This window comes from Lepisosteus platostomus, chromosome 3 (assembly GCF_059453375.1).
Source record: "Lepisosteus platostomus isolate fLepPlt1 chromosome 3, fLepPlt1.hap1, whole genome shotgun sequence".
Taxonomy (NCBI): Eukaryota; Metazoa; Chordata; class Actinopteri; order Semionotiformes; family Lepisosteidae; genus Lepisosteus; species Lepisosteus platostomus.
In genome coordinates this window covers 2,805,643-3,049,435 of record NC_142613.1, presented here as the reverse complement: position 1 = coordinate 3,049,435, position 243,793 = coordinate 2,805,643, and the positions used below count along the sequence as shown (strand labels likewise).

The following is a 243,793-nucleotide window of genomic DNA, read 5'->3' as shown; positions in this document are numbered from 1 at the left end:
TTGTTGGCCACTGTGTCTCGTATGACTGCGTCTTGTGTGTCTCGCTAGCTCGCCGTGATCGTATAGCGGTCAGTACTTTGCGTTGTGGCCCCAACAACGCTGGTTCGAATCCGGGTCACGGCAGAACAGGGGCGTCTGCTTTAAAGACATTTCATTGCCAGCAACTACTGATTCACGCTGTATTGTTGTGCATTTGATTTGATTTGATTTTTATAGAGATACAGTTTGGTTTTAACTCAAATGGCTGTATGTTTCTTTCTTCTAGGTCAGGGATCTCCAACCCTGGTCCTGGAGAGCCCCAGTCTAGTAAGTCTTATAGGTCACCAAGTCTACTATTCCAATAGATTAGGGGCACTTGGGAATTTTGATCCATTAAGTACATTGCCTGTTCAATTATCGGTTGTCTGGTCTTTGAGGGCTGTGATCCGAGACGACACGCTGTTGGGAAACCGGGATGTGAAACACAGACTCCCAACTGCCGGCTGTCCCCCTCCGTGGGCCTGAGGGCTCTTGCTTGAGCAGCTTCCCAGCCCGTGGCTGGAGACGACCGGACTCGATCCGATCCTCCGTCTGGATAAGGCTGTGGATACACCTGTGAGACTCACCCACCTTTCGGACCCTTTTTCAGTTTGTTCTCCGAACGGTTCCAGTTGTGCATCTGTGTGTGGTGTTCCGTGTTCCACTTGATCTTCCTGGTTCTACGATTCCACGAAGGACTGAGTAACCAGGGAGTTACTCCTATCTTTGCCTCCAGTTTCCTCTTGTGTTTGACGTAGAAAAACTAGAGAGCATTTGTAAACGATATCTATGTTATTCATTATACTGGTGCTGAATTCCTGCCCGAGGGTTTTGAAACCAGAAATTCAGAGCCGGATTCGTTACAAGTTTTCCATGGACAGGCCTGTGTGGGAATTGGACAGGAATACCGAACAGGAAAACATCAAGGTACCAGCTACTAGTCATCAAGCTTCAGCTATCGCACTTAAAATATTTTTGTCGCATTCTAAAAGCTAATAACATCGTATTTAACATGATAATAATAAAAGATTAATAACGAACCCGCATCTTTGAGAGAGACGCGCGCATTTTAACACTGTTGAGTCTTAGGCACAATTCTGGGTGTTTTTTGAGTATTTGGGGGGGGGGGGGAGGCAGCCCTGTTTATCGCTTTTCCTGAAAAACAATTATTTGTTCAGCTGTGAGTGGAAAAAATATCACGTGAATGTACCGTTTCATTTTCTTCCTGTATTCGACGTGGACGCAAAAGCCGGAAATCGTGTTTGTGATTTTTAGTTGACAAAAAATTGGATATTTTTTGGGACATGCGGACTTTTTGATATACTGTAGTGAGAAACTGCAGGACTGCATCGCAGTAGTGTTGTAGGAGCACTGCGATCCGCGGGCCTTGCTGAGATTCACGCTGGTATCTGGATGTTTTCCGGCCGCGCCCTGCCGGGGCACGCTCGCCTCGCGCCGCCCGCGCATGCTCCGTGCGGCGGCGGCGGCGGGGAATCGCGCGGGGACAGAGAGAGCGAGGGGCGGCGCGGCGCGGCGCGCGAGAGGCCTCGGCGAGAAAGACGAGCCCCCGCCAGCGCCTGGCTCGCTCGCGCTCTATTTTTAACCGGTTGCCGTGGCGACAGCAGTCTCTAGAGAGGGGAACTCGTAGCTGCTGGTGAGTCATGTCTCGAATACACACACACACACAGAGCAACGGCAGAGTGGAAATTGAACCTTCTCCTGTCGAGGCTTGAACGGGGAGAAAGTGGAAAGGGCGACGCTGGCGTGTCGTGGCTGCCGAGGCTCTTTAACAGCCGCCTCCCAGCGGGGGGAGCCGGGCCTCACTGCTGCTCTGTGCTCGAAGACCCCCCCACTCTGCAGCCTCGCCTCTCTACAGCCCAGCCTGGACAGCAGGGAAGATGAATAATAGTAGGGAGTCCTCCTGCCAAACCCGAACAAATGAGAGTTGTGTGAAACGCGTTTAAATAAGAGAACCATCTTTGACAGCGATCTGAAGCTAACCTAGAGGGCAAATGTCCGTGCACAGTAGAGGAGAAGAATGATAACGACCTTGGACACCAGTGACAGTGTCCGATTCATCATTTATCAATGTGGTCATTTAATAGGCGATTTGTGCATGAAAAGTTATTGTACATAACGATTTCATATAGGCTTTAAACAACAATATATTAGCAATTCATACATTAAAATTACTGTACATCTGCAGTCCAGAACTGAAATGGGACTGCAGATGTACAGTAATTTTAATGTTTGAACGTCATGTCAACCGCTGTCATAATTTTAAATGTCCACCCCCCTCAACTCTAAATAGTTCATTAAAATCGTAAGCCACATAAATCATAACTAGGCTAATCTAAAATAAGCCAATTTTATTATTAAAATATTTATATGGATTGTATTATACTCTTACCTTTATCATTAAAGTATAAATTAATCTATTTTGTAAGAAGTCAGAATATGTGTGGTTTCTCTCATGGGTGCTGTTTGTCATTAAGCCACTCTTCATTTTGCAGATCTTAATAATATAGAACTGGTAACCTGATCAAATTGGGTAAAACAAAAATTGGTCTTTGATCTGAACAAGCACATCTCTTCCTGGGAAACTGTCATTCCTCTTCGGAAATGGTGATTTGTGTAACTGGGTTTGATTCTGAAGCTCTGAACGGGACCGTTCGGCGCCCAGCGCTCAGCGTTGAAATGCAGCGGAGCAGGTGGACGTGTCCGAGAGGAACAGGTACTGCCGTCAACATCGCTACCGTATGGAAATCAAGAACTTTCTTCAGCGCTGCTGACAACAGGAGAGACTCCAGTGGAATCTATCAGAAATCCTTCAGCTTTATGTTGCTTTAGTGCTCAGTTGTGGCATTTCCTTCCGGAGCTGGCAGTGAAGACCCCAGGCCTTCCAAGATTAAGCTGGGAATTTTAAAAGCCACAGAATTGAGTGGAATGACTAAGAAACCTCTGGGCCTTCATTTTCCCTATCCTTTTTTAATTTTGGGAAGAACATATTGATGACATAAAGTCAAATTCTTTCCAAATAATTCATAGTAAATCTGTGCATCTGCCTTGTTCCACTATGCCTGTCTCGGTACACGTGTGGTATGTTCGGCATGAACATGGTGTTTTCTTGGAGACAATACACGGAAGGCAGTTTGTTCTCCGAGAAGGTGCCCTCATTTCCTTTGGCACCAGGGACATTCTTGGATTAATTGATCCAACAGAGTGTGTTTGCGTGTTTGCTCCCGGTTCGTGCTCCTAAATCTCGGAAAGGAGACTTTTTCTTTTCTTTATTTTTGCCACATAAATTGATCTGTTTCCCCTGGTCGACACAGACGACGCAATAAAATTACGTTTCCCGGAGTTTCATGGAGTCGGGGGCTGATCCCCGGCCGCCAGACGCTGAGCGCTGCAGCTCGGCCAGTCGAGGGATCGCGCTAGCGCCGCCGGCTCTCCCCGGAAGGGGCGGCAGGCGCCCCGTTGGCCGACAGGGGAAGGAAACCGCGTGCGACGTCGTGGCCGGCCGGCTGCCTGCGTGGGCCGGCTGGAAACTGCTGGCCTCTCTGCTCGAGAGTCCCGAGCGCGGAGGGGAACCTCCCTGCCTCACCTCGGCCTCTTGCGCCGGTCCCGCTGGGCAGTGTCCTTGGCGGGCAGGAAGACGTGCCCCTGCGCTTCACTCGGAGGCCAGCTCTTCCGAAAGCGGACTGGAGCTGCTCTCGAGTCGCGTCTTGGCAGGGTTTTGCGGCGCACTGGCCATAAAGACGGCCGTTCTGTTCAAAACCACTGCAAAGTGCCACGCGATAGCATTCCGTTAATAAGCAGTTTAATCTTTATGCTGCTGCTGCTTTTTTAAAATTAAAACCTCTGGTATATATTTTTTAACCCCCCCACCCCCGCCCCCAGTTGAACGATGTCTCGCAGGCCCCCGCGGGTGCCCGAGGGAAGGCCCGTCTCCTGCTGGTGCCCGGCTCGTCGCGGCTGTCGCTGGCGTGTGCTCACCCAGTCCTTGTGGCACTAGCCCGAACGTGCCCCTCCGGGTGAGGAACCGGGCTGGCCACTGGCCCACGAGCCTGGCCTGTACTCGGAAACGAACGTCTTCACCGCTTGAGCGCCGCGCCATTTCCTGAGTTTGTCGAGTTTGTCGAGTTTTATTTTATCGAACCCTCTTTATTCGTAGTTTCCAAAACTCATCGCCGTTCGCCGGAATCATTTCTTCTTCGCCTAAAACGTCTGTATGTGTCAGACTGTGCATGCATCTTTACACAGTGTATGTTCCGGTCTTCAGGTTACCCGGGAAGTGAAACCAAATCTGCTTTCCTCGTTTTTCTCAGAATGAAGAACCAGCCCTCTGCTCCTTCAGCCATAACCGCCTCTTGGGTTAAAGGCCTCACCGCACAATCCAGAATGGGATCTGTCTTGGCATGTGCAGCCTCTGGGCACTGGGAACGATTTTATAAAATATAAAAACAACCTGAACAACCTGAACAACTAGTTCTCTTGGCCTGCTGCTGCACATTTGGATGCGAGCTGCTCTGTTTGTTTGAGCCGAGAGCCCTGATGCAGGTTTCCTCACTGCGAGAATGTCTCTCTCCCGTATGGAAACCTTGGAGTTTGTGCCCTGGCTGTGACTGGAGGGCCGTGGTTTATGTCCTCTGAAGCAGGTTACGCTTGTCTTGTCGATCTTGGACGAGGTCTTTGTGCGTCATCTCGTCACACATGCGTAAAGCACATTAAAAGAGCAAGGATTCACATCCTGCGCTAAACGAACGTACAAAAACGTTCATCAATTTTCGTAAAAAAATAATAATTAGAAAGCAGTGGAGAAAACGGATATCTTTTAAAAATGATCTACTTTTAAAATGTTTGCCAAATTATATTCATATAGTGCTTTTCACCCCAAAAGACCCCAGAGTATTTTCCAGGTAGGAACAGACTCATTTCATCCACCCGTGAAGTACAGCACATACCAGTGTGACACAAGACCAGAGTGGAATTTAGCCAGGAATTTACCTTCTAAATAGAACCCTGTGATTTTTAATGAGCAAACCCCAGTTTAAGGTCTTATCCTACATCGCAATGTCTCTAGTGACCACACAGGGGAACCAGTTTGGAATTTCTCATGTAGAGGGAAGAGCATCTCCTACTGGGTCACCACTTACAACCTGGTTTTCCTGAGGGGTCTCCCATCACTGACCAGGCCCAGCCTTGCTTAACTTCTGAGATCTCAGGGAATCTCGTGAGTGCAGGGTCCAAGGCACTAATGTTGCTGTCACGATGTCTCGGAATGAGCGGGAAGTGTTGGACACTGTTATCAGAGCCACATACATTAATGCAGGAGAGTCTGCCAGACCCCTTTGGAGGTGTCCAACTTTTTTCGTTTTACCGAAATGGACGTTCCATCATCATCGAGTATTTCAAATAGCTTTTTTTTTAAAACTGCTCGATTCTCCAATTTTGTCCGTTTCCTCAAGGAGCCTTACGAGATTTGAACTTATAAATAACTGAAGTGATTTTGTATTAGATGATTTAGCTTCACTTCTTGGACGAAATACCAGTGTGTGAAAACCTGCTCATGTTTTGTCTCATTTTAGAGACAAAAAACAGCACGAATCGGGGAATACTTACCGTGTGGGTACGGTGTTTATCAGCACCTTTCGAACTAAATTGTAGCTTCAAACTTAAATGCCTGGATAAGCGTAACATCTAAAAGATTTACATTAGATATTCCGACAAAAATATTTATCGTTTGATAATTTGTAGCAAAAAGTCTAAAAGTCTTGGTCTTGCCATGAAAATTTAAATCGTAACGAAAAATTTTTCATCGAAGGCGTTTCCGGCCGCCATCAGTGTTCTCTGTAGGCTGGGAAGAACTGCTTTTATTACCTCGATCTATAAAAAAACAATGTATTCGATGATCTATAACCATGTAATTATGGGAAAATACTAAGTGTGTTTGTTTCAGGACGGTGTTTGAACTCTGTACACATCCGGGGCCTTGTGAAATATGTACGTGTTTGGATCTTTGGCGCGTTTTCTGCCAGCTTCCTCGATCCGCTGGCCTCGCGCTGTGCGCACGCGCTCAGCCCCCCCCCCTCCCACGGCTCCGAGCCGCTGCAGAGGAATCGAATCGCACGGGGACAGAGAGCGAGCGCGAGAAGGAGAGAGACAGAAAGGAGACGGAGCGCGCGGGAGGGACGTGACGAGGCCTCGGCGAGAAAGACGAGTTCTGTCAGCAGCTCGCTGGCTCGCGCTCTATTTTTAACCGGTTGCCGTGGCGACAGCAGTCTCTAGAGAGGGGGACGCGGAGCTGCTGGTGAGTCATGTCTCCAAAACACACACACACACACAGAGAGCCACGGCAGAGTGGAAATTGAACCTTCTCCTGTCGAGGCTTGAGCAGGGAGAAAGTGGAAAGGCCGACGCTGGCGTGTCGTGGCTGCCGAGGCTCATTAACAGCCGCCTCCCAGCGGCGCGGAGGGGGTTGCCGGGCCTCGCCAATTGCTCTGCGCTCGGAGACCCCTCCCTCACTCTGCAGCCAAGCTCTGACCCTGAAACTGGGATTCCAAGAACAAAGGAATAAGTGAACTAACGCGCATTAGCGTGCATGGGGCGCACAGTCAAAAATATACTTGTGCGGCTGTTGCCTGTCAGCGACTGAAGAGGAGCTGTCCCATTGCTCAAACATACACCCAACTGACATGCTAAATTGAATTGTATTACTTTAAAATATAACTTTATTAAATTTTATCAGTTTAATTCGAAGTAGTAAGACGTAAGGATCAATATAAAATAGGGAATTTATACTGTTCAATACTTGACTTGGTTGGTTGGTTCTTTCAAACTGAGAATTGCTGGGCGTGGAACTGAGTTAGTCCCAGGGGCCCTTGAGCGCGAGATGACCCCGGCGAGCAGGGTTTTGATGAAGTGAACGAGCATCAGCGCGGAGCGAGCTCATTTGCGACAACAGCGCGTGCCTACGAAATAGTCCATCACACTGCGATGCACAGTCTTTCCACAGATTAAACAATTAAAAAACTTTACCCTGAATCAAAAAAAATATATATTTCGATAATTTGTAAATACACATTCTGTATGCGCGTATGTTTTATAGAAATGAAAAATACCAGATAATATCAAATATCAAAATAAAACTGATAACATGAAAAATAAATGCCAACCAATATTTTAATATTCTCCTGAGGTCTGTACTTCTATATTTCCGAGGGAGATTTGTACTTCGTAAATTTAAAACACGTTGAATAGAAGCGGAGATGAGCTCATCAGATGTTTGCAATGGATTGTGTCGCCGAAACCATGTTCAGTGTCGCTGCCTGTGCAGAACAGGTGTCATCCAAACGTGTTCGCTGAAGTCATCAGCAATTGCTGATCTAGCCTGATGGTTTTGCCGATGCAGGTATGATAAAGGAGATGGTAGAAACATCATATAATCCCACACCCAAATTCTGGAACAAATCTGATGCGTTTCCTCAGCTCTATTACGTGTTCGAGATTTATAAAAAGTTTTTTACAGGTGCAGCTGAAATCAAATATTTCAGTATAATAAAGACCAATATGACAATAATAAAGATAAATACTATTCGTCTTTATTAAACATTGTCGTTTTTTTAAAAAAAAAAGGATGACTAACTCTAAGCGTTCCTATATAATTCATGTTCGTATACGCCTTTGGTAATATTTAATGTACGACTTTAATTATTGAAGAGATTGTGCGGCTTTCGATTTGTACAGAAAAAAAAACCCCTATTTTCCTGCCCAGTAGGGTGGGCAGATTGAAGCGAGTTTATCTGGAAGGTTGCTGCCGGTCAGACTAAAAGAACACTCCCAAATATCCTCGTGCCGACCTCGAGCCAGGGCCGCGCGCGCTCGAGGCGCTGCCAGGTTCACGAGACTGGCGGTCAGCTCTCGGCCGTCCCTCAGCTGCGCGAGAGGCCGGACTCAAGCGTGGCGTGTTTTAGCAATACGAAAAAAAAAAAATGTCGCATATGAGTTCTGGTTTTCATTAGGCTGATGTACCTCGGAAAATGACCTTTGGGCTTGACTGCACGTCCAGTTTTGTACAAGCAACTCCGAACTGGGGCGAAAACGGAACGGGCTCGTTTCTTGTTAATAACACATAAACCCGTGTCGTTATAATCTTTGTTTTGTCACCAGTATTAATTCTTACACATATAAATAATTAAAAATGATCATCGAGCATTTTTCAAATACATGGAAATTGCTGACCCGTGTTTTTAATTCAGAGATTATCGTCAGTTTAATCATGCTTGTTGCCGGCGAATGTACTTATCCCGTCAGACGTTTTATTCTTATAATTTTGTATTTATAAAATATTTTTTAAAAAAGGCCTTAATGAAAAACGTTCTGCAAAACGAAAACGAACATCAATACGCAAATGGTTGTCATTTCACTTTTTAGTTAATAAAATATACTCTCAAGATAATATCCACAGTTAAAATATTTTTTTAAATAGCGTGAGATACCTCTACCAAGCGGGCTAGCCAGGCCCGGTGGCCTTCTCTCGTTTGTAAACAGTTCTTCTGACGAGTTTCATGTGAAAACGTTTAGATACGTTACTACGTTACTTTGTGTTTCTGGTTGTATACTCGAAGAATTTTCCTCGCACGCCAAACGCTGTTGTACAATGTTGACCAGCTGCACACTGGTGGTGGTGGAGGAGAGTCCCCGTTACCTGTAAAGCGCTTTGAGTGGAGTGTCCAGAAAAACGCTATATAAGTGTAAGCAATGATGATGATGATGATTATTATTATTATTGACGCTAGTTACATCATCATAGTTCCCCGTTATTTTCAGGTTAAACGTGTCAGCCAAGGCCGAATTGAAACTCGAATTGAAAATAACATGCTTCTAGTACACAGATTGGACAGAAATTATTGGACGTCCAGTCAGCTGTTATATTATTTACTACGTTCTGGGGATGACTACATAAACTCGAACGAGGATTAAAATGGAAGAAAGCGGAGATTGCAAATGATGTTCTTCTTACGTGCATCTGCATAGCGAACCTTTTCTCCCCCCTCGGCTAAATCTACGTTTCCTGACGGCAGTTGAGAGGCGTCATGCCCAGTGTGAGCACCCCGCTTTCACAGGGGACGTGTTCTGTCGTCGTTGTCATTTTGAGACTCCGTGGCATTGTAACCTAACAAAACAAGACACTGACCCTTCTGAATGGACCCGACCTGTCACGTTTTAAAAGGGATTGGCTGTTGGACCCATTCCCAATCAGCCGGTACAGTGAATAGTGATATGTCACCCAGATAGCCCTGAGCCGCGGTCATTACTTTTTGCTTAGTGTTCTAGTCCGTTGGACGTGGTGTAAAATGACTTGGTAATGGTTTTAAGTACAATTGGGAAATGCTTTCTCTCAAGCGGAAGGTGTTTGAACATTTAAAAACAAGCTCTGAAAAAGAGATTTGTGTGTAAAATAAAAAAAAACATGTATTTTTTTATTTTTAAGACTGAAGACATAAAGTTTGTTGTGGGGACAACTGTACTGGCGGGATGGACGCGAATCCAGACACACCGCTTGAATTGGATCGGAGTGCAGTCTCTGCCCACACTTCGAAACCGATCAGAAAAAGCACGATTATCGACGCCATTGCTATTTAATCATGTAGAAGCCCAGCGACTCGGGCAAGGAAGCGTCGAGAAACTTCCGAGACTCCGGACAACCAGGTCGTTCCGCCACACCGCGACGGGCGGAAAAACCCCGGCGAATTCCGACGTTTCCCGTATACCGTACAGTTCCAGAACCAATGTGGGTCGACGCGTCTCCTAAACCAATATTCTCACCCCCAAACGAGGAGCGATCGAGGGGAGCGCTGCCGTATTACGTCGTGTCCCTTTTCCGGGTTTCGGAAGCCCGCCTTTCCCTCGCGGCCGGCGGCCATTTTTTCCCGGCGACGCCGCCGCTGACGGGGTCTCGAGCGAGCGAGCGAGCGAGCGAGCGCAGCGCTGAGCCACGCTACGCTACGGCGCGCCGCCTCGAGATCCGCTTCGCGAGTGGCCGACCCGCACCCCCGTCACATGACACGGGAGCGTCGCCGCTCCGAGCTCAGGCTCGCTCCCTCACCGCCAGCTCTTTATACTGCAGACTCCAGAGCAGCCTCAGTCAGTTGGCTTCCGGTTCCTGGACTGCGAGTTGTAGGCTGCTGGGGGTAGGTTGCCTTTATTCCGTGTTTCTGTGCAATTCTGGGGGGGTAAGTGCAGTAGGTGTGAATGCTCCCGTGCGATTTATTTTGTGCCCCGTGCTTGAGAGAGACTTAAACATGGCAGATGAGATAAAATCGCCTTTGCGTGCTGTACCTTCGAAAGAAAACAGGGGGAAAAAGCGATCCGGTAGCACAAGATGATCAGGACGGGTGTTTTGACTTGTTTGTGTTCGGATGGGAAAAGTCGCAGATCGTTTTAAAATTTACCAGTTGTGTATATCCATTTACACGCAGCCAGTGAAGTTGAAGACAAATGCTCACACTCACTGCTATCGACTGGAGAAACCTATCGCGTTAGTTCACAATATTCATATTTAATTCTGTTGCATAGCCCCGGGGTAGACTCAGTGGGTAACTGGCGTTTTTTTTTTTTTGTACCTTCGTATAAAATGATCACAGTTTATTTGCGGTGAATAAAATTGAACACAATGAAGATGCCTCGCGTAGAATTTGCACGATTGTCACGAATAGTCCAAACACACCTTGTCGTTTGTTAGATAGCACAGACTTTAAATATTAAATCGACAGTGTTCAGTCCGGGTTTGTCTCTGCAATATCTACGGAGTGCTGTTGACGGCGGTGTGAGCCGCTTCTGCAGACGCGATGCTCGGTGCTTGACCGTGTCCAGCCCTGCGATGTCAAAACGAGTTACGTCCTGGGGCCGCGGCGGTAGGGGTTTCCACTGTGTCTGTGGTTCGGCAAGACGACAGCGCTCTTGCCTCCTGTTTTGCGACGATTTGTTCTTCTTAGACGTGTTAAGAGTTCGTGCCTTTATTTGACAAGAGAGCAGCGCTTTGATACTGCCGTCAGTACGATTTTGTGCTCAGCGACGGTGGCCAGTACGAAAAGAACACCCCGATTGTTTCAGGTCACGTCGCTGTAAGTGCTTCTCACGCGTGCTTTGTTTCCCAGCAGTTCAGGTCGCTGATAAAAGTCGCTGAGCAGCCCGTATCAGAGATGCTATCCGCTCGTCTGTAGCGATAATACCGTAGCGCGAAGCAAGCTGGCTAGAGACTCCTGACTGCCTCTTGTCACTGTCTTGCCTTCTCTTGCTGCGCTTCCACAACCAATAAGCGTTGTTTCACTCACTTTTAATCCAGCAAGAGGTGATCGGACCTCTCACGGGATGCTACAGACAGTGCATGCTCTTACTTTTAAATGCAACATTTTCTGGAATGAGAATACTATAGTTAGAGTTTATGCACTTTCAGAAAAAAAGTGGTCAATTTTTTTTTTTTACCCCTCTGACCAGCAACACAGCTGGTGCAGTGAGGCATTGCAACTTGCCAATCACAGGAGAGCTCGTTAGGTGCACTTGTACCCAACGAGGTCCAGGTGGAACAGTGCCTGATCAGGTCACCTTTAAAAAGGCCTTAATTCACAGCTTAGGTCACTGCAAGGAAAAGGCCACACTCAGTCAGTTTTCTGTGCATCCCATAATGCCTCGGATGTCACCAGGAGCCAGAGAGAGGGCCACTGGCATGCTGCAGGCAGGCCTGTCATGTCCCAGCGGAGCCAGACACTATGGAGTGAGCCGCTCCACTGTGTCCCGACTGCAGAGAAGGTTCCAGCAGGCCGGCGGGACAGATGATCCGGTCGCCCTCGAGTGACCACACCAGAGCAGGACCGACACATCGGACCGGTCCACCTGAGAGCTCGTTTCAGATCTGCCACCCGCACTGCTGCTGAACCAGCAGACACAGTGCCCCCTCAGTGACAGGACAGAGAGGCTCCACGCTGCCGGACCCTCTGCTCACACCTCCTAGACGTCACACCCCACTGGACAGGGGCTGCGCTGGACCGGTCAGCAGTGGCGTCGGGTCCTCCTCGCGGACGAGTCCCTCCTCAGCCTGTCCCACGCAGACGGGAGGGCCAGAGTGTGGAGGAGGAGGTGTTGCGTTTCTTTTTTCCATCAGTATATTTATAAGCAGAGAATATATAATTTAAAAATATTTGTAAGTATATAAATAGAATGTCATGATATAGGTTTTGTTAATATGCACTTTTGTAGGGCTTAAAAACGTGCTCTTTTGAGGTTGGCACCTGCAGTATTGCGTAGTATGATTTTAGTTCAATGTTCGTGGCGTGTTGGGATGAACAGAGTATTATACGTTAATCGCCTTCTTGCTGTGTTGTGGGCCCGCTGTAAATCGGTTGCTGTCGGAGGGCTGTGATATAGCAGTTCAGGTGGGGAGCTGCGTCAGCATGCGTAGGCTGCAAAGGAACAAGTAATAGGTTTATTCCATGCTGAAAAAAAAAGAAGAAAGAGAACACAACGTTTCGGCCGTGGAGCCTTCTTCAGGTTTCCACACCTGAAGATTCACCTGGGATGAAGCCAGTGCAGAGACGGGGAGTCAGTCGGGGTTGTTGAATATTGGATTATTGGCCAGGACACTGGGGAAAGACCCCTGCTCAGGACCTTGGGTTTTACATCTCACCAGAAGGACGGCGCCTTTTTACAGAATAGCGTCACAATAATGGGGCATTAGGACCCACACTGACCGCAGGGTGAGCTCCCCCTGCTGGTCCCGCGAACACCTCTTCCACTTCTCACACCTGCTGAACTCCTTGGTTTCCCTGCGAGAGGGCGGAAACAGCAGTTTTTTGGACTTCTTGCCGTTTGCTGTGACGTCTCGGTTACTAAGACACGGGAAGTCTTGGCGCAGGCTGGGGCGGATTCGAGCCTTTCCACAACCTGCTTTTAACTACGGCTGAATAGTTGGCCTGTGTGATTCCATTAAAAAAAAACCCGGAAGCCGCTCCTGAGTTTCTGGGCCCCTGTGGAATCTCACGGAAGAGGTGGGATACACTTCAGGACAGGCGTGGAGGTGAAGCCACTCGTTCCCGAGCGCGAAGGAGCGGCCCCGTCTGAGCGCCTCGGACAGCCACAGAGGGAGGCCTGCGCTGGGTTTCTGTGCCTTCAGCTGCTCTGCTTTGAACGGAGGAGCAATCGTTTGCCTGTGTGCTGGAAAGCTCCTCACGAGGCTCTGTGTCACTGGACCAGTTTAGCCACTTTTTCATTCACAAGGCGGAGTGCTGTGTGACGCAGCCCAAGTCATGTGAGCAGCTCGAAAGTGCATCTGGAGAGTAGACTCCTGCCACCAGCCAGGTGCTGCTGAGCTGTCCAGGTGTGCAAAATGCTCAGACCTGCCCACTCTGTTACCTCCCATTGTGAGTCAGAGCTCACTGCCGAACCACGTGGACACGCGGCAGGGATGAGGACCTGTGTGTGCGGGCGCTTCCCTTTGACACACGGCGAGGACGAGGACGTGCACTACCAGTTGACGTGCGGCCAGCACGAGGACGTGCGTGTGCTATCTCTCTGACACGGGACGAGGACGAGGACGTGCACTACCAGTTGACGTGCGGTGGGAACGAGGACCCGTGTGCTATCTCTCTGACACGGGACGAGGACGTGCACTACCAGTTGACGTGCGGCCAGCACGAGGACGTGCGTGTGCTATCTCTCTGACACGGGACGAGAACATGGACGTGAACTACCAGTTGACGTGCGACCAGCACGAGGACGTGCGTGTGCTATCTCTCTGACACGGGGCGAGGACGAGGACGTGCACTACCAGTTGACGTGCGACCAGCACGAGGACGTGCGTGTGCTATCTCTCTGTCACTTGACGAGGACGAGGACGTGCACTACCAGTTGACGTGCGGCGGGAACGAGGACCCGTGTGCTATCTCTCTGACACGGGACGAAAATGTGGACGTGCACTACCAGTTGACGTGCGGCCGGCACGAGGACGTGCGTGTGCTATCTCTCTGACACGGGGCGAGGACGTGGACGTGCACTACCAGTTGACGTGCGACCAGCACGAGGACGTGCGTGTGCGCTCCCCCTCAGCGTGTGGCAAGAGTGGTTCATATCGCCGCGAGTTCCGCTCCGGAGAGAACGGATGAGTCCAGCTGATGATGCTAACGGACCAGCAGGGCACCAGAGCCCACGGCAGCCTCGTCCTTCTGGGAGCAGTCTCTGGGAACACGCCCGAGGAGGCCTCGCAGCAGAAACTTTCTCTCGCTCCTCCGTGTGAAATCTGCCCCTGCTTGTTCCTCTGCAGCTCCCTGTTCTCGGGTCTTTGCCCCGGTTTGAGGAAGAGCAGAATCGGGAGCGACAGACTGTGGCTCGTGGATGTTTTCTGTGTGAAGGGATGAAGGGATTATAATAATAATAATAAAGGTTAGAGCTGTTTGGTTTTTGTGACTTTTCTCGTGTTTTCCCTCTCTGTGGTTCTCGCGCTGCCAGCCTGTGCTCTTGAAGATTGCGCCGGAGCCTTTTTTTTTTAATTCATTTTTTCACGTGAGATTTCTGCCAGCGCTTGGTGTGCGCTGTCGTATCGCTGCACCGCAGGGCTCTCTCTCTCTCTCTGGAGCGCGTGCGATCGCCATGGCTACCCTCCCCGATGACGTGCGCTGGATCTGATCCTCTGTGCGTGTTGCATGCGAAATCCGGAGCCGTGTTCGCTCGCCTGGATGGGAGGAGCTCTGCGGAGAAAAAGAGGGCTGGGGGGGGGCGGTCGCCCTGCTCGGGGAGGGGGGGGGGTTGTCATTTTCTCAGTCTCCTTGGGGATTTGGGACGGGTTTTTTTCCCGAGCTTTTACGAGCGGTTTGTCTATTTTGCGTGGTCCGCGGAGTGAATTTTCTCCCTTTTTCTACGCGGGTTTCGTCCACGAGTTCCTGCGCTGCCCCCTGTAGTTGTCCTGTTGAGAAGAACCGCTGTTGGCAACCAGAAAGGTCTGACCCCCCCCCCCCCCCCCCATCCCCCCAGTTCTTTCTTGCTCACAGTGAGGTCACGACCCCTGTACTCTGTTTAAATAGAGTGATCCCCGTGAGACATTCAGGAATGAGAAGCTGGTCTCTCAGTGTTCAGAGCAAAATAAGCCGACCAGATCTCTACACAGAGGGTGGTGGGGTGTGGATCAAGCTGACCAGCCATGATGTTGAAGCCGATATTCTGGCTTCTCTTAAGAAGAAGCTGGATGAGATTTTGAGATCATTAAGCTAGGCATGCCGGATGGCCTCCTCTCACTTGTAAAACTCCTAAGCTTTTAATTCGAATTCACCTCTATAAATTCGGGGAAAAAAACATTCCTTTGGGTAGCTTGACTTGGTCAGGGCCTTGTGGTCAGAAGTAACGAGGGGACAAAAGACTCTGCTGTTCGTGTCCTGAAAGACTCCAAACCAAATCCAGGGAAATTAACCTTGAAGATCCAGCCTCCGTGGGAAACGAAAAAGATCTAGGCGTATTCTTTCAAGTCGGCACACGGGAAACGAGGAGTCGATACACGTGGAACGCAGACGGTCTCAAGCGATGAAAATGCAGGTTTTTAGGAACTTGTGGTTAGGCTCGGTGTTGCATCAGGTGCTCGTCGTTGTTGCCATGCAGCTGAACTCTGCTCACTCGGGTCTGCTTTCAGGTCAGCGATGGTTTTCGACCCTTGAGCGTCGCCCGGACTGACCCCTGGACGGGAGAGGCGCAGAAGGAGGTTGTCCGCCGCCTCGACGAGCGTGAGTCTGCGTTCCTTTCCCTGCTCCCTTCCGCTGGCGTCTGCGAGTGCCCCGTGGGAACCCGGTTGCGGACCGTGGGGCGGCGGGGGTAGTGGCGCGCCCCGCGAGCTCGGCAGAGGTTCCGGCCCGGAGCCCCCTCATTCCTAACCCGTCAGACCAGGGAGGAAAGGGGGACGGGCCGGGGTCCCGTGGGCTGGGGGAGCTGACATCATGCCCTGCCCTCCTGTGAGCCAGGCGTGCCGATTCATCTCCGCGCTCCTCCGTCCTGCCCCCCTCCCCCCCCAGCTATTCCCAGCTCCTGGGCCGGAGAGGGGATCTGGCTCCGCGAGGGAGAAAGTGTATCCAGGATTCGTTTCCGGAAAAAGGCGCAGTGCTTTCCTGTTTTTGCTTTTCGATTAAATCTTTTTGTTGTGGTTGTGGTCGGAGTGGAAGCAGCCTGGTGCTTCGTTCTCTCGAGTGGCCATGTCATTCGGGGTCAGCCCTCGCCTGCCCGCTGGTGACCACCCGAAGCGTCCTGGAGTTGGTGGGAGGGTTGGTGAGCACTCCAAGACTGAGCTAGGGTCCCGGCACTGCACCGTAATGGTAGGAACAAGGAAAACCAGGCCCGCCCGTCTCCAGCCTCACCCCGCAAATGCCTTAGTTTTGGGGTCACAGGCAAAAGGAAGCAGGTGTGTGTAAAATCTCGTTGGAGGAACTCTTTCATGCACATGGCTCCTTGAACAGGCACCCCCTAGTGTTCAAACAAGCGTTACGGTGGAAAACCGTGATGTTGTGCTGCTTTTCAGGGACCCTTGGGATCTTCTGTGAGATATCGGAGATCAGGAGTGCCGTCTCCTCTGACCTTCGCTGGCCGTAACTCACGGCCGAGGATGACGCTCCTCCGCGACCCGATCCGATAAGGCCCGGGCTCTCTTTCCCCATGGCAGGAGTGGGCTCAGGGGAGGTCCGGTCGGGGAGCGCTCCCGTTTTTTTTCCTCGTTCTGATGCTTTTGGGCCTCAAAGCGCCGGACTCTTTTCCGCCTCTGGCGGGTTCGCCCGGGAGCCCTCGTCTCCCGGTCGTCAGGTGTCGCGTTTCTTCCCGATTCGCTTTTACCGTCTTGCCGCGGGTTCGGAAAGCACCGTGGGGCTCGCTCGAAAGGAGAGAACTTTCCTCGGGATCCTGGAGTGCGACATCCGGACAGCGTGGCCGACCCGACGGAGGTGATCTTGGAGGGTCACGGGTTCGGTGTCCTTGGCGCTGCTTGGGAGAGAACGCGGATGTCAGTGCGCCTGTCCTCCTCCTGCGTGGCACCTTTAACATCTTCGGCGAGCTGCGCGGGAGGCGCGACCTCGATCCTTCCACGTGTCGTCTGTTCGTTGTCCCCTTGTGTCCGCCTAGTCCGGGGACGTAGGGACGACGGCTTCGCGGTTTCGGCTGCGCTGTCCCTCTCTCCAAACTGCTGCCTCCGCCCTTAGAGATCCGCGCGGCTCCTGGAGCTCCTCCCCTCGGCAGGGATTGTTGGGACGGTAAAGGGTGGTTTCTGGCCTTTGCACCTTCAGCCTGTTGGTTTTCTTCAGCTGTTGAGTGGGGTGTGGATTTTCTGTTTTTTTGTGTTTCTTAAAATGCTCGTTTGGGGGAAAACTGGTTCCAGGGCCCGGCGAAGGAGCGTGACGTTTGTGCCAGTGGCGGTAGGCCCCGGTGTGCCACTCTGGGCCCGCGGTGGAGCCGGGGGTGCTTTAGGCAGGAGAGGATTGCCTGAGAGGATGGTGCTAGTTGACGTATTTCTCTCTCATCCAGGTGGGGGCGTGTTCGTTCCTCGGAGAAATCTCGGAAGAGTGGTGTGGCAAGACGGCGCGCGTCCCACGCGGGAGAGCCTCAGAAGACGCCCCCCCCCCCCCCCCCCCCCCGGGGTTTGGATGTGACCGGCCGGAAACGAGCGCCTCTTTCCCGTGAGCCTTCCCCCGAAGAAGCGTTGCCGGAAAGGGCTCGTCTCCCGTCCCTCTTGCGTCGACCCTCGAGGACGCGGGCTCCGCTCGGGGCCGCATGACTGCGCACGCCGCGGACTGGGCCGTCCCCGCGGGAGCAGGAGCGCAGAGATGAACGACGGGCTGGGGCTGGGGGCCTGGGGGGGCCAGGGGCCGCGAGGAGGAGGAGGAGCGGAGGCCACCAGGATGGAGCGGGCAGGAGAGGAGAACGCGGGACCGTCGGCACCGGGAGACTCGGCCTTCAGGAGAGGAGGGGAGACGGGAGCGGCCGAGGGGAGGGGGGGAGGAGGAGGAGGCGCGTGCCCCCAGGAGCCGGGAACGGGCACAGCCGAGCGGGACCCCCCCCGGGAGAGAGCGGGGAACGCGGACAAGGAGGAAGGAAGTGGGGCCACGACGGGGGGCGGAGCGGACAGGAAAGCGGAGCCGCCGCCGCCTCCCCAGGAAGGGGATGGCGGGGTGGCGGAGGAGCCCCCCGGGGACCCCTGGTTCGAGCCGCTGGAGGAGGACGATGACGACGAGGAGGAGGAGGACTTCGCCGGGGGCTGGGTGGCGGAGAAGAAGACCAACGGGTCGGCGGAGCCCGGGAAGGAGAGCGAGCGCGGCGGCAGCGTGGCGGGCGGCGAGAGGGACTTCGCTTGCAAGAGCAGGAAAGAGGCCCGGGAGGTGTAAGTCCGCTTCTCGATCGAGGCCTTGACATTTCGAGCATCCGGGGGGCTGTCGGTGTTTGTCCTTCGTCCTTCGTATGAAGGTGGAAGCGAAGGCGGTGAAGGGTCTCCCGCTGCTCGGCGGCACCAGCGGTTTTAGGTTTTGCAGGCCGCGGGGCAGAGCCGAGATAACCAGCGGCTGGCGTGGGCTCGTGGAAAAGAGTTGGCAGATCCTGAATGGGTCAGCTTGTTGTCCGAGGGAGTCGGATCGCTTTCCCCGATTCTTCTCATGCAGTGTATTAGAAAACCGCCTGGGACGCTCCCCCCCGGAGCTCTCCGACATCTGTCGGCCTGGAGCTGCCCTGTTCCCCCACAGGCCCCCTTTTGTGTTTAGGTGTCGCCACCTAGAGGGAGACGACGCCCATCGCAGAACTGCGCAAGCAGAGCTTCGGTCTCTGCTGGCCTGGACAGCAGGCTGTGTGAAGCCTGAAGCTGACTCTTGTGCAGAAGGTTGATCACACCACAGCTGTGGGAGTGGTGTGGAGCCCTGGGCACGTTTATCGACTCACCTCCTCTGTGTTTTGCAAACCTTGTCGTGGGATGCACTATTGGCTGTTAAAATGGAATTTAACTGATATTTTGTAGGACTTCCTTCTGCCCTGATCACTGCAAAGCTTCTTAAAGCTTTTTTTTTTACACGACACTACTGCATCGTGGAAATTGAACGCTTTTCTAGGGTTTGTATGAGAGGGCACCTGGGATACACGAAGCTGACAGCTTCAGCAGGTCTCACCCGAGCTGTGTGTCTGTCTTGTTGTGTCCCTCAGCTCGTTCACCGTTCAGAAAAGGGGCCGCTACAAACTGGACCATGGCTGGGAGGACTGGCCCATCCTGGGAGAGGGTTGGAAACGCAAAGAGGTTTTCCGCAGATCGGGCTTCACTGTGGGCAAGACAGACACCTACTACATGAGGTACGCAGACAGGAAGTACGCACACCTGTGCCAGGCAGGCAGACGGGAAGTTCACACTCCTCCTACATGAGGTACACAGATAGGAAGCATGCATACCTGTACAGTGTGGCTAGACAGGAAGTGCACACCTCCTCCATGAGGTACACAGACAGAAGGTACACACATCTGTACAAGTTAGGCAGACACGCCTGTATGAGCCATATTGGAACTATAGATGCCTAGTGGATGAGATATATATTGGCCACATATGTCAACCGTCTCCAGTCTCGGTTCTGGAAAGCCCCAGTCCAGTTATTCTTAATGCTAAATCCCCCCTAATTAAGAGATTAGGAACCCCTGTCTAAAGTATTGATTAACTAGGAAAGTAATATTTCAAGTAAGGTAACACGCGTCCTTGAGGACTGAAGGATATTCTGAATTTTGTTCCGAATGTCTAAATTAGTGAATTGAACACAACACGTGATTAATAGATGAACTTGAACTTGATTGTCATATGTAACCGGTACACGTACTGGTACAATGGAATTCTTACTTGCAGAAAGTCTCTGGATTGTTAAAAAAAAAAGTGTAAAACGCAAAGTGCAGACAGTGCATCAAGACAATATACAAACAAACAGTAGACTTAGGAAGCCCAGCAGCCAGTTGCAGACGGAGTCCTGATCCCCTGAGCTTTGTCACCAGTTGGCTGGGTCTGCTGGAATTGAATGGTGAACTATAGTGCACAAACCGTGGAGCCCCTGGCCCTCGTGCGCACTCGTGAGGACTCACGCTCTCGGTCCCGCGTCTCTCCGCAGCCCTGATGGCAGCCGGCTGAGGAGCAAGATCGAGATGGCCAAACACCTGGGTGGAGCCATCGACCTGTCGAAGTTCGACTTCAAGTCCGGGGTCTTCATGGAGCACGCCGACAACTGGAGGAAAGCACAAAGGGTAACTGAGCCCCCCCGTTTCCCCCCTCGGCTACCTGCTACACACCCAGAAACACAAACGCTGTGTCAGCGCCTTAGCCATCTTGAGAGATGGGTAGGAATCGCACGAGACAGGGTAGGAATCAGTCCAATAGCCGTTTACTTGTCTGTTATAAAACTAAACATCCTACATGCAGAACCGAAAGCTAAATAAAATAACCTTTGCCCCAGACGTGAATATTTCTGTTCATTTCATCTAAAGCGGAGCCGATTTTATTCTTTGTTGCTCGTTCTTTCGTGTCTCGGCACACGGGGGAGAGTGGGGACGTGTGGGCAGACTCCTCCTTCCAGCCCGCCTTCCACCTTCAAGCCAATCGTCTGTCAGCACGTCGCAGGCGGCAGCACCGCCCCCTGCCAGAGGAGCAGCTCTGACTGGTCGGGAGGCGGAGCCTCTCTCTGACAGCCCTGCAAGTGTGTAGGCACCCGGGAGGCTGCGGGGGGCGCTGTTTCGCCCGGGCTTGAACCCGCGAGCATGGCACAGAGAGGAGCAGACTTACCAGTTGAGCCACTTCTGATTCGCTCATTGTCGGTTTTGCTATTGCTTTGAGGAATTGATTCTAGAAAATTCAGTTTTCAGCTTTGTGTAGCTGCGGCTTGTTATTGTATAACATCTTAATTTTTTTGGCATTGTGCGTGGTTTCTTCAGCGCCTTACAAATGATTTCATTTTCAAGTTACTTGAGCACGATTAAGGACGTGTTAGTACTTGTTTTATGACGGATGCTGTTGGACTATAAGGACAAACCGCACAGACTTGAGTTGTGGGACTTTTCTGCAAAGGGTTACCCACACATTTGTATGCAAATTACATCTTCCCGAATTCTAATTTGAACACAAGCCATTGAACTTTTGAAAAAATAACTGCAAAATATCGATCATCTTTTAAACTCACCTGATGTGCCATGACCGTCTTTTCAGCTTCCTTTTTTATGGTATTCTTCTTGGGACAGGGTTGTTATACAAAGCTGGATAAATCCTTTGACGATACAACCCAGTATCATTACCAACATATTTCAGTGCGTTCTTCTCCAGAGTCTGTTAATAATAAGGTTTGGTTCTTTTTGCTACTGAAATGCAAATTCTTTCCAAAGTTTTCTTTTGAGTATTTTCGGTGATAATGCTCAAAACTAGGGGCATTCAACTCAGTAAGCAGGAAGTTAACTGCCTCAAGCCCAGGTGTACAGGTGTTTCCCATTTATAATAATAAATACTGCATATACCTCTATAGCGCTTTTCTGGACACTTCACTCAAAGTGCTTTACAGGTACTCTTTTCAAGGGACACCCTGGGATTTTTAATGACCACAGAGAGTCAGGACCTCGGTTTATGTCTCATATGAAGGACGGAGCCTGTTTACAGTATAGTGTCCCCGTCACTATACTGGGGCAGTAGGACCCTCACAGACTGCAGGTTGAGCGCCCCCTGCTGGCCCCACTAACACCTCTTCCAGCAGCAGCGTTAGTTTTTCCCAGGAGTCTCCCATCCAGGTACTGGCCAGGCTCCCACCTGCTGAGCTCCAGTGGGCGGCCAGCTGGGAGCTGCAGGGTGATATGGCCGATGATGATGGCTAATGGTCTTTCTTTTAATTAATTTTTTAAGAAGGTTTATAGGGTTCTAATGATTAACTTTGATTAAAAAAATAAAAAAAACAGACTGAATGTGCCGCTAAGGTTATCTTTCGGGTTCTGTTATCACATTCAAAGACAAGATCGGATTTTAAAAGTAGATTTTGTCACAGATATATTAGCAAGACAGTTTATATTCTGTTCCTTTAATAAAGAGTAATAATAATAAACTTTATGTTATATAGCACCTTTAAAGGTGGCTTCTCAAAGCGCTTAAAGGGAGAGTAGAGCACAGTTACTCTCCTCTCCCAATCATGCCTGTAACATTAATGATCAGTTTGTTTAGGAGAAAAAAATGGTCTCTGGATTAAATGTTTGTAACACGCAATTATTAAGCTCCAGTTTTAATGCTACATTTTCTGCTTTAATTAGTTTTTTTTAACTTTGAGCAACTTTTAAAATGAATTATAAAATCCTGAAAGCCAAACGTATCTTAAAATGCCCCAATTAAAGCAACAACAGCAAACCGCAACAACTCGGCATTAGTGCTGAGGTGCTTTCTCCCCCCTCAGCGCAGTCCTGCTCTCCGTGGCTTTAAAAGTCCTGTTTATTCCGTTACCCCTGTGTAACAGAACGGGCGCTTCTGCCTTTGTGCGGGCTGGCGGAAGAGGTGTGGGGGAGCCCTGCCTGCAATCAGACTCGAGACCCCCTCGTTAAAGATCGCCTGCAGCTTTCTCGAGGAGCGAGCTCGGCGTCGCCCTCCTCTCTCTCGCTCGAGGTCCTGCCTCCGCTCCCCAGCTCGGCCGCCTCCGAGGGCTCTCCCTCTCCCTGTCCCCGTCCGTCTCCGTCTCAGTCTCTCCCGTTCTCGCCCTCCCGCTGCAGCGCAGGAAGAAGAAGGAGGAGACGTCCTCCCCTGAGGGCCCCTTCCTCTCCGACAAGAGCCACGCCCCCAAGAAACCGGGCACGCCGGAGCGGGCCTTCGCCCTGGACAGCCGGGCGCCGGACAGAGCCCCCCCCGCGCAGCAGCAGAGGCCCGGCCCCGCCCCCTCCCCGCGGGTCAGCGCCACCCCCCCCAGGGCCGTCACCGCCACCCCTCCAAGGATGGGCGCCCCCCCGCAGGTCCTCCGCGCCCCCCCGCTGGCCTTCAGCAAGGCCCCGCCCGCCCCCGGCACCCCCCCCCAGGCGGCGGCCTCTTCCTCGTACGTGCTGAACGTCCCCCCGGTCCGCGCCGAGGCCTCCTCCTCCTCCTCCTCTCCCCAGAGACTTGGGGGCGTCTCCGGTCTGAGCGCCGTGCCCGGCGTGCCCCCTCCCCGGCTGCACGGCGCCCCGCCCGTGCTGGTGGCCCCCCCGGCCCCGGTCCAGGACACCGTCGTGCTCCCCCTGCACCCCCGCGCCCCGGACAGACAGTACAGCACGGAGAAGGCCTTCGGCGCCCTCAAGACCTCGCCCCCCTTCCGCCTGTCCCCCGCGGGCAAGCTGTCCCCCGGCCCCGTGCCCATCTCCCTCTCCCCGGCCTCCGCCCGCTCCATCAACGGGGAGCCCAGCGCTCTGCCCTTCTCCATGCCCGAGCCCCTCGTCTAGTGAGTACGCGTCTCCTTTCTTTTCCCTGTTTTTTTTTCCCTGCAGCAGGCTGACCCTCCAGCGCCAGACTGCTGCCTTTCCTCACGGGACATAGCCACGGTTTCGGACCCCTGCTTTGGGTGACCGTCTGTCTGTCGTTCCCTTCACCTGCAGCTCTGCTTTTTTTAAAAACCCTCCTCGGCTCCAGGCCGGCGAATTTGCCGCCAAATCGCTGGGGTTGACCCCGCGCAGGACGGGCCGAAAAGTCCTGGTCTCTTTATCAAAGCTGGCTGCTGCTGTTCTGGGACAGCGTTCCCACTAGGTGACTCGGAAGGCAGACCTGTCGTTTCACCCCTTTCCGCTCGCTCTCAAGTCTCTCAGGACGTGCACCTCGCTCAATGAGGGGCACATTGTGCTCTGTAGTAATAATAATAATAATAATAATAATAATAATAATAATTCTTACACTTATATAGCGCTTTTCTGGACACTCCACTCAAAGCGCTTTACAGGTAATGGGGATCCCCTCCACCCCCACCAGTGTGCAGCCCCACCTGGATGATGCAACAGCAGCCATAGTGCGCCAGAACGCTCCCCACACATCAGCAGCGATCAGTGGGGAGGAGAGCAGATTAATGAAGCCAATTTATAGAGGGGGATTGTTAGGAGGCCATGATTGATAAAGGCCGATGGGGAAATTTGGCCAGGATTTTGGCCGGGGTTACACCCCTACTCTTTTCGAGAAACACCCTGGGATTTTTAATGACCACAGAGAGTCAGGACCTCGGTTTTACGTCTCATCCGAAGGACGGTGCCTGTTTACAGTATAGTGTCCCCGTCACTACACTGGGGCATTAGGACCCACGTGAGCCGCAGGGTGAGCGCCCCCTGCTGGCCCCACTAACACCTCTTCCAACAGCAGTCTTAGTTTTTCCCAGGAGGTCTCCCATCCAGGTACTGGCCAGGCTCACACCTGCTGAGCTTCAGTGGGCGGCCAGCTGGGAGCTGCAGGGTGATATGGCTGCTGGTTGGTCAACCAGACAGTGTGTAGACTCAAAAAAGCTGCGGACAGTGTCCAGCTGTGGTTTGGAGAAGAGTGCATGGGCTTGATTTCCTCCGGTCTGTTTCAGTGGCTGCTCCATCTGTGGGAGCCCATTCCCTGGCATGGAGTTCCTGAGGCCAGGCCAGCCCGGTCTGTGTGACAAATGCAGACGTAAGTCTCCTTAAAATTCACTCCCGTTTTGGGTGTCGCTGTGCTCGCCTTGTTTCATGTGAGCTGAAAGCAGCAGAGGCGATCAAAGATTGGAGCGTGTTCTTGTTCTAGCTTGGAATTGCAGGTTTTGCAAGCGGTATGTCTGCACCAAGTTCCTTTGCCCATTGTGATGTGCCAGCAGTGCTCGGCCAATAAGGCGACGTTTTGCGAGAAATCCACAACGGCGCTCGGCCAATAAGGTGTAGCTTGAAAGGGAATCCCCAGCAGCGCTCGGCCAATAAGGCGCAACTTTGAAGGGAATCGCCAACAGTGCTCAGCCAATAAGGCGTCATTTTGCGGGGAATCCTGGTCACCATGTAGCTAATGACATGGCCCAAGTTTGACCCCACTATATCTGGATCACAGAGCTCAGCCCTCAGTCCTCAGGCTCGGCTGAGCTGCTCGGACAGACTGCTTGGTACAATACAGCACAGGCAGCATGGTACGGTCCAGTCAGACAGCACAGTAGTCAGAAAACTCAGTGCTGGATGCAGATTGGACTGCTGCGTATTTTAGAGGTTTAGACGTAAATGCATTACTGAGTTTAGGGTTAACGGTTTGATCAACTCCAGCTTTTGTGAAAACCAATGACAGAAACTGAATTTCAAGTGTAAAGACTGGAAAAGATGAAAAAATGCTGCTGAGCTGCTCTGCTGGGGCACTGTTGTTTGTCCGGGCGACTGGTAAAAAGGGCGCAGTGGGAGTCTGGTCTGTTCCCCTGCGAGTAAGAAAATAAACAGTGGGAAATCAGCTGGCGGGCAGCTCAGCTGGCCTCTGGGTCTCTGAGTGTCTGTAGTGTGTTTGTTCCACTTCATGTTTTTTCAGTTTCAAATTTTGCCTCCTTCTGTTGTCAGCTTCGGTTAACGTGATGAACGACAGAAACATCGTCTTCAGGAAGGTGAGCGCGCTCGGTGCTACCAGAGACCCCGGTAAATTGAATTCCAATGTGGTGTACAGTCAGTGGCTTGAACTGGTCTGTGCTGGGCTTCTTTAAGGTGGACAGGAGAGTGCAGTGGGGTCAGGGCAAGGTGGCAGAGGAGCACGAAGACCTGGGCTTCATGTCTGAGCAGGTAAGATCCTTTCTGAGTCCTTCACAGCCGCACTCCTGTGGGATAGCGGTCTGAGCCAGTCTGGGTTGTACGATTAGCCGTCGTCTCTTGTATTGGAGCCCACACCAGGTGCTGGATACCTCAAGCTTCACACCTGCAGCATTTCTGTAACCTGTAACACTACAGTATTTTCACATATATGCCACCTCTATAAAGTGCTTGCATCATGCTTGCTTTTCAGAGTTTGTGTCTTGTCTTCAGCTTGTGTGTTTCTCCCCATGGCTCATCGCTGTACGGTCCTGGGCAGTGCTTCTGTCTGTGTCTTGGGTAAACCTCTCGAGTTCGAGCTTGGCTTTCGACACGTTAGAGAGGGAAGACAACCGTCCACTTATCTGTGAAATCTTTACTTAAGTGACTCAAACATCACTTTATTGGCCATATAAAATGTCTTGTATCAGGAATTTGTCTTTTTTGCAGACCCCAGTTTGCTCTCCATGAGACACACAGACAGGGAGAGAAGCTTGGGGTCAGAGCGCAGGGTCATACATTTATAGGGCGCCCCTGGAGCAGTTGGGGTGAAGGGCCTTGCTCAGGGGCCCAACAGAGTAGGATTCCTCTGCCGGCCTTGGGATTTGAACCGGCAACCTCCCAGTCACGGGTGCAGATCCTGAGCCACAGTGCCACCAGTCCGCCCAGGTCAGGCCTCGCCGCAGTGCTTGTGTAGTGAGTGCAGGCTTGAAAGAGGGCCAGGTGGTGGGAACAGGAGTGAACATCGGGGCTCGGGGACGGCCGAGCTTTCCCGATGGGCATCTAGCTTCCCTGCGGTCTTCTCCGTCCTCCTCCCGAATGGGATTCTCCCAGCCGGAGAGCAGCGCCTCTGTCTTGGCAGCTTGCCTGCAGTGTCGGGGCTTGGGCAGGATCGACCCCGCAGAGACCTCTGTGTGCTGCCTGGAGCGGTGCCCGATGAAATTTGCCTGCTGTGGCAGGGGGCTGAAACATTGTCCAGCTGGTGTGGGAAAACAGAGCAGGGACAACGAGAGAGAGGAGCCTTTCTGGCCTTCATTCCTCTTAGCTGATCCCAGGATCTGTGTCCTGATGGAAGCCACAGTATCGTCTTCGACGACGTGGCCGGGTCAGCTTGTTCCGGACGTGCAGACCTGGCTGCCGTGACGCCAGTCTGGGTGGAAGTAAGGATCCACCTGTGCAGAGCTCTGGGGTCTCTCAGGGTGAAGAAGGTTATGCGACTGCCCCTTACTGTTGTGCACTATACACGCACCTTAACAGGGTGGTGGTAAACTTCCATCAGTGTGGCTGGTGAAGTTTTTTATTGCATTTGAGTCTCTTTGCATTTGACCCTTCCTCCTGTCTTCCTGTATCTCTGTGGTCGAAGCCGAGGTTGAATTTCCGTGCCAGCATGTTTTCACATTCCTTTCATTTTGGTCTTTTTTTTTTTTTGTAGAAAAAGACACCCAAAGTACAGAAGAAGACCAAGCTGGTGAGAAGCCCGGTATGTCCAGTGTGGATTACTTTGTGTGGATGTTAGTGTTGCAGTGGGTGCATGGATGTTAGGGTGTGTGAGTGTTGCAGTTGTGTAGGTGTGTGTGTGTTTGGTTTCGGCACAGAGGTGGCAGAGGGTTCGGTGAAGACACTTGTGCCAGTCACAAGAGGTGACGACACCGGAGAAATGAGCCACTGGAAGGGGGGCAGCAGGCACGACTCTCCTGCTGGGTTTGAGATCGGCCGGCTGCCCGACTCTCTGTGCCTGCAGCTGCAGCGTGCCAGACAGACCGCAGCCAGAGCAGCTATCCAGCTGCAGGGTTGGTACTGCAGCAAGGTTGCAGGCCAGTGTCCAGCGCCACTAGGATTCGCCCTCTGTGCAGTTTGACTTTGCGGCGCCTGTCTGAAGCTTTCAGCAGCATTTGGAAGCTTAGCAGCCAACTGGTGAGATGGGGATTTGTGTTGCTAACTGTGGCTGCGTTCTGTGCCACAGTGATTTCCAAAAGAAGTTTGCACAGGGCATGATCCAATTGCAAACTGACACACGGTCTGCAGGTCAGACACCCCACACCCTACCACTAAAGGGCTAAACAGATCTGGGGGTTTGTGGCTGTGTTGCCGCACCCCTGCTGGCTGATGCTTTGATGTCCAGCCCAGCGATTCCTAGTCCTGAGCCGCAGGGTTCAGTCTGTGTCGCTGCTGCACAGTCGGGTCTGTCTGCTGTGTGCTGCTCTTCTCCAGGACAAGACTGCACTAAAAATACTAACAGCTTGTGAATTAATTAAAGTAATTAAGCCACTGCCAAAAAAATAACTTTTAACAGTACTTAATCCATCTCATACAGATCCATTCTACTTGGGTACTCATTCATTCATTCGTTCATTCATTCATAGCATTCGTTCCCTGGTCATTTTCTTCAACACTACATGTTCATCCCAATACGAAAGAGCTTGATGCCTCCCTTGGGTCAAACAGATTCCCCATGTCTGCACCACAGGGGAAATCCCCAACTTTGCCATAACCTCCAATATAATACTGGATCTCCGTCTTTGTTCACACGAGAGCTGTAGTTTATAACATCCTCGGGCCTTCTCGAGCGGCGTCTCCGTCCGGGGCAGAACCTCTCGGGTCCGCCCCAGAGCCGCGTGAGGTTGCAGACGGCCCAACCTGTGCATGTTGTCGTTGTTTTCAGAAGCTGGAGGCTGAGCTCGCGGAGGACTACACCTACGCAGGCGTAGGGAGCAGCCTGTGGGTGAGTACCGGGGGCGGTCTCCGCGTGGCGCCGGAGAGCGCGGGCGGAGCAGCCCGGCTGGGACCGGGGCCCCGGTCGGGCCGCTGGAGCGCTCCTGTGCCGTCAGAAGGTCCAGTAATGAAAAGCGAATTTATTTAAGTGCACATTGACCATGGTAGCGAACAGCCTAAAGTGATGATAAATCTGAGTGGTGTTCTGCACCCTGATCCTCAGTGCCGATTTGTGCTGTAATATGGATCAGTGCATCCTATATGTGTGATATTCCATGTTTGGAATATTGACCAGGCCGTGACGTATATAAGCAGCTCTCAGCAATGCACTAAATAGTCATAAGCAAACTATTAAGAGGCATAATGGGGAAAAAAACATGAAATTTCATATACATATTTTAATATAAAAGCGTCTTCCTTCGGATGAGATGTAAAACCGAGGTCCTGACTCTGTGGTTATGAAACTCCCAGGGTGTTTCTCGAAAAGAGTAGGGGTGTTACCCCAGTGTCCTGGCCAAATTCCCCCCCTGGCCTTTACCAATCAAGCCTTCCTAATAACCCCCCTCTCTGAACTGGCTTCATCACTCTGCTCTCCTCCCCACTGAGAGCTGGTGTGTGGGGAGAGGACTGGAGCATCATCCAGCTGGGGCTGCACACTGGGGGTGGTGGAGGGGATCCCCAGTACCTGTGAAGCGCTTTGAGTGGAGTGTCCTGAAAAGTGCTATAGAAGTGTAAGCAATTACGATTGTATACGATGTAGTGCAGATGTGTGGTATTGGTCAGTGGAAGGCTGCCTGCAGAGCTGGAGAATCTGTTCTTCCAGTGCAGGAGAGAGCAGGTCACTTCCAGACCCACACTGGCCTGCATCAATACACATAACTGAGCTTATCTGGCCCCTGGTGGCCACAGACCAGGGGTTTTTCCCCATTTTGCCTCCTAACAGTTTGCTCAGGACTATTCAGTGCGTTGCTGAGAGCTGCTTGTATACTTATCACTGGGCTATGATCGTGGGTTAGAGGTCGCAGATTCCTTGATTTTCTGAATTGTGGAGTCCGGTGCAAGCGAAGTGATTTGGCCAGCAAAAGAGACGTCTCTTGTCCCTCGTTTCCTCACACATCTGCTGCCCGGCTGCTGAAGAACCCACCTGTCCCCAGCCCGTTGCTGTGTGGCCAGCGAGCTGCATTGAGACCGAGTCGCCGGGGGTAGAAACGGCGGCACCAAGGACAGGTGCCCGGAGGGGCTTGGTCGTCCGGCACAGCGTGAGCTGGTCCCCCAGACGACGAGAGGAACACAAGCTGCAGTGGTCAGGGAGGCGGATCGACTGCGGGCGGGGAGGAGAAGGCTCGCCCGCTGGTGTTTGTACTGGTCGCAGGGACGACCGCAGGACAGAGGTGTGGCAGCTTGCAGTGGCTTTTTACACCCCCTCCCCCCCCCCCGTCTCCGACACAGCCCTGCCGTGAACAGCTGTCTGGACAGCTCCCCAGAAAACATGCCTGCCTCGGATCCTCTCCGAAAGGAGTGCCCTCCGAAGACGTCCGCAAGGGATCTGAAAGAAACGTTCAGCGTTCTGCGACAAGCTCTGTAGCCGGGCGAAGCTACTGGTGCTGTGGGGCTCCGCAGTCTGGATGTCCTGTCTGTTCCTGATTCTCTCCTGCTGGTTTGCGTCGACAAGGGGGGATGTAGTTGGGAATGACGGTCTGTATTAATAGGCTGTGTGGGCATGGAGACCTACACACAGGGAGACCCCGAAATTTAAAATCTGTGCCACGGCGGTGGAAAATGTTCGGTGATGGATTTACTTTTAAGAGAATCCCCGCGGTCGTCGCCAGCTGTGACGCGTGGGTGACCACGAGCTGGGCCGGGAATCTCTGAGCCCTTTCCCTGAGCGTACTGCTCATCATCTCCGCTCGGGTGCTGTCATCCGGGGAAGAGCGGTTCTGAAAGTTTATGGACTTGGTGCTCTTGTACACGTAAGTGCGTTGGCTGTGGAACGTGCTCACAGTGTGCAGTTCTGGGAGAAGGGAAAGTACCTGTGGCTCTGCCAGTAACCAGTACTCTCGCCAGTACTTGCTCGGAGGAACAGCTGGTTAAAAGCCGTTGCTTTTCACGCCTGCAGCCCGCAGGACGGAAGGGAGGTTTCTGAGGATGCGTTTGAGAGGAGCTGCAGCTCAGCTGTTGAAGATGGGTCACCTTAAGGGAATCTTCATCTTCAGAAATGAAAGGAGATGTGACTGCTTCCAAGCATTTGCACTGGCAACTCTCGCTGCTTAAAGCAAAACTGTAGCCAGGAGACGGGCGATTGGGTCAGTCTTGCCAGATGGCGGACTCCTCCAAGGGTATGACTGGGAGTTGAGCTAAGAAAGCCCTCTGTTAAAACTGCAGCAGAACTGAAACCTGTATGAGTGGAAGTGGGCGAGCCTGTCCACTTGCTGGTTTGAAAACCTGCTCCAAGTTTGTGTATCCGGGTCAGCCCAGGCATCCTGACCTGGCATCGCTGAAGGGGCTTGAACGAATCGCCATGGTGGAAGACGCCGTGTCGGCCAACGCCGACGATGTGCTCCGACGGTACGGAATTCTGGAGCAACACAAAAGATCCGCTCTCCTGGACTCCCAGCGTAGACTGTGAAAGATTGTTTTCGTCTTGGAAGCAGGTCTTGCAGGGTCACAGCCTGATGATGCTTAACATACAGTTTCTAAATTGTGGAAAGATATAAGTAGCTCTTTTCCCACTCCACAGCTAATTTGATCAGCCATCAAAATTGGTATTCTGCTATCTCGTGTGGTATTTAAAAGCCTCCGTACTGATGCAGCAAATACCATACTACTTATGTGCATTTCAGTGATTTGCCCATGACCTGTTTGAAATCTAACAAATACTTTTCAATTTAAAGAAACACAAAACGATTTATTATATCAATATCTGTGCGTGACTAAAACAGTTCTTTCAACGCTTGTTGGGCTTTTCAAAGCTTGGCCAGCAAGCAGTCATTCGATATTACTGTAAATGTCTGTGACAGCAGCTGACGTGAGCTCTTCAGAGCCCTCTGCTGTGGCTGGAAATCTGGCCTTGTGGCGCAGGGGAGCTGTTTGAGGCCTAGGGGGCGATGCTGAGCAGCTCTGAAGTGGGAGGAGCCCTTGAGCACCTGTGTTCATGGCCAGCAGGGGCACCGCTGCGCCTGTCAGATGAAGCAAAGGAGTCCTATAAGCATATCCACACATGACACATTATTGCAGAGTAAGATGACTGAGGACAGCTTCCTCTGAAACCCCAGAGATGGATGGAGGAGCTTGAACAAGGCAGGGAAGCGATCTGGGATTATCCCAGTTCCAGTTAACTCTTGGAACGCTTTACGTTCTTGTGTTTTGATTCTGAATATCGGTTTTAGAAATCCAGGTCTTTTCGGTGAAGATTGTACTGCGTTCACCACTCACAAGGCACCGTGTAAGGTGACCTCAGGAGCGTTCTCTCCTTTATTTCCTATGGGCTGTGGTTCCAAAAGGCAGCCTGGATACAGCTCGTTTCCATGGGGATGGGAAAAAAACACACCATCATCATTGTCATCAGCAGCAGCATCGCCATCCTCATTATCACCATCTTCATCCACGTTCTTCAAAGCGGAACCTTTATCACCAAGTCAGAATGCCAGAATGTAGTTCTCTGGACAGGTGCGCTTACGACTCCTTCAGGACTGCCAGACAGCATTGACGGGGGTGACTGGCCTTGAGCTCTGAGCAGCCTGTGTGATTTAGTGTTTTAATGGGCCAAGCCGCACTGGGGAGTGGGGGGGTTGCACCTGGTGCAACCTGAAAGCTGGTCCTTAAGCTCTGTGTCCAGCACGTCTTCGGAACCGACCTCAACCTCCACTACAGAGAGCGACCCTGCCGCAGACAGCAGCAAGAGGCCTTGACGGCTCTGCACACTCCTTCCTGGAGACCTGGATTTAAGAGACTGGAGAAAAGGGGGCGGAAATAAACTCGAAACTTTCTTTCAGGAAGAAAGTCGTCCCAGCTGTGCTGAAGGAAGCATCGGGGTTAATTTTTAATTCTCCAGAAGCCAGTGCAAATCAAATAGAGCCCGACTGTGATTATCGGTTCTTTTTAAAACGTCCTTCTCTTGCAGAAAGTGCCGAGGATGCAGAGACCCCTGACGCAGTACGAGGAGCTCATGCAGCCGAGGAAGGTGAGGAGTCGGCTCGGGGGAGGCGGGGAGTGTTGCTCGGAGGAACGGTCGTGTTTCTTGTAAAAACGACGTGACGAGCGTGACGCCCGCAGGGCTGGGCCTGGCCCTGCGGCTCTCGCGTTTCCCACCTGCGCCAGGCTCCTTCGCAGCGAAGCAGATCTGAACGCCCGGTGTGAAACGGCACCCCCGCGGCCCTGGGTTGTGTGTCATTAAAACGGCTTCTCCTCCCTCTTCTCTCTCTCCGCGCTGCAGTTTTCCATACCGCAGTTCAGCGACTCGGAGGACTTCGCCTTCTACTACGACGACAACGATATCGACGTGAGTATGGCGACGCGGCGGCGGCGTTGGCGGCTCTCTCCCCCTCTGTCGCCTGGTCTTCGCCCTCCTCCCCGGTCCCAGACTCGTATCTTCTGGTTTGGGGGAACATTCCCAAGTGTGATGTCAGAGGGAGGTTCCGGAGCTGCTCTGCTGAAACCCCCGTTAGGGTCCGGGCCAGGGACGGTGCTGGATTTCCCACGAGGCCCTGCAGGCACAGTGCCTGGGGCCTGTGACGTTTGTAGGGCCGACGAAGGAGGGGAACGCTGGCGACTCGCGAGAAACGAGCCGGAACCACACGCTTGCGATCGACTCCGTGAGCTCCAGATCAAAATCCCCACGCTATCTAGCAGCTGCTCTAGAAACTAGAAGTGTGGAAGTGATGGTCCCTCGACTCGCTCCATCAGTCACGGGGTTCAGCATACTGCCAAAGCAGTAACAATTCACAATTAGCAACAGTTAGCACCTTTAGAGCAGTGACATTATTGTGAGACAGGCTAGCTCTCTGTTCCCCAGGCTATGACAGGAGATCACACATTTATTATTATTATTATGATTATTATTATCATTATTTTATTATTATTACTATTATTGTTATTATTCAGTTGTTGTCACCTGACTTGTAGGTTATTAATTAATTAGTTTTAATTTCCTTCTGGCTGGAGAGCCTTGTCTCTGTCTCGTGCTCTTCCTGTGCCTCTCCTGACGCCCCCTCTCTCCGCCGCCCCCTCCAGGACGGGCCGAAGAAGCGCAGCCGGCGCTCGTGTGGGAAGTGCGCGGCCTGCCTGCGCACCACGGACTGCCGCACCTGCGACTTCTGCATGGACAAGCCCAAGTTCGGGGGCCGCAACAAGAAGAGGCAGAAGTGCCGCCTGAGGCAGTGTCAGGTGGAGGCCATGGTGAGGGCGGGGTGCGGGGGGGCGTGGGGGTACGCCGGTCTTCTGGGGAGGACACGGGACGGGCCGCCCTGCTGGGAGCGGACCGGGGCGGGGGAAGGGTTAATTCCTGCTTTGAGGCATAGGACACCCCCACACAGGAGCCCCCTGATTTAGAAAACCCCCCACACAGGAGCCGCCCTCTGTCTGAGGACACCCCCACACAGGAGCCACCCTCTGTCTGAGGACACCCCCACACAGGAGCCCCTTGATTTAGGATACCCCCACACAGGAGCCCCCTGACTAAGGACACCCCAACACAGGAGCCCCCCTCTGAGGATACCCCCATACAGGAGCCCCTTGATTTAGGACGCCCCCCCTCTGTCTGAGGACACCCCCACACAGGAGCCCCCTTGTTTGTATCTGTGCAGCAGTCGGGCATGAACGCTGCTGTCCTCTGTCTCGCGTGAACCTGTTTGAAGTTATCGATCTGAAGTGACCCCCCTGTCCCGGCTTCCTCTGTGCCACGGAGCAGTGTGAGGAGCTCCGCTCCGGGGGCAGGGAGGTGCAGGAAGGTCCTGAGGCAGGGAGGTGCATGCCTGGGGGCAGGGAGGCGCCGCCCGGCCGCAGGGCGCGGGACAGGTGTGCCAGAGACGAGACCGGCGCCGTGCAGCTCCTGGCGTCAAGACTCTCCCTCGCTCTCCCTTCCCAGAGGCACCTGCTGCCTTTCCAGCGCGGCCAGACGCCCTACATGCCGGAGGAGGGCTGGCTGGGGCCCGGCCGGAATCGCAGCCGGCCGCACGCCGAGGCCCGGCCCAAGCGCAGCCGGGCGGGGCGCCCACGCAAGGGCTGGGCCTTCTGGGAGGACTTCGAGTTCACCAACGACGAGGACGAGGAGGACGAGGAAGGCTTCCTCGGCACGCTGCGGCTGCCGGAGGCGGACGAGCTGGACGAGGAGGAAGAGGACGGCAGCTCCGCGGCTCAGTCCCAGGTACTGAGAGGGGCTGGAAGAGCGAGGAAGAAGAGGAGTGAGGAAGAGGGAGTAAAGCTACATAGTACAAGATAGCTTCTGCTGACACCAGCTGACTGCAGCCTTATTATTATTCCTTACACTTTTATAGTGCTTCTCGGGACACTCCACCCAAAGCACTGTACAGGTAATGGGGATCCCCTCCACCCCCACCAGTGTGCAGCCCCACCTGGATGATGCGCCAGTACTCCCCCCACACAGCAGCTCTCAGTGGGGAGGAGAGCAGAGTGATGAAGCCAGCTCAGAGAGAGGGATTATTAGGAGGCCATGATGTGTAAAGGTCAGGGAGAAATTTCTCCAGGACTCCAGGGTTACACCCCTACTCTTTTCGAGAAACACCCTGGGATTTCTAATGACCACGGAGAGTCAGGACCTCGGTTTTACGTCTCATCCGAAGGACGGCGCCCTTTTACAGTATAGTGTCCCCCGTCACTATACTGGAGCAGTAGGACCCACACAGACCGCAGGGTGAGCGCCCCCTGCTGGCCCCACTAACACCTCTTCCAGCAGCAGCCTGAGCTTTTCCAGGTGGTCTCATGGAAGAAATATGTACATCCAGAACTGGAGCCATGCAGTCTAGAAAGAGCTGGTGAGCATAGCCTGAGCAGGGCAGCTGCAGTCACCCCAGACTGCTCTTGCTAAAGTGCTGCTTTAGGGTAATACGCAGTGTGGCCACGAGGGGGAGCTCTCATGAGGGCCTGGAGACCCTTCCAGAGGAAGAGGAAAATCAGGAGGCTCTTTCTCCATCAGCACAGGGCAGTTTTTTTTCCATTTTCAGACAATTTCTCAAAAGTATTTTTTTTAAATATATATAAATAACTTTGGTCTTTTTTGAGTAGGTTCAGGAAAATGTGGCCATTTGTCTTAAGCTAGAAAGGGAGACCATGTGCCGTTTTAAATAATGAAAATAGCAAGAAGACAAATGAGCTTGAAAATACATCTGCTTTACTCTTCTCGAGCGACAGTGTGGCCTGTCACCAGCTGGGAGGCACTCGCTTGCATTGAAGTTTTATTAAAATATTAAAATCCGCCGAAAATGGGCAGATTAAAAATGTACAGTCTGAATTAATTCATTTTTACAGAGCGTATGAGAGCTTTAACTCTTTCTGCACGGGCTACGAACTCGATTCCTGAGCCATTCATAGTTGAAAGCGAAGCCCTGCAGAGGGAACGGACTTTGACTTGTCCGTCCCTCCATTGTCCAACCGCTCCATCGGGTGCAGAGCCACCGGGGAGCCGGAGTCTCGGACGCCAGTCCATTGCATGACAGGGACACAGAGGGACACAGAGGGACACAGACACACACCAGGGCCAATTTTCCCAGAAGCCAATTAACCCGCCAGCGTGTATTTGGGCTGTGGGAGGAAACATGCGCACACACGGGGGGTGGGGAACATGCAGACTCCACACAGACCGCACCCCAGGAATCGGACCTTCTGGTCCATCGCACAGGCCCCCGTACTGAGCCGTGCCTCTGCCTTGTCCCCGCTCCAGATGGGCTCGGAGATGAGCTTCTGCTCCCCTTACCCCAGCTACGGCAAGCCCGACTCCGAGGAGCTGTACGTCAGCAGCTACCCGCTCGCCGTCCAGGTGAGGGCGCGCCGGCCCGCCAGCGCCGCGCCGGCCCGCCAGCCCGCCCGCGCTGACCCGCTCTCCCTTCCCTCCCGGCGCCAGGAGCCGGAGCCCCTCTGCCAGCGGCCGGGGGCCTTCGGGGACCGGGGCCCGGTGCTGCTGGACCCGCGGGTCAGGACCAAGGAGGCCACGACGGGGGTGGACCTGGACGAGGACGTGCAGATCGTGGAGGTGGCTGCCGCCGCCGAGCCCGAGGTGCAGGAGGTCACGCCTGTGGTGAGCACCCGGCGCGGGGCTCGGGGGTTCGTTAGGGAAGGCGTCACAATAATTACTCTTCTGTAGCGCTCCTCTGGGGACCTGTTTGAGTGAGACACCTGGACACACCTGTGCAGTGACAGTTCGCATTTTAATAATAATCATCCCTTACAGTTCTACAGCGCTTTTCTGGACACTCCACTGAAAGAGATTTACAGGTAATGGGGATCCCCTCCACCCCCACCAGTGTGCAGCCCCACCTGGATGATGCGCCAGTACTCCCCCCACACAGCAGCTCTCAGTGGGGAGGAGAGCAGAGGGATGAAGCCAGTTCAGACAGGGGGGTTAGTAGGAGGCCAGGAATCGTAAGGGCCGGAGGTAATTTACCAGGGGGGAACGCCAGGACAGGTGGCCAGAACTGAAGTAGGCGATGGTGTCTGTCAAGAGCGTGTCTGGAGAACGTCTGAATCTATCCCAGCAAGCAACGGGCGCAAGCCAGGGTACACAGTGGATGGGACACCCGTCCATCACAGGGCAGACACACACACACACGCTCACACACTCACACCAGGCCCAGTTCTCCCAGAAGCCAATTAAACTACCATGTCTCTGGGCTGTGGGAGGAAACGCACACGAACGCAGGGCAAGCGCAGACTCCACACAGACAGCACCCCAGGAAGTGGACCCGGGTGCTTCAGCGCGGCGGCCGCCGACCGGTCCACCTCAGTGCTGCCCGTATGAAGACCGCAGTTAAGACCGAACCGTGGGCATTGCTGATCTGACCGCCTGGGGGGCTTGAGTGTGTGGGTGGGGCCGGGAAGCTGCCCTTCGCCGCCCTTTTGGTGTTCCGGGGGGCGGCCGAGCCTGCGGCGCAGGTCTCCGAGAGCGCGGGCGCGGTCTCCCTCTCGAGCTGGGGCGGCCGCAGGATCGCCGACGCCCGGCTGGGTGGGGGAGGGAACTTCGGTTAACGAGCGTTTTTTCTGCCCTCCCTCTCGTCCTGCAGATCACCCAGATCTTCAGCCTGGCGGGCGGCGGAACTGGTGGCGGTACATCGGCGGCGGCGGCGACGACGGCGGCTCCTCCCGGCGCGGAGTTCCCGCCGGACCACGAGCTGCTGCGCTTCCTGCAGCAGCTGCGGCGCGCGGTGCTGCCGGCGCACTGGGTGGGGCTGGCGGTGCGCGGCCCGCGGCTGCAGCTGCTGCAGTGCTCCAAGCTGTCCGCCATGGCCGACACGGCGGTGCTGATCGAGCCGGGCTTCTTCTACCAGGTCAGCGTCCAGGACCGGCCGCTGCTGCTGGCGCACGGGCTGTACGAGGCCCACCCGCCCCGCCTGCTCTCCGTGGCCGCGGTCGTCTCCCTGCTGCAGGACCTGGAGCGCTACGCCGTGTGCCAGGGCTACCCCAGCGCCCTCCCCGCGCCCGGGCAGGAGCCCGTGCTGTGCGCCCGCGCGGCCGCCTGCGGCCTGCTGGTGCCCCCGGGGGCCGAGCGCTGCGAGCAGTGTGACGTCAGCCCCGCGCGGCCTTGACGGGGGGGGGGTGGGGACTGAGGCTGGCGACCCCCCCCATGCAGGGACCAGGACAGACGGGCGTCCCACCAGCAGCAGCAGCTTGGACGGTCCCCAGGAGCCGTGATCCGAGCCCCGACGTTGGAAAACGGGCAAAGCGGCTCTTGGCACAGCCGGTACCAGCGCTGGCGGAAATCGTGGGGCGGGCACAAACACCCCCCGTCCGGCCGGCCTCTTGGCCTGGGCTGTCCTGCCCCAGCTGGGGCAGAAACTGGTGGATCAAGCTCCTGTTGACCTCCTGACCCCCCCCCCCCCCCCCACTCCGCGGAAGTGCATTGCCCGGCAGGGCCAGGGGTGCCGCGGGAACATGGCACAGCTCAGTATGTGTCCCGCCCCGGGCATCGCCGGGCACCTCACCAGTGTCCCCTGTCGCTGGCGTCTGGGCGGCCCCCGTCTGCGTGACGGGCGTCGTTTTAGAGGGGTGCCTAGCGCCCCTCTCCCAGGCCGCTGTGGGGGGGCGCCGGAGGGGGCGGGCTTGGGGGGCTGGGAGGGTGGCTTCCTGCCACCCCCCAACCACAGCCCTGCGAGCAGTCAGGCTGCGGGACAGGGAGGACAACCGGCCCCCCTCTGTCTCTGTTCGCGGTTCTGCTGCCAGTCCTCTCCTCCTTCCTCCCCCAGAGCTCGCGGGACGGACCGGAGGGAGCGCCGCTGGAGGGGGGGGGGGGGGACACCAACGTCCGCTGTCTCCCTGTGGGGGCTCCTCCCGTCGGAGCAAAAGCAAAGCTAATGGATTCTACCTCTTCGAAACAGTGTCCGGCACATGATTCCCTCTCCCGTCTTGCCTTCGTGTCTCTGAGAGTCGTTTGTTTTCGGTCGCCCTGGCGCAGCAGGTGTTACTGGCAGTGGGAGGGTCCCCAGCCCAGCAGGGTTTCCGTCTCCTGCAGATTCCCAGTAGCAGGAAACTCGGCAAACGGACTCCGTTGGTCTAGTTAAAAAAAAAAAATAGAATTATAAGTCATTAAGAATAGAATTCAGAAGAGACTGTGGCCCTCGGGGGTGTGCGTTGGCCACTCATGACGTTAGAAGTGTTGCTAGCTCAGCGCCGGCTGAAACCCCCGCCGTGGAAAGTGACATCACGGGTTGTCGTTGTGATGTCACGGGGGTCGTGATGTCATCGGGTGGCGGCTCTGGGAGGTGAGGGGTTGTCGCTGAGCCCGAAACCGAGAGGATAGCTGCACCATCTTTGCTCGAGTCGCCATAGTCGGAAAATGATTGAGTGGGCCTCGGTTTTAAAAGGACAGATGTGAACAGGTTTCCCTGGTCTCTGCCCTTCAGCATGAGAAACGTGACTGCGCACAGCTAAGATGGAAAAAGGGATTTGGAAGAGATGAGGCAAGCTATCCAAATATTTGAAAAAACTGAGTGCCAATCCCACTGCACTGAATACATGTAACTGTGGCAAATGATCTTCTGTTGACTTGCAGGACAGCAGGCCCTTTTAAGTTACATTATGCAGGTCCTTGTCAAACAGTTTGTTTCTTTTCCTAATGAAACTTCCCTGACTGGCCTTTTTGGGTCCCATCAGATTGTCTGGTTTGGTGTTGGATGGAATTAAGTTGCTGCTACTTTGAATCTGACTCTCAGAAAGCATTAATGTTGCGTCTCAAGAACACTACAGCTTATGTGTTTGCAAAGCACAGGCGGAAGTGTCATTTTGTGCCAAAATGGTCTGTTAAAAAAAAAGCCTGTGTCTTTTTGTGCAGCGCAATTCGCTTGTTCACACCCTTGTGTTCGCTGTCCAAGCTCAGCACGTTGTTAAGAGTGTCCAGTTCAGTTTGATTGAAAGATTGCGCGTATTCGAAGGTGGGGGCTGATTTGAGTGTTTGTGAAAAGGCTAGAATCCCGTCTTCACCCCTCTGCCGTAACGGGTGGGCCCTGGTCAGAGGGCGTCCTGATCTGGCACATCTCCCTGGCCGGTCACCGCAGATGTGTCGCAAACCCTGAAGCAGGCCGGTGGCCCAGAGAAAGTTTGGAATGAAAACGCGGAGCCCTGGCTTCCCAGACCTGAAGTGCCCGCTCGGGTGCGAAGCGCCGGACACATGACTGAACCTGTGGCTGAACAAACGCCATTCGAGTTCAGATCCCCGGCCTGTGCTCTCTAGAAGACCCGAGCTGTGCGATGTGCTGGACTGCAGGTCTCGAAGACCAGGTGTGCCCACCTCTGCTCCCCTGTATCGTATTTTAAAACTGAGCTCACGATTTCCCTGCATTTTATTCAATTTTTGACCTTATTTAGCTTATTAATTAATTAATTAATTAATTAATTGAGGCCCTCCTGAATTAGACTGTGTTCTCTGCACTGATCTTTGGTTTCACATACACCCTTCTGTAGGGGTATAGATGCCTAGCAAAAGCTTTGGAAAAAGGGACCGTCTTCCAGCTGTCTGTCCTTGATGTGCTCGTTAAACAGCTGCTCCCCTGTGACTCCCCGGCGGCTCTCGGTTGCTAATTGGTTAACGATGCGCAGATGCGCGTGTCCCGTTGCCAGCGCCTCTTCTTAGTTCTGCCCCGGGACCGTTCGACTGGCGTTCCTGGCTCCCCGCCTTGCGAAACGTGGCCCCTAGATGGGCGGAGTTCTGAAACCCAGCGCCTGCTGCAGGGTGGGAGGAGATTCCAAGAGCCTGTGACGCGCCGAAAGAGGGGAGATGGGAAGAGGAGCTGGCTCGGGGGTCCAGGCCTGTCCAGGCGGAGTCCGAGCAGGACGCCCCTCCCAACAGCTGGTCCTGGCGCCGGACTGGGCGCCGGCGGGCTGACGGTTCGTGGGACAGTAGGAGGCGCCGTGGAGCAGGGGCTGCGAGGAGAGAGACGGCGATTTACAATCGAGCAGCTCCAACCTGACCGATCGAGGAAAATAATATTTAGAAACACCGACGCGTTTTTGGAGAGTGTAGGGTTCCTGAGAGCCCTGTGGCGTGGCGACCGGGCCGTGTGGGCAGTCTGAGCTGGTCGAGGGGTTTTTCAGCAAGAGGCCTGGGCACAGAGCGGTCGTCGGGCGCGCGCTGCCTGCAGCAGACTGGACTTGTTTTGTCCTGTGTCTCTCTCTCCTGCTGGTTGTCATTTTTATTTGTTATTTTTACAAGTTTTTTCCAAAGGCTCTGAATTTTTCAACTTTTTGAAGGAGACCTATTTTTTGAATACTGTGCATATTTTTGCTTTTTTGTAAATATCAATAATACTCTATTTAAGAAAATGAAGTAAGGTTTAACATTTAACACACTGGAACAAATCTGTAAAAATTCTATGACAGTTGCTCAGTTTCCTGGCAATGGAAACCGAGCTCTAAACGCAATTTTCGGATCAATTTGCCTTTATCTGTATTATGTTGGTTATTTTATTATTTTTTCCACTCTTTGTATGTGGTCCTGTGCACAATCCTTTCTGGGCAGGTCTCACACTGCCATTATTAAGAGAAATGGCTCAAGTTTGTTTTTATGAAATCCATAGAATTAAACCACGGAGCGAAATATCCATCTTCTGACCTGGAGTCTGTGTTTTTGTCTGTTCACGGTTGTTTACACACTAGGTTTACATTTCTCTGAGGCAGTTTGGGAATCCAGATGAATAAAAAGGCTTTAAAAGATGGGTCATCGAGAGTAGCCAGATGTGCGCCACAGGACTTCATTCAGATGTATTCTGTTATCATTATACCTCCAGGGTGCAGCACAGCTCAGTTTCTTAAGATCAGATCACTTTCGTGGCCATATACAATTCCTTGTACTAGGAATTTGTTTGCGTACCCCAGCTTGCTCTCCATGAGACAGCCAGGGAGAGAAGCTGGGGGTCAGAGCGCAGGGTCAGCCGTTGTACAGCGCCCCTGGAGCAGCTGGGGTTAAGGGCCTTGCTCAGGGGCCCAGCGGAGTTGGATTCCTCTGCCGGCCGCGGGGTTTGAACTGATAACCTTCCTGCCACAGGCGCAGATCGTGAGCCACAGTGTGAGAAGGCGCGTGTTTACGAGCTGAACTCCTTCGCCGTGTCTGCCAGGACTCCGTGGGGTATCCCACAGAAGCTACAACCTGCATAAAATAGAAGTTCGGTCCAGCCCCAGCACATAAATGAACGTCTTTTCTCCTCCTCAAACCCGCCCATCTGCGCGCACGGAGCCGTCCTCCACCTGCCCTCGGACCCGTCCTCTAGGGTTCAGTCTCTGTAGCCCGGAGACCCGGGAGTGCAGACGTTTTCTCCTCACATTCTTCTTTTTCTTTTATCTTATTTTTAACATGCAAGCCTCCGCTTGTTCCCGTGCAGCTCCCGCGGCCGCGCTTGAGCACCGCGAACTTGCGAGAGTCCCTGCAGCTCCCGGATCTCACCACTGGGGGGCGCTCCCCCACGTCTCCCACTGTCAGAGGTCTGAATGAAATGCTGTTTCTCTGCCGCCTGGCAGACCGGAGCGTTAGCGCTCTCTTCTCTTTGACACGGACGTCTCCCGCCCGCCTCTGTATCTGTTTATTTGTGGGTTTTTTTTTGGCAGGACTAGCAGTGTGAATCCGAGCGAAGTGTGACTCACCGCGCAGGACAGCGCCTCGGATAGCAGGAATCCCGTCCACCCGCCAAGCACCCAGGGGTGCTTGTGTGCCTCACGGCTCAGCTGCGGAATTGCTCTAATTCCCTGGCTCAGTAAACAGATGTAAACGGCAGCCCTTGGTGCCACGATGGTCTGTGTCGCAGATCTAGAGCGTCTTCTTCTTCCGTCGACTGCAACACCAGGATAAAAACACCCGGACAGGTCATGCAGTTCACTGACGAGGCGATAACGAGGTTCGCTAGGCGGCTCTCCGGCGAGAATGAACTCCAGCAGAAACGGCATCCTTGGGGAAAAAAAGCTCATTGGGTGCAGGGTTGGGGAAGAGCTCAGGGAGCAGACGGGAGGGTGCAGGGTTCGGGGAGGGTGCAGGGTTCGAGGAGAGCTCAGGGAGAGGATGGGAGGGTGCAGGGTTTGAGGAGAGCTCAGGGAGCAGGCAGGAGGGTGCAGGGTTCGAGGAGAGCCCTGAGAGCAGACGGGAGGGTGCAGGGTTCGAGGAGAGCTCAGGGAGAGGATGGGAGGGTGCAGGGTTTGAGGAGAGCTCAGGGAGCAGGCAGGAGGGTGCAGGGTTCGAGGAGAGCTCAGGGAGCAGACGGGAGGGTGCAGGGTTCGAGGAGAGCCCAGGGAGCAGACGGGAGGGTGCAGGGTTCGAGGAGAGCCCTGAGAGCAGACGGGAGGGTGCAGGGTTCGAGGAGAGCTCAGGGAGAGGATGGGAGGGTGCAGGGTTTGAGGAGAGCTCAGGGAGCAGGCAGGAGGGTGCAGGGTTCGAGGAGAGCTCAGGGAGCAGACGGGAGGGTGCAGGGTTCGAGGAGAGCTCAGGATGCAGACGGGAGGGTGCAGGGTTTAGGGTTCGAGCAGATGCTTGCTGCCAGAAAGTAGGGTTTGACTCTCGTTGGCACTCCTGTGGTTCGGAGAGCACCTTGAACCCAGGCCGCCATGGCACGCAAGGTGAACCACAGAGGAAATGGCCTCACAACATCCAGGTCTTTCATCTTATTCCAAGGAGCCCGTGGAGCGCGCCGTGTCATGAGCTGAGCACTGCCTCTCAAGTCAAGACGTCGTGAGCCGTGATTGGTCGCAACGTTGCCATGGCGTCTCCATGATGCAGAGTTCGCTCCCCCGCCCCCCCACCCGGCCTGATCCTCATTGGTGGATTGTTGTCAGGTGATATCACCCAGGGCCCAGAGCCCAGAGCCCAGAGCCCCCCTGCTGGAACTGTAGACACAGAGGAAGAGGAGGAGTCAGGCGATGTCACGGTTATGATCCATCTGTGCACATTCCTAAGGGATTGACTCAGGGGATCTAAGCCACACCAGGTGCAGTTCAAAGTTTAAATGTACACCTGAAGAGAAATACTTTAGCTCATTGGTTCTCATCTCTGTATCTGCTGTTTTTTTTCCAGCTGGTCCCCTCATCAGCAGTACTAAATACTGCCACGGTTTGCTTGTTTAGACTTTTTTTCTGCACTCAGTCCTTGGCTTCAAAAATACCCCATTGTAAAGAGCATTGTTTTCAGCAACCTGGAATGAAAGAACTCTGTGCTGTTTCTCTCCAACATTGGAGTAATTAAGAGTTTGCTCCCCTATAAACAGACGTTAATAGGTAATCAACTGACCATGAGCAGTCAAAGGTGAGCACAATGTCAGACCCGCCCACATTATGTACTGTAAATCTAGTCCCAAAATCCCCACAATGTGCCAGAAGTGGAACAGCTCCCAGTTCTACTGGGAGGGAACTCAATTGAGTCCAGTACATGATCTCCTGTCACAGCCTCAGGAACTGCGACCATCTCTAAGAATAAAGAATTTCTCATGTGGTGTCTGTAAATACTTACCTGTATGTTTGTTAAATGTCACCGTAGCACTGTCCAATGGTAGCACTGTTATTCATCGATCATGCCAATAAAGCTATTTCAATGGAATGGAAATTGTGTTGGACACGCCCCGCGAGAGGAGTGACACGGATACCGACACACCCACAATGGGCGTGTCGTGTTATTGGACCCGCCCTCAGAGGGAGTGGCGATGCACCAGACACGCCCACGGTGAGTCCGTCCAGCTGGTCGTATCTCAGCTGGCACAAATGAGGGCGGTCCTGGACGCTCGTTGGCACAAAGCCTATACCAAACACAAATCTCATTCGGCGTTTGAAGAGCTTAAAGCAAATGTAAATAAAGGCCTAAAACAGAACACCAAACGAAATCCGTATATACCTGAAACAGTACATGTGCACGGATCTAGAGAAGAGCGCACAGCCCAGAGATGCTCCTGGCGCCACAGCTCACACGTCGCGTTCAATCAGCTCTGAACAAACACGACAGTTGCTGGTGTTTTTTCCTGGCGTGACGTCTGATATTCCAGGGGCCGAGGCAGCGGAGGGGTTAACAACTGCGTGCGGGGCTCACGAGCCGCTACTACTGTATTGACGAGCATGGCGAGCGCGAGCGGGGAGCGAGACGCTTGAGCGCGAGACGGACTGAGAGAGAGGGGGGGGGGGGGTGCGCGCTCCTGGATGTGTAAATGAGGGCGCGCGCGTGCGCGTGCACGTGTCGTGTGTGTGTAAAAATACGAGCGTGTCAGAGAGAGAGAGAGAGAGTGTGTGTGTGCGCGCACACCGCTGTCTGATCTGGAGACGGAGAGCCGCACACTGACGGGCAGACGGGATGGGATTACAGATCCTGTGAGTGTGTATTTAAACGTGCGTGTGCGCACGCTGAAGAGATCAACCCCTTCGCGGTGCGGCTGGGGGCTGTTCCGGGGGGACGGGCCGAGGAGGCAGGTTCGGAAGGAGAGCGGCAGCGGGCGGATGGGCAAGGGAACCCCGGCTTGACTGCGCGACCCCCGGTTCGAGAGCTGGCGCTCCGACACGCCGCCGCCTCTGCACCCCGGGGCCCGGACCGGACTGGGAAGACGCGGGAGCTGGCCGGGGGAGAGGGGCTCTCTGAGTGGGCGGGGCAGGAGCCGCCACCTGCGAGCGCCGGAGGGTGCAGCAGTGTGCCCGACCCATGCGGGACCGGGGCGCCGGGCTGGCCGCCTCTGAGCCCGGGGAGCGGAGCCGACCTTCCGGCGTGAGACTCTGCCACCTGCCCGGCCAGCGCGTCCGCGGACCCGAGCTGGACGAGCGCACATCTGGCTCACGCAGGGACGCGTGACTGCATGTCTAGGCAAGGCGCCGTATCTGGCGGCGACAGGCGTTTTCCTCTCCCCGACTGAGAAGGCGACTGGAACCCGCACCCTTGTCGCCGGGCTGTGGATCTCAGACGTGCGTCCTCCGCAACTCCCGCACGACAGACACGGTTATTGTTGTGCGGACAGACGGTTTCCGGACCCGAGCAGCATGTTGCGCGCCGCCAGGACGAGCTGCCCGCTGGTCCCTCCGGCTCCTCGCTAGGAGCCGCGGCCGGTGTCGCTCCCGCCTCGCCGGGCGGTTTTGGGTTTTTCTTTTTTTCCGGCTCTCTCAGGGGCTCGGTTCCAGCCCGCCCGCCCCCCTTTCCCGCGCGCCCTCCTGCTCCAGCGCCGCGCGGTTCATTCCCGTGACCGGGGTGTTAATTGGGCTCGGCAGCGCCAGTGTGGGCGGCCGGCGCGGTCCGTGCTGTCCTCGGGCCCGAGTGTCCGGAGGGCTGCAGCCTCCCCGTCCCCGAGGGACCGGCCCCGCGGCCCCGGAGAGGCAGGCGGGCTGACGGATGCTTTTGGGGTGCAGGTCGGTTCACCCCCCGCCTCCCCCCGCCCCTCCTCTCCTCTCCCCCCGCCTCGACATCCCCGTTTTTATTTTCCAAGGCTTTCTGAGCCGGAGGAAGATTTAAGACCTTCCTCGGCTGATCCCTGAGGCGCTGCCTTCGCCGCCCCTGTTGCGCGCAGGAGCGACACTCGGGGCGCGTCTCTCTCCGAAGGAATTCCGAAGTTTTCCCGATCGATCATATCCGGGGGTGCTGGCGGGAGTAGCAGAACAATTGGGCCGCGCCTGCCCTCGCCCCCCACCCCTACCCCCCCGTGGCGAGCGGCTGTCGTTGGCGGAGGTCTCCCCTCAGTCCGGGGCGCCCGGAGTGACCACAGCAGCGGACGGCGACGCCTGGACCACAGGTACAGCGCTCTCGTCTTCCCGGGAGAGAAAAAAATGTGCTGGCGTCTGTTCGCGCAGTAACCTTTCCTCGGTGTTTTCCTGGGAAGGAATTCAGAAATGCTAGGTTGTTATTGCAGAGGCAGTAACGCTTTTGAGACCTGCGAACGCACGCCCGTCAGACCGGTGTTTGCAGCGACACAGCACGAGTTGGCGTGCGGTATGATTGTACTGATTGCACTCACACGAGTGGGTGTGGGGGTAGTGTCTGTGCGTGTGCCTGGTCCCGCCTTGTGGATCGGGCCAGCAGTCCCTCGTGGGCCCAAATGGTGTTGAACGGAGCCTCGGGCTATCCCGAGACGCTTTGGAGCGCGGCTGTGAGGGTGTCTTCGGTCACGTGTGGGGGCTGTGTTTCCTGCAGGGGGCGTGAGCACCTCTCCCATTGCACACCTGATGGGGTCCGTGCCGGGTTTTACCGTGAGCCGCTATTAAAACGTCACACCGGCCGAAAAGGCAACATTGGTTCGTGGATGTGTTACTGGAGAGGCGCTCATTCCTGGACAGGGAGGTTCCTGGGTATCCCGAGACAGCAGGCCACTTCCCCGCATCCCGAATGTCCCCTTAGATCACGTGTCTGTCTAGTCCGGTCTGGTGAAAACAGCACCAGCCTCAAAAACAACCGCCTCCAACACCAGGTGCTGGGTGAGCCCCCGCCCACTCATGGGGCGAGCTGGTGCGGACTGCGGGGGGCGCCGCCCGGTCCTGGTCCTGGAGAACCCCAATCCAATCCAGTTCCTCTTACGGGCCACCCTAACTCTCCTGTGATTTACAGGGCAGGAGCAGCTGGGAGTCTCAGGTGATGTTTCTATGAGCGGAACGCTGGTTCCTGAGGACTGAAGGATATTCTGAATTTATTTTTATTCCAAAGGATGTTTAATTTGGGCAGCGCGCTGGCGTTGTGGTTACCATTGCTGTCGCACAGCGCTGGGGTCCTGGGTTCAATTCCTGGGGCGCTGTCTGTGTGGAGTGTCCCGTCCACTGTGTGAGTGAGTCCTGTGTTGGACTGTGTCCTGTCTAGAGTCTATGTGTGCTGTGTTGGACTGTGTGCTGTGTTGGACTGGTGTCCCGTCCACTGTGTGAGTGAGTCCTGTGTTGGACTGTGTCCTGTCTAGAGTCTATGTGTGCTGTGTTGGACTGTGTGCTGTGTTGGACTGGTGTCCCGTCCACTGTGTGAGCGTGTCCTGTATTGGACTGACGTCTAGTCCAGGGTGCAGTCCTGATTTGTGCTCTGTGCACCTGGAACACGATCTGGGCTCCTCTGAGCCCGACCAGGAGTGAGCAGCGGTGCTTCTGGCTGAGTCCTGGCACCTCCAGCATCGATGTGCAACCTTGGTGTGGCTTCTCTTGCCACTGATGTCATCGATGAGGCCCAGAGCACCGCTACGCTCCAGTCTGGATCTGCCGTTGCTCCATGTTCAGCTGCAGGCCCAGGCTGGGGTGTGAGGGTGTGGAAGTCCTGGGATGGGGATGCTGCACGCTCTGGCAGGCCGGCGCTGCGTGCAGACCTGGGGGGCTACAGGCCTGGGGACGGCGATAATTAAGTCCAATTAAACCGCTAACTGATTGAGTTAAGAGATGAAGGGCTTTGCTGGGCTGAAGGCAGATGGCCCGGTTTCTCCCGGGGGCCGGCAGGCTGGGGGCAGGGGGCGTCTATCAGTCCTCGGCAGGAGGGGCAGCGTCAGCGCGGAGACACCACATGGCCACAGGGTGGCGCCGTCGGGGCCCCTGGGGTTCACCAGATATCCTGCCTCCCGTCAGGCCTCTGCACTACGGGTTCCTGGGACCCCAAACTGCTCTGGCCATTCCCAGAGGTGGAGCCTGGTCATCTTTCTCCGTGATTCCAGGTTAGCGTTAGGATTCAGCTCTGAACGTGGGATCTCCACCAGGCTAAGAGCTGAGAGCAGTTGCAGCAACGGGCAAGTTAATCAGGCTCTCGTTTCAAAGGAAGGCTCAATGGCGCAATCGATAGATGCCAGCAGCTATATCACCTCTCAGCTGCTGTGACTACAAAATGGTTGAGCTGTACCTGCTGTGGGTGTGGCAGTGGGTGTGGAGCTGTACCTGCTGTGGGTGTGGCAGTGGGTGTGGAGCTGTACCTGCTGTGGGTGTGGCAGTGGGTGTGGCTGTGGGTGTGGAGCTGTATCTGCTGTGGGTGTGGAGCTGTACCTGCTGTGGGTGTGGCAGTGGGTGTGGCTGTGGGTGTGGAGCTGTACCTGCAGTGGGTGTGGAGCTGTACCTGCTGTGGGTGTGGCAGTGGGTGTGGAGCTGTACCTGCTGTGGGTGTGGCAGTGGGTGTGGAGCTGTACCTGCTGTGGGTGTGGCAGTGGGTGTGGCTGTGGGTGTGGAGCTGTACCTGCAGTGGGTGTGGAGCTGTACCTGCTGTGGGTGTGGCAGTGGGTGTGGAGCTGTACCTGCTGTGGGTGTGGAGCTGTACCTGCAGTGGGTGTGGAGCTGTACCTGCTGTGGGTGTGGAGCTGTACCTGCTGTGGGTGTCAGTGGGTGTGGCTGTGGGTGTGGAGCTGTACCTGGGCTGTCCCAGTGACCCGCTGCAGGACTCCTCCGCTCGCTTAATAACCGCAACCGTGTCATCGCCATGGCAGCACAGGTGCAGTGAGGTGCCAATCACAGCTGCTGCCCTCCTCATCCCACTCCGTCTTCCTCAGCGGGCAGATAGCTGGGGCACCCTGGGCGGGTACCAGGGTATCCACCCTGAGTGGCTGATGCACGTGGAGCGGGCGACCCGCAGGTCTGTGTCGGTCCTCTCGCCCCGGAGCTGGTGGTGTGGGGGGGGGCCGTGTCCCACTGGTTAAACCGCCCCAGCCCCAGATGAGAGGCTCAGGCAAACCCACAAGTGCAGGACAAAGAGCAGGGGAGGAAGAGGTTCCAGCCGCAGGCGCCTGCTGGAGCTCCTAGCGGAGGGAGGGAGGGGAGGACGGATGGGAGAGAAAGAGAGGGCAGGAAGGAAGGAGAGGGCGAGGGTGAGGGAGCGGGAGAGGAGTATAATTAGAGTGCACTCTCCTTCTCCAGCTCTCTAATTAGACATTCAGGGCAGCACGCGCCTTCCCACTCGAGGCTCTCTGAATATTTTAATCAGAGCCCAAATCAAAGTCTTTTTTCTTCTCTCTCTCCTCTCTCTCTCTCTCTCCCCCCTTCTCTTCTCGGCATCTGTGTTTTTTTTTTAATGTGGGACAGGATGCGTTAGAGGAATGTGGGGCGTCTCATGCATAATGCAGCCGAGCTCCTGTACTGCAGCTCCAGCCTGAGAGCCGTCTCCCGTCTCCTCTCCGCCCTGCGCAGCCCAGAGTCGGGGGGCTTGGCTTGTGGGGGGGTGTCCCTCAGGGGTCCATAAGTAGCCCCGATGAGGGTCTGCCTGGTGCTTGACCTTGCCCTGGGGTCATGAGATCAAGTCCGGGCTCTGCTACCGAGTTATTGTGTGCTTGGGGGGTTTTCCATTGGATACGAAGGACGGAGCACAAGGGAGGCCGGTGATTCTCCTGGAGTCGCGCATGCCGAGTGAGTGGCACAGCTGGGGTTTGAACTAGGAACCTCCTGGTAATCACACCTTTACTTCAGCTCTGTTGGGCGGCTGATGTAACAGATGGGCTCAGCTGGGACAGCCTTTCGCGTCGCGTTTCAGCCAGCGCGTCTGCGGGCAGAATGAGCCCAGTTTCTTTCTTATTCCTTTTGCAATTCTTAGCCGGGCTCCCCCGATAAATCTGCACGGTGCTCAGTTGCCCCTCTCTCTCTCTCCCCCAGCCAGCTGCTGGGACTGTGATGCCGAAGAGCTCCGCCCTGCTGGACCCAGCCCGTCACCTGGCGTTCAGATCGACTGGCGTGTGCTGAGAGGGCCCAGGCAGTGCGGTAAGACTGAAATGTGAATCAGCCGCAGGAAGGGTGGGGAGTCTGCGGAGCCTGGGGTCAGCGTGGTGGTCTCTGTTGCCCACCACTGCAGCCTGGTGCTGCTGCTGAGCGGTGTGAGGGGCGACGAGGGGGCTCTCGAGGGGCGACGAGGGGGCTCTCAAGAAGTGCCGAGGGGGGTGATTGCTGTGGGGCTCAGGCTACTCCTGCAGACAGTGGGAAAGATCTGGCTGTACTGAAGCTTTCTGGTAAACCATGGATTTGTGGATTTTTTTTAATTAACCCATCCCGCAGGCCTTTTTAACGGGAATATTTATATGCCGGCCATCAATGTTTACTAATTTCTTTTCCCCTTCGTACTTCAACCTGAACCGCCAGGCTGCAGATTCATTCACTTCCTTAGCAAGAGCTCTGGGACAGTTTTTACAAGAACAGAGTTCTCCACGATTCGCTTTTTAGATGTACGAAGGATTGTTTTTTCTCAATAGTGATGATGATGGAATAAAATATCCTAAAACAATGACACAAGCGTGAGGAGTTTATGTGCCGTATGTACATGAACCCTGGGATTTGTATTCACACTCTCTCCTGGGATCTGTGCAGTACATTACGCCACAGTAAATAATAAATAATAACAGTACACCAGAGCTCAATGACATACAACAGGCAGTACAGGACAACAAACACACCATACGTGCGTGGTGGTCAGGTGAAAAGTGCCGAGGAGCTCTGAGGGCTGGGGCATTGTGCAGTTTGCTGTTAATGACGCACACCGCCGTAGGGTAGAAAAGGAATGAATGATCAGGGCTTCAGCAGCAGCAGACTAAGTTAAACAAGTGTAGCAGAGCTAATTCCACATCTGGGCTCGTGACAAATATTTGATTATTTCGAATTTATTTGGTGCCTTTCACCCAAAGCACCCATTTATCCAGCTGGGTGTGTAACTGGAGAAGATCAGGGTGAAGTGCTTTGCTCAAGGATATAATGCTGTATCTCGCCAGGGATCTGAGCCCACAACCTCCCAGTTACCAGTCCAGAGACCTGCCCGCAGCAGCTCAGGGCCACCTAGGGGGGGTTGCCTGCACCCCTGAGGGAGGGGGGTTCCCTTTGGCCCAGGGTGAGGGCTCAGCATGTGGAGCGGCTGTAGAGTCTGACGGAATCTCCACCCGATTGGGATTTTTATGCGTTTCACAGAGCTTTCCTTTCCTGTTGTGCGTCACTTCAAAAGGCTTTATTGAGCCATTGGGCTGAAATTCCTGCTCCATCTGTGCCTCCTGACTGCAGCTTGAGGTCTGAAGTGAAACTCAGTGTGTTGTTCATGAGGAAGAGTCGGCACATGTGTTTAGAACATGCAGCCCATGACAACCAGTCATGTCTGCAGCCTGACCCCTTCTGATGAGCGCAACGTGTTGAGCTGTCCTGATCTGAAACTCACTGGCTTTATGTCTTTTCTGCAGCCACTAGGGAGCGCTGTTCTGCTTCAAGAGCCTTGCAACTGAGTAGCTGCCTGATCTGTATGCAAAACTGAATGGTGCTTTTTTTTTTTAAAACAGGGTGCTTGTCAAACACTTCTCATTGAAGTCCTCCCAGGAGTTTACATCCAGTTTTAAATCAATAACTGAGCATGTTTCTGCAGTGCTGGGCTGCAGTGTGTTGAGTAGCTCAGTGTCATCATGGGCTGGGCTGTGGTGAGCTCAGCTGCAGCATGTCAATGTGCTGGGCTGAGGGGTGTTCTGCTTGTCAGTGTCAGTGTGCTGGCCTGTGGCATGCAGGACTGCAATGTTTTCAGAAGGCTGGTGTGCAGGGCTGAGGCGTGTTCAGCATGTCAATGTGCTGGGCTGTGGCGTGTTCAGCAGGTCGGTGTGCTGGGCTGTGGCGTGTTCAGCAGGTCGGTGTGCTGGGCTGTGGCGTGTTCAGCAGGTCAGTGTGCTGGGCTGTGGTGTGTTCAGGAGGTCAGTGGGGTGTTCTGTGGCATGTTCAGCAGGTCAGTGTGCTGGGCTGAGGTGTGTTCAGGAGGTCAGTGTGCTGGGCTGAGGTGTGTTCAGCAGGTCAGTGTGCTGGGCTGAGGTGTGTTCAGCAGGTCAGTGTGCTGGGCTGTGGCGTGTTCAGCAGGTCAGTGTGCTGGGCTGTGGCGTGTTCAGCAGGTCAGTAGGCTGTTCTGTGGCATGTTCAGCAGGTCAGTGTGCTGGGCTGTGGTGTGTTCAGCAGGTCAGTAGGCTGTTCTGTGGCATGTTCAGCAGGTCAGTGTGCTGGGCTGTGGTGTGTTCAGTAGGTCAGCGGGCTGTTCTGTGGCGTGTTCAGCAGGTCAGTGTGCTAGGCTGTGGTGTGTTCAGTAGGTCAGTGTGCTGGGCTGTGGCGTGTCCAGTTGGTCAATGTCGGTGTGCTGTGCCGTGCTGTGCCTCCGAGTGAGAGCTTGGCATTGCCACAGGGAAAGGGTAAAGGTCACAGAGCAGCGAGGGTGCCCACAGTACCCTCCCTCTCTTGGGGTGCTTCACTGTGCGGAAGACCAGTGACCCCGACAGCCCTTCTCAGAGTCACAGGTCCTGCTGGGTCCTGCAAACCAGTGTGAATACACAGACGACACAAAGACGCTGTCTCCCACAGCAGGTTCAAACCTCGATCTCACGCCGCCTGTGCTGAATAACCCTTCCAGACGCAGCCTTCAGTAAAACACTGTACACATAATGAAGCCACCTGAATGTGGCGCTGAAAGCAATCTCTTTCTCTCCCGTGCCTCCCTGAGCTTCCTCTGAGTGAATGAGCTGCAGCCCTGTGTCTCTTCACGTGATTGCAGCTTCTACACCTCAACACACATTCGCACGCCGTCGGATACCTCTGCTCGGTTTCCCGTCTCTCCGTGCTGCAGCAGCCTAGTTCCCAATCCTGGAGCAGGGAGCACGGGAGCAGAGCTGTTCCACCGACTGGCTCCGATTCCAGGTGCCCGCCGTCATCTCGGGTGGCCTTGTGCTCCGACGGCGCCCCCGGCAGGCTGCGGGTGACAGCGCAGTGTGTGCCTGTGGGCTGGCTGGACGACCCACACGTCTCATATCTCTGAGAGGCTATTGGCTGCACCGTCTTGGCCAGCTGTGGGGCTATTTTTAGAGGGGATTTTCCACGCTGTTGCCATGCGGCGCCGGTGTTGCCTGCTGTTGCCCGTCTTGCCTGGTTTCCCCCCTCCTCAGCCGCGCGGCTCCCTGCTCGCTCGGGCAGAAAGATGTAGGTCAGGTCTGCGAAGCGGACGCCTCCGCGCGCCCCGGCGCAGACCCTGCCGGGGGCGAGGGCCGTCTGGGGGGCGCGGGGCGCGTTCGCGCCGTCGTGCCCGCGCTCTTCTCCGCGGCGTGCGCCGGGCCCCGCGCCCCCCGTCTCCGCGCCTTCCTGTGTGCAGATCCTGCACACTCTGTCCCGCTATGTGCCCACAGAGCCACAGCTCCCTGCTCTCTCCTGGACGGCTCCCCTGATTCTCTTGCTCTGTCTCGTTCCGGCTCATGCTGTCCTCGTCTTCTTCTTCTCCTGTCCCTCCCTGCCTGTCCTTCTCTCTCGGACCCCGTCGGGGCTTCAGCATGGCGCTGGACGGACAGGGCGGTCCCGCAGCAGGAAACCAGGCCCCCGAGCCCCTCTGTCCGAGATCCAAGGATCGGCAGAATCACTGGGTGTTGACGAAGCTGGAGTACCTGTGCCCCTGTAGAGTAGAGCAGAGGAGCAGTGGGGTTCACTGCCACATGTACGTGTTCGTATTGGAAGCCTTATTCGCGCCGATCTCTCAGGACAGACGACACAGTGCGACAGACAACACCGCCCAATCTAGGCAGTGCAGTACAAACGCCATGAATGATAACAACCAGAACAATTAAAAAAACAAACCTGGCAGTCCAAGCTAGAAGTGCTCTGGAGTCCGCTGTGTACGATGGGTGCTGCAGGGGGGGAGGAGCTGTTCTCCAGTCTGGGGGTCTGTGCTTGAACAGTGTGGTTGAGCTCGCCAGGGCACAGGGGGCAGAACAGTTTGTGTCCGGGATGGCTGGGATCCTGAATGAGGGACTGGGCTTTATCCACAGTAGGAACAGCGTTCCTCTCCGCAGTCCACACTGCCCTCCAGGCGATCTGGGCCACACCGCTGCCCAGCTGTGCCCAGGGCTCCCTGAGAGACGGCCCGCCAGGAGGCGGAGGGCATCCATCACTTTCTACAGCACGGCCTCCCTCCGGGGAGGGGCCGGGAAAAAAACGAACAGAATAAACAAAAAGGTTGTTTTGGCCAAGATCTGTCGGAGCAAGCACAATCCGCCCGCTATCTTATCTGGGGAACGCGGTGTTTGCGCTGCGCGGGGGAGAGCTGGCGGCCTGGGAACTGACTGTATCAAGGGCACAGCGCTTTCCTGTCCCGCAGAGCTCCTTCACGGAGCCGCGCTCTCGTCAGGCCCCTCGTGATCTCTCTCATGATCCGCGCCGCGAGCCCGCGCATTCCAGAGGTGCTTAATCCCAGCCGGAACGGCGCTGGGGAAGCCGGCACAACGGTCAAGCCACTCGGATCGGTGCCGGCCCATGTGTGTTGGGTTTTTTTGGGTGAAGAAGTCATTCGTTTACATTTTTTCAGAATGAAACAAGAGGGTGTCCCCCCACCTCAGCCCCACCTCAGCCTTTGACCCCGGAAGTGAAATCTCGCAGCCGTCAGCGGCTGTCAAAAAAGAAAAGGGTCTTGGATTTTCTGCCGTTCTGCCTCTTTGCCAAAGGCGAAAGCTGGGAAACGAGCAGGCGAATCGACCGCGACAGCGCTTTGATCACAGTGAATACTGAGCTCATTGTCATGCGGCGCGAGCTCCTCTCCTCGCTGGTCAGAGTCCTTGAGCTGGTCCCTGCTGCAGGGAAGATTGCAGCGGATTTCTCCTGGTGTTGACTGAGCCCCTCCAGGACAGCCAGCCCCTCCAGCGCAGGGCCGCCGAGTTCACTGCAGCTGTTGCACACTCTCCCGGCGGCCTCGCTTGTGATTAAAACCGAGCGACACAGCTCTCTCTCTCTCCCTGCATCTGTGGGACCCAGTGCTTCTGCTTTGTCTGGGCCTCATCTTCCCCACTTCATCCCAACACTAGAGGGCCGTGGAGTGCAGGTCCATCCTGGGTGCTGCCCAGCTGCCATTCTGCCCCTGCAGGCACCATACACTCTGAGGGGGGGGGTCTACACTCCTACAGTACCGTGGGCTCGTTCGTGATCGAGAAGTCAGGTCCTGGCTACTTCAGTGTCTCATCCAGAGCACACTGCCTCCTTCAGCAGAGTGTACTGGGCCATTGGTTTTAAAATTCTGCTCCAAGAGGAAAGAGCGCCACCTACTGGTCCACCAATACCACTTACAGAAGTGACCTGGTTTTCCTTGAAGGCCTGCTGTCCCAGCACTGACTCGATCCTGCCTCGCTCAGCTTCTGAGATCCGACTTGCTCGATCTACAGGGTGGTGGTGGTACTGCACCAGTTTGTGGTAAGAGCACCAAGGCACCACAGAAACACACCAGCCACGAAGGCGGATGGTGAAACTATTCCCCTTTGAATTCAAGGAAATCCTGAGGTTACCTCAGCGGGGGAGAGAGCGAGCGCGGAGCACCCTCCACAGGTCCAGGATCTGGAGAACACAGGGGCTTCGCTGTCCCTGCCTGCGGTGGAGTTCTCCGTGGTGAATCGGGAAGGTTTCCACTTCGTTTCGCACGAATTTCCCCTGATTTAGCCACGCTCTCCTGCGGGTTTTAACACGCCTGCTCTGTGATGTGCTCTGCTGGCTGCTGACAAAGCAGGGATTTACTACGGGGTGGGGGGGTGCTGAGGAGGGCGGAGCAGCACTGCTGGTGGCTCAGTCTGCTGCCAGCCCCAGTGGGAAGCATTGTGAAAGCATGATGAAAGCAGAGGGCGTATGGTGGAAACAAGGTACCTCTTCCTCCGCCGATGAGGACGGTTGTCTTAGGAACAAGTGATTGGCTTATTCCAGGCTGAAAAGAAAACACAACGTTTCAGCTGTGGAGCCTTCGTCGCCTGAAATAACATCTCTGACAGGACACCAGTCCATTAAAAGAGACACACACACACCCTTGACAGGGCACCAGTCCATCACAAGACATACACACCCAGGACAGGACACCAGTCCATCTCAAGACACATGCACCCAGGACAGGACACCAGTCCATCACAAGACACACGCACCCAGGACAGGACACCAGTCCGTTAAAAGAGACACACACACACCCTTGACAGGGCACCAGTCTATCACAAGACATACACACCCAGGACAGGACACCAGTCCATCACAGGACATACACACCCAGGACAGGACACCAGTCCATTAAGAGACACAGGCACCCACCCTGGACAGGACACCAGTGCATCGTTCTTAAGCACACTTGCTTTCATATTTAAGTCTGTTTTTAAATCAGATTAAAAAAACAATGACAAAAGAGCCTTTTTCTTTGAAGATGGTGTCAAGGCCCAGTAAAAGGCTGCTCATCACGCTGACAACAGGAGCAGTCTGGGCCCTGACAGAGAGACCCCATTCCGTTGTGCTCACAGCCCCCTTCTTTCTGCTCTTGAATTCCTGAGCGGAGCCCGGAGCCGCCAGGGTCCGTGCGCCCGTGAGTGAGTCTCGAACTGCGTGTACAGACACGTAGACGCCCAACCCCCCCCTCAGTCCAGGGCCTCTGGGAGTGTGCTCTGTGATCCTGCAGGGAAGGCTGCTCTTGCCCCGTCTGGAGCAGTAGGCAAGATGCACGGTGTAAGATTGCACTGCCTTTTACACAAACAAGAGGTTACCTAGTTGAACCTTGCTGCTGCACATTCCTACTGCCGTCCGGGTCCTTGGTATATGATCATATCACAGTGGCCCTCGCTGCAGGTTCCTAAGGGTCTGTGCTTCCTCTTCGTACATGAAGTGCTTGTTGGGGGGTCAATCTCAGTCTTGCCAAAGACATAGGAGAGCAGACAGAGTTAGGCGAACTGTCCTATAACTACACCGACTGCCGGCTATTCCATTCTTTTGTGACTACTACCACCCCCACCAGTGTGCAGCCCCACCTGGATGATGCGCCAGTCCTCTCCCCACACAGCAGCTGTCAGTGGGGAGGAGAGCAGAGGGATGAAGCCAGTGCAGAGAGGGGGGTTATTAGGAGGCCATGACTGGTCAAGGCCAGGGGCTGAGGCTGGCTGGCTGAGCTCCTGAGCTGGGGGTGCCCCCTCTGGGGTCCAGCTGGCAGTACCCCCCCGTGTTAACGCCGGCCGCAGTCCCCTGGCACAGTGCCACTGCTCCTCCTCTCTCCCGTCTCCCGGCTGCAGTGACCTGGCGCGGGCAGCCTGCCTGCGGTCTGGACCGCCACACCTCTGAGTTTCAAAGCCAGCTTTCATCTTCACAGGGACCTTTCATCTTCCCCATGAAACAGAAGTACAGATAGAGGACCTCCGAGCTTGGCGCTGTGAGCGCGAGGCCTCCGGGTCCACCTGCCCGCAGCCCTGATCAGGGCACTGTGTGAGAAAGCAGCAGCAGCCAGGGCTCACCCAGAGGGGATGTGGAGATGTGTAAGTGAGGGGTGCGCTGTTGCTAAGGGTCATGGCTTTGAATCCAGAGCATTCTGTGTGGAGTCTGCATGTTATCTCCCCCCTCCCTCACATGTGTCTATGCAGGTTTTCCTCCAGGTCCTCGAATTTCTTCCCACAGTCCAACGACTTGCTATCCGAAAGAATGTGCATCTCTAAGCCGCCCTCGTGTGTGTGCGTGTGTGTGTGTGAGAGAGTGTGTGTTCCCTGGGTGAACGCCTGTCCAGGACGTGCTCTCTGTGCCTGCTGGGCTGGGCTCTGGCTCACTGTGACATGGGGGATACAGGAGGAGTGCTGACTCAGGAGGCGGTGTGGTGTGTGTGTGTGTTTTTTTTACTTAAGTGAGCTCTTTTGCTTTGAAAACCACACTCCTTCCTGTCTTCAAAGCCTGCACACGGGGACGTGTTCTTACAGCAGGGTTTGGCTCTGCCTCCGCTGTGCTGGCTGGTAACGTTTTCTGCCCCCTTATTAATTCTGTTTCAAGCTCGTTTCCTAACTAAAGCCGTCCAGTTTTTTTTTCCGGGCCCGGCTTGGGGAAGGGAGGTAGCTCTGGCTACCGGATCAGCTGTTAACAGCACACGTGACCCCCCCAACCCCAGGCTGTGCTTGGCTCCTGCTGTGGGTTAACTGCTGGCTGACCTGCCCCCCCCCCATGTTAACCCCAGGATCTTGGTTTCTGGCACTGGGTCCCCACTGTAGGCGTGTGTCGGTTCTGCTGTGGCTGTGTCCCGGGCACCGGTGATCTCCGGTTCACGTTGGCTGAAGAATGGAGCCCATGAGTGGGTCAGTGAACCAGGGGCACTTCCTTCTCCACGGAGAGCAGACACGTTCCACAGGTCTAGGAGGTTTCCACCACAGGTTTCCTTTTTGGTTGGCCCTCAGATCCGGGGAACGGGCCGAGCCCTTGGCGTCCGAGGGACACCTCCGGTGCGGGGTGCTGCTGGGGAGGTTCCGGGCCTCGTTCAGGTGCACCGATCTGGTTTAATCCTCCGCTCCGGGCAGCAGGATCCGGAGCACGCGATGCCGAGCTGCTGACCCTCGTGCCGGAGCTCCAGCCTTTCATCTGTAAGCCCCCCGGTTTCTCAGGGAGCCGAGAGCCACATTCCCTCATTCCTCAGAAATCAGGAGCAGGTGCTGGTGGAAGTGTGACTGGGGAGCAGAGAGGAGGAGGGGAGCGGGGCTGGAATCCACAGGCAGGACTCTGCACAGACTGGGCTCTCACACTCGCACACACAAGTGACACCTGAACACGCACACTTAACACTTAACACTTGAACACACACACCTATAACCACAAGCACATGTATGTGGAACACTTGGACACAGAAGCACACACAACACCTGATCACACAAGCACAAACAACGCTTGAAACACAAGCACAAATACCACTTAATCACACAAGCACACACAATACTTGAAACACAAGCACAAACAACACTTAATCACACAAGCACACACAACACACAAGCACAAACAACACTTGAACACACAAGCACAAACAACACTTGGACGCACAAGCACAAACAACACTTGGACACAAGTCTGTTTTTGTAGGGCAGCTCCTCACTGTCTCTCATTCTGCTTCATTTACTGTCTCAAACCCTGCTCCAGTGAAACTCCACACTGAGGTGAAAACAGACACAGAGCAAATATTTGTGGCCTTTTTGATTTATGAGAAGATGTTTGGCTCATGAAAAAAGCCTTTTTTTCCTCTGTGAGCACGTCCCCATGTTGTGTGTTTGTCAGGAGCTGCGGTCTGCGTGGGGGTACCGTCTCAGCATTTCCGCAACACGTCGGCACCCTCGGACTTCTCTTTTTTTCCTGGGGGTTTGTGTTCGGCCCCTGTGGGTGAGGCTGGCGGGTCAGCGAGGATGGGCCCTTCATGCCCGCTCTGTGCCACACTGACTTTACCCACCATCTGCCACCTGCCTCCTCAACACGCAGCTCTGCTCTGCGCTCGACATTCACTGAAGCTCAGGAGGGCAATAAAAGCCAAGCGGGGCATTTCTGATGTGTGGCGAGGGCAGGACAATGTGGGCTGTTTGCCGCACTTCAGTTGTGTGGCACAGAGGTCAGAGTCCTGGTTGTGGGTTCAAACGTCAGGTGAGACACTGCTGCTGTGTCCTTGAGTAAAGTACTTCATCTGAGCTGCTCGGTTTGCAGTTGTATAAATGTGTGCAAATGTGAGCTGCTCTGGATAAAAGCTTCAGACACGTAAATTGGAAACAATACAGAAAATATCAATAAGAAGATCCGGATCCTGTTTAATATACCCCATTATTATCCCCTGCACAGCTGACATCACTACAACCTTTTCTTCGCCTACGGTAGAAGCTAGAAGGTCAAATCTCAATCTTTTCACACTGGAGGACACAGGTACAGCGGAAGGGTGGGGCCTTTCTGAGCACAGGCTGAGCTCTGTGATCACGGGTTCGATCCCGGGTCATGTCTTTATCCCCGAGATGCAAATTGCCACACCCAACGGGCAAAGCCAAGTCTCTCCAACCAGCAGCTCCTGAACGTCACCGGGCACCTGTAGGCTTTGAGTGGTTGCTCCTCCAGGGGACGCTGTAGAGCTAGCTCGCATCCGGACAAATAGATAATAGATCTGCAGGAGGAGATCTGTCACTCTCCCAAGGGGTCGCAGGAGTCGCTGCTGGAGAGAAAGTCAGAGATGCCAGATTGGGTTGTAAACAAAAAATACAAATAGAGATTCCAAAGCAAACAGGTTCCTCTGCCCCATCTTACTCCTGGTTTCTTGATTCTAGAACAATCTGACAATTTCGGCTCACAGTTTGGTAACTACAGGCCTGGCCTGTGTTTCTGCTGTTCTGGGTCAGACCATGAATTCGGTATAGAGTTTGTTGTGGAGATGGGTGGGTTAGCAGTGCATTCTGGGAGTTTTCCCCAGGGTTGGCTCTTGACCAATCCCATGCGTGCACAGGACAGAGCGCACACCTCACAGCCAATCAGATCGCACAGAACCCCCAGACTCCCTCCAGCCGCTCGGTTCTCTTGCGGCAGCAGGCCTTAGTCGCTCAGTGCCGTCCGATCAGATCACGGCGCCTTTATGCTGATGATGGGGAAACCCTCATGAACGTTGAGCTGGGCTCCCAGAAGGGATTGGGAAGAAGAGGGGAGAGACTTCAGTGAGCCGAGAACTACCAGGGGAAAGTTTAAACTGAGGAGTTTCGTTGTGCAGCCTCGCATGCTTTTGATGGAGAAGGGCAAGTCTGTACACCTCGTGAATTAATAAAGGAGGGGGGCTGTGGAGGAGGGATTAGTCCAGATCAGGTTGGAGGGAAGAGGGCCAGTTGGCAGGAGACACAAAGGGCTGCAGTAAACTTGTCTGGATCGGCTGGTGCTTATACTGTATATCCCCAAGCTTTTCCTAGAAGTGTTTCTGGTTTACATTTCGCCATTGCACCAGGGCAGAAGAGCAGAATTACATTCAACAGAGAGATTCCACAGGGAAAGCCTGGCATGATGGCCCTGCTGGACAATGGCTCTGGTCTTGGGTTCTGACAATTGGCCACTGTAGCTGACGAGGGGTTTGTTGACACGGCATTTGGCAGCTCCACAAGCCCTTCCTCGTGGTTGGATCCTGTTTTCTTTTCTGTAGGTCTGTCTGTTGGGCAGCGTCAGCATGGTGCCAGTGCAGGGAATGTGGTCAGGGCTTTGTCACACTGTGCTACTGTCGGTCGTCTGTTTGGTGTGATGTCTCTTCCTGAATGTTAGGTTGAGAAAACGTGGAGGGGGTACCACTGATGTGTGTGTGTGTGTGGGGGGGGGGGGGGGTGGATGTTGTTGCTTTATCTTTGTTCTCTGTTTGATTTATTATGTTTAAAGAAAAATCTAATAAAAATGTGTTACCACTGAGAGGCATGGACGAAAGCACAGCTGTTTTTCTTGCTGTCTTGACTCTCTCTCTCCCTGTTAGTTTATTGCAGATCTCCCCCCACCTCCCCCCCGCTCTGCAGACAAATGGTTTACATTTGCTCATGCCGTTCCAGCACCTTCCCAGTGGGCCATAGCTGGAAGCCGTGTCGTTCATCCTCCCTACCTGTCCACTGTGGGTCAGAGGTCAGGGGTCAGAGGTCACAGCCCCCCCTCTGGGCTTCTTTAAGTGAAAGAGGGCTTGTCCTGTTCACCTTCTGTCTGCCTTTCTCATGTCACCAGGCACCAGTAAGCTCTGTCTGTAGTGCGTTAAGGATGCCTTTTAAGCATTATTTTTACCTCATACATCTCAAACAGCACTTTTCTGCTTTAAAAAAAAATAATTTACAGCGTGGAAAGAGGGAATGAAAAGGTATAAACAGTCTTAGAGGAACAGGGGATACGTATCAGCTGAGCAAAGGTGTGGACTGACCGATGACAGACTGGTCTGAAGCTGGCTGAAAGCGCTAAACAAGAGCCAAGAGTTTCAGTTTTGCAAACATTAGCTTGGCACTTGTAAAGCTGAGATATTCGGAAAGATTTGCCAGAATCATAAATCAGTCTGAGAATTAACCCATTAGGAGGCTGTTCTGGGGATGCTTGGTACCAAGACATACTGTATTAACACAAGACTATACAAGATTACACACCGACTTCGGCCCATGTAGCCCACTGGGCCGCGAGTAGCTAATTACTGGATGTGGAAGTGGAATTGGAATTGATTCCAGGATCTTTTCCAGCTTTCTTGAAAGAAGCCAGGATATCAATTTCAAGCATGGGAGTTCAAGACTCCCACAACCCTTTGTGTAAAGAATACCCCCCACCCACCCATTTTCTCTGTTTTAATTGCATTTGTATCCCCTGGTTTGTGTTTCACCTTTCATTCTGAGAAGATCCGCTGGGTTGCTTTTTTGATGTCTTTCGAGATCTTGAATAACTGTATCAGGCCGCCTGCTCAGTTCAGTTCCCTCACCCTGTCAGTGTAGGTCATTCCCTGAAGCCACAGGGTGTGTCTGGTTACACTGGACTGATTCCAGAGCAGGAGCATCCCTTCGGTGACGTGGTGGACAAATGTCTCTACAATGAGGTCTTACGATTACGTCGTACAATTTAAACATTTTCAGCAAATCCCTTTATTGACATTATATGCTTGAAATTCTGTATTCTAATTTATTCTTATTCATATTACATTGTATATCTTTTAAAAATAATATATCTATATACTGGAGTTTTTGTTTCTTTCCTTGCTTTGTCTAGAAGATGTAAGTGATGTCGACACGCACCTCAGTCCTCGTCGTGAAATAGACTCTTCTAGGTCTGCGTCTCCCGGTCTGCAGTTTGTGTGTCTGCTGCCTGTATTTAAGGACACGACATGCCCTCTGCCAGTTGTTGGCCTCGGTCCGGGAAATGATTGAAATGTGTTTGAGTTGCGGAGTCCTGGGGTCCCGGGGTCCCGGGGTAGGGGACACCCCCAGCTCGCTCTGTGGGCTGTTGGGGGGAGCCGCCGCTCAGGGCTGGGCTGGGAGAGGGAGGTCACTTGTGTTCCCGCTCATTTTAAACACCTGTGAGAATGCAGTTGGACATGGTGGGGGGTGGGAGGGGGGGAGCAATCTAAACATCATTAAACACAACAGATGGAAATCCCTCAGATTCTTCTCCCTCTCTGGGCCATTTTGTTCCTCCTGTGTCTCATTCCGTCTCCCCTCTCTCACCTTCTGTGTCATTTTTAATCTCTCCCCCGTCTCCCTCTCTTGACCTGCCTGTCCCTCCTCTTCTCTCTGGTATCTGTCCTGTGGAGTGACTGAGAGAGCCCTCTCCTGCGCTAGTTAGAGAGGTTTTATTCCAGTGAGCACGTCTGCCTGCCGCCTCTCAGTCTGTGCGTGTGTTGCATTGTGAGGGCCAGTCTCTTTTAAATGATTAAAGTGCCCAAATGATGCTTCTGGGGACTGTTTTTGCCCCCATGAGAATTTAATTTAGAGATACAGGTGTGTGTCTTTGCACTCCTGTGTGTGTCCATGTGTGAAGATCCCTGTCTCCACGTGTGTGCCTGTGTCTGTATTTATGCCCCTACAGTTTGTTTGTGTAGGAGCTCCAGTGCGTGTCCATGACCGTGTGCGTCAGTGTGTGCACTCTTGTGTGTGTCCTTGTGCACGTCAGTGTACGCACTCCTGTGTGTGTGCACTCCTGCGTGTGTCCGTGTGTGTCCTTGTGCACATCAGTGTACGCACTCCTGTGTGTGTGCACTCCTGCGTGTGTCCGTGTGTGTCCTTGTGCACATCACCGTACGCACTCCTGTGTGTGTCCTTGTGCGTGCGTGTCAGGGTGTGTGTATTGTGTGGGACGCTGGGGGATCCCACTGGTCTCTCTTTGTGTATCTGACTCGGTACAGCTGTGAAGGCTGTTCATTAAATTTGCATGGACCAAGCACTCCTTTCACTTCAGAGTGATAATCGCCCTGTCCTCCCTCTCGGCCCGCACCTCTCACTTGTGCTGTTTAAGCCTGGCTCTATTCAAGTACAGCCCCCGAGGCCAGGAGGGTGCTCAGGCCCTTCCACCCACCTGAGCTCTTAATTAGTTCCTTGGTCCAACTCCCCTCTGGGCCTGCTCAGGTGTGAAGGCCTGTCAGCCGGGCCGGAGGCGTGAGAGGAGCGCAGTGTGGCCCCCTGCCAGCGAAGGCTCCTCTGTGGCAGAATTGCAGGAAGGGGCTGCTGTTCCCACAGGCCCAGCTGGACTTCCCCCTATTCAAATTCCCCAGCTTCGCCTTTTCCTAGATCCTCTGGAGCCGCGTCTGCGCCCGACTCCTCACTCCGCTGGCTGCCTGTCAGCCGTCCACGCTCGGAGCTGCTCGGACCGGGACTGGGAATCGGCTCGCCCCGCTGGGGGCGTGTCGACGTGTCCAGCGCTGCTGGCCCACGTCAGCTGCCTGTTCGGATCGCTCCGAGGTCCGAGAGGACGTGCTAGTGCGGGGATTCTCCTGCAGGTCAACTGTCCCTGAAGACGGGCATCACCTGTGAGCTGCTGAGGGGTCCAGCATGCGATCTGCTCAGTTAAGAGAACCCTGGTCCTGGAGGGCTCAAGACTACTCAGACTGCAGTCCTAAATGATCTGTTAATTGCTCAGTTTCACACGTCACCTGTTTAATCGATCCCAGTGGTTCCAGTTCTTTAGAAACTCGTGATTAAGTGTTGACCTATGACCTGCTGGATTGGGGTTGGCCAGGGGCCAATGTTGGCGATCCCTGGGCGGGAGGGAACTTGCCTGTGTGCCCTTTGGTAAAGAGGTGAACTTGGTTCATCTGACCACTGCAGCGGGCAGTTTAACTGGACACAGTGGCCATAACAGGCTGCCCCGCTCCGTGCCTGGAAAAAGCAGCCAGTGGCTCCTGGCTTTCATCTCCTGCCTGGCCGTTTCTCATTTAATGAGCCTAATTGCTTGATTAACCGGAAAAGAAAATACAGCACTTCTGTCGGGACCCAAAACAGCTCTAGAGCCACCGTGCTTCGAATCAAGTGGCGTTTTTTTAATGGCCAAATCGTGAAAGCATGTCCCACAGAAATATTCCACAGGAACCAAAACAAATGACATCTCTGAGGTGAACTGACAGTTAGTTTGGAAGGACGCGCAGCCCAGAGAGTTCAGTCAGTGTGTTCGGATGGCATTCCTGTGGTTGTAGTAGTAGAGTAGTAGAGGAGTTGATTGCCATATGTACACTGGAAGGCTTATACACACTGATCTCTCAGGACAGACGACGCAGTACGACAGACAACACCACACCATGTAGTCGGTATGTTACAAAACGGTACATAATGAATAGTAACATCCAGAACAATAAATACATTGTAGAGAGCCATACACATGTGGAAGTGAGAAAAGCCCATGGCCATCCGAGTGCAGAGTGCAGAGTGCAGAGAGTTCTGTGAGCTGTTCAGGATACGCGCTGCAGGAGGGGAGGAGCTGTTCTCCAGTCTGGGGGTCTGTGCTTGAACAGTGTGGTTGAGCTCGCCAGGGCACAGGGGGCAGAACAGTTTGAGGCTGAGATAGTTGGGATCCTGAATGAGGGACTGGGCTTTACTGTGACAGCGGATGGTGAGAATCTTGTCATCCTCTGTGCCGTTGCCACAGGCCTCTGTAGTGCGTCTCTGTCGTGCGTGGTGGTGTGGCTGCACCACACAGTGATGCCTCTAGTGAGGGCACTTTCTCTGGTGCTGTGGTAAAAGCCCATGTGTAGCTGCTTCCCCACAGCACAGTTCTTTAGGCGTCGCAGAAAGTGCAGGCGCTGTTGTGTCTTTTTCAGACTGGCTTCTGTGTTGTTTCACTGCATCTCTCAACCCAACACGTTTTATCACAGGGCTCTCGGCTCTGGAGGATAGTCCCGGTGTTAGAGAGCCACAGAATCTGTCCGTTTTCACTCCCAGGTGAGAATAATGATTTCGAGTGGCTCCGATTGTTTGATTTGACAGTATAAGACACGTTCTCCAGAAATGCACAGCTGGAGCATGAAGTTTACAGCCTACAGTGCAGCAACTGCGCAGGGCCTGGGGTGGAGATCACAGCACCTACGCATTGCTGATGTCGTCCTGCACCGCACACACAGACAATGAGCCAGTGGATAACTCGGGGATTAGCCGGAAGAGAAAGAAAGTGTTAAATTGGGGGCGTGTGTGCGTATCTGTGAGTGCAGCCCAGGCCCACACACACCCCCGATGCTGCACGCACACGCCCTGTATTAACACTTTCTTGCAGTCTGTAGGCATCAGGCTGATTCCTCAATAATCCTGCGTCACATTTACTGGATCATTGGCTGTGTGTTAATGGGTGTCCCAGTGATTATCGCTGGGGGAGGGGAACGAGGAGTAGTGCTCAGCCATGCGGAGCCCGGTGAAAGAGAGATGTTTAATGTCCCGAGGACCGGCAGGCAGCGTGCATCAGTCTGTCACTGCCTGGCTCTCCCACAGTAAGGGGAGTCCTTCCAATCTATTCCGCTGTGGGAGTTTGGCACGCGCACCTCGTTAATTAATTATGATTCAATTAACCAGCGGGTTGCATTAAAGACCTGCGCTGAAGGAATCTGAATGGGACCGCGTCTGTCGTAAAGAAAGATATATTTCAGCGTATTGTCACCTGTCAGTCCACACATGAAGGCTTAAAATGTTAATTGTTTTGAAGAGTATCAGTCTTATGGAAGGGTGATGACTTTCTTACTTGTGCGTCACCAAGAATACGAAGTGCTCATCAGAAATACAGCAGAGGTCAGAGGTGCAGTACTGCTATTTTGGGATATAATGGCCATAGCGATGAGTATACCAGTGCAATTAGCAATATCAATGCCAAAAGCAACATTTATACTAAAGCCAACAGAGATAGCAATAGCAATATCAGGCATTGCTATAATAGCAATACCACAACTAAGAGCAAGAACAATAACAATACGATGACCAATACCAGTAACAACAGGAGTAACTCCAGCATTATGAGTTTAAAAAAAAAAGATAAACCTCATAAGACATTTGTCCTGCTGTCACCATGATCATGAAAGTTCTGTGTTGTCCGTTTGTTTTTCTTCTGGAAATATTCCTGAAGGGTCTTGTCTGCACAAGTGCTCAAGTCGAACACAGACTGGGGCTGTGGCCCATGGCGCGGGGCGTCCTGTGGAGAAGGTGTCCGGGGTTTGGGAGAGCCGGTGACTGCTGTGAGCTCGGCAGGCTTTTGGCTCGCTTGGCTTCTGCTTCTGTGCAGCTGGGAACAGAGCCCAGGGTTTGCTAAGGTTTCGCTTTGGGAATGCAAGGCTCTGGGGTTGGTTGCTAGCTGGTGCTCTTGGGTTGCAGGGATAGTGATAGGACCGAAACCGAAACTGCCGCCCGGGCCAGGGAAGTTGCACTGTGCCCGGGACCAGTTGGAACACAGGCCCCTCCTCTCCTCTCCCCTCTGCTCCCTGTCTGACCCGTCTCCCAGTGTCTCCCACAGTGTCCTCACCCAGGTACTGACCCATCTCCCAAACTCTGACCCGTCTTCCAGTGTCTCCCAGTGCCTCCCAGACACTGACCCGTCTCACAGTGTCCTCACCCAGGTACTGACCCATCTCCCAAGTACTGACCCGTCTTCAGGTGTCTCCCAGTGCCTCCCAGACACTGACCCGTCTCACAGTGTCCTCACCCAGGTACCGACCCATCTCCCAGTACCTCCCAGACACTGACCCGTCTTCCAGTGTCTCACAGTGTCCTCACCCAGGTACTGACCCATCTCCCAGATACTGTCCCGTCCCCCAGTGTCCTCACCCAGATACTGACCCGTCTCCCAGTGCCTCCCAGACACTGACCCGTCTCCCAGACACTGTCCCATTTCCCAGTGCCTCCCAGACACTGACCTGTCTCCCAGTCTCCGGATATCTCCCCACGAGAGCACAGCAGGGACCACAGCCGTTCACGAACTCGCCATCGTTCTCATTTTTGTTGCGGTCGTCCCTGGTCAGTGCTGGGACAGCAGACGAGGGGAATGACCGGCGGCCCTGGGCCTGTGAAAGGTCAGGAGCTCACTCCGTGTGCAAACTCCACGTGGGAGTTCCTCACCCGCTGGTGTCCACACCTGGTCCACCGGCCGGTCACAGCACAGCTGACCCGCTGGGGGGCCAGTGACTGGAGCTCCTGAGATGTACCGGTTACAGCGACAAAGCATCTTAGCAGCAAGTTACTTGAACATTTGGCAAAGGCAAACACAGCATGGAAATGTTCCCAGGGCAAAATAAAAATTACTGTGTGCCCGACTCAATCTCCAGTGGATTCTCCGCTGTTTTCTGACAGAGAATTCCAATATACTGTAACGCATGACATTACTATTGCTGATGAAACGATAAAACCAGAGGGAAGAGGTTGTCTTCTCGTCAACGCGGAGTCGAATGGCTGAACGCATTTGTGAACAGGGGTTAAAGATTAGCGATAACACACACACCGGGAAGATGTGCAGTACCACAGGGAGTTAACTGAAACTGCAAATCGGACTTGAGGTTGCAGAAAGTATCAATTTTAATGCCATTTTCGGGAAATTGCATTTGTTTACACATACCCAGGAAGTTAGGGTTTATATTAAACTAAGATATTCACACTCCAGCATCCACCCCTTTCCTATTTGCCGTCGAAGCAATGCTGAAACAGAAGCACAGCTAAGCTTGCGAACGACGACAAGACGCTTATCGGTGGTTTCTAAAAAATCGATTCATTCCAGTAACTTTGTCTTGGCGTCGTCGGCAGCGTCTCTCTCCAGAAGGTGTTGGAACCCCTACGAAACGCTGTTACCTGCTTGCTGCTATAACAAAACGCATTATAAAATTCCATCACAGCGTGAATTAATTAAAAAAAAACTACTTCACGACTCGCGTAGCTGTACGTGGAGAATCTGGACTGAACGGGGGGAGAAAGTTGGAATTTTTGGAATCCTTATCACCGGGCACCTTCTGGACCAAACCAGCTGGAGAGAATTGGGAGGGAAGGAGGGGGGTGATAACCTCAACTTTAAACTTAAAAGGCTAAACTAAAAACGTCTATCGTACAGGGAGCGTTGATTTTAACGCCTGTGCGCAGACACGTCTTCGAGTCGCCGGAACTTCGAGGCGTGTGTGTCTGAACGCAGCGGCGACGAGAGACAGCGGTGAGCCTCCCCTCTCCCTCGCTCCGCTCCCCCCGTGTGGGAGGGAGACTTGGTTGCCTCGGTTTAAAGCCGAACTGTGTTGAGTAAACTAACCTGCGAGGAAGTAGAGGGTGCCGAGCTCCGCGGGTGATACCGTGAGGCTGGACTGCGCCGCTCCGGCATTTTTAAACGCGTTTTAATTTATTTATGAAGTGGGGTGGGGGGGTGTTTATTTCGCGGTGTCGTCTTTCTCCCACCCGGCGCTTGGAGTTCAGCCGCCAGGGAGCCGGGGAGCAGGCTCGGCTTGTCAGATTGTGAGGGAAACGGAGAAGCCGTACGGACGCGGAGATGTCTTAACACTTAACTTCTACCCCTCCTCTAGATCTGACTCTTGTGTTCCTGCCCCCCTCCCCACCTCCCCGCTCTCTCTCGCCCTCCCCGAGCGGAATGTGGAATACACATCGTCGCCAGCAAGGAGCCGCTTAGAAATTAAGAATTGTAATATCTAAAACAACCGGATTCATTACGACAAGGTAGGACGCCTCTCAACTTTTCTCTGGTGCGCTTGTGGCGGAGCTGGCGGTCGTGCACGCGACTGCCGGTGTTGTGCCCGAGGTTTGTGTGTTGAGGCTCTGTGGCAGGCAAACACACACACACACACACTGACAGGCTCTCGTTAACGCTTTTCGCTCCCGTTACAAGCGGTATCCCCCCACAAAGGAACAGTCGCGGCACAACAAACGCGGAGTTGCGAGTTGGGATGAGTTTGTTTCAGCGTGTTACCCGTTCTGTAAAGCGGATATTTATTTATTTTTTTTTTAGATTGGGGAAGATGTCGTTTCACATGTAGGTGTTGTCTGTTTTTTTGTTGTCAGTTGAAACGTTTCGTGACGTCCTAAGCCCGTGGTGTTGTGGGGGCAGGCGGGTCGTTGCCAGACCCCGGAGCCACAGGTGACGGTGTGTTGGGCTTTGACAACACCTGAGCCCGGCGCGTCACCCCCCCGCCGTGACCCCGGGAGAACCCCGGGTCGGGTTGGGTTGGGTTTTACCGCTGCCCGGCCGTGGCCGTCGTGTGGCAGCGGCCGCGGTGAAGCGGTCAGCGAAGTTGACCACGGTTTGGCCAGCGCACAGCCCCCCCGTCCTGAGACACGGGACGCCGGCCGGCTGGAGACGCATTTCCTCCGTGTCGTTTTATAAACACGTCGGTGTCTTTCGCGAGGTAAGCCGTGGTGGTGACGGAGCTCGCGAAACGGCAACAGTTTCGTGTCCTAATTGTCGCCTTTAAGTTTGAGGAGGGTTGAACGGCGCGCTAGGGCGACTGCTCTCTCTGTCGGCTTCCCGGCAGGTCTCTGCGGCCGGTGTAGCGCGGAGGCGCCCGGGAGCACCGAGTTGCGGTGCGCTCGCTCTAAATTTAGAGGAGCTGTGTTGTTGTTTTTTTTATTCCCTGCGGTGGACACGGGCGGGGCGAGGCCGAGAGGTGCCGGCGAGAGCCCGCGGGCAGGAGCTCCGAGGACAGGATGCATCTGTGCCGGGATTGCTCCCTGGAGCGGCCGGAGGATGAGCTTTCCCCAGGCTGGTCTTCCTCAGTCCAGCCCCAGCGCGGCTCCCTCCCACTGTTCTCCCGCCTCGCTGGGCCGGGAGTCAGAATGCCCTCTCGCTCGGAGGAAGACACAAGTGCTTGTAGCTTCCTGCGCTCCTTGAAGTGGGGGGTGTGTTCTGTCCTGCTCCCCTCTCCGGCTTTTCCTTCTTTCCCACGGCTAAGTGGGTAACCTCATCCACAACCAGTGCCCCTCCACTGCAGGGAGATTCCCACCCTGTCAGCTGCAGGGCCCCGATGACTCTTTTTCCATCTGCTTGGCTGCGGGTTCACGGCTACATCTGGAGTCTGGGAATGCCAGAGTGCATGGTGGGAAAGGCGCCTTAGAAACGCTCTGCCTGGAGCATCATGGTACTTGCGTGGTCTGGTGTGAGTCTGGCCCTCCTGAAGATCCCCGTGTTGAACCCGAGCGGGTTACAAAGGAGGACAGGTCTCCTGTCCCATCCAGGCTGTCTGGCAGGTAGTTTGTTAGTCGCTGCGGGATCTGAGGATCTTATCTGGCTGTTTTCCGGAAGGAGCCAGGTTTTGGCACCAACAGCCTGATGGGGTGGCTTGTTTGTGTGCGCCCACACCCACACCCACACCCACACCCACAGAACGCTAAGAAGTGTGTTCTGTCCTGAGTGGAAAGTCCATCCGCCGGTTCTCGCAGGCTCCTTCGTCCCCGTTCTTGGTTTTCAGTGCACTTTCAAGCAGTTTGTGTCCTCTGGTTTGTGATTCAACCTTAAAGCCCCCCGGGTGACCGTGAACCATGGACTGCGCCACAGATGTTCTTCAGCCTTGATTCAGCTGGTGAAGTAGTTGCTTGCTCCTCCCCGTGATCTGCTGTGCATTGGGGCCGCCGGTGCAGAGTGGCCCCTGTGCGTCTCCCGGGGGGGGGCCGCCGGTGCAGAGTGGCCCCTGTGCGTCTCCCGGGGGGGGGGCACTGGTGCAGAGTGGCCCCTGTGCATCTCCCGGCGGGGGCTATGATTCATTGCTGAACGAAGTAGATCTCTTCCTACATGTGAAGCACTGAGATCTTCTGGGATGAAGAGCAGGATGGTCATGTGAGGAATTCTTTGCTATAAGGAGTGTGAAGGAATGGTGGGGTTTTTTGTGGGGCCCGTGCGCACCTTTCCCAAACGAACGACACGCACCATTCGTGTCCGAAGCCCTGCACCCCGATGCCAATTCGGTCTTGATTTTTACATGGCGCCGTGTCAAAGCCACAGCGTCTCGAAGGACAGCGCCTCCGTCCCGGTGTGGGGTGGTGGGAGCAGGAGTCCCCGTGTGTGGCGGATGTCTGGTTTACCGTCGCCTCCGCGGCGGGTCAGGGGCTGCCGCGGGTGAAGCGAGAGGGAAGAGATGGGAGCGTGCTGGAAAGACCTGAGTGATTTTTCCGTGTTTACGGACAAACACAGCTGCGGCCTCCGTCATCAGCCTGCGAGAGAGAGAGAGAGCACGAGAAGCGTTTCATCCAGGCTTTGCGTTGAAACGCTTCCTGTCTGTCTCCATCGCAGAGTTTACAGTGTGTGTGTGTGTGTGTGTGTGTGTGTGTGTGTGTGTGTGTGTGTGTGTGAGACAGAGAGAGCGCCCGCGTGTGTGTGTGTGTGAGATCGCCCCGACGCGCTGCAGGCCATCACCTGCCCTCCCGACTGGTCAGTGGCTGTTCTTGGGCATCTGATGACAGAGGACAGAGGCTCCCGAGGCCAGAGCAGATACTGCAGCCTTATCAGTCCGTGGGAACAATGTCACCCTGATAGGGCTGTTTGCAAGGAAAGCAGTGTGTGTGTGAGGGGGGAGGGAGGGAGAGGGATCTACGCTGGTGGATTATTTGAGCTCTACCTGGACTGTGTGTGTGTGTGTGTGTGTGTTGGCAACAGGGGCATGCAGCAACACGTGCCGGCCAGTGTTTGGACAAAGACGCCAGCCCGCGAGCAGGGTGCCAGTGGAGCAGGAGGTGCTTCTTTGCACAAAAAGTTGTGGGAGCATGGAACAAGCAGCTACCCAGCCACGCTGTTGTAGCCAGTTGATCCCAGGCTTCTGCTGCCAAACGAGCCAGCTGGGTCGAGCGTCCTGCTCTACGTCAAGAGCCGTTCCCAAGTGGCCGGCACAGTAAAGCTGCCAGCTCGGAGCACGCCCAGAGGCTGCTGCCTCGCACCCGAGGCCGGGTGTCTCTCTCTCTCTCTCCCTGGCTGTGCAGGGGTCGTTGCCTGGCCTAAAAATCAAAGCCAGCCGGCCAGGACATGCAAATGAAAACAGTACACTTCTTGACGTTTACCGCGGCGCTTCGAGGACCGAGTGGAGATTGGGGGTACTGGTGGATTGTTGGGGCGTCGGTCAGCTGGGCAGTGGGGGGGTGAGACCGTGCTGATTGGGTCACTGGTGCAGCGGACGGGCCTCTGTCGTTTCGGGTTTCCGTGCATCGGAGCCGGCGCCAGGCACTGAGGGTTTCACGCCCGCGCGCGCCCTGATGCGGCTTTCCGCTTCGTCAGCACAGCCTGTGCGCAGGAGCCCGGCACGTGGGGGGAGTCCGATGTGTGAGCCGAGTCCGGTTTTTCCAGCCCGTCCTGAGCCTCCTGTCCCATGATCCCCTGGGAGGGGGTGGGGGAAGAGAGGGTAGGGCAGGTGTGTCGGCCTGTTGCCCTGGGCGGGGCCCTCCCCTGCTCCCACACCGCTGGTGTTGGATCCTCTCCCGCGGGAGAGCTCCCCCGCGAGTGGGCAGCGGCAGACAAGTCCGATCCTCTCCTCCTTCAGTCTGGAGATCGGCAGCTCGGATCACGTGAGATTCACGGCTCCGCCGGGACAAAGCCGCTATTGTTGGATCGGCGCGCGTGATTTCTAGTCTCTCTGCGTGCGCGCGGGGCTGGGAAGTCATTTCCCCGAAACCTGCTGGCGTGTCCTGACAGCCGCGGCGCTGGAGCCGCCCGCAGTGGAGGTCGCTTGTAGTTCAGTTATAGTTCACCTTTTCCTGGTAGGAAGGAAACGTCCCAACATCCATACAGATCCGGTTTTCTCACAGTGCTTACCATGCTATGGAGGATATGTGTTTTTGCAAATTGCACTTACTCATTGTGAGCAAAGGATACATGCCGATGGGCCTACTGCACTGCTGCTCCGACTCCACTCTCTGGGTGCTGGTTTAATAATAACAATTCCTTACGCTCATATAGCGCTTTTCTGGACACTCCACTCAAAGTGCTTTGCAAGTAATGGGGACTCCCGTCCACCCCCACCAATGTGCAGTTTGTGCTGCTTGACCGGTTGGTGCCTCACTGTCATTTTATTAAACGAATCTGTTTTACCTTATTCCCCGCATGCGCTGGATGGTCTTGGAGTTCGGCCAGGATAAGGCCGTAACCATGCATCAGCCTCCCGAACGCCTCCCTCTGCAGGAGGCCGGAGAGCCGGAGTTAACGCGTGCCGCCGTGTTTGTGACAGTTCCCTTTTGTGCTAGGCGTTGTGCCGCTTGTTGTGGGCAGTTTGCTTGGGGGATATTGGCTTCTGTGGAGCTTGAAAAAGGAAATGAATGTTTGAAAACAAACCCGCCGACCGAGGCAGCAGCTCTTCTCTGCCTTGAGCCTCCCGTGTCCCATTTCTGGCTCCCTCATTTCCCTGCTGAGCTCCTTGTTTGTTTAAGAGAGGCAAATACAGCCACTGCCTGCCAGGTGGGGTTGTTTGTTTTTTTCCTCCCTTTTTGGGGTAATTTCCTTGCGATTCAGACACCCAGCGCTCCCAGCGAGCTCGGGGTACTATGCAGGTTAAAAGGGTTGTGGGGGTGACTCTCTAAGGGTCAGCCAGGGTGAAGGGAAAGGGCTCGGACTCCCACTGCACAGCAGCTCGATCCATTTTGGGTTTTTCTGCAGACTCGCCGAGCAGCTGCTGTGACGTGGCGCAGAGAGATAATCTTTTAACGATTCAGCAATTGTGCAATTATTTGTTACTATTTTTAGTCAGGGCCTTTGTCCGAGGTGTCTGAACCATAAAAAAAAATCTGCTAATTGATTTTCTGGCACAAAGCTGGAGAGATCTTAAATGGGAAAACCAGGGTGCGGCAGTGGTGCCACACACAGAGGTGACCCGTGTGATGTGGATGTGCGGCTCGCCCGAAACCCAGGAATGGGCTGAATTGCTGCGCAGCGGGAGTCTGATCAGTAAACTTATGAGTGCACACAGGGAGATCTGTTCCGATGCTCCACAGTCCCCAGGGTGCGTCACTGTTCCACGCTACCCTGTCCCGGCCACTGAGAGAGGGTCTCGGTGACGCAGGTGCTGCCCCTGCTGAGGGTAGGACTGGTGCCTTTTCTCGTACCTGTGTTTCGGTCCGAGGGATGATCTCCATCGAGCAACGCCTCCCCTCCGGTCCTGCAGAGTCCTGGTGTCGAGGTGGGAGTCCCCTGGTGTCGAGGAGCAGGCCGGAGTGAGGTGGGAGTCTCTTTCCTCCTGCGCTGTGTCTGATGCACACTGGGCAAGCGCTGGACCGTACGCGCAGAGCGGGCTTGGAAGAACACAAGATGCAAACGAGAGGCCGTCCGGCGTGTTGCGTGTTTAATAGCCGATGGATCTGAGGGTGCCGGGGTATGGGTTTCGACGGCGCGCCTGTAAGAGAAGAAAAAATCTTAGGGGGAAGTGTTGGGAAAGGCAGGCCTCTGTGCTGCCTGGAAGACCGAGGGGATCTCTGATGTGACAGAAGGGGCTGCAGACAGGGGTCGGGGCACGGCTGCCCTGCGACTGCCGGTTTGTCTTTGCCTGGGCTGGGAGGGGGCGCGGGGCTCTGTTATTTCCGAAACTGCCTGGGGGATCCTCTTACCCCTGCTGGGGTCCAGACTGCATGCAGAGGGGATGACCCCGGCACTCCAGATCAGAGATCAGACCAGGAGTGTTGGTAACAGAGCACTGGGCTCTCGGTTCACACAGACACTCTTGACAGTATTGCAGAACCGTCCTGCCACCTTGAGAATTTTTTTCAACTTTGGTTTCTGTGCTGTTGGGTGGAAGTCGAACCAGCCAGGGTTAACGATAGCTCTGGAGAGCGCTGTCCTTGATCTGTCTCCCAGAAGGCCATTGAGCAATTACAGTAGAGGTCTGCAGGGAATTATTTTCTTATTTTAAATCTGGAAGTCGCTGTGTAGCAATTATCCCCTTATTAACAGGGAAAGGTCTTTTCACCTGAGAGTGTCTTTGAGTGTGTGTGTATAATCATGCATGTGCAGTTGTTCGGTTGTGATCGTGTGCTTGTTGCTGTAGTTGTCAGTGCCAGCTGTGTCTTCACCAGGACAGCTGCAGAGGGAGGGGAGGGTGAGTAAATCAGCACTGACAGCCCCCCCTCTGGAGCAACAGATCTGTTCTCAGCCCAGTTGGAGCGCAGAGTAGAGTGGAGCAGGTTTACTGGTGTGGCTGCACTTCCCTGGGAGCTCATCCACCACTGGAGCCGGTGCAGTGCTCTTGGGCCTGAACCCATGCTGCCTCCTGCAAACGTAATGAGTAACATCGAGGGGGAGGAAGTCACTTCTTTATTTTAGAGAACAGATAAAACCATTTTAAATACAGATGAGAAATGCAACACAATCCTTTTATACAATCAAAGATTTACCACTATACATCCCACATGAAAATGGTCTATTCTTATCTTTTCCCTCAGTATTTTACAGTTATTTTACTTTTCTGGCTTCTTTAAGGCTGCCTCTCGGAGCTCCGTCAGCAAGAGTAACAGCCCTGTGTGGCTTGGCCTGTAGACAGCAGCTCACAGGTGCATGTGTTCAGGGTCAGCAGGTCGTAGTTTGGGCCGGTATTTGTAAACGATTCGAGGTCCCCGAGAACGCAGTAACAGCCTCGAGGGTGTGGGCTCCGCTGTTGTCCCCCGTGGACGCTGCAGAGCAGTCTGAGCACCTCCGGGTTCCATTCCTCAACTGCACGGTTGGCTGGCTGCCACATGTCGTGCTTGATTCGCAATTAACGGCAGAGGTGATTAATAATCAGATTCCCTTTTGCTGGTAAGAAGAAGAAGAGGCCAGATGGCCTCGGGTTTGCTACCTCTCCAGCCCATTCGGTGCTTAGTGGTTGATTGATACCAGAACCTCCTGCAGCTGTTTCTTGAAGGAAACCAGGGTATCGGCTTCAACAACGTTGTGGCTTGTTCCACACTCCCACCTCCCAGGTTGTAAAGAAGAGCCTCCTGCCCTGTTTTACATGTGCTTCCCACTGGTATCTGGTTGGTGTTGCACTGTAGCTTCTGAAGCAGCGCACTGGGTTGACACTGGCCATGCTTGAGCCCAGGCTTGAGTTCCTGTATCGGCTCCCCTGGTAGTCTTCTCTGCTCGAGACTGGACAGGATCGCTACCTTCAGCCCGTCAGACACGTTGTAAGTTTCTGAATGTACCTGGTTGCTCTTTGGACTGGTTCCAGAGCAGCAATGTCTTTTCTATTTGGCAATCACAATTCTGCACAATATTCTGTATGGGGTCTTACTAGGGTGTAGTATGATTTTAACTTCGCGGTGTAAATTCTGCGCGTTTGAGGTTTCCTTTTTATTGCTTCTATAGTTGTCTAGGAGACGTAAAAGATGCGTCAACGTCTCTTTCATCGGTGGCCTCTCTGCATTATCCTCTGATCCACAGTCGCAGTGGCGCTGCTGAGCGAGTGCCAGTCTGCAGGTCTGGGTCTCTCCCTGCCCAGCTCTCACCAGCGTCGCGGAAGGGAGGGAAACTGGCTCTGACCTGCAGCTGTTTTGTTTTTCGGTACAGCCTATCTGAGACAGGCAGGCCAGCCTGTTGATTTGCAGCAATTAACGGGTCGTTGCAAAGCAGTCATTAGCTCCTGCAGTGAGATCACTGGCGTTTTTGTGTTTGGTCTCCTTTCAGAGCCCTGACAGAGGGGAAGAGCTGACTGCACAGCGCAGCCTTCAGAGAGACGGGCTGAGAGATGGCGTGCTCAAGAGAGAGAGAGTGCAGAGGAGTGGGGGTGAAGGGAAGAAGGGGGGTAACCTAGATTCTTTTGGCTGGTCAGCTGCGCAGTGGGGGGGGTGTCTCTGTGTGTTTTAAATCCAGGCCTTTCCTGTTTGCGTGTGCCAGCGACACACAGCACGCAAGCTTTGAGCTGCGTGCCTCCGTACTAAGAGAAACAGTGTCGGCATAGTGGGCCTCGCCACCCTGACAACACCAGCCATGAAACAGAGGAGGCACTAACCCCACTGGTGCCAGGTAGAGCTGTTTCATGAAGGAAGCCAGGATATTGGCTTCAAAAGCGACGTGGAGACATTTGAGGGTTGTGAATACCTGGGCATCTGGCTTCTCCGTGCGGACAGCCTCTTCCTGTTGGATCTACCTGCTCTCTTTGGCTTCTCCGTGTGGACAGCCTGTTCCTGTTGGATTTCGGGAGCGGGCGGGCTTAGTGAGGTCAAGGATCTTGTGCCTCCCAGCTTCCAGGCTGCTGTTGGTCCGGGATTAACGGAGCAGGGTGTTTTGACCAGGGAGTTGCTCGCGGAGTTGGTATTATGGAGCTGTTCAGCCCTTCCTGTAGGTGCTCGTCATCGAGCCAGCCCTACAGACAGAGACAGGCGTGCAGGCCTTTCCAAGCTCTGCTTTGCATGCAGTGTTATAATAAGAGTCCCTGTTATTAACGCACTGTTATTATCCCTGCCTTCGGCCCTATTCCTGCAGAGCAGGGCTGGTCCGGGCGTCCCTCTTCATTGCATGCGCTGGGCCAGTCTTATCTCCAGACAGCTGCAGAGGCAGACGTTTCCCGTGCTCCGAGGGCCGTATCCTGCCTGCTGTGTGCCAGCAGTGGCTGTGCCAAGCGAGCGTGGTCAGGGCCGGTCCGCCTCGCCCTGTAGCAGAGAGCAGCAGCTTCTCCGTCTCCAGGAGAAACGGGCTGGACTCCCTCTTGCGGAGCTGCGTGATCCACTCCAGGCTTTGCTGGGAGATGCAGGCCGTTGCGGGAACCGCTTGGGTTGGTATGGGGCTGATCCTGCTGTCGTATCCTGGCATACAGTCGTGGGTGAACTCCAAGTCAGTCTGAAATGCATACACACACCACCCCTGGCAAGTGTGACAGGGACTTTTTTATGTAGAAAATGGCCTTTTCTTATTTCTTTTTTTTCCAAACCAAATTCCTGTGTTTCTTTCCTTTGCGTCGTGGGAATGAGGTGGGTGTCGGTCTGGGATCTGGCTCGCCCGACCTGCTGTCCAGCTGCCTGAGGCAGGACGCTGTCCTTGTCCTCTGCGCCGGACTGGGCCCGGTGTGTGGGCGGCCCTGGGCCGGGACAGGCAGCGGGTCCCTCCGGCCGCAGGGGTGCGGCTCCGCTTTCGGAGCGGGCGGACCTGTGTGGGTGGATCAGCGGGCACCGGGTGCTGCTGTCTGAAAACATGCTTTCAAATCAGCACCCCCGCCAGGCCTCTGCCACTGCTGCCTCCTGCAGTGCCTTCACGCCTGTGGCTCAACTGTCGGCCTTCCCAGGGTCTATGGCAGGACCTGTAGCCCGGCCTGGCCCAGATGGGACCAGGCACCCAGGTGCTGCTGTGTTTGTGCCACCTCGTTTTTGTGTGTGGTGCTGTATCACCTCCCCCTCCATCCAGCATTGTGCTTTTTTTTTCCCCCTTTTTTTTTTTTTTGGGTTTCCGTCTCGGGGTGTTCGGTGTTCTGTGGTCTCGGGTGTGGGGTGCTGGGTGAGGGGCGCCTCCCGTTTTCCGTGTGTGCTCGGGGGGAGGTGGATTCTGGCGGGCTCGGCCGCCCCCGCCCCTCCCCTGCCACGGCGCAGTCCGCAGGGTTTGAATATTGAAATCGGCTGCGGATTTGCATCCCTGTGATGTGCGGCGCGCTGGGGCTGCCGTCTGCCTCCTCCGCGGTCATGTTTTAATCAGCTCCCGTCTTCGTCTTGGCTTTCTCCCCGACTCCGACGGCCTGCCTCTCCCGCTGGGCCCCGGTTCGAGACCTCTGGAGAGCGTGTGCGTGGTGTTGGGACTGGTTCGCGTGAAACCGTCGACAGGCAGCTGGTTTTCACTTGCCAGCCTGAACACTGTTTTTGCTGGGAGGTGGTGGGGTGGATTTGCATTTTATTCTTTTCCCATAGCAGTGGACTTTGTACATTTGTTAACGGGGGGGTTATGAATTTGGCTTCTTTCTGACTCACCTTTTTGGTGGTTGTTTTTTTTTTCCTTCATCTGGCTTAAAAAAAGTACAATTAACAATCAAGTCTCCTTCAGCCCGGTGCCCTGGGTGAGAGGCAGTGTCCAGTCCAGTCCTGGGGTGGGTGGGTGTGTGTGTGCGCCAGCTCGGGCACCGCTCTGCGTGTGTGTGCCTGTCAGGGCTTTGCTGGCCCGGTGGGCTGCAGTCTCCACACCCAGGCTCGGCTGCTGCTGCTGCTCGATTTCTTCTCCGTCTCTGGCGTCGTGCTCCAGAAGTTCGCCGCCTGCTGCCGGTCAGGGCTCCTCCTGGCGGCGGCGTGCCGGTGTCAGGTGAGCTCCTGCTCTCCCACACGCCGCGGGCTCCGGCAGCCATGTGCTTCCCACATGTGCTGAGCACATCTGGACTCTCCTGCGCCCCCCCTGAGAAATTCCTCTCCCGTTGGTCCATTTCTGCCTGATGCTGATCTTATTTTCTTCTTGTTTCATTTCAGTGGATCATATTGAATTCATATGTATATTTTCGCCACTGCTGCGTGTGCAGGTGATTGTGGGCCAGGTGCTGTAGGACAGTGGTCTGGGTCTCCTGCTTTGTGCTGTTAACTAAATTACGAGCCAATTCAGCCAAGTGGTCCCAAGCTCCTTATTCATAGGAACTTTAATTTTGTTTGTACTTCCACAATTTGCTATTTGCTACCCTGACTTTCAATAGTTGTTTATATATCGTGCGAGTGAATGATTTGTTTTATGTTGTTTGCTCCATACATTTTAATGTCAAATGTAACTCCCTCTCACTTTGCCTGGTCTCACTTTCTTTTTATGGGCGCAAATAGAAATAAGTTTCTCTCGGAGCATTGCTAGAGACGCCTCTCCTTTGGGTTGTTGTAAAACAGTTCACTCTCATGTTTGATTTGCTCTTCAGCATCCTAACAGAATCCTGGCCTGGTCTGGGGCAGTAATTGACACAAAGCTGTGTTATCCCAGCTGGAGACAGAGTGCTGTGGAGCACAGTATACATTAAGTCTATAATGACTGTGTACAAACTGTGCTTTGCACTGCAGTGAAGGTGCCTCTGCTGTCTGCACGCTGGCTCCAGTGGATATTTGCACACCTGGCCCACAGGTGTGTACTCAGGCACCTCTGTAATAATACCCTGGCTCTCGGGGGCCGTGACTGAACAGAGTGTAGGACAGCATTGTGGGCTCTAGAGATGGACTAATTCGTCCCAGAATCTCATCCAGCCATTTTCTGGTTTTCTGTAACGTGACTGGACAGCTTGTTCCACTTGCGGGAAAGGGCCTCCTGTTCTCAGGATGTTTAAACGCACCTCCAGATGGTCCCACTTTCTGTCCTCTGGTGCGTGTTTCGCTCTTCAGCGGAGTGCAGGCGCCTTTGAGGGCTCCGGGTACCTGTGGAGCTGACGGAGCTTGGCCGGAGGAGTCCAGGGCTCCGTGCTGCAGTGCGCTCGGCGTTCAGGAAGGCCCGAGACCGACCGGCGCTCGGGGAAGAAACGACAGGGCTGCGTTTTCCAAAACGAGTCTTTTCCCCGGAGCCGGGCCGCCTCCCGGCAGGGATCCGTATGGACCAGCGGAGTCCTGCAGATCGTGCGCGTTGGATTCAATCCGTGGGCGAACAGCTTGGTGTCGGGGCTGCCCAAGAGCTGGGGCACCGCGGGGCCTCGGGTTTCACTCCCCCACAAGCCCTCCGTGGCCCGAGCGCGTCCGATAGCCTGGCCTGATGAGCAGGGGAGGCGTCGCAGCACCGTCCTCCCCGACCGCGAGCCGTCCTGCACGCCCCGGCGCGGGCAACTGAGCCTTAATGAGGCGTCGAGACGCTCCCTGGCTGCTGCCGACCTGGCCGGGTGTCAAATCGCAGGCGGGGGCCATCCTTTCTGGCTAGGGGGGGACCGGCCCGTCTGCCCCGCCTGCTGCCTCCTCGTTATCGATGAGGGTTTGCCGGGGTTGGAGTTGTCCCAGGTCGTTTTCATTCCCTCTGGTGAGCGGCTCTGACCCCCCCTCCCCCCCCCGACTTGCGCCTCCAGATGCCAGCCAGCCGCTCCTCCCTGCCAGCTCACGCGCGCGGCTGGCGAAGAGGCGTTCGAGCGGAGAACCGCGATCCAGAGGGCGGGGAGGTGCGTTTAAAACGGGGGACAAGAGGCTCCTCCGCGCACGGAGGGGTGTGTGGAAGGTGTTACCCTGGTCCCGTTCAGGAAACGGCTGGAGGAGATCCTGGGATCAATTAGCCGCTAGCTGCCGAACGGGCCGGAGGGCCCCCAGTACAAGCTCTTTGTATTGGTCGCCAGCCCTGGTCCTGGGGACCCCTAATCCTTCAGGGCTCCTCGGCGTCGGCAGCCACGCCTTCAGGACCGTGGCGATCGGGGCTCAAGACGGCAGGCTGGCGGCTCAGTTAGAATCGAAATCGGGCGGCCCTGTCGCTCGTGTGGAACCGGGGAACCTGCTGTGAGGGAAGTGATTCTGGGGCTCAGGGAGGGAGGATGGGGGGGGTTGTGTGCAGCCCTGCCTCATTAGAACAATCCTCAATCCTGCTATAAAGTCAGGCGGGGGCCCTGTCTGCGGGCCTCCTCCTCCCTCTGGCTCCCCCAGGTGATTAGCGACCCGGCTCTTCAAGAGGAAACCGACTTCCGGGGGGTCTCCTCCGACGCGCTCCAGACGAGAGCTCGACGAGAGCTTGATTGGAGAGAAGCGATCTTCAATAGCAGATCGCAGGGCAGCGACCTGGGAAAGCAGGCTGCGTTCAACTGAGAGGCAGGCGTGGGTTAACGATGTGAATTATGGCTTCTGAAGAGAGGGAGTAGGTGTCGGAGCTTGTTTCTGTTCTTGTCGTGGTGTTTTGAGACTGGCTGTCCTGGCTTGCCTCGGGCTGCTGCCGTCTTGGAAGCGGAGCTGGACTGGCTCCCCCCTTCATCCTGCAGGCTTGGGCTCTGCCGTCCAGGGGTTGCGGGTTCAAATCTCGCGGACTGCAGAGTATACACGTGCTGCTGGCAACTCCTCTGCCTGCCCTGCCCACCCTGCTGTCCGTGGTGAGCAGCTGGCAGCTGGTAGGAACAGCTGACCCTCCAGAGCATGTGTGCACATCGTCTGCCCCATCTCCAGGGGCAGGTACTCCTGCAAGAGGGGGAGGAAGTTCACTGATGACTTGCCTTCTCCCAGCTCGCTGCCTCGTCCCGCGGGGAGCAGAGAGCTGGTGTTCGATTAATGCGGCCTTCGTGTGAATTTTTTCAGGGTCCCGATTGGTTTTCTTTTTGTGCGTTGAAACGGCAGGGGTTTGCCGAGCAGGCGGAGCTTCACCGGCGCGCGATCGCATGGCCGCGATACAGCGCAGTTGATTCCTTGGGACACGGTGAGTCTGCGCCCCTGGGGAGCACACGGGTCCCCCCCGTTTCCGGATGGGAGTCGTGGTTTTAGGGTGGAGCCCACAGTTCCCACTGCTTTATCAGGTTCTTAAAAATGGTATGTTTCTCAGAGAACAGACTCGTCCCATGGTTTTGTCGTTGATGTTTAAAGACCGAAAGAAGCTTTGCCGTTAGAGACGGCAAGCAGCTGCTCAGCACCGAGCACAAAACGAGCCCGACACAGGCAAGCAGCCCGCAGCACCACAGGCCTGTGCGTCTGTGTTGGTCTTGCTGCTCTCGCGCACGATCTTGTCACTGACGGGTTGAGGAGCTGTGCGACTGGGCGGCGGCCTCCTCCTTCTGGGCACTCTGCCATCTGCGCCTGATGTCTCGCGGCTCTCCGGAGCCTGGCGCTGTGAGGGGCTGGTCCCTACCTGCCTGCGCCCCGCGCTTCCCTGGGGCTGCGCGCACACACGCGCTCGCACGCGCCGGTGTGTGTGCCGTGTGAACCCGACAGGCCCCTCGGGGCGCGTCCCGCTCTCCACCTGTCATCTCTCCATTATTGATGGGATTCGCTGTGTCTGTCTTGTGCTGCGCTTACTCTTTGCACCGAAGCGTTGAGCACAGTCGGATCTCCCGGCCTCCTAGCTGGTGGCTGTAGAGTTTTCAGGGGGAGCAGTTTGCAAGGGGAGGCCAGGGAGGGGGATCTGTGCAGTATATCTCTGTGCCACTTTTCCACCTGTGTAAACAAGAGCTCAGGGTGGCCATGAAGGGGCTGTCCTGGTGCCTCCTCTCTTCCTGCGCCGCCCTGCAGGAGAAGCTTCTCCTCATTCCTAGCTCTGGGTCCACCAGCAGTCCTGTACAGTGTCTGGAGACAGAACTGCACTGAACACTGTACTGGGCACTCTGCCTGGCATGGCACTGAACACTGCCCGGCACCGCACTGAACACCATGTACTGGGCTCTCTGCCCGGCACCGCACTGAACACCATGTACTGGGCACTGTGCCTAGCGGCACACTGAACACTGCGTACTGGGCACTCTGCCTGGCGCGGAACTGAACACCGCCTGGCAGCGCACTTAACATCATGTACTGGGCGTTTTACCCAGCACCACACTGAACAGTGCTCAGCAGCCCACTGAATGCCACTCACTGGACGCTCTGTCAGGCACAGCACTGAATACTGCCCGGCATGGCAGAGAGCCATCTCTCTACGTTACTTCACTGGACTCAACACTCCGGTTCTCTTCCTCTCCACATCTCTCAGTTTAGTATTGGACAGCCCTTGTAACAGCAGGACACTGTCAATCATCCGACTTTTGTTTTTCTGCATTTTTAATTTAAATGTGATTGCTTCATGGTCTCTTTAAAGCTGCCGTGAGCTGACCGCGGTTGTTAAAAACACAAATTCAGTCATCCGTTCGTTCACCTGAATTTGATCGTGCTTGAACTTCCCCTGTGTTGGTGACGGGAATCCCTGCTGACAGGTGGCACCGATCCCTCCTGCCGGAATCTCGCCCTCTCCCGAAACCGAAGTGAACCTCGTGAATAACATTGCGTCACTCTCCCGCCTCCCAGTAACCTCGAGCCTCCAGTGTGTCTTTGTACCGCAGTTATTTCTGCCACATGTTGTACACAGATCTCCAGACGGATATTATTGCGCCATTAAACATCCTTGTGCTTGTATGCTCGCTGAAACGTGATGTCTGAATCACTGAGTTGAGGTTTTTAACGAGTTTTGAAAATGATCTAAGGCACAGGCCACGGCTGCAGGTTTTTCTCCTAATTAGGAACAGAAATGGCTGAAAAAGCTGTAATTGCAGTTCGAAGGGAGGAGTGCAGCTTGAAAATAAGCATCGAAAACCAGAAGCCCTAAATGTAGTATTATTATAAAAGTCTGTGGAGCTTAAGCAGATCAAAAGCATGTCGGAACTAGAGGGTTGTGGGAGTTTGGAACACACTGCCCAGCCATGTTGTTGAAGCCAAAACCCTGGCATCTTTCCAGTCTCAGCTGTATGCAACCCTCGGGACCAAGAAGGGGAGGCACGTCTTTACGCAAAGGGTTGTAGGAGTGTGGAGCAAGCGAACCAGCCATGTTAAGCCTGGCTTCTTTCGAGAAATGACTGGATGAGCTCGTCGGACTAATTCAACTACCAAACAGGCTTGATGTGTTGACGGGTGGCCTCTCGTTTGTCAACTTCGTCTAATTACAAAGACCAAGTGACCTCCGGGAAACCGGGTGAAACCAGAGGAGAGCGAATTACTGTGCGGATCAGTGTTGGGGAATTCTGGGAAGGGGCGCAGGCAGCTGCTCCTGTCGGTGTCGGGTGGCGGAGGGGTCTGGACACGAGCGTTGGCGACCCTGGGTTGAGGTTCTGGCTCTGAGATCTCTGCTTGCTGTCGTCCCGCAGGACCTTGCTGCAGGAGACTGGGGAGCCCCAGCACAGTGGCGCCACCCGCTGGGAGTCGGTGGCGTTGCAGCGGCCTGCAGGCGCGCGCAGTACTGAATGGCCACAAGCCCAAACCACTGCGGTACTCATGACCTCTACTGCAAGGTAAGCGGGGGCGGGGAGCGGCTTCAGAGTTACACGGGAGGCAGCGGGGGTGCCATCGACCAGGAGCGACTGACGTCTCTTGAGCCTGTGTTGTTCACTCGGCACTTTGTGGGAAGAAAGTGGGGAAAAACCCGATGAGAGCAGCAAGGAATGTGTTCCTAGTCCAGCACAAAACTTCCTTAGTTTCTTCACCTCAGAACTTTTCCTTAAGTCTTGCTTCATGGCGCAATAACCTGACGTTTTGAACTCCTCCACACCAGTTATCCTGCGCCTCTGTATCCCGTGGTAAAGAGACTCTTCCCTCGGGAGAGGGGGGCAGCTTTGCATCCGGGCATCTCTGCACTGCAGGGAGAGAAAGGGGCTTCCACAGGAATTAAACCAGTAATTAAATCCCAGGAATCCTTCCCACAACACCAGAGCCCCATTCCCGGAAACACGCGTTTCATGTGAAAATGTTTATTGCTGGAACAGTGTTACCATTAAAAATAACAGAAGAGGCCAGGGTTTCGTCCTTGGCTGTCAGTTCACACATGGGTTTCACTCTGGTGCTGTTACGGTCACGTGCAGTGTGTGCTTGCGTGTGCACAAGTGCCAGCATGCCCGCGTGTGTTTGTGTGTTACCAGCGTGAGTGTTCGGGGTATTTATCCGCTTGTGGTTGACAGCCTTTAGGCGTGTTCACGTCGGCAGGTCTCCGGGTAACAGAGATGGCCTGATCGAACAGCACACATCCTGTAACACGGTGTGACGACGACGATGACGCATGGCTGACCTTGAAGGGTACTTGTTGACTCGGTCCGATTCACAGCAGGGGTGATATCGCAGATTCCTGCACCTTACTCTGTACTCTGGGATTACAAGGTTCTCCTCCAGCGTTGGGGCTTTTCCTCAGCAGAGCGTGTGTGCGTGCGTGCGTGCTCCTCGCGCTCAGGGATAATGCTGTGCAGCCTGCAATTAAAGATGCAGTCAAACTGCTCCCAATCACGACTGTCTGGCTCGACAGTCAGCAAAGCCCCGAGACAGACGTTCAGCCCTTCTGGCCTCGACGAACTCTGACTCGCCGCTCGTCCACCTCGGCAGCGTTGTGGGAAAAGTGCTCCTTAAGCAAGGAGTCGATTCGTGCGGAAAGACGTCGCGCAGGCAGGTGTTAAGTGAGGAGTACTTGTGCTTATCATCAATGAGTAGTCATTTGCCAGGCTGTCTGCTTCATGTTCGTTAATGGGGCAGGCGTCTCTCCTGTGTGAGAGAGCTCCCCCTGGAGGCTGCAGTGTGTTCAAGCGCCGGAACGGCACAGACATCCCTGCTCTCTTAAGCTTGCCCCTCCCTCCCTCTGCAGGTGAGCGTCCGATTGGCTGGCGGCGAGAGTGGCAGGGCCTCTCGGGTGTCACGTGACATGGAGGTCAAAGGGCACCTCATCACCAGCATGGGCCTGGGGGCCCCAGGTAGGTTGCAGGGGACCTGTAGAATGAGCAAGATGGCAGTAGGGACAGAGGTCGTTACAGCAGGATGTGCAGCCATGTTGAGTGTGACCCTGTGCCTCTTATTCTAATCACAAGTCAGTGCAGTAAACGATGTGATGGTACCTTTGTTGCCTTACAAAGCAGCACCACACATTCACTGTGGTAAATCATGGCAACCACTGCCTACTGCAGTAAAACCCTGACTTGCATGATGAAATCATAAGTGTGTGTGTGTGTAGACTCCCAGCTCAGTGAACAGGGCAGTAAGCTGTGTGTGTGTGTGTGTGTGTGTGTGTGTGTGTGTGTGTGTGTGTGTGTGTGTGTGTGTGTGTGTGTGTGTGTGGACTCCCAGCTCAGTGAACAGGGCCGTAAGCAGTGTGTGTTATTGTGTGTGTGTGTGTGTAGACTCCCAGCTCAGTGAACAGGGCCGTAAGCAGTGTGTGTTATTGTGTGTGTGTGTGTGGACTCCCAGCTCAGTGAACAGGGCAGTAAGCAGTGTGTGTTATTGTGTGTGTGTGTGTGTGGACTCCCAGCTCAGTGAACAGGGCCGTAAGCAGTGTGTGTTATTGTGTGTGTGTGTGTGTGTGTAGACTCCCAGCTCAGTGAACAGGGCCGTAAGCAGTGTGTGTGTGTAGACGCCCAGCTCAGTGAACAGGGCCGTAAGCAGTGTGTGTTATTGTGTGTGTGTGTGTAGACGCCCAGCTCAGTGAACAGGGCCGTAAGCAGTGTGTGTGTGTGTAGACTCCCAGCTCAGTGAACAGGGCCGTAAGCAGTGTGTGTTATTGTGTGTGTGTGTGTGGACTCCCAGCTCAGTGAACAGGGCCGTAAGCAGTGTGTGTTATTGTGTGTGTGTGTGTAGACTCCCAGCTCAGTGAACAGGGCCGTAAGCAGTGTGTGTGTGTGTGTGTGTGTGTAGACTCCCAGCTCAGTGAACAGGGCCGTAAGCAGTGTGTGTTATTGTGTGTGTGTGTGTGTGTGGACTCCCAGCTCAGTGAACAGGGCAGTAAGCAGTGTGTGTTATTGTGTGTGTGTGTGTGTGTGTGTGTAGACTCCCAGCTCAGTGAACAGGGCCGTAAGCAGTGTGTGTTATTGTGTGTGTGTGTGTGTGTGTGTAGACTCCCAGCTCAGTGAACAGGGCAGTAAGCAGTGTGTGTTATTGTGTGTGTGTGTGTGTAGACTCCCAGCTCAGTGAACAGGGCAGTAAGCAGTGTGTGTTATTGTGTGTGTGTGTGTGTGTGTGTAGACTCCCAGCTCAGTGAACAGGGCAGTAAGCAGTGTGTGTTATTGTGTGTGTGTGTGTGTAGACTCCCAGCTCAGTGAACAGGGCAGTAAGCAGTGTGTGTTATTGTGTGTGTGTGTGTAGACTCCCAGCTCAGTGAACAGGGCCGTAAGCAGTGTGTGTTATTGTGTGTGTGTAGACGCCCAGCTCAGTGAACAGGGCAGTAAGCAGTGTGTGTGTGTGTGTGTGTGTGTGTGTGTGTGTGTGTGTGTGTGTGTGTGTGTGTGTGGACGCCCAGCGCAGTAAGCAGTGTCTGTCTGTCTGTCTGTCTGTCTGTCTGTCTGTCTGTCTGTCTGTCTGTCTGTCTGTCTGTCTGTCTGTCTGTCTGTCTGTCTGTCTGTCTGTCTGTCTGTCTGTCTGTCTTAAGCAGTGTGTGTTATTGTGCGTCTGTAGACTCTCAGCTCAGTGAACAGGGCGGTAAGCACCTGGCAGAGCGAATAGCGGAGCTGCAGGAGAGGAGGCGGAGCCTGCAGAGCACCCTGAACAGCCGACTGGGAGAACTGAGGCGAATCTGTCTGCAGGAGGCCGTGAGTCTGTCCCCTTTTTCAGTGCACACTTCTTCCGGCAGTGCATTTCCTCTTTTTTTTAAAAAAAAAACAAAAACAAAACAAAAAGCCTCGTTCTTTTCCTTTTTGACACGGTCCGCCCGTGTGCAGGAGCTGACAGGAGAGCTGCCGGGTGAGTATCCCCTGGAGGCTGGAGAAAGACCCCCCCTCGTCCGGCGCAGAGTGGGAGCGGCCCACCGAGGCTCCGCCCCTGCCTCTGTCAGCATCAAAGGAGAGGTGAGTGGAACGTTCCACTATGGACTGGGGGAGGGGGAGTGCAAACATGCCCGTTGCTCTCTGGTCATCCCCAGCAGCAGAAAGGAGTACCCACTCTGCCCTCTGGAGGGGGGGGGGGGGTGGTGGGGGGCTCTTGTACACTTGGGACTGGCTTCAAACACCCCGATCAGCACTGGACCCCGGTTCACTCCAGGTCAATATTAAGGGAATATTAAGTAGGGTCTGTAAAGGGGCTGTTGCTGTGATACCAAGGACCCAAGGGCACAGAGGCCCTCTTCGCCCTCCCTGCTGCAGGGGGGAGGGAGACGCAGGGCGTGGGGCACGGCCCCAGTGGCTCCTGGGTAAAAGCAATAACCGCTGGCCTTCGCCACAGTTTTAATAGTCGCAGTCGGTGTCTGTGATGCACGAGAGATTGGCGGTTCACCCCCCCGCCCCCTCAGTTTAATTAAAATCGCACGGCTTGGCGGAGCTGTGAAACACATGCCGGGGTGCAAATTAGATTACGGAGCTGGGATGCCGGTTGGAATCGGAGTCTGGTTTCCAGCCGCGCCGTTCGGAGCGCACGTTTCTCTGCTGCGTTCCCAGCTGAGGAATTTTGATACCGAGCGAACTCTGGCATCGCGGTGCTGCTGTTGCCCTGATGGGCCGTTGCTGGTCAGGGCAGCTCTGGCTCGTGCTCCTGCCTCGCGGAGGCATTGATGATGATGATGATGATGATGTTGACGGTGGTGTTTGGGGAAGATGGAGGGTGACGGTGCCGTGTCGTGTTCAGGAGGGGGGGGTACCCCACCGGCTGGCTGGCTCAGGGGACCCCGGCTCGGAGCCCCGCAGGAAGAAGAAGCCGGTGCTCAGTGGCGCCCTCCGCAGGCCGATGGACGCCGAGCAGCTGCCTCTGCAGAATAAGAGAGCCGCAGGCCGGAGCTGCCTCGCGCTGACAGGTACGGCACGGGGGTGGGGCCCGGACTCGGGGATGGGCGTGGTACAGGTGTGCAGTGAGGACTTGTTTATCCTGGGTGTGAGTCTGTGCTGTGGTGCGCAGTTTCTCGGGCTCACGGCACCCACTGCTGCAGTGACGCAGTCGTGAGGTGACACTCGTGCACGAGATCAGACACCCAGGCCTCTTTCCCCACCGGCGCTGAGACAGCGGCACGGGGGGGTGAGGGGCGAGAGGGGAGGGGGTCCCGGCCAGGCCGTGGGAAGGAGGAAGGGCGTGTCTGCGGGGGGGGGGGGGGTGGGGCAGTGGGGCGCAGTGAGCAGCTCTTCCCTGCCGGCTTCCAGGGAGAGGAAGCTGGGAAAGTGCCAGAGGGGAAACGTGAGTGGGGGGGGGGCTCTTCCACGCATTATTCCAGAGGTGACGGGGTGGGAAAGCAAACTGGAGATGCCGTGACGGCAGCGGGATCGTGCCCCGCCGCCGTGTGGCGCTGCAGCAGTTACGGCCCGCTCTTCTCGAACCCGTACACTCGCCACTCCCCTCCTGGCCTGGCGGGGCCCGGCGCCGAGGACTCAGGGGCGTCTGACGGAGCTGGCGCCGCGGGCCTCGGCATCGCTTCGGGCTCTCCCTGCCGCCGTCCGTCCGTCCCCGCGGCTGCAGAGTGAGAGCAGTTCTTGCCGGCGGTGCGAGGCAGGGGGCTGAAAGAGGAGCACGGGGCTCAGCTCGGCCCCGCCTCTCCGGCATCGCCCCAGCGCGGGCTGTGAGCGAGACCCCCTGCGCACCTTCTTCCCGGAGAGCTGGGAAGGGGGGCGGGTTCTCTCGCTGTGGCAGCACGGCGGCAGTCCGGGGTCAGGGGTCGCGAAGGGGGCGGACTTCTGCCGGTCGGGCTCGGCCCGCCCTGCCAGCGAAGCGATGGGGCCGAGGTTTTTTAAGAGCTGGAAACGAGCAGCTCTTCTCTCCAGGCAGTGCAGGGAAAATGGCACTACGGAGCTGCTCCAAGCCTCAGGAGTTTCCCCCCTTATTGCAGTATCCTGAACGTACTCGACCAAATTAAAAATGGAAGCGACGAGGTCTGATCTCCTCACCTTTGAACAGATGTTGAATCAGTGTGTTTTTTAATTAGGAAGCTAATTGGAGTGCGGCTCGGGCCTGTTCAGTGAGTCTGTGCACTGATGTGTGGTGGGAAAGGCTTCTGATTGCGGTGTTGACCCAGTCTTAATGATTGCAGTTGCCAGAATTTTGTTTTACGAGGCCTAGGGGAGCGGTTTTTTTTCTCCATTTTACACCGGGGACTTTTCCCTGAGCTTTTTTTAGGAAACGGGCTGCAGCATCCGAAAAGGCAGAACGCCATCCTTTTCAAAGCTCCTTGTGAGCTGCTCCTTTCTCCGTCAGTGAACATAGCTGTGCTTAAACGGAGAAGGGTCGTTACAGCTTGAACTGCAGGTAGATGCCTTAAATACAGTCAAGAGGAGTGGCCCTGCGATTTAGTTTCTTGTGTGGCCAGGGCTGTAGCGCCCTCTGGTGGTGATGAGAGTGTAGCGCAGGGGGACAGTTGGCTTCCCCAACACAGGGCGTCCGAGGTCGTACTGTCGATTCCACCGAAAGCTGCTAATTTTGCAAATAACCTTAATTTTTTGAGGATCATTGTAGATACAGTAATAAAGATACTCCTTTAAAGCTGTTAAAGTTTGAACATGCACAAAGTTACGATTAAGAGGAAGCCATTTGGCCTCTGCAGTTCAGTTTGATAATAGCTAACTGATCCAAGGGTCTCATCCTGTTTTTTTTTTAAAAGCATCAGGGTACCGGCTTTAACACCATGGCTGGGCAGCTTTGTTCCACACTCCTGCTGCTCTTTGTGTAAAGATGCCCGCTTCTCTGTTGCAGAGGCAATTCCAAGCTCTTCCAGTCTCCTGCCCGTGGCAGGTTCTGTTGGTTCAGGACATGTCCGGGAGGCAGTACTTTCTGAGGACTGCAGAGTGCTTTTGAAATGGCTGTGCCAATGGAATTGAAGCAGGTGTAGTTATCTCATTCATAAGAAAACGAATAAGGTTACAACTGAGAGGAGACCATTCAGCTCATCCCCGCTGTTTGAAAGAGCCAGGGTATCGGCTTCAGCGAGCAGCATGTTGGACCTGTTGGACGGTACGATTATCCATCGATTGATTATCGGAAAGCTGCACAGGTCACTGCAACCCGGGACTTATCCCAGAAACCCCTTGTGCAAAACGGTGACGTCAAGTCGTGCACGTCCGCAAGCACAGGGGGACAATTAACAGGTTGGCTAATTAACCAGATTTTCAAAATGAACCTTGAGGTACCGGATCTGGGAGGGCAGGACACATCTGGGCTCGAACCTGCGTGCCCGCTCGGTGAGCGCGTCTCTTCGGTTCTGACAAGCGTTGGTTCTTGACTTGCAGTACTGTCTTAGAGGCCTCAGTGAAGGACGTGTTTGGATTTGAGGACCTTCAAGCCCAACAGCACGGCGTCCTTTCTTCTGTGCCTTGATCGCCTCTTTGCCGGTCTTTCCGCGTCTGTTCTCCCAGTTCGGACAGGGTCAGATTAACCTGATGAGCCCGCAGGCTGCGGGGTTTGCAGTGAGGCGGGAGCTCAGTGTTGTGCTCTTCTCTCCCCCAGATGAAGCGGTGAAGTCGGAGAGCAGCTCCATGTCGGACTCCACCGGTCACGACAGTGGTGAGTACGCGAGGGGGCCGGGCAGAGGGAGGCAGCCCGTTACACTGAAGCACCCGGAGATCTCATACATTCACCCAGACACGAAACTGTAAGTGCAGCAGACGGGAGACTCCGTCTCAAAATCCAGTTCAGTTCGATACTTTATTGCCATAACAACCAGCTGCGTGGAATTTGGTTCGGTGAGCTCGCACAATACAGATGCGCTGCACAGCGAAGCCAATAGCAGAGGGCATCCACTTAATGCACTCAACAAGCCATCCTGAACACGCACCGGTGGTAAATGATGGAGTAACGATGAGCTGTGCAAGAACATCAGAAGTTCGTGCACGCTGCAGCCTGCGGGGCGGTGCTGTTGGGAGCCTAGCGGCCCTTCAGAGCCCTCGTCGCCCTCGGCGATTCAGTGCCCGAGGTGAAGGCCAGCACCCGGCCCGTCGCCAGGGACAGAGGGTGACACGGCTCCCGTATGAGCAAGATTCGTCACGCTCGCCGGTAGGCGACGGGAGGGCGTTCCTGAACTCTCTTCCCTGCACCCTGTCCCCCAGAGGAAGCTCCCTCCGGGATGAGGCAGCCCCCGCCCGGAGCAGCCCTGGAGCGCCTGTCTCCCCCTCCTCGGTCCCGGCTGGCGCCCGGGAGCCCCAAGGGGGGGCTGACCCGCAAGCTGTCGCCCGTGGAGATCTACTACGAGATGAAGACCCGCCGGAACTCGGTGGCCAGCTCCTCCAGGTGCGCTCCCCCTCCTCTTCCTCTTCCTCAGCCCCTCTGCCCCCTCTCCTCTCTGTGCCCTCTGGTCACGCTCTCTCTCTCTCTCTCTCTCTGTCCTCAGCCCCGGCTGCTCGCTCCCGCGCAGCGTGTCCAACGTGGAGGGCCGCAGCGTGCCCGCCACGCCCCTCCTGAGCCGCAACGCCCCGCACCCGGCCCAGGGCAGGTGAGCGCCCGTCTCCCCCTGCTGGAGTTCCCAGGAACTGCGGCCGCGGTCCCGGCGCACGCGGAGGGTGTCAGTTCAGTTGATTTCAGTTTGTCGTAGGCACCAGGGCGATGGAAATGCTTATTTATTTCATGTGCACAACAATACAGAGACATTAAGGAAACGCCAAACTTAAACAGAACAGCAGCAACAACAACAACAACAAAGTTAAATAACACAACTTCAAACTCGGCACAAGCAGTGTGTGAAAAAAGAAACGTCAGTGGGAGCCAGTGGTGGGGGTAGAGCTCAGTAATCTGACAGCCTGCGGGAAGAAGCCGTCTCTGAATCTGGAGCTACGAGCCCTGATGCTCCTATAACGCTTACCAGAGGGTAGGGGAGAGAAAGTGAGAAACGAGATGATCGTTATCCTTAGCGATACTCCCAGCCTTCCTGAGACAGCGCATTGTAAAAAATGTCCACAGCAGAGGGGAGCTGGCTGACCTGATCACCCCCTGTGACACCTTTCTGGTGCCAAACCACACGGTAATCCTATACGTGAGCACACTCTCGATAGTGCCCCTGCAGAATGTTGTAAGAGTAGTTGAACATAGATCTCATCTAGACCAAACCCAGTCCATTACTGGAGTAGAGCTCCCCAGAAACCAAAAAAAGGAACGTTTTCAAAAGCTGACCTACGTGTGACCCTGAATTCCCAGTTACACTATATATTATCCGCCGTTTCAATGTTTCGTCAACGTTCATACAGTCTCCACAATAAACTTCGTTGTCTTAGAGCCTGTAAATTGCTCCAGCACAGCCTAATTCCCAGGTGAGCCCTGTAGTGAGCTGTAGTGAGCTGTAGTGAGCTGTAGTGAGCTGTAGTGAGCTGTAGTGAGCTGTAGTGAGCTGTAGTGAGCTGTAGTGAGCTGTGGTGAGCTGTGGTGTGCATCAGGCTATATGGCATCGTGCCCACCAGGAGGAAGACGGTGAAGGCCGTAACTCCTGCTCTTCGCTCTCCCCAGGCCGGAGGTGTCGGGTGGAGGAGTGGGCGGCAGGCAGTGGCTGGACAGCCCCGATGGACCCAGGCCGCCGCTGCCGCCACCACCGCCACCGGAGGGGTCCTTCGACCGGGGAGGCTGCCCGTACAGCGCCCGCACGCGGCGCAGCAACAGCTCGGAGGCCCTTCTGGACCGCTCGGGCGCCCCGGAGGCGGGGGGGCCGGCGGCCGGGGGGAGAGCTGGGGGCGGGGCGGGCGTGGGGGGGATGCCCTCGAGGGGGGGGCCCTACAAGAGCTCGGAGACGCTGACCGACGGCAAGCTGCGGCAGCCATACCGGGGCAGCCCGGAGCGCCACGCCCACGCCCACGCCAACGGCCACCTGGAGCTGGGCCGGGTGAGGGTGTCGGTGGGGGGGCGCGGGGGAGGAGGGGGCGGCTACAATGAAATCCTGCTGGACTATATCTGGGAGAAGCAGCAGCAGCAGCAGCAGCAGCAGCAGCTCCAGGGAGTGGGGAGTACGCGACCCTGGAGGGCAGAGGTCATCCCCAGCTCCGCTGGCGCCCCCTACGGCCCGGGCAGCCCCCTGATGCTGCGGGGCAAGCCCGGCGAGCCGCGGAGAGTCAGGGTGACGCGGACCAAGTCCTGCGGCCCCTTCATCCCGCTGCAGCAGCCCCAGCAGGAGACCCTCCTGCTCTCCACCTTCTCCGAGTCTCCCACGGTCCTGAGCGCCCCCTACCCCTCGGCCTCTGCCTCCCCCGGCGCCCCCTACCCCTACCCCTACATCTCCGAGCCCCCGCCCCGGAGGCCACTTCCCCACCCGCCCGAGGACGCCACCCGCTCCCTGCACAAGGCCCTGGCGCTGGAGGGGCTCCGAGACTGGTACCTGAGGAACGCCCTGGGCCACCCCCCCGCGCCGCCCCGCAACAGGAGGGCCGCTCCCGGGCACGGCCACGCCCTCCAGCCCTGCGCCCCGGAACCGACGTACCCCCAGTGCCACAGCACCCAGCTGCCGCAGTCCGCCACCTTCCACGGGCATCCGCTGCAGGGCAGGTGAGTACCCCACAAGGGGGCGCCGGGGTAACAGACGCCGTTCCGGTCCAGCCCTCGGCTGTGGCTTGGCAGCGCTTCCTGCTTTCTTGCTGATGGGCAACTCCATCTCTGAGAGCCTGGTTTTACAGTGCGGGCGCTCTGACTCTCTCCCCCAGGCCCTTGGAGCTCTCTCTGTACCAGGAGCCCCTGGAATCCCAGCTGCAGGAGCTGAGCCTGCGAGAGCAGGGCGCCGACCCGCCGCCCCCGGGCACGCTGGTGTGACGAGCACACGCCCGCGCCGGCAGGAGCGCGCACGCTCTCTAGGCGAGAGCCGCCTGCGATGGGCAGACCGCGACCAGGCACGCCAAGGCCGTGGGCTCTGTGCTTTCCTGGACCACGGTATTCCCGGGATCCGTCCGAGAGGCTCCACCGCAGTACGGCGTGGCGGTACTGTGGGCCAGAGCGGTGAAACGCAGCTCGGAGGGGTCAGGCCCAGGGAGGATCCCCCACGGACAGCTTGGTAAATCGGTGTGGGAGGAAAACCAGGGCGAACCTGCCGTGCAACATTACTGTAGTGGACTTCCGCAGTGGTCACTGGTAGTACAGGAAGGCTGGATCTGATCTGTTACGGTCGAGAAACAAGGAAATGATTCTCAACGGGTTCTGCTGTGATCCTGACCCCCTGCCTGGTACAGCAGGTAATTCCTCACTCTCGCTGGCTTGGAAGAGCGAGTCTGCAGTATACGTACAGGATGCATCATTGACAGTGAAGCAGACTTCATAAATTAGTTGATGACCTTATTTCAGACACAGGGTGCCAGCTGATACCCGTGTCTAGTGTGGTATTTTCTAGGCTCAACGGCCAAAAAACAGGAATCGAACTACTGCTTCTAACAAGCCTTGGGGAAACTGTGGCAGAACCTTTGTGGACAGGAGTGACTGAGATGCACTGTACAATCCTCTGCCCTTCTGCAGTTCGAGAGGAGAGCCTGTTCTGGACCGTTCAGGGATGTGGTTTCCTCTTCCTGGCGGGAGGGATGGATGGCGCCCGCTGCTGGGAGAGGGGGCTGCAGGGCGCGAGGCTCCTGGCACGTTCCCGTCCGTACAGGCCACCCTGCACTGTGGGTGCCAGCATAAGCCGGTCTTATGTCATTAAATTATAAAGTAATATTTTTTCTTCTTGTCCAGTATCTTCCTGCTGCCCTGTGCCCCTGTAAGCAGAACAGTCCAGTTGTTACCGCCGTGGCCTGGGGGGGAGACTCCCGCCTCCTCGCGGCGCACAGACCAGAGGTCCGCACACCTAGCGCTGACATCAGTGGGTTACAAGTAGTGCTGGGGCTTGTGTTCTGGGTGGAATCGCAGCTAATCTGCTTCTGGGCCGATCCCGGCGAGCCGGGCCAGTTTCTGCAGTCCAGTAGAACAAGGAGGGTTCTGTTTTCAACAGCACCCCCTATAGGCGTCGGCTGGTGACCCCGGAAGGGGATAGTATCGGGGCCCCCCTGTGTTGGTTTCGATCTGGGCGTGGGTTTGTACTGTGCCCTGTCGGGCGCGGGCCTGCGGAGCGCTCCAGCACTCCACAGGGACCCCGGCACGCGTCGCCACCCCTCTCGCCAGGGAAGGGCGTTCAGCAAAGCGCCGCGGTCCGCGCGCTCGCCCGTGCGGTACTCCTCACGCAGCCTGCGCAATCTTTTTGCAATGATGGCGGCAGCAGTGTGGCTACCTCCGGCTGCAGCCCGTGACTCCCCCACATCCTTCACCAGCATACGAGACCCCACAGAGCAGCTGACCCCCCACTCCAGCGAGGCAGGCTCTGCCCACGGCCCTGGCCCCAGGTTCGACGTGGCTCCCGGTGGGCTGATCAGGTTAGCTGGGCGGAGGAGAGAACAGAACGGTTAGACGACAGTGTAGTTACATGGTCCACCCGCCTGATTCATCGGAAAGGGAAACCTAGTTCTGCAGGTTCCTGCAGTGAAGGCGCCTATGTGCTTGAACTCTCAGCAGCGCTCATCCAGGCTCGTGATCTCCAGCCCTTTCCCTTCAGAGCTCCGACCCAGTGGAGCCCATTGAAGTTCTCTCTGGAAATCGTCAGAGTTCAGGCTTCAAAACTGGGAGCTTCTTACCTGCATCCTTCCAGGATCAGAGCTGGACTGAGCTGAACAGGAACAGCTGAACCGTTAGCTTCAGTGATAAAAAAGTCACTAACTCAAAGTGTTAATTAGCCCCCCCTATTTTAAGAGGAGCTGGTAAACTCCTGGGCCTCTCCGAGACCAGGGGATGTGCACCCCATGTCCTTGAGGGTGAGTGACAGGGTCCTGTGGTTTTGATTTCTCCTCCGGTCCCTAATCCGTGATTCTTCTACTTGTAAAACCTGACAGACTCCCACCCTGGAGGCTTGAACTTGTCCGTTCCTGCCCCAGACGCGTAGGAATGACCAGCAGTTCCTTCAACCCCTGCTGCCTTACTCCTTCTCACCACTAGAGGGCTGTCTTACACAGGCTGAACCAGTTCTACCTGGTCAGTCGGTCCAGCCCTGCTGAAGTGCTGATCCGCAGTACCATGATGTCCACTGCTCCCCACTATTAAGAATTATGATCAGGCAGCCTTCACATCTCCTCAGAGATCATTAGTCTCCCTGTGCAGTAGATGGGTAACTGAAGTTTGCATAGTGTTTTAAAGCAATACATAACTGCTTGTAATGTGTTTGTCAATATCCATGTATGTGTATAATACATGGCGATTTAACAACCCTGTCCTCTGGCTGGCTAATCAAGCAGTTCCATTCCGCGCCATCCTACAGCTCCTTTCTCTCCACTCCACCGCCGGCTGGTTTGTTTGTTTTTCCCCCTTTCATCCGGTTGAGAATTTGCCTACAGACATTTCCATGAGGCGTGCAGGTCTTGCGATGGCACCGCCCCGAGTCGAGTTCGGCTTCACCAGCAGAGCACGAGGAGTGATGGGTGTGTGTGTGTGTGTCTGTCTGTGGGGGGGTGTGGGTGTGTGTGTGTGCGCGCATGTGATTTCAGTCCACGCTGCCACTCGCGGCGCCACAGCGGACTCCTGTGTCCAGACTGGCGCCTCTGCGTGGAAGAGCTGCGGAGAAGGGTCTGTGCAGGATTGTGGGAGGGCCCGACAGTTCACTTCCAGGGGTACAGGCAGCTGATCTTGACATTTCCACAATGACTTGAATTGTAATTTGAAAGGTGTAGATAGAGAAGACTATTATAAAGAAGAGACGCTTGCATTTCTATCGCTACTTCTGACCTTTGGGTCTCGCCTCCCAATAATACCAGGTGTTTTGGGGACGAAGAGAAGTTATTGAATATAAAATCATGCCACTTTTGAATATGTACTAGGGAGAGGGACTGTATATCATCTTTTTAATAAAGTGTCTTGTTAAAGCCCAGGTGTGTGTCTGTCTCTCTGTGGGTCTCTCTCAGAGTTCAGTCATCTTTGTCCAGGAAGAAGTCTCTCCAGATCCCTGGGGGAAATGGTTTCTGGCAGATTCTAGCACAACAATACAAGAACCACAAAGTGTTCAGGACAACCGGTGCTCAGGAGAGAGAGATATTTACATTGTTGCAGAGTCAGGTTGCAGGGGGCTGTAACTTTGCCATTACACGTGTCTCCCAGAGGGGAGGAGTGTAAATTCACCATGGTGGGGGTGAGATGCACTCAGCCTTCTTTACAAACCCTCTGTAGAACATAGGATGGCTTTGCTGCTTATCGTCAGTGCTTTTACCAACCTGTTACAGCTTATAATAATAATAATAATTGCTTACACTTATATAGCGCTTTTCTGGACACTCCACTCAAAGCGCTTTACAGGTAATGGGGACTCCCCTCCACCACCACCAATGTGCAGCCCCACCTGGATGATGCGATGGCAGCCAGAGTGCACCAGAACGCTCACCACACATCAGCTATCAGTGGGGAGGAGAGCAGAGAGTAATGAAGCCAATTCATAGATGGGGATTATTAGGAGGCCATGATTTATGGGACCAATATTGTCATCGACTGTACCACACCTACCAACAGGTAGGACAGTATGTTACAGCAGTTTAAGTAAATGATTTGTAGAAAGGAGTTAAAAAAGTTCTGCCCACCTTGATGAAGCTGTATTTCCTAGAAAACAAAGACATGCCAATAAAGCTTGATAAACTGAATATTTGACAGACGCAGTCACACAGACACAGAGACATGGATGCCTATATATATTAATCCATGCACCTGCATTATGACTGCAACAGGTGAAATAGTTCATTGCTCTTTATATCGTTCAGCTAGCTAAAAAAAAGTCCTTTAAAGGCTGAGACTCCACAAAGGCACGAACGGGTTAATATTTTCAGCTACAGCTCTACTACGCAGAGCGCGGTGAGGTGGCGTGATTTCTGAAAGTATTCGGGTGTTTCAAAAAAAAAATCTTTTCAGATGGTTAACCTACGGCTCTCACATTTACACGCTGCCACCATAGACTCTCAGTCGCGCATGAAGAGCGTCCAGAAAAGCCGGGTGCGAGGGGGATTGTGGGATAGGTGGAGGACTTCCTACGTCTTTGACAGTTACAGAAAAGCAGAAGCGAGAGGAGAGCGGACTTGCAGCCGCCCTTGGGGGTGTCGATACCGAGATTGACGCTGCGGGACTGACCGGCGTCGAGGGGCGAATTTCGAGACTCGGATGTATTTGCAGCGAATAGAATAGACTCCCCCCTTTCACACACACTTCCAACAAGTTTCGAAACTTGTTTTTTTTTCCCCTCTTTTACGGCGAACAGTCGGTGCGTAAAGTTCACCAAGGGTTTTTTACGGAAGGCTTAAAAAGCGAAAACTTTTTTTTTCTCCTTTAGACAGAAAAGCCAGCGACTTCACCCTTCCTGCGCCCGGGACTCGTTTCGTTTCCGTGTGTATTGCAGTGTCGCTGTCAACAAAGTCCTGCAACTTTTCTCTTTTCAGGAAACGCGCTGCTGTCAACAGTTGGGCGGCCAACTGTAGCTTCTTATAATAACAACAACTTTTATATACTGCAGGTATTAGGCGACACGGGGTAGAATACCGTCAGAGGACACCAGGCACATCGAGGAGGTTGACGCTGTTTGACTTAGTTATGTAACTTACATAATCATACAGGTGTACACGGTACACCTGCTCGAGCAATAACTTTGAGTTCTTGCTCCTCTCTTTAGAGAGAGATTGCGAGCTGCCTGATTGAAGGTCAGACTGAAGTTTGACTGAAGCGACATTTCTGGGGGACCCCGCCACCTGGACCCCCACCTGTCACCTGGGACAGGTTGCTTTCCTCGCCGCCCCTCGACCTCCTGTGCGTGTGTGTTGTGTTGGGTTGTTTTCTCGTTATCAGTTGATTCATATCTGAAAGATAAACGTTTATTTTTACACCTCAAAGGAGCGCACCGCTGGGATTGCTTGGGCCCCCAGAAATTAGAAAAAAGTGCGAGATGTAACCGGAGGTCGCGCGTAGACCTTTCCGAACGGTTCACTTTCTAGAGCGGGTTCAACGTCACGGTTCCGCTTTGCGTTTCCAAGGTGCTGCTCTCCCCTTGATGTGATGTCGGAGTGACGGACTTTTAGGTCGTGTTCCTGCGTGCTGGTGTGGGGGCACGGTGCCGTCACCCCGGAGAAGGTTCCCCGAGGTCACCCGGCTGTCCGGTACGGGGGGGAACCCCCTCTCCCTTACAACCCCACGATACTGAGCGGACAGGCCTGGATCTGATTTAAACACGCACACGCACGCCGAGAGCCTCCTTTTCAGCGCTGAGGAAGAGACACGCGTGCGAAGAAGGGAAACCGGACAGAGGTCTGACGCGTGGGGAGACCGTGTATAAAAAGTAGAACCCCCCCCCCCCCCCAGGACGTGCCCCCCCATGTCTTCGGTCCTGTACCCCCAGCTGCCCGCGCAGCTGAAGAGGACCTCCGCGGTCAGGAGGGCCCTGCTGCTGCTGGCGGCGGCGTACGGGGTCAAGAAGCTGTACCCCGTCCTGCTGCGGCGGGCCGGGGCGGGCGAGGCGGCGGGGACCCCGCGCCCGGAGGCCAACGGGGGGCCGCGCGGCTCGGGGGCCGCGGGCGGGGGCGGGCGCTCGCCCGGCCTGGACCAGGAGTTCCTGCGCCGGCTGGTCCGGCTGCTGCGGATCCTGTTCCCGCGGCTGCTCTGCAGGGAGCTGGGCCTGCTGGGCGTCCACTCGCTGGCGCTGGTCTCCCGCACCTTCCTGTCCATCTACGTGGCCCGGCTGGACGGCAAGATCGTCAGGACCATCGTGCGCAAGGACCCGCGGGCCTTCGTGCTGCAGCTGACCAAGTGGCTGCTCATCGCCATCCCCGCCACCTTCGTCAACAGCGCCATCCGCTACCTGGAGGGCAGGCTGACGCTGGCCTTCCGCACGCGCCTGGTCAGCCACGCCTACCGCCTCTACTTCAGCCGCCAGACCTACTACCGGGTCAGCAACATGGACGGCCGGCTGGCCAACCCCGACCAGTCGCTGACCGAGGACGTGGTGGCCTTCGCCGCCTCGGTGGCCCACCTCTACTCCAACCTCACCAAGCCCATCCTGGACGTGGCGGTGACGGGCTACACGCTGCTGCGCACGGCCTGGTCCAAGGGCGCCAGCACCACCTGGCCGTCCGTCATCGCCGGCATCGTGGTGGCACTCACGGCCAAGGTGCTGCGCGCCTTCTCGCCGCGCTTCGGCAAGCTGGTGGCCCAGGAGGCGCGGCGCAAGGGCGAGCTGCGCTACATGCACTCGCGCATCATCGCCAACTCGGAGGAGATCGCCTTCTACCGGGGGCACAAGGTCAGTGCGCGCGGACCACGCTCGGTCCAGCCGCCCGCCGGCAGGGCTGGTTTTAGAAGCTGTTTAATGTGCTTTGTCATTTCTGGCCCAGATACCAACCACTGGCACAAGCAGCCTGAGCTGAGCCAGCTGGCAGCGAGGGGGCGTGCAAACACTGATCCGGGGGGACACAGCAGGGATCCATGCTTTTGGCTTAAAATGCGCTTTATCCTTAGACTGCTGCAGGTGGAAGTGTGAACGTGTGTCGTGTTGGAATAAACACTGGTGAGAGTAGGGGTCGTTTATTACCTGAAGGCCTTGGGCATTGTGCCACGTAAGTAAGTTTGCACTGGAGATATCTAAATAGGTCAACAGGCAAAGAGCTGCTGTCTCTTCCAACGTGAGGCCTGTCAGGCAGAGATCGGGAGCAGAGAAGAGGCTGGCCCTGGCTTTGCTGTGTGATTCCTGGTTTGTGTGAGAGAGTGGGGCGTGTGTGTGTGTCCTGAGGTGGGGAAGAGCTGTGTGACAGTGGGTCAGGGGTCAGAGGCTGAAGGTCAAGGAGACGCTCGGAGTCAGGAGAGCAGGATTGTAACAGTGTTTGGTTGGGGGGGGGGTCTTACATAAGGCCGGCGAGGAACAGACTGTCTTAACCTTGTACAGTGGGCAAAGGCTCAGCCCCCCTTGTACATCAGGTGATGATGTTACTCCCAGGAAGTCATGTTCTGCAGGGCTACCCTGTTGTGCCAGGTGGTGTCAAAGAACTGAGAAAATGCAGCACGTGTGCAGAGACTCCAGTTAACATGCTGCAGTGTTATTCTAAAGCCTTTGTCCCCATTTCAGTCAATCCTGCCCTGTATCTCCAAGATTGTCACCCAAGCGGAGCTGCACGCTATCGCAAACGGGATTTCCTGCCACGCTCTGCTTATTGAGCTTTTTGGGAAACCAATTGAAAAGAGTCTGCCTGCGGGAATTCTTAAAATATCATCCTGGCTCTGATGGCCTGATGTAGCGCCCTGCGATCTCCTTGTGCTTCTCTCTCGTTAAGCGCGAGACCAGCCCTGCATCCACTAACACAGCTGCACTGCTGTGGCCGCCGCCATGACAGGTCAGGTCCTGCCCACCACGTGTTTCCCACGATGCCCTGCTGCTCCCGGTGGTTTCAGACGTCGCTTTTCGGGATTTATTCCTCAGAACCGAGAGCGCCGTCTGTGTGATGTTAGAGCCGATCTACGCGCACTCAAGAAAAGCAAAACACAGCCAACGTGCAGCACTGTGTGTATAATCTTTTATGTAAACAGGATGTCCTGTGACGTTCCTGGAGGGTAGGGTAGGACAGGAACTGCAGCCCAGTTAAGATGAGAGGGGGGCTTTTGTAGGAAGTTTTTTCCTTGCATTTGGCCCTGTCAGCGGGACTAGCTTTCACCTGTTGTGAATCTTGTGGTTTTCAGTGTGCAAAAAAAAAGGACAGGACGTTAATACTGTCTCAACCCAAAAGCTCAGGTCCCTCTGTCAGCACACTTAAGCTATTTTGTGGAACGTCTGGTCCAGACTGGTCTGCCTCCTACTGGTCCACCAGCCTCCTACTGGTCCACCAACACCACTTACAGAAGCGACCCGGTTTGCCTCGGAGACCTGCAATCTCAGTACTGGCCAGGTCCAGCCCTGTTGCCCTGCTGCAGTCAATCTAGATGGCGCTCTGGGACAGGAGACAGGAGAGCTGAGGCTGTGCATGTGCCCTGGCCTTGTCCTGGTCCTGGGAGAAGGACAGAGTCCTCACCATCAGTCACCTGCTTCCTCGGCATTTGAAACGTGACAGTTTACCAAAGCCACTTGCATTTGTACCCAAGAGTGAGTGCACAGCCTTACTCAAGGCTGACGTGGTAGAGACCCACCCAGGATTCGAACCCCCAGCCTTCCAGAGACTACAGCCCTGACCACTGCTCCACACTGCACAGTGCTCCATGTCATCTCAGCAGTTGAGACAAAACAAGAACAAGATGCAATCTGTGCAAAACAGAACTTTCAGCAATTTATCTACTGGGCAATCTTTCATTGAACGAGAAAATTCCCATTTGAAAACACTTTGTTTTCATAGTTAGAAGTGCTGTGGCCGTGCTTCCATGTGGTGTGAGGTGAAGACAGTGCTTGATATTGTGTAGCAGTAGTTGTAACGTGTGTGTGTGTGTCCCTGCAGGTGGAGATGGCCCAGCTACAGCGCTGCTACCAGGCCCTGGCCTCCCAGATCAACCTCATCCTGTTCAAGCGCCTGTGGTACATCATGCTGGAGCAGTTCCTCATGAAGTACCTGTGGAGCGCCTCAGGGCTCGTCATGGTGGCCGTGCCCATCATCACCGCCACTGGCTACTCCGAGCACGGTGAGTCTCTCTTCATCATCATCACCGCCACTGGCTACTCCGAGCACGGTGAGTCTCTCTTCATCATCATCACCGCCACTGGCTACTCAGAGTACAGTGAGTCTCTCTTCATCATCATCACCGCCACTGGCTACTCCGAGCACGGTGAGTCTCTCTTCATCATCATCATCACCGCCACTGGCTACTCAGAGTACAGTGAGTCTCTCTTCATCATCATCACCGCCACTGGCTACTCAGAGTACAGTGAGTCTCTCTTCATCATCATCATCACTGCCACTGGCTACTCCGAGCACGGTGAGTCTCTCTTCATCATCATCATCACTGCCACTGGCTACTCCGAGCACGGTGAGTCTCTCTTCATCATCATCACCGCCACTGGCTATTCCGAGCACGGTGAGTCTCTCTTCATCATCATCACTGCCACTGGCTACTCCGAGCACGGTGAGTCTCTCTTCATCATCATCACCGCCACTGGCTACTCAGAGTACAGTGAGTCTCTCTTCATCATCATCATCACCGCCACTGGCTACTCCGAGCACGGTGAGTCTCTCTTCATCATCATCACTGCCACTGGCTACTCCGAGCACGGTGAGTCTCTCTTCATCATCATCACCGCCACTGGCTACTCAGAGTACAGTGAGTCTCTCTTCATCATCATCACTGCCACTGGCTACTCGGAGTACAGTGAGTCTCTCTTCATCATCATCATCACTGCCACTGGCTACTCCGAGCACAGTGAGTCTCTTCATCATCATCATCACTGCTACTGGCTACTCCGAGCACGTGAGTCTCTCTTCATCATCATCACCGCCACTGGCTACTCCGAGCACAGTGAGTCTCTCTTCATCATCATCATCACTGCCACCGGCTACTCCGAGCACAGTGAGTCTCTTCATCATCATTATCATCATCATCACTGCTACTGGCTACTCGGAGTAGAGTGAGTCTCACTTCATCATCATCATCACCGCCACTGGCTACTCTGAGCACAGTGAGTCTCCTCATCATCATCATCATCACTGCCACTGGCTACTCCGAGTACAGTGAGTCTCTCTCTTCATCATCATCATCACCACCACTGGCTACTCCGAGCACAGTCACTAGTCTCTCTTCATCATCATCATCACTGCCACTGGCTACTCCGAGCACAGTCAGTAGTCTCTCTTCATCATCATCATCATCATCACCGCCACTGGCTACTCTGAGCACAGTGAGTCTCTTCATCATCATCACTGCCACTGGCTACTCCGAGCACAGTGAGTCTCTCTGTTCATCATCATCATCACTGCCACTGGCTACTCTGAGCACAGTGAGTCTCTTCATCATCATCACTGCCACTGGCTACTCCGAGCACAGTGAGTCTCTCTGTTCATCATCATCATCACTGCCACTGGCTACTCCGAGCACAGTGAGTCTCTCTGTTCATCATCATCATCATCATCACTGCCACTGGCTACTCTGAGCTACTCCACACTTTTTTTCCCCCTGTGCCTGATCAGCAGCAGAAGATAAAGGACGTATGTTCAGTATTAAACCGTTGGTAATCTATATCGGCAGGTTTTGTAACCTCTGTGCAAACTGGGGCGGGCGTGTCCATGGAGGGGCGTAGACTATGACTGACACGCAGACGCCAGACTCCGTCAGTCAGTCGATCTGTGAGGAGCAATGAAAGAAAACCATTTGCCCAGCGGGAGAGGGAAGGAATTCACATGACCACATCCCTTGTCTCTTGTTCAGTGATTTTTTATTCTTTTTGTTTGCTAAAAAAATGAGCAGAGTAACTCAAGAGAGGAGTCCAACCTGATTGTTTGGTGGTGTGTAGTAGTTGATTGATCCCAGGGTCTCCTCCAGCTGTGTCTTGAAATAACCCAGGGTATCGCCTTCAACAGCATGCCTGGGCAGCGTGTTCCACACTCCCACCACCCTTGGTGTAAAGACGTGCCTAATGCTCCCAGTTTTAAATGCACTTCAAGTCATTTGAACTTGTGGTGTTTCGACTTGTCAGGTTTGTTTCACTGTTCGCAGTGAAAGGAATCCTGGGCTGGCTGTCAATGTCTTCCAGGATTTTGAGTGCTTGTACCATGTCCCCTGGTAGACCTCTTTGTTCAAGATTACTTCACACTTCCTTTTGTCTGTCAGTGTGAAGATCCTGTTAAGCCCTGGTTGATGTGTAAAAAGCTGTCAAGATTCCATTAATAAATAACTTACATAGACGTGCTAAAGTAAAAAAAAAACTGTCAATCATGTTTTTGTTACACCCAGAAGTTTTTCTAAATATTTCTTGATGTTTGCATTAGCACACGCAAGCACAGCCTGCAATTGTTAACGAAAACCACAAGTTCATTGTAACTTAGAAACTGTTCCAGTGGCCATAGTTCTGTTTAACAATGACGGGTTCTTAAAGTTCCAGGAATTTTTTACTGCTGCCACTGAAGCATTTGCAAACATCGAGTTATATGTGAACCCAGGTTTGCATTTGTGTTGTTACCCAATCTCTTCCACCATTCCTGGTGGCAGAGTAACTGGACTGTTCTGTTTTAGCTAGTAATAGGAAGGGGGAACACTTCCCACAGGCACAACGAAGGTGGAAAATCGGATATAGATGAGGGAATTTTGAAATTCCACAATTTTGGCAAAGCAGTTACTGCAGCATTTTCCGGAACCCCCCAGCCCCGTCGGTAAGCCCGGCTCTCTGTGTCCCAGACTCGGAGGAGACGAAGCAGGCTGCCATGGTGATGAAGGAGGAGGATCTGGTGAGCGAGCGGACCGAGGCCTTCACCACGGCCAGGAACCTGCTGACTGCCGGCGCAGACGCCATCGAGAGGATCATGAGCTCCTACAAGGAGGTGAGACGCCCCCGGCCCCCGGTCTGTGCACTGAAGCAGAGAGCACAGGTCTGTCTGCTGACGACTGAGTGACCAGGGCAATCGAGGAGCAGAGCTGCTCCCTGGTACACTCTCACACACTCGCACTGTCGTACTCTCATACTCATACGTGCCCTGTCACACTCTCGCACGTGCACTGTCCTGCTCTCAGGCACGCCGTCATGCTTGCACGAGTACTGTCGCCCTCGCACCCATGCGCCCATTCTCACACACTGGCTCGCACTGTCGTACTCTCATACTCATACGTGCCCTGTCACACTCGCGCACGTGCACTGTCCTGCTCTCAGGCACGCCGTCATGCTCGCACGAGTACTGTCGCCCTCGCACACTCGTGCACACTCGTGCAAGGGTACTCTTGAACCCTGCCCTGCTTGCACATGCACTAGCACACTCACTGTTGCGGCTGCACTTTCTCACGCACACGCTGTGGTGCTCGCACTGTCACTCCACACACTGATACGCAGACCTGGCGCCTTTGCTGAGGGAAGCTTTGTCTTCTAGGCCCATCAGAACCAGGGCTGGGAACTGAACACTGGGAAGGAGGCATAACCTGCCCTTATAATAGTGTACTGTGCTGTTGCAGGGTAAAATCAGAGTGTAGTGTAGTAAAAGGCATAGCAATAGCAGAATGTAGCATAGAGAAATATGGTGGGATTAACTGGTGTATAAACAGTGGAGAAACGTGTGTCTACAGTAAGCTTGCGCCCACACGGTGCTGCTCCGGGGGGTTCCAGCTCCCCCTGGGGTGCTCGTGTACTTGTGTGATGGATCAGCCGGGCGCACCGGGTCTCCCTCGCTGTCCCAGGTGACGGAGCTGGCGGGCTACACCGCCCGGGTGTACGAGATGTTCGCCGTGTTCGAGGATGTGCGCGCGGGCGTGTACCGGCGCTCTGCGGGGGGCGACGGCGGCGAGGGAGGGGCTGCCAAGGTCATCAGGCACGGCGTGAGGATCGAGGGACCCCTGGAGGTCAAAGGTAACACCCCCTGGAACCCTGGGTTGGGTGGAGGCCAGAAAGGAATACAGTTAAGACCCCCTGTTTTCCTCACTTACTGCCCGTCTGTATCCAGGTGTGAGCAGCTCCCATCGCCTTCCAGTTTGAACCTGATTCCAGCCTGTCTCACAGCTCAGGCTGCAATAGGAGCATCATGCCAGGAGAGGCCAGGCACTGGAGGAGGTCATTCAGCCCATCTGGCCCATTCTGTAATTAGTGTTAATTAATTCCAGGATCTCCTCCAGCTGTTTTTTTGTTAAACCAGGGAATCAACTTCAACAACATGGCTGGACTTCAAATTCTGCATTGGAACAGATTCAAAGGGAATGGGAAGTGGAGCTGGAATGGAGAATGCCGTCGGATTAGAAGAGTTATTAATGTCTCTCAGAAGTGCTCATTTGGAGCTCCAGACTGCTCTATCAGTTTGAGCACTGTTCTGTGCCTGGGGAAAGGAACCGGCCTGTTGTGTGTGTGTGTGTGTGTGTGTGTGTGTGTGTGTGTGTGTGTGTGTGTGTGTGTGTGTGTGTGTGTGTGTGGGAAAGGGGACTGATGGCCTGTTGTGTGTGTTGTTTGTGCGTACAGGAAAGGTGATCGATGTGCAGCAGGGCATCATGTGTGAGAACATCCCCATCATCACTCCCACTGGAGATGTGGTTGTGTCCAGCCTCAACATCGAGGTAAGGACCGATGCCTACAGCACCCCCAAGTCTTGTCGTGCCACCCACTGTGGCTCTTTACAGAGCTATATAGCAGCCTCTAGTGGCAGGTCAACTGTAACTGCAGCCCTTTCTTAAGATGGCCAGCCACTTTTAGACATGACAGAAAACCTAAATAAGGGAACATTAATTTGTAATATAACAAGGTTTTAAACTAAAAGGGGTTTAAAGGGTCATTGAGTTTAAAAGGATTGAAGGTAGCTGCACAGTTCAGAGATGCCTATGGAGGCATTACTCATGCATTTTCCATACTGTTCGGTGCACCCCATTAACAGCCTTTTTCCCTTCACTTCGTGAGATTGACCAACATTAACAAGCATTAGTTTAAACATACTGTAGCATAACTGGGTGAAGCTCTTGCATGAATGTTTGTGTTGTAATTGTTATATTGGGGAGATCACCATGAATGCACCCACCCCCTGTTCACCTCCCTTCTTTTGGGAAATTAGTTCTCAGTTTAGGTGTTTATCTTACCTGCCGCTTAGATCACAAAATGTGTGAGTTCTCCTAAAGCAGGCTGCCTCTCACTGGGCAGTGCAGGGATAAGAAGGAGTTCATTCTCCGGTGGTCATCTAGCAGTTCAAGATAGGAATGTAACACTGGCTACTGGGAGAAGTACTACAGTGTAGCAGCACAGCTCGTCTTGACTCCTTGAGGGGAGTTGCGTACAGTCTGTGCCTGGAACACTGCTGTGATTGGAGATCTGTAGGATGGGGGGGTCAGAGTATCGGTATCGTTTCACTTCACCGGCTTTGTGTGCGTGTCTGCATGCGTGTCAAAGAGGTGGGGCGCCACCTTTAACGTAAGGAGGAAATGGTTCTGTTTCCTCTTCGGACAAAAGGCTGTTTGTCTCCAAGTGCTTTGTGAAGACTCCAGCCTCTATAATCCTCTCATGTGACTGGCCAGCCCTGCGTGGGACTGCAGGTCCCACTGACTCCCATGGGCCTCTCCAGCTGAACTGTCTGTGTAGCACCGTGAACTGTACATAATTGAGTGACACCCAGAATCTCACGGTGTGGGACTGCTGGTGCCCAGCCCCGTTCAGAGCTGCGTGATCACAAAACCCACAGTTCTGGATAACAAGGGCTGGTGAAAGAATCTGAAACACGAGGCGCCTCAGCACTCCGCCAGCTCCTCATCCTTGCATTTACTCTCAGGGCCGGAGTCAGGGTCCTGGAGAACAGGTGACGCCCAGCAGTGCCTGTACTGACCCAGACACGCAGGCTCTCTGCTCTCTGCTCTCTGCTGTCCGCTGTCCGCTGTCTGCTGTCCGCTGTGTTCTCTGCTCTCTGCCCTCTGCCCTCTGCCCTCTGCCCTCTGCCCTCTGCCCTCTGCCCCCTGCTCCCTGCTCTCTGCTCTCCGCTATCCGCAGTCCACTGTGTTCTCTGCCGTCAGTTCTCTGCCGTCTGCTCTCTGCCCTCTGCCCTCTGCCCTCTGCCCTCTGCCCTCTGCCCTCTGCCCTCTGCCCTCTGCCCTCTGCCCTCTGCCCTCTGCCCTCTGCTCCCTGCTCCCTGCCGTCTGCTCCCTGCTCCCTTCTCTCTCCTCTCTGCTGCCTCTTTGCACAGTCCGTGTGACTGACTGACAAGAGGTCAGGTGGCCCATTGAGGCCTCCCCGTGGATATCTGTGTACTGGGCCTGGTCACTACAGTTCCTGTCTCTAGACGACTCGACGTGGTTCTGTACCGTGCGCGAGCGTGCCTGCGGGTCTGGTTCCTGCCCCGTCGGGCCTCACGGTCTCAGGCCCGTGCGAGCTGGCCGCGTCCCTCCTCCGGCGGGGATCGAGGCAGCCGCGCCATGGGGCCCCTTCCTGTAAACGGCTCCGCGCGGTAACGCGCTGTGCCCTCTGTGCCCCCGCGCCGTGTGACTGACGCCCACACAGTGGCGCCTGCCTGGTTCCCACAGCTGCTGACAATGGGCTCTCTCACGCCGGCTGGCCAGGGTGCTGCCGCATCTAGCTTCCCAGGGGCCGGTGCTGCTCCTTCCCCTGCCAGGTCACAACAAGGTCTTTCTCACCTTGATCGGAATCGGGGTTCCCTCTGCCGGGGGGCGATGTTTCCCCTCTGAGCTGCAGGCTTGTGTCCTAACCGGCACCAGGGAGTCGATGTGCGTAGGCAGGTTTAATATTAGGTGTTCTGCTTTTTTTCAGCACGTTTTTGCCATAGGCTTGCAGTGGGTAAAACCCGGAATGCAGCACAGGGCTGTGCGATGGGAGACTGGTTGTCAAAGGAGGGGTGTGAGCAGCCGCAGAGGATGTGAGCTGCTGCTGTGACAATGAGCCGGTTGTTTGTCATCAGGCGGTGTCCTTGGTGTAGTAGCTCTATGCTGCCATCTGCTGGGCCAGCAGAGTCATTGTCCCAACCCAGATCCACAGAATGTTCTCTGCAAGTACTCAGAGCTGCAAACTCAGCAAGAGACAACGCAGTCGATTTATTTTCTTTGGCCTGTTTTTGTCATCTTTTATTTTTAGACGCACGTGATGTGCCTAAAGCTTGTCTTCTAAGTTGTTCATTTAAACCTGTTAATTATCCAAGACGCGTGAATGTGAATCAATTTGCAGTGTGTCCCACCTGCTGAAAAATAGCCACACTACGTGTTGGGCTGACATTGCTGCAGATCAGATGAGCTTGGGGTTCATGAGGAACTGGGCGCAAAGCAGGGTACATCCCGTACGGGACGCCAGTCCATCACACACAGAAACAAACACACACTCACACCAGCACCAGTTTTCCAAGAAGCCATTTAACCTACCAGTATGTCTTTGGACTGTAGGAGGAAGCTGGAGCACCCAGAGAAAACCCACACAAACACAGGGAGAACATGCAAACTCCACACAGACAGCACCCCAGGAATCACACCCGGGTCCCCAGCGGTGCGAGGCAGCCATGCTGATCACTGCAGCACTGGGCCGCCCAAGTCTGTTTCTATATTCTGTATTTTTCCTATATATTAAATATAACTTGAACTTGGATGTTTTCAGCTTGCGTGAGGACGTGTAGACTTGACTGAATGACTCGATCTCCTCTTGATCGTATCTTGCTAAATTAGTTGCGTTAAATTAGCGTTCAAAAGCCACAAGACTGAATCAGGGCGATACTGTCCCATGTCAAGAAATAACAGGTGATCTCCCCCCCCCCCCCCCCCCCGCCTCTCTGGGTCCAGGTGGAGGAGGGCATGCACCTGCTGATCACGGGTCCGAACGGCTGTGGGAAGAGCTCCCTGTTCCGGATCCTGAGTGGGCTGTGGCCGGTCTACAGTGGGGTGCTACGCAAACCCCCCCCAGAAAACATGTTCTACATCCCCCAGAGGTATGGCCCCAGAGCGGGCGGGGTGGGGGGCGGGGGCTACACTGGGACAAGGAGTCGTCTCTGCCCCACTAATAAGATAATAAGAATGAGATAATACTGCCTGCAGCTCTATTCACAGATGACAAGCCCAGCGGGGTGTAATGAGCCAGAGCAAAACACTCACTGCCTCCGGACGGAACAGAGGGGGCTCAGAGGTCGGGCTCAGGCTGCTATTTTAAAAGTTCAGACAAGTCCTGCTTCTCGTTTCAAGTCTCGAGGCCCAGGAGATGCCTGCTCTGGCCAGCTCAGAATCCGGCCCATTCAAAAACCACACCAGACTCTTACATGATGACAGAATTAGTCATCGATGCCTCAAAGTGAGCGATCTGAAAGCGGGTGTTGTATTAATCCCTGATTAATCTGCCTCCACCCCAGACCCTACATGTCCGTGGGCACCCTGAGAGACCAGGTGATCTACCCAGACACCCCCGAGGAGCTGACTGAGAGGGGCTTCACTGACGCCCACCTGGAGGGCATCCTGAACATCGTCAACCTGCGCTACATCCTGGAGAGGGAGGGAGGTGAGACGAGGCAGAGGAAGGGCAGGGAGGTGGACACTGGGAGAGGAAGAGGAGGGATGAGGGAGTAGGGAGGTGGGAGTGGAAGATCGAGGAGGTGGACACTGGGAGAGGAAGAGGAGGGAGGAGGGAGGTGGGAGTGGAAGATCAAGGAGGTGGACACTGGGAGAGGAAGAGGAGGGAGGAGGGAGGTGGGAGTGGAAGATCAAGGAGGTGGACACTGGGAGAGGAAGAGGAGGGAGGATGTATGTGGGAGTGAAAGATCAAGGAGGTGGACACTGGGAGAGGAAGAGGAGAGAGGAGGGAGGTGGTCACAGGGCAAGGAAGAGGAGTGAAGAGAGGAAAGATAGGATCGGGCAGTGAGAGCTGTCTCTCTGGCTGCAGGTTGGGATGCAGAGAGTGACTGGAAGGACGTGCTCTCTGGTGGGGAGAAACAGCGGATGGGCATGGCCAGGATGTTCTACCACAGGTGAGGGACTGACTGGGAGGGGTTGTGCCTGACTGGGAGGGGTTGTGGCTGTGGGGTGCGTGGTTGTGGCTGCATGGGAGGGGTTGTGTCTGTGGGGTGTGTGGTTGTACTTGTGTGGGAGGGGTTGTGTATGTGGGGGGCGTGGCTGTACCTGTGTGGGAGGGCTTGTGTCTGAGGGGGGCGTGGTTGTGCCTGCGTGGGAGGGGTTGTGTCTGAGGGGGGCGTGGTTGCACCTGCGTGGGAGGGGTTGTGCCTGTGGGGGCGTGGTTGTACCTGCCTGGGAGGGGTTGTGTCTGAGAGGGGCGTGGTTGTACCTGCGTGGGAGGGGTTGTGTGGGGGGGGCGTGGCTGTACCTGTGTGGGAGGGGTTGTGTCTGAGGCGGGCGTGGCTGTACCTGTGTGGGAGGGGTTGTGTCTGAGGGGGGCGTGGCTGTACCTGTGTGGGAGGGGTTGTGTCTGAGGGGGGCGTGGCTGTACCTGTGTGGGAGGGGTTGTGTCTGAGGCGGGCGTGGTTGTACCTGCGTGGGAGGGGTTGTGTATGGGGGGCGTGGCTGTACCTGTGTGGGAGGGGTTGTGTCTGAGGGGGCGTGGCTGTACCTGTGTGGGAGGGGTTGTGTATGTGGGGGGCATGGCTGTGTGTGACTGGGAGGGGACGTGTCTTAGTGGGCCTGTGTCTCTTACTGCATGTCTACATGTGTGTCTGTGCATGTGATGAGCTCTTCCCTTGCCAGGATTCAGTCATGGGTGAACACAGGCACCTCCGTGGAGAATTCCTCTTCCAAAAACTCTGGCTCTCCCTTCAATGGGAGATTTCAGTGGCGTCTGGGTTCTGAGGACGTCACGTCAGCTCCTGCAGCAGATTCAGCTCCACATGAGCCCTGGCACGAGCTGGCACACGCATGTCTGTAGGCACCAGGTTATCCTTTATCAGCAGCTGAAGCGTCTCATGGTCTTGTCTTTGTTTGCCCTTGTGTTTTTCGGCACAGGCCAAAGTACGCGCTCCTGGATGAGTGCACCAGCGCCGTCAGCATCGATGTCGAGGGCAAAATATTTCAGGCTGCGAAGGATGCTGGGATAGCGCTCCTGTCCATCACGCACCGGCCCTCGCTGTGGTAAGAGCAGCGCCGCTGGCCGAATGATTCTTCATGATCAATCGGAAATATTACCCTTGATTTAATTAATGGTCCTTCATTTCTGTCCAGTGTGCTGTAATTTGGTTTTAAATCACTTTGGCTTGGCAGTGCGATTACTGTTGAAAAGAAATGGACTCCAGGCTTCCTGGGCTTCCTGGCTCCCTGAGAGCTGCACCCTCGGTGCTAATTGCCCCTGGTCCCCTCCCCTCCTCCTGTCCCTCCTGCTCCCACGTCATGCCCGAGCAGCTCTGCCTTTCCCCCACAGGAAGTACCACACCCACCTGCTGCAGTTCGACGGCGAGGGGGGCTGGCGTTTCGAGAAGTTGGACGCCTCCACGCGCCTCTCCCTGCAGGACGAGAAGCTGCGCCTCGAAACCCAGCTCTCGGGGGTCCCCAAAATGCAGCAGCGCCTGGCCGAGCTGTGCAGGATGCTGGGAGAGGACAGCGCCGTTCCGGGCACCTGCGCTGGCGAGGAAGAGGAGGAAGAGGAGGGGAGAGACGAGGAGCAGAAGGAGGAGTAGGGAGACAGCCTAGCGGTGCAATATGGGGAAGGCAGACTTGGAAAAGACCGCCAGTGGAAACACAGGGGGGAGGGGAAATGGAGATGGAGTAACGATGGATTGACGGGTTGATCAGTCATTGGGGAATAAGGAAAGATTGGGCTAACTAAACATCGGGGGAAATATCCCAGTGGGATTCCGAGGAGCTCCAGGAGCGCTAGATAAGGCAGCTGCAGTTCGGTTGGGCAGGCCCACACCGGTATGGTCTTGCAGCTGACGAAGCCTCCATCTCCTCCGGCACGTCACGTGGGTCTGAGCAGAGTCTTGAAGGGAGCCCTCTTTTCTTATTGTGATTTTAAAAACAATATTAAGTGACTTGTGCCAAGACTTTATTCTTCTAAATAGCCTTTTAGTTTTGCAACAGGTGTATTTTAACCCAGTTTGTATTTTAATACACTAATACGGCTACCTAATACCAGTGGTAGCCTGAACTCTCCTGAAACGGGCCGCCTCACGGCCTGCTCCTGGTCCGGCTCTCTGCGGCCGTCCCTTGGAGATTCCCTGCTTTCCGATCTGCGATAATGATCCCGGCTGAGGGTGTCCTGTTATCAAACAGAACCCTGGTCAGTGTGAGAAAGAGCTGGACTGTGCATCAGGTGCATCTGTTCTTGCTGGGATCTCTGAGGGTGGACAGTGTGAAGAGGGTGGACACTGTGGACGGTGTGAAGAGTGTGGACAGTGTGAAGAGGGTGGACACTGTGGACAGTGTGAAGAGTATGGACACTGTGGACAGTGTGAAGAGGGTGGACAGTTTTAAGAATGTGGACACTGAAAGCCACTGCAGTTCTGTGCCTTAGCTCTGACAGGTGTCATGTCTGACTGCGGTCACTTGGTGGAGCTGTAGTTCATAATAAGCCATCCCCCATTCCAGGGGCTGTTGTGACTTTTTTCTTTTGTGCAGTAAAGCAGCACTGCAGTGGGATTAGTGAAGACTTAAAATTGTGGATTTCTGATGTGGTGGAGGATTTATTTAAAAAATAAATAAAATTGCTATAGGCTGTCCCTCCAACTAGTGCTGTCACCCTGCTCTGAGGATGTCGGAGTACCATGGTGATCACAAGACGAGCAGCAGAACTAGGTCATCATAGAAGAAGCAATGAGGATGTGTTTTATTAATATATTAAAATTTAATTATAAAATCATTTGTATGGCTCTCGCTGTAATTCTACTTGTAATACTTTATCATTTTAATTAACGAAATAAAACATGCTGTAATCAGTAGCTACACGTGTTCGTGGTTCAGTGTTTTTTGTCATGCATTTCCTTTGATTTCAGGTTTATCTCTGCATGTATGGGATATCTGGGATAGGGATATAATGAATTGAAACATATGGTATAACCATTATTGTGTTCACACCCACTGCAAATGGATAGAGTTTGTCAGTCTGATTTCTCCATTCGAGGATACTATGACCATTGTAATATTGAAGGCTGTAATGTAATAGAATACAGAATTCAGGCTGATTGACCACTGCAATATAATACAACACAGGATTCAGGCTGATTGACCGCTGTAATACAATAGAATACAGGCTGATGGAGAACTATAATACTATAGTAAATAGCCGGCAGAGTGATTGTACTCTTTTTTAAAAACAAGCTGATGAAGGTATTCATGTGCAGGCATCTGCTCTGCTCCCTGACTGATTGGCAGGAGCTCCCTTCTGATTGACACTGGGCTCTCGCTGCCCTGGAGACTGAGGTGGGATCCTCCTGGGGCAGAACGGAGCGCTGTCCAGTTGTCCAGGAGCCCGGACAGGGCCCCCAGGAGACCTCCGGGAGGCTCACCTTCAAAGGGCGAAGAGGCCAGCCGGTTGTGTGTTGTGCTGAAGCAGGGTTGGGCCCCGTCACGCTGTTAGACTAGCACGTTCCTGCAGCTGCCCTAAGCCCGGGCAGTCGGCAGTCGGATATCTGCGGGAAACTTGGGAGCCCACTTCAGGAATTACACCTGGGAGTGGGCGGCAGGGCGGTGCGGTTCTGGACCCGGGGTGCTGTCTGGGTGGAGTCTGCATGTTCTTCTCATGTTCATATGGGCTTCCTCCCACAGGCCAAAGACATGCTGGTGGGTTAACTGGCCCCGGTGTGTGTGTGTGTGTGTGTGTGTGTGTGTGTGTGTGTGTGCTCCGTCTCCAAGACTGTCCCCCTTGTCGGCCGTGAGGCCCTGGATTTGGAGGCAGAGCTGCTCCATGGCTCACCGGTGGGCGTCTGAAGACCGATGTGCTCGTGTTTTGTACCTGAATGCAAACTGGAGCGTTTCAGACCCGCGGGTTGGCAGTGCTGTACGTATGGAGCAAGAACAGTCTTCCCTGTGCGCAGCGCGGAGGTGGACCTGCTCCTCTTCCTGCGGGAAGCAGTCCTTGTTCGGACTGGGAAAGGATGGGGGGGGTTGGATTGATCCTCTAAATCACATGGCTGCATCCCAAAGGAAGCTCCGTGGCCCGAGGCAGAAGCACAGCTGTGCAACGTGGGCTGGCCGGAGCGGTTCAGGAAGGGAGGGGCGGGCCGAGCCAGCGCAGAGCCCACAGGAAGAGGCTCGGGGGGGATCTGGCAGGTCCAGCTCCTGAGTCATTCCCAGTCTCGCGGTGTCGGAGATGTTGTTCGTTTTGACAGCTCTGCAAAGTGACGATCTGCCTTATTCATGTCAATTCAATTTGGGTTCGTTCATAAACTTAAAATCCTTCTTTTCGTTCACAGTTAACTTGGTTTCCATGGCTAAGACTAAAGTAGAAGGCAGGAAACTTATTGATCTGTGTGTGTGAAACTTGTACAAGTCGGACAAAACCCCCAGAAACCGGCTTTTAAAAGGAGCTGCTTTCTCTGCATTCAGTAACTGAATGAAATATTCCAAACCCTGGAGAGAGTTGTGCTTCAAAGGGTAGGAAATGTACTGTCTCCCTTCGCATTTTGGCACAACTAGAATGAAATCTGGTCTTTGGTAATTAATTTAGAATAACTGGTTCTTAATCAGCTCAGCTTGCTGCTACATCCCTTGTACTAGTGCAGGGGGAGAGAAGGACGATGTGCACAGGCCAGCAGCTGTGTCACCCTGCGACTCCCAGCTGGCCGCCCACTGGAGCTCAGCAGGTGGGAGCCTGGTCAGTACCTGGATGGGAGACTCCTGGGAAAAACTAAGGCCACTGCTGGAAGAGGTGTTAGTGGGGCCAGCAGGGGGCGATCACCCTGTGGTCTGTGTGGGTCCTAATGCCCCAGTATAGTGATGGGATACTATACTGTAAAAAAGGCACCGTCCTTCGGATGAGACGTAAAACAGAGATCCTGACTCTCTGTGGTCATTCAAAATCCCAGGGTGTTTCTCGAAAAAAGGTAGGGGTGTAACCCCGGTGTCCTGGCACACTCTGGCTGCTGTCGCATCACCCAGGTGGGGCTGCACACCGGTGGTGGTGGAGGGGATCCCCATTACCTGTAAAGCGCTCCGCTGGCTGTTCCACTCTGGAGACATGGAGGAGATAAAGAGGAAATTGATTTGATCCCAAAACATGGGAGCACAGCATCTGGGAAAGGTGAATCTCTCACTCCACTCTCCTCCTTGCCCCCCCATCTACCAAAAACACCGCTATCAAGGAAGAGCAGCGCCGAGCTGTCGAGAGGGGCCCCTGCACACTCCTGTGCGGCAAAACGTCTAGAAAATTCAAGACAAGAGGTCAGTCCCCGCGCGCTGGACACACAAGCGATTCCATTCTTGAAGGCCTCGGTGATGAGTCATCGTGTGAGTTCATCCTCCCCTCACAGGAGGTGATTAATAAAAGTCACCCGGGACAGCTCTGAGGAATTCTACACTGATGCATCCGACCTGCCCACAGCTGATCCCCTGAGCTGCTGAGAGAGTGGAGCGAAAGAGCCGTCCTGGGACAGGGGCCGCCGGGCACGAGGGTCCTCACTCACCCTCCACCCTCTGACCCCTTCTACCAGTTCAGCAACCCAGAGGAGCCAGAGCCCATCCCAGCAAGCAACGGGGCACAAGGGAGGGTGCAAGACACACACACACACACACACACACACACACACACACACACCGGGGCCAGTTAACCCAGAGGAAGCCCATATGAACATGAGAAGAACATGCAGACTCCACCCAGACAGCACCCCGGGTCCAGAACCGCACCGCCCTGCCGCCCACTCCCAGGTGTAATTCCTGAAGATGTGAGAGCGCTGCGTTTTGGAAGTTCTGGAGGCCCGCTGCTCGACGGAGCGAGACGCCGTGTGAAAAGCTGGGCCAGGTCCGTACCGGGACGCGTCGGACCGGCTCGCTGCTGGCTCAGTTCCTCTCGGCGCCGGTCCCCACGGGTCTCCCTGAAGCCCCATGGGTGAAGCTGTTTCCCACTCCCCCCCCCAGAACCTGCTGTGCAGTGTGGCTGCTGGCACGCAATGCCTGCAGTGGAGCAGTAGGCGGCGCTGTTCCCACTGCAGCCGAATCTCCGAACAGTGTCCCAGCGCAGCGAGCGGAGCAAGTTCCATCCCTTAAACCGAGGTCCTGAAATCCCGTTGATGCTCTTTTAATCCGGCTGGCGAGCAGATCGCTCTCTCCTCCCCCGATGACCAAGTGCGGTCCTGCTTTGGGCGTCACTCCTTAGTTGTAATCTCCCATCCCTACTGTCATTATGTCAACACTTCATTATGTACACAAAAAATAACAGTTCGGGTGGAGAGCTGCGTCAGCAGGCGTGGGCTGCAAAGGAACAAGTAACAGGTTTATTCCCTGCCGAAAAGAGAAGAGAGAAACCACAACGTTTCGGCCGTGGAGCCTTCTTTAGATGTGTCAAAAAAAGAATATGATCAAAACATGAAAGATGAAAGCTGAACATTATTTTACTTCAATTATTTTACTGTAAATAAGCTGACGATTATTTTACGATGTATCGCGGATGTCGCAGCTGTAGATCACTTCATCGTTGAGTAAGAAGTTAAAAAATAAGAAGTTAAAAATAGTGAAATCGCGGGTCCGTTGCTGGAGAAGCTCGGAGCCCGTCGCTGCGCCGCGGCCGGCAGGTGGCGCTGCGGCCCGGCGCCAGTCCGCGCTCCGCCTGCTCGCGCTGCCGGGGAAGGGGGCCTGGTCACACTCCCTCAGTGTGACCCACGGCGTAATGCATTGTGGGTTTGGCTCCCGTGCGCTTGGGAAGTTTGGAGCTGCGGTAGGGGACTCGTCGGGAACCTGTTGTGCCGTCCGAAAGTACTCCCCCTCTTTCCCTCCGGCCAGACCCCCGGACCTCTCCTGCGGTCCTTGGTGCGACATTGCCGTATGATCGATATTCATGTTCTTCTGTGCCCACCTGGCTCGTCGATAGGAAGCCCCGCGCTCGCTCAGGGAGTCCGCTGCGGGAGAGGTAGGTCCCAGCTGTTTGCGCACGAAGTTCAGAGAGAGGTGACTGCAGGTGTGTCTGCCGCCGAGCCGCCGCCCGGCGCGGGTTTTCGAGCCGTGGACGTCCCCGTGTCGTCTCTGACGATACGTTTTATTTTGTCTTCGTAAAACACGAGAAGACCCCCCCCGCATTCCTCCGCGCGAGAAGTCTCCCCAGTCCGGTATCAGGCGCTCAGTCACCCCCCCCCGCGGTCGCTCGAGAGGGCAGCAGTTCGGCGGCGAGTCGGGACGGTTCGTGCCTGAGAAACCTGAGAAACCCGTCTTCGGTTCGGATAACGCGGTAGGACGGGTCCGGCCCTGGGACAGTGGGCTGTTGGTGCGGTTTTGGAGGGTGATGGTCTGAAGCTCTGTGGGTGAGCGCCGATCTCCTCATCTTCCCAGATCACCTGCCTCTGTCGCGCCGTGAACCGCTGCGGAACAAAATCCGCGAATTGCTTTCGAGCAAGCAGGGGCTTTTTTTAAAAAAAAATAAGTTCGGGGTTGTGCTCCTTTGAACGTCAGCCAGCGCCGGTGTCGAGCCCAAACCCGAGCTTTTGTGAGGCTATACCAGATGGCCCAGTTAGCCGGGCAGCAGGTTCCGGGTTCAAAGCTCGGCTCGGCCACCCTGACCCTCCTTGCCCTGTGTCTCAGACGATACTAATAACGGGGGCCCGTTATTAATTACTCGAGGGCTGGGCAGAGAAGTCTAGTTCCGCGCTCTAGCCTCTGTGAATTACTTCGTCTCAAACCCGTTACCTCATGACACGATTCCTCCTGTTGTCGCTGTGTTCTGGACCGAGCCGCTCCGGAGAGCAGGGGCGTGCCGGCTCTCGGACCGGACCGCTCGGTGGTTCTCGGTGTCCGTAGCGCGCTGAGACCCGTCCCGACCAGACCTGTACAGGAGCGAACAGCTCGGACGGTCCCGTATCTCTCTGGACCTGTTTTGTAACAACCAGCATCAGCGGCGCTTTGCCGATGAAGTCCGTCCCGTTGAGACGTCTCGGAAAGGACCAGGAGATAAAAGCTTCGCCCAGTCTTGGAGCGAACAGCTTTTTTTGGGGGGGTGGATTTCTGATACATACGTTGTTGATATTTAAGATCTGCTACGTGGTGCCTCTGCGGTCGGCCGTGGTGGTTCTGTTCTGAAGCGGGTGGTGTTTAGACGAACAACACCGCAAGTCTGACAAGGAAACAATTCCGTAGAAAATCACCCCCTTTGAGCGCACCTGTTCTAAACACGAATCTTTGAGTGGCTTTGTTATTTGCAGTGAAACACCAGAAAACGGACCTGGGTTCTGGCCAGAGTGGTATTGGATGGGTAAACTGCTTGTGTTTAAGGAGAGGCGAGCTCTGCAGCCCGACTCCAGCAGGGCCCGGGGAGAAGTTCGGTCCGGTCCGGTCGGCCGCAGCCGCTCGCTTTTTCTTTGTTAAACAGCTGTGTGGGGTGGGCACGCCGTCCTCGTGTCGGGCCTGGTTCGCGGGTGGTTCGGACCTGACGCGTGGGGGGTCGTCCAGCCCCCCCCCCCCCGTGCGCGAGAGGTCGTCGCCATCCCCGACAGTTTCACATCTCACTCCGGCCCGCTGTGGTTCCGAAACAGGCGTTGTCAGAGATTGACAGCAGGGCTCCGCCGCACGGCAGTTATTAATGTTTAACCCAGCGTCAGGTGCTGGATACGTCAAGCTTGTCACGATCGTTTTGGTGCGTTTGCGTTGACGACCCGCGAATTCCTGCCGAATTAACCTTCTGTCTCATCTCACACTGACCTACCAGGTGTACTGGACTCGCCCCCTCCCAGTCACACAGCTAGAGTTCGTGAAACGTTATCTTCACCTCGGAAACGAGTCAAATGCAAACTCAATTCGCAAAATACGCTCGGGCGCAGAAGGGTGTTTTGAAACACGCGGATCCGCTCCTCGTCCCGCTCCGTATGAACGTGTCCGCCATCTGAAAGCGACCGTCTTGCTGCTGTTCTTCAGAAGAGTGCGGTGAGGGAGTTTATGATGGGCTAAATAAAAACAGCTGCAACACACCCAGCTTGTCAAATCCAGTCAAAGATAACGATAATTGCAACGACAACGGTTATAAAAACAGCTTTTATGCAGCAGATCGTTGAAAACGACTTTGAATTTTAAACCCTTAAAAAAAGTAGACCATCCTTCTATTGAGCTTTTGTTACCGACACAAACGTTCTCTAAACCATCACAGGTACAAACACAGTAAAACAGGAACCCTTGGAAGTGCAATAAGGTCAGCAAGCCGAGTGCAGAAATATCAATACTGTCCTCACACAGGCACCAGGGCCTGGGAGGTCTGAGAGCCTTCGTATGGGAGCGGTCAGGTGAGAGAAGCGAGGACGTATCCCTGCATCCTCGCCGGCGGGAGCGCTGTCCCCCTCCCCTGGTCTCAGGCTTCACCCCGACTTCCTCCGAAACGGTTTCCCGCGGCTCGTGAAGTGACTCGGGGGTCCAGGTCTCGGGCGGGGGCTCACTGAGAGGCGCCTGCTCAGAGCCCCGGCCCGGCCCGGAGTAAATCCTGGAGCGGATCCAACTGCGGTGCGCTGGGAGCCCACGAGCTCCCCCGGAGCAGCCGGCTCAGATCAGGGGGACTCGCTGACGCAGTGACTGGTTTGAGTCTCAGCCTGAGAGAGAAAGCTGCCCCTTGACCCCTGTGGGCGTGTGGACACACTTGTATGCGTTGGATGTCGTTCTTGTGTGTTCTTGGATGTAGTATGTGTGTTCTTGGATGTGTTGCGTGTGCTGACCCATATTGCCCCTCACAGGGGGGTCCAGCTTGGCCTCCTGACTGCTGTGAGGCGATGAGTCCGCAGGACCTGCGCTGTCGCAGCGGAGCCGCTTGCGTTAACGAAACCAGCCCTCAGGGTCTCCACGGGCTCTGTCCTCCTGAGGTCCGGCTCACCGGTGTGTTCATGGGCGCTCTCAGGCCCAGCTGGGCAGGGGGCAGGGTAGCAGCACTGTCACGCTCCCACTGCAGGATTAAAGAGACACGCGCGCGCTGTCCGCGGAGAGATTAGTGTGTGGCGGGGGGGGGTGCGTCCTGCGCTGCTGCTGCTCACTCGAACTCGAGATCTGCACTCGAACGGCACCGCTGCCGCCGCTGGATCGCCAGGATGGGGGAGATGCAGCGAGAGAGATTCAGTTTCGTTCGCACTGTTTTGGGGTTTTTTTTTGTTTTGAAGCTGGTCTTGCTTTCCCCCTGGCAATACAGCTGCGCTTGGGTTTGAGTGAGAGACGGGGGGAGAGGGGGTCTCCGGCTCCCCTTCTCGTTCGCTCTCTTATCTCCTCTCCAGCCCCAGCAGCTCATCCCCTCCGCGCCGTGCCACTCCAGCAGATTGCAGGATTACTCTCCTCCCGGATTAGAGCCGCGCCTGGTTGATAAACTCTGCTCTCTGGCCTGAGCGCGGGGCTGGGTCTGTCCAGGGCGCTTTTCCGCCCGCTCGCGGTCTCTGGCGGAAGCCCTCGCTCTTCCTCTCTTCCTCCCATTGTCTCTCTCGCCCTGCCTGCTGGCTCTGCGGGGGTGACCCCGCGCGGCGGCTGTCGGTGCCAGCCTGTCCCGGCCCTCTGACCCGCGGTGACGTCGCTGGCACGGTGAGGTCACATTCCGATGACACAACGCCCTGCGCTCTGGAAGGCTGCCTTCTGGATGAAAAACCCCACCATTGTCCACTGTGGATCTCCCTCCTCCCGTGCTGCATCAGCTCATCTTTGTGCACGTGCCCCACCTTAGTCCTAGCTGTCAGAAAAGCACTGGTTCGAGTCTGAAAACGAACCCTGATGCTCGTTCCTGGACCCCGACCCTCACGGTGAACCCCCGCTCAGCTGTAATCGCCCTTGGTGTTGGCTTGGACCCCCTGTGCAGACTACATTCAGCTCCTCGCAGTGTCTCTGGGTGGGCAGGCTGCCCCCTGCTGGAGAGTGGAGGGATGGGGAGTTTCTCTGAATGTTGGAGAGGAGGCCAGTCAGAACTGCGTGTGGCGGCCATGTCCTCAGGCCCCCTTCCCTCCCCAGGCCAGCAGGGTGCGCTGTTGCTCGTCACCATCACTCACTCCTCTCCCAGCACAGGCGAACGAGTCAACCCAGAGTCCCAGCTGCTCCTGCCGCCTTTCCCAGCCCGCTCCCTCGTGTCTCTTGCGCCTCGGACCTGGGGCACGGCCCCTGCGCCCCCTGTCTTCTCCGGTCGCTGGCCCAGCCGGTTTCAAAGCAGGCGAGGCGAGCAGGAAGTGAGGCAATGCGTGTCGGAGGAGCCGAGCCGGCTGATCTGGGGGAGGGAGAGGGGCAGACTGGCGTGCGGACAGGGGCTGCCCCATCGCCGACCCACTCGCTCGCTCGCTCCCCCCCCGCGCGTCTCCCGCCTGCGTCTCCTGCTCGGGGTACCCAGCGTCCTCAGCGGCCCGGGTGTGTGGGCCAGGGCACCGCTGGGGGGGTTCTGTTCGTGTCGGGGAGCCTGACCAGACCTGAAGGGGTGCGCGTTTGTGTCGCTGTGCGTCACAGCAAGAGGGTCTGTGCAGGGCAAGAAATTGACATTCCTGGGGCGGCAGCGGTTGTTTGCTGCTCCTCTGCCAAATCTGGTAGCGAATAGCCATTTCGGGAAGCGGGAGTCCCAGTGTTTGTGCGGTTGCCTGGCAACGAGAAGCCTGCGATGGAACCTGCATCGTAACGTCGAGGAGTTTCGTCATGGTGCTGCCCATGCAGTTGCCAGGAGCCAGAGCTAGTTTATGATTAATGTTCGATCGCTGAGCAAAATTTGGTCGCTTCTGGTGTCCCACAGCTCTTAAAACTGAGCCCTGGTTTCTTTTAAGCAGAGCGAGCAGATAAGATAAGATCACTTTATCGGCCCTATACAATTTCTCGCATTAGGAATTCGTCTTTTTTCGCAGACCTCAGCTTGCTCTCCACGAGACACACAGACAGGGAGAGAGAAGCTGGGGGTCAGAGCGCAGGGTCAGCCGTTGTACAGCACCCCTGGAGCAGTTGGGGCGAAGGGCCTTGCTCAGGGGCCCAGGGAAGTAGGATTCCTCTGCCGGCCAAGGGATTTGAACCGGCAACCTTCCAGCCACAGGTGCAGATCCTGAGCCACAGGTGCAGATCCTGAGCCACAGAGCCAGCGCTCCGCCCCACCACCTTCTGCAGGACATCCTCCCCAAGGCAAACATCAGCTTCACTCACTGCCAGTGTCTTCAGTGCCCAGCAGTACTCTCCTGGGACAGTGTTTCTGACCGGCACACACCAGAGACTCACTCCCGCTGGTTTATCTCGCTCTGTCTGACTTTGGTGTGCAGTTGAGGGAGATCTGCCTTTCTTCCTTTCAGCGCCGTTATCTGATGAGCACACCCGCCACAGGGGCCATTTAAGGTCAGTGACCACAGAGGCACCTGTGGCCACCGGCTGGAATCCCAGTCCTGATTTCGTGTTGGTTCCTGTTGCTGTCAGTGGTGGCAGCGAGGCTGTGCTGCCGTAGAGAGAAGGTTGATAGAACTGTGTACATTTACTGCAGCTGGCTGCACCCTGCAGTGTGTGTGTGTGTGTGTGTGTGTGTGTGTGTGTGTGTGTGTGTGTGTGTGTGTGTGTGTGTGTCGAAGGGAACAGGAAATAAAAATAGGTGGGGACTCGATGAGAGGTGCTGCTGTGCCTCACTGTCAAGCAGTGTGTGTGCTCTCTGGTGTGCTTCCACCTGCACACAGGTATGCAAAACTCTGCCTTGTCTGCGCTGGAGAATGCAAATGTGTACAGCGCTGTCCTGACACACTGGTCACACCAGTCTACACCGGCAGACAGGAGAGAGGGGAGAGGCATTACAAGCTTTTTCCACCCTGTTTCCTTTCGGGCAGGAGAGCTCATTCTAGACTAGGGTCCTCTTGTGAGAGTATCAGAGGAAGAGGGATCTGTTCCTGTTGCACTCCTGGTTTTCCGATGATCCAGCAGTGGCAGTTAATTCCGTGCTCGTTGGCTGTGTGAGTGCATGTGCTTACCTGCGTGAAGCTAAAGCACACTGAGCTCAATGTGCCGTTTTTCCACTGTCGGCACAGTTTGTACAAGAGCCTGCGGCTGGGAAGGAAGTCTGCAGTGGAGAGAACATGATGGTGTATCTCCAGTGTAATTATATCAATTAGAGCGTCTTACAGTCTTGTTGAAACGGAACTGATCTTTTCTTAAATAACCTCAAGTTTCTTTCTATTTACCAATGCAATGGTCTTTTATATGAAGTAGAAAAAACGAAGAATTAAGAAGCAGCGTATATCAAATAATAAGTGTTCCTTCAAGTTTACTAGAGAGGAGGATCAGGTGGTTAAGGAATCGGGTAACAGGTACACAGGGACTGCGTCTGGGCAGCCTGGGCTTCTCCATGCAGGCTGGTGGACACTTGTCTCGCCCTGATCAAGAGATTTCGACAGGACCTCGGGAAAAGCAGTAGCTGATGCTCGGCCGTCTGGAAATGGTTACAAAACCATGGAGACACGTAAGAGGCTCCATCTATCCGCTGTCAGACAAACAGTCTGCTAATGGGAAATATCCGAGACCACAGGACGGGTTGTACTGTTGAGATCTCCCCAAGAGCAGCCCAGGCAGTCATCCGGGAAGTCCCATCTAAGGACCTGCAGACCGCTAATGACAGTTTTCACACCTCCACCGCCGCGAGAGGACTGGAAGAACGATCCGGCCGGTCTCGGCTTCACCAAAGAGCACCTGGACGCCCCACCAGACCCCCTGGCCTGATCCCAAAGTAACACTTTGACCACAATGAGAAGCATCTTGTGTGGTTTGTGTAGCGCAAAGCAGACGCTGCCCTGCAAGAGCAAGACCCTGAGTGCCAAGCGCGGTGCTGGGAGTATCTGCTGGTTTGGGACCTTGGCAGCCTGCCATCCCTGACAGAAGCATGAATTCAACGTTGTGTCAGTGAACAGAGAGGAGGATATCAGGGCCTCCATTCATCCTCTGAAAGCCGAGCAGAAAATGGGTCATCCAGCAAGACCACGATCCCCGGCATACAAGCCGATCCGTGACGGAATGGCTGGAAAAGACCGTTTGGATTTGCCAGGTTACGGGAAACAAGAAGACGACATCACTGCGTGCAGAGGACTGAATCGAGGATATTTACTGCTCGGTCATTTTGCTAATCATGTGATCCGAGCACATCTTACGTCTTTGTGTTGATGTTTAATCAGGTTAGTGTCATCTCTGATTCAGACTATCATGGAGACTTCATCAGGTCTACCGTGCCCCAGAATGCGGGCCGATCAAGGGCCGTTTGCTCTGCACGCGCCGGGGTTGGGCGCACTTAGACGCAAGTCTGTATTCAGCAGGACGGTGAAGATGAAAGCAGGACCGCAGCAGGCGGTGCGAGTCTGTCAGGAGGAGGCTGCTGTGGGTCGAATGGGCTCGGGTTTCTCGGCTGATCCTTTCGGATTAGAGCTGTGAAAAAGAGTGTTACTGCCACACAGCCGGATTAGGGAGCAGCCCCCAGACAGAGGGGCTCAGCCTGCAGAGGAGCAGCTAAGCGCCGGTCTGCAGGGCTGCAGCTGGGGCTTGAGCAGGGCAGTCGAGGGTGTCCTGGGGAGCACGCTCACTGATTGAGCTCTGCTGGAGAAAAAACCTGGAAAGGACCAGTCGGCCTCCAGGACTGGAGCTGCAGGACCCTGGCAGATTCCCAGCTCCAGTCCAGGGTTTTTGTCTGGGAGACTGGTCCGATTCCTACTCCAGCGCATCTTCGATCCGTTTCAGGGTGTGTGTGCTGAGGTGCTGGCCTCCTGTACACACTGCGCTGACAAGCCCTGAAAGCAGATATAATGTGCTTAGTATTTTCAGGTCATGGGAGAAGTGAAAGAGCAGATTGACTAAGAATAAGGTAACAAAACTGAAACGTGCAGCAGGGTGTGCGTGTGGGCTTGTGCAGAAGAGTGTGCAGCTGGCAGTGAAACCTGGATTGGATGATTTTAGTGCGACAGGGGAGTCTCTGGTGTCCATGCACTGTTCAGGCAGAATCGGATCACTCTTGGTCGACAATATCCGGGTCACTCCTCTCTCAGCGGCGCTGTCAGAGCAAGCCTGTTTACCCTCCCTATTGTGTTCTCCTGGTCCTGCTCACCTCTTTTGTTTCCCTCCTCCCCCCTCTCTCTCTCTCTCCTGTCCGGCTCTCTTCCTCGGGGAGTGTTTGCCCTTGTGGTGTTTTCTCTGTCAACACGGAGCTCTCGTCTCGCCCCTCTTCCCTCACGCATTCCGGCCGCCTGGCAGAGCAAACACGGGGAACTCTGGGAGAGCATAGCGTTCGCAAACACTCCCTCTGCCCGTCTCTCTCTCCCTCCCCTCCTTGTGTCTGCTTCATGTGCTGGACAATAAAAGTATTGATGGAGCTTCTCATGAACTGCACGCAATGTGACAACACCCCAGCTTTCTTCTTAGGGAGCGCAGCACTTGTCTGAATTGCACTGTGATGCCTGTCTCCCAGTACTGAGGCCCTACGCCCCAGTATAAAGAAACATTGTTGCCCACCCCTATTTGAAGTGGTCCGGTAACCCCCATTGATATTGATATAAGCAGTGCAGTAATCTCTCCCACCCACCTCCTCTCTCAGAGGCAAAGCTCTTTATTGGCCTGACTGATTAATTAGTGTCGCCAAAGCCCTAAAATTGAACAGACGGTGCCTTTCCTGACACATTACCGTCTCCCTGTCTTTCATAAGAGGGGGACTGAGTGGACAGGACTGAAGGCACTGGCCTGCAGCTGTGATCTGTCAGTGCACAGGGGGTGAGCAGACGAACCAGAGACCAGTGAGATCCTTGAACACTGGCGTTATCAGGACAAGGTAGACATCTCAGCGCAGTTCTGCTGGCAGAACCTGTCTCTAGGGCATGGAAGTGGATGTGCTTGGGCTGGTGTGTGCAGCTGTGTGTCTGTCCTGGGCAGGGGTCTCTGGGAGTCCTGACCAGCCTGTGTCCACCTCCCAGCCTGGTTCACAGAGCCTGTACCTCGGCAGCACCCTGTTCTGGACCGGTCCAGCTCGCACCTCTGGGCGGGGTTCTGGACCGGTCCAGCTCGTGAGGTGTGTGCCCGCTGTTTCAGCTGGACGTCACGGCTGCTCAGCTCACAGAGGCTTCTGTGCCAGCTGGCCAGGTGGGCACCTGTCAGGGGTCTGGGCCCGCTGGACTGCGGACTGTGGGCTGTGTGATCATGGGGGAGTGCCCAGGGCTGGTCGGATACCTTGTCTGGCCAGTTTCCGTGGAGCCCCGGGGCGTTTCTGTGGAACTCCGGGTGGAGCAGGCGTCTGCCGCCTTTCAGGGTTAAAGTTCAGCCTGCTGGCTGTGGCAGGACCGGGCTGTGAAAGTATCTGGTCCAGCTGGTAGCCTGTTCTTTTAGACCGCTTGTTCTTGTTGCTTCATGTCCTCAAACAGATCCGGCAAGTGTGTTTCTGGCCAGACTGAAGTTCCCACACGAGAGAACGCGCTGGCCGGAGTAGGGAAAGCCCACGGCGTGTTGCGGTGTGGCGTTTCAGGGCGACCCGATGTTTCGCACCCTGAAGACGAGCTTGCCTGTGGAAGATCGTGTTCTTCCTTTGTTTCGCTGTCGTGACGGAGGCCCAGAGGCCCAGTGCTGCTGAAGCACTTCAGTGGCTTAAAAAACCCACGCAGATGCATTAACAGTTAACATCTCTCCCTGCCTCTCTCTCCGGCCCCGTGCTGTATATTAAGTGGTTAATTAAATCTGCCCCAGGCTCAGTAATTATCCAGTTAGGCGGGAGCCAGCACAGGTCACAGGATGCGCTCGTCCCCCCGGTGTGGAGGAGTGGCGTGCGCCGTGCTGTCCTGATTGACCTGTACAGTCCGTGCACTTCATGCTTTTCCTCCCCGAAGCCCTGCAGTGTGTTCCCGTCAGGAACAATACGCTGCTGTGTGCTGGAATTCGCTCATCTCTCTTCCTCTGTCTGCTTCGCCTTTCTCTCTCGCTTCCCTTCCTCTGCCTCCCTCCCTCCCTTTGTCTCCTTCCCTCGCTTTCCAGCACTCTCTCCCCCTCCCGATCCCACCCCCCCTCTCCCTCTCGAGTTCGAGAGCTGTGCTGGCATGACCAACGAGCGAGTGTTGCCAAAGCGGTAACAATTAGCAAAACATTTACAAAAAAACATATCATTATTGGACACTTGCAACAAGAACAAAAACACTGTGTGAGAGTCTGGCTCTCGGTTTCTCAGGCTGTGACAGGAGATCATCTCTATTGAGTTTCCTCTCCCAGGAGGACAGGAAGATGTTCTGATTCTGGCAGGTGTGAGAATTAGATTCCATATTTTAGGGAAGAATGTTTGTCTAATCCCAGAGTATTTCTCACAAGGCAGCTGAAAGTGCATCTCTGGCTCTGCTTCTCCCCGCTGGCAGGGGGAGCATAGCCTGTCCTCTCTGGGCAGCCAGGTCTGCCTGTGTCCAGTGTCTATGTCCAGGCTGTGGACACTGAGCCTGTCCTCTCTGGGCAGCCAGGTCTGCCTGTGTCCAGTGTCTATGTCCAGGCTGTGGACGCTGAGCCTGTCCTCTCTGGGCAGCCAGGTCTGCCTGTGTCCAGTGTCTATGTCCAGGCTGTGGACGCTGAGCCTGTCCTCTCTGGGAAGCCAGGTCTGCCTGTGTCCAGTGTCTATGTCCAGGCTGTGGACACTGAGCCAGGTCCCTCTGTGTCCAGGCTGTCTGTTCCCAGTACCGTTCCAGTTTGTACTGTGCTGGTGTGTCCTCCGGCGGGTGAGGTTGTGTTGTTTGATCTGAGTTGTGATGTGGCTGGCTCTGACCTGTGCTGTGTCCACAGAGCTGTCCTGTGGCTGGCTGGTGTCTGTGTGGCTCGGTGCTGTGAGCTTCAGGACCAGCTGGCTGAGGGGGCTCAGCTCTGGGCTCAGCAGGGCCCTTTTTGGTGACAGAAGTTCTGGTCGCTGCTTTATACCAGCAGCCAATACTTCACTGCTCTCCCTAACTCTGTTCCTCTCTCTCTCTCTCTCTCCGAGCGCTGGGGTTCCAGCGCAGATTACAGGCTGTGTAATAGCGAGTGTCAGAGAAGGCAGCGGCGGTATAATTGGTACCCTGTGCACACAGCTGTCTTACGCCATCGGCACCTGTGAGATGATAATTCGCCCTGGAGTCGGGCTGCACTGTGTTTACTGCTCTAAACGTGTGTGAGTGTGTGTGTGTGCGGGAATGTGCGAGAGCTTCTACAGAAGCTATTTCGGGCGGAGCTGCTTGTCGTGAGAGCAGTCTGTTCATGTCGGCAGAAACCGCGCTGACGGGACACCCCAAAGTCACAGCAGGTCCAGAGGAAATGTAGGAGCTGGTGTGAACTGGCGAGCAGCTTACAGTAGGTGTATCCAGTACTCCTCAACTCTCAGCTGGAGACGCCCGCTGTGCCTGGGTTGACATGAGCCTTCATGACTCTAGAAGCGTGACCCATCATTCAAAACAAATAACTACAACCCCACATCTAGACACCCCTTCAGCCCAGCGCGGGAGGGCGTCCAGAGGCCAGCGGCCGATCTCCGGACGTGGAGAAGGGCGCATTGTTGGGCGTCTTCACGCGCTGGAAACTGGGCTGCGGCCAGGGGGGTCAGAGGTCGGCCGGGGCCACAGTGGAGCCATTGACGACACAAAGGGGGCTTTCTGGGACGGCGAGGGGGTCGCCCGGCTTCCGCCGCAGCACAGAGGCGCTGCCTTTGATGTGCAGAGGGGCGCTCCGGGGGGGCGCGCGGCCGGGCTGGGGTCCAGCCCTGTGCGGAGGGCAGGGAGCCTCCGGGGGCTGTGGAATGTGGGACAGCGATGGCAGGAAAGAGCGGCGCGCGACTCGGCACTGTGGCACCGCAGCCCACACACACACACACACACACACACACACACACACACACACACACACACACACACACACACACACTCGGAGCGATGCTCTTGGTCACTCTTTCCATCGCGCCCGTGGAGCATCGCGAGGGGGAGGGGGGTCTGGGGGGGCCGGGAAGTGAAGGAGAGAGAGAGGGAGACCTGGCCATGGTGCTCAGGACCACTCGGAAACGTTCTCTTTCCCCGCAGTGCCCTCCCGGGTCAGGCCTGGGTTTCTCCTCAGCAGGCCGGTTCCCCCTGGCAGCGGCGGGGGGGCCTGTGGGCGGGGGCGGGGGTCGCGCGCCAGCGCCAGGGAGCTGGTGAGGAGCAGGTGTGCTGTTCCAAACCGTTTATTAAACACGCACGCGAAACACAAGCCGGCCGCCCGCGTTCCTCTTCCCAGCGCCCTGTTCCTGGCTGGGGGCGGAAAAACCGGTTCTGTCCCTTGTTTGCATTCCAGTAACTGCCTGTGCGCTCAGCCGAGCGTCATGGTGGGGGCGCCAGGGAGATCACAGCTGGTTCACCGGCGGCTGTCCGGAGACTGGGGCCCCGGGGCGGCTGTCCAGCCTGTCCAGTGACCAGTGACCGGGGCCCCAGGGGGGCTGTCCGGTCTGGCCAGTGACCAGTGACTGGTGTCCAGCCTGGCCAGTGACCAGTGACCGGGGCCCCAGGGGGGCTCTCCGGCCTGGCCAGTGACCAGGGCCCCAGGGGGGCTGTCCGGCCTGGCCAGTAACCAGTGACCAGTGTCCAGCCTGGCCAGTGACCAGGGCCCACGGGGCGGCTCTCTGGCCTGTGCAGTGGCAGTAACCAGTGACCGCTGTCCGGCCTGGCCGGAGTCACAGAGAGGAAGTGAAACACAGGGATTTGCAGAATCTACACCGATGGGTCCTGACGAGTATACAACACAGTCCTGGAGCTCAGGGGAGATGTTGTCAGGGTGCCCATGGTGCCCAGAGAGACTGCGGCCCGGCTCAGACGTGCCACCGAATCTGCCCCTGGCAGTGCCCTGGCTGCTGGCAACACGGGTCCGATCGGGGACCGGACCCAGTCAGCGGGGATGGCGCCGTGGGGCCGACCCGAGTGACTCCCCTCTGTAAACAGCAGGACTGCGATGGAATGGTCCGCCCCCTCGCGGACTGTCCGGTCACGCTGTCTTGCAGGGGCAGCCCGCGGCCCCACGCTCCGACCTTGGTCGGGATCCGAGGCGATGGTGTTTTTCCCGGCTCTTGGCTGGGGGCGTCTCCTGGCGCTGCTCGCGGGGGGGCAGGAGCAGGGTGTTCTGGGCTGTTGTGAAACTTTGTGTCGGCAGTGGAAGGCCTGAGTCAGCCCTGCCGGTGCTCTTATCAGCTGCGAGGGAATCTGCTGTTTCTGGGTTTCAGTGGCGCTGGAGAGCCTTTATCACCACGGGCCTGCCTCCCTCTCTCCTTCCTCTGCCTCCCTCTCTCCCTCCTCTGCCTCCCTCGGTCTGTTTCTCACCAAATCCTGTCTCTTTGTTGTTCATGTGAAATCAGTCTGTCTTCATGGAGTATCGCACACCCTCACCCCCCTCTTCCTCTCACTCCTGCCTCACACTCCACCCTCTTCCTCTCACTCTGCCCCCTCTACCTCTCACTCCTGCCTCACACTCCACCCTCTTCCTCTTCCTCTCACTCCTGCCTCACACTCCCCCCCCCTCTTCCTCTTCCTCTCACTCCTGCCTCACTCTCCCCCCTCTTCCTCTTCCTCTCACTCCTGCCTCACACTCCACCCTCTTCCTCTTCCTCTCACTCCTGCCTCACACTCCACCCTCTTCCTCTCACTTTCCCTCCCTCTTCCTCTCACTCCTGCCTCACACTCCCCCCTCTTCCTCTTCCTCTCACTCCTGCCTCACACTCCCCCCTCTTCCTCTTCCTCTCACTCCTGCCTCACACTCCCCCCTCTTCCTCTTCCTCTCACTCCTGCCTCACACTCCCCCCTCTTCCTCTTCCTCTCACTCCTGCCTCACACTCCCCCCCCTCTTCCTCTTCCTCTCACTCCTGCCTCACACTCCACCCTCTTCCTCTTCCTCTCACTCCTGCCTCACACTCCACCCTCTTCCTCTCACTTTCCCCCCCTCTTCCTCTCACTCCTGCCTCACACTCTCCCCCCTCTTCCTCTTCCTCTCACTCCTGCCTCACACTCTCCCCCCTCTTCCTCTTCCTCTCACTCCTGCCTCACACTCCACCCTCTTCCTCTCACTTTCCCCCCCTCTTCCTCTCACTCCTGCCTCACACTCCACCCTCTTCCTCTTCCTCTCACTCCTGCCTCACACTCTCCCCCCTCTTCCTCTTCCTCTCACTCCTGCCTCACACTCCACCCTCTTCCTCTCACTTTCCCCCCCTCTTCCTCTCACTCCTGCCTCACACTCCACCCTCTTCCTCTCACTTTCCCCCCCTCTTCCTCTCACTCCTGCCTCACACTCCACCCTCTTCCTCTCACTTTCCCCCCCTCTTCCTCTCACTCCTGCCTCACACTCTCCCCCCTCTTCCTCTTCCTCTCACTCCTGCCTCACACTCTCCCCCCTCTTCCTCTTCCTCTCACTCCTGCCTCACACTCTCCCCCCTCTTCCTCTTCCTCTCCCTCCTGCCTCACACTCCACCCTCTTCCTCTTCCTCTCACTCCTGCCTCACACTCTCCCCCCTTCCTCTTCCTCTCCCACACCCTCTCCTCTCCCCCAGTTCTCCGGAATCGGTCAGCTGGGCGTCGGGCTGAAGCTCCTGCTCTGGGCCTGTGCTGCTCTCCCATCTCCCATCTCCCATCTCCCATCTCCCATCTCCCATCTCCCCGGCTCATCCAGGCAGTGTCCCCTCCAGCCTGCCCTGGCGTGGGGACGATTCTCTTCAGCCTGATTCCCCAACACCCCCATCTTCCTTCACGGTAGTTTAGACCTCTTAAGTTTGAAGGTATTTAATTAGAACGCCTTAATCCTTTTAAAACAGATTCGCACCTTTCGAAGGGGGGAGGGGTGTTGGGTTTAATTATAGGAGTTATAACGAGACCTTGAGGAGAGTCGTGCAAAGTGAAGTGTTGTGGTAGTCGCTACTGAAACTGCGCGAAATAGGTGATCTGAGATAATTGATCACCTGGGGAACGTTTCTCACAGCCCTGACAAATTACTGACTCACTTACTGGCTGCCGATTTAAGAAAGAAATGTGTGTATACTGTAACGCTGGAACTCTGCCAGGAACCCCTTTTGCATTTATTTTTGTTGCAATATTTGATTAGATTTGAGGCGATTAAAAACAAGAGGAATGTCGGGGAAATGTCAGTTTAGCAGCCCAGCTTTAAAGTCGTTTGTTAATTCTCCTAGATATAAATAACCGCCTTTCGCCAAGATTAGATGCGACATCCCCTTAGCGCGTGTTTTTTGTAAGTTTTTGATGTTCTTATTAAAATGTTAGGCGTTTTAAGGAGTGTAGTCTTCGACGGTTTCTACTTGGGTTCGGTTAAGAGTGCCAACACTACCGAGTCTTGAGCGAAGCACACGCGTTATTATTATTTTATTATTATTTTATTATTGGTGTATTTCGATGGTAGAATCGGTACAAGGTGGCAGGCAGGCGCGCGCCCCAAGCCCATCTGTTATCTCCAGCTGCGGCGCGAGGTGGGTGGGGAGGGGGTGAATGACAATTAGGAAGGCGGGCCGCGGGGTTATGAATAATTAACGACTTCCAGCTGGTTGTACAGAGCTCATTGGTTGTTGCGTACAGGGCCGCGCCCACCCCTCCGCTTCTGGGGGCGGGGCTTCGGAGGAGGCTTTCGGCCGCTGCGGGATGGAGAGGCGGCTGGGAGAGGGCCTGCCCCGCCCACTCCCCCAAGAGGCCCCGCCCACCCTCCGCCCAGTCTCGGCCAGTGCCGAACAATGTAGCAGGCGGATAATGGGAGCAGGCACTGGCTGCGATTCGCCCCTCTTCTTTTATTTCGCTTTCCAGCGTCGCCCTGATCACTCCGCCGCTCAGAGACGTGCGACAGAGCGCAATAGGATGAAGCACCCGTCTTGTGAATGAAGTAGGTGAGCGGTTTAACTTCTGTCCACCTCTGTGCGCGCCTGTCGGTCCCGAGTCCGGGTGGGGGTTACCTGTCCCTCGCTGGGCACCCGAGCACAATGCGTGGCGGTCCGGCTGTCTCGCCCTGCGCGGCGGAATGAGCACGCACTTCAGTGACCCCTGGAAGAGGGGCTTGTGGGGTCAGCCTCGGAGGTGAGGGTGAAAGGCGTGACTGTCTCCGGCTGGAAGTGAATGAGGGCGACCCCGGGCTGCTCTCCTCAGCCCCGACCCCGGCTCCGGGGCGCACGCAGCCGCGGAGAGACCCAAACCGCGTCTTGCTAGCGAATACCCACAGCAGGCGGAGATCAGGGTACAAATACGACACACGGGCGACGACCCCGGGCTCGTAACTGGGAGCGACTGGGTGCTTTCCAGAGCGAGCGGGCGAGTTCACACGTTGGCGTCGTCGTGCCCTCCTGCGGATCAGTGTCTTGAAGCCAGCTGTCCGGGGAACAACAGGGCTAATGACGGCGTGAATCATGCTGATGATGATGATGATGATGATGATGATGCGGGTGCAGGAGTTGGTCATCAGTATAAACGAGCTGTTAGCCGCCCGGCTCTCTCGCTGTTTCGGTCCCGTTTCGGATTTCTGGTGTGAGATTTCTGTACTTGAGCGCGTTTTGGGGGGGGTCTGGCGAGCGGTGCCGTGTGCGCGCTCGCGCTGAGAGGGGGACCGGGGGGGGGGTTGGTCTGTGCGCCGGCGAGAGGGCAGGGCGAGGGTCCCAGCTGCGCGCGTCCTGGGGCAGGGGCAGGGGCGCGCCCGCCCGCCCGGCTCGGACATAACCTGTGGGGGTCACCGTGAACGGAGAGGGCGACCCCTGCCGGGCTCCCCCGTCCACCCGCGGGGCAGGTGGGTTGTCACCCCACGAGGGTGTTGAAGAGGCGGGGGGGGGGTGGGGGGAGATACAGGCGCTCGTGGACGGTCCGCCAACTTCCATCTCTCGGGAAGCTGAGCAGCTCTGCGTGTGAGCCGTCCTGTCTCAACGTTTCTGTTCAGCAGAGACGCGCTGTCCCGCTCCAGGCCTGGGTTCACTCCCAGGTCTGATTTTTGTTTTGTTTTTGTTTGCGTTTTCACCGGCGCGCCCCGACGGACCTCAGTTAAAGGCGGGGTGTTCTCTGTCCGGGGGGGGGATCTGTTTCCCCTGCTTGCTGTTTCTGCTGTGGGCTGGGCTCTGTCCCGCCGGTCCAGTTCAGTCCAGCTGTCATGTCCCTCGGGCTCCGGGCTGTCTCGGGGTATGGGGGGCACAAGGAGCACCAGGGACACACGCGCTGGACACGGGAGGGGACCCAGCCGAGAGCAGCCGCTCTGCCCAGCTGGCCAAGTCGTTACTCGGGCCCAGGATCTCGTCCAGCTGTTTCCTGATCAGCGCCAGGGCGTCAGCTTCAGCAGCAAGGCTAAGCAGCTCGTCCCCCCCTCCTACACCCCTTAGTGTAAAGCAGCGCCTCCTGTTCCCGGTTTTAAGCGTGTGTTCCACTGGCGGTTCTGAAGAAACCCGCTGGGTCGATGCTGCTCGATGCCCCCGAGGGTCCGGCCGGGATCTGGGCTCAGGATGGGGGGCCGCCGGAGACGGGTGCGGAGCCGGACCCGCTGTGGTGGACTGACGGGCCCGGAGCGGATCGAGCCCCTTCGCATCGGGGGAGCAGACGGGCTGTGAGCGAGGGGGCGGCTCGGCCCGGGCTGGGGGGGGTCTCCTTCAGCTCAGGCGGCTGGCTCCCTGTGGTGTTACACCGGAGACCCGGGTTCGCGCCCCAGGTGCTGCGGGCCGGAACGGGCGGCGGGGGGCACGAGCCCGCGCGGAACCGCGGCGGTCACACTCGGACCCTTGTCTCGCTCGCGGCCCTGGGACCTCTGCTGGCTCGGCTCCCCAAGCTGTCTCATCTGTCCAGGCCCGGAGAGATCCGGCGGGAGTCGGACCCGTTTCCCTGTGCCGCCGGGAACAGAATCCCGGAGAGTTACAAGCGAGGGGGGGGGGCGTTCGGCCCATCTGGAGCTGATCCGAGGGTGTTCTTGGGAGAAGTCAGGGTATCGAATCTCATAGACCCCCCCCCAGAAGAAGCCCCAGAACGCCGGTGAGGGACCGAAGTCGAGGTGCTGAGTGTCGTGTGCACAGGCTGACCCTCCCGCCATAGTCCCCCAGGAGCCACACCCCAATACGGGGTGTGGGGTCAGAGGTCGGAGGTCAGAGGGAAGGCAGGCTGCGGGGAGCAGGAGGGCCGGCGGGCCAGCCAGAGACGCTCCTGTATCTCTTTTGGGGGGTGGGCTGTGGGAATCTGTGCATCTGAAGAGCAGCTGGGGGGGGACGGGACAGATTTGAACTGGCCCAATTAAGAAAGCAACCAGTGCCATGAGGCGATTAAGAGCTCGGCGTGTAACGAAAAGCACGAGGCTGGTGGCTCTCCGGCGCAGGGCTGAGTTGGATGAGTGACTTGCCCGTTCGTTAACCAGTGGGCAGTGACTCTGCCGGCCCTGCGGGGCTGAGCTGCGTGTTGGTGGGCGAGTGAGTGGCTGCGGGGCTGGGGCGCTTGGCGGCTCTTCTGATGACGCCTGCTGCCGTGGTATCTATCACTTCTCGTTCCTCCGCTCTCTCTTCTGCTTTTCAATCGGCCTCGCGCCTCGTTTGCACAGTGCATGTTCTCTCTTTCTCTCTCACCTTCTCCTTTGTTCGTCTCTCTCCCACTCCCTCGCTCTCTGAGTTACCTTTCCAAACGTGTCGAACAAACAGGTGGAGAGGCTCCCTCCGCGTCCCCCTCGGCTGGGCCCGGAGATCGCACGCTGGGCTGCAGCTCTGCTGAGTCTCCTCTCCAGAGGGACAGGAGCTGTTCTGACTCGGGCAGGTGTGGGGAATCTCAGATTAGGTTTGTTACTTTAGGGAGCAATGTTTGTCTAATCACAGAATGCTTCTTGTAGTGCAGCAGAAACTGTAACTCTGTCTCTGTTTTTCCCCACTGGCAGTGGGAGCACAGCCTGTTCTTTCTGGACAGCCAGGTCTGTCTCTGTCTGAGTCCAGTCTCTGGCCAGGCTGTGGTCACTGAGCCTGTCCTCTCTGGACAGCCAGATCTGCCTGTCCAGTGTCTGTTGCCAGACATCTCTCCGTCTCCCCCTCTTCGGTTCTTGTTGTCCTTCTCTTTCCTCTTCCCCCTCTCTCTCCCTCTGTTCTCCCTCTCTTCTCTGCTTCTCTCCTCTTATCTCCTGTCTCTCTCCCCTCTCTCTGTCTCTCTCTCCCTTCTCTCTGCTACTCCTGTCTCCCTCTCTCCCCCTCTCTCTGCCTCTCTCTCCCTTCTCTCTGCTACTCCTGTCTCCCTCTCTCCCCCTCTCTCTGCCTCTCTCTCCCTTCTCTCTGCTACTCCTGTCTCCCTCTCTCCCCTCTCTCTGCCTCTCTCTCCCTTCTCTCTGCTACTCCTGTCTCCCTCTCTCCCCCTCTCTCTGCTTCTCTCTCCCTTCTCTCTGCTACTCCTGACTCTCCCTCTCTTCTCCCCTCTCTGCTACTCCTGTCTCTCCCTCTCTGCCTCCCTCTCTTCTCCCCTCTCTGCTACTCCTGTCTCTCCCTCTCTGCCTTCCTCCCTTCTCCCCTCTCTGCTACTCCTGTCTCTCCCTCTCTTCTCCCCTCTCTGCTACTCCTGTCTCTCCCTCTCTTCTCCCCTCTCTGCTACTCCTGACTCTCCCTCTCTTCTCCCCTCTCTGCTACTCCTGTCTCTCCCTCTCTTCTCCCCTCTCTGCTACTCCTGTCTCTCCCTCTCTCCCCCCCTCTCTGCCTCCCTCTCTCTTCTCCCCTCTCTGCTGCTCCCGTCTCTCTCGGAGACTGTAACCGCTGGCCTGGGGGCCCGTGTTGATGTTCAGAGCCCGTGTGCTGGACGCGCAGATCCTGTGTGACGGCGCTCCGCGATCAGAGGGTTCCGCTCGCTGCTGTGATTTATTTTTCGATTTAGCCTTTCTTTTTCTGTCCTCTTCAAAGAGGATTTCGTTTCATCTCGTTGGCAAGCTCCTCGATCGCACCGGGGGCTCCCCCCCACCGCCTCCCTCGCTCCGGCACGCTCGTTAGCAGCCCCGCGCCCGTTTCAGGGGAGAAACCGCATGAATCACTGGCTGCTGTTCCCAGCTGTAGGAAATAATCACAGTAATTAGCATACAAGCGCAGCAGCCTGTCCATGTCTGCATTGTCTGCGCCTGTGTGGCGTGGTGGGTCTCGAACACGTTCCAGCGAGTGCTGAACCGCGGCGCTCCGAGTCGGGTGTCTGCTGGCCTGCTGACCTGGGTCTGTCCCCAGCAGCGTGCGCGGGAGCCTCGAGCAGCGTGGGGGGTCAGCTTCGGGGGCGTCTGTTACCCCCCCGTCCCCAGGGCTGGCGCGATCGTTTCACACCCCTCCAGCCCTGACACATGGGCTCCCCCGCGGCGCCCCGTTTGCGCCGCTGGCCGACGTGTTGGAGCCGTCGCTGGGCCACTTCGCTGCTCGGCCTGGCGTTGGCGAGGCAGTGCCGGGCAGCGGGCGTCCGGGGCTCGTTCCCCGATTTTGAGCACATTGGCGTGGAAGGAGGCGGCTGAAAGGAAGTACACTTTAGCGGTGGCGTCTGTGCTGAAGCCCGCAGCGCCTCGTGGCACAGCGAAGTGGACCGGACCCAGACCCTTCGGCTCAGTGTCACTCCGAGCCCTGCTGCGTTCGGGCCTGTGTGCGGGTTTTTGGGTCACCGGTGGGGGTGCGGACCAGAGACGGATTGAAGAGCCTCTCTCCTTGTGAAACGGAAGGAAATTAATGAGCGGGGAGAGAGTGTGTAACTGTACATTCTTCTTCTTAATGACAGAGTGCGGATCGCGCCGCTCTGTGCTGCTAACAGTTCCTCTGGGGGATTCCTGGTAGCTGGGGAGAGCTGCACTTTGTACATCTCTCTGCCTGCCTGCCTGCGCTCCTCTCTCCCCCTCTCGCCTCTCTTTCTTCTCCGGGTTTGCGCTCCACGTCCCCCCCTGTCGAGTGCTGAGTATGGAAATGAGATGCAGTGTGTTGGCAGAGGGAGGTGATGACTGTGGTGACAGAAGCTTGAAAGTGCCCCCTCCAGCAAGCCTGTCAGAGCTGGCGCGCTCTGCTCTCTGGAGGTGTGTGTGTGTTGCTCCTCGCTGCACTCCTGCACGGCACAGCGCTGGACTGACTGCGGCCTCGTAATGAGGGCCTGTGCGCCCCAGCTGACAGACACACCGACCCCTGCGCGGAAACGTGCACACACACGCACTCTGACAAGCACACAACCACACGGCAACGCACAGAGACACACTGACACCTGCACTGAAACACATGGCACACACACACAGACTCTGACATGCGCAGAGACACAATGACACCTGCGCTGAAACATACACACACACACTCTTGACAACCACACAAACACATGGCAACGCACAGAGACACACTGACACCTGCACTGAAACACATGGCACACACACACTGACTGACAAGTACAGAAATAGACCGATATCTATGTTAAAACGCACACACAGCACACACACGGGCATGCGCAGAGACACACTTGACACCTGCGCTGAAATGCACACACACACGCATGCACAAGGACACAGACACACACATGGAAACACAGAAACGCAAAGGAAGTAACAGGGTGAGACTGCTGTGTGATGCACAGTAGTCACAAGTGACTTGAGAAGCCTGTGACTCAGGCCGGTCTGCCTGGAGAATCAGCACCGTATTGTGTAACAGCTGATTTGTATGTGAACATGTGTTGGGGATAGGAGAGGAATTTACACAGCTGTGCAGGAGCCAGCTTAGCAACACAGCAAGAATGTGCTCAGCAGAGGGGGAGAGGAGAGAGAGCCAGAGCTACAGGGAATGAGACTGACATCGGCCTGCAGAGAGCTGGGCCATCAGTCCACTGTTACTGGACTCAGCAGGGTCTGTCCTGTGACTCTGGCCCTCAGAGAGCAGGTCAGTCAGTCCACTGTTACTGGACTCAGTGCGGTCTGTCCTGTGACTCTGGCCCTCAGAGAGCAGGTCAGTCTGTCCACTGTTACTGGACTCAGCAGAGTCTGTCCTGTGACTCCAGTCTGCAGAGAGTGAGTCAATCAGTGCGCTGTTACTGGACTCAGCAGGGTCTGTCCTGTGACTCCAGTCTGCAGAGAGTGGGTCAATCTGCACTGTTACTGGACTCTCAGCAGGGTCTGTCCTGTGACTCCAGTCTGCAGAGAGTGGGTCAATCTGCACTGTTACTGGACTCAGCAGGGTCTGTCCTGTGACTCCAGTCTGCAGAGAGTGGGTCAATCTGCACTGTTACTGGACTCTCAGCAGGGTCTCCGTCCCCAGAAAGTCTGTCTGTTACAGTAGAGGCACTCAGAGCCCATTCAGATGCCTCTTTATTAAAGTATATTATTGTCTTTCTGAACAAAAGGCTCATTTTCTTGAGTTTCTGCGTCAGGAATGTGTCGGTTATCCTCCTCTATCGGCGCAGTCCTGCGCGCTCGCTCGCTCGCTCGCTGAAGCCCAGCAGGCTGGCACCCCGGCTCCCGTTGCACAGCTGTCCGATCTGTCCCTGCTCTCCCCGGCAGCCGCTGGCTGCTGTGTGCGGGGGGGGCTGGGAAAGCAGAGGGGACAAGCGCTCCCGCTGTGTGACGATCTGCAGCCCTGTCTTTCCCCGCGGGGGCTGGGGTGCTGCCCTCCTGCCCTCCTGCCCTCCTGCAGCCCCGCCAGAGCTGCCCGGCGCTGCGGCCCGGGACCTGCCAGCCTGCCTGGCGAGAGCTGGCGCAGGAAGTGTGGAGAACAGGGAGTCGCCCCCCCGTGACCCCCGCTGTTCCCCATCCTGGGCTCTCCTCTGTTATTACCGCCCCTCCAGTTAATTGCAGCTCTCGTCCATCACCGTTCGGAAGGGCTGTTTTTTTTCGCTTTCGCTTCTGTCTGCTCCTCTTTTTTTTATTTTCAGTTTTTCCTTAAGTTGCTTTATTCTGCTAGTAGAATTCACTCTTCTTGTGGTCCGGTTTTATTTTTTCCGCGTGAATCCCCTGCCAACCGGCTCTCTGCTGCTCCGCGGGGCGAGACTTGTCGATACACCTTGATTTACCCCCCCCACCTCTCTCTGTTTTCTCACCAGCAGGTCGGGGGCACCATGCCAGCTGCGGGTCTCCTGCTGCATCGCGTCGCCCTCTTGTGGTGGCCCCCAGTACTGCAACTGCAACTACAGCTGCTGCTGCTGATCCCTCAGCCCTCCAGCCTTGCGTCGCCCAGGGCCGAACCCCCGTCGGCCACCCCGGACCCCGTCTCCGGCTCGGCCGTCTTCCGGTCGCCCGGCGAAGCCCCCCTGAACCACCTGCTTCTGGATGACTCGTCGGGGCAGCTGTACGTGGGCGCAGTGAACGCGCTGTTCCACCTCTCCCCCAACCTCACCCTGCTCTCCTGGGGCAGGACCGGGCCCAAGTTGGACAGCCTGGACTGCCTGCCCCCTATCGACGCCGCCTCCTGCCCCCAGGCCCGGGAGACGGACAACACCAACCAGCTGCTGCTGGTGGAGGGGGCGCGCGGCCTCATCGTGTGCGGGACGGCCCTGCAGGGCATCTGCGAGAAGCGCGGCCTGGGGAACGTGTCGCAGGTCCTGTACCGGACCGAGGTCCCGGTGGAGAACCAGTACGTGGCCGCGAACGACCCCCAGGTGGCCACGGTGGGGGTGGTGGTGGAGCAGCCGGGCGAGGGCGGCCGGGAGGGGCCGCTGTTCCTGCTGGTGGGCCGCGGCTACACCAGCAAGGGCCCGGGCATCATCCCGCCCATCACCGTGCGCCGGCTGGAGGGGACGCCGCTGGCGCCGGCCTTCTCCCACGAGGAGCTGGGCAAGCTGGTGGTGGGCAGCTACTCGGAGTACAACAGCCGCTTCGTGGCCGCGCTGCGCCACGCCGGCCACGTCTACTTCCTGCTGTGGCGGCGCAACGTGCGCGGCCGGCGGGAGTACCGCACCTACGTCTCGCGCCTCTGCGCCCGCGACGCCGGCTTCTACTCCTACGTGGAGGTGCCCCTGTCCTGCGGGGGGCCGGAGTTCCGGCGGGCGCAGGCGGCCTCCCTGCTGGCCGCCCGCCAGGACGCCCCCGCGCTGTTCGTGGTGATGGCGGACGAGCGGAGCCCGCCCCGCACGGCGCTGTGCGCCTTCCCGCTGCTGGAGCTGGACCGGGCGCTGCAGCGGGCCCAGCACGTGTGCTACACGCAGGAGGGCTTCGGGCCGCAGGGGCAGCGGGAGGCCTACATCGAGTACGGAGTGAAGTCGGACTGCCTGCGGCTGCCTCAGGTACCGGGCCGGGCCGCGGGCTGACCAGGAATTAACCAGGCTGGGTTATACTGTACCGGACTGGGCCGCGGGCTGACCAGGAATTAACCAGGCTGGGTTATACTGTACCGGACTGGGCCGCGGGCTGACACTGGAGTTAACCAGGCTGGGTTATACTGTACCGGACTGGGCTGTGGGTTGACGCTGGAATTAACCAGGCTGGGTTATACTGTACCGGACTGGGCCGCGGGCTGACCTGGAATTAACCAGGCTGGTTATACTGTACCGGACTGGGCTGTAGGCTGGCGCCAGAATTAACCAGGCTGGTTATACTGTACCGGACTGGGCCGTGGGCTGACCTGGAATTAACCAGGCTGGGTTATACTGTACCGGACTGGGCTGTGGGTTTACACTTGAATTAACCATGCTGGTTATACTGTACCGGACTGGGCCGTGGGCTGACCAGGAATTAACCAGGCTGGGTTATACTGTACCGGACTGGGCTGTGGGTTTACACTTGAATTAACCAGGCTGGGTTATACTGTACCGGACTGGGCCGTGGGCTGACCAGGAATTAACCAGGCTGGGTTATACTGTACCGGACTGGGCCGCGGGCTGACCAGGAATTAACCAGGCTGGGTTATACTGTACCGGACTGGGCCGAGGGCTGGCGCTGGAATTAACCAGGCTGGTTATACTGTACCGGACTGGGCCGTGGGTTGACGCTGGAATTAACCAGGCTGGTTATACTGTACCGGACTGGGCCGTGGGCTGGCGCTGGAATTAACCAGGCTGGGTTATACTGTACCGGACTGGACTGTTGGATTACACTGGAATTAATCAGGCTGTAATATGTTGTACTGGACTGGGCTATTGGGATTGGATAGAATTAACTAGGCTGTAGTGGACTGGGCTGTTGATATTAGATGGGAATTAACCAGGCTTTATTATGTTGTGCTGGACTGTGCTGTGTGGGATAATAGGGATAATACAGTCTGGATAGTTCATGTATCGTGTTGGACTGGGCTGTGTGGGATTTGATGGGTACTAACCATGCTGTATGCTGCACCAGGCAGAACCTGGTACTATACTGTACAGTTGCACTCGACTTTATAAGCCTGGTCTGAAATCTGCAGTTGACTGGCCAAACTGTACTCTGTTGTGGCACGCCAAGGAGCCGGCCTGGACTGTACTGTTAGACTGGTATTCAGTGCTTCTGGTATTGTAAGATTGTAGCATGCTGGGCCGGTGTAATGCACCTATGTCAGATTTGTAAGAGTGAATGTAAGATCTACCTCTTAGTCCCCTCAGCCCCATCAATGGGCGTGCAGTGTGCGTCAGTGTGCCGGTAAGACTGGGTGTTTGTGTTTGTTTGTTTGTTTGTTTGTTTGTGTGGGTCCATGTGAGCACAGCTGTGCATGTATTTCAGTACTGTGAGGTCTGGGCTGAGAGAAGTGTCCTCGTGGAGATTGTGCATCCTGGGAATCAGATTCTCTGAGGACTGATGAGGAGCTCGTTCTCACAGTTCGCTCAGGCTGCAGAGGAGACATCAGGCATCCCCTGCGGACAGTCAGTCTCTCCCCCGCATGTACAGTAGGAGCAGTACGGCGCTCTGGTGTCAGGCCGTTCAGAGCTTCGGATTGCACACGAGGGACCTTCCCTCAAGCCCCTGTGAGTTCCCCCTGCTTTACTGCCTGCACGGCGGCCCGCGGGGAGAGGGGGAGCTGGTCCCCTCCAGGCCAGGCGGTGAGAACACGGGGCTGGCGCAGTGCACCTCGTGATGAGCCAGGTTTGTTATCATCAGGAATAAACAAGACCGACAGACCTTAGTGCTCGTCTGGGATCCTGCTTGTACAGTACTTGCCTGCCGGATCATCCAGCGTTTAGCAGCCAGGACAGGGTCTTATTTCGGTCCCTTCCGTCCGCTGTAGCGGCGTCTTCGACAGGCCTTCACATGCAGGAGTGATTAACCTGAACAGGGAGGCGTGGAGACAGGAATAACACCTCGGCTCTGAGCTCAGCAAGGATGAAGGTGGACAGCAGCTTCCTGCGCTCCGGCCCCTGCGGAGCTGCTTGACCGGACAGGCGATGACGGAACAGCTCTGCACAACACGATCTCACTCCGAGACCGGAAAGCCCAGCGCGCGGGATTGGCAGGGACTGCCGACAAACCCCCAGTGACAGACAGCGGGCAGATACTGTAACACTGCGAAACCTCTGCTCAGCAGCACTCCAGACATGCAAAGTGTCTTGACACACTCACAAGCCCGTGGGGTGTGAAGTGGTGTACAACATCTGTCCTCTCCCTTACCCCAGTGCAGGGGTGTGTTTGTGTTTGTGTTTGTGTTTGTGTTTGTGTTTGTGTTTGTGTTTGTGGGTGTGTGGGTGTGTGGGTGTGTGGGTGTGTGGGTGTGTGGGTGTGTGGGTGTGTGGGTGTGTGGGTGTGTGTGTGTGTGTGTGTGTGTGTGTGTGTGTGTGTGTGTGTGTGTTGAAGTCCTGGTATTAATGACTCAGGAGACACTGGAATAATCCACAGTAATCCTGCAGCTGTCAGATCTCTGACCTGCATCTGCACACGAACACACAGCTCAGTGCTCTGAGGGACACGCCTGCTCTCTCACTCTCTCTCACGCACACACTTTACTGTAATTCCACCCCTCTCTGAAGTCCCCCACAAAGGCACCTTCACTTTCAGTGTCGCTTTGCTTTGCTTTTTTCCAAAGATAACCTGTCAGGATCCTGTTGCACAGCGGTTGGATACCTTCCAGGTTTTCTCAGTTGCCCTGTCAGTCATTTAGAAGCCACATAAGGCTGTGGGTGTTCCGGCCCCCCCTATGCAAGTGTGTGTGTGCTGACGGACCTGTGGGTTTCAGCAGATGCGGTCCACAGCATGTACTAACCCCTGGGGAATGGATCAGACTGCTCTCCAGTGGGAGCCTGACCCGGTGTCCCATGTTGAATTCCCTCAGGACCATTGCCAAGCCACAGAGAGCGCTTTCTTCTCCTTTTCTGCCGGGGAATTCTGCTGTGCCTCCTCAGCTTTCTCCTTCCTCCTCTTTGTCCCGTCTGGTCTTTCCCTGTGCTGCTGCTGCCCTGTCTTCTCTCCCACTGCCCTGTGTGTCTCTTCCTCTCCGCTTTCCTCCTTTCTGCGTGTGAAGATCTCAAACACGGGCTTTTGTCTCCCCCTGGTGGCCAAAGTGTGTCACCGCCTTCCCCCCCCCAGCGAAAGGCAGGACATCTCAGCTTGTGCATTGCAGGTTTTCGTACTAGTACTAGCTGAGCTCTCAGTTGTACAGCAAGACTTTAAAGTCTATAATTTGCTGTTTTCTCAACTTTTTTTTTAAAAAAAAAGCCTTGCTCCTCTTCTCCCAGGACTCTGTGCAGAAGTACCCCTGTGGTGGAGAGCACACCCCCAGCCCGATCGCCAGCACCCAGCCTCTTGAGGTCACGCCCATTATTGCCATGGACACGCTGCTCTCTGCTGTCACCACGACAACAGAATCGGGACATACCATTGTCCTGCTGGGGGACAGTCAGGGGAGACTCCACAAGGTATAGGTGCAGTCTCCTACCTCCCTTCTGCTTGCAGTGTGCTCTTCCAGATTGCTTCTTTGTTGTAATTATGGTAAGACGACGGACTGTTAACTGTTAATTGCTCTTCCTCCTCTTCCACCTCCCTCTTTACCCCGTCTCTCTCTCACTGTCTCTGCCATGTGATCCCATCTGTTTCTGCCTCCATGATTTACCCCTTACCTTGCCCCTTGGCCTGTCCCTCCCTCTCCCTCTCTCTGTGCACAGGTGCTGGTTCAGTCAGGCGTGGGGCAGGTATACGAAACGGTCCAGGTGGACCCGGGCTCCGCGGTCAGCGCTGACCTTCTGCTGGACGGCGAGAGGGAGAACGTCTACGTCATGACTAGGGCCAGGGTACGTGTGCCGTGTGTACGCAGCACGTCACGGGGGCGGTCGGTGAGAGTTCTGTGTGCTGGCGTGACGGCGCCCCTGTTCTCGGTCCGTCTCCTGCACAGAAGTGAAGATGGTGCACTCTTTAGGTCCCTGCAGATGTTATAAGTGATAGGTGCAATTGTGGGATGTATCAAGGGTGAGCAGGAGGAGGAGTACAGAGGACTGGTCAGCAGCTTTGTGGAGTGGTGTGGGGTGAACCACTTGGAACTGAATGTTACAAAGACAAAGGAACTGGTGGTAGATTTCAGGAGGAAAAAGGTCAAACCTACTCCTGTCTACATCCATGGGAGTGGCGTGGAGATGGTGGACTCGTACAAGTACCTGGGAGTGCACATCGACGATAGACTGGAATGGTCTAAGAACATCGAGGCCATCTATAAGAACGGACAGAGCCATCTTTACTTCTTGAGGAGGCTCAGGTCCTTCAATGTGTGTAGTAAGATGCTACACATGTTTTATCAGTCGGTGGTAGCGAGTGCCATTTTCTACGCAGTGGTGTGCTGGGGCTCTGGGATTAGAGCAGTAGATTCCAAAAGGCTGAACAAGCTCATCAGGAGAGCAAGCTCTGTCATTGGGTCTGACCTGGACCCCTTGGAGGTAGTGGCTGAGAGGAGAATGATGTCCAAACTAGAGGCCATCATGGACAACTTCTCCCATCCCCTCTATGACAGGCTTGCAGGAATGAAGAGCACGTTCAGCAATAGACTGATTCATCCACGGTGCGACAGGGAGCGCTACAGGAGGTCATTCTTGCCGTCTGCCATAAGACTGTACAACGCATCCACCTTGCGTCTTGGCAGAGGCAACAGCGACAGTGACCTGTTTCTGGACTAAACGCATATACACATCTACTGCTACATCTGTTCTCTTTCTTTTTCTTTTTCCTGTTTACAACCACTTTTGTGCAATATATGCCAGGGACCTGTGCAATACATTTATATTTATATTTATATCTATGGTTACATCTATATTTATATTCATACGTGTGATACGATTTTCTGTGTACTGTTCTGTTCTAGTTTCCTCTTGTGTGTCCGGACTGTGAGTAACTCTTGTATTGTATTGTATGTATTGTACTATTAGTATATAATTCGTTACACTGTGGCTGTGTTGTGTGTGTTAAGCTGCTGTTGCACTGCAATTTCCCACACGGGATCAATAAAGTATCTATCTATCTATCTAGGTGGAGCTTTTATAGGTGCTGTTACACTCTCTGCAACGTCTGTTTTAAATGCTGTAACAGTAAGGGACCCTTACAGATATTTACCCTGAATCCCCGCAGTTAAAGACTGTTACCCAGCCATCGATGGTTCAACTGATTCAGATCTTGTAGTACGCAGGGGTGGGCATCTCTAGTACGTGAGTGTTGGGGTCCTGCAGCTTTATTAGCTGGTTAAGACATGGAACACAGCTGATCCGACTTCCTGTCCGCTTAATTGCCTTGATTAGGTCATTAAGTTATTGGGGTGGAGTCATGGAGTCCCGGCTCTGCCCTGCCCTGTGCGGTGTTGCCTGTCCGCGGTGTGGCGGTGTCTCTCTGTCCTGTCCCGCTGTCAGGGGCGCGCGGCTGACCCTCTCCCTCTGTCCCCAGGTCACGAAGGTGCCGGTGTCTCAGTGCGGGCGGCACACAGACTGCCCGTCCTGTCTCTCCGCCAGCGACCCCTACTGCGGCTGGTGTGTGCTGGAGGGCAGGTAACCGAGCAGAGGCGGGCAGGCGGGCGGGTGGGTGGAGTGACCACGCTGACCGATAGGCGGGCAGGGCAGGGGGCTTCGCACGCTCGTTCGGCACGTTCAAGCAGGGAGCTTCCATGCTCGCAGCTGAAGAAGGCTCCACAGCCGAAACGTTCTCTCTTCTTCTCAGCATGGAATACACCTTCACTTGTTCCACTCCTGGCTGATCTGCTTGGCTGGCTGGGAGGCCCCAGCAGAGACAATTGCCACATGCATCTGTTCATTGCTACAGACGTGTGGTGGCACATTGGAGCCATCGGTCACAGCATTAAGACCTGGTGCTGTGAAGATCGCAGTGACAGACCAGTGTACGTTCGGTCAGAGCAGCGTGGCAGAGCTGGGGGCGCCGGTGGAGTCCTGCCCTCTGCCCCGCTGTGCTCTGGCCTGCGGCGGAGCCTGAGGCTCTCTCTCTCTCCCCCCCCCAATGCAGGTGCTGCAGGAAGCTGGAGTGCTCTCGCCACCAGAAGCCCAACCACTGGCTCTGGAGCTACGACCCCCAGAACCGGTGTGTCGCCGTGCAGAGCATCAGCCCAGCCAATCAGAGCCGGGACGAGCAGACGCAGGTGGGGGTGGCCTCCTCCGAGCCCGTGGGCAGGGAGACCGCTGATGTCATTGTCGCCTTCCCCTCCGCCCCCGTGTAGACGTGGGTTTTGCTGGTTTGACTACTGGGGTCCTCCCTCCTCCTCCCCCTGTCCCAGGTGTCTCTCTCGGTGCCTCTGCTGCCGTTCCTCTCGGAGGCGGAGTCTCTCTCCTGCACGTTCGGAAACCTCCCCGCCCAGCCAGCGGTCGTCACGGCAACCAGCGTCACTTGCCTGTCTCCCTCTCCGGAGCTCCTCCCACCCAGCGCCGCAGGGAGAGGTGAGGGGGTGCCCATCCCTACTTCATCCTTCTTCCTCGATTTCTTCATTCTCGCCCCCTCTCCCTCTTACTTTAAATCACTTCACTCCCGTTGTCCCTCAGACCTCTCTCCCCTCTCTGTGTGCTCCATAACTGTCCTGCCTGTCTCTCTGTCCCTCAGATCATGTAGTGGTGCCAGTGGCGGTGATGTTTGGAGACGTGACAGTTGCCCAGACTCTCCTCACCCTCTACGACTGTGGAGCCACTGGCCGGCTCAACGTCACCTCTCCGTGAGAGACCAGTCTTTTACACAAATTTTAATGAAAATTTAAAAAGTGATTGTTTTACACTAGTAGACATGTTTTTTTTATTAGGATGGTGTGTTTAATGTGTGAGCTCCCCCTGCTGGCAGGCTGTGTGTCAATGCGCTGTGAGCTCCCCCTGCTGGCAGGCGTGACTCAACGCGCTGTGAGCTCCCCCTGCTGGCAGGCTGTGACTCAACGCGCTGTGAGCTCCCCCTGCTGGCAGGCTGTGACTCAACGCGCTGTGAGCTCCCCCTGCTGGCAGGCTGTGACTCAACGCGCTGTGAGCTCCCCCTGCTGGCAGGCTGTGACTCAACGCGCTGTGAGCTCCCCCTGCTGGCAGGCCGTGAGTCAATGCGCTGTGAGCTCCCCCTGCTGGCAGGTGTGTTATCTGTGCACTCTTTGTGCTGGCAGGTGCATGGCCTGCGTCAGCAGTGTGTGGGGCTGTCACTGGTGTCTCCAGAACCACTTGTGCACTCACCGAGAGAGCTGCCCTGACCAGCGCATCATCTACAGCTCACAGGTAAGAGAGGAGCCAGCAGAGGCACTGTGCCGCGCACAGTTCATACCGGGCACTACTTGTCACCTACACAGCGCAGAATGAGACTGGACACTGCCCACACACTGCATAGCACCCAGGAGTGGACACAGCACTCAGGCTACACAGCATGCAGGGTCTTGCAGTACATTGGCTGTTGTGTTGCACGTATCAGTTTGTCCAGAGGTAACTCACAGACATGCTTCCACAGGGGCTGTGTCAGTACATGTGAGTGTATTGTACTACAGCTTCAGATCCCTGATGCCCTTTAACACGCCAGCCTGAACCCTGCCTGAACACACAAGCTGAACGCTACTGACTTCCCCAGCCCTTCTGCAGCGCCTGTGCCCATTTTCCCCTGGTGCTTTTCAGTTCACTCGCTAGCTTTTTAAAATAGTCGTTAATCGTTTACTCATTAAATGTAGGCTGAAGTACTGAGTTACGTAGGTGGAAATAATGGAAGTTAAAGATCAAGATTGTGCACAGGACAGCTGTACAGAGCACTGCCAAATTAAAATGAGCTACTTGAGTCCGATAGCAGAGGAATTTTCCGCTTTTCCCTAAAACTCTTCTGTATTTCAGAAATTCGTTTTCTGCTTGAGCGTCTGCATCAGACCCTGCGAGGCCATCAGGAGCAGGCCGCCAAATGCAGTTGTGCTGCACCTGCTTGGCTTCTTGGTGTTGTGTCCCTGTTGCCCTTATTCCCTGTGAAAACCTGCTCAGGTTAATATGGCAGAGCTCTGCGCCTCAGCTCAGAAACAGGAAGCACTGGTTAAGCATCTGTTTAATCAGCCTCAAAAGACTAAATAAAATGCTCCTTGTTTTTTTATTCACTCTTTAAAATTGAAAACTAATTTTAATAATATTAACACTGTGTATTCCACCCCTCCATTGTAGCTCATGGCAAATAGATTAACGTCCTCACTAACACCTAACGCTACAGCGGTTCGCACTGCTCCATCCTCAGCCAATCCCCACTCCCTCTCAACTCCCAGTCCTCCGTCCTCCTCTGCCCTGACCAATCAGACACCTAGCGTCCCCCCATTGCCGTCCCAGCAGCAAATCAGATTGCAGAGTGCAGGTGCCACCACAGACGGAAACCCCGCCTCCGCGTCCGAGCCGGCCAATCACACTGATGGGTGGACTGGCTCCGATTGGATGGAATTGGAGGAGGGGGCAGGGCCAAACAGTAGCTCTTTCTCTTCATTGGCCGATGATGGCACGTTGCCCTTTGATCTCTGGGATTCCGTGCCGTTCAATATGCAGGTAGGAGTTTCTGGATCCCTCCCTGCTGGATAGAAACACATGTTCGGGGACTAATTAAAAGATGCTGCGTACGGAATATAACCCTTTCTGTGGTCTATGTGGGTTTTTGTATACCACCGAACGCCGGCAGGTAATTCCAGCGTGCCACCACGTTGAGCGAGTTGAAAAGATACAGTACTTTTCTGCTATCCTCACCTGGAAATGAAAAAACCCTCAACCTCTTCACTCTTCTCTCTCCTGCCTCCCTCTCAGAGCTCGGCGTCGGACCCACGTGGTCCCACTTGCTGTCCCTCAGTTTGGGGTCTGGAGAGCTCCCCACTGGTTCCAGTCCAGTTCCCCACACAGCTGGTCTTACTGGGACAGAACCTGGATCTGTTTGAGGTACGTGAGTGGCGGTCTGGGCAAATTAAGAATGTAGGGGTGGTTGTGAATGAGAAGATTCGTTGACCCCAGGACCTCATCCAGCTGTTTTTGAAAGAAGCCAGGGTGTCGGCTTCAACAACATGGCTGGATAGCTTGTTGCATACCCCCACCACCCTTTGAGTAAAGAAGTGCCTCCTGTTCTTGGTTGTAAATCCATTTCCACGTGGTTTCCACCTGTGTCCCCTGGTTCAAATTTGGCCTTGTAGCAAATGTGCGAAAGTTATCTCCTCTGTCTTTATCCGTCCTTCGTCTGGGCGCCTGGGAAGAGATCCGTGTGTGTCCTTCTCTCTGGTTCAGATTCCTCAGTCCTGTTTGTCCCGAACGCTCCCGCTGTGCGGCTCAGTGCTCTCGGTGCGCCGCTGCAGGGCTGGGTCCAGAGCCAAGCCGTCGCTTAGAGTGCGTCTGTGTGCCTCCAGGGGGAAGACTCGGGGTATCAGTGTGTGGTGGAGATAGAGGGCACCCCTCAAACCCTGGCTGCCTCGCTCGAGGCCCTGGACCCCACGAACCACACCCAGAGGGTCAGCTGCCAGACTGAGCAGGTAACACGCTGAGATCCACTCTTCCTCTGGAAAGACAGGCAATCCTGCCCTTTCCCCACTTACTGATTTTAACAGCAGCCCCCTTTGTGCAGTCAGTCAGCATCTATATTAATCCCCCTCAATGCAGTGTTAATGTACTGGAGTGTCCAGTCAGTCGGTGTGTCTGTATTAACCCCTCTCTCTCAGTGCAGTGTTAATGTACTGGAGTGTCCAGTCAGTCAGTGTGTCTGTATTAACCCCTCTCTGTCTCAGTGCAGTGTTGATGTACTGGAGTGTCCAGTCAGTCAGTGTGTCTGTATTAACCCCTCTCTCTCTCAGTTCCAGTACTCTGCGAGACAGCTGGAGTACCACGCCCCAGTGTACCTGCAGAGGGTCCAGTCCCTGCGTATCGACACCAGGCCGGACTTGCACTGTGAGCCTCTGTCCGCACCTCTCTCTCTCTTTACAAGTCCGATTTGTGGTTTCCCAGCCCTCCGGTGAGTGAGGGACCTGTTAGCCTGAGAGTGACCGCTGTCCCTGTGTCCCAGTGCGGCTCTACGACTGCGCGGTGGGCCAGTCGGACTGCAGCCAGTGTGGGGCGGTGTCGGACCAGTACGGGTGCGTGTGGTGCCAGGGGGAGACGCCCAGCTGTCTGTACAACCAGTCTTGCCCCTCTGGCCCCGTGGACACCTGTCCCAGTCCTCACATCACAGAGGTACCCCGTTCTTTCAATTAATCAATTAACTCTTTAACAAATCATGCGGTGGATTAGATTGCCGTCATCAGTGTAACAGTGTGACAGTATCGGTCACATATTATCTGTGATATATTTGGAGATCTAGTTTAATTCCTTACTGGATCATGATCACTTTTAGGTTATGACATATTTTCTGCATCTGCTGTCCTGCCTTTGAGATAGGACTGTTCATCTCCCAGTTGTTTTACAGTCTATGGAATTATAAAGATGTTCCAGCTGAGTTTTCCTCCTTGTTTTTCTGACTCTCTGTTTTGTTAATGACCTGTCCAGATCGAGCCCCAGACTGGCCCGGTGGAAGGGGGCATCGCCCTCACTATCTGGGGCTCCAACCTGGGACAGAGTTTTGAGGATATCCAGGCAGGGGTTACCGTGGCTGGGGTGAGCTGCGTACCACAGCCCCAGGCTTACCTCATCTCCACCAGGTAAGGCCAGGCCCCGCTGGCTGGGGGCAGTCCTTCTGCTAGGCCCATGTGTGGGGCCGGAGGAGGGTTTGTTCGTATTGCTGGGTGGAAGCAGGCACTGTTGGAATCTTGTTGAGACACACACCAGAAATCTTCCGCTTCCCCTGGTGGAGATTCATCTCTGCTCCACACTCATCACACACCCACAGTCTGCTTTCAGACAGTGGTCTAGTTGCCTAGTCTGTGCACATTATAGAGTTTATAGAGAACAGTGCTAACCTGAGTCTGTCTCAGAGTGCTGTGTGGGTGTGTATTTACAGTGAGTGCATGTGTGTCTAAGGGTGTTGTGTGAGTCTGTATTTAATAGTGAGGGTGTGTGTGTGTCTCAGGGTGCTGTGTGAGTGTGTATTTACGGTGAGTTCATGTGTGTCTCAGGGTGCTGTGTGAGTGTGTATTTACGGTGAGTTCATGTGTGTCTCAGGGTGCTGTGTGAGTGTGTATTTACGGTGAGTTCATGTGTGTCTCAGGGTGCTGTGTGAGTGTGTATTTACGGTGAGTTCATGTGTGTCTCAGGGTGCTGTGTGAGTCTGTATTTATGGTGAGTTCATGTGTGTCTCAGGGTGCTGTGTGAGTGTGTATTAATAGTGAGGGTGTGTGTGTGTCTCGGGGTGCTGTGTGAGTGTGTATTAATAGTGAGGGTGTGTGTGTGTCTCGGGGTGCTGTGTGAGTGTGTATTAATAGTGAGGGTGTGTGTGTGTCTCGGGGTGCTGTGTGAGTGTGTATTAATAGTGAGGGTGTGTGTGTGTCTTGGGGTCCTGTGTGAGTGTGTATTAATAGTGAGGGTGTGTGTGTGTCTCAGGGTCCTGTGTGAGTGTGTATTAACGGTGAGGGTGTGTCTCAGGGTGGTGTGTGAGCTGCAGCCCAGCGAGGGAGAGACTGAGGGCCCGGTGAGGGTGACAGTGGGTGACCAGGACTCGGACTCCGGAGAGTCAGAGCAGACCTTCACCTACCAGGTAATCCGCTGGTAACCTTTTCTCAGCCTTCTCCTTTTCACCCTTCCCTGTGCGTGATGTATGAGTTCAGTATGCCTCTCTCCATGCCTGCCTGTGGGTCTGCTTGTCTCGGCAGGATCCCCGGCTGAGCGGCATCACTCCGGCCAGGGGTCCGATGGCTGGTGGGACCTTACTGACAGTGCTGGGGTCCAAACTGCGCACGGGACAGAGGAGCGACCTCGCCGCCTACACGGGACACGCCCCCTGTCTCATGTAGGTGCCCTTCTGCCCTCTCCCCCTTCCTGCCCGGCACCCCTGGGCCCCTGTCTCTCAGTCACATTCCCAGCAGGACAGCGCCTCCTGCAGGACGGGGTGAGAGCTCATGCGATGTGGGCCGAGCCTGAGCAGACCACCTGTGGGCAGTTCATTCTGTCGCCCAGCGGTGCGAGTGGTGAGAGGGGTACAGGGCCCGGCCCTGATTCTCCTGGGTGCTGTGCTGCAGCTGTATGTTCATTGCCCTGGTGCTCTGCGGTAAAAATCAGTTTTTGTTTTTTGTGTCTCACCTGGGCCACAGCAGGTGAGATCAGTTTCTCCCCCAGAGAGGCTGTCAGGAGTCTGAAAGCAGCCCTTCAAGTAGAAGTGTCTGCTCGCTCAGCGAAAACAGCGTGGTGCTGATTTTTTGGGGGGATAAAAAAAACATCAAACATTTGCAGTAGAGTTCCCAGTTATCCTCCCACAAAATCCTCTCTTGTGGTTTTCTGCTGGTCTTCTGAAAGCTGACCATGTTGATGTTGCCCCTGTTCTCCTGTTCTTGGGGTGTCAGGGAGGGAGAGGTCACGGACACCCAGCTGGTGTGCCGCACCAGCCTGACCAATGAGACGGCGGACGTGGAGGTCAAAGTGCTTTTCGGCCGGGCAGAGAGGATTCTGGGGGATTTGGTGTTCCAGTACACAGAGGACCCAGTCATTACCTACGCTGCCCCTGCGGAGAGTTTCTATGGGTAAGCAGACTGCAAGCTGACCGCTCATTAACCCATTTCGAACCAGAGCATGGACTCCCTTCGTTAACACCTTCTTAACTGGCTGCCAATGAATGTTAAAACGTGCCCATCACCCTTTAGCCACTGAGTTCAATAACCAGATAATGATCAGAATGGTTTGTTAAGGAATTATAAGGCCATGCCAACAATGACAGAAGGATGGCATTTTTGCTTTAGTCCATTTTGAAGTAGTCTTTCAGAGATTTATAAGGGACAAATATTGCTTAATTTTCAGATTTAAGAATTAAGAGCCTGATTTATTGTCAGCAGTTCACAAATGTGGCACGAAGAGACAGATATATTAACTGGTTATTTCTGAGTTTCTGCAGGAGTTCAAAAATAAAAATAAAAATGTGTTTTTTTTAAAGTGCTGGTGGTTTGGTGTGTCCCCAGGGGTGGGCGTGTCATTAAGGCCAAGGGGCGGAACCTAGATGTGGTGCAGCGGCCAATCATCATGGTGCAGGCGGAGCCAGCGGAAAGTGGGCAGGGACGGCAGAAGCGGTTCAGCCAATCAGCTGCCAGGAGTGAAGGAGGCGTCTCAAACAGTAGCAGTGTTCAACAGGTACACCAGGCCCCAAATCCTTTTCCTGGCTCAACCCAAAATTCAAGGAGCACTTCCCAGTGGGGCAGTCTCCAGACACTGCATAGTGTGGAGCTGCACTGTTCCTTTTACCCAGCTACACAGTAGAAAAAATTGAGTTTTATAATGTTAGCCTAAAGCAGAGCTCGCATAATCTCCTCGCGTTGCATAGTTGTGTAACCCAGCAGTTCAGACAGGCAGGTGCGAAGGCTTCCCAAAACGTGCTGCATCCAGTACAATACAGCACTGGAGACGAGAGGAGTTGTTCTTGCATGTGGAGCTTGTGTTGCGCACTGGGGAAGAGCTGGGGAGAAAAGGGTAGCTCTGCTTCTAACAGGGTCCCAGGAGCTGCTAGAGTTGTGTATAAAAGGTCCTTTATCCCACACTCCATACAAGTACCGAACGCAAGCTGTTAATGATGTTTTATTTGTTCCAGGTAGTTGCATTATGATCAGTTTGACTTTATCTGTGAATGTTTGCTTTTTCGTGTCTGATGTGTTGTTCTTCTTTCATGTTTGCTGATTAATCTTATGTCGTGTATTTTAATTAATTGTGTTAGTTGTAATGGAGTTAACCTAAGACAAATGTCCGCTCTTAGTGGACAATAAAGTTAATGTAAGAGGCCGATCTTTTGCAAAGCTTCCCTTTGAGAGAGGAGCTGAACGTGCTTTATTTGCCAGTCTTTTGTACCTCTGCTGCGAAGACGGTGGCCTTTGATGAGGACCTCTGAGAATGAATTGTCACTGTGTGATGGTATAATGATCCCTGTGGGACTCCGGCTCCTCTGTGTTTTAGATCGGAGACTGAAGCTGGTTTGTGTGCTCAATCCGCCTGGTTTCTGACCTGTGCTGCTCTGCTCCCCCACCTCTCTGTGTCTCAGGAGCCGTGCCTGGTCCACTCCCCTGAAGACATGGACTGCCCCACGCCCCCGGTCCCCGCGGAGTTGAAGGTCGTGGGGGTGTGGTTCCAGATGGACAACGTGCGTGTGGAGTTTGAGGAAGTGGGGGAGCGCCCCTTCACCTACCACCCCGATCCGGAGCTGAGACCCCTCAACGGCGACAACCCCGATCAGCCCTTCCGTTTCAAACCCGGCGGGGTCCTCGCCGTCGAGGTGAGACTGACCAGCGGGCAGCTGGACACTGTGAGTCCAGCCAGTAAGAGCTGGACAGGCAGTGAGTGAGTCGAGCACAGACAGGAAGTCAGACTGCTGAGACAGGAAGTCAATCTGTTGGGCCACACGTAGACCGCCCTACACAAGCATGCACGCTCGTATACCTACGTGGAGCCTGTACCTGGCCCTGGCGTGTTGAGTGACCCACCGCTGACCCTTGACAATGGCTTGCAGGGCAGAGGGCTGACCCTTGCGATGACCCGGGAGGAGGTGATTGCACGGGTGGGCCAGGAGGAGTGCGAGATCAAGACGCTGGACAGCACTCACCTGTACTGCGAGCCGCCCGAGAGCCAGCCCAGCCCAGAGGACACCAGCCCCCTGCCCGCGCTGACCGTGAGTCACTCTGCACATCTGTCTGTCTGCGCTGTGACACCAGCCCAAAGAGCACTGACAAGCCTGCATTTGCTGATTGTTAGTCTCTCTCTGTGTCTCTCTCAGGGTGTGATGGGCAGACAGACTGCAGTCTGATCCTGTCTCTCTCTCTCTCTGTGTCTCTCTCAGGGTGTGATGGGCACACAGACTGCAGTCTGACCCTGTCTTTCTCTCAGTGTCTCTCTCAGGGTGTGATGGGCAGACAGACTGCAGTCTGATCCTGTCTCTCTCTCTCTGTGTCTCTCTCAGGGTGTGATGGGCACATAGACTGCAGTCTGATCCTGTCTCTCTCTCTCTGTGTCTCTCTCAGGTTGTGATGGGCAGACAGACTGCAGTCTGATCCTGTCTCTCTCTCTCTGTGTCTCTCTCAGGGTGTGATGGGCACACAGACTGGAGTCTGATCCTGTTTCTCTCTCTGTGTCTCTCTCAGGGTGTGATGGGCACACAGACTGGAGTCTGATCCTGTTTCTCTCTCTGTGTCTCTCTCAGGGTGTGATGGGCACACAGACTGCAGTCTGATCCTGTCTCTCTCTCTCTGTGTCTCTCTCAGGTTGTGATGGGCACACAGACTGCAGTCTGACCCTGTCTCTCTCTCTCTGTGTCTCTCTCAGGGTGTGATGGGCACACAGACTGCAGTCTGATCCTGTTTCTCTCTCTGTGTCTCTCTCAGGTTGTGATGGGCACACAGACTGCAGTCTGATCCTGTCTCTCTCTCTCTCTGTGTCTCTCTCAGGTTGTGATGGGCAGACTGCAGTTCCCTCTGGGCTTGGTGCAGTATGACAGCGACTCTGCCTCTCCGTTCCCTCTGGCCGCGCAGGTGGGGCTGGCAGGGGGGGCGGCAGTGGTGGTGCTCGTGGTGCTGGTCATCATCCTCATGTACAGGTGGGTACTGAGCTGTGTGCATGTTGTATGTAGTCCCACATGCTAACACACACACACACCCTAGAGATGATGGTGCTTTATCCAGACGGTTTAAACCCATACTGAGGTGTGGACACTCAGCCCGGTGCTCTGCTCCAGGATCAACAGCGAATCAGACTCCAGATCACAGGGGAAGTGTGTTTAGACAGGAATGATGCGGGACTTCTTGACACTGTCCCTCACTCGCTCTTTCTCTGCTTCTCCCTGCTGTCCCTGCCTCACCCCTCTCCCCTCTCCCTCCAGGAGGAAGAGCAAGCAGGCTATGAGGGACTATAAGAAGGTCTTAGTCCAGCTGGAGACCCTGGAGATCAATGTGGGAGACCAGTGCAGGAAGGAATTTACAGGTACGGAGCGTTATCCACGACCACGGAATCTTTTCCACTGTTGTGGCATCGTGCCGGTCACTGAGCCTGTAGCCCATGGCCAGTCGCCTGCAGCAGACCTGGACTCACTCTCTAGTGAGGTGCACTGTGCTCTCTTCTCCTGCTCTGCTCCTCCTTTCTCCTCCCCCCTGGCTCCCCCTCTCAGATCTCATGACCGAGATGATGGACCTCAGCAGTGACCTGGGGGGCCCGGGGATCCCCTTCCTGGATTACCGCTCCTACGCCGAGCGCGTCTTCTTCCCCGGCCAGCAGGGGGCGCCTCTGGCCCGCAGCCTGGAGCTGCCAGAGGCCCGCAGAGCCACCGTGGAGCAGGGCCTGAGCCAGCTGAACAACCTGCTCAATAACCGGGCCTTCTTAATCAAGGTGAGGTATCACTGTTATTACAGTGGTAACTACCATGTTATTACTGTGGTAATTACTTTGCTATTACTACATTCTGTATAGCTACTATTCACTTTTTCCATTAGTTTGATGCAAGATGTATGTTAATTTCATTGTATGTTAGATGGTAGATTATATCAGTAATGCAGGCGGATGAAAAATACTGTGACTAATTAGGCATTGTTTTGCACACCCTAAAGACACTCAAAGATGGAGAGCTGTGTTATGTGAAAAGCTAGTTTCTTCCCACACGGCACATAATGTCTGTTCCATTCTCATCTCCGATGAAATCTCCCCCACAGGTTATTGTTTAACTAGACGGCGGTGTGTTATTGCTGTGTTGTAGCGCTGTCTGTAGCTGTGTGCAGGTCTTGATAATCCTTCCTCTCTCTCTCTTCCTGGGGTCCTCACGCCCCCCCCCTCTCGCTCTCTCCCTGGACTCCCCGTCTCTCCAGTTCATCCACACGCTGGAGTCCCAGCAGGGCTTCTCTCAGCGGGACAGGGGCTATGTGGCCTCGCTCCTGACTCTGGCCCTCCATGACAAGCTGGAGTACTACACCGACGTGATGAAGGGGCTGCTGGGAGACCTGGCCGAGCAGTACGTGGCCAAGAACCCCAAACTCATGCTGCGCAGGTGAGGGAGTGATACACAGCAACGCCACTGTAGGAGCCCCACTGGAACCCCCTGGACACTGTAGGAGCCCCACCGGACACCCCTGTACACTGTAGGAGCCCCACTGGACACCCCTGTACACTGTAAGAGCCCCACTGGACACCCCTCTGGACACTGTAGGAGCCCCACTGGACACACCCCTGGACACTGTAGGAGCTCCACTGGACCCTCCTGTACACTGTAGGAGCCCCACTGGACCCCCCTGTACACTGTAGGAGCCCCACTGGACACACCCCTGGACACTGTAGGAGCCCCACTGGACACCCCTGTACACTGTAGGAGCCCCACTGGACACCCCTGGACACTGTAGGAGCCCCACTGGAACCCCCTGTACACTGTAGGAGCCCCACTGGACCCTCCTGTACACTGTAGGAACCCCACTGGACACCCCTGGACACTGTAGGAGCCCCACTGGAACCCCCTGTACACTGTAGGAGCCCCACTGGACCCCCCTGTACACTGTAGGAGCCCCACTGGACCCCCCTGGACACTGTAGGAGCCCCACTGGACCCCCCTGGACACTGTAGGAGCTCCACTGGATACCCCTGTACACTGTAGGAGCCCCACTGGACACCCCTGTACACTGTAGGAGCCCCACTGGACACCCCTCTGGACACTGTAGGAGCCCCACTGGATACCCCTGGACACTGTAGGAGCCCCACTGAGCACCCCTCTGGACACTGTAGGGAACCCCACCAGACACCAATGTACACTATAAAGAACCCCACTATTGTGCACTGTACTCTACAGTTCACACCATACAGTATAATAGGATTTCTGATGCCATGGTGGCGTTCTGTGCTCAACAACACGAGTCTTTGTAATTCCCGTGGCTCACGGTTTCTCATGAATCCCTCAGGACGGAGACGGTGGTGGAGAAGATGCTGACCAATTGGATGTCCATCTGTCTGTACTCCTTCCTTAAGGTGCGTCTGTCTGTAGTCTCTCCTCTAGGTGTGTCTTCCTGCCTCTTTGTGCTCCTTCTAAGCCCGTGGACTGTGCGCAGAGTGCGGTGGTCTCCGATGGTCTCTTGCACTGTGTGAGTCTGCAGTCCCATCTGTGTCAGTGACTGTGTCTGTTCTGTGTGCTCTGACCATGTTTGTGCATCTCAGGAAGTGGCTGGGGAGCCCCTCTACATGCTCTACAGGGCCATCAAGTACCAGGTGGACAAGGGGCCTGTGGACGCAGTGACCGGGAAGGCCAAGCGCACTCTTAACGACAGCCACCTCCTGAGAGAGGATATTGACTACAACGCCATGGTAAGTCTGAACTACGCTTCCCATAATGCCTTGTTGAGACTACATCCCCCACAATTCCCTAGTTGGTGGACAGTCCCAATCAGGCAGCTTGCACTAAGACTCAGTGCAGTGTGCATCTCAGGCTCTCCACACCTTGCAACTATAGAACCACCTTGTAGCAGAACCTTACTCTGCCCATTCCTGGTGTTGTCGTGCTACAGGACCTTGGGGAAAAGTATGACTTCAGCTTTGCTTCTCTCTGCTATCGGTGTGCCTCTGCTGTCCCCTCTGTCTCAGACTCTGACAGTGCTGGTGAAGACGGGCTCAGAGGTCCACCCCACGCCGGTCCGGGTCCTGGACATCGACACGATCACTCAGGTGAAGGACAAGATCCTGGACCAGGTGTACAAGGGGATGCCCTTCTCGCAGAGACCCCACGCCGACTCCCTGGACCTGGGTACGAGAGGGCAGGGGCGAGGAGGAGGAGAGGGAGGGAGTGGGGGGGGAGAGGGAAGAGGAGAAGGGGTGGATCACAGTGTCTGTTTTGACAGAGTGGCGGGCGGGGCAGGCAGGTCACCTGACTTTGTCCGATGATGACGTCACCGCTGTGGTCCAGGGCCGCTGGAAGAGACTCAACACTCTGCAGCACTACAAAGTAAGGCGCTGTCAACACTAGTCCTGCAGTACTGAATACAGTGAACTGCTGCCTGGCACAGTCATTGAAAAGAGGCTGCCCAGCGCACGACAGGGCACATCACCTGAAACTGCACTTCCTGAAAACACAGAAGAACTAAAACACTGCTCTGAAGTGTACTGGCATCATTATACCGCTGTAGTGCAGCTTGTAATAAAATAGTATAGCCTGCACGTGAACTGTAATTAGCTAGGTCCAGGGATTTTTATTGAAAAGATCCGTTCTTCTGTCCTGTCTGTGTTCCAGGTGCCGGACGGGGCGACGGTGGCTCTGGTCCCTCGCGCCCGGAGCTCAGTCCAGCAGGGGGTCAGCCAGGTGTTCCAGACGGGCGAGAGTACGTCTTTCTTCCTCCTCCTCCTCCTCCTCCAGCCCAGAACTGCAATGTCCCGTGTAGAAATACCTGTCACTGCGGACTAATGGCGGTGTCGTGTGTCGTGTGTCGTGTGTCGTGTGTCGTGTGTCGTGTGTCGTGTGTCGTGTGTCGTGTGTCGTGTGTCGTGTGTCGTGTGTCGTGTGTCGTGTGTCGTGTGTCGTGTGTCGTGTGTCGTGTGTCGTGTGTCGTGTGTCGTGTGTCGTGTGTCGTGTGTCGTGTACAGGAGGGTTCTGCACTAGCGGCTGTGTCGTGCGTGTGTGTTTCTGGACAGGTAGTGTGTGTGGGAATCTTCTAGACTAGTGTGTGTGTTGGACTAGAGGCCGTGTGAGGTGGTGGGGTTCCAGACTACTGCTCCCGAGGAGCAGGGATGTGATCTTGGGGCGCCAGCGCTGTCCCTTACCTGAAGCTGCAGGAGGAGGAGGAGGAGGCAGGGGTGTGGTGCGAAGATGGGTACAGTGGAGGTGTGATAAAGAGTGAAGCCCCACATGGGAAGCCGTGCCATTCCAAACCAGGCCAGGCCAAATGTGGTGTGAAGATGGGGGGAGACACGGGGCATTCTGGGGGAGTGCTGTGCAGGGTGGCCCCCCACTCCCCCTGCTCCCGACACCCAGTGGTTCACTCCAGCGTGTCCCCCCTCGCCCCCACAGAGACCCCCATGCTGGAGGCGGAGGAGGAGGGGGGGCTGCGGCTGTGGCACCTGGTGAAGTCCAGCGAGGAGCCGGAGATCCCCAAGCACAGGAAGAGCAGCGTGAGGGAGAGGGAGAGGGCCAAGGCCATCCCCGAGATCTTCCTCACCCGCCTGCTGTCCATGAAGGTACGGCCGGCCCCTGAGGGCCCAGACCCCGAGCCCTGCCTCCGGGACGCGCCGCGAGGGAGGATTCGAGGAGCATCGGCATAAAGGGGGGAACGGGACCCCCCGTCTGAGGTCACGCGCTGGTTCCACGGCTCGGGGTCAAAGTGCCGTCTGCCGCTTTTCCAGCGGTTTCGTTCTCATCCCGGCTCTCCCCGCACAAAAGCAGTGACGCGTCGTGTCCGTTCATGTCGCGCTGCTCAGGCGGAGTCAACTAAAACCACTCTCTGTGAATTCAGAGCCTTGTAGTACCAAAAGACATTTCATGTCGTCTGTCCCAGTACAAAAACGACAGTACGAGGAACAGTCATGTTCATTCAAAGCAAACTAATTAAGATGAGTTTGGCAATACCTCAAAGCTTTGTACTATTAAATACGTGTGCCTTTAAATATTCCATGTACAGAGCACACCGCAGGTGAGCAAATATTCATCAGTCGAAACGGGGTGACGCAATTAAAGCTTCATACCTAGAATACACACCGTATGAATTAAATCTTTTACATAAAATATTGTGAGTTTTAAAACTGTGAAGTTACAGTTTTCTCACATGTGGATGTTTTATTCTCCACGACACCTTCCCCTCGATAGGCTAGAGCCTGGAATGTCACCATTCCGCAAAGAACTGAGGGGCTCTCTTCTGCGGGGTTCGCTCCGACACGGCTTTCAGAGAAGGGCGCTCCTGAGCCCCCTGCTGAAACAGATTTAGAAACGGGGCACCTTGAGCGAGATCGCGCACTTGTAGGGCGCAAGACCGGAAGTGTGGGTACAGGGACACGGCCTGGGTGTGAACGCCTCTCCCTGTCCCCCTCTCCCTCCCTCAGGGCACGCTGCAGAAGTTCGTGGACGACGTCTTCCTGTCCATCCTGAGCACCAAGCGCCCGGTGCCGATCGCCGTGCGCTTCTTCTTCGACTTCCTGGACGAGCTGGCGGAGAGGCACGGCATCGCCGACGCCGAGACCGTGCACATCTGGAAGACAAACAGGTGAGCCCCCCGCGCAGGGACCGCAGAGTGGTGATGGGATAGCTGTCCGCCAGGGTCACGGCGCGTGTGGGCTCACGGGGTCTGTGTCGCCGTGTGTGTGTGTGTGTGTGTACACCCTGTCTCTGCTCCCTCCCCCAGCCTGCCGCTGCGTTTCTGGGTGAACATCCTGAAGAACCCCCAGTTCGTGTTTGACGTCCAGGTGACGGACAGCGTGGACGCGGTGCTGTCGGTCATCGCCCAGACCTTCATCGACTCCTGCACCACCTCCGAGCACAAAGTGGGACGGGTCAGTAGCTCCCAGCCACGCCCGCCCTGCCCTCGGTGCTCCTCCGCCATGGAGGCGGGAGTGTCTGTGAACCGACCGGTCAAGCTGACCGCTGTTCTGTCCTCCGCAGGACTCCCCGGTCAACAAGCTGCTGTACGCCAGAGAGATCCCCCGCTACAAACAGCTGGTGGAGAGGTGAGGGGCGCGGGGCCGCAGGCGGGGGTCCGGGGGTCTGGGGCCCCTCTAGTGCACAGTGTGTGCTGTGAACGCTGTACACTGGGAGCACAGTGCAGACAGACCTCAGACACAGTGTAGAAACCTAGATCAGCTGTGTTGTATATATTATTACAGTGTATGCACCTTTAATCTCACTAGACTCACAGATGCACAGTACATCTAGGCATGAGTGGACCAGGGCTGCAGTGTATCATGTGCAGACCGGTCCTGACACACGGTATAGCCCGGGGATGCAGTATGTGGAGTATGCAGGCCTACAGCAGTGTGGTACTATTCACAGATACGCACATGGTGTGTCACGCAGACCCGGTGTCTACAGTACGGCGGGCTGCTTGCAGGAGGTACCTGACTACGTGTGTCCCGCCCACAGGTATTACAGTGACATCCACAGCGCAGTGTCTGGATGCTACCAGGAGATGAACTCCATGCTCACCGAGCTGTCCGGGGTGAGTCAGGAGAGGCCAGAGGGCACCTGCGTCTCTGTCACTCTGTGATCTGCCCCCCACCCCCCCGCCTCTGTGCGCCTGCTCACCAGCTCACCCGCCTGCCCGCCCCCCCCCTGTGTTTCAGAGCTTCGCCTCGGAAGTGAACAGCCTGGTGGCGCTGCACGAGCTCTACAAGTACATCAACAAGCACTACGACCAGGTGAGCCCTCCCCGAGCTGGCGCCCCCTGCTGCTCCCTGCCGGACTGTCCTCTCTGTCCAGGCAGACCCCCTGCAGTGATCCCTGTGATCAAGCACCGAGAGGCACTGGAAATGCAACAGAGCAGCATTGGAACCAAGGCCCCAGTGTTAGATTTTGAATGCTGTCTGGGCTCTCGTGATCTTGTTGATTTAAACTCTCTCTTCCTCCGTGTCTGTGTGCCCAGATCATCCTGGCCCTGGAGGAGGACCCCTCAGGTCAGAAGATGCAGCTGGCTTACCGCCTGCAGCAGGTCGCCGCCCTGGTGGAGAACAAGGTCACTGACCTCTGACCCCGCCAAGGCCCACTGGGGGAGGCCAGGCGTGCGGACGAGACGGACCGACTCGCAGACTGACGGGACAGGCTGAAGCACGGCCGTCCACGTGGGGGGTGGGGATGGGGTGGGGCGAGGAGGATGACGCCTTTTCGAGCGTTTGTCGTCTTCTTTCTGGGCTTGACGTTGGGCCGATGCCATGTCCCCATGGGGACATCCGGCCCTTTCGCCAAGCCGAGGGGTTTCTCGGACGAGACGCGGGCGCAGAGACCCGTCCGTCTCCTGTAAATAGCGCTTGTTGGTATTACCAGAGCCATACGTGCCTTTCCTGATTCCCGGCGGGTTTTGAAGACGCTCAGTGGGAAGAGAGCAGGCACAGAGCGAAGGCGCTGCGGGCGCAGGGCTGCAGGGGTGCCGTGTTCAGGCAGGGCGCTGGCTCTCGTGCGGTCGCGGCTCGCTGCTCAGTGCGTGCAGCGGGCTCTGTGCTAGATGATGAATTCACTCCGTCTGGCAGACGTTGGCAAAAAAAAAAAAGGGCTGACCCACATAGTGACTGCCAGTTTATTAAGATTGATGTTTTTAAATAATATATGGAATAAATTGCAGCTAACTGAATGAAATCAGAGGAGGTGTCCAGGCTTTGCTGTTCTGGAGAATCTGAATAAGATGGTCTGGGACTCCAGGGACGGACTGTGTTTGATGGCTCTGTGTCTGCTTGCCGAGTTGCCTAGTGTTCAGTAGCTCTTCATTACAGGGCTGATCTGCAGTGTGTTCAGTAGCTCAGTGTTGCAGTGCTGGGCTGTGAAGCGTGTTCAGTAGGCTCTGTATTACAGGCCTGGTTTGCAGTATGTTCAGTGGTTCACTATTACAGTGCTGGGCTGTGCAGCGTGTTCAGTAGCTCAGTGTTACAATGTAGGTTGAAGTGTGTTCAGTATTACAGGGCTGGGCGGCAGTTTTCAGCAGCTCAGTGTTACAGAGCGGGACTTCAGTACAGAAGGAAAAGAATGATAAGGGCAAAATGAAGCTGTTCTGTTTATTTGAAATGTATTTATATTTTGTGCAATTGTCAGTTATGCTTTTTCATTTATTTTTTTTTTACCTGGAATCCAACAGTTCAATCATGCGGAAAAATTTTCTTTGTTTTAATCTGTTTAATCTGCTTACCGAGCTTGGTGTTTTTAAATGCACATTCCCCTCGTCATTCATGCCCGGAGCTAGACCATGACCTCCTGATGACCCCTGTCTGCGGGGTCAGGGGTCGCCCACTGAGACAGGGTGCTGGGTCTGAGCTTGGTGTGCAGTCCAGGCCCATGAAGCTGCTTCTGTTCCCTTCCTCCTCACCTCTCCTCTTCGGCGCATCTGGAGATCAAGGGTGTTCTGACTAGGCGCAGCAGTGCCCCCTGGTGGAGGGAGGAGAGCACCTCTGGTCTTCTGTTCATCCCGAAGAACATTTCCTGCAGCTTCCAGGAGGTTTTGTTTGGCCATGGCTTTGTCATGCTGTGCTGTACCTTCCTACCCTGCCTGGGCATCTCATCGTGAAGTACGTCACAACCCTTGACTGCTTTTTGATGCAGTACGTTTCTCCAAGGTTGGTTTTGGAGGACTCTGAAGCAGCAGGAGTTTAAAGTCTCTGCTGCCTGTCTGGGTGGGTCTGTGTGCTGGCTCTGAGCTGCTGAGGAGAGGGTACTCTGCACCCTTCTTTGATCACCTCACCGCAGGAGCAAAAGATGGGAGCTGGTGTTAGTGGTCAACTCTCAGCTCCTACTTCCAGAAAAGCACTATATAAGTGTAAGCAATTATAATTAATTATTATTATAGTTTGGGATTCTGGATTTATAAGGCTGTGCAGTACCTGAAAACAACACAGGGGGCAGCAGTGAGCACAACAGTAACTTCTCCCTGTCCAGTCCCTGAGCCAGTAAGACCAACAGTCCGGTCCCAGTGTGCTCAGTACAGAGACCCTTAACCTCCTGATCTTGTATAGTTTGCTACCTATGTGTAAATGTGCCTGTAAATACTGTCAAAAATGATTTTTTCTTCATTTTGGATGTATTTATTTACTGTTATTGAATGAAAAAAGTGATTTAATTAAAAAAATCTTTAAATAAAATCTTTTAAAATGCCTGCTTGGTTTATTTTTTGAGTCTTTTTTCCATTCAGTGCCTGTGTTTGAGGTTGGTCTTGGCTCAGCTGTGCACTTCAGCCAACCCCCCACCAGGGGGCAGCAGCGCTGCCTCATCATTGCTGACACTTCAATATTTCAATATTCAATCTGGCCCAGAAAGTATATCTAAACCTTATTAAAACCTTTACCCTGAGTGATGCATTCTTGTTTTCACAGGAAAAAATGATGTCAGCCTGTTTAGTCCCAAGTTCAGGTGCAGCAGAGAGAGTGATGCACCTCCTGGGTTTAACTGATGATTTTGCTGTGATCTGTCCAGACTCGCTGTGTTTGTGTTGCTGTGAGGGAACTGGGGCGATCGGAGTGGATTCAAGGGTTGCAGCTGGCAGCCTGTGAGGAGAAACATGATTTCCGGTTTGGAGTTATGGCTGAGGATGCAAAGCGCAGGGGGTCAGCATTGCTGCCTCGCAGCAGTGAAGCTCCGGGCTCTGTCCTGGGGTGCTGTCTGTGTGGAGTTTGCATGTTCCCCTTGTGTTCACATGGGTTTCATCCAGGTGCTCCAGCTTCCTCCCAGAGCCCAAAGGCTTCTGGGAAACCTGGCCCTGGTGTGAGTATGTCCTGTGATGGACTGCTGTCCTATCCAGGGTGCGAGTGTGTCCTGTGATGGACTGCTGTCCTGCCCAGGATGTGTGTGTGTCCTGTGATGGACTGCTGTCCTGTCCAGGGTGTGTGTGTGTGTCCTGTGGTGGACTGGTGTCCTGTCCAGGGTGTGTGTGTGTCCTGTGGTGGACTGCTGTCCTGTCCAGGGTGTGTATGTGTCCTGTGATGGACTGCTGTCCTGCCCAGGGTGTGTGTGTCCTGTGGTGGACTGGTGTCCTGTCCAGAGTGTGTGTGTGTCCTGTGATGGACTGCTGTCCTGCCCAGGGTGTGTGTGTGTGTCCTGTGGTGGACTGCTGTCCTGTCCAGGGTGTGTATGTGTCCTGTGATGGACTGCTGTCCTGCCCAGGGTGTGTGTGTCCTGTGGTGGACTGGTGTCCTGTCCAGGGTGTGTGTGTGTCCTGTGATGGACTGCTGTCCTGCCCAGGGTGTGTGTGTGTGTCCTGTGATGGACTGCTGTATTGTCCAGGGTGTGTGTGTGTATGTCCTGTGGTGGACTGCTGTCCTGTCCAGGGTGTGTATGTGTCCTGTGATGGACTGCTGTCCTGCCCAGGGTGTGTGTGTCCTGTGGTGGACTGCTGTCCTGTCCAGGGTGTACCCTGCCTTACCCGCGTTGCTTGATAGACTCTGGCTCCCGTGACCTCTGACCCCTGACCCCGGTCACTTCGGACTCGACGAAGGGGAGCTTCACTGCCTCTAAAGGGGGGGAGTCTGGAAAGGTGCGGCGCTCCGGTTAGAAGCCGAGGAACCGCAGGGGCGCTGCGCGGTGCAACACGTCATCACGGGCAGTCATGCTCCTGAGTGGCACAAGGTGTTAGCGACGCAGCCTGGTTGCGATTCTTAAATTACAGGGGGAAAAAAAAATAAATTATGCAATTCACGACTCCCCCCCCAAAACAAAACAAAACAAATTGCATTGATTTTTTTAAACTAAAATACCAGCCGTCGCGCTCGGGGAGGCCCAATAGGTGCGGCATGTGTGGCGTCCGAGCGCGCAGCGCGGCCGGAGCCCCCGGCGGTGACCAGCACCCCCAGCGCGCCTGCGCCGCCGCCGCACTCAGCCAGTGAGCGAGCGGGGACAGCGGCCGGCATGATCTCCGCGGACGGTGAGCGAGAGTTACTCGACACGCTCAAACGCGTGGAAATAAAAACATTTAGGGGGGGAAAAAAAAAGAAAAAACCCCGAAGGCGGACGGGCGCCTCCTCGCTCGCCGGGCCGGCGGTCGCGCAAAGACGGCGGAGGAGGTTCAGTCCGTCACGCAGCGCGGACAGGAGCGAACTGGAGTCGCGCAGGAACGATTCTTTCCCAGTTTAGGGTGCTGTTGTTGTTGTTACTTCGATATCGCTGTTCTTCTAGTCCCGCGTAACTTAGTGCGCCTAGTTCACCCGTCCTCTCGTCGTGTTGTTGATTTCACATCTCTGGCTTCATTTCTAACCCGGTTTTGTCTTTTTTTTTTAATACATTTTATCCGCTCTCCCTCTGCATTCGGACCCCAGTTGCTACAAACGGCACCGCCACCCCGCACCACGGCCACGGCAGGAAGCACAAGCGGAAAGGAAAGAAGGAGCGGAGGGGCACCGGGGAGCTCTCCGGTCTCCAGCCCGAGTAAGTGGCTCCGTCTGCCGGCGCGGCGCCGCGGCGTGGGTCGGCGTGAGAGGGGCCGAGGCCTTGGGTCGGTGACAGAGTGCTAAAAATATTTAGGGGGCGGCCGACACCCTGAGGGACTCGTGCCCGCTGTGGGCACGGGCTCCGTCCCCCCTGTTTGGACCGGCGCTCCCCCGAGCCGCGGCGACGCGCAGGGGACAGAAATAGCGGCCGTCGGGGAAGCAGGGACCGGGAGGAAAAACACGCAAAAAGTGCGGTGCGTGCGGGTTTCGGGGTCTGGGAGCCTTCGGAGTGGCGGGCACAGGCGCTGTCGCCCCGCGTCTTAAATGAATGAGCAGGTGGCATCTGGCGTGACAGGCGTTTGGAGAGGAGTCGGTGACAACAAACGCGTTGTTGTTGGTTTTTTTTTTCTCCTCGCCGCCTCTGACGGCTTTCTTAATGAAAATAATAGATGGATTAGTTTCCAATCCCGGCTCCCGGGGTCTGGGGCCACAGCTGCCGGTGCTAATTATAAGTCCTTCGTGTGAGAGTGTGTCACTGCACACCGACACTGGTGTTTCTCTTGCTGTGTTGTGGGACAGCTAACTCGGGCGAGCCGCTCTCTGTGAGTGAGAGGGGACTGAAGCCGGCTGCCGGCCTGCTGCCTGTTGTGTGTCTCTGGTGTAGAGAAGGAGGACCGGGAGGGAATGTCATCCGTGCAGGAGCTGCTCTTGGAGCTGGCCTGCTCTCTCTCTTTCTCCCCCTGTCTCCTTCACCCTTTCCCTGCCTTCCTCTCACTCTACAGCTGCTGGAGGCCGGGGGAGGGAGGGAGGGGTCTATATTTATCCCCGGTGATCGGTGAGTCAGAAGGGGCTCAGTGTGGAGAGGAGAGTGAGGTCAGCCTGTATATTAACACCCGGCCGCCGTCTCTGACACGCGCGGGCTGGCCTGGAAAGAACACACACACACACACACACACACACACACACACACACACACACACACACACACACACAACCGGGCTGTATACACTGGAGTGGCCCATACACAACACGAGGCACAAAACAGAGCAGGCACCAACACAGCAGGGCCCAGTCCTGCTTGGACTGGCGGGTTAGGGTGGGATAAAGGCAGGCGCTCTGGTGGAGTCCCCATGAGGTGCAGGAGCTGCAGGGAAATATCCGCTCTCAGGAGTGTTGGCTCTTACTGTTGCGGAGTGGTCCGCTGCCAGTCGGACCAGTGAGACAGCAGCCGGAGAGTTTCAAAACTCAGAACACGAGAGACTTCTTTACGCACAGAGTAGTGGGGGTCTGGAACAAGCTGCGCAGCCAAGATGAAGAGCCGTTGAAGCCGGAATCTTGGTTTCTTCCAAGAAGCCGCTGGATGAGATGCTGGGATCCGTGAGCCACTGACTACTAGATGGGCCAGCAGGTGGAAAGGTCTCATGTTCGTAACGTTTCTCATGTTCTCATACAGAGCTGGTTCTGTTCTGGTGTGGTTCTGGTTAGTTCCACGTGTTTGAACCAGGTGGGCTATTTCTCCAGGAGAGGCTCCTGAGTGCCTTTTATCTTGCAATATAAAAACCAGGTGCAGATGACACCACTGCACGTCCACATGGGTACTGATGCAAAACGGCAACCGCTGCTGGTCACTAGATACCTGGGACCTTGCACTTTGCAATGATTGGTGGAAAAACAATCAGTTTGGTGTCTTCAGAGGCGCAGTGATCGGCATCGCTGCCTCACAGCACTGGGGCCTAGGATTCAGTCCCGGACCTGGGGCACTGTCTGTGTGGAGTCTGCATGTTCTCCCTGTGTTGGTGTGGGTTTCCTCCAGGTGCTCTGGTTTCCTCCGATAGTGCAAAAGCATACTGGTGTGTTAAGTGGCTTCTGGGAAAGTTGGCCCTGGTGTGAGTGTGTGTCTGCGCGTGTCCCTGCAGTGATGACCCTGTACTAGATGCAGCGGTCAGGGAAAAGCTGGAGTTCGGTGTCTTTCCCGTTTGTTTTCCAGAACGATGAAGAAGTTTTTAACAGACATGTTCGTCCTGACTTTGCTGTTGAAGAGGTCTTTCCTATTTTTCCGCAGGCTGCAGAGCCCTGGCTCCGAGGAGCTGCATCTCGACTTTCCCATCCCCCAGCCTGTGACATCACCCCAGATAGCCCCCACACCCCCGCCTGTTGCCCCAGAACCCCCCCCTGCTCCACCCACCCCTCCCACACCCCCTGCTCCACAGACCCCGCCCCCTCCACTACTAACCCCACCCCCTCGGGATTTCACCCCGCCCCCGGCCGAGCTCCTCGGATCAGATGACGAAGAGCAGGAAGACCCCTCTGACTACTGCAAAGGTACTGTATGGCCCCCCTGTCCTCCATGAGCAGGGATACAGCCTTGTTGTCGCTGGTCAAAGACATTGACTCAGCCTCAGCTAAAAATAGCGAGTTTCACAGCTGAGTCACGGTACCAGTGAGCAAGACGACAAAGACAGAATTAACCCCAGGGCTGGAGTGACCACAGTCCCTCAGGAGACAACGGGGGGGCCTTTGTTGAAGGAGGAGCACCTGTTCGGCTCCCTGTCGCTTGGCATGCGCAGGGAGTAATGTGCTGTTTTCTGTGCCGCATCTCCATTTTCCGTAGCACCAGTGTGGAAAAATGCCGTCTTTCCTCAGCTAAAACCAAGCACAGCGGAAAACGGATTTGGAGGAAAATGTCCAAAGTTCATGTCTTCTATGCCAGAGGTCACGATGGATAACTCAGGGACATCCCAGCCTGTGACCTCTCCCAGCGAGGCAGGCTGCAGTGAGCAGCTCAGGGCACTGGGTCCAGCTGTAGACAGCAGCGGTGCCAGAGACCCTGTTAGCACAGAGATAGGTGTCCTCAGGGGGCTCACCAGGAAGCTGTTCTGTTTTCATCACGTTAAGCGTTTGCTGTGGCTAATGGAACAAAAAAAAAATATGGAGCAGGTTAGAACAGCGTCAGATTTGGTGCTGACCTGAAAAACTGAAAAAAGTTTTTTTTTTTTTACAGGTGTCTGTGGTGAAATGTGCTGTTTTCTGATGTTTCCAGTATGTCTTTGTGCAATAATCTGTCTGTTTATTACACCCAGACATAATTGTGTGGAAGCGGTGGACATACTTGGAAACTTTCTGCTAAGAGACCAGATGTTTCCTGTGGGCGCTCTTCTGACTTGGCTGTGCTGTGTTGTTAGGGGGATACTATCCTGTGAAGATTGGGGACCTCTTCAATGGCCGGTACCATGTGGTCAGGAAGTTGGGGTGGGGCCACTTCTCCACCGTCTGGCTCTGCTGGGACTTACAGTGAGTCTGTCAGAGTGTGTGTGTCGGTGTCGATCACTCCTCGTCCTCTCTGTCAGAGTGTGTGTGTCGGGTGTCGATCACTCCTTGTCCTCTCTGTCAGAGTGCGGCGTTGTCCATGTTCTTTTTATCTATCATTCTCTCCAGGGGAACCCGTCTCTCCCAGTCTCTGCCCTCCTTTCCTGTCTGTCTGTGGTCTTCATTTCTCTCCCGTCACCCCAGTCAGTTGATCTGTCATTCAGTCGTTTACTGTAGCGATGTCTGCAGCAGTTTGCTTTATAGGCCTGTGTACTAGAGGTTAACGGTGTCACCAGGTTAACTTTACAGCAGTTGACCATATAACAACAGTCAAGCATGAGGTCACGAAGCAGAGGAAAACTCCCAGTAGGACAAGAGAAACCTCTGGGGGTCCCAGGCCTGATGGCTGCCCTCCACTAGGTGGCGTGTTTGTGGGTTATTTATAATAGATCATGAACAACTTCTTTAGAGTTGGGGTCGGGCTCCTGCTGTCCTGGGTCTGTCCTCAGGGCTGTGCCAGTGAGGCAGCTGAGCTCTCCTGGTTCTGCTGTCTTGGGTCCAGCGGTCCAGGTTCTGGTGTCGCAGGCTGTCAGGACATGCTCGCTCAGCTTCTGAATCCAGAACCCGGATCTGTTCGGGCAGTGGGAAGGTAAAAGTTGGGAAAGCATGTTCCAGTAACTGGGTTTAAGGTAAATTACATTTTACCACCCTCTGACTGTTGGCAGCCTGATGAGATTATAGGTTAAGAAAAGCAGAGACTAAAGGAGAAGGTCCTGAGGTTTGATTATTGGGCTGTTCTGGGAGGTCATTCCACAGGCTCTTCTGCCAGCGGTATCGCCCGTCCAGTTCGTCTCTCAGTGTCCGTCGGCCCTTTTTCCTCAGGAGGAAGCGGTTTGTGGCCCTGAAGGTGGTGAAGAGCGCTCAGCACTACACCGAGACGGCGCTGGACGAGATCAAGCTGCTGAAATGTGTGAGTGCGCCTTCGTCACCCCCTCTGCCTCCTTCCATCGCGCCCTCTCCTCTTCCTCACTCCTCGTCTGCATTTCACCTGCTGTCGGGTCTTCCTTTTAACCTCATTCTCACCTCCTCCCTCTCGCCCTCTGCCTCTCGCTCTGCTGCCCTGTCAGGTTCGGGACAGCGACCCTGCCGACCCCAAGCGGGAGACCATTGTCCAGCTCATTGACGACTTCAAGATCTCGGGCGTTAACGGCGTGCGTATCCTTTGCACTGAAGCCTTCCTCGTTGAGCTTCTCTTTCTCTTCCTACCTCTCTCTCCCTCTCTCTCTCTGCTCTGAGCGCACTGTGTCCTTGACCTTTGACCCCGCTCCCAGATGTGTGCATGGTTCTGGAGGTGCTGGGGCACCAGCTCCTGAAGTGGATCATCAAGTCCAACTACATGGGTCTTCCCCTGCCCTGTGTCAAGAGCATCCTCAGACAGGTACAGCTGTCACTGCGGGGTAGCCCTCGGACCTGCTGCCCTTGACTGCTCTCTCTCGCGCCTGTCCCCTCCTCACCTCTGTCCGTCTCTCCCAGGTCCTCCAGGGCCTGGACTACTTGCACACCAAGTGCAAGATCATCCACACGGACATCAAGCCGGAGAACATCCTGATGTGCGTGGACGACGTGTACATCCGCCGGCTGGCTGCCGAGGCGACCGTGTGGCAGCAGTCCGGCGCGCCCCCGCCCTCCGGCTCCTCTGGTAACAGGCAGCGCAGCAGCGCGGTGATGGCGATGGCGATGGCAGTTGTGTGAGTGTGAGTGTGAGTGTGAGTGTGAGTGTGAGTGTGAGTGTGAGTGTGCGGTGATGGTGATGGGGATGGCGATTGTGTGAGTGTGCGGTGATGGTGATGGGGATGGCGATTGTGTGAGTGTGCAGTGATGGTGATGGGGATGGCGATTGTGTGAGTGTGCAGTGATGGTGATGGGGATGGCGATTGTGTGAGTGTGCAGTGATGGTGATGGGGATGGCGATTGTGTGAGTGTGCAGTGATGGTGATGGGGATGGCGATTGTGTGAGTGTGCAGTGATGGTGATGGGGATGGCGATTGTGTGAGTGTGCAGTGATGGTGATGGGGATGGCGATTGTGTGAGTGTGCAGTGATGGTGATGGGGATGGCGATTGTGTGAGTGTGCAGTGATGGTGATGGGGATGGCGATTGTGTGAGTGTGCAGTGATGGTGATGGGGATGGCGATTGTGTGAGTGTGCAGTGATGGTGATGGGGATGGCGATTGTGTGAGTGTGCAGTGATGGGGATGGGGATGGCGATTGTGTGAGTGTGCAGTGATGGGGATGGGGATGGCGATTGTGTGAGTGTGCAGTGATGGGGATGGGGATGGCGATTGTGTGAGTGTGCAGTGATGGGGATGGGGATGGCGATTGTGTGAGTGTGCAGTGATGGGGATGGCGATTGTGTGAGTGTGCAGTGATGGGGATGGCGATTGTGTGAGTGTGCAGTGATGGTGATGGCGATTGTGTGAGTGTGAGTGTGCAGTGATGGTGATGGCGGTTGCGCGCACGCGTGTGTTTGTGTGCGTGTATGAGCGGTGATGGCGGTTGCGCGCACGCGTGTGTTTGTGTGCGTGTATGAGCGGTGATGGCGGTTGCGCGCACGCGTGTGTTTGTGTGCGTTGATGGCGATGGCGGTTGTGCGTGTGCGTGTGCGCGTGCGGTGATGGCGACGGCGGTTGCGTGCGTGTGCTGTCGTGTTTGCAGAGCGTGAAGCCGGGGGCAGGTTCTCCTGCAGGAGAGCTCTGCGCTGTGTGGTGAAGAGTGCTGTGACACGGCGCCTCTCGGCTCTTCGCTGTGACGTTGCTCTGATCAGCCTGCTCTTCCTCTCCGTCTTTCGCTTCTAACTTTCGGCTTTTTCTTTTCTTTTCTTTCCCTCCGTCTGGTTTCCTCTCTCGCCCTCCTCCCCTCCATTTCTTCGGCCTCCCGCCCCTGTCCTGTCCTCCTGTCCTCCCCGCCCTCCTCTTCCTCACTTCCTGCTGTTGCTCCAGTCAGCACCGCCCCCCGGGAGAAGCAGGTACGTCTGTCGCCATCGTGTGTTTCCGGGGGGGGTGTGTGTGTGAGTGAGGGAGGGCGGAACCCCGAAAGAAAAGCAAAAAAAAATCGCAAACCGGGAATGATCGGATCAGAGCCTCCTGCACGTGGTCCTGCCGAGCCCAGTGCCAAGTTCTGCTTTTCCGCCCCGCTGAGGCTGGAGTTGCCAGCTGGTCCCAGGTCAACTGGACGGTTTGAAATAGGCTCTTTTTTTTTCCTTGTAAATCCCTGGTCTGGATTGGCCAGGTGTGTTTGTTATGCTACAAGCCCTACCGCTACATATCCGGGAGAGCGAGGAAGTGCAGGGAGACTCCTCCGGTCGGCTCTCCTCTGAGCCACTCGTCTCTTAACACCTCTCTGAGCTCGGGCACCGTCCCGAACTCGGGTTCGGCGCGGTCCGGGCTGCAGGCAGGCAGACTCCCTTCCAGACAGCCCCGAGAGCCTGAAAACACCTGGGAGGCTGCAGGGGGGCGCTGTGTCACCCCCTGGACAAGTGAGCCCACCCCTCCCTGCCCTCGGGGGCGCTCATCTGCTTGTGCGCCACCCTCTGGGGAGTCCCGGACGCAGTTGGTTACTGACGGATCCAGGGCTCGAACCCGCGATCGCTGGGATCAGTGGACACCTGCACTGACTGAGCCAATCGGCTTTTAAACTGAAACATGAGCAGCTGAGCAGCAGGAGGCCTCGTCAGCCAGAGCTGATCAGCACTCTGGACGTCCTGCAGGGACATAACCCGTGTGAACCCTGCCCACGGACTCACAGGCAGAGTCCCGATGCTGCCACACAGTGCTGCGCTAATAAGTTCATGCAAAAAGGCTAAAATCTGAAAGGCTGCTTTTATTACGTATGACAGCAGGCTGCTTAGGTTACAGCTGTTCTGATGCTCTGAGGTGAAAACCAGTCTCGTCTCAATGTGAGTAGTTCATTCCGTCCCAGCTGAGCTCCCGTGTTGTTTAATTGAACTATTAATTGGTTTTAACTCCAGCTTTTACTCTGCTGGAGGTGTGAGGTTCATTATAAAATTCATTTGACATTTTCAACTTAGTTGGAAGAGAAAACCTCCCGGTTAATTGATCTGTGGATCATATAAAGAGGTCAATTAAGTGAGAGCTCAGTGGGCTCGTCCACCAACTCTCCTGGACAGTCCCAGGCCCGCAGGTCTTGCAGTTCACCACGAAATCATCTCGTTACAAAGACTTGGAACATTTTAGCTGTAATCACTTCAGAATGCTAGTGAGTAATCAGTTTAGAAATAAGCTGAAGCGGTAACTGACAGACCAAAGTGGACCAGATTCTCCTCGATTGAGCACATTACTTGCTCAGTGACTTCATGAACTATCTCGCTTCAATAACAGTGAAGTGTGCCCAGTCTTCCCAGTGCTGAGAAACGCTAAAGCATATAAGTGAAAACAACATGGAAGTGCTTTTAAAACATGGTTTTAAAGTGACCTCTGAAGTATAAATAGATTAGGGCTCTCCTGGACCAGGGCTGGAGGCACCTCTAGTTGCAGATTTATTTTGGGTCCCTGTCTTGTTGTTTCGAACCACTAGGGGGAGCAGTTGTAGAGACAGTGCAGTACGTTAAACGAGTTGATGTTTCAGTGGGCATGTGGAAGAGCTCTAATCAGAGTTGTCCATCCTGGATGAGCACCTGGATGCTTCCCAGATTCTCTCATTAGTCCTGTGGGGGCTGGAGAGTTTCATCCTGACCCCGAGTCTCTGACTTGATTGAGCAATTGGATCCGCTGGATGTTGGTAAGTTTTTCTGCGGCAAGATCTGGGAGGAATCTGTCGATGGGACAGCCTCGTGGTCCCCGGGTGCAGGAGGGGTGCAGGTGCCTCAGGCTGGGGCAGAGGTGCTTGTGACCAGGTGACTGGATGACGAGAGCGGCTCAGGCAGTGAGGGGATTGGGATGAGACGGAATCCCAGAACACCCTGCAGCACCTCTGGGGTGTTGAGGTCCGCGGGAAGCCGTGGTTTGGGTTGGGCACCCCAGCCCGTCACCTCTGGGCCTCCAGCAGTGGCTAACAGAGCACAGGACTCCCTCGAGTTGCCGGTCCCCCCCGAACCCCTTCCCATCTCCCTCCTGTCAGTCCTCCCTGCCGCTCGGCAGTTGCACCCGGAGCTGCGGGTCGGAGCCGGGAATGTGAGACAGGTGAACCCCCACCCCCCCCGCGATCAAGTTGGGCATAACTTCCGAACCCTGGGCTTCCTCTCCGCGTGTGAAGTTCTTGATCTTATTAACAGGCGTCACTAGACGTCCTGTGAGCCACAGCAAGTCATTTCTTTTAGTGTTGCTGATCTAGCCCTTGCAAATCCCGGACAGGAACAGGTTTGCCAGGTTGGAAGTCTTGACCTGAAGACGGTAGGCCTGTAGGTGACGATGAGGAGCAGTCCAGGCTGACAGTAGTTGTGGTTTGAGGCAGCTAATTCACTGCTGATGAAAACCACTCGGGCACACTGGCCTTAGCTGGGCCACACTGAGGTAGGGTGCAGTCAGTGTGGAGGAGCCTTGATTCTCCAGTTCCATAAAGGGACCAGCATAATAGCTTATCGCCCGAGTGCTTTCAAGAGACAGCTGTTCCCCTGTAGGGGCCGTGTCCAGCTCAGTCTCCGGAGGGCTGAGTCAGCCTTACAGGATTAATTATTGCTACACCAGGACGTAGGCACTGTTTTAAAAGATCGTCCTTCTTCATAAACAGGTGCTTGACTCGAGGTCCTACAGCTGTGCAAGGCTTTGGGGGTTAGGAGTATTAAGCGTGTTCCTGTTAATCGTGTCATTGGAAGTCGTTAAGTCAGGCAGAGGCTCCTGATCCCGAAGTCCTGACATCCCGCTGACCTGTGTCACTCACAGCCAAGCGCTCAGTTCTGCAGCTGAGCCCTTAATTGACTCAGCAATAGGATTAATTAGAACTGTTCGGATGTTTTCAGCTCAGTTTCCCAGCCAGTGATCTGTTCTGTCTGTTGAGCCCGAGTGACTGACTCGCTGCAGAGTTGGAACACAAGGCTCTAGGGGTGCAAACTGTTCATCAGTCTGTCTGTGTTTAATGCACATTAGTGGGATGGTGACCGTGCTGCTCGCCCTGTCTGAACACAGTGTTCAGATGTGCATTCTGGGCTGTAAGCTGTGTTCTGATAAGGCTGCCCCAAACACCTGCTGCAGAAGGAGTGGAGCAGGTAATTGCACACATACTAGACCTACAACCTGCTGTGGAATATGTACAGGTTCTGTGCTCATGGCCATGATCAGGGAGATATTTTGTAGTGGGATAATTATCTAATCAGTCTATTTAAAATATCATTTTGTTGAGGGGTGCCTGAGTGGACAGTGTAGTGATGGGTGATAGTAGAGGTCAGGGCAGGAGTGGTCAGTGCTGCAGATGGTACTGGCCACGGAAGGAGTGGACATTGTAGGAATTGGTGTGGAGGAGTGGACAATGTAGTCATGATACAGCCCAGGGGAGGACTGGACAGTGTAGTGATTGTAAAGGCCAGGGGAGGAGTGGACAGTGTAGTGATGATGCAGTGGACAGTGTAGTGATGATGCAGGCCAGGTGAGGAGTGGACAGTTTAGTGATGATACAGTGGACGGTGTAGCAGACGGTTCAGGCCAGGGCATGAGTGGACAGTGTGTGGGCTGGGGGGAGGAGTGGACAGTCCAGTGCAGATCAGTGTCCACGCAGAGCACTAGAAGACCAGGCAGGTCCTCTGTGCATCACGCCCTCTCCCTCCCTGGTGTAACCAGCTTCATTTCTGTTTCCACCCATTCTGCTCATTCTTCCTTTTCTCCTCTCCTAACCTTTCCAGTCCTCCTTCTTCCTCATTGTTTTTTCTCTTTTTTTTCCCCCTCTCTCTGCCTGTGCTGCTGTTCCACCCCTCCCCCGTGTGCCTGCTGTGTGTGCTCTGTCCCAGAGCGAGCTCTGCTGGCTGGAGAAGCTGGCCGTAATGGCCAGATCTCTCAGCCTGTGGGTAAGACTGGCCTTGGCATTGTGGGGGTGTGTGCTGCCTGCCCTGCCAGGTGGGGGCGCTCTTTTGCTTGGACAGTTGAGAGGGGATGGGGGGGGGGGATAGTATCCGATCAGCACATGTTAAAATGTTTGCATCTGCAGTGGTTTGTGGTACAGGAATGAGAATCTTCCCAGAGCATCGTTCCTGGGGAAAAAAAAAACGTCTATTTAGTTATTCGTAGGCAGTACCTCTTTTGTGACATACCAATACTTTGCTTCAAGTTGCTACTGCAATTGGTGTTGGTGGACCAGTAGGTGGCGCTCTTCCCAATTCATTTCCTTGGAATGGTGGCCAGGGAACCCCTCCTGGTGTGAGTGTGTGCATGTCTGTGTGTGCCCCGTGTTGGACTGGCGTCCCGTCCAGGGGGTACCCTGCCTTGATCCTGTTGCTTGCTGGGACAGTCTCCGGCTCCCCTGCGACTCTAATAATAATTCTGACTGTGGGAGCAGGCAGTTTAAGTTGGGGTTGTTCACTCTACCTTGTCCATTTCCCCCTTGGACGTTGTGGGGGGGGGGCACTTTGAAATAATGTCTGAATTCCTGTCATTCAGATTGAAGCTATTTTACTGTTGAGGCTTTTTTTATGGAACATTCACTGATAAAATATGTGGATGGACAGGGTCTGTTACAGTGAAGTTGAATCAGTTAAAAGGTGTGGCATTAACAGAGTTCGGAGTGCAGGAATATAGCAGTAACAGTGTGGAACCACCAGAGGCTGTTATTCTGTCCGCTGTCGCACTGGGGATTGTAAAGCCTCTTTCAGCACAGGCTGAGCTCCCAGTTGTACTAACCTGCTGCTGCCAGTGGTACACAGTCACAGGAGCTAGGAGGCCCCTCCTCCCACACCACTCCTGTGGAAATGGATCCCGGAATGAGCAGTCCGGATCCTGGAGGCCTGGTGCGCCTCCAGGTTTTCATTCCAACTGGGCTCTTAACGAGTTGAGTACTGGCTTGATGGGACTAGTTCACCAGATTCTGCCGGTGATTTAGGCGCTGCTGCTAAGAGACCTAAAAACCTTGCAGACACCCTGACTGGCTCTCCAGGACCAGGACAACTGTGCTTGGTCAACAGCTGCGTCTCCGATCTGATTCCTATGATTGGTTTCGCCCAGTCTTCCTTTAATCCAGATTTTCCTCTGTATGTTGAGATTCTGTGTGTTCTTGTATAAACACGCAGCATTGTCTCCGAGTGTCTCCATGGAGATCAGTCGCTGATCACATGTGTACGGTACCTCTCCTAGTCCTGACCTCTGTGTTAACTCTGACCCCTGACCCCAACTCGTAGCTCTGGCTGTGACCCTTGCCCTTTAGCTTCTGACTAAAGGGTGTATTATTGTGGCAGAGTGAAAATGACTCAGTATTGGTAAATGTTTTGTGCAGTATTTTAACATATTACCCATTTTGTGCAAAGCAGCAGAGTCCGGCCCTGGTTCTGGATAGCTACAGGCCCCCTGCACGCTTCTTTGTGTTTATTGAAACCTGCCCAGCTAATCAGCTAACTCAGTAATTGAGCTTAATTAGTCATAGTGAGCATGAGCCTTGGCTGATGCAGGCGGGACTGCCAGGGTCCCAGTGGCAGTGTGGACATCCCATGTAGTGTGACTGTTTATTTGTCCCATGATGTCTCTTTGTCCTGACTTTGGCCAAACCAGCTTTTCTCTGGGATGAAGTCCATCCCTGATCCCATTCAGAGCCCTTTTAACTCCAGTTTCTACCCAGAGATGTCCAACGTCATTGTTTTCAGTGGGAAAGAGATGTAGTGTACGATAATCTTAGGGGATATTTTAGATACTTCTGGTTAAGACGGATAAGAAATGCCCTACTGTGTGCTGTGAGGTCAATGAACAGGCTGTGTTACACTGGGTTTTCGGGAACACCCGTTGGGTGCTTCTAGCATTGTAATGGGAGGCATGTTGGAAAACGAACTCTGAAAAATGTGGAAAGCAGCCCAGGAGCTTTTCCAGCGAAGAAGTGACGACGCCTCACAGTGTGGAAGAGTGTGTTTCTGTTTGGGTTTTGCTGGTGGGAGTTCGTCTCCAGAGTAAAGTTTGCATTTTAATTGTCTCTCAGGAGTGTTGCTTTGTCTCCCTGAATGAATTAGAGGCAACCGGCATGTCCTTTTTGTGAAAGAAATGGCTAAATCCCCTTCCTTTAAGTTAGGCAGTCAATTTCTCAGACTGGTTATTAAATCTTGGTAAAAAAATAAATTAATTGATGGTATAGAAAAAAAACGTACTAATTTCGAATTAAACACAAAATCTTGAGCTTTGTGAAAGTCCTGTAAGTCGACATGTTGTCGCAACCTCACATTAAAGTTCCCACGAATTGTGATGTGAAGTGGCCCTTCCTGCTCGGAAGTCACCATGATGACTGATGAACTGTGATGCACAGGTTGTGCAGCAGACATTTCACCACAGAAATGTTCCACATGAACTGCATGCAGAGTTAACAAACCTCTCGAAATCGAAAACAATGTTTCTGGATTAAAAGAGATTTATTCACAAGCTTGCTTGTGTACAATGTCATAGGGCCGCACACAATACCAGACGTTTTGTTGCCTAGTCTTAAATCGCAGAACGTGGTACTGCGCACACCTGGAAATGTAGTCTATTTTGTTATGTAAATTGGAGGTTTTACTGGTTACTGTGTACATTTTACTTTTATTGCAGTTTGAAATGCGCTCATCAGTGTCGATTCTAACTCCAAAATTTGAAAATAGCATTGCAGCTCCCCTTTAATGCACAAAGATACTTGGAGAATGTCTGAACTACGGTGGGATAGAATGAATAGGTTTTCCTACTGGAAGGGGGACTGTTGGCTAACTTTATATTACCCTTAAGTACCCTTTGAAAGTAGTGAATAACTGTTTAAACCTGCTGGGATTGAGAGAGACTGGATTACAGTAAGGAGTGGAACCAAGACTGTAGACTGGTATTGAGAAAGACTGCATTCAGGGAAAGGAGGGGCTGGATACAGAGAATGGATCTGAGACTGTAAGCTGGCATTGAGGCTGGATATAGGGAATGGAGCTGAGACTAAACTGGGCTTGAGAGAGACTGGATACAGAGAATGAGTGTGGAGAAACAGACATGCTCACATACTGCCCCTGAGACGCTGCTGTACAGTGCTGCTCCTGCGCTGACCTTTGCCCTCTGACCCTCTGACCCCACGCTGTGTGCAGACAGGGAAGGTGTCCAAGAACAAGAAGAAGAAGATGAAGAGGAAGGAGAAGAGGCAGCAGCGGCTGCTGGAGGAGAGGCTGCAGGACCTGGCCAGGATGGAGGAGCTCAACCCCCCCACAGACCCCGCCGCCCCCCCAGGGCCTGTCTGCTCCCCCTGGAGACAGAGCCTGCTGCTGGAGGACGGGGGGGACCCCCACAGCCGCCCCCAGCACTGTGAGTGGCCAGGCTGGGCTGTGCGGCCTAGCGCACAGGGGGCTGTCTGCTGTCTGCGCATCGCAAGGGACAGCAAAGTGTGTGTGTGTGTGGCCTCTGTATCTGTGTGTGTAAATGGCTTGTGCCTGTTTGTGTGTGTCTGTGTGTGTGCATGGCGCATGTGTGTGGAATGGCTTGTCTGTGTGTCTGTGTGTCTGTGTGTCTGTGTGTCTGTGTGTCTGTGTGCAGCAGTAGCAGCCTGAGACACTGAGCAGTGTATTTGGAGAACGCAAGGGCCTACTGCTCTCCCTGCTGCAAACAGTCCATGTGCTGCACAGCACCGTCAGTGTGGTCACTGAGTGTGGAGCTGTAAACTGTGCTGGTAAAGTTTTCTTTCTTCCCTCTATGGGATGTAAATACTGTAACCTTTGCAGCACCAAAGGTCTTCTATATTACACGCACATAAGTTACAGTTTGCTCCAGAACCCTGCAACTCAACTCTCTTCTCTACCTCGTCTGCTTTTATTCTCTTAAAGTGCCAGAATCTTACTTCCAGTTCTAAATGGAATCTAACCCTAACCAGTTTAGGCTAGTTTTGCAGTTGCTAGCGTCCTCCAAATAAGGAGTTGTTTTTCAGCTACTCAGAGCTGTTCTTCCTGTTGTCTTATGACCTCCCCTTGACCCTCCTTGTCTAGAATTAATAGAATTTCTTTTACATTGCATGTTTCATTCATTAAACATTTATTAAAAATAGTCAAAAAGATCATAACTGTAATAAAATTCTTCATGTGTGCAGATAAATATAAGTATGCATATTAACATTTTGATTTCAAGTAGCTCTGTGCACTTGTTTCTTGTCATTCAGTTTCTACAGTTTCTGTTCTAGTTCATGGCAAGTAACGAATATGTACAAAATAAGTCTTCAAAATTTTTCACCCCCACAACTGCATTGCTCTCCATGTAAACTTTGCCTTATGTACTTGTAGAGTTAGGATCTTGAATTATTTAGATAAAAAAAGGATTTCCTTTGATTGAGTGATTTGAAACATGATTTGTTTGCACCTTAGTTGAATTGTGGAGACTGTTGAGAAGCATTCTTATATATTTTCTGTCCCATTCAGCTTCAGGGCAGTGCTAATGTGTTACTGGACACTGTCCACTTACTGAATTTGTAAATGACTCTGTGTCTCCCTTGCCTCTTCTCTCCCTGTATGTCTCTCACCTCTCCGTCATGCTCTCCTGCTCCATCCCTCTTTCCCCTTCCCTCTCCGCAGTGGTGCAGAACAGCAGCAGTGGGACCACCTGCCTGGTCAATGGTGGTTGCCATACCAATGGGAGGGTGGACGTGGGTGTGGCCTGCAGCCCCTCCAGCCCCGCCTCCTCCTCCTCCTGGTTGGAGGGCTGCAATGGCCACACCCTGAGGATGGGCGGGGCCCGGTTCACCAGCCCGGACTCGGCTCTGTCGGGCTCCGTCTTCTCCCCGACCTCGGACTCGGCGCTGTCCGGATACTCCACGGAGAGAGACTGCCGCAGCCACCTGCTGTCCCCACACAGTGAGTCGCTCGGTCTGACTGTGGCCACGTCAGCTGATCTGGCAGGTCCAGTGTTTGCCTTTGCATCCTCAGGAATTCAATACGAATGTTCCAGACTTTGATAAATGGTGGTTTATTTTTTTTTTACAATGCTGTACTTGCTAGTATTATGAGTGGATTTCTCTGGTGACCCCGTCTCTCTCCCCCGCTCTGTCAGTGTTCAGTGCTGCTGATTTCCTGGTGAACCCCCTGGAGCCCCAGAACGCAGATAAAATCCAAATCAAGATCGCAGACCTGGGCAACGCCTGCTGGGTGGTAAGAGACACACAGGCTTCTTCGTCGCCCTGTACCCTGACTCTTCCTCCTCACCTGCTCACCTGTACCCTGAACTCGCTCTTTTTGTGTCTCACGCTCTGTCCCAGCACAAGCACTTCACAGAAGACATCCAGACCCGGCAGTACCGCTCTCTGGAGGTGCTGATCGGCGCAGGGTACGGCACTCCAGCGGACATGTGGAGCACTGCCTGCATGGTGAGATGAGCAGAGAGAGGGGACAGGGGGTCAGTGGAGAGAGTAAGAGAGAGGGGACAGGGGTTCAGTGGAGAGAGAGCAGAGAGAGGGGACAGGGGGTCAGTGGAGAGAGAGCAGAGAGAGGGGACAGGGGTTCAGTGGAGAGAGAGCAGAGAGAGGGGACAGGGGGTCAGTGGAGAGAGTAAGAGAGGGGACAGGGGGTCAGTGGAGAGAGAGTAAGAGAGAGGGGACAGGGGGTCAGTGGAGAGAGAGTAAGAGAGAGAGAGAGGGGACGGGGGGTCAGTGGAGAGAGAGTAAGAGAGAGGGGACAGGGGGTCAGTGGAGAGAGAGTAAGAGAGAGGGGACAGGGGGTCAGTGGAGAGAGAGTAAGAGAGAGGGGACAGGGGGTCAGTGGAGAGAGAGTAAGAGAGAGGGGACAGGGGGTCAGTGGAGAGAGAGTAAGAGAGAGGGGACAGGGGGTCAGTGGAGAGAGAGCAGAAAGAGGGGACGGGGGGTCAGTGGAGAGAGAGCAGAGAGGGGACGGGGGGTCAGTGGAGAGAGAGTAAGAGAGAGGGGACAGGGGGTCAGTGGAGAGAGAGCAGAAAGAGGGGACGGGGGGTCAGTGGAGAGAGAGCAGAGAGAGGGGACGGGGGGTCAGTGGAGAGAGAGTAAGAGAGAGGGGACAGGGGGTCAGTGGAGAGAGAGTAAGAGAGAGGGGACAGGGGGTCAGTGGAGAGAGAGTAAGAGAGAGGGGACAGGGGGTCAGTGGAGAGAGAGTAAGAGAGAGGGGACAGGGGGTCAGTGGAGAGAGAGAGGGGACAGGGGACAGGGGGTCAGTGGAGAGAGAGTAAGAGAGAGGGGACGGGGGGTCAGTGGAGAGAGAGCAGAGAGAGGGGACAGGGGGTCAGTGGAGAGAGAGAGGGGACAGGGGACAGGGGGTCAGTGGAGAGAGCAGAGAGAAGATTGATTGAAATGATGGAGGAGAAGAATATAAAACAAAAGGAATGTGTAGAAGAGGATAAAGGAAGAAGGGAAACCATACTGCATAAACCCAGGCTACAGATTTACAGAACTACAGAATTCAGCTATATCGCAGTTTTGACAGCAGCCATATCACCCTGCACCTCACAGCTGGCAACCCACTGGAGCTCAGCAGGTGTGGGCCTGGCCAGTACCTGGATGGGAGACTCCTGGGAAGGCTAAAGTGGCTGAACCAGCAGGGGGCGCTCACCCTACCGCCTGTGTGGGTCTTAATGCCCCAGTATAGTGACGGAAAAGGTATACTGTAAAAATGCACCATCCTTCAGCTGAGACATAAAACTATAGTCCTGACTCTTTGTGGTAACTAAAAATCCCGGCGCGTTTCTCGAAAAGAGTAGGGGTGTTACCCTGGAGTCCTGGTGAAATTTCCCCCTGTCCTTTACACATCATGGCCTCCTGATAACGCCCCTCTCTGAACGGGCTTCATCACTCTGCTCTCCTCCCCACTGAGAGCTGGTGTGTGGGGGGAGTACTGGTGCATCACCCAGGTGGGGCTGCACACTGGTGGGGGTGGAGGGGATCCAGTAAAGCGCTTTGGGTGGAGTGTCCAGAAAAGCGCTATAGAAGTATAAAGACTATTCAGTGATGAAAGAAAATGAGTGTAAGAAGTGTCTGGTTTGAGTTCACTGATGAACTGTTTGTTGACCAATGTGTATTGCTCCAGCGTGCGGTCTCTGGGAGTGTTGACTCTTGTGGGTTGTGTCGCAGGCGTTTGAGCTGGCCACAGGCGACTACCTGTTCGAGCCGCACTCCGGAGAGGACTACACCCGCGATGAAGGTCAGGCTGCCAGGAGGCTCTGGGTCTCTGTGTCTTTTCTCCTTGCCTGGCCGTGTTCCCGCCTTGCCTTGCTGTTGTGGTTGTCAGTGTTGTGTAACGTGTTGTAATATCTTTGTGTGTGTGTCTCGCCCAGATCACATCGCCCACATCATCGAGCTGCTGGGGCCCATCCCCCCCCACTTCGCCCTGTCGGGACGGTACTCCCGGGAATACTTCAACCGCAGAGGTAACACACTGAGCACCCACACGCCACGCCCTCGCACTGCCCCCACCCACACGCCACACCCTCGCACTGCCCCCACCCACACACCACACCCTCACACTGCCCCCACCCACACACCACACCCTCACACTGCCCCCACCCACACGCCACACCCTCACACTGCCCCCACCCACACGCCACACCCTCGCACTGCTCTCACTCTCACACACCCTCGCACTGCCCCCACCCACACGCCACACCCTCGCACTGCTCTCACTCTCACACACCCTCGCACTGCCCCCACCCACACACCACACCCTCACACTGCCCCCACCCACACACCACACCCTCACACTGCACCCACCCACATGCCACACCCTCACACTGCCCCCACCCACACACCACACCCTCACACTGCACCCACCCACATGCCACACCCTCACACTGCACACTGCATTGGCAAAAAAACAGTGCGGACTGAATCTGAGAGTGAAGCCGTGTTGTTGTGTGGCACCCCCTGCAGGTGAGCTCAGGCACATCTCGAACCTGAAGCCGTGGGCCTTGTATGAAGTGCTGCTGGAGAAGTACGAGTGGCCACTGGAGCAGGCTGCCCAGTTCAGTGACTTCCTCCTCACCATGCTGGAGTACATCCCTGAGAGGAGGGCAACAGCTGCACAGTGCCTTCAGCATCCCTGGCTGAACTCCTGAGCACTGTCCCAACCCTGGAGCAGCCCCTGAGCACTGTCCCCTCTCAATACACTAGCTCTTGAATTTAGCCCTACGGTCCCAATGTGAGTGTTGGTGACCTCTCTGGGGTGGATTTATACTCATACAACTTCTCTGTTGGTTAAGGCAGTTTGTTCTGAGCTCTGAGCACAACACAATGAGTACAGTCCCACCCCTGCAGTTAAATCACTCCCCATGTCCAGGCTTACCCCTCCCTCTCTTGGCCAGCACCCCCACTTCCAGTTTCCTTCAGCCCGGACAGCGGGGTTCAGGGGTAAATGCACAGGCAGGCCCAGCGCCCCGTCTGCACCCACACAGCACTGCTCCTCACCAGTGTGCTCAGCTGCAGTAGGGAAGGCACATCGCTGGGTGTGATTTGTCACTTTATTTCACTGGCAGTCGAGGAGTGAAGGAAGGCGAGTTTGGCTAGCACAAGTGTTTTCCCAAGATTAACCCTTTGTTAAAATAATCTGAAGTTATTTTTATGGAGATGTATTGCTCAGTTTGTCTTTGAACCTGTTTATTCTGTAATGATTTTATTTGGGCTTTTTCGTTCTTCTATCCCAGAACCTTAACAAGAGCTTGTTTTCAGTGCCTTGAAGAAGAACAGTTTGGGGGGGAAAGGAGCAAAGTTTTGCTTTAGCACAAAAATGGGTTTTTCAGAGCCCGTATTAATTGTATTTTCTGTAAAGAAAAGTAAATCCTTGCAAAAAAGAAACCAAGCGCAGTAGAAGTGAAGCTGAAATAAAGACGCCATGTTTTTGGTAAATGTCTCGTCTGGGCTGTGTTCTGGGGTCGTGCTGATGTGAAAATCAGGCTGCAGTGAGGGGGGCAGCAGACCTGCTCCCCCAAGGCCAGTCTCCTCTCCTCCTCTGAGTTCAAGATCCGTACTTGAGTGATTCATCCACCTGTGAGCAGAACTCAGCTCATCCTTGTTCCTCTTTGCAGACTGAAGGGGGGACTGAGAGCTCAGAGCTCCACTCTGGTGCACAGAGCAAACTGGCCCAGCCAGCATGTCTTCAGCAGGGCTGGATCTCCCTGCAAATAACCTCCATCAATGTGATGCAAACATGCAGACTCCACACAGACAGTGTACAGCTACAGCCCAAGAGCCTGTATCTGTACCTTCCTCAGCCTGGTGCTCTGCAGCTATTTTCTAACCCTGCTGAATTGTGCATGTTGGAAGGATGAAATGGACAAACCAGCACTGAAACAGGAAATTTTGAGACGGGCCGTGGGTCCCGCTGCGAGCTGTACAGGACAGATCAATGTTGGTGTTTTCACTGGACAAACACTAAGGACCCAGGGGAGCTGGAGTCTATTCCAGCAAGCAATGGGCTCAAGGCAGGGTAACCCTGGGCAGGATGCCAGGCCATTGCAGGACACTCACACACACACCAGGGCTGTTTAACCTACAGTACCAGCATGTCTGTGGCCTGTGGGAGGAAACAGGAGCACCCAGAGAAAACCCACACAGACACATGGAGACCATGCAAACTCCACACAGATAGACCCCAGTGATTGAACCCAGGGCCCCAGCGCTGTGAGGCTGCAGTGCTCAGCTGCACACCACACCCTTCATTAATGGCAATTTCAGGTGTTTGTGTCTGGGATTCGGGCAGAGTGTTGGTATGAATGCTGGGGAGGGGTTTTCTAATACTGTACTGATGGTGTACCTACCTGCGCAGGTAATAGTACCATCCCAGCTGCTGGGGCCCTGGACCTCTTCTGTACCTGACTTCTTGTAACTGCAGTCATTTCTGAGAAAAAGACTTCAGCAGCAGGGGGAGTGACTCCCAGGTCAGTATATCAGTGTGAGAAAGTGCAGAGTCGGTCTAAACCACATCCTCGTAATACGCACGTAATACAGTGTCTTAAAATTGTTGGTAATACCCAGAAAGAAAAAACATTAAATTTAGCTTTTTTTTTACCTCCTTCACAATCCTTAGCTCACGATTGATACAGAAGTACTCACATGTTTGTGGTCTGTTTAATTTAATGTGTACAAATAAGTGAGGCATTGATGAGTGGGTCAGAATTTATAACTTTTTTCAAAATATTTAGAAACATAACACAATTTTCATTGTTGTGATTTACAATTATAAAACAAAAAAAAAACCCAACTTCATGCTGCTGCTGTAGTAGTTATAGTTTGGAAAGCAGACTGGATCTTGAGGGCAGAGACAGACACATAATAATGAAATAATAATTGGAGCAAAGACATGTTCTCTTTTAGCAGATAAAATACATGCATCTTAATTACTGAAAACACTTTATTATAAATATAAAATTCACAGGTAGGTGTTTTTTACTGTAAAGCTGAAGTGTGTGTTTCTGGGATTCAAGCAGGCTGTACCTGCAGGAGTTCTGTGGAGTCGCTCTCCGATAGTGATGTTTCTGGACAAGATTACCTGACTGGTGCTGCAGTCTTGGGAACTGGACCAGTCTGAGGGCTGAAATAGTTTAGGTATCGTAGGTGCACACTTTCACACTCGGTTCAAAAAAATTATAAAAAAATTCAGGTTGGCCGATGGAACTCAGGTGCTGTGACTAGATGTCTCAGTCTAGATTTCTTGTCTTTCTGTTTTTGATGTGCAAGGATATTGTCAGTACGGGTGAAAAGAAAGGTCTTTATCTGAAGGTCTTTATTGTCTTTGTTCTTAATCATAGCCAGATTGAGTTTCTTGCTCCATAGTGTATGGCTGGATAAAGCTTAATCTAATAGTGATTTTGTGGAAATAGGATCACTTGTTAAAATACCCTGAACATGATCAGCTACACCACACATCTGTGAACACTATGACTGAACAACAGTAATAAGAATCACTATGCTCTCTTGGTACCAGAGCCCAATAACACTTGCACACAAGTTCCAATAAGACTTAATCTGAGCTTTTCAAAAAGTTTAAAGAATGGATTTGCTTTTTTCTGATGAATCTTGTGCCCAAATGCCACATTGCAGCACTTTATAGTACTCGATTAAATTTAAATTTCTTGAAATAAAAAACACTTTAGTGGAGTCATACTTGCTGAATAAAAGGGGTGTGATAAGAGTTATAACACTGCTTCTCCAGAGAAACATTTTTGGAAACCTGTTCAGTGAGAGGCACAGCACATACTGAACAACCACAAAATTAAAAAAATAACAGTTTGCAAAGATCAAAATCAAAAGCTCAGGAGGGGGGCTATGCCTGTTTCCATTTCCTCTGAAAGCTGACAGCTGTAGTAGACAACGTTTCAACAAGGGGGTGTTCTTGAAGGAAAGCCAGCGCCCAGCACCAGAATCCATCTTTGAGAAACAGAGGGCTGAACTGTCCTGTTGTCTCTGAGAGGAAACTGTGAGGTCAGTGGACAGAGGTCATTGCTGAGGGTCCTGCACACTGTGGTAGCAACTTGCTTCAAGCAAGAAAACAGCTCAGGATTGATCTTGGACAGGTCCCGCTTATAATACCAAGTGGTCCCCTAGTGGCAATATCAGGTATGACACTCACCATTGCTTGCATAGAAAGTTAAAATTAACAACTAATAAACTAACATCCGTTATTCCTTAGTGGAAAAAGAATGTAAAAAGCACTGGATGTGTTTCCCCATCACTTACTTAATTTCTTTACAAAAGTGTAAACAGAAAATTGAATTCACATTAAATCACAACACTAGGTGTCGTATGCATTCAAGTAAAAACTGTGCTCTGCTTGTTAATGTCAAATGAATGGCAAAAACATGAGTTAAGAACTCTAAAATTTTAAACCTGTGAGAATCACACCTGAATAGTCACAGGATTTAACAAATATAGGACATTTTGCCAAGATCTCCTGAAGGAAACCAAAATTCCTGTAGGTGAGATATTTTAATCCCAGATTTGAACTGACCAAGCAGAACTGTGGCAGACCAGACTTTCTCTATGGCTAATAAATAGAGCAAGAAAGAGACCAGAAATTAGAAGTCAGGACCAGAGGAGCAGGAAGACAAGGAGTGAAGTCCAGAGGGAAGAAAGGAGACAAGGAGTGAAGACCAGAGGGAGCCGGAAGACAAGGAGTGAAGACCAGAGGGAGCCTGAAGACAAGAAGTGAAGATCAGAGGAGCAGGAAGACAAGGAGTGAAGACCAGAGGAGCAGGAGGAAGACAAGGAGTGAAGACCAGAGGGAGCCTGAAGACAAGGAGTGAAGACCAGAGGGAGCCTGAAGACAAGGAGTGAAGACCAGAGGGAGCCTGAAGATAAGGAGTGAAGACCAGAGAGAGCCGGAAGACAAGGAGTGAAGACCAGAGGAGCAGGAAGACAAGGAGTGAAGACCAGAGGGAGCCTGAAGACAAGAAGTGAAGACCAGAGGAGCCTGAAGACAAGGAGAGAAGACCAGAGGAGCAGGAAGACAAGGAGTGAAGACCAGAGGAGCCAGGATGCCCAGAAGCAGGAGCAGGAGCAGGAGCTCCACTGGACCAGGGAAGCACAGTCTGATACTCTGCTCCACCTCAGCTGCTGCTCCAGAACAGTCTGGTGTTGGGCATAAAGGCTCACTATCCATCAGAGCTTTTCTCTGGGTTCAGTCTTTGAAAATTTGTCCAAAGCCACAGACAAGGCTCCACTTGTCACAGTCTGGAGGAAAAAGCGCCACTGCAACTGGGCTGTGAGGAAACGTCACATGGCTGGACTCTTTTATACTGAGTCTCACAAGGAGAAAGAGCAACAATGCTCTCTCAGTGGCTCGATCATGTCCAGTGGTTGGAGTCTCTTTCTCTCTCTCCCTCTTTCAGCAGCAGAGCTCAGCTGCACAGCACGTCCAGCCCTTCACGGCTGCCCACATCCCTGAAAGGAGGCAAATGTGTAAACACAGTGGAACCTGGCTGTCAGGTGTCATGACCATGAAGACTACCTGCTGGCTCCACTCAGGTGGAGGCCCAGCTGACCGCCTGTCACAGAGCTGCTCTGATTCCACCACCGATTATTCATGTCCCAGGTGAAGGTGTCACTATAGACCTGACTGGCCCTACACCCCAGCTGGCTGAAGGACACGACTGTATTTGAACTCTATCTGGAAGTGATCCTTGTATGAAACACAGCCTCAAACAAAATGGCGAAGGACTGTTTCTACTTGCTCAGGTGCCCAACAGAGTAGGATTCCTCTGCCGGCCGCAGGATTCGAACCGGCAACCTTCCAGTTACAGGCGCAGATCCTGAGCCACAGAGCCACCGCTCCGCTCATTACTATAGTAATGAGATATTTTATCTGATTTTCAGGGGGTGATCAAAGTACTGTATATACCGTATATAAAGAGCTTGTTTTCAGTGCACTGAAGAAGAACAGTTTGTGGGGGGGGGAAGCAAAGTTTTGCTTTAGCTCAGAAATGGGAAATGGGAAGCTGTTTAACCTGCAGTACCAGCATGTCTGTGGACTGTGGGAGGAAACAGGAGCACCCAGAGAAAACCCACACAGACACATGGAGACCATGCAAACTCCACACAGATAGACCCCAGTGACTGAACCCAGGGCCCCAGCGCTGTGAGGCTGCAGTGCTCAGCTGCACACCACACCCTTCATTAATGGCAAATTCAGGTGTTTGTTTCTGGGATTCAGGCAGAGTGTTGGCATGAATGCTGGGGAGCGGTTTTCTAATACTGTACTGATGGTGTACCTACCTGTGCAGGTAATAGTATCATCCCATTGCTGGGGCCCTGGACCTCTTCTGTACCTGACTTCTTGTAACTGCAGTCATTTCTGAGAAAAAGACTTCAGCAGCAGGGGGAGTGACTCCCAGGTCAGTATATCAGTGTGAGAAAGTGCAGAGTCGGTCTAAACCACATCCTCAACCTACAGGTGTCCCCACGTTCTCTGTCTTTGAGTGAGTACTAAAACGTCATTTGGAAATTGTTCAGTATATACTGTATGTTAATTAGCACATACATTTTTAAATAAAATATTTTAAATAAAAGGTTATACTTAGGGATGTTTTAAGACAATAATCAGGTAATGGCTATTGGTCTCTTATATGAAGTATTTAAAAAAAACTGCTAGCACGGAATACAGTGTCTTAAAATTGTTGGTAATACCCAGAAAGAAAAAAAAGTTAAACTTAGCTTTTTTTTTTACCTCCTTCACAATCCTTAGCTCACGATTGATACAGAAGTTCTCACATGTTTGTGGTCTGTTTAATGTGTACAAATGAGTGAGGCATTGATGAGTGGGTCAGAATTTATAACTTTGATTTTATTTCAAAATATTTAGAAACATAACACAATTTTCATTGTTGTGATTTACAATTATAAAACCAAAAAAAATCGCAACTTCATGCTGCTGTAGTAGTTATAGTTTGGAAAGCAGACTGGATCTTGAGGGCAGAGACAGACACACAATAATGTAATAATGATAATTGGGGCAAAGACATTTTCTCTTTTAGCAGATAAAATACATGCATCTTATTAACTGAAAACACTTTATTAATATAAAATTCACATGTAGGTGTTTTTAATGTAAAGCTGAAGTGTGTGTTTCTGGAATTCAAGCAGGCTGTACCTGCATGAGTTCTGTGGAGTCGCTCTCCGATAGTGATGTTTCTGGACAAGATTACCTGAGTGGTGCTGCAGTCTTGAGAACTGGATCAGTCTGAGGGCTGAAATAGTTTAGGTATCATAGGTGCACGCTTTCACACTCGGTTCAAAAAAATTATAAAAAAATTTGTCCACAAAGCAGATTTTTTTAAGTGAAGCACTGACCTTGCTGGTGTCCAATAGCGAGAGCAGTGTAAGTGTCCGAGGGCTGGTCTAGTGGGGATGGCGTGAGCAGGACGTCTTCACGGGAGTCTTGGATCTGCTGTCAGTGCCGAGTACAGCAGCTCTTCCTTCATGTCTCACCCCCAGGACCTGTACAGAACAAGCAGGTTGGCCGATGGAACTCAGGTGCTGTGCCTAGATGTCTCAGTCTAGATTTCTTGTCTTTCTGTTTTTGATGTGCAAGGATATTGTCAGTACGGGTGAAAAGAAAGGTCTTTATCTGAAGGTCTTTATTGTCTTTGTTCTTAATCATAGCCAGATTGAGTTTCTTGCTCCATAGTGTATGGCTGGACAAAGCTTAATCGAATAGTGATTTTGTGGAAATAGGATCACTTGTTAAAATACCCTGAACCTGATCAGCTACACCACACATCTGTGAACATTATGACTGAACAACAGTAATAAGAATCAATATGCTCTCTTGGTACCAGAGCCAATAACACTTGCACACAAGTTCCATTAAGACCTTTTTTTCCAAAATGTTTTAAAGAATGGAATTGCTTTTTTCTCTTAACAAATCTTATGCCATAATGCCACATTACAGCACTTTACATAATACCCTATTAAATGTCAGGTTTTAAAATGAAGAACACATTAATGGAGTTATACTTGCTGACAAAGAATAAAGGGGTGTGATAAGAGTTACAATACTGCTTCTCCAGAGTAACATTTTAGAAACCTGTTCAGTGCGAGGCACAGCATGTACTGAACAACCACAAAATTTAAGTTTGCAAAGATCGAAAGCTCAGGAGGGGGGCTATGTCTGTTTCCATTTCCTCTGAAAGCTGACAGCTCTAGTAGACAACGTTTCAACAAAGGGGTGTTCTTGAAGGAAATCCAGCACCAGCGCCCAGCACCAGAATCCATCTTTGAGAAACAGAGGGCTGAACTGTCCTGTTGTCTCTGAGAGGAAACTGTGAGGTCTGTGGACAGAGGTCATTGCTGAGGGTCCTGCACACTGTGGTAGCAACTTGTTTCCAGCAAGAAAACAGCTCAGGATTGATCCTGGACAGGTATATAAATGCCTGGGTGATCCACACCTTGGGTTGGGACAAATCTCATTTTTAATCTGCTGCTCAGGGTCACACCAATTCTGTGTCCGTATTGTAGGCATGTGGTTTTGTATTTACATGAGACAGTTCTATTAGTGGAGGACCTGGATGGCCTAGAAACAAGTGTACAACTCAGACAGAAGGAGAACAGGCTGAATGCATGACTCTTACTGTACATGGGGAAAGTGCAGGTAAACAGATAACAGTGCTTAAACAGGAAATCAGAAAAACAATATCAGTACAATATTAGTGAAGTTGTTAACAAACTGTGCAGAAGGCCTACAGCAAGTTTTTTTACTCGAAATTCAAAACCCATGGATTGAGGGTCATGCTTATAATACCGAGTGGTCCCCCTAGTGGCAATATCAGGTATGACACTCACCATTGCTTGTACAGAAAGTTAAAATTTTGAACTAATAAACTAACATCCGTCATTCCTTATTGGAAAAAGAATGTGCAAAGCACTGTATGTGTTTCCACACATTCTTACTTAATTTCCTTAGAAAAACAAAAAATATTTAATTAAATAAATAACATTAAATTACAATACTAGGTGTTATACCCATTCAAGTAAGAACTGTGCTCTGCTTGTTAATGTCAAATGAATGGCAAAAACATGAGTTAAACCTGAATCACACCTGAATACTCACAGGATTTAACAAATATAGGACATTTTGCCAAGATCTCCTGAAGAAAACCAAAATTCCTGTAGGTGAGATATTTTAATCCCAGATTTGAACTGACCAAGCAGAACTGTGGCAGACCAGACTTTCTCTATGGCTAATAAATAGAGCAAGAAAGAGACCAGAAATTAGAAGTCAGGACCAGAGGAGCAGGAAGACAAGAAGTGAAGACCAGAGGAGCAGGAAGACAAGGAGTGAAGTCCAGAGGGAAGCAGGAAGACAAGGAGTGAAGACCAGAGGGAAGCAGGAAGACAAGGAGTAAAAAGACCACAGGGAGACAGGATGCCCAGAAGCAGGAGCAGGAGCAGGAGCTCCACTGGACCAGGGAAGCACAGTCTGATACTCTGCTCCACCTCAGCTGCTGCTCCAGAACAGGCTGGTGTTGGGCGTGAAGGCTCACTATCCATCAGAGCTTTTCTCTGGGTTCAGTCATTTACCCAAAGCCACAGACGAGGCTCCACCTGTCACAGTCTGGAGGAAAAAGCGCCACTGCAACTGGGCTGTGAGGAGACGTCACATGGCTGGACTCTTTTATACTGAGTCTCACAAGGAGAAAAAGCAACAACGCTCTCTCAGTGGCTCGATCGTCTCCAGTGGTTGGAGTCTCTCTCTCTCTCTCCCTCTTTCAGCAGCAGAGCTCAGCTGCACAGCACGTCCAGCCCTTCACGGCTGCCTCACATCCCTGAAAGGAGGCAAATGTGTAAACACAGTGGAACCTGGCTGTCAGGTGTCATGACCATGAAGACTACCTGCCGGCTCCACTCAGGTGGAGGCCCAGTTGACCGCCTGTCACAGAGCTGCTCTGATTCCACCACAGATTATTCATGTTCCAGGTGAAGGTGTCACTATAGACCTGACTGGCCCTACACCCCAGCTGGCTGAAGGACACGACTGTATTTTAACTCTATCTGGAAGCGATCCTTGTGTGACACACAGCCTTTTCAACAGTGACACCATAGCTGGCAACAGTTTAAAAGAAGAGGAAAAAAACTGATTTAGTTGAACCAGGTAGTAATGAGATATTTTACCTGATTTTCAGGGGGTGATCAAAGTATTGCATATATGAACATGGAAGTTTTAACTGGGTATTGAATGATAAGTACAGTTGAAACAGCGGACAAACAATATTATAGACAGCAGTAATGTCATGACAATAGAAACAAATAGGTCTAAAAACATGCAACAGCTCACCATCTCTTTGTATAAAATAAGGCAACAGTTGGGTTTCACTTTGTAAAAGAGCTGCTTGGGTGTTGTCTAGGGGAAAGAAAGTGCGTCTCCACTGGGTAACTCCTGTATTATTTCAAAGCAGTACTTCAGGGTGGTGGTAACCAGGTGGATACAAACCAGGATTCTCTATACATATATTTTTCAACAACTTAGTGCCCATGCCGTTTTTTTAAGATTGAAGAATTTTTATAGCTTAATACTGACAGAAATTCAAGTAGTAGATAAGTGAAGGTTCCCAGAGCGAAGCTTCATCGACCAGGGATTTAATCTATCTGGATACCCAGATACATCCATTAATGTAAAACCTAAATTATATATGTAAAGATACAAACATATATAACTGTTGACTTTAAACCTTTTTTCTACAGTATCCAGTCCACCACCAGCCATGTCATCTGTAGGAACTGTTCCTTTTGAGATGGCAGCTTTGGGCAGACCCTTCCAGCTGGGGATGCTGTATGACTGCCGCAGGGACGCACTGATCCCAGGTAAACCTACAGCACAGCGAACACAACGACACACTGTTCCAGCTGGGCTGCTGTATGACTGACACACTGATCCCAGGTAAACCTGCAACACAGCAGACATAACGACACACTGTTCCAGCTGGGCTGCTGTATGACTGACACACTGATCCCAGGTAAACCTGCAACACAGCAGACATAACGACACACTGTTCCAGCTGGGCTGCTGTATGACTGACACACTGATCCCAGGTAAACATTCCAGATGAAATCTATTAATTTAGTGCCAATATACAATATAGGATTACAGAATACAATTTCAATCTTATCTGAATTTCATTGACATGTCCTAAACTCTCCTCACAGGTCTTTTTAAGCTTCTCAATTCATGATACAGTTAATTCTATCACAGAAGCTGTTGAATCACAAGATTAATGAACCTCTTTATTACATCAGTGTCTCTCTATATGAAGCTTAGTACTGAACAAACCTCTTTGGCATTGTCCAGTGTGTCAGGAGCATTAGGTAATCAACCCTAAATCTATTGCAGCCATCACGCTGTGGGACCATGAGGAGCTACAGAAGAACACCAGTGTGCGCTCCCAGAATAAAACTGAGCTCAGGGTCTCTGCCTCAGACTCCATTGATGACAAAGCTTCGGCCCTGCAGGTGGACGCCTCACTGAAGGTCAGTCTGCTGGTGGGTCTTGTAGAAGTGGGAGGAGCCGCCAAGTACTTCAATGACAAGAAGAAATCCCACAGCCAGGCCAGAGTCACTCTGCAGTACAACACCACTGTCAGGTACGAGCAGCTGACCATGAGTCACCTGGGCCAAAAGAAGGTGACCCATCCCAGAGTGTTTAAGGACGACATGGCCACCCATGTGGTCACAGCTGTGCTGTACGGGGCTCAGGCCTACTTTGTGTTTGACAGAGAGGTGTCTGAAGGAGAGGACAAGCAGGAGATTGAGGGAAAACTGAAACTCACGATTGAAAAGCTGAAAGGAATCTCAATTAGTGACAAAGCCTCTCTGGAAATGACAGAGAAGGAAAAGGCTGCTGGAGAAACGTTCAGCTGCACATTTCACGGGGATGTTCAGCTGGCGACAAACCCGTCCACTTTTAAAGAGGCCATTGAAGTCTACAGAGCCCTCCCGACTCTGCTCGGAGGAGGAGGAGAACACGCTGTGCCCATCAGGGTCTGGCTGTACCCGCTGGTCAAGCTGGACTCCAGGGCTGCTAAGCTGGTCAGACACATAAGCAACTGTTTTGTCACACAGGCACAGACTTCATTGGAGAACCTGGATGTGATTGAAATGCGATGCAGCGATTTGCAGAAACACACAGTTTCCCAAACCTTTCCTGGCGTCAAAGGAAAAATAGAAAATCTGAAACAACTGGTCCTTCAGTACAAACTGAATTTCATGGATAGATTAGCCTGTGTCCTGCCAGCTGTAAGGGGAGGTGAGAAAGATGAAAAAGAGTTCAGAGAGCTGATAAAACATCATGAAGACTCGCCTTTCAAATTTCACAGGCTTCAACTGTGGCTGCAGAATAAAGAACAAGAAATGGACACAGTCAGTGGATATCTTACTAAACTGAAAGACAGTGGTATAAATGTGCTGTCCACACAGGAGGAACTGGACCAGGTGCTGTCTGATCCAGACACTGAGAATGTGGTTTGTTTCAGCTTCACCTCACTCAGCCAGCCTGAGCCGTATCTGTCAGAGCTGTCCAGCTACCTCAGACACCCAGAGAGCAGGAACACAGACACTGACACACAACAGACTAGCACAGGATGGTCATGGATAGTTTTATTTCATGGAATTATCAGTTTTCTGAAACTAATCTTTGACTTCCTTAATTTCAGAAGGGGCAAAGAAGAAAGTAGTGGTTCTAGTATGCAGCACAAAGGATGCTGGTTAGGCCAAGCGACTAATCAGAAGATGAAATTATGTCTGAAGGTTTTCCTAGAGTTAGTGAAAATTAACAAGGCCCAGAAGGAAACTAAATTCTTTGCTGATTCTAAACAAGATGACCAGTGCACAGGAGCGTGTATCTTCCTGTATGAGGGTGGGGATAATGAAGGTGTGTATTTTGAGCCCCTGTCAAAGCCTGAAACCCCTGGGGTTCACACAGTGACACACAACAGTGTGACAGTACATGCGTCCCCCCCCAGCTCCGCCACACTGCAGCACAGGGTGGAATATAAACCCAAGAAGCAGGAAGAGTGGAAATCTGTCACTGTCACAGACACTCAGGACACTGTCACTGTGTCAGGTCTGCAGCCTCACACTGAGTATGAGCTCAGATCCACAGCAGTGGGCAAGCTGGGATACCCCGTGAGCAGTGACATCATCAGAGTGAAGACTCTGCCAACAAGCCCCCCTGGAAAACCCTCAGCTCTCCAGGTGTCTCCAACTTCCATCACAATAACCTGGGAAAATCCTTCTGCTGTTGGGAGGGGGGTCAGCATACTGGGATACATCATTGAATACAGAGAGGAAGGAGGAAGGAGGAAGGACACATCTGATCAGTGGCTGAAGAAGAAAACGAACAAAGAACAGAATTCATTTTCTGTGGAAGGCTTGACAAAGAAAACATCCTACAGAATCAGAGTCCGGTGTGACTGTGGGGATCGTGGGACCAGCGCACCGAGTGGTGAAGTGGTGATCACAACAGCAGAAACAACACCTGTGAAGCGAATTACAGGCGACCCCAAGAACTGCACTTTAATGAACAAGGGCAAACCTTCGATTTACAGGCTTAATCTGTCTAAACATAAAGGCAGTACCTGTTCCAAACTCAGCTTTGGAAAGCCAGCAGTGAACAGTAGAAACAGAACGATCATGCTCCTGGGAGCGACGGGCTCAGGGAAGACCACCCTCATCAACGGGATGATCAACTACATCCTGGGAGTGGAGTGGGAGGATGAGAGCAGGTTCAAACTGATACATGAAGAGACCAACAAGACACAGACCTCTGAGATCACAGCCTATCAGATCCACTACAGTGAAGGGCTCAGAGTTCGCTACTCTCTCACTATTGTGGACACTCCAGGGTTTGGGGACACCAGAGGGATTGGACAGGACAAAATCAACACCCAGAAGATCAGAGACTTCTTTTCTGATAAGAATGGTATCATTAGTCTTGACGCAGTGTGTTTTGTGGTCCAGTCTGCTTTAGCACGTCTCACACACACACAGAAGTACATCTTTGACTCAATTCTCTCGATATTTGGAAAAGACATTGCAGACAATATTGTAGTTCTGGTCACCTTTGCTGACGGGCAGGCTCCACCTGTTTTAGAGGCCATCAAAGCTGCTAATGTCTCTTGTGCCAAACTGAAAAATGACACCCCTCGCCATTTCAAATTCAACAACTCAGTCCTGTTTGCTTCTAATGAGGGATCAACAGGAAGTTCACATCAGAGTAAGTTTGACCAAATGTTTTGGCAGATGGGTTCAGAAAGCATGGAAACATTCTTTAGCTATTTGAACACCATGCAAACCCGAAGTCTGCAGCTGACAAAGGAGGTCCTGGAGGAGCGCAATCGACTGGAGGTGACAGTGGAGGGGCTGCAGCCCAAGATCAAAGTCGGACTGACGACACTCAATGAATTGGAACAGACACAGGAAGCACTGAAACGTCACAAACACTGTATAGAGAAAAACAAGAACTTTGAGTATGAAGTAGAGGTCACAGAGGCAGTAAAGGAAGATATCTCTGAGACTGGAAACTACATCACCAACTGCCAAGTGTGTCATACCACCTGTCACTATCCCTGTCAAATTCCTAATGAGGATGGTATGAAAGGTTGTTGGGCAATGGATAATAAAGGAAACTGCACGATTTGTCCTGGGAAATGTGTCTGGAATGTACATTTTAATCAGAAGTACAGATGGGAATACAGAACGAGAAAAGAGAAAAGAACATATGAGGATCTGAAAAGGCAGTTTGAGGACGCAAAGGGGAAAAAGATGAGTGCAGAGGAAGTTGTCAAACAGCTTCAGAAGACATACAAAGAGGTACAGAAAGACGTCTTACAATTAACTGAAAACTTGGGTCGCACTCTGAAGCGTCTGAAAGAGATCGCTCTGCGGCCCGACCCTCTCAGGGCCCCAGATTACATTGACCTGATGATACAGGCTGAGGAGCACGAAGCCAAGCCTGGATATCTGGATCGCATCAGAGAACTACAGAGAGTCAGAGAAGGAGCTGTGATAGTGCAGAAGGTGGCCAGTGGAGAGAGTCTGCTTCCACAGGAAGAGAAGACTTCGAAAGAATGGGTAAAGGACAGTGCCTCAGAGATTTTACAAAAAGTAAAAAATAAGATAGGTTGAAAGCATACTTTACAAATGAGAATTAAGTGGATATCACCAACATGGATTGCTGGATTGAAAATTAGAGAAATACAGGATTGACTGATAAACATGTTACCATATAAATGTCCCCTTTCTAACATTCTGATAAAGATATTATTAAATTGAAAAGCAGCAAATAAAAGTTATTGTTCCATATAGGCTTTGGCACCAAGTACATGTTAGTGAATACACCACAAGATACTCATTTTGTTCAAATGTTTGACATATGTAAAATAATTGTACTGGGATACTATTGAATTCTTACACTGATGATCTGACAAGGGAGTTAAAGAGCATTTCTGAAATGTGTTTTCTTTTATTTTCCTGTTTTCTATAAAACATTGATGCATATTGTGTTCTCTGTGATCCTTTTTCTGTATTAATTTCATATACAATTTTCATTCATTGGCCTGATTTCATGTTTCTTGTACCGTCTTTAAAGAGATATAACCTTTATATAACTTTTCATGAAGAACAGCACAAGTAACCTTCTTTGTGCTCAGTGGTTTTAAATAAATACAGTCTCAGTGAAACTTGAGCAATGCAATCTTTTATACTTCTCATCCAGTCTGTCTCCTGAACCACCTTTAAAGAGTCTCTCAGGTTCCTATGATTCTATTTAGGGAAAGGCTCCCCCAGCACCCCTCACTGTGCAGGAGAGTCACTGCACCCCCTCTCTGCTGGCCCACTGTCTCCAGAATGCTCTTGACACGTTACTGTCGTCCCTTAAGCCGGCGTCGGGCGACAGGACTCGACACGACCTCTAGTCGGAGAGCATGTCAAAATTAACGACTGCAGCTGCTAAGTCTGGCTGCCTTTTCTGTCCCAGAGGGTATCAAATCATACGACTAGGAATCGCAGGGGTGACTAATCACACGATTCCCTCACGACTTTTCATCCCGGTTCCACATCTCGTATCGCGCCGCGAAAGTACCGCGAGGTCGCCTCATTTTGTCAGCCAATCAACCTGGAGCAAGAGGAGGAGCAGCACACAAAGTACACAAACACGAAACGCCGAACAGACATCTGTGCTGGCTCCACAGTTCGACGAGCCTCTCCTCCATTTGCCCAGTCCAACACACTCGCTTTCCCTCTTTCCTTGAAGCTGCATTGTACTTCCACTTGCGCGCTCATTGGCTGTGACTGTCGCAGACACAAGAGCCCACCCCTGCGACTGGCGACTGGCGACGAGAAAATCAAACCTGTCTGAGTTTGTCGTAGTGAGTCGCAGAGAGTTGTAGGGGCTATTAAGAGCAATATGAGTCTCTGGGGATGTCACACTACACAACTGACAGTAATGGGCGGGCGATGCGACTCTCTACAACTCTTACGATCTTGTAAAGGAAGGCCACGACTGGAAATCCTAGGAACAGTCGTGTAGTGTAACGCCAGCATAATACACTACCTGACTGCAAACTTTGGTTTCAAAGAACACCAATAGTACCCCACACAGGTCTGTCAGTATAAGCACGAACACCTTTATTTGCTAGTAGAGTGGGTGTTTTTTACTGCCCCCCAGTCTGGTCTAACCTCATGAGCAGTGCACTCATAGCTCTCTAGGTAGAGTCTGCTGGAGAGTGTCACTGCTCTGCGATGGGCTGGCGTCCTGTCCAGGCTGTGGTCCAGTCGAGAGCCCTGTGTCTGCGGGGCTGGGCTCCACTAAAGACTGAGCTGTTGCTGAAAGCGGATGTAAGGTAAGAAAAGCTCCCACTTGGAACAACTGTCAACTCTTCTGTCAGAAATGTCCATTTTTCCAATAGGGATTCCTCTCAAGTAAAAAGGAAACACCTGCACTGAACTTAGACCTGTTTCATACCAAGTCTTTACAAATTACCAGAGAGACAGGCTGACAACACTGCAGATCCATCAACCAAACCACATGGACACATTTTAGTCTTGCTTGTAGAAATAATCTCTGTGTTTTTAAATAAGCTTCATACGAAGAGACACTGAAATAGGGACGTGAGCACCTCAATTAGACCAAAGCACAGCATGTGACTGACTGGTCAAATCCTGACTTCCCCCGGCTAAGCGCCATAAAACACACTGGAGAAACAGGGTTATCGCTGTCCAGTTTACATCTTTTAAAATCTGAAGATGATCTCCGCCCTGTGGCCGTCTGGAGCCCTGCAGGAGCCTTTCCTGCCTTTATTAACAGGGTCCCCCTGTACTGTCTGTCACACACCCCTAAACTCGTACAAGCTGTTTCTAAAAGTTTACATCAAAGCAAGATTATTGACCCAAATGGCTAACTTGTCCTTTGTATAGTTAAAACAACCTTCGAACAAAACAGTAAACATGTTACAATTAGTATTTAACACATGACAGGTGACTATATCGACAATTTATGTCAAATATTATCAGTTATTTTGACTAACCTGTGACGCCCGACCTCAGCACAACAACCGGCCAGAGACGTTACACAGCTCACGCGCAAACGGGAATCTCGCGCTACGGGAGGCGGAGCCACCGCGAAAGCGGCAAACCTGCGGGCCAATCATCGTCGCTTCTCTGCAGTGTAGGCGGGGCCCCCAGGCACCCGCTGACACAGCTGATTGGCTGCTTGCTGGTGCCAATCACTCACAGGCAGTTTTGAAAACCCTCGAGCTTGCGGCGAGGCGCGTCTGCCGCCACTCGCGGGGCGCTGCGTTCCCGCTCATTTCCACCCGTAATGACGTAATAACAGGGGTGACCTGTCCCTTCTCTCTCGCCTCAGGGCAGTTTGAAGAGGTTGGCCTCCCCGCGGACGGCACAGACGACGAGTTGGTGCTGCGCTTGGGCGGTTTGTGCCGATGCGTAGTGACCGCTGTGCTGCTCTGGTTCCCGGGATATAGCGCCTTTTTTTTTCGCGGGGGGAGAGAAGTCACTCTGCCCCCCCGACACGCAACGGCGCAGGAGAACCGAACCGGTAATCAGGTGTCCGGCGGCCTTGACCGCAGGTAACCCCGCCAGGACACTGGGGTAACACCCCTACTCTTTTCGAGAAACGCCCTGGGATTTTTAATGACCACAGAGAGTCAGAACCTCGGTTTTTCATCTAATCCGAAGGAGGGCACCTGTTTACAGTCTAGTGTCCCCCGTCACTATACTGGGGCATTAGGATCCACACAGACCACAGGGTGAGCGCCCCCTGCTGGTCCCACTAACACCTCTTCCAGCAGCAGCCTGTTTCCCAGGAGTCTCCCATCCAGGTAGCTGGGAGCTGCGGGCTGGTAGAGCTACTTGCACCATATGAGCGCTGATTAAACGGCGAAACTGCCGCCTGTTTCTTGCAACACGACACGATTAGCAGCCTCCCGAAAGAAGTAGACCGGCGCCCTCTAGTGGCTACATATACTGCTACCAGTACCGCCCTGGCCTGAAAACCACCAGCGCAAAGGAAAAGAGCCGATGAACTCAGTTCAGCCCGTATTTTTTTTTTTAAAGATACGAGTTTATATTGTAACGCTTATGGCCGTCAGTGGTGTGTAAGAGCCGGCTTACCGCTCTGCCCTTCCCTGTAATATCAGGACCACAGCTCACCGGCCTATAGAGAAATCTCTCTTTAGTTCACCGGGCTGTGTCCCTGTTGAGTGACGCGGGAGTCCTGGGTTCGAGCCCCTGACGGTGCGGGGCCGACCTGACGCGGCAAGGGCGCCCGCCTGAACCCCTGTTGCATTACAATATCTTACTTTTAAAACATACACCAACGTGTAGCGACACACATGTGGTGTGTCGCCACATGCGTGTCGCTAAGGAAAAACAATTGACACCTGAAGAAGGCTCCACGGCCGAAACGTTGTGTTCTCTTCCTTCATTTTTTCAGCATGGAATAAACCTATTACTTGTTCCTTTGCAAGGAAAAACCATGCTTGGTGTGTTCAACCCTCCGAGGTGCAGTAACAGGTCTCCAGGCTCCAGGGCTGACGTGCCTGGAGGAACTCGGGGTCAGGGGGAGGCGAGGGGGCACCTCAGCGCGGGGGCAGGAGAGCGGACCACTGGCAGTCCACGCACAGCTCTATTGAATGCGTGCAGAAGGGTCCGCCTTCACGAGTTTAATGTTCAGCTGCAGGCAGCGCGATTGCGCAACGATGCTGCCACCGTGCGGCCGTCGCTGGAACTTCCAGCACATGTCACTCAACAGCAACTTGAATTCCTGTCGGCTGTGAAATCAAGGACACATACAAATCTCACCCGGGATCACTCTTATCAGTGTACCAGACTGTTCTCCCCTCACACACACACCCAATCATCCCCCCTTCAAACATACACACTGCCCCCAACACGGACACCAACACACAGCTGAAAGTTCCTAAAACAATTCCTGAACCTTTATTTCTATCAAGAGGAAAAGAAACCAAAAAGGCAACTTTGAAATGAAAAGATTGAACACAAACCCACGAGAACTGTGTGTCTGTAATAATAACAATACCAATAATAATAATATAACAATAATATAATAACCATCATTATCAGAACCCAGAGCTGGAAATAATCAAATCAAGGAGCAGGGGACAGTGAGAAAGTCTGGGCTTTGGAGGAGGGAGTTAGGAGGAGAGTGAGGAGGACAGGGACAGAGAGAAAGAGAAATATACCTGTCGGGGAATAAGTAGCACCAAGAAACCAAGCCTGTCGACCTTTTCCAACCACCCGTGTCGCCTACAGTCCCTTCTCCTTCTTCTCCGTCCAGAACACACACACCAGAAGCAGATACAATAGAAACAGAAACATGGCATGTGGGGGTCTCGCTTCCAAATGTGTGTCCATGAAACAAAAAGAGCAGATTCTGAGTGCGCGAGGAGCCAGCTGCGATGAGCGGCGGGTTTCTGCTGCCTGGTCACAAATAAAACCTCCAGACCCTTTCATCACGGGAGACAGGAGGGCGAAGTTCAGACTCCCCTCCCCACAGCACACGGAGAGAGGGGGTGCACTGGATTAAGACGGAGAGACGCACTCCCTCTCGCGGGGGCCAGGGGACAGAGGGAGAGAGACGGACCAGGGCAGCGGAGCTACTGCCCTCCAGCCGGTCAGGCAAGAAATCCGTTCGGAAAAGGGTGAGAGAGCCGGGCAAGACGAAGAGGTGAGAGGAGAGTGAGAGAGGTGGGAAGATGGGGAAAGGAAACTAACGGGGAAAAACGGAGGAGGGGGAGAGTCCGAGCGTCTGCGGTTTGTCTCCACGTGTTTCCGTCTGAATCCGAAGGGATCTGGACCCTGCCGGGCTGCTCCTCCGCCGGTCTGCAAGGCCCTTGAGAGTCAGATGGAGGGAGGAGAGCGCTGGAGAGGCGAGGGGCCGGAAGGAGAGAGGGAGGCCGGCTGTGTCCTTGGTCTGCCAGTCCGTCCGCAACCCCCACCCCCCCCTCGGCCCCGGAGTGACGCGCCGTCTTCAGGCCCGTCTGCTGCCTGCTGGAGTCTCCAGAACAGCCCCAACAGGGCAGCCTCTTCCACTCCATCACAAGACCTGAGAGAGAGAGGGAGAGGGAGGTCAGCTTCAGGGCAGTGTTAATGTGTTACTGGACACTGTCCACTTACTGAATGTGTAAATGACTCTGTGTCTCCCTTGCCTCTTCTCTCCCTGTATGTCTCTCACCTCTCCGTCATGCTCTCTTGCTCCATCCCTCTTTCCCCTTCCCTCTCCGCAGTGGTGCAGAACAGCAGCAGAGGGGCCACCTGCCTGGTCAACGGTGGTTGCCATACCAATGGGGGGGTTGGACGTGGGTGTGGCCTGCAGCCCCTCCAGCCCCGCCTCCTCCTCCTCCTGGTTGGAGGGCTGCAATGGCCACGCCCTGAGGATGGGCGGGGCCCGGTTCACCCCGACCTTCTCCCCGACCTCGGACTCGGCGCTGTCCGGATACTCCACGGAGAGAGACTGCCGCAGCCACCTGCTGTCCCCACACAGTGAGTCGCTCGGTCTGACTGTGGCCACGTCAGCTGATCTGGCAGGTCCAGTGTTTGCCTTTGCATCCTCAGGAATTCAATATGAATGTTCCAGACTTTGATAAATGGTGGTTTATTTTTTTTTTACAATGCTGTACTTGCTAGTATTATGAGTGGATTTCTCTGGTGACCCCGTCTCTCTACCCTGCTCCGTCAGTGTTCAGTGCTGCTGATTTCCTGGTGAACCCCCTGGAGCCCCAGAACGCAGATAAAATCCAAATCAAGATCGCAGACCTGGGCAACGCCTGCTGGGTGGTAAGAGACACACAGGCTTCTTCGTCGCCCTGTACCCTGACTCTTCCTCCTCACCTGCTCACCTGTACCCTGAACTCGCTCTTTTTGTGTCTCACGCTCTGTCCCAGCACAAGCACTTCACAGAAGACATCCAGACCCGGCAGTACCGCTCTCTGGAGGTGCTGATTGGCGCGGGGTACGGCACTCCAGCGGACATGTGGAGCACCGCCTGCATGGTGAGATGAGCAGAGAGAGGGGACAGGGGGTCAGTGGAGAGAGAGTAAGAGAAACGGGACAGGGGGTCAGTGGAGAGAGAGCAGAGAGAGGGGACAGGGGGTCAGTGGAGAGAGAGAGGGGACAGGGGACAGGGGGTCAGTGGAGAGAGAGAGGGGACAGGGGACAGGGGGTCAGTGGAGAGAGAGTAAGAGAGAGGGGACAGGGGGTCAGTGGAGAGAGAGTAAGAGAGAGGGGACAGGGGGTCAGTGGAGAGAGAGCAGAGAGAAGATTGATTGAAATGATGGAGGAGAAGAATATAAAACAAAAGGAATGTGTAGAAGAGGATAAAGGAAGAAGGGAAACCATACTGCATAAACCCAGGCTACAGATTTACAGAACTACAGAATTCAGCTATATCGCAGTTTTGACAGCAGCCATATCACCCTGCACCTCACAGCTGGCAACCCACTGGAGCTCAGCAGGTGTGGGCCTGGCCAGTACCTGGATGGGAGACTCCTGGGAAGGCTAAAGTGGCTGAACCAGCAGGGGGCGCTCACCCTACCGCCTGTGTGGGTCTTAATGCCCCAGTATAGTGACGGAAAAGGTATACTGTAAAAATGCACCATCCTTCAGCTGAGACATAAAACTATAGTCCTGACTCTTTGTGGTAACTAAAAATCCCGGCGCGTTTCTCGAAAAGAGTAGGGGTGTTACCCTGGAGTCCTGGTGAAATTTCCCCCTGTCCTTTACACATCATGGCCTCCTGATAACCCCCCTCTCTGAACGGGCTTCATCCCTCTGCTCTCCTCCCCACTGAGAGCTGGTGTGTGGGGAGAGTACTGGTGCATCACCCAGGTGGGGCTGCACACTGGTGGGGGTGGAGGGGATCCCCAGTACCTGTAAAGCGCTTTGGGTGGAGTGTCCAGAAAAGCGCTATAGAAGTATAAAGACTATTCAGTGATGAAAGAAAATGAGTGTAAGAAGTGTCTGGTTTGAGTTCACTGATGAACTGTTTGTTGACCAATGTGTATTGCTCCAGCGTGCGGTCTCTGGGAGTGTTGACTCTTGTGGGTTGTGTTGTAGGCGTTTGAGCTGGCCACAGGCGACTACCTGTTCGAGCTGCACTCCGGAGAGGACTACACCCGCGATGAAGGTCAGGCTGCCAGGAGGCTCTGGGTCTCTGTGTCTTTTCTCCTTGCCTGGCCGTGTTCCCGCCTTGCCTTGCTGTTGTGGTTGTCAGTGTTGTGTAACGTGTTGTAATATCTGTGTGTGTGTGTCTCGCCTAGATCACATCGCCCACATCATTGAGCTGCTGGGGCCCATCCCCCCCCACTTCGCCCTGTCGGGACGGTACTCCAGGGAATACTTCAACCGCAGAGGTAACACACTGAGCACCCACACGCCACGCCCTCGTACTGCCCCCACCCACACGCCACACCCTCGCACTGCCCCCACCCACACACCACACCCTCACACTGCCCCCACCCACACGCCACACCCTCGTACTGTCCCCACCCACACCCTCACACTGCCCCCACCCACACGCCACACCCTCGTACTGCTCTCACTCTCACACCACATCCTCACACTGCACCCACCCACACACCACACCCTCACACTGCCCCCACCCACACGCCACACCCTCACACTGCCCCCACCCACACGCCACACCCTCACACTGCCCCCACCCACACGCCACGCCCTCGTACTGCTCTCACTCTCACACCACATCCTCACACTGCACCCACCCACACACCACACCCTCACACTGCTCTCACTCTCACACCACACCCTCGTACTGCCCCCACCCACACGCCACGCCCTCGTACTGCTCTCACTCTCACACCACACCCTCACACTGCCCCCACCCACACGCCACACCCTCGTACTGCTCTCACTCTCACACCACATCCTCACACTGCACCCACCCACACACCACACCCTCACACTGCTCTCACTCTCACACCACACCCTCGTACTGCCCCCACCCACACGCCACGCCCTCGTACTGCCCCCACCCACACGCCACGCCCTCGTACTGCTCTCACTCTCACACCACACCCTCACACTGCCCCCACCCACATGCCACACCCTCGTACTGCTCTCACTCTCACACCACACCCTCACACTGCACCCACTCTCACACCACACCCTCATACTGCCCCCACCCACATGCCACACCCTCACACTGCTCTCACCCACACGCCACACCCTCGTACTGCCCCCACCCACACGCCACGCCCTCGCACTGCACACTGCATTGGCAAAAAAACAGTGCGGACTGAATCTGAGAGTGAAGCCGTGTTGCTGTGTGGCGCCCCCTGCAGGTGAGCTCAGGCACATCTCGAACCTGAAGCCGTGGGCCTTGTATGAAGTGCTGCTGGAGAAGTACGAGTGGCCGCTGGAGCAGGCTGCCCAGTTCAGTGACTTCCTCCTCACCATGCTGGAGTACATCCCTGAGAGGAGGGCTACAGCCGCACAGTGCCTGCAGCATCCCTGGCTGAACTCCTGAGCACTGTCCCAGCCCTGGAGCAGCCCCTGAGCACTGTCCCAGCGCTGGAGCAGCCCCTGAGCACTGTCCCAGCCCTGGAGCAGCCCCTGAGCACTGTCCCAGCCCTGGAGCAGCCCCTGAGCACTGTCCTCTCTCAATACACTAGTTCTTGAATTTAGCCCTACAGTCCCAATGTGAGTGTTGGTGACCTCTCTGGGGCGGATTTATACTCATACAACTCCTCTGTTGCTTAAGGCAGTTTGTTCTGAGCTCTGAGCACAACACAATGAGTACAGTCCCACCCCTGCAGTTAAATCACTCCGCATGTCCAGGCTTACCCCTCACTCTCTTGGCCAGCACTCCCACTCCCAGTTTCCTTCTGCTGGGACAGCGGGGTTCAGGGGTAAATGCACAGGCAGGCCCAGCGCCCCGTCTGCACCCACACAGCACTGCTCCTCACCAGTGTGCTCAGCTGCAGTAGGGAAGGCACATCGCTGGGGGTGATTTGTCACTTTATTTCACTGGCAGTCGAGGAGCGAAGGAAGGCGAGTTTGGCTAGCACAAGCGTTTTCTCAAACTTAACCCTTTGTTAAAATAATCTGAAGTTATTTTTATGGAGATGTATTGCTCAGTTTGTCTTTGAACCTGTTTATTCTGTAATGATTTTTATTTGGGCTTTTTTGTTCTTCTATCCCAGAACCTTAACAAGAGCTTGTTTTCAGTGCCTTGAAGAACAGTTTGTGTGTGAGGGGGGGAAGCAAAATTTTGCTTTAGCACAAAAATGGGTTTTTCAGAGCCCGTATTAATTGTATTTTCTGTAAAGAAAAGTAAATCCTTCCAAAAAAGAAACCAAGCGCAGTAGAAGTGAAGCTGAAATAAAGACGCCATGTTTTGGGTAAATGTCTCGGCTGGGCTGTGTTCTGGGGTCGTGCTGATGTGAGAATCAGGCTGCAGTGAGGGGGGCAGCAGACCTGCTCCCCCAAGGCCAGTCTCCTCTCCTCCCCTGAGTTCAAGATCCGTACTTGAGTGATTCATCCACCTGCGAGCAGAACTCAGCTCATCCTTGTTCCTCTTTGCAGACTGAAGGTGGGACTGAGAGCTCAGAGCTCCTCTCTGGTGCACAGAGCAAACTGGCCCAGCCAGCATGTCTTCAGCAGGGCTGGATCTCCCTGCAAATAACCTCCAAACATGCAGACTCCACACAGACAGACACCAGAGGCTGGACTCCAGCCCAAGGGCCTGTAGCTGTATCTTCCTCAGCTTGGTGCTCTGCAGCTGTGTTCTAACCCTGCTGAATTGTGAATGCTGGAGGGAGGGATGAAATAGACAAACCGGCACTGAAACAGGAAATCTGACTGAGATGGGCCGTGGGTCCTGCTGCGAGCTGTACAGGACAGATCAATGTTGGTGTTTTCACTGGACAAACACTAAAGACCCAGGGGAGCTGGAGTCTATTCCAGCAAGCAATGGTCTCAAGGCAGGATAACCCTGGGCAGGATGCCAGGCCATTGCAGGACACTCACACACTCACACACCAGGGCTGTTTAACCTACAGTACCAGCATGTCTGTGGCCTGTGGGAGGAAACAGGAGCACCCAGAGAAAACCCACACAGACACATGGAGACCATGCAAACTCCACACAGATAGACCCCAGTGATTGAACCCAGGGCCCCAGCGCTGTGAGGCTGCAGTGCTCAGCTGCACACCACACCCTTCATTAATGGCAATTTCAGGTGTTTGTTTCTGGGATTCGGGCAGAGTGTTGGCATGAATGCTGGGGAGCGGTTTTCTAATACTGTACTGATGGTGTACCTACCCGTGCAGGTAACAGTATCATCCCATTGCTGGGGCCCTGGACCTCTTCTGTACCTGACTTCTTGTAACTGCAGTCATTTCTGAGAAAAAGACTTCAGCAGCAGGGGGAGTGACTCCTAGGTCAGTATATAAGTGTGAGAAAGTGCAGAGTCGGTCTAAACCACATCCTCAACTTACAGGTATCTCCACGTTCTCTGTCTTTGGGTGAGTACTAAAATGTCATTTGGAAATTGTTCAGTATATACTGTAACTTAACAAGCAAATACATTTTTAAAAAATATATTTTAAATACAAGGTTATGCTTGGGGATGTTTTAAGACAATATTCAGGTAATGGCTATTGGTCTCTTATATGAAGTATTAAAAAAAACTGCTAGCACGTAATACAGTGTCTTAAAATTGTTGCTAATACCCAGAAAGAAAAAAATATAAATTTAGCTTTTTTTTACCTCCTTCACAATGCTTAACTCACGATTAATAGATACAGAAGTACTCACACGTTTGTGGTCTGTTTAATTTAATGTGTACAAATGAGTGAGGCATTGATGAGTGGGTCAGAATTTATAACTGAGTTTTTTTCAAAATATTTAGAAACATACAATTTTCATTGTTGTGATTTACAATTATAAAACAAAAAAAAATCGCAACTTCATGCTGCTGTAGTAGTTATAGTTTGGAAAGCAGACTGGATCTTGAGGGCAGAGACAGACACACAATAATGTAATAATGATAATTGGGGCAAAGACATGTTCTCTTTTAGCAGATAAAATACATGCATCTTATTAACTGAAAACACTTTATTAATATAAAATTCACATGTAGGTATTTTTTAATGTAAAGCTGAAGTGTGTGTTTCTGGGATTCAAGCAGGCTGTACCTGCAGGAGTTCTGTGGAGTCGCTCTCCGATAGTGATGTTTCTGGACAAGATTACCTGACTGGTGCTGCAGTCTTGAGAACTAGACCAGTCTGAGGGCTGAAATAGTTTAGGTATCGTAGGTCCACACTTTCACACTTGGTTAAAAAAAAATCTCATAAAATTCCTCCACAAACCAGATTTTTGTAAGTGAGGCACTGACCTTGCTGGTGTCCAATAGCGAGAGCAGTGGAAGTGTCCGAGGGCTGGTCTAGTGGGGATGGCGTGAGCAGGACGTCTTCACGGGAGTCTTGGATCTGCTGTCAGTGCCGAGTACAGCAGCTCTTCCTTCATGTCTCACCCCCAGGACCTGTACAGAACAAGCAGGTTGGCGGATGGAACTCAGGTGCTGTGCCTAGATGTCTCAGTCTAGATTTCTTGTCTTTCTGTTTTTGATGTGCAAGGATATTGTCAGTCTGGGTGAAAAGAAAGGTCTTTATCTGAAGGTCCTTATTGTCTTTGTTCTTAATCATAAGAAATAGGATCACTTGTTAAAATACCCTGAACATGATCAGCTACACCACACATCTGTGAACATTATGACTGAACAACAGTAATAAGAATCACTATGCTCTCTTGGTACCAGAGCGAATAACACTTGCACACAAGTTCCATTAAGACATTTTTTTCAAAATGTTTTAAAGAATGGAATTGCTTTTTTCTCTTAACAAATCTTATGCCATAATGCCACATTCTAGCACTTTACATAATACCCTATTAAATTTCAGGTTTTAAAATGAAGAACACATTAATGGAGTTATACTTGCTGACAAAGAATAAAGGGGTGTGATAAGTTACAATACTGCTTCTCCAGAGTAACATTTTAGAAACCTGTTCAGTGCGAGGCACAGCACGTACTGAACAACCACAAAATTTAAGTTTGCAAAGATCGAAACCTCAGGAGGGGGCTCCGCCTGTTTCCGTTTCCTCTGAAAGCTGACAGCTCTAGTAGACAACGTTTCAACAAGGGGGTGTTCTTGAAGGAAAGCCAGCACCAGCGCCCAGCACCAGAATCCATCTTTGAGAAACAGAGGGCTGAACTGTCCTGATGTCTCTGAGAGGAAACTGTGAGGTCTGTGGACAGAGGTCATTGCTGAGGGTCCTGCACACTGTGGTAGCAACTTGCTTCCAGCAAGAAAACAGCTCAGGATTGATCCTGGACAGGTATATAAAAGCCTGGGTGATCCACACCTTGAGTTGGGACAAATCTCATTTTTAATCTGCTGCTCGGGGTCATACCAATTCTGTGTCCATATTGTAGGCGCATGGTTTTGTATTTACATGAGACAGTTCTATTAGTGGAGGACCTGGATAGCCTAGAAACAAGTGTACAACTCAGACAGAAGGAGAACAGGCTGAATGCATGACTCTTACTGTACATGGGGAAAGTGCAGCTAAACACATAACAGTGCTTAAACAGAACAGGAAAGCAGAAAAACAGTATCAGTACAATATTAGTGAAGTCGTTAAAGAACTGTGCAGAAGACCTACAGCAAGTTTTTTTACTCGAAATTCAAAACCCATGGATTGAGGGTCATGCTTATAATACCGAGTGGTCCCCCTAGTGGCAATATCAGATATGACACTCACCATTGCTTGTACAGAAAGTTAAAATTTTGAATAAACTAACATCCGTCATTCCTTATTGGAAAAAGAATGTGCAAAGCACTGTATGTGTTTCCACACATTCTTACTTCATTTCCTTAGAAAAACACAAAATATTTAATTAAATAAATAACATTAAATTACAATACTAGGTGTTATACCCATTCAAGTAAGAACTGTGCTCTGCCTGTTAATGTCAAATGAATGGCAAAAACATGAGTTAAGAACTCTAAAATATCAAACCTGTGAGAATCACACCTGAATAGTCACAGGATTTAACAAATATAGGACATTTTGCCAAGATCTCCTGAAAAAAACAAAATTCCTGTAGGTGAGATATTTTAATCCCAGATTTGAACTGACCAAGCAGAACTGTGGCAGACCAGACTATCTCTATGGCTAATAAATAGAGCAAGAAAGAGACCAGAAATTAGAAGTCAGGACCAGAGGAGCAGGAAGACAAGGAGTGAAGACCAGAGGAGCCGGAAGACAAGGAGTGAAGACCAGAGGGAAGCAGGAAGACAAGGAGTGAAGACCAGAGGAGCAGGAAGACAAGGAGTAAAGACCAGAGGGAGTCAGGATGCCCAGAAGGAGAAGCAGGAGCAGGAGCTCCACTGGACCAGGGAAGCACAGTCTGATACTCGGCTCCACCTCAACTGCTGCTCCAGAACAGGCTGGTGTTGGGCGTGAAGGCTCACTATCCATCCGGACTTTTCTCTGGGTTCAGGCTTCGGAAATTTGCCCAAAGCCACAGACGAGGCTCCACCTGTCACAGTCTGGAGGAAAAAGCGCCACTGCAACTGGGCTGTGAGGAAACGTCACATGGCTGGACTCTTTTATACTGAGTCTCACAAGGAGAAAGAGCATCAACGCTCTCTCAGTGGCTCGACTGTCTCCAGTGGTTGGAGTCTCTTTCTCTCTCTCTCCCTCTTTCAGCAGCAGAGCTCAGCTGCACAGCACGTCCAGCCCTTCACGGCTGCCTCACATCCCTGAAAGGAGGCAAATGTGTAAACACAGTGGAACCTGGCTGTCAGGTGTCATGACCATGAAGACTACCTGCCGGCTCCACTCAGGTGGAGGCCCAGTTGACTGCCTGTCACAGAGCTGCTCTGATTCCACCACCGATTATTCATGTCCCAGGTGAAGGTGTCGCTAAAGACCTGACTGGCCCTACACCCCAGCTGGCTGAAGGACACGACTGTATTTTAACTCTATCTGGAAGCGATCCTTGCATGAAACATAGCCTTTTTTATAGCTTAATAGTGACAGAAATCCAAGCAGTAGATAAGTGAAGGTTCCCAGAGCCAAGCTTCATCGACCAGGAATTTAATCTATCTGGATACCCAGATTCACAGCTACATCCATTAATGTAAAACCTAAATTATATATGTAAAGATACAAACATATATAACTGTTGACTTTAAACCTTCTTTCTACAGTATCCAGTCCACCACCAGCCATGTCATCTGTAGGAACTGTTCCCATTGAGATGGCAGCTCTGGGCAGACCCTTCCAGCTGGGGATGCTGTATGACTGCCGCAGGGACGCACTGATCCCAGGTAAACCCACAGCACAGCAGACACAACTACGCACTGTTCCAGCTGGGCTGCTGTATGACTGACACACTGATCCCAGGTAAACCCACAGCACAGCAGAAACAAATACACACTGTTCCAGCTGGGCTGCTGTATGACTGACACACTGATCCCAGGTAAACCTGTAGCACAGCAGACACAACTACACACTGTTCCAGCTGGGCTGCTGTATGACTGACACACTGATCCCAGATACACCCACAGCACAGCAGACACAACTACACACTGTTCCAGCTGGGCTGCTGTATGACTGACACACTGATCCCAGGTAAACCCACAGCACAGCAGAAACAAATACACACTGTTCCAGCTGGGCTGCTGTATGACTGACACACTGATCCCAGGTAAACCTGTAGCACAGCAGACACAACTACACACTGTTCCAGCTGGGCTGCTGTATGACTGACACACTGATCCCAGATACACCCACAGCACAGCAGACACAACTACACACTGTTCCAGCTGGGCTGCTGTATGACTGACACACTGATCCCAGGTAAACCCACAGCACAGCAGACACAACTACACACTGTTCCAGCTGGGCTGCTGTATGATTGACACACTGATCCCAGGTAAACCCACAGCACAGCAGACACAACTACACACTGCTCCAGCTGGGCTGCTGTATGACTGACACACTGATCCCAGGTAAACCTGTAGCACAGCAGACACAACTACACACTGTTCCAGCTGGGCTGCTGTATGACTGACACACTGATCCCAGGTAAACATTCCAGATGAAATCTATTAATTTAGTGCCAATATACAATATAGGATAACAGAATACAATTTCAATCTTATTTGAATTTCATTGACATGTCCTAAACTCTCCTCACAGGTCTTTTTAAGCTTCTCGGTTCATGATACAGTTAATTCTATCACTGAAGCTGTTGAATCACAAGATTAATGACCTTCTTTATTACATCAGTGTCTCGCTATATGAAACTTAGTACTGAACAAACCTCTTTGGCATTGTCCAGTGTGTCAGGAGCATTAGGTAATCAACCCTAATTCTATTGCAGCCATCACGCTGTGGGACCATGAGGAGCTACAGAAGAAAACCAGTGTGCGCTCCCAGAATAAAACTGAGCTCAGCGTCTCTGCCTCAGACTCCATTGATGACAAAGCTTCGGCCCTGCAGGTGGACGCCTCACTGAAGGCCAGTCTGCTGGGGGGTCTTGTAGAAGTGGGAGGAGCCGCCAAGTACTTCAATGACAAGAAGAAATCCCACAGCCAGGCCAGAGTCACTCTGCAGTACAACACCACTGTCAGGTACGAGCAGCTGACCATGAGTCACCTGGGCCAAAAGAAGGTGACCCATTCCAAAGTATATGAGGACGACATGGCCACCCATGTGGTCACAGCTGTGCTGTATGGGGCTCAGGCCTACTTTGTGTTTGACAGAGAGGTGTCTGAAGGAGAGAACAAGCAGGAGATCGAGGGAAAACTTAAACTCACAATTGAAAAGCTGAAAGGAATCTCAATTAGTGGCAAAGCCTCTCTGGAAATGACAGAACAGGAAAAGGCCGCTGGAGAAAAGTTCAGCTGCACATTTCACGGGGATGTTCAGCTGGCGACAAACCCGTCCACTTTTAAAGAGGCCATTGAGGTCTACAGAGCCCTCCCGACTCTGCTCGGAGAAGGAGGAGAACACGCTGTGCCCATCAGGGTCTGGCTGTACCCGCTGGTCAAGCTGGACTCCAGGGCTGCTAAGCTGGTCAGACACATAAGCAACTGTTTTGTCACACAGGCACAGACTGCAGTGGAGAACCTGGATGTGATTGAAATGCGATGTAACGACTTGCAGAAACACACAGTTTCCCAAACCTTTCCTGACGTCAAAGGAAAAACTGAAAATCTGAAACAACTGGTCCTTCAGTACAAACTGAATTTCATGGATAGATTAGCCAGTGTCCTGCCTGCTGTTAGGGGAGGTGGGAAAGATGAAGAAGAGTTCAGAGAGCTGATAAAACATCATGAAGACTCACCTTTCAACTTTCACAGGCTTCAACTGTGGCTGCAGAATAAAGAACAAGAAATGGACACAGTCAGTGGATATCTTACTAAACTGAAAGACAGTGGTATAAAAGTACTGTCTTTACACAGGGAGCTTAACCAGGTGCTGTTTGATCCAGGCACTGAGAATATGGTTTGTTTCAGCTTCACCTCACTCAGCCAGCCTGAGCCGTATCTGTCAGAGCTGACCAGCTACCTCAGACACCCAGAGAGCAGGAACACAGACACTGACACACAACAGGCCAGTACAGGATGGGTAAAGAGAGAGTCTGTTCTGAACATGAAACTGTATCTGAAGGTTTTCTTTGAGTTGGTGAATATTAACAAGGCCCAGAAGGAAACTAAATTCTTTGCTGATTCTAAACAAGATGACCAGTGTCCAGGAGCGTGTATCTTCCTGTATGAGGATGGGGATAATGAAGGTGTGCATTTTGAGCCCCCATCAAAGCCTGGCACCCCTGAGGCTCACACAATGACACACAACAGTGTGACAGTACAGGTGTCCCCCCCCAGCTCCACCACACTGCAGCACAGGGTGGAATATAAACCCAAGAAGCAGGAAGAGTGGGAATCTGTCACTGTCACAGACACTCAGGACTCTGTCACTGTGTCAGGGCTGCAGCCTCACACTGAGTATGAGCTCAGATCCACAGCAGTGGGCAAGCTGGGATACCCCGTGAGCAGTGACATCATCAGTGTGGAGACTCTGCCAGCAAGCCCCCCTGGAAAACCCTCAGCTCTCCAGGTGTCTCCAACTTCCATCACAATAACCTGGGAAAATCCTTCTGCTGTTGGAGAGGGGGTCAGTATTCTGGGATACATCATTGAATACAGAGAGGAAGGAGTACAGAGCAGAGAGGACACATCTGATCAGTGGCTGAAGAAGAAAACGAACAAAGAACAGAATTCATTTTCTATGGAAGGCTTGACAAAGGAAACATCCTACAGAATCAGAGTCCGGTGTGACTGTGGAGCTCTTGGGACCAGCGCACCGAGTGATGAAGTGGTGATCACAACAGCAGAAACAACACCTGTGAAGCAAATTACAGGCGACCCCAAGAAGTGCACTTTAATGAACAAGGGCAAACCTTCGATTTACAGGCTTAATCTGTCTAAAGATAAACGCAGTACCTGTCCCAAACTCAGCTTTGGAAAACCAGCAGAGAACATTAGAAACAGAACGATCATGCTCCTGGGAGCGACGGGCTCAGGGAAGACCACCCTCATCAATGGGATGATCAACTACATCCTGGGAGTGGAGTGGGAGGATGAGAGCAGGTTCAAACTGATACAGGAAGAGACCAACAGGACACAGGCTGAGAGTCCGCCCTCTGAGATCACAGCCTATCAGATCCACCACAGCGAAGGGTTCAGGGTTCCCTACTCTCTCACTATTGTGGACACTCCAGGGTTTGGGGACACCAGAGGGATCGGACAGGACAAAATCATCACCCAGAAGATCAGAGACTTCTTTTCTGATAAGAATGGTATCGTTAGTCTTGACGCAGTGTGTTTTGTGGTCCAGTCTGCTTTAGCACGTCTCACACACACACAGAAGTACATCTTTGACTCAATTCTCTCGATATTTGGAAAAGACGTTGCAGACAATATTGTAGTTCTGGTCACCTTTGCTGACGGGCAGGCTCCACCTGTTTTAGAGGCCATCAAAGCTGCTGATGTCTCTTGTGCCAAACTGAAAAATGGCGACCCCTGCCATTTCAAATTCAACAACGCAGTCTTGTTTGCTACTAATGAGGGATCAACAGGAAGTTCACATCAGAGTAAGTTTGACAAAATGTTATGGCAGATGGGTTCAGAAAGCATGGATACATTCTTTAGCTATTTGAACACCATGCAAACCCGAAGTCTGCAGCTGACAAAGGAGGTCCTGGAGGAGCGCAATCGACTGGAGGTGACAGTGGAGGGGCTGCAGCCCAAGATCAAAGTCGGACTGACGACACTCAATGAATTGGAATGGACACAAGAAGCACTGGAACGTCACAAACACTGTATAGAGCAAAACAAGAACTTTGAGTATGAAGTAGAGGTCACAGAGGCAGTAAAGGAAGATATCTCTGGGACTGGAAACTACATCAACAACTGCCAAGTGTGTCATACCACCTGTCACTATCCCTGTCAAAGTCCTAATGATAATGATAAGAAAGGTTGTTGGGCAATGGATAATAAAGGAAACTGCAGGATTTGTCCTGGGAAATGTGTCTGGAGTGTACATTTTCTTCAGAAGTACAGATGGGAATACAGAACCAGAAAAGAGAAAAGAACATATGAGGATCTGAAAAGGCAGTTTGAGGACGCAAAGGGGAAAAAGATGAGTGCAGAGGAAGAAGTCAAACAGCTTCAGAAGACATACAAAGAGGTACACAAAGAGGTTTTAAAATTAACTGAAAACTTGGGTCGCACTCTGAAGCGTCTGAAAGAGATCGCTCTGCGGCCCGACCCTCTCAGGACCCCAGATTACATTGACCTGATGATACAGGCTGAGGAGCACGAAGCCAAGCCTGGATACCTGGAGCGCATCAGAGAACTACAGCAAGTCAGAGAAGGAGCTGTGATAGTGCAGAAGGTGGCCAGTGGAGAGAGTCTGCTTCCACAGGAAGAGAAGACTTTGAAAGAGTGGGCAAAGGACGGTGACTCAGATTTCTTTAACTATCTGTTTGGTAAAAAAAACTATTGGCAATAACAAGTAGCTGAAAAGTATGGAAAATGTCATATCTAGCATTTCACCATTTCACACCTTAATCATGTTTTTTTCTGCTTTGTTTTAAAACTTAAAAGATGTATTTTTTGTTACAAAAATCTTATTAAATAAACTATTAGTAAATATTTTCCATGTCTGACATTCTTTTCCTGTTCTGATTTAAGTTTTTTTCATAAGCCAAATTTGATGCTACCTATGTCGAGTTTAAACTATTAATGTATGGTAAGCTTTAATGAAAAATTACACCACCTTTAATCTTATTTGCCAAATAAATACACATTCAAGGAATTTGGCGTTTTGGAAACTTTTATTCCTCATCCAAAAAGGGGAAAGAGTTGAGGGCTGAGTAAATAGTCTTCAGAAAGAGAACTTCAGAAAGAATACAAAAAAATAAAACTGATAAAACTGAAACAGTCAAGCTAATCCAGGGTTCAAGAAAACAGAGTAACCACGACTTAGAGAGGGAGCTGTAACAACATTGTACAACAAGTGGCCAGAGGAGAGATTCTACTTCCAGAAGAAGAGAAAACGTGTGAAAAGGAAATATTAAACCACTGAAGGTCATATCTCTCACTTCCTAGAATGCTGCAGGCCAGTATGAAAAAGTTACCTATCTAATACTAACACTTACAGGTATGTCTCATACATTATGAAGGCTTGATTAATTTAATAGAGGGTGTCAGGAAAATAACTGGAACTAATTTAAATCATTAAAAAATAAATGAATGGTATACCTAATTTGAGGAATGTGAGATCTGGCACAGCTCTTGGTAAAGGAATAATAAACCAAAAGCAAACAGGAACACTTATAAAGTTGGAGAGATATTTAGTTGGAAATTACCTCAAAACAATAAAGTTTCAAGTGGAGAGCTGTGTTAGCACACAAGCTGCAAAGCAACAAGTCAGGTCAATTTCAACATATTTCTGAGCTTTGCCGATACCTGGATAAATCGGCTGTGGTGCTTTACCACACTGCTTTTACTGACTACTTTTATCACCTGCCTTGGATAAAAGTAGAGATTGAACAAATATAAAAAATTCTGCATGGATTTTTATGAAGACAGGACCTGGAATGGTCTTCTCAGCCTTCCAACATAAGGTGAAATAAATGATAGAACATAACGATAAAATATACACTGAGGGGTTCCACCTGCAAGCACACAATGACAGCCAGAGGCTCTGGAGATGCTCAGCTGGAACAGGGCTGACAAGGTGCTGGGGTCTTCTCACCTGCTGTCATGCCCAAGTGATAGTAACAAGTGACTGAAGACCAGAGGGCAGGGGTATTGCTGGAAGGATCCCAGCTCTGCGCGTGAAGTGTGGTAGAGGGAGGCTGTCTGGCATATGCTGTGACTTCACTGCAGGGACAGAGGAGGGATCTGACAGGGGTCAGAGCACGCCAGGCTGGGGTCTGGGTGTGCAGGCTGTGGGATTGGTGTTTACTATGGGGCGTGAATGTGGTGGTGTAAGGAACCACTCACCAAACTAGGAACCAGCAGCTGATTGATGTGAACCCCATCTCTGTACTAGAAGAGGAGCAGGAGCTGCCTGTCTGACAGCACAGCGCTGAGTGCTTATTAGAAAGGCAATAGGGAGTTAAGTGTGAGGGGGCCTACAAGTGTGCGACAGTGTGTGAGAACAGAGAAACCAAAGTGTGTACCGTGAAAAGGTACAGTATGGAGTGTGGGAGTTTCAGTGTTTGTGAAAGAGCAGGCCTGCAATGAGCTCTTTCACTGGAGTGGGTCAGTGGCTGATACAGATATAACAGTCCGCACCTGTGGTGAGTCCTGGACCCGACCAGTGGGGTCCTGGAGGTCCGCAGTGCCTGCAGGCTTTCAAATTTCTTAATCGCTGCAGCAGCTCGAGAGCTTAGACAATGTCTCTTGTGCCAAAGAGAAAAATGGCACCCCTCGCCAATTCAAATTCAACAACTCAGTCTTGTTTGCTTCTAATGAGGGATCAACAGGAAGTTCACATCAGCGTATGTTTGACAAAATGTTCTGGCAGATGGGTTCAGAAAGTATGGATACATTCTTTAGCTATTTGAACACCATGCAAACCCGAAGTCTGCAGCTGACAAAGGAGGTCCTGGAGGAGCGCAATCGACTGGAGGTGACAGTGGAGGGGCTGCAGCCCAAGATCAAAGTCGGACTGACGACACTCAATGAATTGGAACAGACACAAGAAGCACTGGAACGTCACAAACACTGTATAGAGAAAAACAAGAACTTTGAGTATGAAGTAGAGGTCACAGAGGCAGTAAAGGAAGATATCTCTGGGACTAGAAACTACATCAACAACTGCCAAACGTGTCATACCACCTGTCACTATCCCTGTGGAATTCCTAATGATGATGGTAAGAAAGGTTGTTGGGCAATGGATAATAAAGGAAACTGCAGGATTTGTCCTGGGAAATGTGTCTGGAGTGTACATTTTAATCAGAAGTACAGATGGGAATACAAAACCAGAAAAGAGAAAAGAACATATGAGGATCTGAAAAGGCAGTTTGAGGACGCAAAGGGGAAAAAGATGAGTGAAGAGGAAGTTGTCAAACAGCTTCAGAAGACATACAAAGATGTACAGAAAGAGGTCTTACAATTAATTGACAAATTGAGTCGCACTCTGAAGCGTCTGAAAGAGATCGCTCTGCGGCCCGACCCTCTCAGGACCCCAGATTACATTGACCTGATGATACAGGCTGAGGAGCACGAAGCCAAGCCTGGATACCTGGAGCGCATCAGAGAACTACAGCGAGTCAGAGAAGGAGCTGTGATAGTGCAGAAGGTGGCCAGTGGAGAGAGTCTGCTTCCACAGGAAGAAAAGACTTGGAAAGAGTGGGTAAAGGACAGTGCCTCAGATTTTACAAAAAGTAAAAGATAAGATAGTTTGAAAGCATACTTTACAAATGAGAATTAAGTGCATATCACCAACATGGATTCTCTCTCAGTGTTGTCAAAGCTGAAATTGCTGGATTGAAAATTAGAGAAATACAGGATTGACTGATAAACATGTTACCGTATAAATGTCCCCTTTCTAACATTCTGATAAAGATATTATTAAATTGAAAAGCAGCAAATAAAAGTTATTGTTCCATATAGGCTTTGGCACCAAGTATATGTTAGTGAATACACCACAAGATACTAATTTTGTTCAAATGTTTGACATATGTAAAATAATTGTACTGGGATACTATTGAATTGTTACACTGATGATCTGACAAGGGAGTGAAAGAGCATTTCTGAAATGTGTTTTCTTTTGTTTTCTATAAAACATCGATGCATATTGTGTTCTCTGTGACCCTTTTTCTGTATTAATTTCATAGACAATTTTCATTCATTAGCCTGATTTCATGTTTCTTGTACTGTCTTTAAAGAGATACAACCTTTATATAACTTTTCACGAAGAACAGCACAAGTAACCTTCTTTGTGCTCAGTGGTTTTAAATAAATCCAGTCTCAGTGAAACTTGAGCAATGCAATCTTTTATACTTCTCATCCAGTCTGTCTCCCGAACCACCTTTAAAGAGTCTCTCAGGTTCCTATGATTCTATTTAGGGAAAGGCTCCCCCAGCACCTCTCACTGTGCAGGAGAGTCACTGCACCCCCTCTCTGCTGGCCCACTGTCTCCAGAATGCTCTTGACACGTTACTGTCGTCCCTTAAGCCGGCGTCGGGCTACAGGACTCGACACGACCTCTAGTCAGAGAGCATGTCAAAATTAACGACTGCAGCTGCGGAGTCTGGCTGCCTTTTCTGTCCCAGAGGGTGTCAAATGATACGACTAGGAATCACAGGGGTGACTAATCACACGATTCCCTCACGACTTTTCATCCCGGTTCCACATCTCGTATCGCACCGCGAAGCTACCACAAGGTCTCCTCATTTTGTCAGCCAATCAACGTGGAGCAAGAGGAGGAGCAGCACACGAAAGTACACAAACACGAAACGCCGAACAGACATCTGTGCTGGCTCCACAGTTCGACGAGCCTCTCCTCCATTTGCCCAGTCCAACACACTCGCTTTCCCTCTTTCCTTGCAGCCGCACTGTACTTCCACTTGCGCGCTCATTGGCTGTGACTGTCGCAGACACAAGAGCCCAACCCTGCGACTGGCGACTGGCTACGAGAAAATCAAACCTGTCTGAGTTTGTCGTAGCCAGTCGCAGAGAGTTGTAGGGGCTATTAAGAGCAATATGACTGAGTCCCTGGGGATGTCACACTACACAACTGACGGTAACGGGCGCGCAATGCGACTCTCTACAACTCGCTGTGGTTTTCTTACGATCATGTAAAGGAAGGCCACGACTGGAAATCCTAGGAACAGTCGTGTAGTGTAACGCCGACATAAGACACTACCTGACTGCAAACTTTGGTTTCAAAGAAGACCAATAGTACCCCACACAGGTCTGTCAGTATAAGCACGAACACCTTTATTTGCTAGTAGAGTGGGTGTCTTTTACTGCCCCCCAGTCTGGTCTAACCTCATGAGCAGTGCACTCACAGCTCTCTAGGTAGAGTCTGCTGGAGAGTGTCACTGCCCTGCGATGGGCTGGCGTCCTGTCCAGGCTGTGGTCCAGTCGAGAGCCCTGTGTCTGCGGGGCTGGGCTCCACTAAAGACTGAGCTGTTGCTGAAAGCGGAGGTACGGTAAGAAAACCTCCCACTTGGAACAACTGTCAACTCTGCTGTCAGAAATGTCCATTTTTCCAATAGGGATTCCTCTCAAGTAGAAAGGAAACACCTGCACTAAACTGAGACCTGTTTCATACCCAGTCTTTACAAATTACCAGAGAGACAGGCTGACAACATTGCAGATCCATCAACCGAACCACATGGATACATTTTAGTCATGCTTGTAGAAATAATCTCTGTGTTTTTAAATAAGCTTCATACGAAGAGACACTGAAATAGGGACATGAGCACCTCAATTAGACCAAAGCACAGCATGTGACTGGTCAAATCCTGACTTCCCCCGGCTAAGCGCCATAAAACACACTGGAGAAACAGGGTTATCGCTGTCCAGTTTACATCTTTTAAAATCTGAAGATGATCTCCGCCCTGTGGCCGTCTGGGATCCCTGCAGGAGCCTTTCCTGCCTTTATTAACAGGGTCCCCCTGTACTGTCTGTCACACACCCCTAAACTCGCACAAGCTGTTTCTAGAAGTTTACCTCAAAGCAAGATTATTGACCCAAATGGCTAACTTGTCCTTTGTATAGTTAAAACAACCTTCGAACAAAACGGTAGACATGTTACAATGAGTATTTAACACATGACAGGTGACTATATCCACAATTTATGTCAAATATTATCAGTTATTTTGACTAACCTGTGACGCCCGACCTCAGCACAACAACCGGCCAGAGACGTTACACAGCTCACGCGCAAACGGGAATCTCGAGCAACGGGAGGCGGAGCCAACGCTAGAGCGGCAAACCTGCGGGCCAATCATCGTCGCTTCTCTCCAGTGTAGGCGAGGCCCCAGGGACCCGCCGAGACAGGTGATTGGCTGCGTGCTGGTGCCAATCACTCACAGGCAGTTTTGAAAACCCTCGAGCTTGCGGCGAGGCGCGTCTGCCTCCACTCGCGGGGCGCTGCGTTCCCGCTCATTTCCACCCGTAATGACGTAATAACAGGGGTGACCTGTCCCTTCTCTCTCGCCTCAGGGCAGTTTGAAGAGGTTGGCCTCCCCGCGGACGGCACAGACGACGAGTTGGCGCTGCGCTTGGGCGGTTCGTGCCGATGCGTAGTGACCGCTGTGCTGCTCTGGTTCCCGGGATATAGCGCCTTGTTTTTTCGCGGGGGGAGAGAAGTCACTCCGCCCCCCCGACACACAACGGCGCAGGAGAACCGAACCGGTAATCAGGAGAGCGTGTCCGGCGGCCTTGAACGCAGGTAACCCCGCCAGGACTTTGGGGTAACACCCCTACTCTTTTCGAGAAACGCCCTGGGATTTTTAATTTTTAATTATTATTATTATTAATGACCACAGAGAGTCAGAACCTCAGTTTTAGTGTCCCCCGTCACTATACTGGGGCATGAGGACCCACACAGACCGCAGGGTGAGCGCCCCCTGCTGGCCCCACTAACACCTCTTCCAGCAGCAGCCTGAGTTTCCCAGGAGTCTCCCATCCAGGTAGCTGGGAGCTGCGGGCTGGTAGAACTACAGCATCATATGAGCGCTGATTAAACAGCGAAACTGCCGCCTGTTTCTTGCAACACGACACGACTAGCAGCCTCCCGAAAGAAGTAGACCGGCGCCCTCTAGTGGCTACATATACTGCTACCAGTACCGCCCTGGACTGAAAACCACCAGCGCAAAGGAAAAGAGCCGATGAACTCAATTCAGCCCCCATTTTTTTTTTAGATACAAGTTTATATTGCAACGCTTATGGCCGTCAGTGGTGTGTAAGAACCGGCTTACCGCTCTGCCCTTCCCTGTGATAGCAGGACTACAGCCAGTGGGCTGTAGAGAGATCTCTCTTTAGCTCAACGGGCTGTGTCCCACATGCCTGGAGACCTCCGAGGTGCAGTAACAGGTCTCCAGGCTCCAGGGCTGACGTGCCTGGAGGAACTCGGGGTCAGGGGGAGGCGAGGGGGCACCTCAGCGCGGGGGCAGGAGAGCGGACCACTGGCAGTCCACGCACAGCTCTATTGAATGCGTGCAGAAGGGTCCGCCTTTACGAGTTTAATGTTCAGCTGCAGACAGCGTGATTGCGCAACGATGCTGCCACCGTGCGGCCGTCGCTGGAACTTCCAGCACATGTCACTCAACAGCAACTTGAATTCCTGTCGGCTGTGAAATCAAGGACACATACAAATCTCACCCGGGGTCACTCTTATCAGTATACCAGACTGTTCTCCCCTCACACACACACCCAATCATCCCCCCTTCAAACACACACACTGCCCCCAACACGGACACCAACACACAGCTGAAAGTTCCTAAAACAATTCCTGAACCTTTATTTCTATCAAGAGGAAAAGAAACCAAAAAGGCAACTTTGAAATGAAAAGATTGAACACAAACCCACGAGAACTGTGTGTCTGTAATAATAACAATACCAATAATAATAATATAACAATAATATAATAATAACCATCATTATCAGAACCCAGAGCTGGAAATAATCAAATCAAGGAGCAGGGGACAGTGAGAAAGTCTGGGCTTTGGAGGAGGGAGTTAGGAGGAGAGTGAGGAGGACAGGGACAGAGAGAAAGAGAAATATACCTGTCGGGGAATAAGTAGCACCAAGAAACCAAGCCTGTCGACCTTTTCCAACCACCCGTGTCGCCTACAGTCCCTTCTCCTTCTTCTCCGTCCAGAACACACACACCAGAAGCAGATACAATAGAAACAGAAACATGGCATGTGGGGTCTTGCTTCCAAATGTGTGTCCATGAAACAAAAAGAGCAGATTCTGAGTGCGCGAGGAGCCAGCTGCGATGAGCGGCGGGTTTCTGCTGCCTGTTCACAAAAAAACCCCTCCAGACCCTTTCATCACGGGAGACAGGAGGGCGAAGTTCAGACTCCCCTCCCCACAGCACACGGAGAGAGGGGGTGCACTGGATTAAGACGGAGAAACGCACTCCCTCTCGCGGGGGCCAGGGGACAGAGGGAGAGAGACGGACCAGGTCTGCAAGGCCCTTGAGAGTCAGATGGAGGGAGGAGAGCGCTGGAGAGGCGAGGGGCCGGAAGGAGAGAGGGAGGCCAGCTGTGTCCTTGGTCTGCCAGTCCGTCCCCAACCCCCACCCCCCCTCGGCCCCGGAGTGACACGCCGTCTTCAGGCCCGTCTGCTGCCTGCTGGAGTCTCCAGAACAGCCCCAACAGGGCAGCCTCTTCCACTCCATCACAAGACCTGAGAGAGAGAGGGACAGGGAGGTCAGCTTCAGGGCAGTGTTAATGTGTTACTGGACACTGTCCACTTACTGAATGTGTAAATGACTCTGTGTCTCCCTTGCCTCTTCTCTCCCTGTATGTCTCTCACCTCTCCGTCATGCTCTCTTGCTCCATCCCTCTTTCCCCTTCCCTCTCCGCAGTGGTGCAGAACAGCAGCAGAGGGACCACCTGCCTGGTCAATGGTGGTTGCCATACCAATGGGGGCGGGGGGCGTGGCTTGTAGCCCCTCCAGCCCCACCTCCTCCCCCTGGTTGGAGGGCTGCAATGGCCACGCCCTGAGGATGGGCGGGGGCCGGTTCACCAGCCCGGACTCGGCTCTGTCGGGCTCCGTCTTCTCCCCGACCTCGGACTCTGCGCTATCCGGATATCAGTCACCCTTCATACCCAGGCTTACCCCTCCCTCTCTTGGCCAGCACCCCCCCCCACTCCCAGTTTCATTCTGCCTGGCCAGTGGGGTTCAGGGGTAAATGCACAGGCAGGGATAAGAAGTGCCCTACTGTGTGCTGTGAGGTCAATGAACAGGCTGTGTTACACTGGGATTTCGGGAACATCCATTGGGTGCTTCTAGCATTGTAATGGGAGGCATGTTGGAAACAAACTCTGAAAATGTGGAAAGCAGCACAGGAGATTCTCCAGCGAAGAAGTGACGACCCCTCACAGTGCGGAAGAGTGTGTTTCTGTTTGGGTCTTGCTAGTGGGAGTTCGTCTCCAGAGTAAAGTTTGCATTTTAATTACAGTATCTCTCGGGAGTGTTGCTTTGTCTCCCTGAATGAATTAGAGTCTCCTTTTTGTGAAAGAAATGGCTAAATCCCCTTCCTTTAAGTCAGCGGTGTCCAGGGTGGGTCGCTGTGTCTGCAGCTGGTTTCTAGGTTTTCGAAGTCTGCTTACAGCTGCAACACCAGAAGAGCCAAGAAAAACTGTCAAACTGTCAAAGCTTGCTTGTGTACAGTGTCATAATGCCGCACACAGTACCGGACGTTTTGTTGTCTAGTCTTAAATCACAGAACATGGTACTGCACAACTTTGTCTGCGAGTTTAATTTGAAGACCAGAGATAAACACTGAAATCCAGAACCCCATCGTTATGAAATTCGTGGCCCAAACTAGTTTTGCTCCAGTAGCCTTATTCCTCCTGATCCAAATATCTGCCTTCTGTATAAGCGTCTGTGTGAGGCCCTGCCACATAAATAGAACCAATCTACAGACCCTGCTGTGCTGGTGTCAAGTCTACAGAACCTCTGTGTCTGGGCTCTGTAGAGGCAGCTGAAAGGCTCACCCATCAGCAGCATACGGGGGCTGAAGTACTGTAATAATAATAATAATAATAATAATAATAATAATAATAATAATAATAATAATAATAATAATTGCTTACACTTATATAGCGCTTTTCTGGACACTCCACTCAAAGCGCTTTACAGGTAATGGGGATCCCCTCCACCCCCACCAGTTTGCAGCCCCACCTGGATGATGCGACGGCAGCCATAGTGCGCCAGAACGCTCCCCACACATCAGCTATCAGTGGGGAGGAGAGCAGAGTAATGAAGCCAGTTCATAGAGGGGGATTATTAGGAGGCCATGATAGGTAAGGGCCAATGGGAAATTTAGGCTGTAGGCTCCTCTTAGTCCCGTGGGCTGGGTGCTGGAGTGGCAGCACTGGCTCTGTACGGTGGTGAGACGAGTCTTTCGCTGAAGATCTGGTCCCATGATCCAGAAAAACAAATAAAAGTACTCGTTCCTTCATGCTGAATTAAAAACACACGTTGAGCGACCCCAGACTTCATTCTGGGGTTATTCATTGCAAGCCACCAGTCAAGACCTGACTGTTGGAACCTGTGTGTTAAATTGATGAAAGGGGCTGCAGTTCAGACTGTTCACCCAGTGATAAAATTCATTGATATAGAAAAAACGTACACAATTCGAATTAAACACAAAATCGTGAACTTTGTGAAAGTCCTGTAAGTCGACATGTTGTCGCAAACTCACATTAAAGTTCCCCCAAATTGTGATGTGATGCGGCCCTTCCTGCTCAAAGTCACCATGATGACTGATGTACGAGTGAATGAGCACACAAGCTTGCTTGTGTACAATGTCATAGGGCCGCACACAATTTTTGTTTTGTTGTCTAGTCTTACATCGCAGAACATGGTACTGCACATACCTGGAAATGTAGTCTATTTTGTGATGTAAATTGGAGGTTTTACAAGTTGCTGGGCTTGAGAGAGACTGGATACAGAGAATGAGTGTGGAGACACAGACATGCTCACATACTGCCCCTGAGACGCTGCTGTACAGTGCTGCTCGTGCACTGACCTTTGCCCTCTGACCCTCTGACCCCACGCTGTGTGCAGACAGGGAAGGTGTCCAAGAACAAGAAGAAGAAGATGAAGAGGAAGGAGAAGAGGCAGCAGCGGCTGCTGGAGGAGAGGCTGCAGGACCTGGCCAGGATGGAGGAGCTCAACCCCCCCACAGACCCCGCGCCCCCCCCGGGCCTGTCTGCTCCCCCTGGAGACAGAGCCTGCTGCTGGAGGACGGGGGGGACCCCCACAGCCGCCCCCAGCACTGTGAGTGGCCAGGCTGGGCTGTGCGGCCTAGCGCCCAGGGGGCTGTCTGCGCATCGCACGGGACAGCAAACTGTGTGTGTGTGTGGCCTGTGTATCTTCGTGTGTGTCCTCTGTATCTGTGTGTGTAAATGGCTTGTCTGTGCGTGCGTGCGTGCGTGCAGCAGTAGCCTGAGACACTGAGCAGTGTATTTGGAGAACACAAGGGCCTACTGCTCTCCCTGCTGCAAACAGTCCATGTGCTGCTCAATGTCGTCAGTGTGGTCAGAGCTGTAAACTGTGCTGGTAAAGTTTTCTTTCTTCCCTATGGGATGTAAATACTGTAACCTTTGCAGCAGCAAAGGTCTTCTATATTACACGCACAGGAGTTACAGTTTGCCCCAAAACCCTGCAACTCAACTCTGTTCTCTACCTTATCTGCTTTTATTCTCTTAAAGTGCCAGATAGAGGTGGGGCCAGAATCTTACTTCCAGTTATAAATGGAATCTCACCCTAACCAGTTTAGGCTAGTTTTGCAGTTGCTAGCGTCCTCCAAATAAGGAGCTGTTTTTCAGCTACTCAGGGCTGTTAATTCTTCCTGTTGTCTTATGACCTCCCCTTGACCCTCCCTGTCTAGTATTATAATGTCTTTTACATTGAAAGTGTCATTCATTAAACATTTATTAAAAATTGTCTAAAAGATCATAACTGTAATAAAATTCTTCATGTGTGCAGATAAATATAAGTATGCATATTAACATTTTGCTTTCAGGTAGCTCTGTGCACTTGTTTCTTGTCATTCAGTTTCTACAGTTTCTGTTCTACAGTAGTTCATGGCAAGTAACGGATACGTACAAAATAAGTCTTCAAATTTTTCAACCTAGCAACTGCATTGCTCTCCATGTAAACTTTGCCTTGTGTACTTGTACAGTTAGGATCTTGAATTATTTAGACAAAAAAATGATTTCCTTTGATTGAGTGATTTGAAACATGCTTTTCTTGCACCTTAGTTGAATTGTGGAGACTGTTGAGAAGCATTCTTATATATTTTCTGTCCCATTCAGCTTCAGGGCAGTGCTAATGTGTTACTGGACACTGTCCACTTACTGAATGTGTGAATGACTCTGTCATTTGCCTCTCACCTCTCCGTCATGCTCTCCTGCTCCATCCCTCTTTCCCCTTCCCCCTCCGCAGTGGTGCAGAACAGCAGCAGTGGGACCACCTGCCTGGTCAATGGTGGTTGCCATACCAATGGGGGGGTGGAAGTGGGTGTGGCCTGCAGCCCCTCCAGCTACTGTGCACTGTCCCAGCCCTGGAGCAGCCCCTGAGCACTGTCCCCTCTCAATACACTAGTTCTTGAATTCAGCCCTACAGTCCCAATGTGAGTGTTGGTGACCTCTCTGGGGTGGATTTATACTCATACAACTTCTCTGTTGGTTAAGGCAGTTTGTTCTGAGCTCTGAGCACAACACAATGAGTACAGTCCCACCCCTGCAGTTAAATCACTCCCCATGTCCAGGCTTACCCCTCACTCTCTTGGCCAGCACCCCCACTTCCAGTTTCCTTCTGCCGGGACAGCGGGGTTCAGGGGTAAATGCACAGGCAGGCCCAGCGCCCCGTCTGCACCCACACAGCACTGCTCCTCACCAGTGTGCTCAGCTGCAGTAGGGAAGGCACATCGCTGGGGGTGATTTGTCACTTTATTTCACTGGCAGTCGAGGAGCGAAGGAAGGCGAGTTTGGCTAGCACAAGTGTTTTCTCAAACTTAACCCTTTGTTAAAATAATCTGAAGTTATTTTTATGGAGTATTGCTCTGTTCGTCTTTGAACCTGTTTTTTTCTGTAATTATTTTATTTGGGCTTTTTCGTTCTTCTGATCCCAGAACCTTAACAAGAGCTTGTTTTCAGTGCCTTGAAGAAGAGCAGATTGGGGGGGAAAAGAAGCAAAGTTTTGCTTTAGCACAAAAATGGGTTTTTCAGAGCCCGTATGAATTGTATTTTCTGTAAAGAAAAGTAAATCCTTGCAAAAAAGAAACCAAGCGCAGTAGAAGTGAAGCTGTGATGTGAAAATCAGGCTGCAGTGAGGGGGGCAGCAGACCTGCTCCCCAAGGCCAGTCTCCTCTCCTCCCCTGAGTTCAAGATCCGTACTTGAGTGATTCATCCACCTGCGAGCAGAACTCAGCTCATCCTTGTTCCTCTTTGCAGACTGAAGGTGGGACTGAGAGCTCAGAGCTCCTCTCTGGTGCACAGAGCAAACTGGCCCAGCCAGCATGTCTTCAGCAGGGCTGGATCTCCCTGCAAATAACCTCCATCAATGTGATGCAAACATGCAGACTCCACACAGACAGACACCAGAGGCTGGACTCCAGCCCAGGAGCCTGTAGCTGTATCTTCCTCAGCCTGGTTCACTCCTCCAGGAGCTCTGCAGCTATGTTCTAACCCTGCTGAATTGTGGATACTGGAGGGAGGGATGAAATAGGCAAACGGCACTGAAACAGGAAATCTGGCTGAGACGGGCCGTGGGTCCTGCTGCGAGCTGTACAGGACAGATCAATGTTGGTGTTTTCACTGGACAAACACTAAGGACCCAGGGGAGCTGGAGTCTATTCCAGCAAGCAATGGGCTCAAGGCAGGGCAACCCTGGGCAGGATGCCAGGCCATTGCAGGACACTCACACACTCACACACCAGGGCTGTTTAACCTACAGTACCAGCATGTCTGTGGCCTGTGGGAGGAAACAGGAGCACCCAGAGAAAACCCACACAGACACATGGAGACCATGCAAACTCCACACAGATAGACCCCAGTGATTGAACCCAGGGCCCCAGCGCTGTGAGGCTGCAGTGCTAACAGCTGCACACCACACCCTTCATTAATGGCAATTTCAGGTGTTTGTTTCGGGCAGAGTGTTGGCATGAATGCTGGGGAGCGGTTTTCTAATACTGTACTGATGGTGTACCTACCTGCGCAGTATCATCCCAGCTGCTGGGGCCTTGGACCTCTTCTGTACCTGACTTCTTGTAACTGCAGTCATTGCTGGGAAATGACTTCAGCAGCAGGGGGGGTGACTCCCGAGTCAGTATATAAGTGTGAGAAAGTGCAGAGTCGGTCTGAACCACATCCTCAACTTACAGATGCAGCCATTCAAAATGTGCGGGCGATACCGCATTATTTTCCAGTGCGCTGTACGCAGTCTACCGCTAGTTACCGTAAATTCTCCTATAATACCGCAAGCAAAATAATAGTATCTGGAATTTCCGCAAGGTGGAGCTAATAAAGCTCAACCTCTCATGTTTGAGCTGTAGCCATCAAAGTCTTTAACGAAGATTTTACTAATAGTATTAATAATGAATGACCTTGGACAAGCTGTAAACTCAAAGTATTGCCCTGGTCCACATTCTTTTTTTCATTGACTGTCTTTGTAAAAGTAACACCGCAGCATTTCGCAATCACGCATTTGTTTCCAATCATGCAAAGTACAGTCATTTTTGTGAATCGATTCACCATGCCTTTCACATGCTCATAAAAGAGATTGATTTAGGAACATAAACATATTACCTTATGCAAACTGTACTGTATACAGTATGTATATGTATATTTAATGTCTGAACTGTGCCCGTTTAAGTATTCAATATTTATATGGAATTTTACCACTGAAGGGAAATCTTAGTGCCTGAGCATAAAAAGAATAAGAGCATACTGCAACACGTGTGAAGGCCATAAACAATATTAATTTTGGAACTTAAACATACAGTATATGGCTGGTCTCGGTACTTTAAAGAAAACATACACACCAGTATTCCATTTCTCCCTAAACATTTTAAGCATCGAAGTCTTTAACTAACCGGAGTCAACAAGCATACTTTTAGAATTTGATTAAAAGGGAATATAATATGGAATCGCGTATCTAAAGAAATTAATAACTATATGATTATATTTGTGTACTGCGACAGGGCTGTGTAGGCTGTTTCGCCTCTCTCTTCATGCGACTTCCCTTGTAGCCCACTGGTCTACGTGACCGATTACCAACTCACGGGTTGTGTGTTCAAATCCAGCTGGTGCTGTGACTTTTCTTTTAACAAACATTTCTTCGAAAAAATAGAATAGCAATATTATGGACAATCAATTGACTTTTATATTTCAAAATATCACAACATGATTGATTCTAAGTCATTTTTGATAGCAATGAATAGTCGCCTTCTTCCCTTCTGACAACGGTCCCTGCGTCTGCTTCCTGCTTCTATTGTGTGTGTGTGTGGGGGGGGATCCCTTCAGATTTAAAAGGTTATTAATCATATCTTCGGTGTCGCATCTTACCAGTGCAGCTGATCTTTTGATGCCTGGGTGGGTCAACTATCACAAAGCTTTAGAGAACCTAACATTTCTATTATCAACAAATTGTAAATTTGTAATAGAGTACATTTTTATAGAGAAATGGAGGCTGGACAGTATGCGTTACAATATAAACATTTATATTGATTTAAATCGTGTTTTGTTTAAATCGCAAACGTGTGTTTAATTATATGTGTTTTTTTTAATCAAAACCTGGGCGTAACACCATTTCCTTTTTCTGATCACTCGCTTTCTGGATACACGTCTCACCTGTCCTGTTCTTTGTTTTCCTGGTTTGCTGATTATGCCTGCTGCGATCCACTCCTACCCTCACACCTAAAGAAGACTATTTTAGATTTCTTTGCGCGGTTCATTGTGCAATTAACCCTTGTATGTGCTGTCCTTAAGGTGATATCACATAAAGGTGATATGTAAAATAATGTTTTTTATTATTGTTATAGAGAAACATGATCAGATTTTCCCCGGTTCAGAAAAAAAAGATCTAAAGTATACTAGTCACTATACTAGTATACTTTTAATACAGTCTTTGCTGTGCTCTTGGGGATCCTTGTGATATTTCGAGCTCTGGTTGGATGATAAGTGTAGCAGTTTAAATAATTTTCGGTGTTGGAAATTATGAAACGCTCTGTTAAAAGCAAGGGGGTTTTTGTGTCTGTTACAGTAAAAGAAAATGCCTGACAGTGTAGGGCTTGGACAGATTCCAAGTGCATTTTTGCAATCCGCCTTATTTATGGGTTGCAATTTAAAAAAAGTCAAAAACCGCGCTCAAAATGCAATTTAGAGCTTTCTGGCAAGAGGAGACACCCAAATTAATAATGTAACATGCCACTGTTTGTGCATGAACAGGGTTATACTGCTATTCCCTTAGATACACGATTAAAAAAAATATAAAAAATGTTTTGAATCCCCGGCGGAACCGGGCATCCATATGAATCAAGTAACAGGTTTATTCCATGCTGAAAAAAAAGAAGAAAGAAAACACATTCCATAAGAATTGACTGAGCTCCGCTCTGTACCACGCAATGATCCCCCCAGAGTCTCTGCCCCGGGTTATTTGGGTTTTTTGACAGAGGGTAAAAAACTCTCTCTCTCCCTGTGTATTGTCTGTTTTTTTGTGCTGTCCTTTGACAAAACAAGGCTCGCCAGCTAATGTGAATCAAAACCTGTTTTTCTAGCTTTTAAAGTCGTGCGATGTGTAAGCCACAATTCAAATAGAGAAAAAAGAGCTGACTGACAAGATTTAAGATGTGGCTGTCAATGTTGGATTAAAAAAAAACACATTGCCCGACGTCTGTTGCATTGCTTGAAAAATAACTTTATTTTGAGAGACTGGATAAGTAATTCAAGTGTTTTTTTTTTACTTCCTGAAAAACAACTAATAATTTAACTATATGTGCAAACGTTTTACGATATGTCGCTGTTGTGAATGTCTGTGGACATGTGCTGGCTGGACAGGAGGCTCTACTGTACACAGAGAGGGGCGGGAGGAGGGGACAAGCCGATACATACTCTTAGAGTTTGATTAATAGGGAATATAATACAAAAATATAGTACTAAAAATAAGATACACTCTACAGACATTCACAACGGCGACTGTCAGAAGATAGGACACAGCGGCTCAGGCACCTGCTGAATGGAAAAGGGGCACTTTAATGTTCTGTATGGCTAATACTAAAGCCAATACTTCAATACTTTAATATTCTTTTCTGTATGTTTAACAACAGTGGGTACTGGCCCAATTCGTCCCTGCTCCCGTTGTTAGGTGTTAATGTGTTAAGTGTGAATTTGTACCTGTTTCCCTGAGGTCTGGCTTTTTTTCTGGAAAACCATAACTCTGGTCTTGTCCAGATTGACTGTCAGCGCCCAGGTCTGACAGTGCTGCTCCAGCAGTGCCAGGTTCTGGCGCAGCCTCTGTTCTGTGGGCGACAGCAGGACCAGGTCGTCTGCAAAGAGCAGGAACTCGATTTCCATAATTAATGCAGATCAGTAAATTAAGGGACAAAACAACGGCTCCTCAATGGGCTTTGATGTGCTAATGCGTTGGTTTAACAGTCCGGGTGTGGCAAGCCTCTAATGTCTCCCGACTTCGGCAAAAGGCACCCGCCTTTCATTGGAAGACAATGAACACACTCTAGCCGTACATGTGAATATAGCATAAATACACCAAGGGATTGGGTGAGCTCCCATCACAAAAAAAACTGCGAACCTGCACTACAGCGACCACAGTACAGTATGGAGACCAAGACCTTTTACGGGAAGAGACGGGGTGCTTCTGCAGCCCCAGCTTCCAAAGAGCGAAGGGTAAGCAAATACAGCAGACTTCATCTGAAATATGCGATTACAGCGCATATTACAAGGTATTATTGCCGTTTTGAATTTTAAATTCAATTATAATTATTTCTTCGTAGCCTGTTCTTCAAGAAAACACCGCACGGGCGAAACGATCTTCGAAATCTGATGAGTACTACTGTGTGACTTTATTTCTTACATGAATTATGTTATTTTGCCACAGGCCGTGGGTCTCTGCTCTCGGCCACTGGCCAGGGTGCCAACCTGTAGAAGCACCACCTGTGTGGAGACTTTTCGGCAGCAGCGGGAGCAGTACGACGCATTACTGGGGAGGACTGGGAGGCTAGAGACACTCCTGAAAATGCAGACTTTTGTCAATGGAAACCGGTGTGTTTGTCTCTCTCTGCTGGATGTCCCTCTCACTCTCTGCTGAATGAATGTTTGTCTGGTATTTACTTTGGTCCCTTTTAACTGTTTTTCCATCTTCTTTATTGCTTTGAGATGCCACTTTTAAAGGTGATATGTAAAATAATGTATTTTATTATTGTTATAGAGAAACATGATCAGATTTTCCCCGGTTCAGAAAAAAAGATCTAAAGTGCTACACCTAACTTTCTTAATTCGATGTATTTAAAGCAGTGAACTACTGTAGGTGTAACATAACATTCAGAAATACAATCGAGAATAGTTTTGGTGGTTTTTGTATAGATGAAACGTTCCTAAAACGTAACAAAATTAAAGACGATTAAAATCTGTAATCTTTCCACTTGTACTGTATGTCATCGGAAAATACAAGAAGTTTCTGCTTTGTGTAAGGATGGTATCAAAAAGTAATCTAAGTGGTGAGAAAGCTGTGCTCAATGTATTTAAGGGACTTAAAAGTAAAAGGAGATGTTTCATATTGCTTGACTGCTATACTATACATATTGCTGTACTAGTTTGTCACTCTTCTCATCCCCTCTCTGCTAAATGGCTTTTGAATAGAGTCACATGAAGAGAGAGGTGAAACAGCCCTACACAGCCCTGTCGCAGTACACAAATATAATTATATCT

At 53.3% G+C, this 243,793-nt stretch overlaps 7 protein-coding genes, 3 long non-coding RNA genes and 1 pseudogene across 38 annotated transcripts; 8 read left to right on the top strand and 3 right to left on the bottom strand.

The window, feature by feature from the left end:
* Window positions 1-1,503: 1,503 nt before the first annotated feature.
* Window positions 1,504-41,760, top strand: LOC148674092 (uncharacterized). Of its 9 annotated transcripts, none has more exons than XM_088623839.1 (18): window positions 1,504-1,672; window positions 15,692-15,782; window positions 17,560-18,412; window positions 19,219-19,362; window positions 20,157-20,289; window positions 22,774-23,471; window positions 24,582-24,664; window positions 25,558-25,601; window positions 25,699-25,773; window positions 27,212-27,259; window positions 28,442-28,501; window positions 32,612-32,671; window positions 32,924-32,989; window positions 33,721-33,885; window positions 34,574-34,852; window positions 36,386-36,481; window positions 36,566-36,739; window positions 37,722-41,760. In XM_088623839.1, exons 3-18 carry the CDS (start codon window positions 17,859-17,861, stop codon window positions 38,241-38,243), a joined length of 3,201 nt encoding a protein of 1,066 aa, XP_088479965.1. In that variant the 5' UTR covers window positions 1,504-1,672; window positions 15,692-15,782; window positions 17,560-17,858; the 3' UTR covers window positions 38,244-41,760. The 9 variants fall into 9 exon arrangements, with proteins under 9 accessions (XP_088479965.1, XP_088479964.1, XP_088479968.1 ...); XM_088623838.1 differs by lacking the exon at window positions 1,504-1,672 and adding an exon at window positions 6,128-6,328; XM_088623842.1 differs by lacking the exon at window positions 1,504-1,672 and adding an exon at window positions 10,092-10,211 and having other exon boundaries at window positions 27,212-27,247.
* A 3,639-nt stretch (window positions 41,761-45,399) lies between these two features.
* ccdc120a (coiled-coil domain containing 120a) lies at window positions 45,400-99,972 on the top strand. Of its 7 annotated transcripts, none has more exons than XM_088623848.1 (12): window positions 45,400-46,880; window positions 50,674-50,778; window positions 86,348-86,491; window positions 87,826-87,931; window positions 89,622-89,755; window positions 89,885-90,010; window positions 90,783-90,948; window positions 93,579-93,635; window positions 94,178-94,358; window positions 94,459-94,560; window positions 95,565-96,590; window positions 96,746-99,972. In XM_088623848.1, exons 3-12 carry the CDS (start codon window positions 86,444-86,446, stop codon window positions 96,849-96,851), a joined length of 2,052 nt encoding a protein of 683 aa, XP_088479974.1. In that variant the 5' UTR covers window positions 45,400-46,880; window positions 50,674-50,778; window positions 86,348-86,443; the 3' UTR covers window positions 96,852-99,972. The 7 variants fall into 7 exon arrangements, with proteins under 7 accessions (XP_088479974.1, XP_088479975.1, XP_088479973.1 ...); XM_088623849.1 differs by lacking the exons at window positions 45,400-46,880; window positions 50,674-50,778 and adding exons at window positions 69,952-70,421; window positions 78,325-78,442; XM_088623847.1 differs by lacking the exons at window positions 45,400-46,880; window positions 50,674-50,778 and adding an exon at window positions 69,953-70,421.
* A 1,049-nt stretch (window positions 99,973-101,021) lies between these two features.
* Window positions 101,022-117,565, top strand: abcd1 (ATP binding cassette subfamily D member 1). The gene is made up of 11 exons (XM_088623846.1): window positions 101,022-101,343; window positions 101,749-103,368; window positions 105,542-105,722; window positions 108,426-108,568; window positions 109,413-109,581; window positions 110,182-110,276; window positions 113,475-113,620; window positions 114,035-114,180; window positions 114,562-114,646; window positions 115,632-115,757; window positions 116,044-117,565. Exons 2-11 carry the CDS (start codon window positions 102,445-102,447, stop codon window positions 116,297-116,299), a joined length of 2,271 nt encoding a protein of 756 aa, XP_088479972.1. The 5' UTR covers window positions 101,022-101,343; window positions 101,749-102,444; the 3' UTR covers window positions 116,300-117,565.
* Window positions 117,566-121,437: 3,872 nt separating this feature from the next.
* On the top strand, window positions 121,438-170,814 carry plxnb3 (plexin B3). Of its 13 annotated transcripts, none has more exons than XM_088623830.1 (38): window positions 121,438-121,680; window positions 137,489-137,564; window positions 144,692-145,867; window positions 149,219-149,398; window positions 149,645-149,770; window positions 151,401-151,501; window positions 151,971-152,103; window positions 152,239-152,398; window positions 152,559-152,667; window positions 153,094-153,202; window positions 154,115-154,483; window positions 154,736-154,864; window positions 155,323-155,445; window positions 155,764-155,857; window positions 155,973-156,139; window positions 156,452-156,603; window positions 157,484-157,595; window positions 157,711-157,847; window positions 158,398-158,574; window positions 159,007-159,175; window positions 160,074-160,304; window positions 160,539-160,697; window positions 161,470-161,618; window positions 161,901-162,001; window positions 162,186-162,403; window positions 162,877-163,055; window positions 163,954-164,020; window positions 164,207-164,353; window positions 164,630-164,789; window positions 164,884-164,987; window positions 165,273-165,360; window positions 166,047-166,213; window positions 167,072-167,232; window positions 167,371-167,518; window positions 167,628-167,692; window positions 168,105-168,180; window positions 168,305-168,379; window positions 168,604-170,814. In XM_088623830.1, exons 3-38 carry the CDS (start codon window positions 144,704-144,706, stop codon window positions 168,706-168,708), a joined length of 6,111 nt encoding a protein of 2,036 aa, XP_088479956.1. In that variant the 5' UTR covers window positions 121,438-121,680; window positions 137,489-137,564; window positions 144,692-144,703; the 3' UTR covers window positions 168,709-170,814. The 13 variants fall into 13 exon arrangements, 12 of the variants coding, with proteins under 12 accessions (XP_088479956.1, XP_088479949.1, XP_088479955.1 ...); XM_088623823.1 differs by having other exon boundaries at window positions 144,689-145,867; XR_015934158.1 differs by lacking the exon at window positions 121,438-121,680 and having other exon boundaries at window positions 137,180-137,564; window positions 144,689-145,867; window positions 168,604-169,509; window positions 169,589-170,814.
* A 50-nt stretch (window positions 170,815-170,864) lies between these two features.
* On the bottom strand, window positions 170,865-172,968 carry LOC148674088 (uncharacterized). The gene is made up of 3 exons (XR_015934362.1): window positions 172,805-172,968; window positions 172,078-172,308; window positions 170,865-171,202 (listed from the first exon to the last, which is right to left on the bottom strand). It is a non-coding gene; the product is annotated as an uncharacterized LOC148674088 (long non-coding RNA).
* On the top strand, window positions 172,421-192,363 carry srpk3 (SRSF protein kinase 3). Of its 2 annotated transcripts, XM_088623857.1 has the most exons (17): window positions 172,422-172,575; window positions 172,967-173,075; window positions 175,140-175,399; window positions 176,260-176,368; window positions 177,266-177,353; window positions 177,511-177,598; window positions 177,715-177,821; window positions 177,917-178,082; window positions 179,382-179,407; window positions 183,338-183,394; window positions 186,614-186,827; window positions 188,081-188,359; window positions 188,556-188,653; window positions 188,761-188,868; window positions 190,597-190,666; window positions 190,800-190,892; window positions 191,392-192,363. In XM_088623857.1, the coding sequence occupies exons 1-17, from the start codon at window positions 172,560-172,562 to the stop codon at window positions 191,574-191,576; spliced, it is 2,073 nt and encodes a 690-aa protein (XP_088479983.1). In that variant the 5' UTR covers window positions 172,422-172,559; the 3' UTR covers window positions 191,577-192,363. The 2 variants fall into 2 exon arrangements, with proteins under 2 accessions (XP_088479982.1, XP_088479983.1); XM_088623856.1 differs by lacking the exon at window positions 183,338-183,394 and having other exon boundaries at window positions 172,421-172,575.
* On the bottom strand, window positions 188,456-208,951 carry LOC148674085 (uncharacterized). The gene is made up of 3 exons (XR_015934361.1): window positions 208,527-208,951; window positions 198,301-198,447; window positions 188,456-188,861 (listed from the first exon to the last, which is right to left on the bottom strand). It is a non-coding gene; the product is annotated as an uncharacterized LOC148674085 (long non-coding RNA).
* On the top strand, window positions 200,655-228,948 carry LOC148674082 (uncharacterized). Of its 2 annotated transcripts, XM_088623835.1 has the most exons (4): window positions 200,655-201,553; window positions 220,631-220,895; window positions 221,954-224,832; window positions 227,752-228,948. In XM_088623835.1, exons 2-4 carry the CDS (start codon window positions 220,796-220,798, stop codon window positions 228,544-228,546), a joined length of 3,774 nt encoding a protein of 1,257 aa, XP_088479961.1. In that variant the 5' UTR covers window positions 200,655-201,553; window positions 220,631-220,795; the 3' UTR covers window positions 228,547-228,948. The 2 variants fall into 2 exon arrangements, with proteins under 2 accessions (XP_088479961.1, XP_088479960.1); XM_088623834.1 differs by lacking the exons at window positions 200,655-201,553; window positions 227,752-228,948 and having other exon boundaries at window positions 220,821-220,971; window positions 221,954-225,954.
* LOC148674086 (uncharacterized) lies at window positions 201,696-206,681 on the top strand (annotated as a pseudogene).
* Window positions 210,437-215,530, bottom strand: LOC148674083 (uncharacterized). The gene is made up of 2 exons (XR_015934364.1): window positions 215,341-215,530; window positions 210,437-211,585 (listed from the first exon to the last, which is right to left on the bottom strand). It is a non-coding gene; the product is annotated as an uncharacterized LOC148674083 (long non-coding RNA).
* LOC148674084 (SRSF protein kinase 3-like) lies at window positions 211,824-215,110 on the top strand. The gene is made up of 6 exons (XM_088627152.1): window positions 211,824-212,022; window positions 212,219-212,316; window positions 212,424-212,531; window positions 213,595-213,664; window positions 213,798-213,890; window positions 214,839-215,110. The coding sequence occupies exons 1-6, from the start codon at window positions 211,824-211,826 to the stop codon at window positions 215,021-215,023; spliced, it is 753 nt and encodes a 250-aa protein (XP_088483278.1). The 3' UTR covers window positions 215,024-215,110.
* Window positions 228,949-243,793: the final 14,845 nt, after the last annotated feature.

What these genes read in the sequence shown, in the direction of transcription:
- plxnb3 (XM_088623829.1), top strand. Translation starts at nt 144,704, where the DNA reads ATGCCAGCTGCGGGTCTCCTGCTGCATCGCGTCGCCCTCTTGTGGTGG. An exon ending in ACGTCATGACTAGGGCCAGG is followed by an intron (nt 149,771 to 151,400) that starts GTACGTGTGCCG and finishes CTCTGTCCCCAG; the next exon opens with GTCACGAAGGTGCCGGTGTC. An exon ending in ACCCAGCGCCGCAGGGAGAG is followed by an intron (nt 152,399 to 152,558) that starts GTGAGGGGGTGC and finishes TCTGTCCCTCAG; the next exon opens with ATCATGTAGTGGTGCCAGTG.
- ccdc120a (XM_088623848.1), top strand. Translation starts at nt 86,444, where the DNA reads ATGGCCACAAGCCCAAACCACTGCGGTACTCATGACCTCTACTGCAAG. An exon ending in GAATCTGTCTGCAGGAGGCC is followed by an intron (nt 89,756 to 89,884) that starts GTGAGTCTGTCC and finishes GCCCGTGTGCAG; the next exon opens with GAGCTGACAGGAGAGCTGCC. An exon ending in CCGCACCCGGCCCAGGGCAG is followed by an intron (nt 94,561 to 95,564) that starts GTGAGCGCCCGT and finishes CGCTCTCCCCAG; the next exon opens with GCCGGAGGTGTCGGGTGGAG.
- LOC148674092 (XM_088623839.1), top strand. Translation starts at nt 17,859, where the DNA reads ATGAACGACGGGCTGGGGCTGGGGGCCTGGGGGGGCCAGGGGCCGCGA. An exon ending in AGGAAAGAGGCCCGGGAGGT is followed by an intron (nt 18,413 to 19,218) that starts GTAAGTCCGCTT and finishes TGTGTCCCTCAG; the next exon opens with CTCGTTCACCGTTCAGAAAA. An exon ending in TCTGTGTGACAAATGCAGAC is followed by an intron (nt 24,665 to 25,557) that starts GTAAGTCTCCTT and finishes TTCTGTTGTCAG; the next exon opens with CTTCGGTTAACGTGATGAAC.
- LOC148674084 (XM_088627152.1), top strand. Translation starts at nt 211,824, where the DNA reads ATGGGGGGGTTGGACGTGGGTGTGGCCTGCAGCCCCTCCAGCCCCGCC. An exon ending in TGGGCAACGCCTGCTGGGTG is followed by an intron (nt 212,317 to 212,423) that starts GTAAGAGACACA and finishes GCTCTGTCCCAG; the next exon opens with CACAAGCACTTCACAGAAGA. An exon ending in GGAATACTTCAACCGCAGAG is followed by an intron (nt 213,891 to 214,838) that starts GTAACACACTGA and finishes CGCCCCCTGCAG; the next exon opens with GTGAGCTCAGGCACATCTCG.
- LOC148674082 (XM_088623835.1), top strand. Translation starts at nt 220,796, where the DNA reads ATGTCATCTGTAGGAACTGTTCCCATTGAGATGGCAGCTCTGGGCAGA. An exon ending in CAGGGACGCACTGATCCCAG is followed by an intron (nt 220,896 to 221,953) that starts GTAAACCCACAG and finishes ATTCTATTGCAG; the next exon opens with CCATCACGCTGTGGGACCAT. An exon ending in GTCTGCAGCTGACAAAGGAG is followed by an intron (nt 224,833 to 227,751) that starts GTCCTGGAGGAG and finishes CTGACAAAGGAG; the next exon opens with GTCCTGGAGGAGCGCAATCG.
- abcd1 (XM_088623846.1), top strand. Translation starts at nt 102,445, where the DNA reads ATGTCTTCGGTCCTGTACCCCCAGCTGCCCGCGCAGCTGAAGAGGACC. An exon ending in GGGACCCCTGGAGGTCAAAG is followed by an intron (nt 109,582 to 110,181) that starts GTAACACCCCCT and finishes TTGTGCGTACAG; the next exon opens with GAAAGGTGATCGATGTGCAG. An exon ending in ATGTTCTACATCCCCCAGAG is followed by an intron (nt 113,621 to 114,034) that starts GTATGGCCCCAG and finishes CCTCCACCCCAG; the next exon opens with ACCCTACATGTCCGTGGGCA.
- srpk3 (XM_088623857.1), top strand. An exon ending in AGATCAAGCTGCTGAAATGT is followed by an intron (nt 177,354 to 177,510) that starts GTGAGTGCGCCT and finishes CTGCCCTGTCAG; the next exon opens with GTTCGGGACAGCGACCCTGC. An exon ending in GGACTACACCCGCGATGAAG is followed by an intron (nt 190,667 to 190,799) that starts GTCAGGCTGCCA and finishes TGTCTCGCCCAG; the next exon opens with ATCACATCGCCCACATCATC.